This window comes from Eschrichtius robustus, chromosome 3 (genome assembly GCF_028021215.1).
Source record: "Eschrichtius robustus isolate mEscRob2 chromosome 3, mEscRob2.pri, whole genome shotgun sequence".
Taxonomy (NCBI): Eukaryota; Metazoa; Chordata; class Mammalia; order Artiodactyla; family Eschrichtiidae; genus Eschrichtius; species Eschrichtius robustus.
The window spans coordinates 46,156,120-46,422,284 of NC_090826.1; the positions used below are offsets into that span (position 1 = coordinate 46,156,120).

Genomic DNA, 266,165 nt, shown 5'->3' on the forward strand with positions numbered 1-266,165 from the left:
GGGATGGTGGTGTGCTGAATTGGGCTATTGGGATTGACATGTATACACTGATGTGTATAAAATTGATGCCTAATAAGAACCTGCAGTATAAAAAAATAAACAAAACAACTAATACTAAACTTTCATTGGGTTATTTGTATAGAAATATGTTAATATAAATGTTTCAGACATTACATGAAATTTCTAAAAATCTTATATTTGTATTTGTATGGAAATATGTATGGAAATATGTTAATATAAATGTTTCAGAAAAAAAAAAAAAAAAAGAATAAAATACCTAGGAATAAACCTACCGAGGGAGACAAAAGACCTGTATACAGAAAACTATAAGATACTGATGAAAGAAATTAAAGATGATACAAATAGATGGAGAGATATACCATGTTCTTGGATTGGAAGAGTCAACATTGTGAAAATGACTATACTACCCAAAGCAACCTACAGATTCAACGCACTCCCTATCAAATTACCAATGGCATTTTTTACAGAACTAGAACAAAAAATCTTAAAATTTGTATGGAGACACAAAAGACCCCAAATATCTAAAACAGTCTTGAGGGAAAAAAACAGAGCTGGAGGAATCAGGCTCCCTGACTTCAGACTATACTACAAAGCTACAGTAATCAAGACAATATGGTACTGACACAAAAACAGAAATACAGATCAATGGAACAGGATAGAGAGCCCAGAGATAAACCCACGCACCTATGGTCAACTAATCTATGACAAAGGAGGCAAGGATATACAATGGAGAAAAGACAGTCTCTTCAATAAGTGGTGCTGGGGAAACTGGACAGCTACATATAAAAGAATGAAATTAGAACACTCCCTAACACCATACACAAAAATAAACTCAAAATGGATTAAAGAACTAAATGTAAGACTGGACACTATAAAACTCTCAAAGAAAAACATAGGAAGAACACTCTTTGACATAAATCACAGCAAGATCTTTTTTGATCCACCTCCTAGAGTAATGGAAATAAAAACAAAAATAAACAAATGGGACCTAATGAAACTTCAAAGCTTTTGCACAGCAAAGGAAACCACAAACAAGACGAAAAGACAACCCTCAGAATGGGAGAAAATATTTGCAAACGAATCAACGGACAAAGTGTTAATCTCCAAAATATATAAACAGCTCATGCAGCTCAATATTAAAAAACAAACAACCCAATCCAAAAATGGGCAGAAGACCTAAATAGACATTTCTCCAAAGAAGACATACAGATGGCCAAGGAGCACATGAAAAGATGCTCAACATCACTAATTATTAGAGAAATGCAAATCAAAACTACAATGAGGTATCACCTCACACCAGTTAGAATGGGCATCATCAGAAAATCTACAAACAACAAATGCTGGAGAGGGTGTGGAGAAAAGGGAACCCTCTTGCACTGCTGGTGGGAATGTAAATTGATACAGCCACTATGGAGAACAGTATGGGGGTTCCTTAAAAAACTAAAAATAGAATGACCATATGACCCAGCTATCCCACTACTGGGCATATACCCAGAGAAAACCATAATTCAAAAAGACACATGCACCCCAATGTTCATTGCAGCACTATTTACAATAGCCAGGTCATGGAAGCAAGCTAAATGTGCATCGACAGATGAATGGATAAAGAAGATGTGGTGCATATATACAATGGAATATTACTCAGCCATAAAAAGGAACAAAATTGGGTCATTTGTAGAGACATGGATGGAGCTAGAGTCTGTCATACAGAGTGAAGTAAGTCAGAAAGAGAAAAACAAATATTGTATATTAACGCATATATGTAGAACCTAGAAAAATGGTACAGATGAACTGGTTTGCAGGGCAGAAATAGAGATACAGATGTAGAGAACAAACATATGGACACCAAGCGGGGAAAGTGGTGGTAAGGGGGGTGGTGTGATGAATTGGGAGATTGGGACTGACATGTATACACTAATATGTATAAAATATATAGCTAATAAGAACCTGCTGTATAAAAAAATAAAGTTCAAAAATTCAAAAAAAAAAAAAAAAGGAAGGGGGCAGTTGCTACGAAAAAAAAAAAAGAAAAGAAAGTGATAGGCCTGGCATGCTAGCCTGGGTTGCTGCAGGCCACTCCTGAGTCCACAGGGAAGGGACTGAGTCACCAGCTGGCACAGAGGGTGTCCTATGGACCCCACTGTGGGAAGGCATTTAGAAACTGTCCCTATTTCAGGGACCCTGGAGTTTAAATGAGTCCAAGAATCACCTGTAACGTGCACAGGGGCTTGTGCTTAGAGAGGTGCACGGAGAAATCCAGCAGGGTCCCTGGTGACTGACTCGAGTGTATGTGTGTAGGAGTGACTAGAAGGACGCCCAGGTGGGCAGATGGAGGGAATCTGGGAAGCAAGGAGCAGGTCAGGAGAGAATTTGGTTCAGGCCTCCTGGAGTCCTGGGGTCTCTGTTTCATCCCTGAAGAGCTGTCCAGGAAGGAACTAGATACAGAGGTCTGGGGCTCTGGACCAAACAAGGTGTGAGCATCATTTCCTGCCCAAGGCAAAGAGAGAAGGGGATGGAGGCAGACCTTTGGAGACCACTGACTTTAGGGATGATGGGGGAAGAGAAATCAGTCAAGCATAGTGGGACAGAACAGCGAGAGGTTGGGGGGGGTGGTCCCGGGAGCCAACGGAAAGGTCACTTTGAGAAGAAAGGGGTGGTCATCTGTGCCTGGAGATGGAGGCCCATAAGGACAGCAAGGTGCTGCCAGATTCAACAATAAGAAGAGTAACGGTGATGTTGGAGAGGGCAGCGTCCACGGACTCCATTTACAATGGGATTGTCACTCTTTTTGATTATTACAGTGTCTAATGCCGATGCTGGACAAATCTCTTTTTTGAAAGAAAAATCCAGAACTTAGCCCTTACAATTGACCAGGGCTCTCCACATACAAACAGCCCTCGTTTTAGAATTGTGTGCTTATTTAGTCTTTGTGACACTCTTATGGGGGAAGCATCACCCCCCACTTCTCAGATAAGGGAGTGGGAGTGGGTCAGCAGCAGAGCTGGGGGATATGAGCCTGGGTCTTTCCGCCCTGCAGGCAGTGTGTTGCCCGCCCCTGGAAAGGATGCTGGTGAATTCTGAGGCACTGAGCTTTGCTGCCTCTCTTGGCTCTGAGGCCTCTGCAGGCTGCCTTGGAAGAAGAGGGACTTTATCCAGCTCTGGCTTTTGGCAGGAGGAAGAGCTCTGGGATGGACTCCAGGCTGCAAAGGACTCTACTGCCCATGACACTTCTCATAAGACAGATGAAGGATGATGTTACTGAGCCCCACTCTGTGCCCGGCACTGTGCTAGCTCTGGGGACCCACTGGCCCCCCGTGACATATAGTAGGAGAGGAGAACCCGGGGGGTGTCGGGGACCCCAGCATCTGAGAGGTGGAGCCGCTGTTCTACAGCTGGCACTGCAGGAGCGGGCTCACAGCCTATAAAGATGTGTTAATAGCAGGGCCTCCAAGGCGGGGCATGATGCATCAGGAGACGCAAGGGGATTGGGAGCACAGCAGAGGAGCCCCAACCTCCTGGGTGGGCCAGGCGGTTTTCAGGGCAGGCGTGGAGAACTTGGAGAGCCATGCGGGACCGGGGCTAGGGAAGGATGTTCTAGACAAGGGGGTAGCGTGTGCGGAGCGAGCAAGCCATGTGGGAGAAGGACTTGCTTGGGAGGGCAGTAGTGCAGTGGGACTGGATCTCGCCAGGTGGGAGACAGGGGTGCTCGGGAGAGGAGGCTGGGGAGGCGAGCAGGACTGGGTCACTCTGATAAAGAGCTTGGCTCCAACCTGGAGGGCATGGGGAGGCTTCACCTGTGGGACAAGCATGAGAGAGGCACGCTCAGCTTTGATTTCGGAGAATGATTCTGGAAGTTGGTATTGAGATATGGCTGAAGAAGGCCTGACCATCCCTAGCACCGGGGACATCCAGTCTTAGCACCCGCTATACCTCCCCATCCCTCCATTCCCTGCCATGGAGCCACAAGACTTCTCATGCCATTCTCCTCAGAACAACCACAGGCCCACAGAGGCCCAGCCTCTGTTACCTGGGTTACTTCAATCCCCCTGCCCTTACCTGAAAACTGGGTTCACCTCTTGTCGGTGCCAAGTCAAAAGACACAACCAAGCCAAACATCCGGAGAAGGAAGAATTTATTACCTGCAGCAAGGAGAACACTTGCTTTCCCAAAGGAGTGTTAAGCTAAGGGTACATGCATATTCATGAGGGGCTTGAGCAGAGGAGAATTCAGCATTGAACTGGGGCAAAGGTCAACAGAATCCAAGCTTAAACTGTTTGAAGTCATGAAGGTCGGGAAAGGTCAACATCATCCCATCCTCCACCTGGGTGGGGGCCTTAGTTCCTGCAGAACTCAAAGATTGTTACGCATATCCCTTGAGGAGGAACTAGGACTCTGTTTTATCTGAACTACTGTTTCTTTTTTTTTCTTTAACTTTTTATTTCACATTGGAGTATAGCTGATTAACAATGCTGTGATAGTTTCAGGTGCACAGTAAAGCGACCCAGCCTGTTTCTTGACTGCTTTTCCTTTGTTCCTGCATTCCCTTACTTCCCTTAAGATTGTTGATTACTGAGACCTGTTCAAGGGCAAGCACTGTGGCCAGGCTTAGATCACAAATGGCTTAGGCCAAAATGGCTTCTCTTATGTCAAGAAAGCCGTGCCTGGTTCTCTTTCTCTGGGGTCCCCCCTCACCTATCTGCTTATACCCTCCACCTATATGATAGGGAGAAAAAATAGAGGTTATTAGGAAGCACACACATTTCAGATACGGAGAAGCAATCTTTAGAATCTTTAGAGCTGGTGCTGCAGGAAGTTCTGCGCACTGCCCCCTAAGAGCTTCTGTGAGGCCATGTCGCCCTGCACAGTCCCACCCTCCCCACCCAGAATCCCATCAGAGTGTCGGGAAATACAGCTTTGAAGTACCTCAGTTAGGAAAAATGATTGATTGTTCCTGAATCCAGGGCCCCCCTAGCACTAGCCAGGGCCCCTGAGCTAGGGGGAGAATCCAACATGGACCCTGCTTCTGAGGCATTTAGAATCCAGATATAGTGTTAAGGCCATGGGAGTGGTGATGCCACCCCTAACCATGGGTAAAGCGTCTGGGAGGCTTCCTGGGGGAGGCGGCATTTGATCTGGACCTTGAAGGATGGGTATGATTGCTTAGGGAGAGCTTTCCCCTTATAAAAATGATATCAAAAAAATATTGGAAAATTTGGAAATATGAAAAAAGAAATTATCATTCTTTAAAAATAAACAAAGAGATTCACCAACCAGATATAACTGATTGTTTTCATTCTATTGAAGACCTGTCCAATCTTTTTCAACACACATTTATTACTAGAACTTTTGCTTTGTTTTGCTTTTTTGGTGGGCATGTTTTCTATTGCTGCTGTAACAAATTACCGCAAATTTAGTGGCTTAAACAACACATCTTTAATCTTACAGTTCTGGAGGTCCGAAGTCTGAGATAGGTTTCTCTGGGCCAAAATCAACATGTTGGTATGGCTGGAGGCTGGAGGCTCTAGGGGAGAATCTGTTTCCTGGCCTTTTCCAGCTTCTAGAGTTGGCCTGCATCCCTTGGCTCCTGGCCTCATTCCTCCATCTCCACAGCCAGCAAGGTTGGGCATATTATCATCACTCGGTCTCAGTTTCTTCTGCCTCCCTCTTCCACTTATAAGGAACCCTGTGATTACATTGGGCCCACCCAGATAATCCAGAATAATCTCCCCATTTTAAGGTCAGCTAGTTATTAACCTTAATTCCATCTGCAATCATAATTCCTTTTGCGTATAAAGTAACACAGTCACAGGTCCGGAGGTTAGGATGTGACTGTCTTTGGGGGGCCATTATTCTACCTACCATGGCAAGGTTTGGCTGTTATTGCCCTTTCAGTCTTTGGGGTTCCACTCCTTCTGGGAGGCAGCATGGCTAAGTGCACAGGCCCTGGGCTGCCTGCACTCCCTTCCAGCCCTGCCACCCACCAGCCGCGTGATCTAGGGCTTTCCGTGCCTCAGTTTCTTCATTTATTAGTTTGTAGGACCGTTGTGAGGCTTAAATGAGTAAATCCATGTAAACCACTCGGGATAGTACCCAGTACAAACCAAGTGCTTGATAAAGATGATGTGTTGTTGCACATGTATATACAATTTTAAAAATATGAGTTTGGGGCTTCCCTGGTGGCGCAGTGGTTGAGAGTCTGCCTGCCAATGCAGGGGACACAGGTTCGAGCCCTGGTCTGGGAGGATCCCACATGCTGCAGAGCAGCTAGGCCCGTGAGCCACAACTACTGAGCCTGCGCATCTGGAGCCTGTGCACCGCGACAGTGAAAGGCCCGCGCATCGCGATGAAGAGTGGCCCCTGCTTGCCACAACTAGAGAAAGCCCTCGCACAGAAACGAAGACCCAACACAGCCAAAAATAAATAATAAATAAATTTAAAACAAACAAACAAACAAAAAACAGTACAAATAATTTGTTAAAAAAATATGAGTTTGTATTCTGCTTTTTTTCACATGTATAATATGAGCCTTTCCCTATACGATTGTAATTTTCGTTTTCATTTTGTCCCCCCTTTGGTCTGTTGGCCAGACTTTTTTTTTTTTTTTTTTAATTACTAGTGTTGTCTGATATGCAGCCCAGTGTTGTATTTTGGGCTCAGGAGCTGAACCTGAGTGTCAATCAGCTTTCTCCATCTTTATTTTATTCTATTTTAAAGTTTTATTTATTTTATTTATTTAGGCTGGGCTATGCGGCATGCGGGGTCTTATTTCCCAGACCAGGGGTCGAACCAGCAACCCGTGCAGTGGAAGCGCAGAGTCTTAACCGCTGGACTGCCAGGAAAGTCCCTGTAATTTTCATTTTTAATAGATGCATAAAATCTCATTCAATGGCTGTTTCCATAGTTTATGGAACTATTGCCTTCCATGTTGGATACCTGGATTGTTTACAATCTTTTACTAACAGGCAAATACTCCAGTGAGGATCTCTGGCCACATTTCTGATTATGTTCTTAGGCCAGATCCTCAGAAGTGGAATTGCTTGGTCAGAGAATAAGCACATTTTGAAGGCTTTTGGAATCTGCTGTTAAAATTTCATTCCAGGGACTTCCCTGGAGGTCCAGTGGTCAAGACTCCACTCTTCCACTGCATGGGGCACAGGTTCGATCCCTGGTCAGGGAACTAAGATCCCACACACCGAATGGTGCGGCCAAAAAAAAAAAAGAAAATTTCATTCCAAAAGATTTACATCAACGTGGAGCTGCAGGGCTGAGTGGGGTTTCCACTGGAGGAGATGCAAAGAGAAAGTTCCATTCCAGATAGTAGGCAGGATGACCCAAGGCTCAGAGTGAGAGAGCACAGGATGCCCTAGGGGAACCGGAAAAAAGACTGACTGGTCATGAGGTCTGAGTGAGCAGTGGTGGGGCATAAGGCTGCAGGGCGGGAAGAGTCATGTTAGATTCACCAGTGATGGGCAGGTCGTGGTGTAGGATGACTCAGGGAAATGTTAATGGAAGCGGGGAACCCAATGAAGAGGCTCTTGTTAGAAGCCAAGCAAGAGAAGAGGAGATCTGAATTAAGTGGGGGTGGTAAGAATGGAAAGGCGGGCGGGGGTATGGGTATTTTCTTCAAAGAACCTTTTGGACCTGGAAACTGACACCACATGGAGGAGGGAGGAGAAGGAGGGAGGAGTCAGAGGCCTTGCTGGAAGCTTTCAGCCTGCCTCCAGGAGAATCAGGGACCACTGATAGAAATAAGGACGCTGGGTGGAGGAACATGTTTTGTGGGAAGGAGATTCAGCTGAGACGTGCTGAGTTACAGGTGTCCCGTAAGTGGTGGGGCATGCAGATTGTGACCAAGCTGGGGCAGGAAGTATAGGTATGGGGCTGTGTTAATCTCAGATCCACTCCTGGCTCTTCCCTTGCCCTGCACTGAGTTAACCCCTGCCTCCCTTCTCACTGCCTTCCAGCTGCTTCAGCCAATGGCAGGAGCATGGCGGGTGGAAGGGGAGAGGCAGTGTATTTTGTCATCTCTCTCCCTCTGCTTCAGAGAACGTGTCCAGCAATGAATTGCTCTGTCTCCCTATGGCGCCCACTCCCGCCAGGTGACCCAGGAACCTGGGCTCCTGTGTCCCTTCCTACTGCCCATTTGGCTTCTCAGCTATCACTGTGGAACCATGTCCCTGGAATAAATTCCCTCTGTTTTAAATACTCAGTATGGTTTCTTGCTTTCCTGGTTGGACCCTGACTGATCCAGGAGCCAACTGCATGGATGCCATAATGAAAGCAAGGAGTGTGGAAGAGGTCCCAAGTGAGAGAGAGGAGACCCAAAGCCAGAATCCTGGGGGACACAGATGTAGGGAGTGGGGGGGGGGGACTCTGAAAAGGACACAGGAGAAAAAGAATCTGGGGCAGGGAGAGAACCAGCAGAGTGAAGTGCCCCAGGGACCAAGAAAGGAGAAAGTCTTAAGTTTGGAGCATCATAAAGTAGATGTTCCAGAGAAGGCAGAGAATGAAGATGAAGGACAAGCCTTTCAAGTCAGCCATGGTCTCAGAGGCAGAATCTCAGTGGAGAGGAGTTGGCAGAGATTAAATGTTTAAGAACAGGGTAGGGAGTGAGGTGGAGGAGGCCAAAGTGAGAATAAGGCATTTCTTCAGGAAATACTTACTGAAGTATTGAAATACTGACCCAAGTATACTTGGTACCAGGTATGGGTCAGGCCTCAGGTACCAGGCATGCAAAGATGAATAAGACATCATCTCTGTTCTTAAAGCATTCTCAGTTTAATGGAGGAAATAATCAAGTTACCAGAAATTTATAGGACACTGTAATAAGGTGTAATAATGCTGCAAGAGCAGAGGAGAAAGTCCTAAAACAGCTGTGGGGAGGGGCTCATGATGGAGTTCCTAGAGAAGATACCACTGGGTTTTGACAGATGAGTAGGAGTTATACAGATGAAATGGGGAGGAATGGGAGGGAAACAGCATTCTGGATGGAAGGAACAGCATGAGAAAAGGCACAGAGGCAAGAAACAACACTGTGAGTTCTGGGAAACCACTGTGTTGCTAAAACAGAAATTGTGTAGGAGGAAATGGTAGGAGATGAGACTGGGGAATGATTCCACTGGAATAATGAACTAGACACATCAATGGGAGCCAGAAGGCAGTGGGATATTCACTTTGATGTGCTAAAATAGAATAACAGACACCCTAGAATTCTACATGCAGTGACAATATTTTCAAGAATGAGGATAAAATTTTTTTTGTAAACAAAAACTAAAAGAGCTTATCACTAGTAAACTCTTATTAAGGAATTTATCAAGGCTATTCTTTTTTTTTTTTTTTTTTTAAGGCTATTCTTTAGGCAGAAGGAAATGGATCCCAGATGGAAGGTCTGAGATTGAATTAAAAAAATGATTGCTACCGAACCAAACGTGGGTCCACTTGCTCGCCCGTGTGAAGTAAAGCCAATCTACTGACACCGGGTTGTGATAAAGGAAAGTGCAGCGTTTATTGCCAGGCACCAAGCAAGGAGTTTAGGCAGCTGGTACTTAAAAGACCCGAACTCCCTGATGGCTTTAGGGAAAGTTTTTTAAGGACAGCGTGAGGGAGGGAGGTTGTGGGGTGTGTGATCAGCTGGTGGACATTCTTCTGATTGGTTGGTGGTGAGGTAATAGGGAGTCAACATCATCAACCTTCTGGTTCCAAGAGGTCTGGGGTCTACGTGCTGTGGGTGGCATACAGTTAACATCATCCACCTGGTGGGGCTTTCCGTATCTGAAAAATAGCTCAAAGGACATGACTCAGGATATTATCTATAGCCCTTGAGGAGGAACTAAAGGTCCTTGACTTTGTTTAATGGTTACACTTATTATTTTGTCTTGCTTAACTCTGACTCGTTTCCTTTGTTTCTGCATTTTCTCACTTCTCTGATTAAATTTATTCTTTAGAACTTGGGGAAGGCCTAGGAGGCTAAAGTTCTTCTACAAACAAGAGACAGGTGGAGGAAAAGGAGGGGGGTTCTGTCCAGGAAGGCCCCATAGAGTCCTGCTCGGTTACAACATCAGACAAAATATTGGTGAGATATTGGTTAAATCTAAACAAACACTGATTGCATAAAACAATGATGTCTAATTGGTAGGATTTAAAAATCAGAACAGGACTAAAATAAAGGATAACAATGGTATATAAGTTGGCTGATTAGTGTTAAACTCTTCTCAGGTCCTTATGTCTTTTGGTTTTTGATGTTTCTGGAGGAGGATAACAGTATTACTTAATTTTAGATTTTTCTATGTAAAGCATGCACGTTAAAACGGCTAGAGTAACCCTAAGGAAGAGATACAGAATATGTAAATTCCATATGGATAGAAAAGGGGAAAAAAGGAGTGAGAGAAGAAAGGTAAATTCAGTAATCCTAAAGAAAGGAAAAAGGAAGAAAAATAAGATAAAAATTAAAAAGGAGAGATTCTACTTCTGGTGATGGCAAGGTAGCTCCTATCAGACCAACCTTCCTAGAGATAGCAATTATGAGCTCTGGACAAAATATGAAGAACAACTAACTTCCTGAAGGCTCCGGAAAGAGATCAAAAGCAGGAAGAGACTAGAGGGGAGCCAACATTTAGAAGAAGGAACAGCCAACACATGCAAAAATATGTAAAATCTCACAAATTTAATATTGAACCAAAGAAGCCAGAAGCAAAAGAGTCTGTGCTGTAGAATTCCATTTGTATAAAGTACAGAAACAGGCAAATCTAAACAGTACTGTTAGAAGTCAGGATAGCACTTACCCTCCGTGGGGGGGGATAGTGACTGGAGGGTTTCTGGGGTCCTGGTGGGTTCCATTTCTAGATCTGGGTGCCGGTTACATGGGTGCGCCCACTCGGTGAAGATTCATCAAAATTGACATGGTATGTGCAATTTTCTGTATATATATGGTGCTTCAGTACACACTTAAAAAATTGAAAAGGGAGCAGAAACAAGGCAGGTAGGTAGGCAAAGGCAGACTGTGAAGGGGCCTCAATTCCAGACCAAGGAGTGTGGATGTGACCTTGTGGGAAGTGGAGGGCTTAAAGGGAAAGGAGTTGTCAGGGTTGCTCCCTAGCTGCAGGATGGAGCTGGATTTTATTGAGGAGACTGGCCAGAATCCGGGTTTCCGATGATGATGAGGACCTCAGCCAGGACGGAGGGTATGGAGTTGGAGGGACAGGACAGATTTGGAAGCAGAAGGACTTGGTGATTAATTGGGTGCTTGAGGCCAGGGGAGGAGAGGGAGGAGTCAAAAAGGGTTCTTGTCACTGCAGGTAAAGAGCGAGTGAGGGGCTGCGGGGAAAGAAGCAAGTTTGCTGGAGGGTATTTTCTGAGAGGCCATGTTGGGAGGCCACGGAAACAACCAGGTGGAGGAGCAGCTAAGCAGCAGGGGGGATGGGAGGTGCAGGGCCAGCAGGGGGGAAGGCCGGGGGTGGGGGAGGGGCCAGAAAAGGCGAGATCCCAGGTAGACAGAAGGGAATCCCCTCTCCAGAGCTGACACACCTGGGGGTGGGGACTACGTGTGAGGAGGCAGTTTTCCGGGCCGTAGAACTCAGAACATCACATGACGTACACAGACTCTCCTAGGGTCTAATGATCTGGGTAAGTGGGAATACAGCTTAGTGGACAGTTCCACTACTGTTTTGAAGTTTGAAGTCACTGGTTGTCTTAATTAGCTTAGTTATTGCTCATCATTAAGCAGCTTGTCTTTAGGAAGATAATAGCATTGCCTTCATTTCCTTATCACAGAATCCAGGTTTCACATTCTGGGTCTCCTGGCCTACTCCACCTCTACACTGTTATCTGTGCCTGCGGAAGCAGGGTGGAGCCGGGAAGAGACAAAGGACACAAGCAGTGTCCTAGCTCATGACCTTGGGCTAATCTTTTCCCTCTGTGGGTCTCGGTTTCCTCGTTACAGTTTGTCTGATTACAAGCGCTTTGCACACACGGCACTACCCATGAGATTCCATCTCAGGTCTGTTGTGCCCCAAACCTGCCCTGTTCCTTGGAACCAGTCTGTTACCAAAAATAAATGGAGGCATAAGGTCGCAGGGTGAGGGGTTTTTATGGGGAGGCTTGAATGACAGGCAAGGAAGTCAGTCTCCATTTGAGCTAGGTCATTTCATTTTTTTTTAAAAATTAATTTATTTTATTTTATTTATTTTTGGCTGTGTTGGGTCTTCGTTGCTGCGCGCGGGCTTTCTCTAGTTGCAGCGAGCGGGGGCTACTCTTCATTGCGGTGCACGGGCTTCTCATTGCAGTGGCTTCTCTTGTTGCGGAGCGTGGGCTCTAGGCGTGTGGGCTTCAGTAGTTGTGGCACGTGGGCTCAGTAGTTGTGGCTCATGGGCTCTAGAGCGCAGGCTCAGTGGTTGTGGTGCACGGGCTTTAGTTGATCCACAGCATGTGAGATCTTCCCGGACCAGGGCTCGAACCTGTGCTCCCTGCATTGGCAGGCGGATTCTTAACCACTGTGCCACCAGGGAAGTCCCTGAGCTAGGTCATTTCCAGGCAGTGGTAGAGGGTCAGAAGATAGCTCCTTCTTTGAAAGGACATCTTCCTGCTTCTTCCCACTGTGTAGGCATGAGAAGGGGCCTCATTGGCTGGGAACTCTGAGTCATGGTGACCTCACAAAGACCACGACACTGCCTGGAGTTGGGGGGAGCCTAGGTAAACTTCGGTGTGGCTCTGGGAAAGTCCCAGGCGTGGGGGCAGCCTCCACAAGGCAGTTACCACCTTGACCTCCCCCTCCCTGGGTAAAAGTCTTCCTGCTCTGGCTGTAATTCCACAGTTAGAACTTCATATCTTTGACTTACGGCTGAATTTTCTGTTACCATGTGGATGCCCCAGGTGGAGGTAACACACTGAACTTTTACATCAGCACTTAAGGCTCATGGACAAAGAGTTTAGGCTATCAAGTGCTGAGAATGTGGTGGATGGGAGTCCGGGGGAGGAGAGGGAGAGTGAGAAGACTCAGGGAGGGACTACCACAGCCTGGGGGGAAGAGGAGCCTGAGAAGCTAAAAGCCAAACTTGATCCTTTTCTCACAGCCCCCACCCAGCCATCACCCAGGGGGAGGAAGGGATGGTGAGGATGGACGTTTACGTGGGGAACTGCTGGGGGCCAGACGCTACGATCATCACATTTTATTCCCTACCTTACCTTGTGGATTGAGTATTAATATAGACATGCAGTGTGGTGAGGCTACCTTCCCAGGCTCACACCATTGGTGAGAGATAGAGCAGGTTTCAAATTCAAGTCCGGCTGACTCCAAAGCCCTGGATTTGTGCATTGTAACTGGGCATCAGGAGAGGTGCGTTGCTTTCACTGGACTTTTCCTCTAGGGTAGAGGCCTAAGAGTGGCAGAGGGAATGGGGGAAATGGGAAGACGCGGCTTCACTGAGTGATTCGTACCTTGGGAATCTCTGGGATCTTGTAGGGAAAACTGAGCTAAGAATACCTGGGTTTGAATCCTTCCTCTGCCACTTTCTGGGGACTTTGCAAAAATCTATTTATGTCCCTAAGCAGTCTGAATTAACATGCCAGTAAATGAGGATAATTATACCTGTCTTGAAGAGTTGTCATTCATCCATTCATCCCCTTATTCCGTTAATGTGTTCTGAACCTTCTCTGTGTGCTAGGCACTATGCCATGTGCTGGGAAAACAGGGGTAATAGACACTCACCAAGCTCATTTTCTAAAGTGGAGACATACAGGTAAACAGAGCAATCCTCTGATATAGGGTGATCACATGAGGCGGGCACCTTACCCACATTTGAAGGTCCCAGGAAGGGACCCTACTGGGACCCTTGTGAATACTGCAGCTGTGAACATTTGTGTACAAGTTTTGGTTGGAACATCAATTTTCAGTTCTTTCGGGTATTACATAGGACTGGAATTGCTGCATTATATGGTCATTCTATGTTTAACTTCTTGAGGAACAGCCAAGTTGGCTTTTACAGAGGTCACACCATTTTACATTCCCACCAGCAGTGTTTGAGGGTTCCAATTTCTCTACATCCTTTTCAACACTTGCTATTTTCCATTTCTTAAAATTATAACTGTCTTAGTGGTTGTGAAGTGGTATCTTATTGTGGTTTTGATTTACATTTCCCTAATGACTGATGACGTTGAGCATATTTTTGTGTGCTTATTGGCTATTTGTGTATCTTCTTTGGAGAAGTGTTCTATTCAAGTTGCCCATTTAAAAAAAAAAATTAATCAATTATTTATTTATTTATTTAATTTATGGCTGCGTTAGGTCTTCGTTGCTGCACGTGGGCTTTCTTTAGTTGCGGTGAGTGGGGGCTACACTTCGTTGCAGTGCGTGGGCTTCTCATTGCAGTGGCTTCTTTTGTTGTGGAGCACGGGCTCTAGGTGTGCGGGCTCAGTAGTTGTGGCACACGGGCTCAGTAGTTATGGCTCGTGGGCTCTAGAGCGCAGACTCAGTAGTTGTGGCACACGGGCTTAGTTGCTCTGTGACATGTGGGATCTTCCTGGACCAGGGCTCGAACCCATGTCCCCTGCATTGGCAGGCGGATTCTTAACCACTGCGCCACCAGGGAAGGCCTGTTTGCCCATTTTTAAATTGGGTTGTTTGTCTTTTTGTTGTTAAGTTGTAAGAGTTCTTTATATATTCTAGATATTAGACTCTTATCAGATACATGATTTACAAATATTTTCTCACATTCTGTAGGTTATGTTTTCACTTCCTAATAGTATCTTTTGATGCACAAGTTTTTAATTTTGCTGATGTTCAGTTTACTTATTTTTTCTTCTGTTGCTTATGCTATTGGTGTCATATCTAAGAAATCATTACCAAATTCAAGGTCATGAAGATTTATGCCTATGTTTTTGCCTATGTATTTATGCCTCTTATATTTAGGTCTTTAATCCATTTTGAGTTAACTTCTGTATCTAGTGTGAAAAGGGTCCAATTTATTCTTTTAGATATGGATTTCCAGTTGTCCCACCTCCATTTGTTGAAGAGACTATTCTTTCCCCACTGAAAGGAGTTGGCATCCTTGTCAAAAATCAATTGACCATAGATGCATGGATTTATTTCTGGACTCTCAGTTCTATTCCACTGGCCTATATGTCTATCCTTTTGCCAGTACCACACTATTGAATGCAATTTTAAAGGAAGATCTTTGTGGCTCAATTTGGAAAATGGTTTGTTGGGAGCTGTCCTTACACACAGAGACCCTTGTTGAGAGGGCAATTTGAAGACAGAGCCCCAAAGCAATGGGAGCTGTACTTGGGTTTAGCAGTGGTGATGGAGATATGGGGAGATATTTGGGAGCCTTTCTGGAGCCAGAATTAGCAGAACTTGGCCAAATTTGGATTCAGCAAGTGAAGAAGAGAGTAGTCAAGGATAATATTTTTTCTGGCTTGGGTAATGGTGCCAGTTCTTGCAACTGGACAATAGAGGGTCTGATTTGGAGGAAAGCTGGCATGTTCTGTTTCAGATTCTCTAGGTATGAGGTACCTCAGTGTCAGGTGTGTGTGTGTACGCATACTCACATGAGTGCCTAACACATTCCAGGCCTATACGACTGATAAACATGTTCTCAAAGAGGAACTGGAAGACCCACTGATAGTTCTTCCCCCTGAGAGCTCCAGAAACCTCTGTTAAGGGCCTGGAAGTGTTCACAGAAGTGGAGGAGAGAGGATGGGAATCGGTCCATGGTTCTCTCGGTCTCTGACTGGACTAGGTGTTTTATGGCCTCCCTCTACTCTCCTTATTTGGGGCCCCAGAGCTTGGGGGCAAAGGCCAATAGGCAGCTGTGCAGTGACCTCCCTTAGCTCTCTTGGGTCCCACCCAAGCCCCTCAACAACCATCACTCTTCCCAGTGCACAACTTCCCTTTGGTGGAGGGTAAGATGTGGGCTACCCCCCACTGTCAGGCAGCTCTGAAGGCTTGCCTGTCTGTTGCAGGGTGGAGGAGGAGGACTGAGGGAACAGGAGAAAGTGGGGGAGATCGCTCTTTTCTCATACATGAAGGAGGGTCAGCCAGAGCTGGGACATGTGCCTTCCTGCCCAGTGACCAGTATTGTGCATCTGCCGTATCAGAGGGGTAGAAATTATTCTCTTTCACAGGCTAAACAAGAGAGGCCTTACAAAATCCTGCTGACTGCATCATAGGCTGTACCTGACTCATATGTTTTTCCAGGTTGAAAATGCCTCCCTTTGTTAACTATGGCCTGCGTGTGTGTGCATGTGTGTGTGTGTGTGTGTGTGTTTCACGAGAGGAGAATTCGGGTGGGGTGATCCAGGGTTTTTTGGAACCTGAGGATTTTTATAATTTTGAGGCTCCTCTTTAAGTAGAAGACAAAATGTGAACACAAAATTAAGGACAGTCCCTTTGGAAAAGAACTATATGAGCAAGGAGCCTTGATATTTTAAATTTCATTAGCTTCAGGTTAAAATCACCTCTGGTGCTGATGGTAGGTGAACGCTTCCTTCCTCTGAGGCAGATTGCAAAGCTCTGCATGAACTGCTTGCTTGGGGGTGAAGGCAGGTCCCGCTGGGCTCTGAGCACCTTACTGCTCTCTGCCCACAGTGCCTCGCAGAGAATAACAGAACAAGTACTAACATTTAGAGAAGACCTTCAGTGGGCCACGTGGGCTGCATGCCAGACACTGAGACTTCAACTACTCTTGGGTGGCAGGCTTTATGCTCCCCATATTAGAGATGAGGTGGATGAGAGCCAGAGCGGGAGTGTCTCTTCCCCAGATTTACTAACACTACTAAGAGGATGAGCTGAGATTTGAACCCAGGACAACATGACTCCAAATCTATGTTTTTCCAAAGCCAAGCCATAAACATGCACAGCAAAATTTACGGGATGAGTAAATGACTTAGTGAATGAGTTAGTGCATAAATGAATAATAAATGAACACGTGTTGAAATGAACTAGTGACAGAATGGATGAGTGAATGAGGAAGAGAGAAAAAGATGAAATAACAAGCTCATTTATTGAAAATTTACTGTGTGCCACGTGCTGTGCTAGATTCTTATGGATCTTCTTGTCTAGTGGGGAAACTAGATATTGTGTGCCAAGAAAGGGGAAGTGGACAAGATGCCCTGGCAACTTATAAGTGGACCTCACCTGTCTGGGGGACCTGGAGGGCTCATAACATATAAGCTGAAATCTGAAGCGGTGAAGCTGTGGGTGGTAGGGAATGCGGCTGGAGAAGGGGGTGCCCAACCTGTGGAGGGCCAGAATTCACCTGGGAGCTTGGCTCTTCGGAGAAACTCAAAGGAGTTGAGGGATGTTGGAATGAAGAGGTGGGGTATAGAGGGAGTGTGGAGGGGCAAGAAGGGAGAAAAGGGAGTTGGGGACAGACACAGAAGGGCCTTTTAGGTCCTGCTAAGGATTGGGGACGCTCTCCTGAAGACAATGGGAAGCCATTGAGGGTAGGAAGTCAGGAGGCATAAAGAGGTGGTCTTGGCTGCCCTGAGGGCCAATGGGGTGGGTCATCTTCCTCCCCTTGACCTCCACTTCCTTAAGTATATAATGCAGTAATCATACCTAACTTTTGGGACTCTGTGTGTGTGTGCAGGGAGATTTTCTTAGCAGATGTGCATGCCTGGTCTTTAGACTTTGCTCAGTAAGTGTTGAAAAAGCCACTCTTGCCTGACTTGGTCTCCTCTCGCATTTCCTCCCAGGGATCAACTCCTGCTTAAGAACACCATGCACGCAGGTGAGCTGTCCCTACAATTCCCGTAGGAAGGGTGGCCCAGGTATGGGGGTGGGATAGAGTGGGAGGATTGGGGAGTTCACCCAGCAGTCAGATTGCTGGGCTGAGACAGGCTCTGTTCTGGATGATTGCCCCAGGTTCTCCTCCATGTAGTCTGCCTCACCCAGAGCAAACTGCTAAGGGCAGTGGGCAGCTCTGTCAAGGCTGCTTTGGGAATCTAGAGCCACAGTCATTCACAGAATAGTTCTAGAAACTTAGGGGTTGGCTGGAAGTAGGGTAAGTAAGGAGGCTCCCCCTTCCCTTTTTCTGCCTTAAGGGGGATCCTCATTTGTCTAGTATTTGTGGACTTCTTACTGTGGACCTGGCATTGTGTTAGGTGCTGGGGATGCCCCTGGCACTAAGATGTGCATAGTTCTCTCCAGTGGGGAGCTCATCTCTAGCAGGGGCTGGACCACTAAACAAGTCATTGGAATAAAGTGCCATGAATCATTTGCTCAGAAGGGTGGGATCGACAAGGATAGTAGGAGGAGGTTCCAGGACAAGGCAATTGCATTTAAGGGCCGTGAGCTGAAAGGGAGCAGCGTGTGGTCAAAGAAGGGAACACAGGGGATGGGGCTGGAACTGAGAGAGCCGTGCAGGATGGGACTGGACAGGTGGGCTGGACGTGGTCATGAAGGACCTCGTAAGTCACCCCAGGGACTTCATGCTAAGGATGGTGGGGAGCCATGGAAGGGTTTCAACAGGTGAGGCTCAATTTGCCTTTCTCCCTCTCAGGAGCACTGCAGGGAGCTCAACAGTAGGCTATTGGACAGAAGCGGGCAGTGGCATTGAGAGACCTCCAGACCAGGCGTGGCCATGAATCCAGGGGCTAGTCTGGTCCTCCGTGAAGACACCAAGATGATACCCACTCTCAACTCCACTGAGGCGCCTGGTTTAGGCTCTGGCACCATCTCTGGGCCCAACCCAGACACAGACCTTGTTCCTATCTTGAATCCACCCCTGAGTCCTGGCTTGGTTCTTGATCCAGACCTTAATCCAACTCTGAGTCCTGTTTCAGAGGAGACCCCTGGCCTGGCATCTGATAACACCCCCAGACCTGATGACAGCAGGGCCGTGGCTCCAGCCTCCCTCCAGATCACCACTGCCCACTCTGGTGAAGCCCTGGGTTTGGATTCCAATCACATCTCGACAGCTGACTCACAGGGGGCCCTAAGTCCAGCCTCAAACCTCGTTCTGAGCCCTGGCTCTATGGAAGCCCAGGGTCTGAGTTTGGGGAACCACTCCGGGCCAGATTCTGAGGAGGCCTTCAGCTCCCTCCCAAGAAAGATTTTTGATTTGGGTCAGAGTAACTCCAATCCTTCCAGGCCTGAATCAAACCCGTTTAAAAGGCCTTATTCAAAAGAAACCCTTGTTCTGGGCCAAAGCATCTCCAGGCCAGGCTCAAAAGCTCTCCTTATTCCAGCCCCAAACTCTTCTCTGGATCCTGATTCCAATCAGCTGCTCAGTGTGGGCTCAGGAAACATCTCCAAGCTGGACCTGAATGCAGCTCCAAGTTCTCCTGGGTCCCTAATGCCAGACATGAACGAGACCATCACTTTTGTTTCACGTAACATCTCTGGATCTGTTTCAAAAAGAACCTTTGGGGCAGCCTGGAACACGAGTTCCAAGGGAACCATCAACATGGCTTCAGATGACAATCCCAAGTCTGATTTGGACATGACTGTCACTCAGGCCTCATGCTTGACCCTGGTTCCTTGTTCCAGCGAGGCTATCAGCCTGCACTCCAGCATCCAGGGACACAACTCCACCCTTTCTCCACCCTCGTGCATGACCCCGATCCTGGGCTCCAATGAGACTCTGAGCCTGGTCTCCAGCCTCATCTCCAGTGACACCTCCACCCTGACACTGAGCAGCCAGCAGGACTGTTCCGAGGACAACAGCATCCACACGGTGCCCCTGGAGGGGAGTCCGGGCAGCTGGAGCAAGATGACTAGTGTCGAGGTGGGCCAGTTCCCACTGGGGTTCCCCACCAGTGACACCATGAACAAGGACTCCACAGCCTTCCAGAGCATCCCTCAGGGTGAGTAAGGCCAGAGCGCCAGCCCCAGAGGGGACACTGACCTGGAAGAACTCTATTCAGACTTGTAGGGCAGGGAGGGGAGAGGAGAGGGAAAAGGGAGGGGAGAGGAGAGGGAAAAGGAAGGGAAGAGCATGCAATGGATAACATGCAATATATTTACTATACGTGAGAAGGGAACAGCATGCAATGAATAACATGCAATATATTAATTATGCAGGAGGGATCTAGTGCTTGCTGTGTGACTTGGGACAAGCTACTTAATCTCTCTGAGTTTCACTTTTCTTAACTGTAATATAATATCTCCATATAATAATACTTTCATTCTGTCCAAATTACAAGTCAACTAACTAACTATACCTTCCTTTCTTTATTGATAAATTTCAGGTCTGTCTTCTCAAGTCAAAGTTTGAACAGTGGAGCAGGCAGGCTTGAGTTTTTGAGGTCCCCACCTAAGTGAAGCCTTGGGGTCCTATCTGGAACCTGTGGCTCACTTCTGATGTGCAAGAGTTCTGTAAATGAATACCCCACCAGTTTTTGATGTTGTGAGGATCTTCTCCCAATTATTTATATCTCCAAATATTTTTGTTTGTTCATGCACCAATACCATATTGCAATTAAAAAAATTTACCATGGCTTTGCAAGTATGCATTCATATCTGATAGGGTGAAAATCCCTCTTTAAAGTTCTCAAAACTATTCTGAGGACAACAGCATCCACACCATGCCCTGGAGGCTATTTGAACACCCTCATTCTTCCGTATACATTTTAAAATGCATTTGTCTAGGTCCTCAAAAAATCTTTCTGGCATTTTTATTGGAATGTTATTAATCTATCCATCTATTGGAGTTTTACTTTATTTTTTTATTTTTTAAACAAAATTTTTTAAAATTAATTAATTAATTTATTTATTTTTGACTGCGCTGGGTCTCCGTTGCTGCCCGTGGGCTTTCTCTCGTTGAGGCGAGTAGGGGCTACTCTTCGTTGCGGTGCGCGGGCTTCTCATCGCGGTGGCTTCTCTTGTTGTGGAGCACGGGCTCTAGAGCGCAGGCTCAGTAGTTGTGGCGCACAGGCTTAGTTGCTCCGCGGCATGTGGGGTTTTCCCGGACCCCGGCTCGAACCCATGTCCCCTGCATTGGCAGGTGGATTCTTAACCACTGCGCCACCAGGGAAGTTCCGAGTTTTACTTTATATAGGATATATCCTTTACTAGAATTTTTAAAATTCTCCATAAAAGACTAGTGCATTTTTGGATAGGATAATTCTTAGGTACTTTACAGTTCTTATTGCTACCATGAATCATACCTTATTTTCTTTTTTTTTTTTTATTAATTAATTTATTTTATTTATTTATATTTATTTATTTTTGGCAATGTTGGGTCTTCGTTTCTGTGCGAGGGCTTTCTCCAGTTGCGGTGAGCGGGGGCCACTCTTCGTCGCGGTGCGTGGGCCTCTCACTGTCGCGGCCTCTCTTGTTGCGGAGCACAGGCTCCAGACGCGCAGGCTCAGTAGTTGTGGCTCACGGGCGTAGCTGCTCCGCGGCATGTGGGATCTTCCCAGACCAGGGCTCGAACCCATGTCCCCTGCATTGGCAGGCGGATTCTCAACCACTGCGCCACCAGGGAAGCCCCCATCATACCTTCTTTTCTAATACAATTCTTATTTTGTACTGATGATGCTGATGATGTAGAGGAACTTTGTTTACACAAATTGGTCTTTTTGTTTAAACAGCTTTATTGAGATAAAACTTACCTATCATAAAAGTCACTCAAAGCGTACAATTTAATGGTTTTAAAATATACATAGAATTATGCAACCATCACCACCACAATCAATTTTAGAACATTTTCCAAAGTGGCTGAACTATTTTACATTCCCACTAGCAGTATATGACGCTTGTTATTGTTTGTCTGTCTTTTTGTTTTTTTCTTTTTTTTTAACAAAAAGCTAGGAATCCTTTTGAATTTTTTAAAATTATTTTTATCTTTTATTTTTATACAATTTTAAATGTTACACTCCATTTACAGTTATTACAAACTGTTGGCTATATTCCCCATGTTGCACAATACATCCTTGTAGCCTATCTTACACCCCATAGTTTGTACCTCCCACTTATTGTCTGTCTTTCTGATTATAACCATCTTAGTGGGTATGAAGTATCTCACTGTGGTTTTGATTTGCATTTCCCTGAAGGGTAGTAACATCGAACGACTTTTCATATGCTATCAGCCACTTCTATATCTTATTTGGATAAATGTCAATTCAAATTCTTTGCCCACTTAAAAAATTGGGCATGTCTTTTTATTATTGAGTTGTAAGTGATCTTTATATATTCTAGATATAAGTTATATCCCTTATCCCCAAATAAGATATATACCTTATCAGATATATAATTTGCCAATATTTTTTAACCTATGGGTTGTCTTTTTGCTTTTCTCATGGTGTCCTTTGAAACACAGAAGTTTTAAATTTCAATGATGTCCAGTTTATTTTTTCTTTCATTGCTTGTGCTTTTGGTGTCATATATAAGAAATTATTACCTACTCCAAGATCATGAAGATTTATGCCTATGTTTTCTTCTAAGAGTTTTATAATTTTAGTTCTGAAATTTAGGTCTTTGATCCATTTTGAGTTAACTTTTGTATATGGTGTCAAATTGGGGTCCAACTTCATTCCTTTGCATGCGGAGTCCAGTTATTATTGTGATATAATTCACATATTATACAATTTACCCATTTAAAGTGTAGAATTCAATGGCTTTTGGTATATTATTAATCTTTTAAAAATTGTAGTAAAATATATATAACATACATTTGCCATTTTAAACATTTTTAAAAATAAATTTATTTATTTTATTTTTGACTGTGCTGGGTGTTTGTTGCTGTGCATGGGCTTTTCTCTAGTTGCGACGAGTGGGGGCTACTCTTCGTTGCAGTGTGCAGGCTTCTCATTGTGGTGGCTTCTCTTGTTGTGGAGCACGGGCTCTAGGCACGTGGGCTTCAGTAGTTGTGGCATGAGGGCTCAGTAGTTGTGGCTCGCGGGCTCTAGAGCACAGGCTCAGTAGTTGTGGCGCACGGGGTTAGTTGTTCCACGGCTTGTGGGATCTTCCCGGACCAGGGCTCGAACCTGTGTCCCCTGCATTGGCAGGCAGATTCTTAACCACTGTGCCACCAGGGAAGCCCTTAAACATTCAGTGGCATTAGTCACACTCACAATATTGTGTAGCCATTACCACTATGTATTTCCAAAACTTTTTCATCATCCCAAATAGAAGGTCTCACCATATGCAATAACTCCCCATTCCTCTCTCCCCAGTCCCTTGTAAGCTCTAATCTACTTTCTGTCTCTACGAATTTGCCTACTCTAGGTAACTCATGAAATGGAATCATACATTTGTCCTTTTGTACCTGGTTTATTTCACTTAGCATAATGTTCATCCATGTTGTAACATGTATCAGTACGTCATTCCTTTTTATGGTTGGATAATATTCCAATGTATGTACCACATTTTATTAGTCCATGGACAAATATTTGGGTTGTTTCCACTTTTTGGCTATCATGAATAATGCCGCTATACACATCAGCACACAAGTATCTGAACACTTGCTTTCAATTCCTTTATATATATTCCTAGGAGTGGAATTCCTGGATCATATGGTAATTCTATGTTTAGCTTTTTGAGGAACAGCCAAATTATTTCCCATACCAGCTGTACAATTTTGCATTCCCTCCAGAAATGTACAAGGGTTCTAAAGTACAAGGGTTCCAATTTCTGCACTACTAATCTCTCCTTGCCAACACTTGTTAGTTTCCATTTTTTAGAAAACATTTTTTTTTTAAAATAAATTTATCTATTTATTTATTTATTTTTGGCTGTGTTGGGTCTTCGTTTCTGTGCGAGGGCTTTCTCTAGTTGCGGCGAGCGGGGGCCACCTTTTCATCGCGGTGCGCGGGCCTCTCACTATTGCGGCCTCTCTTGTTGCAGAGCACAGGCTCCAGACGCGCAGGCTCAGTAGTTGTGGCTCACGGGCCTAGTTGCTCCGCGGCATGTGGGATCTTCCCAGACCAGGGCTCGAACCCATGTCCCCTGCGTTGGCAGGCAGATTCTCAACCACTGCGCCACCAGCGAAGCGCCTAGAAAACATTTTTATAATAGCCATCCTAAAGAGTGTGAAGTAGTATTTTATTGTGATTTTGATTTGCATTTCCCTAATGACTAATGATGTTGAGCATTTTAACATGCTTATTTGCCATTTGTATATCTTTTTTTATGGAGAAATAATTATTCAATCCTTTACCCATTTTCAAATTTGGTTGTTTTTTGTTGTTGAGTTTTAGGAGTTCTTTACACATTCTGGGTATTAATTCCTTATCAGATATACAATTTGTAAATATTGACACCCATTCTGTGAGTTGTCTTTTCATTCTTTTGACATTGTCCTTTGATGCATAAAAGTGTTTAATTTTGATGAGAACCAATTTGTCTACTCATTTCTTATCTGTTATTTTGGTGTTATGTTCAAGAAATTGTTGCCATATCCAATGTCATGAAGATTTCCCCCTATGTTGTCTTCTAAGAGTTTCATAGTTTTAGCTTTTAAGTTTAGTCTTTAAGTTAATTTTTGTATGTAGTATGATGTAGGGGTCCAACGTCATTCTTTTGCATGTGGATATCCAGTTTTTCTAGCATCATGTGTTGAAAAGAGCATTCTTTTTCCACTGAATGGTCTTGAGACCTTTGTCAAAAATCAATTGACCATATATATGAGGGTATATGTCTATTATATTCCATTGGTCTTTATGTCTGTCCTATGCCAGTACCACACTGTTTTGATTTCTATAGCTTTGTAGTAAGTTTGAAATCAGAAAATATGAGTCTCCCAACTTTGTTCTTTTTCAAGATTGTTTTGGCTATTTAGGGTCAATTTTTTATTTTTTTAAAGGATATTTATTTTACTTTTTTTTTTAAAAGGAATTCCTTTATTTTTATTATTTATTTATTTATTTATTTATTTTTGGCTGTGTTGGGTCCTCGTTTCTGCGCGAGGGCTTTCTCTAGTTGCGGCAAGCAGGGACCACTCTTCATCACGGTGCGCTGGCCTCTCATTATCGCGGCCTCTCTTGTTGCGGAGCACAGGCTCCAGACGTGCAGGCTCAGTAGTTGTGGCTCATGGGCCTAGTTGCTCTGAGACATGTGGGATCTTCCCAGACCAGGGCTCAAACCCATGTCCCCTGCATTGGCAGGCAGATTCTCAACCACTGCGCCACCAGGGAAGCCCCAATTTTTGTTTCTTAATAGGAGCATTTTGTCCATTTGTATTTTTAAAAGCAATGTATTTTCAAACTGTATTTGTCTTTTAAAAACTTTTTCAAGGTATATAACATATATCAGTAAAATATGTAAAGTGCACTACTAACCTTAAGTGTACAGCTTGATGAATATTTACATACCTATACACACTGGTAACTACCACGCAGATCAAGACACAGATCTTTTCCAGCATCCCAGAACCTTCTCTTGTGACCCTTTCCAATCAATACCCCTTCTTCTGGGGCAGGGTTTCTCAGTCTTGGCACTATTGACATTTTGTGTTAGCTACATCTTTGTTGTGTGAGTGTGGGTGCGTGGGGAGCTGTTCTATGCATTGTAAGATGCATCCCTGGACTCTGCCCAGTAGATGCTAGTAGTAACATCCCCCCTCACAAGTTGCCCTCAGTTATCAACAGCCATAGAGGGAACAATTCTGATTTGTATCACCATAGACTAGTTTTGCCTGTTTTTGAACTTCTTATCAATAGGATACTACAGTATATACTGTTTTGACTCTGGCTTCTTTAGCCCAACATGATGTCATTTAGATTCATCCACATTGTTGCATGTATCATAGTTGATTCTTTTCATTGTTTTGTAGTATTCCATCTTATGAACATACCACAATTTGTTTATCCATTTTTTGCTGATGGACATTAGGATTTTTTCTACTTTTTGGATATTATGAATAAAGTTACTTTGAACATTTTCGTACATGTCTTTTGGTACACAGATACATTTATTTATCTAGAAGAGGAATTTCTGGGTCATAGCATAAGCATATGTTTAGCTTTAGTAGATATTGCCAATTTTTTCAAAAGTGGTTGAATTAATTTACCACCTCACCTGTGAGAGTTCCAACTGCTCCACATCCTCACAAACATTTGGTATTGTTCGCTTTCAAAATTTTAGCCATTCTGATTGGTGTCTAATGATATTTTGGTGTGATTTTAATTTGCATTTTTTTCTTGCATTTTTTGATGACTACTGATGTTAAGCATCTTTTAATATGATTATTGTCAATTTGTATAGCCTTTTTAAAAATATATTTATTTATTTTTGGCTGTGTTGGGTCTTAGTTGCTGCACACGGGCTGTTTGTTGCAGTGTGCGGGCTTCTCTCTAGCTGTGGCGTGTGGGCTCCTGAGTGCGCAGGCTCTCTAGTTGTGGCATACGGGCTCTTTAGTTGTGGTGCATGGGCTCTCTAGTTGTGGCATGCAACCTCAGTAGTTATGGTGTGCAGGCTTAGTTGCCCTGCAGCACGTGGGATCTTTTTTCCCTGACCAGGGATCGTACCTGCGTCTGCTGCATTGGAAGGCAGATTCTTAACCACTGGACCACCAGGGAAGTCCCTGTATATCCTTTTTTATGAAGTGCCTGTTCAAGTCTTTTGCTCATTTAAAAAATTTGGGTTGTCTTTTTCTTATTGATTTGTGGAAGTTCTTTATATTGATATAATCCAGATATGTGTACCCAAAGGTTGTGAAAATAGTCTCATATTTTCCCCCAGAAGTTTTATTGTTTTTTCGTTCACATTAAATTTATAATGCATCATGAATTAATTTTGGAAAACAGTGTGAGAGAGGGACTTAAGGCTCATTTTCCCCCCATGTGGATATCTAATTGCTCCAGACCATTTATTGAAAAGACCTACTTTCTCCACTGAATTGCAGTGTCACCTTTGAGGTAAGTCAAGTGACTGTATATGCGTAGGTTTATTTCTGGAGTCTTTCTGTTCCTTTGTTTGTCTATCCTTAACCATTGCCGTAGTTACTGTGTTTTAGAGTAAGTCTTGATATTTTTTACTGTAAGTCCTCCAACTTTGTCCTTTCTCAAGATTGTCTATTCTAGGTGATTTACTTTTCCATATAGATTCTAGAAACAGCTTGTCAATTTCCATAAAATATAATAAAAATCTGTTAGATTTTCATTGGAATTTCATTGAATTTATAAATCAATTTATGTAGCATTGTCTTCTTTATAAACTGTGTTTTCCAACCCACAGTCCATTTATATTTAATGTAATTATGGATAGTTTAAAAAATGTTTTTAATTTTAAATTGAAGTGTAGTTGATTTACAATTATGGGTAGCTTGATTTCTATCATCTTATGTTTGTATTCTTTGTTCTGCTTGCTCTATATTTCTTTTTTACTCCTTTTTTGGTTTTGGGGTTGTTTTTTCCTCCCTCTTTTCTCTGTTACTTGTGTGGAAGTTACATACTGTTTTAAGTCTTTTAGTGATTCTCTAGAAGTTACAATGTGCGTATTTAATTTATCACAAAGTCCAACTGATCAATGCATTTATCTTCCTCCCAGACAATTTAAGACTTAGAAACATGTTAACCCCACTTAATCCCCCCTCACCACCAATTTATATGCTCTCCTGGTAATGTATATTAATTCTATCTTTTTCTTAACCCTGTAAACATTATTATTATTTTATGTAGTTAATGTTCTTACATTTACCAAAATATTAACCTCTTTTTTTATTTGCTTGTTGCATCTCAGACCCTCCATCTGGGATTAATTTCCTTTTGCCTAAAGTGCATCCTTTAGAATTTGCTTTAGTGAATTCTGCTGATGGCCGACTCTTTCCATTTTTGTCTGAAAATGCCTCTATTTATCCCTCATTCTTTAAAAAAATTTAAAACAATAAAAACTTGCAGAAAAGTTGAAAGTACAGTATAAAAATTTTTTCTGAATAATTTGATAATAAGTTGCCAAATGATATCCTACCAATCTTGAAATTTAATATGTGTTTCTTACAATAAAGGATAAAAGTTAACCATCAGAATCAGGAAATTAATACTGATACACTGCTACCATCTAATCATCAGGCCCCATTCAAATGTCACCAATTGTCCCAGTAATGTTCTTTATTAAAAAAAGATCCAGGTCAGAATCATTCATTGCTCTTTTTTGTCTCATCTGTTTTGTTTCCCTCAGCCCTCAGACTTTCCTTGACTGTTATGTCCCTGATACACTGGAAGATTACAGGCCAGCTATTTTATAAGATGTGCCTCATTTTGGGTTTATCTGATGTTTCCTCGTGATCAGATTCATGTCATACATCTTTGGCAGGAATAGCACAGACGTGATGCTTGGTTTTCCTCACTGCATCCTATCTGGTGGTGTATGATTTTTATTTGTTCCATTACTGGCGATGTTCACTTTGATCTCTTGAGTACAATGGTTGCTGCCAAGGTTTTCCACTGTAAAGTCATTATTTACCCCTTTTTAGTAAATATTATGTATTAAATATTATGTAAAAATATTAAGGAGGTACTTTGAAACTATGTAAATATACCATTCCTCATCAAACTTTCAATTTAGTTATTTACTTATTTATATTAGTATGGACTTATGTTTTCCTAGTTTACTCGATGGACCATAATCTGTTGCTACCATCATTTATTGTGATACTCAAACTTTCCCCAGTTTAACCAAGAAATCCCTTTTGAGCAAGCTTTGTATCTCTTTGACGTCTTCCCATAATTCCTTGGGCTCTCTTCCTTGTTTTCTGGTACAAGATGTCTCAGGCTCATCCTGCACTTTCTCTGCCCAAGTCCTAGAATCAGCCATTTCTCCAAGGAGACTTGTTCCTTTGGTACTTAGGAGCCAAGATTTGGTGCTAGCTGTATTCACTACTATTGAGGTGTCTCTGCTTCTCACTATTGACTCCATCCTCTGGTAGCCTCTGGTGGCCAAGTTGCCCCTGAAGTTCCAGGGTCTCTCTCCTTGGGCTTCCCCCCAGCCCTCTTAAGTCAAGGGCTTTACTGGCCCTGCTCAGCCAAGTGCCCATAGCTGGACCAATCACTGTGTCTGGGGGCATGGGAATCTCTTACTGGCCAAGCATGTGTTCCAGGTCCACCTTTATTCATTTGTTTGTTTATTGACAATATTATATTAGTTTCAGGTGTAAAGCCCACCCTTATTTGAAGAGGGATGATGGGTGTGGTTTGCAGCTTCACCTAGCTATATGGAATGAGTAGCTTACATGGAAGACAGAGGCTTTTTCACCAGAAGAAAGATGAGGAACTTTGGGGCTGACAAAATAGCATGTATCTACTATAACAAATAAGAGTTTAACTATAAATTGTGATAACAACTGAAAGAAGAGAATAGGATGATGCACAAGAGGATCACAGTAGGCCTTTCATTAGCCTGAAGACCAGGGGAGGCCTCTTTGAGGAGTGGCAGGCAAGCAAAGACCTGAAGGATGGGGCTCTACCTCAGCAAGGGGGTGTGGCAGTGGAGCGGCCCAGGTAGAGGAAACTGCCTGTGCAAAGGCCCTGAGGGGGAAGCTTGCTGGGCCTGGAAGGAGGCCAGTGTGGTGGGCGCATGGGGAGCGAGGGGAGAGCAGGGGGAGGTGAGGCTGGGGAGGTGGGCAGGGGAGACTGACCTGGCAGGGCCTTGAAGACACTAACAAGGATGCTTGCTTTATGCTCGGTGAAATGGGGTGCCCATAAAGGGTTTTAGGGATGGGAGCTCAGTCTGGCTGCTGGCGGAGTAAGGATTGGAGGGGCCCAGTGGGGGAGGTGGGAAGGGACTCTGCTACACCATATCTTTACCCTTCCTCTTCTCTCCTCAATGAAACTGTGACCTGCAGGAGCCTTCGATGAAGTAGCCTCATGTCTGGTGAAGGTGCCAGGACAGAGAGAGGATGGCAACGAAATAGCTCTGGTATGCTTCCTGCTAACACCCACCTGACTTTTCTGGGATGCCCTCTCCCCCCGCGCCGCCCGCCACCCCCGCACCCCCCCCCCCCCCAGCATTCCTTGTTTCTCTGCCTGGCTCTTCCCTCCTCCTTGGTACTCATCATCATCTGAAGCACAATAGGCTTTATAAGTTTATCTTGTTTCTTGTTATTCTCTTGCACTGGGATGCATCCTCCATAAATCAGGGGTTTTTGTTTGTCTCATTCCCAGCTGTATTCCTAGCATCTAGAGCAGTGCCTGGCATATCCTAGGTGCTCAATAACAGTTTTTTAAACCATGGAATGAATTGTGAGAGGGTTTCTAAAAGCGGAAGAAAAGGGAATTCCCTGGTGGTCCAGTGGTTAGGACTAGGCACTTTCACTGGTAGGGCCTGGGTTCAACCCCTGGTTGGGGAAATAAGATCCTGCAAGCTGCGCGGCATGACCAAATTAAAAAAAAAGGCGGAGTGGGGAGAAAAGCTAGAAATGACCTTTTTCAGGACACAAGCCCAACCCAGGTCTTGGCCATGCCGCAGGCCTCGGGAGGCCAGAGAAAGCCAGCATCTACAGGCCTTGGTGAGGGCCAGTGGGGGTAGACTGGACAGGCTGGTGGCCATGAGTGTGACACACGGAGCGTGGGTGAGCCTGGTTGGTGGACAGAGTCTGGAGGCAGGGGGTCCACCCAGGCCAGGCCGTGCAACCTGTTCTCTTGACAGGAGGGGTGGGAAAGAGCTTGTGGCATCTTTGACCCACCACACTGTCCATTAGATTTTCTTGCTTTGCTTTCTTTACTATATATTTTATCTGTTTCATGTTTCTTTCTTCTTCTGCCTTACGATAATGAGAACCAATAGATTAATTAGACGTTGGTTAATGTTTTCCCTCTCTCAGGTTGCAGAATGCCTTAATCCGACTGGTGTGTGCCCTTAAGAAGGGTAGATATTAGAAGGCTCTTATCACTTACGATGGCATTTCAGGTTGAGGTGTTGGGACCCTTTCTGTCCCGTTGGCTCCTGCCTCTTCTCCCTTGCTTGGAGAGGAGAGAATGCTTTGCAGTCCCTGATATCTGGTCCTCCCCCAAATGCTGGCCTACAGGGATTATCCCCAACCTCCCTGCTGCCACCACGATCTTCTCAAGTCTTCACCCCCCTCAAGTTCCCCTGTGGTTTCTCACTTGTCTTGAGCTGATGCTGGGGGCCGGCAGCTGGGGAGAAGGAGGCTGGCTTGCCTGCAGGTGGCAGGTGGCTAAGGGGGGTGTAGGGACAGCCCCTGAGGGCCGGGTTCAGTGTGGCTCTCACCCTGCGGCTTTGCCCTCTGCTGCCCCCGAGGTCGAGAATGCCCTCAGCCTCCAGAAGAGCCAGGATGTGCTGGACGCGGAAGAAGAGAGGAAGACCACGATGAAGAAGATGACGGTGCGTGAGCAACTTGCGGTCTGTGACATCCGGGCGGGGAGGGGGCGGAAGTCCTGAGTCCACCCACTGATGAGGCTGGAGTGGGGTGGGATGGGCAGAGGACAGTCGAGGCACAGACACTTGGGCTTGAGTCTCGGCTCCACCTCTAATTGCCCCCCACCTACCCTGGGGGAGCTCAGCCAAGTCACTTCCCCTCTCTGAGCCTCGCTCTTAATACCTCACAAATGACTGTGATAAAACCTGTGTCCTTGGCTTGTTGGGAGGACAGAACCCAAAGGTTAGTTCATTGTAAAGCCTTAGGCACCTGGGAGCAGTCGTAATTATTTTATACATTATTTCCCCCAAAATTCCTTCTGATGGGGAACCTCTGAAGGAACTTTCCTTTTCTCTTTGCTAAATACAGTCACTTCTCAGTTAGCCACCAGAATGTTTGGGCTGGGATAACCACTGAAGTTTCCAGAATTATATTTAGCTATAAAGAGAGAAAAAATCCTTGCCTTTGATACTTCCATTTAATTAATGTTAATTGAGCACCTACGGGTCTTTGGTGCTAGATCAAAAGTGAGGAATTAGAAGGACATTTTAAAGGAATTCAACCGGACCACTTTCGAGGGCCACGCGTGGTGTTCTCTGCATTGGGCTGGTCCACAGTTTAGATATACTTCCCCACCATGGGGCTGCTGAAACAGTTCTTCCGGAGCCCTACATGGGGGGCTTGCAGCAGGCTAGGGCTTGTCATGTTTTTGGTGGCCTTGAACTGAGGGCTCTGGACAGGGCTTGAGCAGTCAGCTGGCTCCCCCCACTGGAGGCCAGGCAGGCTGTGGAGGCTGCCCACGCCGAGGGGCTGCGTGGCCTGCTCCCTGTGAGGAGGAGTGGCCTCGGCCCTGGTGGTCTGCAGTGGCCTGTGCCCTCATCGACACCTCCATGGTCCCCCGTCCAGAAGCAGATCCAGGAGGAGCCGCTGGATTCTCTCTTGAGCTCCGCCCGCCAGCAAGTCATGGAGACCCTGACCCAGCTGAGGTGACCACGGCCCCTTCCCCGAACCCCCGCCCCATTCCCTCTACCCACGGGCTCCGCCTGTATCTTCTGGGGCCACTCTGCTGTGCGTGGCCCCAGCCCAGTCCCGGGCCTTTTCCCTTCCCTTTGCCCAGCCCCTGCCGGGGCTGTCTGCCCTGCACCCCACTTCCCTCCTCCTCCCCTCCTCATCTCACGCTTTTGTGGATCTGAATCTCAGCCCTCATCCCAGCCCTGCATCCTTCGCTTCCTGCCTCCAGCCCCAGGGCCCCCCCCTCGCTCCATGCCCTTGCTTTCTGTCTCTCCCTCAGTCATTCCCAGCTCGTCCTGGGCATGCGGGAAAGGTCGGAGCTGGTGAACACGTGCGTGAAGAGTGTGCTCTCCCTGCCCTCGGTGCAGGCCATGCAGGAGAAAGACAAGGACAAGGCTGAGGCCAGACAGGTGAGGCAGGGCCCTCCCCAGTGGGGCCTCGGGGCTGCCTGGCGTCCTCAGAGCGAGGCACGTGCCTGGACTCCCAGCAGGGAGAGGAAGGTGTTCTGGGAGGTAGATGTTTTTAAAATTTATTTTATTTATTTATTTTTGGCTGTGCTGGGTCTTTGTTGCTGTGCGCGGGCTTTCTCTAGTTGCGGCGAGCGGGGGCTACTCTTCGTTGCAGTGTGCGGGCTTCTCATTGCGGTGGCTTCTCTTGTTGCGGAGCACGGGCTCTAGGTGCACAGGCTTCAGTAGTTGTGGCACGTGGGCTCAGTAGTTGTGGCACACGGGCTCAGTAGTTGTGGCTCGCGGGCTCTAGAGCTCAGGCTCAGTAGTTGTGGTGCACCGACTGAGTTGCTCCGTGGCATGTGGGATCTTCCCGGACCAGGGCTCGAACCCGTGTCCCCTGCATTGGCAGGCGGATTCTTAACCACTGCGCTACCAGGGAAGTCCCCTGGGAGGTAGATTTGATCTTCACACTGCTACTCAAGTAGCTTGGACAGTTCACCTCCCCTCTCCTGGCCTGAGTAGGCACTCGATAAACATTTGGTGAATGTATGAATCTGTAGAATAAAGAATCCCTCATCTGAAGCACCGTCCACTTTGGGCTCTGCCCCATGAGAAGGATGTGGACAGATGTTGGCATGGGTTCAGGAGGTGGCCAGCAGTGGGAGGAAAAGGCCTGAGGACTGGGCGAGTTGGAGCTGAGGCCTGGAAGTGGAACCTCAAGGGGCTCCCATGAGCATCTTCAAACCCCTGCAGGATAGTCCCAGGAGGAGTGATCAGAGGTGACCCTTTCTGTAGGATGGGGTCAGTGGGGCAGGTTAGGGAGAGGGGTTTCAGCTCTGGGTGAGGCACATGGATGCATCCTTTCATTCACCAAATATTAACTGATGCCTAATCCAGAAGTACAAGGGAAGGCTACAGTAGGGCTGAGGGCAGATTATCAAAGTATCGTACAAATAAATGCAAAATCACAACAGTGGTACGTGTTGCAAGCAAGAAGTACTTGATGCTATGTAGACTATGAAGAGCCTGGAATCGGGGGAGGCTGAGTGTGTTGGGGGTCAGGGTTCATGGCGCTGGAGGTGAGAGGTTACAGAGGAGCTAACTAGTTGAAGGGGATGGCAGAAGGAAGAGTGTGCCAGGCAGAGGGAGCAGCCTGTGCAGCAGCCTGAGGACAGAGAGAACATGGTGACTGCAAGGGCGATAAGGAGGCAGTGTGGCTGGAGTCCAGAGGGTGAGGTGAGAGAGCTCTGGGGGCCAGACCAGCCCCAGCGTGAAGGTTCTGAGTCCCGGAGGTGGTGCACTTGAGAGAAGACCCAAAGGAGAGGGGGGGAACCCCTGCTGGGTGTGAACAGAGCAGTGCTGCACAGTGATGGGCCACAGATGGGAGGGAAGGAGGAGGCAGTCGGTGAACAAGGCTTGCTTGGTGGTGGTGGTGTAAGCCTGGTGTGCACAGACTCAGGAAGCCTGGACAAAGACAACCCGGAAGGTAGATGTGGAGAGCGGTGGGAAGAGGGGAGGCAGGGGAGAGAGGGTCTCAAAACACTGCTCAGCCTCGTGTGTGTGTGTAATGCTTGCACCCTCCTAAGGTAATTTCAGGACTGTGGTGTGGCTGAGGAAGGAAGAGACAACCGGGCAGAAGAGAGATGGCTCCTGGAAGGGGCAACTTAGAAAATCTATTTGGATCTGGGAGTAGTAATTTAAAGAAGAATCAGAACACTTCCCCAGAGACAATAATATAAGTCACGCTGGTCGTCCGTTGATCTAGCTCTCACAGTTCCAGAGCTTTTTCCCACCCATCTTCTCATGTTCCTCACAAACCGAAACTTCCTTGTTCTGTGACCTTGGACAAGTGTCTCCTTATTGGTAGAATGAGAAAAACACTTTGAGGACAAAATGATATGGTTGTGCAAATCACGAGGCACGCACCTGGCCCGTGGTAGATTTTCAGTAAATGCTGGGCCTCTGATTCCTCCCCTTGTAAGCTAAGAAGGGCAGAGATAATAATTACCAATTTGTCGAGAAGGAAACTGTAACCCATGGAGGGCAAGTAATTTGTCCAATATCACACACCAAGGTTAGTCTCAGAGGTGGGACAAGAAAGCAGCTCTCCTGGGTCCGAGTCCCCCTTCTTCCCCTGACCCACACCAGGGGTTGCCTAGGGCTGGGGTCTGCTCCAGATGCTCCCTAGTGGCCTGGTCCTCCTCCTGTCCACAGACACTTTACCGTCAGACCTTGGATGCCCTGCAGACTCTTCTCAATGCCCTCTTTGTTGAGGACCCAACTCCTGCTGGGCTGAAGAGCATCTTGGAGGTACGGAGGCAGGGAGGAGAGCAAGGGCGGAGGAGAATGGAGAATTGACTCGGGAGATCTGGGGGTGGGGGGCTGGACCCAGAAAGAGTGATTTTCCTTCAGGATGTCATCTTGTGCCAGGTTCCTGCTTCCCTGCCCCTCTCACAGGCCACGTCCCAAACTCCTGCCCCTTCACTCTCTCCCTATCCCCCATACTCATGCTACAGCTGTCCCCATATCCTTGCTTTCTAAATTCTTGTTCCTGTCTCTCTCTCCTATCCTCAAGACTCTCCACCTTTCATCTCTCTCCTCACTGACCTTTGTCCTCCCTCTGTCCTGTCCTCAGTTTCTGGACCGCATGTCTCCCTATGCTCTAAGAAGAGGAGGAGGGCTATGGCGGGTTGTCTTTATGCTCTCCCTAGAAGCTTCCTGATGATTGGTGAAGGCTGGCCTGCCCATCCGGGCAGTAGACGCTGGCATCCAACTTGTAGCTCTGAGTCTTGCCCTTTTCCCCACAGCCTCTGGGGCCCTGGATGAACTCTGGGAAGGCCCATGAGAGAGCACGGGCTGTGACAAGCAATGTCTCTGTGTTGAACCACACGCTTCTGACCCTGCCTTTCTTTGTGAGTGGCCCTGGGAGGGGGGAGGGGACACTCCTAGGGAGAATCTTCCCAGCTCTGAGGGAGCCTGTGCATCCATCCAGAGAGTCCCAGGGGGTCCCCACTATCCTCAGAGGGCTCAGGTCTCAGGGCCAGACCATCTAGCTCTGTTCACCATTTACTGTATAGCCTTATTAAAACTATAAGTCTCAATCCCTAAGATTATGACACAAACAGATGTCCTCGGGGTTCCCGGCACTGGGGCTTCTGCTGGGGAGGCTCATCATTCGCATCGGGGATCCTGATGAGGAGATTGGCCGGGAGGCTCTGGACGGCATCACCATCCTCTACACCATCTTGGAGCTTCAAAAACGTAAGCCCTTTGGAGTGCTTCTAAAACAAGGCTTTTGAGCAGGTACTCAGCCTAGGAATTGAATGGAGCCATGGCAACAAGGCACTGGTGGGATATAGGAGAGACCAACACAGAGTCCAATGGAGTCTGGAAATCAGTGTGAAAACTTAGTCCCCACAGAACTTGGAGACAGAGGTGACAAACAAACCCATTTTGACTTAAGCAATGCTTCTATTTAAGCTTCTCCTCACTCTTCCAAGTTTAATTTGTGACTCTCGTTTTCACATTCCCATGCCACCATGTACACCTAGGCATAATAGCCCCAATGTCCTGGTTTTTGGTCTGTCTTCCCCCACTAGACTATAAGTTCATTTGAGTCTGTGTCTTGTTCACCACTGTATTCCCAAGATCTAGCCCTGGGCCTGGCACATGGTGGGTGCTCAGTGAATATTTATTGGATGAATGAACAAAGAACAGGTCCTATCTTGGAATCTGGAGTGGCTAAAACCTGTAGGTGGGAGTACATCTCTGGATTCAGCTGCAGGGAGCTAGCGATATGGTATGGGCTGCCACAGAAACCCAGCTGGCACTGCACCTGAGGTGTGCAGTATCAACTGTTACTTGCCTCCTTCCTTTCTCCAGAGTCCCAACTCTGCTCCAAACCAAGGAACCTTGGCACATTGTTCAAACTTCCCTGGCTCTGGAGGCAGAGTGACCTGGGTACAAGACCTAGCTCTGGCCCTTCCTAGCTGTGTGACCTTAGGCAAGTATTTTTCTTGTCAAGGCCTAGATTTCCTCATTTGTAAAAAAGGACACAATAGGATATAACTCACAAGCTTTTTGGAAGATTAAATGAGATCATATATGTAAAAAGACCAGCTCATTCCACACATTATAGGTACTTGCCAAATAGAGTTTCCTTTTTCCCCATCCCTACAAGGATCATCTAATTAGTTTCAGCGTTTTGGGATATGGCTGGTGTCCCTGCTCTTCTTGTTCTTTAGCATTTGGGGCAAAGATTTAGCCCCTAGGAGATTTCCCCTGCTGCCCAGGAACCACTCAGACCTCCTGAGTGATAGATGAAGGTGATATAAGCCATGTTAATGATCAGTCTTAGGGACAGGAATAGTATACACCAAATTAGTATTGCCAGATTTAGCAAATAAAAGTATAGGACACCCAGTTAAATCTGAATTTCAGATAAAAGGTAAATACTTTTTGGTATATTTGAGACATACTTTCACTAAAAATTGTTTATCTGAAATTCATATTTACTGGGTATCTTGTATTTTATCTGGTGACCCTAAGACAAACCCACCCTGTTAGATTCTCAAGGAGTGAAATGGTTTATCCAGGCCCCCTGACTGTAGGAAGCAGCAAAGCTAGGATTTGAATCTGGGTCTGCCTGATTCTAGGTCTCAATCTCCTTCCCTTTACAAACAACCTGCATGCTTAGTCCATATGTTATTCTGCCTCAGTGGCGCTTTCTTATGCCTGTGTCTCGCACACCCTGGGGGACCCAGGTAGGACCCACTCCAGGCCACAGTTAGGCTCAGGAAATGTTCCTGAAATGTGTTTCCTTCAGCAGAAAATAAGGAGCCCACACATGCAGGTACTATTCTAGGCACTCGGGACACAGAAGAAAAAAGATTAATTCAATAATCCTCCTGTTGAGCTTATCTTCTTGTTGTCAGGAGACAACGAACAAAAAAACAAGTAACACCTATAGTAAGTCAAATGATGATTAGTATTACAGAAAAAAGAAGAAAACAGAAAAGGGGGATTGGGAACACCAGGGGTAAGGGAATTGCAATTTAATAGAGGTGTTGCCACGCACACACCAGAATGGCAAAAATGGAACAGACAATTCACTGGTGAGATGTGAAGCCACTGGAACTCTCACACACTGCTGGTGGGAGCATAATTGGTCCCCACTGTGGAAAACTGTTTGGCAATATCCCCTGAAGCTGAACCCATACTCACCTTAGGACACAATTCCAATCCTAGCTATGTGCCTACAAATGTGTACCTATAGTCACCAAAAGGCATGGATTAGACGTATTAGAACATTCAGATCAGCACTATGCATAATAGCTGGAAACAACCCAAATGTCCATCAGAAGTAGAACAGATCAATAAATTGTAGTATATTCATACCATGGAAAATTATACAGCACTGGGAGTGAGTGAACCTATGCAACTTGCAACAGTGTGGATGAATCTCACCCACATAAGGTTGAGTGAAAGCCAGACACAAAGGATAACATACAGTAAGAGTCCATTTATATAAAGTCCAACAGCAAGGAGATCGAATCTGCGGGTTTAGAAGTCAGAATAGTGGTTACCCTGAGTGGGGGAGGGAGATAGTGGACTGAAATGGGGGCACAGGAGGGTCTTCTGGGGTGCTGACCGTGTTCTGTTTGTTGACCTGGGTGCCCGCTACAAGGATATGCTCACCGTGAAAACTGATCCCGCTGGTCACCTATGATTTATGCACATCCTACAACTACGTTTAAGAAAAAGTTAAAAAACAAAATAGGCGGTCAGTCCTCACTGAAAAGGTTCTTTTCTTGCAGGAGCCAGAGATAAGGAAGAGACCAATAAGGAGGAGCTGTACGAGAGCAACAAGCGTTTCCTGGGCCCCTACAACCCTGTCAGCCCGTGCCAGAACATTCTGCGTGTTATCGCGGTGACCACCTGCTCCCCATCAGCCCTGGGCCTTCCTGGGGCGATGGGGACAAGGGAGGAGGGGCAGCACCAGCCTGCCCCAGTGCTTCCTCCTCCCCTTCCATCCTTCCAGGCTCAATCTTCTTTACATTCCTTTGCATGCTTTCCTTGACCACACAGGCCCATCCTGTGGGCTCCCAACCCCTCTGGTCTGTGCCACAGTGCGTGGGCCGTGTCACCAGCTCTGGGGGCAGGGGCCATGTCACCCCTTCTTTTGTAGCTTCTCCTCAAAGTGTTTGACACTCACGGATTAACTGAGTATATGCACCCCTGCTGACCTCTGCATATGTCTGGGGGTGTTAGTGCGTCCATATACGGCTCACTCTGGGTCTGCCCATGTGTGTCAAGATCTCTATGCCTTTGTTTCAGGAATTTGGAGACTTCCTGGGGCCCCAACAGGTAAAGGACCTGCTGCTAGCAGCCCTGGAAGGGCTGAAAGGTGGCTCAGAGGCTTGGGGGAAGGACTCGGGGGAGATGATGCAGCTGGCCTCGGAGGTCACACTCAGCTCGGTGCTGGAGCGGTACCGACACAGGGCACTGGAGGTGGTAAGGCCCCCTGGGGGCAGGGGCTGGGCTGGGAAACCCCACAGGGCCCACTCATCCCTCAGGCAGGGTAGGGCTGCTGGTGGCTGAGTTCTAGATGCTCCCAACTTGCAGGTGAGAAAGAACTCGCTTATCGGCCCCCAAGACAGCTCAACTATCAAGTGTGGGGTGGGGGAGGGCAGCAAAGACAAGCTGTCTCCCAGGGAAGGGGTGGCTGCTCTGTCTGCCTGTCTCCCCATTTCTCCCCTCTGCGTCCTCCTCTCCCCTCTCTCTTCCCCCACCCTGTCACCGCCTTCCTTCCTCCTCCTGTCTCCCTGCTCCCCCATCACCCCCTTGGCTTCTCCACTTGGGCCTCTGCCTGCTCCTGGCCACCCTGGCTGTACCCCAGATCCCAGAAATCATGCAGGGCATCTACGTGCACCTGAGCCACATTCAGGAGCCACGGGCCCGAGAGGTGGCCCTGCTGCCCGTCTCTCTCCTGGCCAGTTCCTTCATGACCGAGGTCGTCGTGGCCCTGCTCATGTGTCCCCTCCCACTGGACAGGTACCAAGTGAGGGGGGCTTCCAGCCACTACACTTCAGAGGGTTGATATAACCCTGTTCCCGGGCTGGGAATCCCTTCTTCTACCAGAGGAGCCCCTCGCCCTCCCAGGTGGTCCCTCTTCTATGATCTATGATGCTTATGACAACTGTTAAGTCCTTCCTGAGCACTGCCAGGTGTCTGTGCTGCACATTTATATGTTTTCTCACAAGTGTAACAACCCCATTCTATAGATAAGGAAACTGAGGCTCATGGGAAGTTGCTAGACCTAGGCACCTACTGAGCAAGCAACAGAATGAGGACCTAAACTCGTATCTGACCAACTCCAAGCCCAGAGCGCTTCAATGATGCCATAAAAGTAAAACTGAGTGTTGGTCCTGATTCTGCCTCCAGACGCTCTGTGGTCTTGGGTAGCCTGCTTGCCCTCTCTGGGCTTGAGTTTTCCCCCATATGCAAAAGGAAGAAATAATCCCCCCATTCTCACCCCAAATGGGTGGTCATGACAAGTAATGCAGCCAGTCATGCTGAGTGCCTGCCCTGTGCTCCATGCTGTCAGCCTTCAGGGACCTCTGGTCTGATGGGCAGAGGGGACTGTGGCCAGATGGTGATGAGCTCATGGGCAGGGGAGACAAATCTGGCTGCTCCAGTCTCCCAGCTCAGGAAACGCTCCCACACCTTTGAATGAAAACAAGGCAGAAGCATGTGATCCACATCTTAAGGTAGCTGGTTGAGAGTGAATGGAAAAGAATTATGCAGAACTGTGCAAGTGTGGTGCGCTTCTAACCAGGAGAGCTGGTGTCATTCATAGAAACCAAGATCAGTGCAGGGGTGACACACTCCCATCTCCCACCTGGAAGAATTTAACCCTTTCTGGCTTCACTGGAAACCAGGGAGTTTTCTTCTTGGAGCCACTAAACATTCAGACTCAAGACTGCCAGGGCCATACCTGACCTCAGTTACTCAGGATATAGGACAGGGCAGAGTCCTTACAGCAGCCTGTGTAGCAGGCCAGACAGAGCTGGGACAAAATTTAAGGAGGCCTCACTCTCAAGTGCCAGTCCTGTGCTTGCCTGATTGGAGGACCTCCTTACATGTTGTGCCCTGGATGCCTCACTTTCCTCACCCTAGTATTGGCCCTGGTCCTCCCAGGTGAAAGGTGTAGGTGCTGCCCTGGCTTAAGTGGCTCAGGCTTCAAAGGAACTAGTGTCTCTTACAATAACTGTCTAGACTTTGCTTCCAGGATCCCCACAGGGACAAGCCCAGTCACAAGAGTCACTGCACCCTGAGAAGCTCAACGCCACAGCGTCCCCAATGGTCCTTCTAGTTAATTTATAGTTCCTCCAGCCCAGACGCAATTTACCAATTGGGTCATTTTTACCATAAGCAATGTTGCCTAGCAACATAGTTGACATACTATCTTTATCAGGTTTCCAGGGGAACGGAGCTGGAAAGTTAATGGAAGGTTCAAATCTTAAGCAGAAGGGGGAAAGGGTTTTGTTAACCCTTTAGTGCACTGGCCCTGTCAGCATTTTCACCTCCCCACGACAGGAGTGCCTACAGGCTGGTGCCTGCTGGCCCAGATGCTTTCCCCTGCCTGGTATACTGCCTTCTAAGGGACAGGAGTGGGCCCTCCTTGACATTATGTGACAAATGCAAGATCCAGGCCCCGAAGGGCTCCTTGGCATAGAAGAACAGGCACAGGCTTTGGAGTCATCAGGCCTGGTCACTTCTGGTCTCTGTAGCTCATTAGCCGTGTAGTCTTGGACTGGTGATTTCACCTCTCTGAGCCTTAACTCCACATCTGTAAAATTAGAATAAGAACCCACCTTGAGGGTCAGTGTAAGAATTCAGTGACCTTGAGTATCTTGAATATCTTGCTCACGTCTGCTGGCAGACAGCAGATGCTCAATATTTGCTGAAGTAATAAACTGTATGCAAAGCACCTGGTAAAGTAAGTACCTGAGTCATAGGGTTTTCGATAATTGTTAGCCCCCCGCCTCTTAGGGAGTGTTTTCTTGTCCATTCCAGAAATTTTCTGGTACGTCCATGGATGCCATTTCAAAGGCACCTTCCCTTCTCCCTCCCCAAACAATTGGGCGGCAGGGTGTGCCCCACTGCCCTGGTCCCCACTAACCATCCCCACCCTTGACCCCCCAGCAATGGAGCAGAGATGTGGAGGCAGCTGATACTGCGCAAGCCCAGCTGTGACGTCCGAGATCTCCTGGATCTGCTCCTGACCAGCCTGAAGGAAAAGCCTGTCACCAAGAAGGGCCGGGCCTCCGTCGTGCCCCTAGCGGTGAGGACACCCCAACCCGCTCCATCACTGCCCCATCCCATCCTCCTCCCTCCTCCCCTCCCCCTGAGTTCTGCACACCCATCTTCTAGTTCCCTGCTCTTCCAGGAACTAACTGTGTGGCCTTGAGCAAGTCTGTCTCTGGGCTCTTGTTTGTGATCCACTGGACGACGATAGTACTGTTACTTACAGTGACGGCAGCAGCCTGGAATAGTGGACACAGAATGACCTGGGACTCGCAGACCTTAGTCTGAGGGCTGGCTTTGCTCCATTATTGTTTTGTAACCTGAGCAAGCTCACTTCCCCTCCCTGAGGCTCAGTCTCTGCATCTGTAAATGGAAATAATAATATCCACCTCATATAGCAGTTGGGAAAATTAAACGAGGTAACCCGTTCACTCATTTAGCAACATAAAATGTTTAAATGCTTCTGCTGCCAGTCTCAGAGGTCAACCCTCGGAACACGGAGGGAAAGGGCTCTGACTGCAGAAAGGGGGCTGGGTGTAGAGACAGATTTCTCTCTGCCTCTGTCACCAACCCCCTGGTCCTAGCCAGCTGGATAATACCCCCACTCATCTCCTTGCTTCCACTCCAGCCCCTCCAATCTGTACCACAGCTAAAAAAATCTTTGAGAAATGCACATCTGTTCTTCTCAACCCTCTCGATGGCTTCCCATTGCCCTTGAGAGTAACACAGTGCTCCCACCTGTGCTACAGGCCCTGCACCCCTCACCGGCCTCTTGCCCTCACCCCTCACCGTGATCCTCTTGCTTGCATGGGTCCAACCTCGTTGTTCTTTGTCAGATCTTCTTCTTCTTCTTTTTTTTTTTTTTAATATTTATTTATTTGGTTGCTCCGGGTCTTAGTTGCAGCAGGCGGGCATCTTAGTGTGGCATACGTGTGGGATCTAGTTCCCTGACCAGGGATGGAAGCTGGGCCCCCTGCATTGGGAGCATGGAGTCTTATTCACTGTGCCACCAGGGAAGTTCCCTGTCAGATCTTCTTAAACACTGCTATCTTCTGTTACAGGGCCTTTGCACATGCTGTTTCCTCTGCCTAGACTGCTATCCACCAAGTTAACTTCTGCTCAACCCTTAGCTCTTATCACCTCCTCAGGAAAGCCCTCCCTGATTTCTCTGACCAGATCAAATCGGTGCATATTATACTTTGCTTCACATACTTTATCTTGGGAGAGTTTACCCCAGCTGTGATTTAACAATAGCGTGTGCATGTGTGTGTGTGTGAGTAATCAGTGAGATGCATGAATTCAGTGCCTGAGCCTGATATCCCCAAAGTCCAACATACACCTGGCACACAGTAGACTCAAAAATTTTTTGTTGTTTTGATCAATTTATTCAACAGATATTGAGCACCTACTATGTGCCAGGCATACTCATAAGTTCTGGGGATTCAGCAGAGAGCAAGACAAGCTGGTGGAGGGAAGCAAATAAAGAGGAACGAGTGGTACTATCCCTTTACAGAGGAAGATACTGATGCTCAGAGACATTCCATGTCTCATGTAAGGTCACACAGCTAGTGAGTGGTGGTGCCAGGACTCAGATCTCCTGCCCTGGAATCCCGTGCTTCACCACTGGATCTCTCTGCCTCTCTCCCCCAGCACTGAGTTCAATGAGTAGGGCACCAGCACCCATTCCTTCCCTGGTTTGGGCATTCATGCACTCCTCCTCTGATCACTGTGTGTTGGTGTATTCTCATGTCACTAAGAGGAGGCAGTGAGGGCAGCCTAGTTTAACGGCCCTCAACGAAGAGGCAACTGGTGTCCCCCTCACCGTCTGTGTGCCTGTGTTATGAACCAGGAAGAGGCAGGGCTCACTACAGCACATAATCTGAAAACCTGGCTTCAAGTCCCAGCTCTGCCCCCGGGAGGCTGGGTGACCTTGGGCAAGTCTCTTCACCCCCTGAGCTTGTCTCCTCCCCTGCACAGTGGGATGAAGACTCTACCTCACAAATGTGGGAAGAGATCCTTCCACCATGATTCTTCCAGGGGTGTGTCAAAGGCAAAGGGTCGCTGTGATTGTTCTGGGGCAGGGCTCACCCAGAGAGCCAGGAGCTGGGGTGTGGTATTTGGGGGGGAATCTGGGCTTGCCCAAGTTGGGTCAGAGAAGAGCAAAGATCCAGGGCCAGCCTCCTAGAGAAGCAGTCCAGGCCCTGCCAGGAGTGCTGGGACATCTACCAGATCCCACCCCCCACCCCCCCAGGCAGCCAGCGGCCTCTGTGAGCTCCTGTCTGTCAAAAGCTGCATGGGCCGCGTGAGGCGCATCTACCCCCAGCTGCTCCTGGCCCTGCTCATTCAGGTCCATTACCACATCGGCCTCAACCTGCCTGGCCGCGTGGTTTCCCACAAGGACGCCAAGAAAGACGGACAGCCCTCTGGTTTCGTGCCCGTACGGTATGTTCCTACTGTCCCTGGCAGGGGGAGGGCCACCAGCAAGGGCCCTTCCGAAAGTCTTTAGGGCAATTGATCAGTAGAAATTAGCTTTGGGACTAGAAGAGAAAACAGACGTGCACTTTTTTTTCTTTTTTAATTTATTATTTATTTTTGGCTGCGTTGGGTCTTTGTTGCTGTGCGCGGGCTTTCTCTAGTTGTGGTGAGCGGGAGCTACTCTTTGTTGTGGTGCGTGGGCTTCTCATTGCAGTGGCTTCTCTTGTTGTGGTGCATGGGCTGTAGGGGCATGGGCTTCAGTAATCATGGCTTGCGGGCTCTAGAGCGCAGGCTCAGTAGCTGTGGCCCACGGGCTTAGTTGCTCCATGGCATGTGGGATCTTCCTGGACCAGGGCTCGAACCCGTGTCCCTGCATTGGCAGGCGGATTCTTAACCACTGCACCACCAGGGAAGTCCTCAGATGCATACTTTTATGAGAGAGCCAATCATGTGTTCAACAACTGTTTGTGAGCACCTGCAGGGTATGTCCTCTGCTTAGTGCTGGACGGCAGGGAAGAATCAGCTTCCCCCGAGGAGCTCACCATTTCGGTTTTCCTCTTCCCTCCCTAGAGATATTATTTGTATTAGATTTGTACCCAAGGCTGAACCATTTGATTTTTATTTATTTATTGGAACAGGTAATATAGGCACATGGGTAAAAATCTCAAAAGGCATTAAAAGGGAGTCTCTGTTCCTCTCTTTACCCCAGTCATCTGCCCTAAGAACCAGGTTCTTTCTTGCCCTTCAGAGGGGGTTGATGTAGGGCTAAGCCCATGTGTTTTCATTCTCTACTTTTATACCAATGGTAGTGGACCTTACACAGTTATATATTTTTGCTTTTATTGTATACCATATCTCTGAGATCATTACATATAGAGCTGCCTCATTATTTTTAACAGCCGCATAATATCCCTCTGTGTAGATTCCAATATACCATCATTTACTTAACCAGGATCCTCTCGATTTAGGTGCTTCACAGCATTTTGCAATTAGAAACAGTGCTGCAGTAAGTGAGGCTGTTTATATGTCTTTATACTTACATGTGATTGTATATGTAGGATGAATTCCTGAAAGTAGAATGGGTGCATCTGAAGGTTTCTGTATTTAAATATTATGGTGGAATAGGAATATGTGGTGGAAAAAGTTCTTGACCAGTGAGTGAAGGGAAAATGAAGGACCTCCTAAAGCACCCAGTTTGCCAAATTGCCTCCCACAGAGGACACCGCCGCCAGTAGTATATGACACTATTTATTTCCCCACAGCTTCACCAGCACATTCTCATCTTTGCCAATCTGAAAGTTGAAAAAAATGGTATTTTGCTGTAATTTTAGTTTGTATTTCTCTTATTATGAATGTGGTTGAGGTTTAAATGCCATTTCTGTTTCCTTTTCTGTCAGCAACCTGTTCTTATTCTTTGCCTAATTTTATATAGGACTGTTGGGAATTTTTCTTATTAGTTTGTAAGAGCTCTTTATATATTAAGGACATTAACTCTTTGTCATTTGTATTCCAGTTTATCACTTAACCTGCAACAATTTGATGGTTTTTTGCTATTCAGAACTTTAAAATTTTTATGTAGTCCAGTTCCTCAGTCTTTTCCTTTCTGGTTTCTATTGCGTGTTATGCTCAGAAAAGTGCTCTTTGAGGGATAGAGGGCAAGTAGTTGTGTAGCTGGGCTTGAAGTCAGGACACCTTGGGTTTGAGTCCTGGACTATAACAGTGCTTTGCACTTTGGGTTAAACCAATTTAACCTCCTGGCAACTTGGTTCCTTGCCTATGAAATGGGGTAAGCAGTTCCTACCCTGACAGGTGTGTTGTAAGGACAAGATAGGATCTCATCACAGACGATACCATGTGCTGAGGCTGCGGAGAGAAATTTGTCTGGCAGATGGAACTGATGGTGGGAGAGACTTGGGTGGAGGGAGGTCTGGCCTGTTGGGGCAGGGTGACATGAGGTCTCAGCCCCCTTGTCTTGGCAGCTGGGTGGTCAAAGTGGTGAAAATCCTTCTGCTGAAGATGGGCTGCTCATACGAGGCTACCTTTCTGGAGGACCAGGGTGGCTGGGAGCTCATGGGGCAGGCGGAGAACCACCACCGTGGAGTGTCCCTGCTGGCCAGGTGAGGCCGGGGACCCCCAGGGCAGGGGTTGGAGGGAGGGGAGAGACCTCAGGGTCTTTGGAAAGACCTGGGTTTGCATCTCTCTCTGGGCAAGACCCTTCCCTCACTCCATCGTCTCTCCTCTGAGACTGGCAGAGTATCATCTACCTCAGAGGTCAGACAATTCAGATGTGAAAGATAGCACACACTCCACAAACTGTCGTTAGAGCAGTACCTGCCATTGCAGAGCACTTAGGTTATTTATGAAGCACCTTTCTCACCACATTATGAATTTAGTTCCCACGCTAATACAGAAATTATGGTCTAGCCGAGCAGTTTATAGTGTGGCCTTGGAGCAGGTCTACCTGCGCCTGAATCCCAGCTTACCACTTCCCAGCTGTGTGACCCAGGGCAAGTTCGTTTCCTTCTCTGTGTCTCAGTTTTCCCACCAGTAGTATGGAAATAATAACAGGGCCCACCTCCAAGATTTAGGGTGAGGATTAAAGTACTTTGAACAGCCCCTGGCATATAGTAAGAGTTCAACACAGGTTAGCTTTTATTATCGTCATGCTGACTGGTGGGGCAGGGATTATTAATGTACATTTTGCAGGGGAGGGTGCCAAGGTTCAGAGGGGGACAGTTATATACCAAAGGTCACACAACCAGGAAGTGGCAAGGCTTGGAAATTACCTGCTGACACAGATCAGGGCTTTTCCCCCCAACCACACACGGCTCCCATGGGGTCAGGAGAAGGGTGGCACCTTGATTTCACTAATGTGGCTCCTGCAGGAAGAGTCTGCTTCTTAGCCCTGCACTCTGAGTGTCCAGGATGGTGCTCTCCCCAGGGGTCTCAGGATACAGCCGCATTTATTGAGCACTTGCTATGCTCTAGGCACCATGCAAAGAGCCGTACATTCATGGACTATTCCATTTAACCCTCACCATGACCAATGAAATAGCACCATTATTTTCCCAGTGTTACCCATGAGGAACCCGAGACCCAGAGAAGTTAAGTGACTTGCCCAAAGTCACACAGCTAGTGGTAAGGCCAGAATTTGAACCCAGTCTGTCTTATTCCAGACTCTGTTCTTGGCTGACACACTTTCCTGGATTCATTGATTAATGAAGCATAGTGCAGACTTGAGGGTGCATCAGAATCATCTACGGGGCTCGTTAAAACGCTGCTTGCTGGGCCCCACCTCTAAAGTTTCTGATTCAGTTAGCCTGGGATGGGAGCCTGAGGATGTGCATTTCTAACAAGTTCCCAGGTGATGCTGATACTGCTGGTCCAGGAGCCGCACTTTGAAAACCACTAGCTTAGTAGAATGAACGAGGCAGCTGGAGTGGGGAGCCCTGGGTTGGGGCTCCAGCTCTGCCATTTTCCAGCTCTATGACCTTGGGCACTTCACACTCAAAGCCTCTGTTTCCTCATCTATGAAATAGGTTAACAACAGTAACCTACCTCAAAGGGTAATGGTGAGGATCAAATGCAATAACTACTTGAAAGCGTCTGGCTGCTGCCTGGTGCCAGTGAGTGGGTCCTCACACCCTTTCCTTCCTGTCTCTTCCTGCTGGAGTGGTCCTGTGCACTCAGGGGTCTTAAGCCTGTCTTTCTTACTGATTTGCTCTGTGCTCTCAGGCAAGTCACTTTCCCACTCTGGGCCTCAGTTTTCCCATCTGTAAAATGAAGCAGTTAGACCAAATGGTCTCTGAGATCCTGTCCAGGTGGGAAACCCTGGGGATGCAGGAACCCAGGTGACTTGGGCTTGCCCAGAGTTTTGAGTGTTGGGGCTAGGCCCCCACCCAGCACATCCCCCCAGGGCTGGAGAGCCTAAGGGCACTGTTCCCCCACCCCCAGGGCCATGGTGCACTACTCCTGCCAGGAGCTCTGCCGCATCCTCTATCTGCTCATCCCGCTCCTGGAGCGAGGCGATGAGAAGCACAAGATCACCGCCACTGCCTTCTTCGTGGAGGTACAGACTGGGCACTGGGCGTGGGGCAGGGGTCCCCCCGGGCCTTCCCCTGAGCACAGGCCTCAGTTCCCATTGCGGGTCATTTCTCCTGTGCAATAAGTACTTAACACTTTAGAGTCTTTCCTGAACATGATTTCTTTTGAGTACAAAGGCTTCGTAGCCCTCTCTCCCTCCTCGCTCCCATCTCTCCTCTTCTTTCTACCCCCTCCACCCCATTCCATTCTTCCCAGACTCCCCCTTGCCCCAGGCAACCACCAACCTTTGCTGGGCACCTCTGTGTGCCAGGTACCAGATTGGAGACACAAATATGAATTTGACTCTACCTTGCTCTCAAGGAGTTCTTGGTATGGGAGGGGAGACAGATCACATCCCAATTATAACACAGGGTACTATAGAGTGACTTGTGCTATGATGGGGGCAGTTCAGGCTGTGGTGGGAGAACAAAAGTCTTGGATGTTGGGTGGGGGAACATCAGGGAGGCCTTCCTGGAGGAAGTGACAACTAAGCTGAGTGAGTGTATGGGGGTACTGGAGTGGGTACTGGGGAGAGATTAGTCAGGAGAAGGTTGGTAGGGTTGGCCCCAGAAGGGAAGACTTGCCAATAACAATAGCCAACATTTATTGAGCACTTACTATCTTCTAGGCATATTCTAAGAGCTTTACACATATCAATCCATTTAATCCTCACAATAATCCTATGATGCATATACTATTCCATCCCCTAGTTTAGAGGAGGAAACCAAGGCACAGATTTAAGTAACTTTCCCAAGGCCACACAGCTCATAAGTGGCTGATCCAAGATTCAAAGCCAGACACCTGGGCTCTAAAGTACACTCTCTCTTTCATTTTGTGTGTGTGCTTGTGGTTGTGTATGTGGTAAAAAATATATATTTCATGAAAGTTACCATTTTAACCATTTTTAAGTGTACAGCTCAGTGGCATTAAGTGCATTCACACTTTTGTGCAACCATCACCACCATCCATCTTCAGAAGTTTTTCATCTTCCTTCCCAAACTGAAGTTCTGTACCCATTAAACACTAACTCTCCCTCCCTCGTTTCCTCAGCCCCTGTAACCGCCATTCTACTTTCTGTCTCTATGAATTTGCCTATTCTAGGTTTCATATAAGTGGATTCATCAATATTTGTCCTTTCATGTCTTGCTTATTTCACTTAATATAATGTCTTCAAGGCTCATCCATGTTGTAACGCAGGTCAGAATTTCATTCTTTTTTAAGTCTGAATAATATTCCGTTGTATGAACATATCACATGTTGTTTCTCCATTCATTGGTCGATGGACATTTGTAAAACCCACTCTCTTAACCGCCATCCCATCTTCCTCTTGTGACCTGCTGGCTGCCACACAGGGGGTCTGGGCTATCACCAGGGTCTGTACAGTGGGGCTCAGAGGTTCACTGTCTGCTCAGACAGTGCAAGGTTAAGGAAGGCTTCCTGGAAGAGGTGCCATTTGAGCTGGGCCTTGAGTAAAGATTGCCAGGCGGGCAGAGGGCAGCATGGCAATCCCGGCACTTCTTGCACCTTTCTGCCTCTCCAGTGGACTGTGAGTTTAGGGAGTAGGGACTACATTGTGTTTATGTTGCATCCTTAGACCCAGCTCCAAGAGGGCCCCCAAGAAGTGGGGATAGAATGGATGAGTGAGCACCCAAGTGAACACTTTGCCTGGCTCTGCAGGCACCAGCAGAATATGTCACCTCCAAGAGGACAAGCGTGTGTCTTGGAGCCAGGAGTCGGGGTTACAGCCTCAGCTCTGCTGGGGTCTACTTCTAATTTCCCCCATGACCCTGGTGAGGAAAGGGAAAGTGCCATTTCTTGAGGGGCTGCCACATGCCGAACAGCACGCTGACCTCTTTTATCTGCTACCCCACTTATCAGCACAGCAGCACTGAAAACCAGGAATTGTGAAGCTCATGTGTTGGCGAGGTAAGAGGCAGTTTTCAAGGTCACACAGCTCAAGTTGTCCAGAGAGATTCAGACCAGGTCTGCCCGCCTGGCTCCTCTATCCTGGTCAGCCTCGTGGGAGAGGTGGTCCTCTGTCTGTTAGTGGCTGCCACAGGGGCTCTTGGCGGAGGGGTGGTGGAGGTTGGGCTTCCTGTGTCCACAAGGTCAGGGACAGTAGGCTTAACCTTTCCCAGCATTCTCCTGGAGCCCTGAGCAGTGGCCCTCCCTCCCTGGGGCAGGGGTCCTCACCCAGCTTCAGTCCTTCTCCCACTCCCCAGAAGAGGTGGCCCACTCCTGGCCAGAGCCAGGCCCACCATGTTCACAGTGGTGCTTTGATGTCGCTCAGATGTCCCTCCCTGGCTCCCCCAGCCCCCCATGCTGTGACTGTGTGTGTGCTTGCTTCTTCCAATGGCGGGTGAAGTCCTCAAGGGAGCTGTGTGACCTTCGGCAAGTTGCTGAACCTGTCTGTGCCTTGCTTTCTTATAATACAGGGATAATGAATTGCCTATCTCATAGGGGTTTTTTTTTTAAGCAAAAATTTTAAATCTTTTATTGTTTCACTCTTATTTTCAAATAATTTTAGATGTAACAGAGGAGCTGGAAAAATAATAAGAAAGTTCCTGTATATCCCACACCCAGCTACCCCTGACAATAACAACTTACATAAAAATCGTACAATAATCGAAACTAAGACGTGGGTACAATACTATAAACTACAGACTGCTTAGATTTCACAGTTTTCCACTGATGTCCTTTCTCTGTTCCAGGATCCATTCCGGATCCCACCTTGCACATTAGTTGACTTAATGGGACCTCCTTCATCTCCTCTAATCTTGTCTGTCATGGCCTTGGCACATTGAAAGACTAACTCTAGGTATTTTGTAGAATGTCCTTCCATTCGGCTTTGTCTCATGTGTTCCCATGATTAGACTGAGGTTATGCATTTAGGAGAAGAACCTGTATAGGTGAGGTGACCTCTCAGGGCATCATGTCAGGGGGCCCATGACCTCTATTTTAACTTCTTATTATTGATGATGTTAACTTTCGTCAGTTGGTGAAGGTGGTTCTGACTGTGAGGGTAACACGTATCCTTTTGTAGTTAAGAAATATATGTGGAGAGAGACTTTGAAACTAGGCAACTTAAACTTTTACCCCCTAATTTTAGCATTCATCAATGGATCCTGCCTGGAGCCATTATTCCTGTGGTTTTCTAATGGTGATTTTTCTATTTCCTTCATTCAGCCTACAATTATTAGTTGGAATTCTTCTGTAAGAGTTGTTCCTTCTACTTTCACATATTTATTCAGTCATTTTTTTATAGAAATACAGACTCGTGGATATTTACTTGATTCTTTGGGTTATAATCCAATACTATCCTTATTTTTTTTTTAACATCTTTATTGGAGTATAATTGCTTTACAATGTTGTGTTAGTTTCTGCTGCATAACCAAGTGAATCAGCTATACCTACATGTATATCCCCATATCCCCTCCCTTTTGCGCCTCCCTCCCACCTTCCCTATCCCACCCCTCTAGGTGGTCACAAAGCACCAAGCTGCTCTCCCTGTGCCATGCGGCTGCTTCCCTCTAGCTATCTATTTTACATTTGGTAGTGTATATATGTCCATGCCACTCTCTCACTTCGTCCCAGCTTCTCCATAGTGGCTGTATCAATTTACATTCCCACCAACAGTGCAAGAGGGTTCCCTTTTCTCCACACCCTCTCCAGCATTTATTGTTTGTAGATTTTCTGATGATGGCCATTCTGACCTCTCATAGGGTTTTGATGAGGATTAGGTGAGTTCACATAAAGCACTTAGAACAGTGCCAACACACTGGTGCAGAGCAGCGGTGTTGTATAGATGGGTGGAGGGCGGGTGGTAGGTGGAGCCCCACTTTTCCTGCCTCCCCCACTCCCCACCCCATCAACTGTCCTGCCTGCTCTCTCCAGCTCTTTCTTCTCATCACAGACATAGGGTCTCAATAGTCACAGTAGATGGAGGACAAGGGAGCAGATGGGAGAAGTGCTTATGAGGATAACTAGGCAGGAACTGAAGACCGGTTGGGTGCTGGAGGTGGGGGGCAAGGGAGAGGAAGGAGATGAGAGTGATGCCTGGTTTGGGGCTGGGACAATGGGGGTCTGGTGGTGCTAATCCCGCAATGGGGGGCACTGGAGGAGGGCAGTTCTTTTGTGGTGCGCAGGCTCCAGGGCGCGTGGGCTCTGTAGTTTGTGGCACAAGGGCTCTCTAGTTGAGGTGTGCAAGCTCAGTAGTTGTGGCGCACGGGCTTAATTGCCCCGCGGCATGTGGGATCTTAGTTCCCTGACCGGGGATGGAACCCACGTCCCCTCCATTGTAAGGCAGATTCTTTACCACTGGACCACCAGGGAAGTCCCAGAGGGCAATTCTAAGGAGGAAAGGAATCATTTCTTGTTGGATGTGAACTCAGGCAACAAGTGTTCCCTGAGCACACACTTCACCCCAGAGCTTGTATCAGTTAACAGGCGCCCAAGGAGAAAGGCTCAGTTTGTGTCCTCAAGGAAGCCGCCAGTGGGATAGGATATGGGAGGCAGATGCATAAGCACATGGGGGCACTAAGGTTTCCATGTTCAGGGCTCCCAGGGGCCCAGAGAAGGGGGCAGTCAGCCTAGGTGAGGCCTGGGGACACTGTCAAACATGGCTTCAGGGGGGCTGAGTTTTGGATGGAGCTGTGCACGGTGAGCTGGGGCTAGAGTGGAGGTGAGAGCCCCGGCAGAAGGGCATCCTGCCCGCACAGAGGGGACAAAACAGCCTGGGTCATTCCGTGAATGATGGGCAGCTTGGTTAGAAGCTGGCTGGTGGTAAGAATGTGGGCTAGAGGGTAGGCAGATGTGAATGAGGCCCCAGAGGCAAACAGGGCCTGAGGTACCCCTTGGGCCAGGGAGTAATTACCCTTACTTCCTCAGCTCCTCCAGATGGAGGAGGTGCGACGGATCCCTGAGGAATACTCTCTGGGGCGGATGGCAGAAGGCCTGAGCCACCGGGACCCCATCATGAAGGTGCTGTCCATCCGAGGCCTGGTCATCCTGTCCCGAAGGACTGAGAAGGTGAGGGGAGCGTAGGGGAGAGCCCACCCAGCCAGGCCCCTGACAGGAGGAAGGATGGAGCTTAGCCATCCTTGACTCTCCATTGCTGGTGGCTGGAATCAGAGCTCATTTCTGTCTCTGCCTCAGTTATCCCATCTGTAAAATGGGTATCACTTAATAATTCCCTCTATACTTTATTCTTTAGAAAATAGTTTCTAATTCAGATTTTTCACAATGACCCTAAAGGCAGCGTGTACAGGAGGGGCTGGGGATGACAGTAATTATTCCTATTTTACAGATTAAGAAACTGAGTCCCAGATTGTTGATATATCATTAACGTTTTTAAAAGTGCTGTGTTTTTCTCTACCAGGCACTGTTGTTGCAGCTTAGGATTTAGAGGGACAAAGGGACAGGATATAGACTCAGAAAGCTAACTAACAATGCATGGTGTCATCTATATAGTGCCAAGAAGGGGGGAGACAATAAAGGGCCTCAGGTATCCAGGCTAGGAAAGAGTCAGTGAGGCCAAAGAGGGCTTTGGGGACAGCAGAAGCTTGAGTGAGGGCATGCCAGGCAGGTGGGACAACATAAGCAAAGGCCTGGAGGTGGGACTTGCTTGACCAAGTTCATCTCAGTGAATCAGAGGCTGGGTCTCCCACCTGTTAGCACAGATAGGAGCCCCCATCCCAAATGCTCCTTCTCCACAGACCACCAAGGTGCAGGCCCTCCTGCCCTCCATGGTGAAGGGTCTGAAGAGTTTGGATGGGCTGCTGGTGGTGGAGGCGGTCAACAACATCAAGGTCATCTTCAAGGGGCAGGACCGGAAGCTGATGGACAGCTCGGTCTATGTGGAGATGCTGCAGATCCTGCTGCCACACTTCAGTGATGTAAGGAATCCCATGGGGGTGGGAGGATGGGGTGGGGTGGCACCCGGAGGGCAGTTCTTTACTGCTCTGGGAGTTGCAGTAGCTCCCACAGCCTGTTGGGACCTGGGCAAGGCCGAGTCAGCCCAGGGGAAGGGGCACTAGTCCCAACTGGTCCTCATCTCTTTGTAACTGGTTTGCACAGAGAACATTCCTTTTCTAATTAGTTCTCACAGAGGGAGGTCTTTTTGTGTCATCAAGTTTCCCCAGAGACTTGCCTCACTGTGATTGGTCCACCTAGAGAGGTCACTGGTTTTTGATTGGTCTCAGCAGAGGGGGGCATTTTCCCACTTTGCACGAAGGCACATTTTAGGCTAGTGGGGGCCCTGGCTGGGAAGAGCGGGCAGAGCTCCAGACCTAGGCTTTGCTGAGGGAGACGCCAGCCCCAGATCAGCCCCACCAGGTGGCCTTCACTGTTTTCTGTCTCTGTGTGACTTGCCCCTGGAGGGGCCCTCAGAATGAGTGGAAGGAAGGCCATGTGCCTCCATGTGGGGCACAGAGGCCCAGGCAGCCTCCTGGAAGACGGAGCATGCCTGAGCCTCTGGATCTGCCCCAGTCACGAGAGGACGTGCGCTCCTCCTGCATCAACCTGTACGGCAAGATGGTCCGGAAGCTGCGGTGGCCCCGCACCCCGGCCATGGAGGAGCAGCTGATCAGCACCTTGGTGCCCCTGCTGCTGACCATGCAAGAGGGCAATGCCCAGGTGAGCCAGGTGAGTGCGCACGGCCCTGAGCCCTGAGGGCGCACCCCTCTTTACGGAACCCAACCTAGAATCACAGATGATCCATCACCGGACAGTTTATTTATGTCTGGCCAAGTCTGTTTACCAAAGGTACCCATGTCAGTATTTCTCTTCAAAACAGCCAACTTCGCTTGTATGTTTCAAATAGGAATTGCTTTTCCAAAATCCAGTTTCATACAGTTTTTTTTTTTTGGGAACACATTCTGGCTATCCTGGAATTCCACAGCTCTGGTGTTCTCTTCCTGTTGGCCCCCAGAAATGTGTGAAGACCCTGTTCCACTGTTCTTGCTTCATGACTTGGGAATTGCCAAAAAGAGCTTACAGTCGGAAGCCCTGGGACAACCAGCAGCAGATGGTGGCCAAAATTTGCAAGTACCTTGTGAGTGCTTCCAAGACTACAGTGGGTCCTTATGAGTATGCTGGAGGTGGCAGGTTCTTTCCTTGCCTCTTTCTTCTTTTTACATGAGCATCCTTACTGACAATTCCATTACCACCTACAAGTTGTTGGCTCCTGGAAGTTCATCTTTGTCTCTGACTCCTCTCTCCACTTCTGGTGTTCCCTCTCCATGGCTTACCGGACATCTCCCCCAGTGAACCACACTCACCTTAAGCTCAGCATGTCTCTTCTGAACTTATGCCCATCCCATGTCAGTTCTGCTCTGTCCCTCTAGATCCCCAAAAGCTGAAACCTAAAACTCTCTGAGGCTTATTCCTCTCCCCCACCTTCACCTTTGATCAATCTTAAATATCCTTAATACCTCTGAATCTGTCTTTCCCTCCCCCTCCCCACTATCATTACCCTTAGTTCAGGTCATGTTTGTTTCTCATCAGGGCCATTGGTCCAGCCATCCAGTGGGTCCCCAAGCCTTGAATCTCATCCCCTCCAGTCCATTCCCCATTCAGGCCACCAAAATGGTCTGGTTAAAACACAGTCTGTCTATATTATATCCGTGCTTGAAGGGCTCCATTGGCTCCCTTTTCTACAACAGTAATTCCCAGTGTGTATTCTTCGCAACACCAGTCCTAAAAGATATGCCCCACAGGGGAGAAAAGAAGTTCCAAGACACATAAGTTTGGGAAATACTGCATCCTCATCTTCCTCTTGGAGATCTGCAGTGCCATCGGTACATTAAAGCTCTGAGATGTTCTGTGCTGAGGAAATGTTTCATGGTTAATTCATGGTTTCCCAAAGTTATTTAACCACAGAACTCCCTTTCGAGATAACACCTGAGAACATCCTGCAGTAGGAGAGAGCTATATATACAGTGAAATGCTGCACTGCAAGATGCAGCCTGGTTCCTCCACATACAATTTGGGAAGCTTTGCCATCTAGTCCCATCTACCTTCCCTGTTGTTATGGGCTGCGTTCCCCAGGATGCAGACTCTGAGGCAGAGATTGGCATGCAGGAGGTTTATTAGGGAGCACCCTTGGGATCAGTCCCTGTGGAAGGAAGGGCAGAGAGCAGGAGTGGCAGAGGGAGGAGTCAAGCTGCAGTGTAGTTTCAGGGGAAGTCTCAGCCAACACTATGCTGAGATTCCTCACATTGGAACTAGGGGTCAGGTTTCCACATAGACCCAGGCATCTGTCAGTTTCCGGTTCTGTCCCTTGAAGAAAGTCTTGAGGTTGTGGATTGCCTTGTCATTGGATGCCAGCCAGCCTGGGAAGGGTCATGACTTTGGGCCAGCAGTTCTCTTCCACCAAAGCAATCTGTACCTGGGGGAATAAATCCTTTACACCCTAAGGGAGATCTGGCTGGGGCCTACAGCATCCCCATTCTCCCACCAACCTAACAAAAATATACAAAGTAACAGATTGTTACTTTGCAACAATAATCGTTATCAACAATGCTCAAAACCTCTGCAATCCAGTGCCTAATATTTTACCTCATTTTACAGAGGGAGAAAGGCCTGGAGGAAGTGTTTGACCAGGGTTGCTAATTCAAATACTTACCATGATCTGTGACTGCGCAGATAATGATTATAAGTGACGTGGAGGTGGTAGGGCTGTGACAACCTGGAGTGCCCAGGCTCTGGGTTTTCTTGGTTTTTTTTTTAAGCATTGGTTTTATTTTATTTTTTTCCTTTTTAAAAAAAAAAATTATTTATTTATTTATTTAGACTGTGCCAGGTCTTAGTTGCGGCACGCGAAGTGTTAGTTGCAGCATGCGAAATCTTCGTTGTGGTATGCGGGATCTTTAGTTGTGGCATGCGGGCTCATAGTTGTGGTATGCGGGCTTCTTAGTTGCGGCATGCAAACTCTTAGTTGCGGCATGCATGCGGGATCTAGTTCCCCAACCAGGGATTGAACCCGGGCCCCCTGCATTGGGAGTGCAGAGTCTTACCCACTGAACCACCAGGGAGGTCCCCCCAGGCTCTGTTGAAAGCACGAGTGGAGAGCTCCAGCTCAGCATGCAGCCCACTCTCACCAGGGCCTCCAGTTTCACAAGAAAATCTAGATTTTTATAAGACATTAATTAACAATCAATTTAGCTTATTTAAAACACTGTGCTGGCCCCTGCCCTGCCAGCCACTTGTGGCCTGTGGGCTGCCAGCTTGTGACCTCTGCATTAAGCCCTTCCGGATTCTCAGTCTCTTCTTTGCTCTCCAGGCATCAGCAGCTCTGCTCATATGAAGGTCAACCTCTAGCCTTAGCTTTAAGAAGGGGTCGGTAACCTAGTCATTCATTCATTCATCCAACACTTTCTGGGTACCTGTGCCATGCCAAGCTCTGTCCAGGGTACTGAGGACTCTGAGCTGAGTGAAATGGCCCCTTCTTTTGGGGGAACACCAGATTCAGTGGGGGAGATAGGTATAAATAATTATAGTCCAATGTCATAGGTGCCATGACAAAGGCTGTGCAACATGCTATGGAAACATCAAGAGTGGTGGGATCAGCTTTGCCTGATGGTTGTGGAAATCTTTGGGGAGGAGATGGTTTCTGAGCTGAGTGTCAAAGAATGAGAGGGAACTCATCAGGAAGGAAAGAAGGAAAGGCACTCCAGTCAGGAGCAATAGCTTGTACCAGGTACAGATCCGGGGAGAGCTGGGCCATGACCTGGGACCAGAGCATGGTGTGCATGGAGGTGGTGATGGAAGTTGAGATTGAGAAATAACATGATCATGAACACTTTGCCCACCAGGCCCAGGAGTTTACTCCCTGACATGCAGATTGTCAACAGGAGAGTGATCTGATCAGACTTCTCTTCATCTCCCTCAACAGTCTCTTAGCAGATTGCCTGCCCCCTAGTTTCTACTTGATCACACCCAACCTGAACACCACTGTCAGACTATTTTGCCCAAAACATTGCTTTGTCATTGCCCTATTAAGAATGAATGTTGGCTTAGTATTTTCTAATGCATAAGGAAGCCCTATTCCTATTTGGATTTTAAGGACTTTTAAGACCCTCCTAAGTCTCTAGTTTATTCCCCACTGCTCTGTAACTTGAATCCTTTACCTTGGTCAAACCTGTCTCCTTAGTCATGTCCCTCGCATGCCATGTCCATTCTCAGCTCTGGCTGGACTTGCATTTTACTTTATTTTTTAAAATAAATTTATTTATTTATTTTTAATTTATTTTTGGCTGTGTTGGGTCTTCATTGCTCCGTGCGGGCTTTCTCTAGTTGCAGAGAGCAGGGGCTACTCTTCGTTGCGGTGTGTGGGCTTCTCTTTGTGGTGGCTTCTCTTGTTGCAGAGCATGGGCTCTAGGCGCACGGGCTTTAGTAGTTGTGGCACGTGGGCTCAGTAGTTGTGGCTCGAGGGCTCTAGAGCACAGGCTCAGTAGTTGTGGTGCATGGGCTTAGTTGCTCTGCGGCGTGTGGGATCTTCCCAGACCAGGGCTTGAACCCATGTCCCCTGCATTGGCAGGTGGATTCTTTTTTTTTTTTTTTTTTTTAATTAATTAATTTATTTATTTTTGGCTGTGTTGGGTCTTCGTTTCTGTGCGAGGGCTTTCTCCAGTTGCGGCGAGTGGGGGCCACTCTTCATCGCGGTGTGCAGGCCTATCACTGTCGCGGCCTCTCCCATTGCAGAGCACAGGCTCCAGACGCGCAGGCTCAGTAGTTGTGGCTCACGGGCTTAGTTGCTCCGTGGCATGTGGGATCTTCCCAGACCAGGGCTCGAACCCGTGTCCCCTGCATTGGCAGGCCGATTCTTAACCACTGCACCACCAGGGAAGCCCTGGCAGGTGGATTCTTAACCACTGTGCCACCAGGGAAGTCCCTGGACTTGCATTTTAGAACTTACCTTCCGGCTGTAGCAGGTGGGTGGATTGGAAGAAGAGACGCCCAAGGCAGGAGGACCATTGAAGTGACTGTTGCAATCAGCTAAGAGAACATGAGGCCTGGCCTCTGGGAGAGTCCAGAATGGGTAGCAGAGATGTTTAGGAGGCAAGGAGCCAGGACCTGACTGCCTGACATGGTCCCCATTCCTAGCTTTGGGAGGGGTGGATGGGTAGTCCCTCTGAGGGCCCAGCACTCTCAGGTTTCTCTTTGTCCCAGGTGGCCACCCATCGAGACAGTGCCTTCATGTTCCTCAGCCAGAGCCTGGAGTACACCAAGAGTTCCAGGGCCTCCCTCCGGAAGTCCTCGGTCATGTTCATAGGTAACCTGCCCTAGCAGAACTAGTCCTACCGCTTCCTCCCCTTGGAAGGAAGCTGCGGCCCTTCTGGCACTGGGTGGATGCCTCCCCTTGGGTGCAAGACTTGGCCAGCAGACAGCCTTGGTATAAATTAGAAAGGTCTCCCCTCCTCTGAGATCACTGCTTGGGAAGTGAGCCAAGGTCACAACCTTGGCATCTGTATGCAGAACTGCTGCTTCCCCCCTGAGTACGGTGGGGTCCGGGTCCAGACCCAGCAGGAGCTTGCTGTTGACCTCGGCAGGAGGCGCCAAGCTGCACAGTGGAGAAGTGAACTAGGATCTCAGCTCCATGATCCCCTTTCTGTGTGACCCCAACTGAGTCACTTACTCCCACTGAGCCTCCTCCGTAAGATCTGTAAGATCATCGGTAAGATGGGGATCAACTCCTACTTCACGGACCGGATGAGAATATTTTTTGCGTGTGTGAACACTGGCAGATAAATCTGCTCCCTCAGTGTTCGTCACCTTCATCCTTCTTTCCACAGTCCCAACCTCTGCCTTTCTGGGGGAAAAACCATAGATTCCCCTCGCTCAGAGTCCCCCCATAGGACCCTTCTGATGGCATGCTTTCTCCTCTCAGCTACTCCCCTCCCCTCCGCTCCCTGAAATATCCACACACCCTTCAAGGACCAGGAGACCCTACTGCAGAGAGGCTTGGAGAGGATGACTTTCCCAGCCCCCCACCTCGTAAAGCGATGTTTGAGTACCTTCGCCCAATTCACTTGCAGTTTTTCATCCATCCTGTCGTCCATGCATGCATTCATTGGCTTATGCCGCAAACATTGATTGATCCTCTACTCTGTGTCAGGCACTGCGCTTAGTCTAGAGAAACACAGAACTTCTCAGGAGGTGATGCTGGTGTTTGGGGGTGGGGAGGTGTAGGGGGTGGCTCTTAACATGATCAGTTCCGGGACATATGAGTGATGCCCAGGACAGGGGCCGAGGGTGGCGGGGTGTGCGGGCAATCCCTCAGGGTGTGGGGACCGGCTCAGGGACAGCTTCTCACACAGAGTGACATTATTTCTTAAATTCTGACATCTCTAAATCTTGCTCCAAATTAATCACTTCTAAAAATGTTGGTGTTTAACAACCTGGGAGTCTTCTCTGTGTCAGGGCCTGTGCTGGGAAAAGAAACCTGGGTAGCACCTGCATCAGCCCGCAGACAGCTCCTAGTGTGGCATTTTGATTCCTAACCTCTTGTGGGTTATGGATCTTTTGTGAGACCCTGAAGAAAGTTATGAGCACTTTTCCTAGAAAAATGCATATAAGCATACACTCAGAGACTATCCTTCCTACTCCCCCATCCCCAGTGGATCTAAGCTGAAGAAACCCCTGGTCTGGTGGGAGATGTTCATGAATCACAAGTAAAATACAACACAGTATATACAGGTAGAGAGAAACTCAGAGAGTCTGGGAACCCAGAGAGGCATTTAACTAGCTTGGGGGCAGGGTCAGGAAAAATTTCCTGGAGGAGCGACTGTGTTAAACTGAATATTCAAGGACAAATAGGAATTAGCCAGGCACAGAAGTGTGGGAAGGGCCTTCTGAGAGGTACGGCTCATTCAAGGATCCGCAGGTACTTTAGTAGCTGGGCATGCAGGCTGGGAGCAGGGTAGGACTGAGCAGTGTGGCCGAGGAGCTGAGTCTCAGCCCCTCCCGGGGCCCCACTAACCACCTGCCCAGAAGGTATGCGAAGCACTTGGTACCCTTCCTGTTACTGTGGCTCAAACTCCCTGGAGGAGGGGGTGCCGAGGCAGCACTTCCCTGAGTCTAAGGACACTAAGGACAAGCCTGGGGAAGAGACCACCTAGGGCCACCTCTCACAGTCAGCTGCAGCCCAGCTCCTGCCCCTGTCCTGGTGCCACCCCTGCCTGCTGGACCTGCCACCTCTCCTAGGAATCTGTGTCGTAGGGAATCTGTCCCAGGTCAAGACAAAGTTCTCTTTTTGTGTCCTTATTTGTGGGGCTGGAAGAGGGTAAGGAGAGCTTTTCTGAGGGGGTCTGGTCCAAAGGTGGGGGTCGGAGTCAGGAGGTGGAGGCACTCACCTCTCGGATTATGCTCAAGGGTCCCTGGTCCCCTGCATGGAGAGCATCATGACAGAAGATCATCTGAACGAAGTTAAAGCCAGTAAGTCCTGCCCTGCGTTGGTGAGATTTCAGAGGCCAGTGAGGGAACGAGTAGGCTCACAGTGGGTAATGGGAAAGGTAAGGGTTATGTCCCAAGGCCAGGGGCTTCAGCTCAGTCCAGTTGTGTTGGTATTGACCCAGACAAGTACATGTTAAGTACTGTGTAGTCACCAAGACACAGACACACAACCCCACCCTAGGGGAGCTTATGATCCAGGAAACAAGGTTCAGAAAATAAGACCAAAAACCATTTAGTGTAGAGCAAGTAGTTCAGACTCTTAAGGGAGCACGTAAATTTTGTAACTGGGGAAGCTGATGGGAGCATGAAGGTAGGCTGGGGTAGTCCAAGAAGGCTTGCTGGAGAAGGCAGGTGTTGATTCAGGCTTCAAAAGGCATGAACAATTTGAAGAGCTGGGAGATGAGGGGATGCTGAGCAGAGTGCTTAAGCCAAGGCATGAAGGGAGAAGGATGAGGCGTGAGACTCATGGGGGGACCTGGTCTTAACAAGCGACTTCTCTCCTCCCCATGACTCAGCTCTGGAAAACTTGAGACACGACCCAGAAGCATCAGTGTGCATCTACGCGGCCCAGGCCCAGGACAACATCCTGGCCAGCTGCTGGCGGAACTCTTGGCCACTGCCACATGGGGACTCTTGGGTGTGTGACCCGGCCACCACGCACCGCTGGAGCCCTAGCTGTGAGAACCTGCCCACTTCCCACCAGCGGCGCTCCTGGATCATGCAGGCGCTGGGTTCCTTGAAGATGTCCTTGAAGCAGTGATGTCCCTGAGCCCCCAGCCCTCCTCGGAAGTGGCCAGGGCCCCAGCCATGCTCACTATAAATGCCACATGTTTTGCCTCTCCTCACGGAGTGTTTCTTATGAGATGAGCATGGCCTTCATCATTGAGTCAGTCAACATTTACAGATGCACATAGGCTGTCTTGTCCACATCTTATAAGTGGGGAGGCTGAGGCTCAGAGAGGTGGTGTGGCTTGCTCAAGGCCACACAGTAAGTCTGCTAGATGTCTCAGGTTCCCCTCGTTCACAGGGAGAGAATAAGAACAAAAGGAGATGATGATTTGGGCAGCCTTTGGAGGAGGAAAAGAGAACCCCCTCCACCCCATGATATCATGCATATCCCAGAATCCTGATCTCTGAGTCCCACCCTCCAGTCTTTGCCCAGCAATTGGCCACCACTCATTCGGGCAATATTTATTGAGCACCTAACCTGGGCCAGGCCTGCTCTGGGTGCCAGAGATACAGATGTGAATGAGTCCCAGCCCCAGGCCCTGGGCAGTTCATAGTCTGATGCAGTGGTTCTCAACTGGGGGTGATTTTGGCCAGGTCTGAAGACATTTTTGGTTGTTACAACTTGGGGTGGGGATATTATTGTCATTAGTGGGTAGAGGCCAGGGAGGCTGCTAAACATCCTACATGCACAGGGCAGCCCTACAGCAAAGACTTGTCCATCTCAAATTGTCAAAAGTGCTAAGGTTGAGAAACTTTGGCCTAATGGAAGTATCAGAGACATATAAAGACATGAACAGCCCAGCGGGTCAACACTGTGCTGAACAGCAGCATAGGGGCTGCGAAGTCCGGAGGAGGTACATCGGCCAGCTGGGGGTCGGAGTGTCAGGGAAGGCTTCCCAGAGAAGAGACATCCCCTCCAGGGGGTTTGGAAAGATGACCATATGACAGGCGTGTATGGAGAAGAGCAGGGCACAAGGGACCAAGAACCAACTACAGATATGTAGGTGCCCTGGAGCCCAGAGTGGGAAGGAATAGGAGGACAAGGGCTGGGTCAGTATGGCCTTGGAGCCTGTGTTAAGGAGGAAGACTTCAGAGAGTCTGGGAAGGCATGGTGGGAAGGGGAGAGGCAAGCAGTGGGGAGATGTGGGCAGATGTCTGCTTTAGAAAGCTCCCTCTTCATGTGCATACAGGCACTGCTGATAGGAGGGCAGATGGTAGCCATTCTGGACAGGAATCTGTCACTCTTCAGTCATATTAGGTTTATGCATGCCCATAACTCAGCAATTCCACTCGTGGGCACACATGTCAGGGAAATATTCCCATAGGTCCGTAAGGGGAGATGTATGAGGAAGTCTTAGTGTTATCTGTGGTGCAAGGGAGAGGGGGCAGCCTGAGGATCCATCCTCGGGAAGTGAATGGGTGCTGTGGAGTCCCACGCAGCAGTTAGGGGCAGTAGGGGTACATGTAGCACCATGGATGGGACCTAAAACCTAGTGCTGAGGGAAAAAACTCTATAAAACATATGCACAAAAGAAGATGCATTTTGCAAGGACACTTACAAACTGAAAATGTACATTAAAACACATTAGAGTGATAGGAGTGGGAAAGGAGGCGGGCTCTGGAGCATAAAAGGGAATAAATCAGAAAACAGAGAGGAAGAAAGCTCATGCAGGAGTGGAGGGAAAGTGCTGGGTCGGGGGGTTGGACAAGAGCACAGACAGGGAGACCCGGCTAGAGGCTTTCGGAGCCTGGCAAGGGCCTGGGCTGCAGTGCAGGATGGAGAGGGTGACTGGACCTGTGGGAGATCGAGGAAGGAGAATTTTCAGAATCTGGTGGTTGACAGGAGGGAGAGCGAGACGTCAGGATGGTCCCCAGGTTTCTGGGTGGGTGACTGGGCCAATGGTGTCCCCCAATGAGTGTCCCTCAGGACCAGGAGCAGGTTTGGGGAGGGGGGAGTTCAGTCTGGACGTGGTGAACTTGAGGGGCTTGTCTGCCATGCTAGTGGAGACCGCCCCCAGGTGCTGGCTGGAAACAGATTTGGGATTCATCTGTGCACAGATGTGAGCTGAGATTCCCTGGGTGAGTGTGCAGAGCAGGAAGAGACGTAAGCCTGAGGGGCACCTACATTTAAGCTCCTGCTGGGGATGAGGAACCCATGAAGTTGACCACACAATCATCTTCCAATAAATGTAGGCCAAGGCCATCAGGATTCTGGGCCTGAGAGAGTAGGAAATGGGGTGGTCATTTTGCATAACCTTGTCCATTGCCAAGAATGTTCACGAGCATTGCCTCGTTTGAATCTCACAGTAGCCATATGGAACTAAGGGGAAGGCAGGCTGGCTTCATTGCCCACGTTCTCCAGATGAGGACAGGGCTCAAAGACGGGTGTTGGGTGTTGGGTGATTGGGTGTTGTCCAATGTCACGCCAGGAAGCAATAGAAGTGTGGATCCCAAAGGCCTCCCAACTCCCATGCTTGAGCCCTTTCCACCTAGAGACACTGCCGTTTTCATTGGCCAGCACCCTGGTCTCGGTGGCCTTGATAAATAACAGCCACCTATTCTGGGTCTGGGTGGTCTTGAAGCACAACGGAGTCTGATAGGCTCAATTATTGGCCAAGGCCCCCAAGTAGTCTCGAGTTGGAGGGGTCAAGGAGCACTTCCCTCCTCTGAACCTTCCCTACCATCACCTGTAAAATGAGTTCTTACAGGATTTTATAGGAATCAGATTTTAAAAAGGAAGCAAAAAGACTTTGTAGGCTCTGTATTCAAGAAGGGAAAAGAAATGAAGAGACTAAAAGGGAATCCTTAGGGAGCGGGCTAGAGGAGGAAGTGTGGAAAAGGAGGTTTGGATTTAGAGGAAAGGGAGCATTTGGACCAGGTGTTCTGCTGGGTGTGGGTGAGGTAGAAAGGAAAAGACACAGTCCTGGCCCTGGAAGGCTCCACGTGTCATCCTTAGCCCTGCTGTCTGTCTCATCCTCGTGTCAAATAATGAGCAAGACTGCCAGCTCTGCTTCTGGGCTTCAGATCTCTTTTCTCCCCTGGCCCCTCACCAGCATTCTCCTTGTCAATCTCTTAATCCAGACTCCCCCATCAATCCTTCACCTGGCAACCCAGGCCTTCCTAAGACAAATTTGCCCGTAGGTCTCTCAGTGGCTCACTGTCCTCTGCAGGATAAAGGGCTACAGGGCAGTCAGGCCCTCTGGCCCCCACCCACCTTGCTGGCTTTCCTCTTAACTCTTGCGGTAGCCAGCATGCAGGCTGTTGCCCACCAGCATGTCTCTGCACATGGGCTCCCACTGCCTAAAATGCCCAACTTCCCTTCAGCCCCCATCCATCTGCAGAGATAGTCCTCATCTCTGCTCCCAGGTCTGTGTCACCTTCTCTGTGAAACCTCCCTGAACCCCCCAGGGAACAGCCACTCCTCTGCGCCTCCACTGCGCAGGCTTGTGACCAGCCGGGGTTTAGATTGGTCTGCCACCTGCCTGCCTTTCCTTCTAGACTAGGCTGTGAGCTGCCAAGACTGTAGCACCCGATGCAGGGCCCAGCAGCCATTTGCTGGGTAACCCAGGGGTTGCAGGAAGGCTTACCCGGCCCGGAGGCCTTGTTCCCATCTCAGCTGTGGGGACTGAGGGTAGAGGTGGTTAACCTCAGAAACAGAGTCTGAGCACATCACTCCTTTCCTCAGAACTCTCCAGAAGGTCCCACTGCACGCTGAGGAAAACCCAAACGCTCAGACTCACAGCCCATTATCCCTCCCACCTACCTTCTACTCACACTCCTTGCTGCACCCCCGAGCCCGGCCCTCTCTGTTCCCTCCATGGGGAATGCTCTTGAGCAGACAACCCCTGGCCTCTTCCTTTGCTTGAATGCCTGCCCACCCTGTTTAAAACTTTTCTTCCATAGTCCTTGCTACCACCTGACAAACTCTCACATCTTATTTGTTTATTGTCTGTCTCTCTCCTCTACCTTATCAACTCCTAGAGGGCAGGGATTTTACCTGCTTTGCCTAGCGCTGTATACCCAGAGACTAGAACAGGCCTGGAACACGGAAGGAGCTTAGGAAGTATGTGTTGACTGAATGGTTGAATAAATGAATGAATGAAGTGATAGTGGGGTATCGTGGGGCCCTGGGCTTATCCAAGACCCCAAAAGTACTCGGGAAGGCGCGGCGGGGCCGGGGCTTCCCGGGGGAGGGGTGGAGTCGGGTCGGCCACGCCCCCAGAAAGGCGGAACCAGAGGCACAAGGGCCGGCGCAGCCCGGAAGATTGAGGGAAGGGTACCTACGCCGCCGGAAGTTGTCGAGCGATTCTCGGCGCCTGGACCGTGGCAGGAGAGCCAGGGAGCTGACATGGAGCGGCCGGAGTCGGATGCGGCCTCTGAGGACGCCATGGACTCGTTCCTGGAAAAGTTCCAGACCCAACCTTACCGCGGCGGGTTCCACGAGGACCAGTGGGAGGAGGTGGGAGGGGTCTCCGCAAGTGTGTGTGTGTGTGTGTGTGTGTGTGTGTGTGTGTGTGTGTGTGTGCGTCGTCCGAACTCCTGGGGCCTCCATGGCGCCGAGGCGCCTCCCTCACCTCCGAGCCCTGCCGCTGTCAGCGGAAAGGTGGTTTCTACTTGAGTGTTAAAAATCGGCCCCGAAGTTTTGAGGGTCTTCTTAAGCTGCCAGTACGTTTAGGTGTCCAGGTTTTGGAGTCAGAAACCTGTGACTCCACCACTTACTGGCTGTAATACTGAGTCAGTTATTTCACCTATCTGAGCCCGTTCCCTCATTTGTAAAATTCCTCTAACTAACACCAATCTCGTGGGATTGTGGCGAAGCTGAAGTGAGAGGGTGGGTAAAGTGCCAGGAACATACGAGCGCTCAGCTGTTGGTGATTACTACCACTCTTATAAGAATGTGAGAACTGAAGGATCTTTAGGGATTATTCTACACTCTTTTACAGATGGGAAACTGGGGCATGGATAGGGAGAGAGAAAGGCAATCATGACGATTTGCAAATTATGATGAGTAAGAAAACTTTGATGTAGAGACATGGAATTGAATGTACCCAGTAGAAAATCCTATTCATGTAGTTCATTCTTCTCTTAACAACCTCCAGGAATTTGAAAAGATCCCCCTATTTATGAAGAAAGCGCCATCAGAAATTGATCCCCAGGAGAATCCTGACTTGGCTTGCCTCCAGTCAATTATTTTTGATGAAGAGCGATCTCCAGAAGGTATCTTCAATGACTCTAACGTTTGTTTTGCTCCTCCACTGAATTGAGGTAAAGTGTGAGTCAGAAAGCTTCTGATGGATAACAAGAAGTAGTTAGCCCCAGCTAACTTGTCAATATTTATTCCAAATATACTTCTTTGGATACCTACTAAATGCTAGACATTGGGGATACAGGAATGAATGAGACTGCCCTCAAAGGTTACATTCCAGTGGATAGCCAGACTGCCCTAAAGAATCAGGACAAACCTGTGTGATAAGTGCCAACGTGTAACTATAGGTGCTGTTGGAATACTAAAGGTGGAGGAGGTAGGAGTGGGCTTTCACTGGGTGGGAAATTTGAACTGAATTGTAACAATTTTATAGGCTTTTGCTAAGTTGAGAAGGGTAATTTGCATTTCAGGGACTCAAACAACATGTGCAAAAACAGAAGTGTAATTTCCCCCCATTTCTTCTGTACTTAAAAAAAAGTCCTCTCAGACTTCCCTGGTGGCATAGTGGTTAAGAATCCGCCTGCCAATGCAGGGGACATGGGTTTGAGCCCTGATTGGGGAAGATCCCACATGCCGCGGAGCAACTAAGCCCGTGAGCCACAACTACTGAGCCTGCGCTCTAGAGCCCGCGAGCCACAACTACTGAGCCCATGTGCTACAAGTACTAAAGCCTGTGCGTCTAGAGCCCGTGCTCCGCCACAAGAGAAGCCACCTCAATGAGAAGCCCGCGCACTGCAATGAAGAGTAGCCCCTGCTCACTGCAACTAGAGAAAGCCCGCGTGCAGCAACGAAGACCCAACGCAGCCATAAATAAATAAATAAGAAAAAAGCAAAATAATATTTGAAAAAAAGAGTTCTCTCTTCAAGAGCTAGGATAAGTATACTTTTTTCCTTTATGCTTTTTTTTTTTGTAAGCACTTAATAATCTACCTTGTAAGATATTTTTAATTGATTGTAGTTAAGTATGTGTGACTTTATTTCTCCATGGTGATACCCAGTTTTATAGCATTCATTTTTGAGTTTTATTTCCCTATTGGTTTCTTGTTTTTGTTTGTCATATATTACATTATTGCATGATTTAGAATTATTTTTAATGAGCCCTTTAAAAAATAGGAAATAGTGATCATTTTTTCTCTTTTTTGCAGAACAGGCCAGGACCTTTAAAGACGAGGGCAATGATTACTTTAAAGAAAAAGACTATAAGAAAGCTGTGATTTCGTACACTGAAGGACTAAAGAAGAAATGTGCAGACCCTGATTTGAATGCTATTCTTTATTCCAACCGGGCAGCAGCACAGTACTATCTGGGTAATTTATTCCATTATTTAGTACTTTCTAAAAAATTAACTTATGATACAAACAACTATATGATGGCTAGTGGAGGGTTTGAGAGTGTTGGAGGAAGAGGAGCTGCTTATCCCAGAAGCCTAGGATAGCTTACTCTAACTGAACTCTGCTTTTCTAGATAGACTTGGTGAAAAGGGAAACCAGGTAGGTTGTATAATTCTTACTGTCTGAACCAAATGAGTAACATCAAATACCTTAATACATGAGTTGGTATGATCTGGAATTTTTGAGCCCAAATGCTTCTACTCTCTCTCTTAAAAAAAAAAGTTTTTTTCTGGCCTCTTCTCAAGGATGCTAGAAGAGTTAAGGCAATAGAGTTCTTTGTGTGAGAGAAACTGTATTAATACAAGGGAGAATTTCTCAAACAGTATTCTGTGAGACCTTTGAAGTAAAACATTCTTTGGACAAGTAAATTTGGACAGTGCTGCTTCTTCATGGGAGATTTGCAGTGCACATTAGTATGTTAATGCTGAGAAAACCTACAGCAAAGAACCTTACCCTGTGATTCTCAGGTTTTATAAGCCCCCTTTTCAAGTAACACTTATTAACATGCAGGACTGTTCTGCAGACATGACTTTGGGAAACACTGATTAATTATTTGGGTGGCATTATTGTTGGTGACTATAGTCTTGGTCATATTAGACCCATGTTTCTTATCACAGAGTTTTAGAGAGGACCTGGGAATGACCTCAGCCTTTTCTGAGGGGCTGGTAGATAATAAGCCTTGCAGTCTAGCTGGGATAAGTCTGTTGGGACTCGTCACCATTGGAGCAGAGTTTCTTTCTAATCATAGGCCACTCCAGCTGTTTTCTCCTTTAGAACTTTAGAGATTATTTGAGCCAACCAGCCCCCTCATTTTACATAGGCCCAGAGAGGGACCCCTTTGGTTAGTGCCAGAACCTTGACTAGAAACCCACTCTTCTAACTTCTGGAAGAATACGTTTTCTTCATTCAGCAAACTGAGTTCTTGTTCCGTGCTGGGCACTGGCATCATAGAAGTGAGTAAGACCTGACCTTTCCCTAAAGGAGTTTAATTCATTTACCTATTCAGTCAGTAAATAGAAAGCATTTACTGTGTGCTAGGCACTGCACTGTGAAAAGAGCTACATAGTTCCTTTCCTTGGGGAACTAAAGAATGTCATGTATAGGGCTAATAAGACCAAAAACACCTTGAAAGAAAAAAACCACATGTAATGTGATACCAGAGGAGCAAATGCGTAATACTCAGAGACATTCCTTAAATGATGTCACTGGTATGGCTTACAGAACACTTTCACATTTTTTTATCCCTCTTGATCTCATAGCAGCTGTGTAAGATAAATGAGGTTAACAGCTTTATCCCTAGTTAGCAGAGTAAGAAACTGTAGTAAAATGTAGTAATAAATGTAGTAAAATGAATTGTCTAAGGGTACACAGTGCTAGCGTTAGGATGTGGAATCAAGTTTGATTCAGAATACACTAAATGGAAGACCCCTTTACCCATGCTTCCGGAGGTACCTGGTGCTGTTGATTCTTTAGTCCTGAGTACTTTGTAGGTTCTATAGTATAGCTTGGTAGCTTTGAGTTTTCCCTCTGCTGGCTTAGAAGTCAGTTTTCTCAAGCCTAATTAGGCATTTAACCTGTGTCTCTTTGTTCTCCAGCTTTAAAATGTGTTCTCCGTTGTTCTCATTCTTGTTGTCTCTGTGGATTTATGGCTTTTTTGTGGCAGAGGGGAAGTGGTAGGGGTTGAACTGCATGTGTTCAGTCTACTGCCTTTAACCAGAAGTTTTTGGATTTCTCTTATATGTATTTTTTTCCATAGTTAGAATCATGCTGTTCTTCCAATTTTGTATTCAGTTCTTTTCACTTAATTTTATAACATAAACAATTTCACCTGTCGTTAAATTATTTGTGAATACTATTTTAATAGCTACATAAAGTTGCATCATATGGACATACCAGTGTTTACACTATTTGCTTTACTATTCTGCTGTTGTTGAGTATATAGCTGCTTTTAGGTTTTTTTAAGTAATGCAAAAATGAACAAAGTTAGTGATAAAGTTTTTCCAGTAATTCTGATTATTCTTAAGGATTTGGCAAACTATGACTCACAGGCCACATCTGGATCCCTGACTTCCTGTGAGCTAAAAATGTTTTTTACATTTTTAAAGGATTGTAAAACAAAGAAGAATGTATAACAGACCATATGTAGCTTGTAAAGGCTGAAATATTTACTATACGGCCCTTTAGAGAAAAATTTTGCTGACCCCCGGGCTAGAGTTTTAGAAGTGAAATTAATAGGTAAATACCAAGCTGTTAAGTAATACTTACAGTATTAACTAGAAAGTGAAAGTCTATCTTATGCCTCCTAGTTTGGATAACCAGTGTGTATGATTGCACACCTTTTTTAAATGCATTTACAAATATATATGTGTGTGTACTTGTGTCTGTATATTTAGATTGGTTTGTTTTATAAAGATGGGCTTCTATACACATTGAGCCGCCACTTAAAATAATATAGCACAGACATCCTATCATGCTTTTACATGCAGAACTGTCTTACTCTTTTTAATAGCTGTATAGTATTTAGTAGTATGGATTTACCATAGTTTATTTCATCATTACTAAATTGAGGATATTTAGGTTATCTCCAGCTTTTCATAATTAAAAGTAATGCAGCAGTTAACATGCTTTTACATTTATCCTTGTACATTTTTGCAAGCATTTTTTTTGTTTTGTTTTTTTGCGAGCATTTTTTTTTTTTAACATCTTTATTGTTTTGCAAGCATTTTTAAGGATCAGTTCTTAGAAGAGTATTGTTGGGTCAAAGTGTATGTACAAAGTGCATGCCAATTTGCTCTCTAATTTACTCTTAGAGTGTCCTTTTTCCATATCTTCACCAATATTGGATATTATCTGTTTTTAGTTTTTACTAATTTCATGTTAATTTTAATTTCTCTAATCATTAGTATTGTTGAGTATTTCTCCATATGCTTACTAGCCATTTATAGTTGTTCGGTGGGTTGCCTGATGCTGTAAACATTTCTAAGGTGCTTGATGAGCACACCTATTTTTTTTTCTATTGGGTTGGCCAAAAGGTTCGTTCAGGTTTTTCTGTAAGATGTTATGGAAAAACCCGAACGAACCTTTTGGCCAACCCAATATAAACAGTTGCTCTGATTTTTATTTCTCCAAGATTGTCCAAGAGTGTTTTTGTTTCTACACACAAAATTTTGGAAGTAATCTGATCTCAAAACATGTTTTCTCTTTTACTAAATGGTGTTTTGTTAGGCAATTTTCGTTCTGCTCTCAATGATGTGACAGCTGCCAGAAAGCTAAAACCCTGCCACCTGAAAGCAATAGTAAGAGGTAAGTCTTGTAGAGCTGCAATATGATTGTCATCACGGAAAAGCTGGCATGCACTGCACCAGAAGTATTTTAAGCTTTGATATGAAGGTGCTAAGATACTAATGAAGTCACCTTATTTTTGCCATCTTGATATTAAGTCCTTGTCAACAGCAACATGCCGTTTTTAAAAGAATTCCCCAGAGAATAATCCAACCCTCTGTTTTAAGAATTTGTAGAGAAATTGAAACTCTTCATTTTAAATTAATAAAGAATAAAATTAATTAAAATAAAGCAGTTCTAAAAGCCACATTCTAATTTTTTTTCCAAATTAGCTGATTGAAAGGCAAGATCTTCAAATGCCATGTTAATGTTAGTTAAAAGATAAGTTATGGGACTTTTGCTGCTAACTCTAATGCTGAGATGTTCCCAGATTATTTTTTGTCTTGTAGTCTGACCTTTATGTGTAATAATAGTGCTTTTATTACTTTTATACTTCACCTTTTCTTTGAGAAGCTCAAAGGTGATTTGTAAACTTCAATTTATTCATTACATATTAATCTCTGTATCCTCATTGACCAACTTAAAATGCTTTATCAAAGTTGTTGCTTAAGTAATCATGGTTAGGCGGTTTAAGTAGATATAGGTCCTTCAGCTATAGGGAAAGGAGGTACTAAACAAAGATGGGCAAGTAAATTGAGTATAGTCCTGTGGAATTTGCCACAGGCTGGAAGTCTGTACTTTGATTGAATTGTCACTTTTACCTTACCATGTGACCTTGGCGAGACACCCACTCTGAGTATCAGTATTCTCATCTCTGGAAGATGAGATTGGATTCTATTAACATTTAAGCCCTTACAGTTCTGATATTTTTAAATTCTGTGGAAAGCCCAAAGGCTAACTGGAGAAAAAACATGATTAAAGGAGAGGCAGCTTAAACTGGTAGCCATCAAGAACAATTTTAGGAGAGACCTAAAGTCTTTGGTCTTGCCATTGCTTTTGTGAATGACTGAGACAAATTCTGCTTTCTCTCTCCATTTAAAGAAAGTCATCTGAGATGAGCTTTATTCTTCTCATTTATAGATGAGGAACCTGAAGCTCAGGGATGCTCAGTCCTTTGTCTGATGTTTAGTTGGTAAATGACAGACAGATTTCCAGTCCAGATCTGTCTGATTCCAAGGACTGTGTTCTTTGCCACTAAGCTGTAGCCTTCCCTACTTTAAGAGTCCTTGATACCAGAAAGGCTTACAGGAGTTTTGAGCTGAATGGGGCCCTAGAAATCTTTCTGATCTAAGATACAAGAAATAGTCTTCCTTGTCTGGGGAATGTACTACAAGGGTCTTCATCATCCATTTTCCCTTCAGGGTGCTGGCTGGTGGCTGGTTAAGGTTGGGGGTCCCGTTCAAGGATGGCTTTTCCCATGCCTGTTGTCCACAGATACTAAGGGTGCTGGGTTCTACAGGTGCCTTATGCCATCTGGAACTGAAAAACTATGTCGAGGCTGTGAACTGGTGCGATGAGGGGCTGCAGATAGATGCCACAGAGAAGAAGCTTCTGGAAATGAGGGCTAAAGCAGACAAGTTGAAGGTTGGTGGCAAAATCAGCCAATTGGCATTTGTTAATTAGCATTAATTAATTAATTAGCATTTCCCAGATTGTATCTTGGGTCACAGTAAACTTTTTCTTCTTTAAAACAAAACCCAGGGAATTCCCTGGCGGTCCAGTGGTTAGGACTCGGCGCCGAGGGCCCAGGTACAATCCCTGGTCAGGAACTAAGATCCTGCAAGCCATGTGTGGGATCAGCCAAAACAACAACAGCCAGCCAAAACAACAACAGCAACAACAAACAAAACCCCAAATCAGTCCTTACCCTTGGCACTCTGGAGGATACAGATAAGTAAACAAGCAAGTAAATAAATAATTATAATGTGATAGAGGCAAGGAAGAATACATAGTACTTGATAAATTTATGACTATTATGATTTGAATAAATAGATTAGTGCCATAGTCTAGTCTGCACACTGACTATAGCTATCGAAAGAGAGGCGGGGAAAGGACAGTTAAACATTTACGCAAAATCTTAAGCTTCTGTAATACTGTGTAACTACCAGCATTAAGACACCTATAACTTGCTCATGAAATGCTACATTTCTGGCACATAACAGCAACAGTGATGATAAAATTAACAGTAATAACAGACTGCCAACACTACCAAAAAAAATCCAACATTTAGATATCACTTACTGTATGTATGTTCCAAGTGCTATTTAAAAATTTTTACTTATATGAATCCATCTGAACCACACACAGTCCTATAAGAGAGGCACTATTCTAATTCACCTTCCACTAGTGAGGTAGCTAAAGCAGAGAGATCAGGAAGTTGCCCAGGTCACACAACTGGTGAAGCTGGGCTTCAAAGTCAGGCTGTTTGGCTCCAGAGTCCACATTCTTAGTCCTGTGCATTATTGCCTCACAAGTCTGTCCAGTACAAATGCAGACTTGAGTTCTCTTGATTTCTGGTCTAGGTTCACTGCTTATACTATGGAATGGGAATTTTCAGTGCCAAGGGGGCCTAGAGCTGGCCTTGAACAGGGATAAGTTTTAGTCAGAGGTCATTTTGGTCATATCTACAAAAGTAGATATGTGTGGACCCACATGGCTCAATAACAGAATCCTGAGCCTAGGCAACTAGGTGTGGGCCAGAATTTCTAAAAGTGGTATACACAAGAGAGAAGATCTAGAGGGCTACTGTGGAAGGGCATCGCCGAGCTTATCTGCAGAAAAACCCTTGTTCGACCTAAATGAAAGCTTTTAGGTCCTGTAGCATAATTAAAGGGAGATTTCAGGGCCCAAAAGCCTGACATTAGGTATAGGTGACATTGCTTGCAGAGTATCAGGATTATACCCTTTTATCTGAGTATAAATTGATTCTGGATTCCCATGTGCTTGGTATATGTGAGCAATAGACCCATATGGTTATGTTAAGATCAGACATAATAGACTTCAAGGCAATGATTGTTACCAGAGATAAAGCAAGGCATTTTTTTTTAAAGATGAAAGGGTCAGTTTATCGAGCATATTTAACAATTCTAAATGTGTATGTACCTAATAATAGAACTTCAAAATGTATGAAGCAAAAATTGACAACTCAAAGAAGGAAGAGACAAATGTATAAATAGGTAGAAATGTCAACATCCCTCTCTCAGAGTAACTGATAGACTTAAGTAGATAAATCAGTAAAGAGAAGTGATGTCAGCAAAAATAGCCAACTAAAGACCTGGAAAAATTTTCTCCATAAAGTCAATGGAAAATGGACAAAAATAAAAATGGTCCATCAACTTTTTCATAACTCTGAAATGAACGGAAGGCTTGCAGCAATCTGGGTAGTGTTTGTTCAGGAAAAATGGCTGAACCTCCATAAGAACAGCAAGCTTTGTGGCATTTTTAACTTGCCCTATCCCCATCTCCTCCCTCCCTAGTTCCATAGTAGCCTTAAAAGCCAACAGCCCACAATCATGGTGAAAATGAGCAGCCTGGCAGCCACCAGAGGAGGCAGAACAGGATTAGAGCTCCTGCAAAGCCCCATTCCCAGAGGATTGTCATTATTTGACCATCTAGAAGATCCCACTTACAAGTTGTTTTTATTTGACACATCTTGAAGCTATCCCAGTAGGAAAAGCTTTTTCACAGAGTGTTGGTGTAGGAGGCATTTGTTAAAAACAATTTGAGGCAGTTATTTAAGATTGCATCTGCCTGAGGCAGTGGAAAACTCCTGAGGCAAATAATAGGCTTACCAGAAAACTTAAAAGGAAAAGCTGGGGAATGAGATTCTGTAGGGGCTTTGAAAAGCTCCAACATATTCCTGGGAATCTAGAAGGTCACATATGTGCTCTTGCTATGCATGTGCTCAGGAAAGATCTAAGAATGTCCTAAGCTCTCACCTCTGGCTGATTTGGAAGCTTTGTGCCAGCAGGAACTGAAGGCTAAGGCTGAATTGTTAACTGCTGGGGTAATTGTTGAAGCCTTGTCCAGACATGCCTGCAGAGCCCCTTGGCAAAGACTGGGAGACTTTTTGGCTTCAGGCGTTTAGGGAAATATGTCCAGTCATTATCTCACCACTAAGCTAACTGGAGACTTTAGTAGTCACATATAACAGAGAATACAGGCTTTACAGAATTAGTTCAGAAAAGTCACTAAACAAACAATAGCGACAGCAACAACAAACACTGAGGAGGGGAGAGAGAGAATATGATTTCCAGAGTTGCCACATTATATTATTTTAAATGTCCAGTTTTCAACAAAAAATTACAAGACATGCAAAGGATCAAAGTGTGGTCCATATCCAGGAAAAGAAATCAACAGAAACTGTCCCTGAGGAAGCCCAGACATGAGACTTAAAAGATAAAAAACTTTCAACCAGCTATTTAAAATATGTTCTAAGAACTTGCCTGAAAAAAAATGCACAACCTAGAAGCTGAGAATTAAGTTTTATTCAGCAGACTTACTGAGGACTTAAGCCTGGGATACAACCTCTCAGAGAGCTCTGAAGGACTGTTCTGAACAGGTAGGGGAGAAGCAAAGATATAGGAGTTTTTGGAAAAAAAAAAAAACCCATGTGATCAAACATCAAAAGACTACTGCTAATTAAAGAAACAGACATTTCAAGTTAATGAATTTAGTGCTTTTCTATATGGGAAGATGGGCTTATTGAAATTATTCCTTTGATATACACGTTAACTATAGGACCAGTATTCTGTTTTTTTCCATGCTGAGCATCCCTTAGGATGCACCGTCAGGGTGGCTGCAGTGGCTGATGGCTTGATGGCCACAAAATTCTTTGTTTACTGAAATGGCAGGTTACATTCTTTGTCCACAGTGCCTCCTCTTGATCATAAATTCGACCAATGTTTGGGAGGCATTTCATGACCAATTTTTTCCCACTGTGCTAGGAAGGCTCATTCCTAGATCAGGCAAAGAGTCTGTTGGTAGGCTGCTCAATGTGCTAATTTTGGATCAGGTCCTGTTGATAATCTTAAATTCTCTGGATCGCCTGTCTTACTAGTCTGTTACCCAGGAAATGTTTTCCCTTGTTGCTTCTTCCCATATCTAGAGTTGCACTATTACAATTATTCTGTGTAGAGTTGTATATATGATCAACTGCCTCAAGATGTTTAACCATCATTAATTTTGTTGGAGGCCTGGTTATACATTGGGTAATGCAAGAGACAACAATCTTATAAAACAGACAGGATATAAGTAATATAGCTAGTAAATTAATAAAGTTGTAGTGCAGCAAAGAGAGGCACAGGGTATAAATAAATAATTTGAAAACAACAAGAGAGAACAAGTTAAAATAATGGTTAGTATAGCTAGTTGCAATATTGTCACAGTAAGCCATCAGGTCCACAGGGGAGCCAGCTGGAGAAGCCAAATGCAGGAGGGATCAGGTAGAGAGAAAAAAATGTTTCGTCTTTGTTTACAAAGGTATACTTTCTCAACTTGTTGTAGGTCATGGTTGCCATAAGAGGAAAGCTTTTCTGGAAAGCCACGATTAAAAGCCAGTATATTTCAGAAAAAGTCATAAAATTATAAATCATATTTATCAGTTCATTCAGTCCCATGTAATTAAGTCCTGTTGATCTAGATGGAAGCATTGGGTTTTCCATTAGAGTTTTGTAATTTTTTTTTTAAAATAAATGTATTTATTTTATTTTATTTATTTTTGGCTGCATTGGGTCTTCGTTGCTGCGCACAGGCTTTCTCTAGCTGCACTGAGTGGGGGCTACTCTTCGCTGTGGTGCGTGGGCTTCTCATTGTGGTGGCTTCTCTTGTTGTGGAGCATGGGCTTTAGGTGCGCGGGCTTCAATAGTTATGGCTCGCGGGCTCTAGAGCACAGGCTCAGTAGCTGTGGGCTTAGTGGCTCCGCAGCATGTGGGATCTTCCCAGACCAGGGCTCGAACCCGTGTCCCCTGCCTTGGCAGGCAGATTCTTAACCACTGTGCCACTAGGGAAGCCCCTTTTGGAATTTCTTACCCACTTCAGTGGTATGATCTAAAAGTTATCAGAAATTAATATTTTTCAAAGTCCTTGTGAATCTTCTTGAAGGTTTTCATTTTATAAAAGCATCAAAGTAGAACAATGATTGTCTGTAAATGACAAAAGACTTAAAATGGCATGGATAAAGATCTGATTACAATGTAATTGACAAGAAACTTGGTTATTTCTGTGACATACAACATTTTAAGATAATAATTAGAATTATGACTGATAACATACCAGGACATAATCAGATTTTTAGGAATTTCATATAAAATTTGGAATATCTATATTAACATTTACCCACACAGCATAATCTAAGAAAGTTTATCTCCAATCACTTGACAATGTTTTTTAAGTAATTTAACATACCAAATAAACCTAATTAGTTTAATATTCCTCTGAGATGCCTCAGGGTTCCTTTGAAGCTTCCCAGAGTTAGCTAGAGGTCAAAAGAACTTCAGTTAGAATCTGATATTTGGGAAGTTTGTCAAGAATATCAAAAAGGTTTCAAAAGGTTTGACTTGGTCAAATAGGATCATAGGTCATTGTGAAACAATACTTATTCACTTAACCAAAGTGACAAAAGATTTCAAAAACAGGGACTTCCCTGGTGGTGCAGTGGTTAAGCATCTGCCTGCCAGTGTACGGGACACGGGTTCGATCCCTGGTCCAGGAAGATCCCACATACCGCGGAGCAACTAAGCCCATAAGCCACAACTACTGAAACTGAGTGCCACGACTACCGAAGCCTGCGTGCCCTAGAGCCCACATGCCGCAACTACTGAAGCCCGCTTGCTCTAGGGCCCATGTGCTGCAACTGCTGAGCCCATGTGCTGCAACTAATGAAGCCCGTGCACCTAGAGCCTGTGCTCCACAACAAGAGAAGCCATCACAGTGAGAAGCCTGCGCACCACAACCAAGAGTAGCCCTGCTTGCCGCAACTAGAGAAAGCCTGTGTGCAGCAACGAAGACCCAATGCAGACAAAAATTAAAAAAATAAAATAAAAGATTTCAAAAGCAAATACACGTCACCTAAAGGCAAGGAAACCCATATTATCTGTTATCAAAAACAGTATTCCAAGAAAATTTTTTTCTCTTTATAGAGAGAGGAACCAAATCTAGTCCTGCACCAACCTACTTTTAATAACAAAATCCATTTACCTCATTAATTTAATCCCAGCCTGACCATGTGCAAAACTCCTTTTTCAGGGCTCCCTTTCTACAAACCTTCCACAACTTTCTGTATCCATATTAGTTTGTTCCTTGTTTTTCCATCTAGAAACAACCAGCTCTAGGACAAAATCACTTGTTCCCCTTAACATGTATTTCCATTCCTCATACCTTCTTTTGCTGAAAACACACATCATACTTTACTTGCATACTGAAACATTTCCCTTATTGTTTTTAGTGGCTTTAATTACATATTACAGTTTTAACCTTTAAAAATCTTAATCTCTAGCAAAAATTGACAAGCAGCAAGTAATTGTGAACTGTTTGTCATACTAGCATTTCCTGATTGGCAAACTTAGGAATATTCTAGAACCTCTGGAAACATATATCTTCTCATAGCATAATTTCTTTCCTCAATGTGGTACAAGACGTGTCTAATAAACCCAACCATCTTTAGTTTCCCTCTTGTAGGAGACAAAAGTAGGTAAATTTAGACCTGTTTAGCAATTAATGTTCCAGTATTTTATTTGAAATGACTTGGATATTCAGTGAATTCTCATCATTTAATTTAACTTAGCAAAACTCAAGTTACCAAAAATCAGGAGAAACTAGTTTAGATAGACATATTCCTTAGAGTTCACATGTAAACTCTTGTCTCATTTACCTTTATTTTATAACTTAATGAAGATAATCATCATACTGTGGATGAAGAATGTCACCTGCTACTATCAGTAAACAGAGGATGTTGCAGCCATCAAGCCATCAGCCACTGCAGCTGCCCCTGACTGTGCACCCTGAGGGGATTCAGGATGGAGGAAAAAACAAGATACTGGCCCTAGATAGTTAAGATATAACATATATATCAAAGGAATGATTTCAGTGAGCCGAGACTCTTGCATCTTCCCATACATAGAAAAGTGTTAAATTCATTAACTTGAGACGTCTGTTTTTATTTAACAGTAATCTTTTGATGTTCCGACTACCTGGTTTTATGTAGAAACTATATATCCTGGCTCCTCCCTTACCTCTTCAGAGCAGTTCCTAGAGCTGTCTGCCTCCCAGGCTTAAGTCCTCAGCAAGGACTTAAGAGGCTGCCTCCCAGGCTCAAGTCCTCAGCAAGTCCTCCAAATAAAACATAATTCTCAACTTTTAGGTTGTGCATTTTTTTCAGTCAACAATACCAAGTTAATTTTTCTTGCTGATGAACTCTGCAACAAATAACATGAACTTAGTTAACCTAGGTACAATAAAAGTAAGGTATGTCTATATTGATTAAACCAACAAGCTTAAGCTAGCTCTATTACCAGATACAATTTAATATTGGATATTTCCTAGGTCATGTGAACCTGAAACTCATTCTGGCCAGTTTCCCCATTATATTTAGAAAAATTTAATTTGTAAGTGCTTACTTTTAAGTCAGTTAAATGGACCTCTTTTATAAACTTAATTTTGATAATATTTTCCAGAGGTAGAGACATCTTGTATATATAACGTACACACAGACATATAAACAGACAAAACTAGAGATCTCATAGCTTTAACATGTAGTTATGAATCAGGTATTATAATATAAACTTACTAATTTATAAATACCAGTTGGAATAAGTTAAATTTATTTGCTCAGATGACTAAGGCTTATACTGTTTGTGGAAAAGACTTAAGGTTTATATTTGTCCTTGATAAATCCCTTAAGGAGGCTATAAGTTAGATTTTGAGTGAGGGAGCCTTTCCAGCAGTTTGAGTTTAAAAGAGCCTTTTTGGGGCTTCCCTGGTGACGCAGTGGTTGAGAGTCTGCCTGCCAATGCACGGGACACGGGTTCGAGCCCTGGTCTGGGAAGATCCCACATGCCGCGGAGCGGATGGGCCTGTGAGCCACAATTACTGAGCCTGCGCGTCTGTAGCCTGTGCTCTGCAACAAGAGAGGCCGCGACAGTGAGAGGCCCGTGCACCGCGATGAGGAGTAGCCCCCGCTTGCCGCAACTAGGGAGGGCCCTCGCGCAGAAACGAAGACCCAACACAGCCATAAATAAATAAATAAATAAATAAACCCTAGCATATATATTAAAAAAAAGAGCCTTTTTGTCTCCTTTGGTTTCAGGTTTTACCTGACTGAGCTAACTAGGCTCAGTCTCAGGTCTTTGTGGGCTGTATTTACATTTCTGATTTGTAGAGGTTTGCAACACAGAGGCAGTTGCTTTAAGTTCTCTAAAGAACTGGTCTGCTGCCTAAATGATATTAAAAGATTGATTTGCCCAACTATATTTTCTTTAATTTGCATTTTTATATCAGTGAGAAAATTTCCAACTATCTGAAAATTAAGAGTTCTATGTTCTAGAACTTAAGGGTTCAATTTATCACGCCTTCAAAAGTTTGCACAAGGCATTCAACCAAGGCTCTCTTTCTGAGTGTATAGGGTAAACCCAGAGCAAAAAATCTCTATTATTATTTTTATTGGCCCCTGAATATTAACTCCCAGCTTTTATTTCATATAGTGTGGGCTCAGGTAACCTTGTTGGTTTCTTTTAGTATGTTTAATATTGTCTGAGGGGCAGATTTATATGTGCTGTCTTACAATAGCAGGCAGGAGAAGCATTCCCCAGTGAGACATAATGTCTATCGTACAATATAATTAGGCAAAAGGGATATAACCATCTTACATAAAGCCCATTTAAATAGACCAATTTATATAAACTTTCATCTCTATTCTGTCAACTTTTTAAAAAAAATTTAATTATTTTGGGCTGCATTGGGTCTTCGTTGCTGTGCGCGGGTCTTCTCTAGTTGCGGTGAGCGGGGACGACTATTCGTTGTCGTGCGCTGGCTTCTCATTGCGGTGTCTTCTTTTGTTGCAGAGCACGGGCTCTAGGCATGCGGGCTTCAGTAGTTGTGGCTCTCGGGCACAGGCTCAGTAGTTGTGGCGCATGGGCTTAGTTGCTCCACGGCATGTGGAATCTTTCTGGACCAGGGCTCGAACCTTTGTCCCCTGCATTGGCAGGCAGATTCTTAAGCACTTTGCCACCAGGGAAACCCTATTCTGTCATCTTTTATACCTTTAACTAGTTTCCATCAGGATCCAGTCGACAAGCCTTGGTCTTAACAACAGTCCTAGAAGCTTTCTTTTCTTTTTATCCCTCAACCATTTTATCTATTTTTGTATAAAAGGCTCTGGGGGGGCTTCCCTGGTGGCGCAGTGGTTGAGAGTCTGCCTGCCGATGCAGGGGACACGGGTTCGAGCCCTGGTCCGGGAAGATCCCACATGCCGCAGAGCAACTAAGCCCGTGCGCCACAACTACTGAGCCTGCGCGTCCGGAGCCGTGCTCCGCAAAGAGAGGCCGCGACAGTGAGAGGCCCGCACACCGCGATGAAGAGTGGCCTCCGCTCGCCACAACTGGAGAAAGCCCTTGCACAGAAATGAAGAACCAACACAGCCAAAAATAAATAAATAAATAAAAATTAAAAAAAAAAAAAAGGCTCTGGGGTCCCCAGTGAGAGATTGAGCCAAGGCACTCAGGCCTTTTTGTCAATATTTTAACTTGATTAATTGGCCTAACTGTTGCCCCAAGTAATTGTTGGTCAGTTATCTCAGTGTAGTTTTTTTCCAGCCTTTTAAATATATATATATATATATATATATATATACACACACACACACACACACACACACACACACACACACACACATACACACATAACACATAGTTTTTAAACTGGGGTAAATAGAGCAGACTTGTTTGGGGCGCTTTAATGTTGGGGACCAATAGAGGGTCCCTTTGGCCCATCCAACCTTAGGTAGTGTTGTATCAGAACCTTTTTAATCCTATTAATGTTCATTTTATTTATCCCATTTCTTAATAACCATCTAAAGATTTCTTTATGTATTTGGGATGAGACCCTTTAACATTTCCACCTTGTTGGGCAGAAGTCTCTAGACTTTCTTTCAGTTTTTTTCTTAATTCCCTGTTAACCTAATTAACATTAATTATCCTAATGTTTTTATTGGCATCTGTAAGACCCATTGAGGGGAAGCAGAGACCACAAATAAGGCTTCCCAAACTGTTTTTTTGTTCGTTTTAAACTAAGGAGTTCTGGGAATTCCCTGGCGATCCAATGGTTAGGACTCCATGCTTTCACTGCCTGGGGCGTGGGTGTGAAGTAAGATCCTGCAAGCCATGTGGCCAAAATTAAATAAGTTAATTAAATAAACAAACTAAGGAGTTCTTAGGTTAACCACTTTACGTATATATATTTTCCACCTTCTAATTTGGCTTTATCATAGGTACCAATAAAATAGCTGTTTATAATGAGAGCTGTCTAAAAAATATACCAATTTAGAATTTTCTCCAATTTAAAAGATCCATTGTCTGGCCATTAACTAGATATATCCTAATAGTGACTCAAACCAATAAGATGCAAGAGGCGTCCCCACAGGAGAGTGCGAAGGATGCTGCCTATACAAGATCTAGAAAGTGTACTCCCAAAAATAGCGTAAGAAAGTAAAGGCCTTTGTTGTACAGGCTGACGCAACTAAGGTTAAGATGACAAAAGCCCCTGAGAATTGGCACAGTCAGACAAAAGACTGCTCAGAATCCCAGTCTGTTCGATTGGTTGTGAAATGTACACCATATGTGTACCTTCCAGATGGCAGAGAACAGGCTCTTAAAACACACACACACACACCCCCACCCACCCACCACATTGAAGAAGATCAGGTAGAACGTTTTCATCTCAAAGGCACAGGGAGAGAAATGCAAGTTCCCTCTAGAAGGGCTTTTGTTTCTTTAAGGTCAGAATTCTGCAAAGATGTTTTATCAAGCTGTCTTTCTCTAACTTCACTGCGAACACAATAAAAGAACCTCATCTTGGCCATTTTCAGGGTGAGATTTCCTTTAATTACCAATTAAGTAAGTACAAGTTTTATATGTATATAAACCTGGCTGGGGTGTTAGTTGGAGGCTGGCTTTCTGATGCCCCTCATTTAGAAAAGATATTAGGCCAGCCTCTCACCCAATCACACAGTCCAGATCACTCAGTATCTCTTGACTGAGCGACTCACAGCGTCTTCCAACCAGGATGTACTTTTTCCTGTTATCTTTCAACTGGGCTCCCCCAGTATCTTTCAGCTGGGGAGCCAGATACTGGTTATATACAACCGAATAAAACTCACAACCAATAATTGGGAGATCTGAGAACCAAGAGAGACTCACCCAAATTTGTTTGGACTCTGAGGCAGACAGGCACAAGAAGCCTCTGCTGGTACCAAGACTCCGGCTCCTTGTAGAGGTCAGGTGAAGGAGAGAAGTCTGCCCTGAGTCCATTTGTGGTCACCAAAACTGTCAACTGAAAAAAAAATGCACAATCTAGAAGTTGAGAATTATGTTTTATTCAGCAGAGTTACTGAGAACTTAAGCCGGGATACAGACTCTCATATAGCTCTGAGGGACTGTTCCACATGTAGTGGAACATCAAAAGATTACTGCTAATTAAAGAAACACACATTTCAAGTTAAAGAATTTAGCACTTTTCTATGTATGGGAAGATATAAGAGTCTGGGCTCATTGAAATTATTCCTTTGATTTGCACCATAAGTATCTAGGGCCAGTATTCTCTTTTTTCCATCCTGAATTCCCTCAGGGTGCACTCTCAGGGGTGGCTACAGTGGCTGATGGCTTTATGACTACAACATCTTTTGTTTACTGAAATGGCAGTTGACATTCTTTGTCCACAAAACAAAAGGAAACAATGTCTAAAGAACTTCAAAAAATACATGGGAACACTCACTCACCAAATAGGGAATATCATTAAAGAAAAATTAACAACTGAAATCAGAAATTCACTAAGGGGTTCAAGAATAGAACTTTGAAGATAGGTCAATTGTGATTACTCAGTCTGAGGAATAGAAAGAAAAAAGAACAAAGAAAGATGAAGAGAGACTGAGAGACTTATGGGATGCCATCAAGCATATCATCATAGGCATAATGAGAGTCCCAGGATAGAGAGAGAAAGGGGCAAAAGAATATTTGAAGAAGTAACAGCCGAAAACTTCCCAGATTTGATGGAAAATAGTAAGCTACTCTCCCAAGAAGCTTAACACCAAGTAGGATATACTTAAAGAAATCTGTATCCAGACACATCATAATCAAACTGTTAAAAGTCAAAGACAAGAGAATCTTAAAAGCATCAAAAGAGAAGTGACTCTTAATATATAAGAGATCCTCAATAAAATTAATAGCTGATTTCTCATCAGAAACCATGTTAGCCAAAGGGCAGTGGGATGACATGAAAAGTGCTGAAAGAAAAAGACTGTCAACCAAGAATTCTATATCCAGCAAACTTATCCTTCAAAAATGATGGAGAGGAAGAAGTAAAACTCTATTTGTAAATGATATGAGCTTATATATAGAAAATCCTAAACTATTGGAACTAGTAAATTAGTTCACCAAGCTGGTAGGATATGTCAGAATACACCGATCAGCTGTATTCTATACACTTTTAATGAACATTCCAAATGTGGAATTAAGAAAATTCCATTTACAATAGCATCAAAAAGAATAAAATATTTAGGAATAAATTTAACAAAAGTAGCATAAAATTTATACTTTGAAAATACAAAGCATTGTTGAAAGAAATTAAACCTAAATAAATGGGAAGACATCCCATATTCATGGATCAGATCTTTTTTTAAAAAAAATTTTATTATTTTATTTTTGGCTGCGTTAGGTCTAGTTGCAGCACGCAGGATCTTTGTTGGGATTGTCACTGCAGCATAAGGGATCCTCTGCTGCAGTGCATGGGCTCCTTGTGGCACGTGGGCTTCTCTCTAGTTGTGGCATGTGGGCTCTCTAGTTGTGGCCTGTGTGCTCAGTAGTTGCAGCATGCGGGCTTAGTTGCCCCACGGCGTGTGGGAACTTAGTTCTCTGACCAGGGATCAAACCCACATCCCCTGCATTGGAAGGCGGATTCTTAACCACTGGACCACCAGGGAAGTCCCTCATGGATCAGATCTTAATATTGTTAAAATGACAGTACTCCCTAAATTGGTGTACAAATTCAATGTAATCTTCATCAAAATTTCAATTAGTTTATTTGAAGAATATTGATAAGCTGATTGTAATACTCACATGGAAATTCAAGGGACCCAGAATAGCCAAAACAATCCTGAAAAACAAAAATGAAGTTAGAGAACTCAAAATTCCCAATTTCAAATCTTACTATAAAGCTATAGTAATAAAGACATTGTGGTACTGGTGTAAGGATAGACATACAGATCAATATAATAGAATTGAGAGCTCAGAAATAAACCCTCATATTTATATACAGATGATTTGCGACAAGGGTACCTAGACCATTTAATGGGGAAGGAATAGTCTTTTCAACAAATGATTCTGGGACAACTGGATATCCACGTGCAAAAGAATGAACTTGGACCCTACCTCATATATGTATACACACACACACACACACACAAATTACCTCGAAATGGTTCAAAGAACTAAAACTGTAAAACTCTCAGAGGAAAACATCAGCATAAATCTTCATGACCTTGGGTCAGGCAATGGTTTCTTAGATACGACACAACGCATAAGCAACAAAAGGAAAAATAGGTAAACTGGACTTCATCAAAGGTTAAAAACTTCTTCAAAAGACACCATTGAGAAAGTGAAAAGACAGCCCACAGAATGGGAGATAATATTTGTATCATATATCTGTAAGAGACTTTTATCTAGGATATATAATGGACTCTTAACATGTCAATAATTAAAAAGACAACCCAGTTATTTAAGTGGGCAAAGGATCTGAATAGATGTCACTCCAATATAATACAAAAATGGCCGACAAACACGTGAAAGATGCTCAACATCATTAGTCATTAAGGAAATGTAAATCAAAACCACAGTGAGATACTATTTCATACCCACTAGGATGGCTCTAATTTTTTTTTTAAAGGAAGATAACAAATGATGAAGATGTGGAGAAATTGAAACCCTCATAAGTTGCTGGTGGGAATGTAAAATGGTACAGCCACTATGGAAAACAGTTTGACAGTTCCTAAAAAAATTAACCATAAAATTACCATATGACCCAGCACTTCCACTCCTAGGTATATACCCAAAAGGATTGAAACCAAATATTCAAACAAATACTTGTACATGAATGTACATAGCAACAATATTCATAATGGCCAAAACATGGAAACAATCTAAATGTCCATCATGGTAGTTAGATGGTAGATAAAAAGGAATAAAGTACTGTAAAAAGGAATGAAGTACTGATACATGCTACAGTGTAGACGAACCTCAAAAATACCATGCTGAGGGAAAGAAGGCAGATAAAAAATGTATGATTCCATGTATATGAAACATCCAAAATACATAAATCTGTAGAGAGAGAAAGCACATTAGTGGTTGCCAGGGTTTGGGGGAAGGGGGAAATGTTGAGTGACTGCTTAATGCGCTTGAGATTTCTTTTTAGGGTGTTGAAAAGTCTTGGAACTAGATAGAGGTGATGGTCGCACAATAAAGTGAATGTACTAAATGCCACTGAATTGTATACTTCAAAATGGTTAATTTTATGTCATGTGAATTTTACCTCAATTTAAAAAAAATTTTTTTAAATATATACTAACCACGAAATAAAAATTTATTGATAAATAGGACTTGGTCAAAACTGAAAATTTTCTATTCTATAAAATACATCAATAAGAGGATTAAAAGGCAAGCCATGGAATGGGAGAAAATATTTGTATCACATACAGTTGATCCTTGAACCACAGGAGTTTGAATTGCGCACATCCACTTATATGCGGATATTTTTCAATAGTAAATACCACAGAACTACGTGGGTGGTTCATGGTTGGTTGAACCTGAGGATGTGGAGAAATAGCAGATACAGAGGGCTGACTATGAGTTATACATGGATTAACCTCAGTGTTATTCAAGGGTCAACTGTATAACAAAGGATTTGTATCCAGAATACATAAAGAAATCTATTCAATATGAAAATTTTTTTAAATTTTGTAAAAGAAACAGACACTTCTCAAAAGATTTACAGTAGCACATAAAAATTTACATAGTATCGTTAGTCATGTGGCGGGAGAATGCAACTTAAACGTCAGTGCGATCCCAGTTCACAAGACTGACAATACCTAATATTGGCAGAGATGTGAAGGAGCTGGAACTCTCATAAATTGTTAGTGGGATATAAACCACTTTGGAAATCAGTTTGTCAGTTTTATATACCTATCCTATGACTCAGCAATTTTACTCCTAGGTATTTAGCTAAGAGAAATGAAAACATGTTCATAATAAGACTTGTATAAGAATGTTGGTATCCTATTTTATTCATAATAATCCAGAAACAGCCCTTGTGTCCATCAGCAGGAGAATAGATAAGCAAAGTGTGGTATATTCAAACAATGGAATATGACTTGGTAATGAAAAGAAACAAACCTATCAGTGATGGGATGGGAGGGTGATGGACTGCAAAGAGGTATGAGGGAACTTTCTAGAATGTTCTCTATCTTGATTGGAGTGTTGGGTACTCAGGGTATACATTTGTCAAAACTCATGTAACTATACACTTAAATTCTCAACAGAGTTGACTTTTCTTTACGTATATAAAGGGGCAGCAAACTTCATAGTTCAGGGCTCCTCTGACCTAGGGGTTATGTGGGCTTTATGCGGGCTGCAAGACCCCAAACTGCAGGTGAGACAGCAGGGAAATCACATCCTCCCACTTGCATCTGTAAGTCAGAGGAAAAACAACATGGGACAGAATACAAATCGTCCTTAATCATCCATCTTAATCATTCTCTAACGTGGACCAGACACTGTGGTCCGGTGTAGCTCAGCTGTGAAGGCAGAATTGGACATAGTTCTAGTGGTATCCATGGGTTTGATTACTCTTGGTAGTATAATCAAACTTCCTAACAGCAGAAAGGATTTTTGCAGCTCTTGGCAGACTGGATTGGAGAAGGATGGCCAGGAATTATCAGCTGTTGTCTCCTGAAAGGGTAGACTTTGTTCATTAGGAAAAGAAGATCTGTGTTAGCCCTTGTGGGGCTCTTGTGGGGAGCATAAGGGATGGTTGGTGCTATATTTTAGAGCAGGGCTCAGCAAACTGACCCACAGGCCAAATCCAGCCTTTGTTCTGTTTTTGTACATTCTATGAACCAAGAATGTTTTTCATATTTTTAGAGGGTTATAAACGACAAACAAAGCAACAAACAAAGCCAGATAATATTCGACAGAGACCATACATGGTCTGCAAAGCCTAAAATATTTACTGTCTGGCCGTTTACAGAAAAAGTTGGCCCCTATTAATCACAATCCTGAGCGTAGGTAGGAGTACGATCACCTGGTTTTGGGTAGATTAGCAGGAAAAGGAAATCTAAATTATATTTCTGCCAGATGAAGTAGACTGGTGGTATTTTTCTCGCATGGACTGTAATTGTGCAAAAGGCAAAGCCTCTGATAAGTTCTTGGCCTGGGTTTTTCCAGTGTGTTTTCCTAAACCCCAGCCATAACAGAGAGGTTTAAATGCCCCATTGGCCCTGATGTCAGTCCCTCTACCAAGAATGCCCTCTGTCTTTCATCTGGTTTCTGTCTAAACCCACCTCCTCGATGGGGCAGAATCAGTCACTCCCTTCTCTGTGTTTCATAGCACTCAGTTCATACTACCAGGCTAACACGTAGACCTTTTTACGTGTCTGTCCCCCTCAGTGGACTATGAGCTCCTTGGGCAGACTTTAACATTTTTGCTGCCACTGGTCCTGGCACCCAGACATGTGCGGCTTAAATGTTTATTGAACTGAATCCAGCCACTGGTATCCCTTGATATACAGGAGCCTGGGTTGAATAGAGACCAGAGATAGCTATTTAGGATCAGACTGGGGTAACAAACGGAGGCAAGTTCTCTAGAGCTGATGCATCTGAATTTCATTTTCAGCGAACTGAACAGAGGGATATAAGGAAAGCAAAGTTGAAAGAAAAGAAGGAGCAGAATCAGAATGAGGCTTTACTCCAGGCCATCGTGGTGAGTTCTCAAACTTTAGGTCCTTCTGGTCTTGTGAAATCCACTAATCCTGAAGCCTACTGGGAACCTTTCTGGGAATGCTTTACCTGAATGAGTTGTACATTTTCTTTCTGCTTTTGGTGAAGCAGTGTGACATGTCAGACCTTCTGAGTTCAGTCAGCTCTCTCACTTGTATGCATGTGTTGGTTTCAGGTAACATATACTGAATTTAGTAGCTTTCGGTTAAGCATTATCTAATCTTCACAGTAGCCTTCTGGCGTAGGTCTTCTTGCTCCTGTTTTTGCTAGATGAGCACATAGTCTCAGGGAGATGAAGAAACCTCACACAGCTAATATGTGTCAGAGCCAGGTCCTTGCTCTCAGCCCCTGTGTTATACTGCATCCTGAGAAAGTGACTTTTTAGGATGTAGCTCTTCTAACTATAACAACAACACAAAGTTCTATCTCCCCTTCCCTCTCTTTACTGCATTTTAAATGAATGTAGTCTGATCTTGCTTTCACAAGTCACTTTGAGCCTTGGCTACTCAGGGGAGGTAATACTGGCTATGAGATTGTGGGGTAGGTTCTTGGTTTCATTCTTTGCCGAGTTAAATTATGTGCCTATTTAAATTACTTGTTGACTTTGAGAACATCACAGTTCTAAGATGCACTCCACTAGTCCCTCCGCACAACAAGGAATCTGTTAACACATTAACAGATTAAACAGAAGGGAATACTCCAGAGGGATTTGGTCATTTTCTAAAATGTAGAATATTGGAATGCCCAGACATTTGCATACAGACCTTATTTTGGTTCTCTCCTTTAACTCTGCATCTCAGACTTCAGTGTACTTAAGAATTAATCTCAAGAGTAATATACACAAAGCCGTATATACTACATTTTAGTGGTTTAAAGCAGGGGTCAGCAAGCTGCAGCCAGTGGCTTACAGCCCTGCCTGTTTGTGTATGTCTTACCAATGGCTGTTTTCACACTATAGTGGCAGGGTTGAGTAATATCAACAGAGACCATTTGGCCCGCAAAACCTAAAATATTTCTTATCCGACCCTTTAAGGGAAAGTTTGCCAACCCCTGATTTAGGAGATACCATCAAGGTAATTTTGATTACATGTCATTTTCCCCTTGTGTGCTAGCCTTAGGAGCCTCCACATAACATACATAAGAGGTGACTCTACTATTCAGACGTTTGATTTATCCTTATTTCTATGAGACAATCAAAGTTAAGTCAATGTGTGCATTATTTTTATTATCCCATGTCCTAGCTAAATGGAAACGTTTGCCATGTTCGTACATGCCACTCTCTGCATCTTTTCTGTACCTTTGCACATGCTGTTCCTTGGCTGTTACTTGGGGTAGAATGCCCTTCCCACTCCCCCCGCCCCCCAACTTTTCTGCTTTTCAAAGTCATTGTTCAAGGCCTAGCATCCCCCAGTCCCCTCCAGCCCCCAGGCTGAATTAATTATTCATGGTCTCCAGTTCCACAGCTTTACTTCTTACCTTATGTTGTACTTATTACCATGTCTAGCTCATGTCTGTGACAGAGTCTAGCATGTGGTAGATGCCCAGTAAAGGTGCGTTAAACAAGTCTCAGGGATAATGAAGACGAATCATGTGTAGAGCTGGCTCTCAGGGAGCTCGCAGTGTTATGGTTTCCTTGTTTTAGTGAAATGAGTTTGCATCCTTCCACACATAAGGTGTGTGTTTTCTTTTTTTAACCCAGGCTAGGAACATCAGGCTAGTGTCTGAAGCTGCTGGAGAGGATGAAGATTCAGCCTCAGAAGGCCTCGGTGAGCTCATCCTGAGTGGGCTCACTTCTGAGAACCTCTACGGAGCCAGACTGAGTGTAGATGATGGGGGAAGACTGAGCTGGCCTGTGCTCTTTCTGTACCCAGAGTATGCCCAGTCGGACTTCATCTCTGCTTTTCACGAGGACTCCAGGTACTTCCTTCCCCAGGAGCCCTCTGCTATGCTTGCATGCTGTTCCCTGCTGTCTCTGCAGGATGGACAGGTGGATTTTTGGTTGAGGAGGGAAGAGAATAGTTTTAGAGGGTTTTACACAGTCTGGTTGCTATAACCTCTCTATTCCATAGCTGATTTCTCCTTTTACTAAGTAGCTTTGCAGTGACAGACCACAGTACAGTGTTTGTCAAGCTCTGGTCCTTGTCTCGTGAGAGATGAAATCATTGGAGGTAGTAACTGCATAGAACTGAAGGGTATATTTATTAGAAGACATATAACTAGCAATTTTAACATGTGATTTCATAGGGTTAATGCTTAGAATGTAGCTGAATATAAGAATGTTGTTAATCCTGAGTCAGTTTAAAGAGAATTACTATGTCATAATAGGACAAGTGATAACACACATTTTGGGCAGTGCTGTCAAAATGGATTAAGCCTGCATTTCATGACTTATACATTCTTGATATCTCTGTGAATTGGTGTCCAGGGCATGGGATGTAGGAAAACAGATTATGAGTTATTGATACCCAGAAAGTACATGTTATATCTCCTTAGGTTTATTGATCATCTAATGGTGATGTTTGGTGAAACGCCCTCTTGGGATTTAGAGCAAAAATACTGCCCTGATAATTTAGAGGTAAGAGAAGTTTTATTTTGTTCCTCTATGGGAATTGGGGTGGGGAGGAACAGGGGGTGCAGTGAGGTTTCACTGCCTTTTTTTTAAAAACTGTGGTAAAATATAAAAAACATAAAATTTACCATTTTAAGTGCACAGTTCAGTAGTGTTAAGTACATTCACGTTGTTGTACAACCATCACCACCATCTGTCTCCGTTTTCATCATCCTAAACTGAAACTCCATGCCCATTAATCAGTAACTCCCTAGTTTCCCTTCCCCTCAGCCCATAGCATCCACCCTGCTACTTTCTGTCTCTGAATTTATCTCTCATATAAGTGGAATCATACAATATTTGTCCTTTTGTATGTGGCTCATTTCACTTGGTGTAATGTCTTTTAAGATTCATCATGTGTAGCATGGGTCAGAATCTTATTCTTTTTTAAGGCTGAATAACATTCCATTGTTGCAACTTGAAAAAAAAAATCACAACTTTACAGAACAAAGAATTTGTCTTCTAACTATTTGAGAGTAAGATGCCAACTGATGCCCCATCACTCCTGAATACTTAAGTGTCTATTTCCTGCAAAAAGGACATTTTCTTTCATGATTCCAATCAATCATCAAAATCAGGAAATTATGTTTGATACACTCTTGCCAGCTAATCCTCAGACTCCATCAGTTTTCACAAATTTTCCCCCAGTAATGTTGGTTTTTTTTTTTTTTGGCACACAGTACCAATTAAAAAAAATTTCTTTTAATTGAAGTATAGTTGATTTACAGTATTGTGTTAGTTTCAGGTGTACAGCAGTGATTCAATTATATTTTTTAAGATTCTTTTCCATTATAGGTTATTATAAGATATTGAATATAGTTCCCTGTGCTGTACAGTAAATCTTTGTTGCTTATCTATTTTATGTGTAGTAGTCTGTATCTGTTAATCCCATACTCCTAATTTATCCTCCCCACCCCCCACTTTGGTAACCGTAAGATTGTTTTCTGTGTCTGTGAGTCTCTTTCTATTTTGTATGTAGATTTATTGGTATTATTTTAGATTCCACACATAATGATATCATATAATATTTGTCTTTGTCTGACTTACTTCATTAAGTATAATATTCTCTAGGTCCATCCATGTTGCTGCAAAAGGCAATATTTTATTCTTTTTAATGGCTGAGTAATATTCCATTGTGTATATATACCGCATCTTCTTAAGCCAGTCGTCTGTTAATGGGCACTTGGGTTGTTTCCATTCTTGGCTATTATAAATAGTGCTGCTGTGAACATTGGTGTGCATGTATCTTTTCGAGTTAGAGTTTTCTCTGAACATATGCCCAGGAGTGGGATTGTTGGATCATATAGTAACTCTATTTTTAGTTTTTTAAGGAACCTCCATACTGTTTTCCATAGTGGCTGCACCAATTTACATTCCCACCAACAGTGTAGAAGGTTTCCCTTTTCTCCACACCCTTTCCAGCATTTATTATTTGTAGACTTTTTAATGATGGCCATTCTGACTGATGTGTGGTGATACCTCATTGTGGTTTTTGATTTGCATTTCTTTAATACTTAACGATGTTGAGCATCTTTTCATGTCCCCGTTGGCCATCTGTACGTCTTCTTTGGAGAAATGTCTATTTGGGTCTTCTGCCTATTTTTGATTGGGTTTGATACTGAGTTGTATGAGCTGTTCGTATATTTTGGATATTAACCCTTTGTCAGTTGCATCATCTGCAAATATTTTCTCCTATTCTATAGGTTGTCTTTTCATTTTGTTGATGGTTTCCTTTGCTGTGCAAAAGCTTTTAAGTTTGATTAGGTCCCATTTGTTTATTTTTGGTTTTATATTTTGGCCTTGGGAGACTTAAGAAAATATTGCTACAATTTGTGTCAGAATATTTTGCCTGTGTTCTCTTCTAGGAGTTTTATGGTGTCATGTTTTATATTTAGATCTGAAAACCATTTTGGGTTTATTTTTGTATATGATGTGAGGGACTGTTCTAATTTCATTGATTTACATGTAGCTGTCCAGCTTTCCTCAACACTATTTGCTGAAGAAACTGTCTTCTCCATTGTATATTCTTGCATCCTTTGTCATAGATTAATTGACTGTAGGTGTGTGGGTTTATTTCTGGGCTCTCTATTCTGTTCCATTAAGCTCTATGTCCGTTTTTGTGCCAGTACAGTGCTGTTTTTTGTTTTGTTTTGTTTTATTTTTGGCTGCGTTGGGTCTTCATTGCTGCACACAGGCTTTCTCTAGTTGTGTTGAGCGGGGGCTACTCTTCCTTGCGGTGCGTGGGCTTCTCATTGCAGTGGCTTCTCTTGTTGCGGAGCATGGGCTCTAGGTGCACAGTCTTCAGTAGTTGTGGCATGCAGGCTCAGTAGTTGTGGCTCACAGGCTCTAGAGCTCAGGCTCAGTAGTTGTGGTGCATGGGCTTAGTTGCTCCGCGGCATGTGGCATCTTCCCGGACCAGGGCTTGAACCCGTGTCCCCTGCGTTGGCAGGCAGATTCTTAACCACTGTGCTGCCAGGGAAGTCCCTGGTTCTTGCTTTTTTTAATCCAATCTGCCACTCTATGTCTCTTGATTAGAGCATTTAGTCCATTGACATTTAAAGTAATTAATGCTAGGTATGTACTTATTACCATTTTAAACCTTGTTTTCCAGTTGTTTTTGTAGTTCTTTGTTCATTTCTTCTTTTTGTCTTTCCTTTTGTGGTTTGATGATTTTGTTGTAGTATGCTCGAGTTCCTTTATTTTTTGATTTTTGTGAATCTGTTTTATGTTTTTGATTTTTGGTTACCATGGAATTCAAGTATGTTGACCCATATAGCTATATCTACATCTACTTGCCTTTTTTTTTTTTTTTTTTTTTGCCACGCTGCATGCCTTGCATGATTTAGTTCCCCAACCAGGGATTGAACCCAGGTCCCAGCAGTGAAAGCTCCAAGTCCTAACCACTGGACCTCCAGGGAATTCCCAGTACCTACTTGCTTTAAACTGATGGTCATACAAGTTCAAACACATTGTAAAAAATATCTACATTTTTATACTCCCCCCCACACACATTTTCTGATTTTTATGTCCTATTTTTTGTACATCTTCATGCTTATCCTTTTGCTATTAATTGTAGTTATAATTGCTTTTACAAAATTTGTTGATTATTTTTTAATCTGTGTACTGGCTTATTCAAGGATCTTCAATCCTTTTATATATTTACCTTTTCTGTTGTGATCTTTCCTTTCCAATAGATTCTTGCTTCTTTTCTATTACAGTTAGAGAAGACCCTTCCATACTGAAGACCCTTAGTATTGCTGAATTCTTTTAGTTTTTGCTTGTCTGAGAAATTCTTTATCCTTCCTTCTATTATACATGATTATCTTGCTGGGTAGGGCATCCTAGGTTGCAGATTTTTCCCTTTTGGGACTTCAAATATATCATGCTAGTACCTCTGGACTGCAGCGTTTTTGTAGACAAATCAGCTGATAGCCTTATGGGGGTTCTCTTTTAACTGACTCTTTGTTTTTCTCTTTCTGACTTTGGATCTTCTCTTCAACTTTTGCCATTTTAATTATGATATGTTTTGTTGTAGCTCTGTTAGGGTTCATCTTGTTTGGGACTCTCTGTGCTTCCTGTACCTGGATATCTATTTTCTTCTTTAGGTTTGGGAAGTTTTCAGCCATAATTTCTTCAAATACATTTTTGATCCTCTTTTCTCTCTCTCCTCCTTCTGGAACTCCTATTATGTGTAGGTTAGCACACTTTATATTAGCCCATAGATCTCATATGTTGCTTTCATTTTTTTTTTCTTGTTTGTCTTTCTGTCTGCTGTTCTGATTGGGTGGTTTCCATTATTCTATCTTCCAGATCACTTATTTGTTCTTCTGTGACATTTAGTCTGCTCTCCATTACTTCTAGATCGGTTTTTATCTCAGCAATTGAATTGTCTAATTTTGATTGGTTCATCTTTATAGTTTCTAGTTCCTTTTTACAGTGATCTGCATTTCTATCGATAATCTTTCTTAATTCCTTTAGCATTTTTATTACTTCCTTTTTGAACTTGGGGTCTTATAGACTGGTGAGGTCTGTTTCATTATTTGTTCTTTCAGGGGATTTCTCCTGTTCTTTTAACTGGGAGTAGTTCCTCTGGCTTTTCATTTTACTTAACTTTCACTGTTTCTATGAATTTAGGAAAACAGTTATCTGTTGTGGTCTTAAAAGGGCATTTTTATGTAGGAGTGTCCCTGTGTAGACTGTGTGCCCAATATTTTTGGTGTGAGGGCTGGTTTTGGTATGGATGCCTGCCATGTCTTTCATCAGAGTGTGCTGGCTGTCATCCCCTTGATAGGGAGTGTGATTGGTGTTGCAGTGTGCAGAGCCTGCGTTGGATGTGAGGCGGGGCCTCCTCTTTGCTCCATGGCCTATCAGGGGCGGGGTCTGCTCCTCCGTTGTTGGAGTAGAAGCCATGAGGGTCAGGTTCAATCAGGCTTTGTTGCCCTTGAGTGTGTGCCCTGCCCCAAAGGAGGTGGTTGCTAAGCAGGTGAGGCCCGTGTACTCACGGAGGACTTGTGCACTACCTGTGTAAGCATCCATGATTCACTCAGAAGCAGCCCAAGGTCGTGTCCCTTTCTCCATTTTGTTCGTCCCAGATCTAGTGCAAGGCTGTGGTGTGGAGTAGGCTGGAGTGGGGGTCGGGGCATTGTGGTTGCAGGAACTGAGGTGGCCATGCTGCCACCTGGGACCTGGGGTTGCCTCTGTGGCAGAGCTCTCCCAGCACCTGGCCACTCCAGATCTGACGCTAAGGTGCAGTGTGGAGTGGGCAGAGCTAGGGTGCTCCCACCGGGAAACCATCACTGCATACTCCCACCCAGGGCCTGCCTGACTGCCCAAGATTCAGCGCCTAGCCACTGTGTGTTCTTGTGGCACTGCCCGGCGTGCGCACTGACAGTGTCTGCCGCAGCTAGACTTGCTACTGCTGTTCGGGTGCTGACAGTGGGTTTTGCAGCTACCCCCAAATCACATCTCAGGCCCTCCAGGCTGTCTCTGTGTAGCTAGATTGAGTCCTCTCCCAGGATCTGCCTGCCTGAGATTCAGTGCTTAGCCGCTGTGTGTTCTCGTGGTGCCGCTTGGTGCGTGCACTGACGGTGTCTGCTCGGTTTGGCCTGCCACCCTGGTGCGTACGCTGACAGTGGTCTCCATGGTTGTGCTCAGATCACACCCCAAGCACCCTGGTCTGTCTCTGTGCAGCTAGACCGAATCTTTGCCGTGATCTCACACCAGGCTGTGGTGTGGAGTGAGTGTGGCTGAGGCACTGGCCCCTTTGGATTGGGAAGTGCAGCGAGGCGGCAGCCTCCAGTGCAGGTCTCTCTCCACCCTGACTGTTAGCGAGCCAGCACACGCGCAGTCCTCTCGAGTAGAGTCTAGGCTTCTCCGGCCCCTCTCTCTGTGTCAGCGGATTTCCCCGCAGTCAAGGGGGCTCCCCAGGGTGAGGATCCATCCATGTGGACCTTCTCTTCCTTACAGAGCACTCCCAGGGGTGCCAGTCCCAACCTGATGCTTTTTTCTTCTCTGTCCTATCTAATGACGTGGAGATCTTTCTTGCAGCTTTGGTTGTATAGGAGATCTTCTGCCAGTTTCCAGTTAGTTTTCTGTGAGAATTGTTCCACATGTAGATGTAGTTTTGATGTTTGTAGGGGGAGGTGAGCTCCACGTCCTCCTACTCCACCATCTTGATCCCCCTCCGCCTATCCCCAGCGGTGTTCTTTATAGCAAAAGGAATCCCACATTGTATTGTATCTAGTGCTCATGTCCCCTTAGTCTCCTTCAGCCTATGGAAGATTTTCTCAGTCTTCCATCAACTTTCTTGATCTTACTACTTTTGAAGATTACAAACCAGTTATTTTGTGGAAAGTCCATCAGTGTGCTTCCTTGTGACCATGACCTGGATTATGTATATTTGACTGGAATATCACAGAAGTAATGCTGTATTCTTGTTGCATCCCATCAGGTGCACATAATTTCAAATGTCCCATTACTGATGATGTTCACCTTAGTCCCCTGATTGAGGTAGGGGTTTGCCAAGCTTCTCTGCTGTAAAGTTACTCTTGTCCCCTTTGTAATTAGTATTTTATAGGGAGGTTCTTTGAAATGATACAAATATCTTATTCATCAAACCATCAACATAATCATTTATATCAGTGGATTTATGGTTTCTTACTTATTCATTGAGTTATAATCTATTACTGTGGTTATGTTATGCTCAGATTGTCTCAGATTTGGTCAGTGGGAATGCCTTCAAATTTGCTCTGTGTCCTTTTGACTTGTCTCCATTTTTAGAGCACTTCTTGCTTTCTGTCACAAGATGTTCAAGGCTCAAATAGTGCTTTCCTTGCCTTAGCTGTAGAATCAGCCATTTTTCCCAAGGAGGCCCTGGCTCTTTTTGATGGAAAATGATATTTAGAAGTCAAGTAGTGGGTATATTCATAAGTACAGGGGTGAGGGGCGGAGGGTGCTCACTGCTCCAGTGCTGTGTGTGTATGAGCTCTCACTGGGGTCTCCAGTTCTTATCCAACACCATCTCTTTCTATATTTTTAACAGTAGCTTCTATTATTCTTAATATATTTATTTGTTTGATCAATCCCCCTGTATCTAATCCCCCTCCTGTCACCACCAGTGTCCCCTCTCCCTCGGGGAACCTTCCTCACCTCACTTGGATTCCTGACTCCCCCCATCAGGCTGCTGCCCCAGCACAGTGCCCTCCTCATCCTACATACACTCTGTCACCCCATGCTGCTTAACCACCCTGCCTGAATCTCTTCCTCACCCTGTGTGGGTCCTCACTCCCCTCAGCAGGCCACCCCCTGCCATGAGTGGCTGCCCTTCTCACCCTGCTTAGCTGGCCAGTCCACAACGAGGATGCCTGTCTCCACTGGCCGGTCTCTGATACCCCTCACCCCCCAGCATCCCTCCTATGCAGATGTCTTCCTCAACCTACTTGGGCTTTGACACCTGCACAGGGCTGTCCCCTGTGTGGACATCTCTCTTCCCCTGCTCTGGGCCACTAGTGCTTTCTTTTCCCACACCTAATGGCTGTTGGACTGAATTGTTAGGGAAGGGAAGGCTCATAGGCCTGAGCTTTCAGTCTTGGCTCCTCTGTTTACTAGTTGGGTTTAGTCAGTAAGTTATTTCCCCTCTGTGAGCCTTGGTTCTGTCTTTGGAAAATGGAGCCAGTAATACCTTTCTTAGTGTCGTGGGAGAGGACTGAGTGCTTTATACTCCACGACTCTATAAGGGAGGCATTCAGCTAATAACAGTTGCATGTCTTTAACGTTTCCCCAGACTTGGCCTCAACATGCCTAGTGCTGCTGAAGCCCTTTATTTGTATCTGACTGCTGCTCCTCTGTTCATCCTGCAGGTCTACTTTGAGGATGACGACAGGTCAGAACTGTACCGGGTGCCTCCCAAGAGCACCCTGCTGCAGGTGCTGCAGCACCCCAGGTGAGTCACCTTCATGGGGCTGAGTAGACCAAGAAGGATGCTCGGGCACCATCCCAGGGATACGGCCAGGTTCTTGTTCCACCACTGAGTGTTTGCCTTGTTAAAGGCACTAACAAAGGGCACCTTTGTTAGTCGCAGTGGCAGCCAGTTGGATTTGGCAGTTGTCTCTTTCTTCAGCTTTGGGGTGTTCCTGGACTGTAAGGGAATGCCCTCAGTAGCTTTTGTAAGGTGACTCTTGGGCTACTTTTCCCTAAGCTTTGAGCGAAGCAAATGTCTTGCATCTACGCTAAAAGGGCTAGGGCAATGAGGGTGGTTGGGCGTGGTAGGAAATGAGGCTGGAGGACCAGGTTAGGGCCGTGTGCAACAGCCTTGAATGCCCTAAGGCGCATGAACATCCTGATGGTGGTGTATGGAGCCCCAGGGGGTGTTCAGGTAAAATTTACCAAGTAATGTACAGAGCTTGTGTACTCTTCAGTGGTGAAGCCTGAAGTAGAGGGTGGATTGGAGAGAAGTGTAGGAGGCACGTTGGGTTGGGAGTTGGTGATGTGCTGCCTGGTTTGGTGTGGGTGTCCAGCTGGCCTTGATGCTTCTGCTTCGGCCTGGCAGGCAGGAGGTGAAGGTTTCTTCAGCTATGATCCATGACTTCTCTTGGCAGCACTTTTTTCTGGCCCTACGTCTGCCTTCTAGTTTATAGACAAATTTTTAGCTGTTCATTTTCTCAGTTGTTAGCAGATTACCCAGAATTCTTTAAAGGCCCAAGGTCTACTCTACCCCGTCTTCCAGAAAATGGGGGAGAAATCTAAACAGAAAGCAGACTGATTTGTGGAGGAAAACCAGTTTCATGCTTCTCAGAAAGTGTAAATGCATTGGAAATGATTATTTTTTAAATGACTAACATAGGCAGGAGGCTTCACACAGGTGACTGGCAACTTCAGACCCGGAACTGGGTGCTGGGCCAAGCTACAGGCTCCTCTGTCCGTACCCAAGACCGTGGGGTGCTGCTAACACCCCTGGACCCGGGAGGCCAAGGCCTTGCCTAGCCTGCCCACTCCATTGCTTCATGCCCAACAGCTGCAAACGCTCTAGTGACCCGCACCTCCTGGCTTTTGCTCCCCCATGCCCCACCTCTACCCCTTTTTCAGTTAACGCAAGCTGAGACATGGCAGCTTCCCGGAAGTGTTTCCTGATTCCCCTTTCCCATAGAGGGAATCACGCCCCTTGGGCTAACACCGTACCTCACAGATGCTTCTATAGTTGTGCCTTGCTGTCATTATTTATCTCCCTCCCCCCAGAGAGGGATGGTGATTTTTGTTTGTTGTTTAATGAGTGTTTTCAGCAAGGGGCCTGGCTTACCCTGGGCACTCACTGTTGAATGAAGGAATGAAAGCGTGTTCTTGTTTTATTTCACGTTTAGCCGTAGACATACATGATGCTATAGGACGGGCCCAGAGGTTCTCGCTAGGTTCTAAGGGAGAGAGGGTCATGCTAATTTGCAGACTTATAAACAACCAAACAAATAAATATGCTGAACTTGCATTTTAATGTTGACTCATATCTAAAGGTTCACCTTGACTTGTTGGGAAGGTCCATGGATGATTAAGATTGCAATTCAATTAACCCCTCTCTTTTATTGTGTTCACTGCAGGTACTTTGTAAAAGCCCTGACACCAGCATTTTTGGTCTGTGTAGGATCCTCTGCTTTTTGCAGGAATTATCTCCAGGGGAGAAAGGTGCGCCAGGTAAAGTGACCGGGCCATGCTGTGAGAGCCAGGCCCCTTGGACCTCCTTCCCGCTCCTCCTCCTCAGCCTGGGGTCTAGCACACTCGAATCAGCAGGACCTACTCCTAGAATCCAGCACTTTATTTCTGTCACCCTGGGGACAGGCCTTCCCTGCATCGTGGTTAGGGAGGAGCTGCCGACTTCCTGAACTGCAGCCTCTCCGGTCAGAGTGCTGAGCTCCAGCTGGTCTTCACTCACCTCTCTTGGTACAAAACTCCGTGCCTTGGTCATGACATCCTTGGACTCACTGTGAGCTGTGTTGACCACCAGCCTCCATCTCTGACCTGAGGAACTCACTGGTCTGCGGATGCTGACTCACAATCCAGTGACGTGGTTCTGAACCTGTGTGGAGTCAGAGGCCTTAGAGAAGCTACGGCTCACGCTGCAGACATGCACAAACCACGCGTGTAATTGTAAGGTATCAGAGCTGAGAGACTCGGGCCTCCCGTGACTTCACGAGCACAGACGGCTGCTCTGTGGGGATGCTGTAGATCCCTTGGGGTGAGATGGGGCCAGGAAAGCCAGGTCCTGTTTCTGCATCTATAAAGACCTACAAACTGGGGTCCTCCAGAACCCCTAAAATGTTTGTCACTTTTCCTGATCTTTGCAGTATGGAGAACTGTGACATACTTGGACAGTAGTCACAGTTTTCACATTTCAGAATTTTATGCCTTTTAAACTGGGAAATCTTTTTGTATGTTGAGTCACTGTCAATATGTTGTATTTTTGTCTGCAGCTATTTGCTTCCTCCTTCCTAGAGGATTTTACATACCCTTACCTTGTGTTGCCCACCCCGTCCCCCAGGGAAGAGTGTACTTCTCTGCTCGTGATGCAAAGGGATGTGAGTGGACATGTCCAGACTGAGCTTACAGAGCATCGTGTGGTAGGCTTTTGCTCTTTTCCCTCTGCCATGGGAACATATTTCCCAGAGAGGGGCTGTTCCTTTAGCCTGGGTGTCAGATGCTAAGACACATGGAGCAGAGCTGAAGCAGCTGGCCTGCAGCCATTGACTGTAACATGAATGAGAAATAAATGTTTGTTGTAGTAATAAGCACTGAGATTTGGGGGTTGTTTGTTACTATAGCAAAGCTAACTAATACATCATTAAACTGAAACCAGCTGCTCTACTTAAGATCGACTAATTTGGGGTTTTGTGCCGTGCCTGCCTTCATCTTTGAAGGGCATTTTGCTGTGGAATATTTACAAAGGACCAGGCAGCTTTCTTCCAGGTGCAGGTCCCTGCCTGTGGCTTGTGGCCAGAGAGCCGAAGTGCAGGTCCCTGCCTGTGGCTTGTGGCCAGAGAGCCGAAGTCCAGCCTCCATCCTAAGCCTGGCTTAGGCCACACTGAGGCCGTCCTCTCTCACTTTCCAGCTGGACTCCATGCTTTGTGTAAGAGGCTAACATTCAGCTAGCAGCAACCCCAGCAGGCATTGCAGGGTTCCCTGCAGGAGCCACCACACTCTCATGGGGCAGAGCAGGTTCCAGGGTGCCGCCTTACTCACCTGTGACACAGACTGGTTACCGTGTCCCCTTCTGGACACTGAGGCTGGGGTGAGATGCCAGATGAGAGCAAATTGTACGGTCAAAAGTATACGCACCTTGAGAACGATCCTTATGTGACCATCATCCCTGTCACCCAGCCCTTTCACAAGACTCCTGGCAGTCAAGTCATCAGTCATTTCTGCTCCACCTTCTCTTCAGTCCCTGCATCCCCTCCAGCTGGGGTGGGACACAGGCAGAAAGGGGAGAGAAGGGACTTAGGATGGCGGGCTGTGAGACCAGAGGTAGGATCCCGGTGCTGCTGACTTGCTGTGACTGTGAGTGAGGGACAGCCACGTGGAGAACGGTCCCTGTTCCCCCCTCACAGGCATATCTGAGGCCCTGCTGTGCAGATACCGTGTGCAAAGTGCTCAGTGCAGTGCCTGGCACATAATTACTAATAACTCAATGAACTATACGCAGGGGCACATCCATGCACACCCGTAGCACTTAGACCAGTGATTCTCAACCAGAGGCAGCTTTGCATCCTGGGGGGACATTTGCCAATATCTAGAGACATTTTTGGTTGTCACAACTTAGTGGAATGCTCGTGGGTGGAGGCCAGGGACGCTGCTAAACATCCTACAGTGCACAGGACAGCCCTCACAGCAAAGATAGCTGGCCCAGATTGTCACTAGTGCTGAATTAGAGAAAGGCTGCACTAAACCTTCCAGAAGGGAAGCTCTCAGTGGGCAGGGGCCAGGTGAGGGGCTGGTCTGACTGCCCAGGCCTGGCACACAGTGGGAACTCAGTGAGTGTGTGCCGATGAGTGGATGGAAGAATGAAGGAACTAACGAATGAAAAAAAATTAGCCAGAGTCCTGTCCCAAGGCCCCACTTGCGTACACACAGCACTAGTAAAGGCATTCCCAAGCTCACACCCAATGTGGCTGCCTTACACCTCTTCCAGGAAGGCTCCTGGCCTCCCAGTCCATGGCTCTGCCTCCTCTGACTTCTGCCATCCTCTAAGGGTCGCCAGGCGAGTGAAACTGGTTCGGACTTAGGAGTGACCTACAGAAGTTAGGATGAGAACCTGGCTGGGGTGAGGAGCAGGGGGCCCCGTGAGCCCCACCTGCCTGGCATGTGTGCCCACACCCCCTTCCAGAGCACAAGGCCTCACCCAGCCTTGCCCCACTGCAGTGGCTATGATGGTGGGCAGCGCAGCCCAGCTGAGCACAGCCAGGTGTGTGGGGGAAGGGCCCTAGGCACTCCCCTTCCTCAGGGGCGGAGCCTGCGGGGTTGGGGACAGGTGGCCCTCATGTGAAGCGGATGCGTGCAGTGGGACCTGTGGGCCTGGCCTTCACCTGGTGCCTCCCCGGCCACCTGCCCATGCCTGGGATTCCAGCAGAGCCTAATCAGAGCCCCCACAAGTTCTTAACCCCTCGCCACCTTATTTTACAGATGAGGATACTTAGGCCCAGAGGAGGGACAGGGAACCAGCATCCTTGGCTTCCCCGACTTGAGGCAGAGCCTTTCCCACCATCCCAGGGCCCCTCCTTCCCACAAGACTAGAGCGTGGCCCTTCCCAGGGCCAGGGGTCAGGGATGGAGGTGAGACCCCCCCCCCCCCGCGCCAGCCCTGTCTGGTTACCTCTGTGGATTTAGGGTGGTAGCTGGAGAACTGGGTGGAGGAACAAAGCCCTCTTAAGCCAACCCCTGATGAAACACACTGCTGGCAGTTGCACAAGGGCAGGCAGAGAGATGATGGCCATCACCACGGAGTGAAAGCAGTGTGCAAACTATGTACCTGAATTCCCTCATCCTAACAGCCATGCTCTCAGGTCTGTGATCCCAATTTTATGAATAAGGAGATGGGGGCACGCAGTCTCACCAGTGAGTGTCAGAGCCAGGATCTGAACCCCAGCATCTCACTCCAGAGCCCACCTGCCTCCTTTCCCATGTTCCTTTCATTCCATTTGCTTTACAAACATTTAATGGGCACCAACCAAGGGCACGGCATCAGACAGCCTCTGCTTTCAGGGTCATGCTGTTGAGTGGGTGTCATAAACCTAACCCTGGGCTGAGAACTGCTCCAGTGAAGAGAAGTGCAGCCACGACAAGCAAGTCTGTCCATGCCCCTGCTCCCTGTTCCCCCATCAACACTCTTGGTGTGGCATTCAAGGCCCTTCAGGGTCTGGCCCTTTACCTCTGCAGCTCCCTCTGTCTCCAGCCTCCTTAGCCCAGCCATCCTGGCCTCGGTTCAGCTATAGGGCAGGAGGGTGCACTGGCTAGAGTATCAGCTCTGGAACCACACTGCCTGCCTTCTAATTCCAGCCCCATGACCCACTAGCTGAGTGGCCTCGGGCACCGGTCCTCAGTTTCCTCATCTGCAAAATGAGGATAACAGCATCTACCTCATGCAGATGCTGTGAGATTTAAATGAATTAATCTATATGTAGCACATGGAACACAGCTTGCCTCATACCAAGTGTTTGTTTAATCTATGGAACTTAACTTTTTATTCTCCAGTCTTGCCATGCTCTTAGCTTTGGACTTTTGCACATTGTTTCCTCTGTCTGGAAGACTCTTTCTTCCACTTCTTCCCCTCCCTCCATTCCCACCGTTCCCCCCTTTACTATTTTACACCTAGTCTTCCATTAGGCCCAGGTGCCTCTTCCAGGAAGCCCTCCTGGCTTCTTATCACACATCCCATGATACCTGCACCATCCCTACACTTACACTACACAGTAATTGTCTGATTACTGGATGGTTGCTCCCACTTCTCTGGAAACTGAGTCAAGGACCCTGAACTGTGCATCGTGTACTCCCAGGACCTAGCACAGCACCTGCTCAGCACACAGCAGGTGCACAACAAATAATTACTGACTAATGACACAGGCAGGACTGATGAATTCTGCACAGATGCAGTGCGGGGAACCACCACACATGACGGATGTGGGTCGTTCAGTTGAAGAAGGGATTGGTGGGGTTGGGAGAGGTGGGAGGGTCTTCAAGCAAAGGCAAGGAGCCTTGAAAGGGCATATTCCAGGGGTAGCGTGCGGGCTGGCTGGGCTTGGTAGTAACGGCTGCCATCTATTGGGCACTTAGGATATGCCAGACAGCGTCCTAGAGTGCTTCATGTGGATGGGCTGAATCCTTGCAACACCTCTGGGAGGCCAGCAGCTCAGCAACATTTTACTGAGAAGAAAAGTGGCACAGAGGATAAGCAGCTTACAGAGCCAGCTAGTGAAGAGTGGGCCAGAACTTGAATTCAGACTCCCCTAAGCCCCTCAGGAGATACTAACAGTGGCAAGACTGGGCCTCTGCCTCCAGGAGTTGGCAACAAACCCAGAGGCCCTTGCCTGCTCACTCCAAGGTCATGGTAAAGTCTTGGCGCTCACTGTGACCTGCAATGTCCCCGACGTGTCTACCTGGGTAGAAGAATCCAGCCTGCAGAAACCCCTGCCAGCACCCAACATCCTGCCCATGGCACTTCCGTCAGACCACGCGCTTTCTGGGTGAGTTGGGCAACAAGTTCTATCCTTGTACATGGGGTGTCCTCACCGGTAAGTGCCTCCACCTCACTCTCCTGGCCCTACACGGTTTTAACCACAAGCTTATGAGCAGCCTTGAGAGCTGCTGGCTTAATAGGAGTGGACACCATCCCCGCACGGAGGAGGGGCCTGAACGTGGGAGCCTAAAGTTGCCACCCCACTGTGGTGGCCCACGTGCACTGCCCACCCACCTACTGAGCGCAGAGGACTAACTGACCTTCCATAAGGGCACCTGCCACTTCCCAAGCACCTGCTGTGAGCAGGCACTGCTGTCCCCGTTCTACCGATGAGGAAGCACAGGGGTATGAGAAGTATCTTGCACAAGGTCACATACCTACTAAATGGCCCAGGCAGTCTGACACCAGAGTCTCTAGTCTGGGTCACTATGATGTAAGTCATTATTTTAAATTAAGTGAAGTACCTTGACTTTTTTCCCCAAAGTTCACAGTAACATCATAAAAATCTTTATTTTCCCATTTTCCACATTATAGAAAACTTTAAAAAATCCTCTTCCTAACCCTAAAACAAAGCCGTGTGTGCCCTTGATGCGTAACAATTCTAAAATGCATTCTGGCGTCTAGGTGTAGAAATGGACAGTGGGAACTCTGTGAAGAGGCCTGGCGCTCAAGTAGTTAAGGAAATGACAACTTCAAGATTTCCGCAAAGCTCCTTTATTGATAGCCCAGCAGGTGTTTCTTCCATTAAAGCACCGAATATTAATGGAGCCCTTGATTTACATTCTAAACTTGATTTACACGACGGTTTTGTTATGCACCAGCCTTTGTCCTCAAGTATTATTTCTGCTAAACATTTCTCAGTCAGTTGCTTCTCCATCTCCCCAAGGAATGAGCAATGATAATACAGCCTGTACCTGTTATTTTGCCAGCAACCCCATTTCATCAGTTTATGGCAAGAGGTAACATTGGCAAGTTCAGAAAGGAGAGAGGAAGGTACACGGTTTGAAAATGTCTGTCTTTCCTCTAAGGAGATGGAACCATTCTGCAGGCATTACTTAATTCTTGCTCGTGGCACTCCCCAGGAAGGTTGTGAAGCAACATATCAAAAAAACAAAACCCAGGTCTCGAGATAATGTTAACAGCAGAACCTGAGCTCCCAACGGGGGTATTTCCTAAGTCATCCCATGTAAGGGAAGCATTTCCTGAGAGCACACTAAGGGTTAAGCTTTTCATATAAGTCAGCTCAGCCAACCCTTAGACAACCCAGGGAGGTAGGTACCATTATCATGAGCGCATCTTACAGATGAAGAATCTGAGATACACAGATGCACAAAGGACAAGTTACTTGTCTAAGATCACATCCCTGCTAAGTGGTGGATTTAGGACTGTCTATTCAAGGTTCTGATCTTTCCACCAAATTATACTGCCCCTGGCTACAGGACACTGGCTAAGTAATCAGGAGACCTGGGTTTCAGTTCAGCTTGACCTTGAGCAAATCACTGTGCTCCTTGAATGTGTCTCCCTTGGAAAATAGAGCATGGGTACCTATTTCAGACCTACAGCACTTCTGTAGTTCAAAGGCTGACTCAGCCAGACATCACTCCCTGCAACAAGATGGACTCAAGGTAGCCTAACTTAGGGGACGTAGCACCTGGCCTGCAATCAGGCGGTTTGCCAGTAAGATGGGTTGTGGCAGGTTAATTCCCACTGCAGGCCTGTCTCCCATCTGTGAAACGAGGGCTGGACAGGCACGCTCCAAGTTCTCCCATTCTAAAGGTCCATGATTCTACATCACCCTCAAATCGTTCTGTGTCATACACATTTATGAGCGTTTTAAATTAATTGGTTCTCTATTCCCTGAGTCTGATTTTTTTTAATGAGGAGGCAAATGCATATTTATTTATTTATTTTTGGTCACACCCTGCAGCATGTGGGATCTTAGTTCCCCGAGGGATTGAACCCGTGCCCCCTGCAGTGGAAGGGCGGAGTCTTAACCACTGGACCACCAGGAAAAGTCTGAATCTGATTTTTAAAAGTGCTTATTCTTACATTAGGCTAGCCTTCCATAAATAAGTAGGCTTATGGAGCACAAATTTAAAATTAAAAATATATATTTAAAGCACCCATTTGCACGAATTCTAATTTCTCTACTTCAGGCTAACTTGATCAGACAGACATAAATAATCTTTTACTTATTGGAATCATTTTGCCCAGGCAGAGGCCATGCGGTATAGTGGGACAGGCACAGGTTTTGGTCAGTACTCAGTTCTAGCTCTGATACGTAATAGCTGTGCATCCTTAAGTTGCTTAAATGGAGTTTCAGGTTTCCTCATCTGTAAAATGAGGATTTCACAGCACCTACCTTGCACAGTTTTAAGGTCTGAACACAGCACATAAAAGGGCCTCACAGCACAGTGGCACATGCAGGCCGTCAACAAATGAATGACCAGACCACTGAAAGCAGAGAGCTCACACCAATCTGACAACGCACAACCGAAATGACTCAAATACTCAACCTTGCAATGTAGACTCAGAAGGCACTCCATCGACTTTACGAATTAGAATCATCTGGGGAGTTTTAAAACTGCCGATGCCTAGGCCACACCCCAGAACAGAACCTCGGGGTGGGACGCAGGGGATTCCACTGTGCAGCCAAGGGTAAGATTCCTGCCTTACAATCCAGCCTTTCTGGGTTTGCTCTCAGAATCCCTGTCTCCTGGCCTGAATGCTGGCCCAGAGCCCAGCGGCAGGCCTGGGAGTCATTAGGAAACCTGATGGTGTGTGCTGGGGGTGAGGTTACTCTGGCAGGAACAGTGGTCACAAGCTGCTGGGAAGCTGTTTGGCAGGTAGAACAACAGGCCGAGACAAGAACTTCAGTGCACTAGGAATCAACCTAGGACCCCAGCCTCAGGGAGCTGACCATCAACAAGAGGCTGGCCGCCATACAGTGAGCTGTGCCCGCAAAGCGAAAAAGAAGGGCGTCGGTGCTGAGCAGGCGAGCATAGGGGGAGCCAAAGACAGAACCACTGCCAGGAGCTGCCGAGCATGTTTCAGGAGGTGGTGGCTTTGAGCCTGGCCCTGAGAGATTCTTGTTAGGTTTGGACAAGGCATGACCCTGGGGGCCGAGGATGGAGAACCTGATTCTGCTCCTGGAAGCAGGAGCAGTGAAGCTCAAGCCCGCTGCCAGCTCTCCCCAGGGCTCAGGCAGAGACCTTCTCTTAATATTCATCGCTGTCGTGCGTGGCTCTAGGATCCAACTCTGCACGCAGGATGAAGTCACCATGGCACTTGAAGCCTGCTGCCCCTCACACTTGTGGGAAGAAATGGTTTAACACACATTTTCCCAGCCACCCAATTTTCTTTTTTGAGTGGAGAAAGAGTAGAAAAAGGAAAGCTTCCAGGCAGGAAGCCGCTGCACTGTTAACATGGCAGGTGTTAGCACTGTTTCCAATTAACATGCAAGGCTCATCCCAATAGTTTGACTTTATTCAATCAATATAACATGATCTCAGTGCTAAGCCACCTCAAGAGGAAGGGCCAGGTCTCTGGAGGTGGCTTGGGGGCCCTTAGCTAATTGTATTAACCTTCTGGGTAGCTTAGACGATGGAGGATCAGAGGAACAGATCAGATCTGATCTGCCTGTCATGAACCTCTCAGGGAACCAGCCAGTCACAGCTGTAAGGACCTTACAGATCTAGTTCCATTTTCTCACATCACAGATGGGGAAACTGAGGCCCCAGCAGGGGAGGGGTCGTGTCCAAGTCACCAGTGAGTCAGTGGCAGTCAGGTGTCCTGATTCTTCTCCCCAGACCATCAGGCCAACTTCTCAATGGAGGAAGACAGGCGGGCGGCCTCTCTGGACCGAATGCAGCAAGAGGGCCGTGGTTGGACTGCTGGAGCTGGAAGGGCCTCGGCCACTGGGGAGGCCCCATCCTACACATGGGAAACTCCTCTGAGAGGAGGGAAGTGACTCTTCTGAGGGCCAAGATGACAACTTGGCTCCTTCTAGCCACTACCTCCGAATAGAATATAAAAGGAATGATATGTGGCAGCAGGGCCAGCCAGATAAAGGGATCAAGATAATGACTTTAAATACAAATAGTCCGAACAGATGACTGGATAACAATTGGTTTTCCTAACATGGTCTCACCTTCCATGAGCTGCCCTCTTTCTGGGGAGACCAGCTCTGGAAAGCAGTATAAGAAAGGCAGCGTTAGAATGAACACCGAGACTGTGAGATGCAGTGGGAGGGGTCCGGGGGCGTTTAGACAACCTGCACTTGGCTCAGTAATTCCAGGACTCCCTCTCTGGTGAGGAAGACCACCTCTCCAGTGTTCTGGCACCAAACCTCAAAATGTGCAGGGTCGTCCAGGGCCCTCTTGCCCGCGATGATCACAAAGGGGTAGCCGAACTTGTTGGCGTCTTTCAGTCTGTTTCCAATGGTCAGATGGGTCCTGTCATCCAGCAGGACCTCCCCTCGGAGCTGCGGCGCCGCCTCTGTGATGTGGTCATACAGGTGCCCTGTGAGCTCTGCGGCCGCCTCCTCCTTACTGCCCTTCTTGGGGGAAATGAGGCAGACTTGGTAAGGGGCCAGGAGGCCGGGCCAGCGGATGCAGTCTTCTGTAGCGAGAGCTTCAATGACAGCGGCCAAGATCCGCGTCACACCCAAGCCATAGCACCCCATTTCAGCCAGGGATGGCTTGCCGTGGACATTGGTGAACTGGGCACTGAAAATGGAGGAGTACTTGGTGCCCAGGTAAAACGTGTGCCCGACCTCGATGCCTTTGGTTTTGGTCAGTGGCCCCTGGCAAGCAGGGCAGTTTGTCTGTGACAAGTCCAGAGTCTCCATGTTGGCCGAAAAGCCGCAGCTGGGACAGACTGCAAGCCGGTCCTCTCCGATGTCCACCGGCAGCTGGAACTCGTGAGACATCGTGCCCCCGATGCTGCCCACGTCTGCCTGGACCTTGACGCACTGCAGCCCCAGCCTGTCAAACAGGCTGCTGTAGGCATCACACACCAGGCTGTAGGTCTGCCGGGCGGCCTCAGGGGAGGAGTCGAAGGTGTACATGTCCTTCATGTAGAACTCTCGGCCTCGGAGAAGACCAAAGCGGGGCCTGGGCTCATCCCGAAACTTCCTCGTCACCTGGTACAGCAGGAGCGGGAGCTGCTTGTAGGACAGTGTCTGCTGGGAGGCAATCAGGGCTGTAATGGCTTCCTCGTGAGTTGGTCCTAAGCAGTACTCCTTGCCGTGTCTGTCTCTAAGTTTTAGCAGCTCCTTGCCCATCGAGTCCCACCGGCTGGTGGCTCGCCAGAGCTCTGCTGGGCTGAGGCTGGGCATGTTGACCTTCTGTCCCCCGATGGCCTGCATCTCCTGGTCTATCACCCGCACAAGCTTCTCCATGGCACGGACAGTATAAGGCAGGAGGTGGTAACAGCCGGAGCTTACTGGGTGAATCAGGCCCACCTGCAGCATCAGCCGCTGGCTCTTACAGGTCAGCTCGCCAGATCTGCCCTCTAGAGAGAGCACCTGGTCTTCCCGAAGGTTCTGGGGCTGGAACATGCGGGACAGCACCAAGCGCTTCCCTCTCCCTGGGGCACGGTGGTGAAACCTGTGAGGAACGTACCCCGAGAGCTGGGGACTGCAGGTGGCCCAGGCAGGCAGCACTCTGCATCTTGTCAGCAGCCCTTCCATCACACCCCGGCGTAAGGAGGCACTTGCGCCTGAAGAAAAACGAGCCGAGCAGAAATAGGTGTTAACTGTGATCCAGCACCCTGCAGTAGTCAGCGCAGGCTGGTCTCCAACAAACTTCTACAACCACCACCGATCTTGCGGATGCAAATCCTTTCTTTTCTAATATCCTAGCAGATCAAAGTACTATTGTACTTCTCTCACCGTTTACTGCTGTTTAAAAAAAAAATCAATATTTTCCCGTTTATGGGACTTCCCTGGTGGCGCAGTGGTTAAGAATCCGCCTGCCAATACAAGGGACACAGGTTCGAGCCCTGGTCCGGGAAGATCCCACATGCCGCGGAGCAACTAAGCCTGCGTGCCACAACTACTGAGCCTGCGCTCTAGAGCCCACGAGCCACAACTACTGAAGCCCATGCACTCTAGGGCCTGTGTGACGCAACTACTGAGCCCACGTGTTGCAACTACTGAAGCCCGTGCGCCTAGAGCCCGTCCTCCACAACAAGAGAAGCCACCGCAATGAGAAGCCAGTGCACCACAATGAATACTAGCCCCCGCTCGCCACAACTAGAGAAAGCCCACATGCAGCAATGAAGATCCAACGCAGCCAAAAATTAAAAAAAAAAATTAAAAAAAAATATATATATATTTTCCCGTTTATAAAAATACAACAGCATACTGTGGAGACACCAATGCGTGGTGACAGCATTGGCTCTGGAATCAGGCAGCTTGGATCCCAGTCCGGCTTCCCAATAACTGCACCCTGTGTAGCTTGGGACATGACTCAACTCCTCTGTGCTCAGTTTCTTCATCTGTAAAATGAAGGGACCCACCATATAGGTTTATTGTGGGAATTTAGAGAAAAGTTATAAGAAGTTATTAGAGGGCTTCCCTGGTGGCACAGTGGTTGAGAATCTGCCTGCCAATGCAGGGGACACGGGTTTGAGCCCTGGTCTGGGAAGATCCCACATGCCGCAGAGCAGATGGGCCCATGAGCCACAACTACTGAGCCTGCGCGTCTGGAGCCTGTGCTCCGCAACAAGAGGCCACGACAGTGAGAGGCCCGCGCACCGCGATGAAGAGTGGCCCCCGCTCGCCACAACTAGAGAAAGCCCTCGCACAGAAACGAAGACCCAACACACCCAATAAATAAATAAATAAATAAATAAATTTAAAGTACGTGCCGAAAAAAAAAAAAAAAGAAGTTATTAGAACAGTATCTGGTATATTCTATGAACTGAATCTAAGTTTCCTAAGAAAAACAGAAACAAAAAAGGAAATCAACTATAATCTCTCAGCCCAGAGACAACCACTACTGACGATCCCTTGTCTCTTTTGCGAGCCCTGTCTTTGCCCACAAGCCCCCACCCCACCCATGCCTTCAATGTCCTTAATGTCTCTTCCCCCCTCACAGCACACAGTCCCTGGTCAGGCCACATGGTCATGGCTCCGAGTCAACATCTCCATTCTGTACGTTGTGCCTCTTAAGCTTCACATCTACCCATCCCACTGCCTCCTAGAGAACACACTGCATGAGTACTTCACACTCAGCAGCCCACAGGGAGCTCAGCATCTTCCCCCTAAGCCTGCTCCCCGTCCAGCGCTGCCTGTCACTCTGAATGGTAGTGCAAGCCACCCTTTGTCCAAAACAGAAACGCAGGTTCATCCACTCTGAGCTCCCTCTGTGCCCCACCTTCACCAACCCCTCTGGCCCTGTGATTCCTACTGCTTCACTTGCTTTTGATTCTGTGCCTTCTCTCCACCTCCACAGCCTCCACCCAGGTCCAGGCCACCATCATCTCTCACCTGGGCTACTGCAACAGCCTCTTCACTTGGGCTCCCAGCTTCTAGGCCCACCCTCCTCCAATCCATTCTCCACGCTGTAGCCACAGGGGATACTTCCAAAACACATACAGCAACAGCTTTTCTTGCTTAAAATCCTCCAACAGCTTCCTGCTACCCTTAGAATCAGGTCTAAGCTTCTGACCTTCACAGTGCACATGGCCCCACGTGAGCTAGCTGCTGGTCCCCTCTGGCCTCCTCTCACCAGTGCCCTCTCTGTGCTCCAGCTTCAGCAGACTCATTATTAAAACACAGTTCCTTTTGTGTAGAATGCTCCTCCCCCCTTTGCACACCAACTTCTACTCATCCTCCAGGCCTTAGGAGTGCCACCCTGTCTTCTAGGATGCCTTCCTTGACCCACTCCCCATACCCCAAAGGCCAGCTTCTCCTGCAGCAGCCCCTGATCCCCTATCAAACACCAATCACTCTTTGGAGTTACTGCTCCTTCCGCTGCCGGTCTTCCCCCAGGCAGTCAGCTCTGTGGAGGAAAGGACCAGATCTGACTCGCTCACCACTCAGCACAGAGCAGGGGCTTACTAGACAAGTGTCTAATGAATGAGCACGGAGGTTTCTGTATGATTTTACAAAATATTCACACATTCCTAAGGGCAGTACAACATCTCATTGACTAGATCAAAAACGATTCTCCAGAGTTGTTAATTTTCTCTGTTGTATGTAATCTACAACAGAAGGCTTTCTTTTCTTTTGTTATATATTTGGGAGAGATCTTCAGGAATGGAATTACTGAGGCAAAGGGTATAAACTCTTTCAAGGTCCTTGATTTATGTTGCCAAATTTAGTGAGCACCCCTGATCTTCAGCAAATTCCATGGGACAAAGCTCTTCTGCAGTATGCTGAGAACAGGTTACTAATTCCCCTCAGCTCTGGGAAGCTCAAGTCCCCCCAGGTGGTTCCCTCCAGCTTTCAGCAGCCTCAATCCTCCAGCTGGTCTCCTCCAACCTCAAGCAGCTTCATCCATTTCCCCTGGGCACTGTACAAATATTATCATTTCCTATGTGGCCTACGACCTGAAAACGGCTGGGAGGCACGGCCACAGAGCCCTAGTGTGACTGCGTGGAAAAGTGCAGGCCTGGAGGCAGGGCACACGTGGTTGACACCTGGAGCCATCACTTAAGGTCCCACCTCAGGCCCGTGGCCCAAGCCAGAAACTCCTTCACCCCTGACTCCTCCTCAAGCAACTGAGTCTGTCTCCAAGATTTCTCTCAAGTCCACCCCCTCTTTTCTTTCCTTTACTTTCTCAGCTTGGGTTGAGAAGGCCCTCAGTACAGCTTGCTACATTACGATAGCCCAGTGGTTCTGAAATTTAAGCAAGCATCAGAATCACCTGGAGGGTTTGTTAAAACACTGATGGTGGGGCCTCATCCCCTGAGTTTCTGATTCAATAAGTCTGGGGTGTGGGCAGAGAACCTGTATTTCTAACAACTTCCCAGTCACAACGACCCGAGGCAGACAAGGAAGGAAGTCCTGCGATTTCACAACGGAGGAAACAGACTAGGAGACGAGTATTATTCAAAAGTTTGTGATGGTGACCCCGCCCCAATCCAAGGACGAGATGCACGTGGGAAAACGGACACCACGGTCCTCGGTCTCCGCGCCCAGAACCGAGCCCTCTCTTCATTCCGCAGCCCCTCCCTCAGCCCGTCCCTCAGCCCCCAGCCCTCACTGTCACCCACGATCACCAACCGTAGTCCAAGCGAACTCCGGCCCCACAGGGGCCGCCGCGCCGAGCCCCCGCGCCTGCGCCAGGGGCGTGTCTGCACCAAGCCCCGCCTCCTGTCCTTCCCACCAATCACAAAGCCGCGCTCACGGGGACTGGCCCCACCCCACTCTAGAGGCCAGTGAATTGCTTGCCGGAAACTTAGGGGAGAGAGAATGGCCTCATAGGTTGGCCTACGCAGCAATAAGTAAATCACCGTCCCGGAAGTACCCTCTAGGATTGAGGGAGGTGTAACTCTATGGTCAAGGCCGCGGGCCTAGGTTTTGAGTCTGGTGTTCCCGCCCACTGCCAGGGCCCGCCCCACTCTCTGAATAGGAGAACCGCCGGCTATAGTGTAACCATGACAACAGTAGACCATGCGGTTTCGAATCTACCCTATGATTTTACAGGCTATCAATTTAAATAAATTAAAAAATTTTAAACAATTGGAATAAGACACCTTTATTTAATCTTTAAGACATTAAATCAAACTTTCACAAAATATTTTTTGAGCAGCTACCACGTACCAACCGCTTGTAGAAGCTGGGAATAGTGAACAAAATAGACAAAGTTCCCGGCATTCAGTATACCTTACATTCTAGTCAATAATCCGATACAATGAAATTTAAGGAAAGGCCAAAGAACTCAGGATAAGTGGTATTTTAATGCAACTAAATTTTTTTAAAAATACAAAAACTGACATCATGAACAAGTTATCAAAATTTTATATAACGACAGGATCCGTTAGTCAGATGGTGTTAAGTTCTATGGAGAAAAATTAATTAGGGAAGGGAAAGGGTTGGAGGTCGAGTGGTTGCCATTTAAAATAGAAGGATCAGGGAAAGCCTGGTGGAGAAGGTGACATTTTAGCAAAGACCTGAAGGAGCTGAGAGAACCTTGCAGATATCTGGGGGAAGTATGTTTCAGACACAGGGAAGAAATGCAGATGTCCTGAGTGAGAGCTGCATATCATATAACTCTACCTATCTGATAACAGCTATAGTTTATGCAGCACCTAAAATCTACCAGACCCAGTGCAAGACACTGGTGATTCTGCTATTGGCCCCAAGAAGCTCTCAGCCTGTCAGGATCTGCCAGGAAAAACACTGTGTCATCAGTGGTGTAATGGGGGCTGAGCACAGTCCTGTGGGAGCACAGGGAAGGAGGGCTTCCCTGAGGAGGTGAGCTTCAAGCTGAGCCTGAAGGATGAGTGGGGTTTAGCAGCACAAGAATGGCAGTGGGAGTGGAGTGAAATGTCCAGGACAACTCACAGGCACAGAATCAGGAAATAATGAGCTGGTGTGAGGGAAACATGGGGTGTGGTAGGGTTTACAACTTTATTTCCCACAGCTCCCAACACAGTGCCTGATACACAAACCAAACCAGTGGTTCAATCACCCTGTGCCCCCAGTCCCAGCCCCACGATGCTGGTACTTTATAGTCCCCAGTGATCCTAACGTGAAGCCTGGGCTAGATCTGCTGACCTAGAGGAAGGGCATCAGACAACCCGGTGCCAGGTGGGGGGATGGTAGACATATGTCATCATCCCAGTCTTACAGCTGAGGAAAATACAGCTTGGTGAGTTCCACAACTGGCATCTGCTTACCAGCTAGAAGGCCAGGCAGACCTGGGCTGGACCTGAGCTCTTTTGCTCTAAGAGCATCACAGCCTCTGCAGCCCAGCACTGTGCTCGGGGCTTTCCCAAGGAATGCAGTCCCAAAGGTTTTACTGGGGCAACAGTCCCCATGCTTCTCTGGGGGCAGAAGTTGAATAATCTCCAGTATATTTCAGGATCCAAAGTAGCCTTATATTTCTTCCTGCTGCTCGTGTACTTTATTACATCCTTTCCAATCCTGGAAAAGCCAGGTCATCCATCCTCTGCACCCTGAGGTGTTAATTATTTCTCAATTAGCAGTTACCGGCTGTAGAGCATAGTGGTGTGGAGAGGCCTAATGACTCACCGTGTTTAAACATCCCCACATCTTCAGAGCACTTTACCAATGGTAACTAATTAATGCTCATGACCCTCTTGGGAGGCAGGCCAGAACTGCTGCCTTTCACCGGGAGTTTACAGGAGGCTCTGCAGCCGGGAGCTGCAGGGTCCACTCCAGCCAGCCCTGGTCAGAGTAGATTTGCTCCCCATTGAGAAAGTCCAGGGTGGTGGAGACCAGAATATAGCCCTTTCTCTGCTAGCAACTTCCTGGGTGACGTTTCAATCAATTAATTGATCAGTCATTAATTGGGTGCCTTGATTTAAAGAGTCCATTCATGGTTAAAACCTCACAAGTTCCCTAAAACAGAAAAAAAGAAAAAGAAAAAGAAAAATTCATTCATCCATTCGTTGTCATCTACAACAAAGCAAAAGCAAAGGACCGCACACTTGCCTTGGTGCCCCAAAGCCCTGGGGACTCACCATGCTGTTAGTGGTTTCCACCAGCTGCTGGCCAGACTGGGAGTCCCCTGGGGGCAGGCACAGCCCTGAGCACAGGGCCTGGCCCAGTCAGGGTTCAGCAAAAGGTTTTGCTTTTTTCTTGTTTTAATATATCAATCAATAAATGAATGGATGGTTTGTCTCTCTCTCAGATCGGAGCTCCTCCAAGGACAGGTTGAGTCGTCCCTGCATGCCGAACCCATGGCCTGTCGCAGAGAGGCTCCAAGTGTGTGCTGAATGAACAACAAAGGCTGAGTTCACGGTGAACTCCCTGACCTCAACTTGCTCATAACCTCCCGAAGAGGCTGTCTCTCAAAGTGGTGGTCACGGCAGCCTGTGGTAAGAGGTTATGAAGAGGGGAGAGCAAGATGCTGAGGGAGCAGCGTTGCAAGGAGGGGGTGGATCAGGGAGGGCTTCTCGGAGGAGGGGGCGTGAAATTGGACCTTAAATGATAACTAGGAACTTTCCAGGCTAAAAAGAATAGGAAGACATTCTAGTCAGAGGGACAGTAAGTAAGGAAAAAGGCTTCAAGATAGTTCTGGCTGGAGCACAGAGCACACCCAGGCATCAGGGAAGCACGACTGGAAAGGCAGTGGGCACCACTGTGCCAGGGCCTGCTGGACCAGACTGCCAGTTTCTCATCTTTGAGGCCAGTGAAATTTTTCTGTGAAGAATGATACTTCTCCTGCCCCACCCCCGCCAACATACACACATCTGTTTTGAGGTTTAACCCAAATCAGCTCCTCTTCTGAGAAAAATCCCTGGGCATTTTGCATTCCACTCTACAGCATATATTTGTTATATTTGGAAAACAAGTGTAATTGTCACTCCAGGAAGACGGTTGCCTCCTCTGCCGAGGGCACTGGCCAGTGTGAGAGGCAGTTCTGTGGGCAATGGAAGGGTTTTACACCAGGGAAGGGCATGGTCAGTTGTGTTTCTTTGCCTGAGTGAGGTGTGAACTGAGAATGGAGGAAGAGGATGGGGAGAGAGGCTGGATGGGAAACTCCCGTAACAGCCCAGACTGGGGCAGTGAGGGAGAGGAGGGGACAGACTCCAGAGAAGCATTGGGACAGTCCACCTGTTGGACTCCTGAGCCCACCCCCTAAACTTTTAGCCCAGCCTGGCCCAGACAGACTGGACTGGAGGTGGGAGGGTGGCCTTGCCTGGGAATCCTGCCCAGCCAGTTCCCAGCTGTACAACCTTGGGCCACTTGCTTCCTTGTTTCTTCATCAGTAACACAGAACACCACGTAAGGCTGTTGTGAAGGGTTCATGAGAGATGTAATTGAAAGCAACTGGCTCATTCCAACTCCAGGAACCCTATGGCTGCCCTCGGCCACCATAAGGAGACAGCCATCCTTCTGCTGCCGCCTCTGTTTCCTTCAGACTCCCCTCTCTGGCTACAGTGCGGGATGCCAATGCCCTTCTCTCTCCAGGGGGCCTCTTCCCCCTGGGCCCAGAATTCCCCTCGTTCATTTATTCACTGTCCTAGTCTAAGATGATTAGAGGCCAGAAGGGGGCTGGGGAGGGGGGCCTCTTTTTTTAAATCAAGATTCCTCAGAATTGAAGAGTGTGGCACCAAACGTTATCATCATCATCATAGTTCACATTTGTAGAGCCCTTGCTATATGCCATGGACTGTATTAAACACCTTACACCCATGTCTGATTAAGTCCTTACAATAAAACCCCATGCAGTACAAATATCACTGTTATGTCCATTTTACAGATAAGGCAACCAAGGCTTGGAAAGGTTGATTAGCTTGTGCATGGTAAAGACAACTAGTAACAGGGAGAGAAAGGATTCATCTCCAGGTCTGTTTGATGCACAGCCTGATCTCCCCACTCAGAGCCTCCAATGTTATTTGTATCAAACATACATCCAAAGTTGTGGGAGCAGTCACCCAAACAGACTCTTTCTGTCTGGCTGGGTCCCCTCTGCTGGAGGCCCACTCTTTGGCGACCACCACAATGGCATCCTCTTGAGGAACCCTCCCTTGAAGTCCCCTCTGGCAGGGCCTCCCCCTCTCTTGAGACCCCTCAACATTTTGCCTGAGTCTCTCCTCTGGCCCATTCTCTCTCTCAGGTGTGTCACATGAGTGTGTACGTGTGGTGGGGCAAACAGACCTGAGTGCAAATCCTCACTTTGTCACCCACTTACCGTGTGCCTGTGGGTGAGATACTCAGCCTCCCTGGGGCTCAGATGCCTCATCCTGAAGATAGTAGTGACATCTGCCCCATGGAGTTGTGGTGAAGATACAAGGAGTTAGCCCAGGTACAGGGCTTAGCACAGTGCCTGGCACATAGTCAGGGTTCAATAATGTTTGCTATTATTACAATGATTATTGTTATTATTATTTAAAAAATAAGTTTATTTTATTTTTGGCTGTGTTGGGTCTTGGTTGCTGTGCACGGGCTTTCTCTAGTTGCGGCGAGCGGGGGCTACTCTTTAGTTGCGGTGCGTGGGCTTCTCATTGTGGTGGCTTCTCTTGTTGTGGAGCACGGGCTCTAGGCGCACGGGCTTCAGTAGTTGTGGCACACGGGCTCAGTAGTTGTGGTGCACGGGCTTAGCTCCTCCGCGGCATGTGGGATCTTCCTGGACCAGGGCTCGAACCCGTGTCCCCTGCATTGGCAGGCAGATTCTTAACCACTGTGCCACTAGGGAAGTCCTTATTACAATTATTTTTAATGGTGAAAGTGCCCTGGCTGGCACAATGCCAGGCACACAGTTGGGCATGTAGCACATGCAAAACATTTATCTCCTCACCCCCATAGACTGCGAGCTCCCAGAGGGGAGGGCCCATGTCCTGTTCATCTCTAGCCCTGCCATAGTAAATCTGTTTACTATGTAGAAAGGTTTTGTACATAGTAAATCTCAGTACGTATTTGCTGAATTAATGTCTTTCTAAATAATTCCCTCAATTCATAAGAAAGGTTTGCTAAAAATGCAACAAAACAAAACTCTCAGCAACAGTTAATCTGTCAACCAACAGCTCCCTTTTGAGCCCCTGCTTTGGGTTAGTGCTGCAGAGTACTGGCATAGCCAGAAGAAGTCTAGGGCACAATGTAGATGCCCCAGGACAGAGGGAATAATCACGTCTGTGAGTTCCGAGTGTGACTCCAGCAGTTTACCTGGTCACCCTCATCTGGAAGGATGATGGGAATTGAGTTCTTTGCAACAAGGCTTTGCCTTTTCTCTTTGGTGCAGAGTTGAGTTAGGTGTGAGTGGACCAGGTAGAGTTGACGCCCTCCAAGGCTGGTGGCTTAGAGAGAAGAAGGCAGCATCTGGATCCAAACAGAGCTGGGTTTGCTTTCCAGAGCCAGCATTTACTGGCTGTGTGACCTGGGGCAAAGGACTTGACCTTTCTGGTCTTTGGCTGCACTACAGTGGGGTCAGTAACCTCCTTGAAATACTATGAAGACCAAATGAAAAACATTACAAAACTTTGTAAACTGAAAGCTCTGTATTAATATTAATAATAGAAATATATTCAGATCATTCTTTTGTAAGATTAAATGTGTAATGAGATGATGACTTTTAAGTAATTAAATGAGATTATGTATGTAAAGCACTTGAAGGGCACCTGGTACATAGTGCTCAATATTGGATGAACTATTGTTAATACTCCAGTACGGCCCTCCTGTCTGCTGCTCCACTACCTGACGGCTCTTCCTCACCATGTCCACATGGCTCACTCCTTCACCTCCTTCAGGTCTTTGCTCCAGTGTCACGTTCACAGCCAGGACTTCCTGACACCCTGATTTTCACCACAATCCCCATCCCTGCTCCCCAGCACTCTTGATACTCTCTCTCTCCCTACTTGTTTTCTCCGTAGCATTTATCATCATTTAACATACTAAATATCTAGGTTTTGGTTTATTGTATTACATTCCCCCTCTACCACCTGACTCCACCCCAATTAGAATGTAAGCTCCATCCAGGAGGGCAGGGATTTTTGTTTGTTTTGTTCATTGCAGGAGCCCCAGTGCCTATTCCAAGGGGCACCAAACTTTTTCTGCAAAGGGCCAGACAGTAAATATTTTATGCTTTGCAGGCCATGTCATCTCTGTCACAACTACTCAACTCTGTTGTTATAACATAAAAGGAGCCATAAAAATATGTAAACAATGAGCCAGCTGTGTTTCAAGAAAACTTTATTTACAAAAACAGGCAGTGGGCCTAATTTGGCTTGTGGGCCACAGTTTGCCAACCCCTGGCCTAAATCATTGTCTGGCACATTATAAATGCTCAATAAAGATTTGGTGAATGAATTAATTAGTGAATAAATGAATGAATGAGCACAAGACAACTGGTGCAGGGACTGGTCCTCAATAAATACTTATTCCTTCCTATTTTATACTTAATAAATACAACAAGGTAGGCCATGGTGTACTGTATTAGAGGTACAAACAAGGTGCCATGCAAGTACTGGGAGGTGGCAGAGTCCTTCTCTTGGGATGAGGGAGGACATCAAGGGTGTCTAAAGCTGGGCTCCCCTAGAAGCAGGCCCCGAGTCAAGGATTCGAGGGCAAGCAGTTTCTTTGGGAGGTGATATCAGGAAACACTGGTAGGAGAGCAGGGAAGTGAGAGAAAGAAGGGCCAGAAATGAATACAGTGTGTGATAATGAACGGGCAGTTTACTGCTATGGGCCCCTAGGTCTCAATCCCACATTCCTCCAAATTATCTTATCCCCCCACCTACCCCTGTTTATGAGGTTCAGGTATTTATCCAGTTTCCATTCCCCATTGGTTGAAGGCTGTTCCCAGGGGTGTCAGCTACCCAGTGCTTCCGGCCAGGTGGAGAGTGTCAGGAGCTTGCAGTAGGATGACATTAGTGGGTACCAGGTAGGTGAGCAGAGAGGGGGTGTGGCAGGCACCGAGGTGATACTTGAGCTGGCCTTGCAAGATAAACACACACCATCTTGTTTAAGATACTGTTTTCAGGTCTTTGATGCCCACAGCTAAGCCTAATCCTAACAGGGACAGTCACTAATAGCTGTTCCAGTAGACAGACAGACAGAGAGCATCTTCTTTCTTCCTTCCTTTCTTTCTTTCTTTCTTTGGCTGCGTTGGGTCTTCGTTGCTGCACGTAGACTTTCTCTAGTTGCAGCGAGCGGGTGCTACTCTTGGTTGAGGTGCGCGGGCTTCTCATTGCAGTGGCTTTTCTTGTTGTGGAGCACCGGCTGTAGGTGCACGGGCTTCAGTAGTTGTGGCGCTCGGGCTCAGTAGTTGTGGCTCACAGGCTCTAGAGCTCAGACTCAGTAGTTGTGGTGCACGGGCTTAGTTGCTCCGCGGCATGTGGGATCTTCCCGCACCAGAGCTTGAACCCATGTCCCCTGCTTTGGCAGCCGGATTCTTTTTTTTTTTTTTTTTTTTTTTTTTTTTTTTATTAATTAATTTATTTATGGCTGTGTTGGGTCTTCGTTTCTGTGCGAGGGCTTTCTCCAGTTGTGGCGAGCGGGGGCCACTCCTCATCGCGGTGCGCGGGCCTCTCACTATCGCGGCCTCTCTCGCTGCGGAGCACAGGCTCCAGACGCGCAGGCTCAGTAGCTGTGGCTCACGGGCCCAGCTGCTCCGCGGCATGTGGGATCTTCCCAGACCGGGGCACGAACCCGTGTCCCCTGCATTGGCAGGCGGATTCTTAACCACTGCGCCACCAGGGAAGCCCAAGCAGCCGGATTCTTAACCTGTGCCACCAGGGAAATCCCCAGAGAGCATCTTCTGTCCCTTGCACCCAGTGGGAAAACTTTCTGGGAAGGACTCTGATTGGCCCAACCTGGATCCCATGTCTGCATTTGCAGTCAGGGGGTGGGGTATTATGATTGGCAGCCCTCTGCCACCACTCAGAGTGGGGAAGGAGTGCTTAGTAGCCCAGGAAGGAGAGGTTCTATTCCCAGCAAGGAGGGGCACTGGGCAGATGGAAGCAGTAGCTCTCCACCACAGTAGGGGTTCTTCGGTTTGTTTCTTTTACTTTGTGGATGAAAAATAAAACTCACAGAGGAGCTGCAATTTAATGAAACAATTTATATGCCAAAATAGAACAAGCCCCAGCATAGAGCTATTGACTGGTTTGGGAACATAAATATGAAAAGTGCATTCAGATTTTTTAAGTGTGCAGTTTATAGAGCAACATATGTGATAGAAGAGAAAGTAATCTAAACCCCAAATAGTTAAAAAGCCATTCGTTGATACTCTTTAGCCTGTCTGCCATTCAAGGCAGTGTGTTGGGTGGGGGGAGACTTCCCTGGTGGTCCAGTGGTTAAGAATCCACCTTCCAATGCAGGGGACGTGGGTTCGATCCGTGGTCAGGGAACTAAGATCCCACATGCCGCGGGGCAACTAAGACTGCATGCCGCAACTACTGAGCACGCGAGCCACAACTAGAGAGCCCGCACGCCACAACTAGAGAGAAGCCCGCGCGCCACGACGAAGAGCCTGCGCAACTAAGACCCGACGCAGCCAAAAATAAATAAATAAAATAAATATTTTTTAAAAATCAAGGCAGTGTGGGAGGAACTCAGGAAAGTTATTGAACCTCTCTGAGCCTCAGTTTCCTCATCTGTAAAATGGAGACAATGCTGATACATAGCTCCTGGGCTTGTGAAGGTTAAACGAGGTGAGGCGTGTGAAACATGGGCCACAGGGACTGGTCCACGGCAAGTTCTCAGTAAGTAGTTTTGATGATGATAATGATGATGATTTTTTTTTTTAAACCTCCCTGTGGGAATATTCACTGCTCACATTGTTCTTCTGTGGCCATCTAGAGGCCAGCTGGAGCTTTTCCACAGCTCCACAGGAGTTTCTGCTCACCACTCTCTCCAAGAATACCCGCCTCTGCTCCTCCTCCTCATCTGCAAACTAGAGAGGTCATAGTCCAAACAGACCTGGGGGGGTAGGAAAGGTGCTTCAGGTAAGTGGAACAGGGTGAGCACAGGCGGGAAGCGGGACGTGGGGGCCGGTACTACCGATGTGCAGCCTGGAGAGGCTGCCTGGGGGAGGAGCCGGGGCAGGAGTGAGCAGGTGGTGCCCCTCACCCCCTCAGCAAACCTTGCCAGTAACTTCAGCCCCGCGGCGCCAGAGCCAGAGCCGGGGAGGGTTTCTTGCTGGCAGCATGCCCATGATGCTGGGGATCTGTTTCCATCTGCTCATTTTACTGCTGAGTTGTAAAGTGCTAAATGTCATTATCCTCCCCTTCCTTAAACAAGAAAAAAAGTTAACGGCCTGAGAAAAGGAGATATTTCACTTCATTTGGCATCCAGCCACCACCATCTACACAGGGTGCTCCCTCGGGGCCTGATTAGAGACGGGAGAAGACCTGTTCTGTTCTGCTTTCAGCTGCTGGCACCCGCTCTGTGCAGGCTCCAGGGCGGGCACTGGCAGCTAGAGGCCAGGCCAGGGCTCAGCCAGGCTGCGGGTGTTCAGCCACCTTCCGAACAATTCAAACACTGTAATAGGTGCCAAAACAGAAAGTGAGAATGGGAGCCAGAGCAAAGTGACTTGATCAAGGTCACCTTGCTTATTAGGGTCTGTGTTCTATGTGACAAAGGTGAACTTGAGTCAAGACACAGAAATTACATAAAAGAAGGTTTCAGCTCAATAAAAGGACAAACTCAGAAAACTTAGACTGTTAAGAAATGGATTGATTCCATCAATAGGTAGTGAGCTGCCTGTCTGCCAGAGGCATGCAAGTGGTTTAGATACTCCTTTCAGAACACTCACTGTTGAGAGGAGTTCTGATTTAGATGGAGAGGCTGGAAGAGGTGATGATTAAGGTTCTTTTCAATACTGAGATTCTAAAAACCTATAACTGAAAAATCTTACCTGTTTTCATGATCTTTAACATGCCTAGCTCTTGCTGGCTTAACAGGAGTTTCTAGCACCTGATGTTGGCTGCTAGACACAGAGGAAGGAATGGGCAGGCAGCACAAGGTGCGATTCATCTTCATTACTCCGATTATGGGGTCATTAAGGCTTTTACTCTGCAGTGCTCCCCTAAGGAGCTCCTGCTGCTTCAGCTGTGTGACAGAGAGTTGTCCTCCCAGCTGCCCAGTAGGCAGGGGTGTTCCATGGGACTCAAAGCTGTAATTGAATAAAGATCAAACCAGCCACAGCCACGATCCTGGGGGACTGCCAGGCCTGGCCTCAGCAGTGGCTTGCTGAAGAGGCGTGGCCAAGGACACGTCCTGAGCCCCAGGGACAGCCATCCTCTCCTCCCCACTGGGCTGGGGAAAGGCCACTAACACAGAATGAGTGTGAACAGTGTGGAGGGTGGAGTAACCAGCTCTGCCAGCTTAAACCTCCAAGAACTTCCCATTGGTCTTCCAAAGTCCCCACTGTGGCCCACGAGGTCCTGCATGACCTGCTCTGCATGCTCTAGACTGTGAGCTCCCTGAAGGCCCGGGCAGGGTCTATTCTGTTCTGCACAGTAGCCCCAGAGCTTGACACTATGCTTGGCACTTGGCCGGTGCTTGATAAATGCTGAGTTAATGACTGGTAGGCCTGTGGTCTTCCTGGACTTAAGAGAAGTGAACTTGGCAAAGGAGGCAGCCCCAAGGGCAGAGAACACTGGCCCAAGGGGCTGGAGGTGGGGTTCGAGTTTCTATCTGTCATTGATTCATTGCTTGACCTTGGGCAAGTCCCTGCTCTCTTGCCTCAGTTTCCCTACCTGGGCCTCAGTTTCCTAGCCGCAGATTTGGGGATTTGGCCTAAAGCTGGAGAGGAGGGCTTCCCTGGTGGTGCAGTGGTTAAGAATCCGCCTGCCAATGCAGGGGACACGGGTTCGAGCCCTGGTCTGGGAAGATCCCACATGCCGCAGAGCAACTAAGCCCATGTGCCACACAACCACTGAGCCCACCTGCCGCAACTACTGAAGCCCATGTGCCACAACCACTGAAGCCCGCGTGCCTAGAGCCTGTGCTCCACAACGAGAAGCCACTGCAATGAGAAGCCCGCTCACCGCAACTAGAGAAAGCCTGCATGCAGCAACGAAGACCCAACACAGCCAAAAATAAATATAAAAAAAAATAAGTAAATAAATTAAAAAAAAAAAAAAAAAGCTGGAGAGGAGGTGGAAAGACAGCCCATGCTCTCCGGCTGAGCTCTAGCCTGCAAAGTTCCCTAGGTGGCAGACCTGGCCCCAACCTCAGTCCTTGTGGACCTGGTGATGGAATCACCGGTTTTGGACTGACGTAGCCACATCCCTGCTGTGAGTTTACTCAGTTCAACAACCAAAACTGAGCCTGTCTTATGTGCCAAGCTCAGTGCTGGGCCATGGGGCTGAATCAGATGTGGTCTTTGCTGTAAAGAGCCAGAGTTGAATGGGGACAACAGACACAGTGACATCATTATGGTGCAAGGACAAGGGAATATAAGCAGTGCAGAGGGACACAATGCCCTGAGAGTGTGCACAAAACAGAGTGATTAATGAGAGCTGGAGGATTTGGCAAGACTTCCTGGAGGAGGCACCTTTGAGCCTAGCACTTGGGATAGAAATTACAGGAAAAAAGCCAGTGGGGGAACAGGATGTACAAAGGCACAGAGGTAAGGCAGTTTTCGAGCAGGGAGACTAGTACACTGTGGGGAGGGAGCAGGGTAGTGACAGGTTGTGTTGGGGATCACAGGCCCAACTCTAGACTACCCATGACACATCTCCCAGGAAGGGCTGTGTCCCAGGAGACAGCACACATGGGGCAGGTCTGGTTCAAAGTCTGGTTCTTCCCATGCTTATATGTGACCTTGTTCAGTGTCTCAATGTCCTCATCTGTAATAAGGATCATGATGCCTACCCTTCAAGGCTGGTGAGAAAACTGCATGAGTTTACATGTATGAAGTGTATTGCACACAAGAGGCAGTCCCAGAAATGGGGTTTCCTTTCTCTTGTTGGCTTCTGTCAGTACCCCTGACAGAAGCTCTAGTGGGCGTTTGTTAGTCATTTATACGATTCTGTGAATGAGATTATCAGAAAGAAGCTTTATTGAAAAGGTTTGGCAGGAGGAGGAGGCAATGGAGGGAGAAATGCATGACCTTGAGGACAGGAAAAGCGAGGAAGGAAACAAACTGGGAAGTCTGGGGAAGGGACAAACCTCACCAACTTCCCAACTTTGCCAGTAAACCACTTTGAATTCAGTTTGTCTGCCTGGGGAAGCAGGAGAAGAGAGAGATGGGTTCCTGTCCTAGGGAAGGTCACAGGTCACAGCCGTGGGTGGAGAAGGGATGGGGGAGAAGTGGACAGGGCTGTGTGTGCGGCCTGCTGTCCAGTCACCTCCTGCACTCTCCTGCAATGGAGATGAGAGGAAGGAAGGAGGGAAAGAAAGTCACCACCTGAAGTGGTGAGCCATGATGAGCCCTGAGGTGGAATTCAGGGGCCTTAGGGTGGCCTCACTATCTGGATTTCACAGGTGCCTGGAACGACAGCATTATCCCAATGGATATCAGAGTGCCCCAGGTGACAGGTGACACATAAACCCTTAACACATAAACACTTAATACTTTAGTGTTATCGGTTTATTAGTATTTTTCCAAACCTGAAAAATGCTGAGAGTAAGTTGGAGGGGTGGGGAGGCTAGGAAGTGTGACTTTGAGCAAGCTACTTCCCTTCCAGGGCTCTCAGTCTTCCTATGTGCACAAAGAGAGATCGGGGTGCGTGATCTCTAGGGATTGCACTTTTCGGTCTGTTCTCCATCTGTCACTGGGGACATGAGAAGCGATGCAGGGGTGCTGGCCTATCCTTGGTACAGTCTGAGCATCAGGAAAATGAACAAAGCAGTGAGTATAACTTTTTTTTAAAAAAGGGGAAAAGTGCAAAATAAATCACAAACCATTAAGGGGGGTCTTGCCATTGCAGTTACGTACAACCAGCATTCTTGCAGTCTGGAAAGAACTTGATCTGGAATTTTAGGTTAAATTAGCTCTTGTAAGTAAGTAGGACCACAAGAATCCAGCTTGGCCGTTCTAAGATTTGCTGGCAATCAGAGCCTAAGTCTTTGACAATAAAATTCCACGTCTAAGATTCTATGACTATGATTCCAAGAGTGTAAAATTCCAAGATTTTCTTCACTCTTTTGTAGAAGGTTTGAGGTTGGGGGCAGTTGGCACTTCCGTGGGTGGGGCCCCTACTTTCCCCCCAAGAACAGAGAAGTCAAGCAAAGGTACTAACTGATGGGCTTTATTTCAGGGAGTTTGAGGGCCTTTCAGACCAAGCTGGCCAAGGATGAGGCCTGCTGGAAGGCTGCTAGAGAGGCAGGAAAGAGCCCTGAGCAGCCAGATGTAGACTACCGCCCTTCCCTTACTTGCTCCTTGGCAGCTGTGCCCTCTTCTCTAGCCACGGCTTCTCTGGAGGCAGGACCTGAGACCTACTCCAGTCAACCTAAGTAAAGGGGGCTTTATTATAAGGATAGAGCGTGGCTCACGGAATCCAAAGACAGGCTCTTGGGTACTAGAAAGCCACCAAAATGAAGGCAATTATCTTCTGTATCTCTTGGGAGGCTCCATATTATTTTTTCTGCATATTTGTACAATTTGGTCTTTCAGTGGACAGTTTCCCAGCGGCCCCTCGCGTCTGCCCCAGCTGAATCAGGCCTTTTTGCCTCCGTGGGCACGTCAAACCGTCCTAGGGTCCCAACGTTTCCATTCCAATTCCCGAAAGAGAATCTGACGGGGGTCCCAGGACCCGCCAGCTTACGGCAGTGAAAGCCGGTGGGCAGCGCCCCGACCAGGTCCAATCACTTGTGGGCGGGGCCTCAACGGGGCGGGGCCTCAGGGACCTCCGAAGGAGAACGCGCGGCGGCCCCGCCATGGGCCAGTGCCCTCGCCCTCGCGCGCCATGGTCTCGAAGAGCAGCCGCACCAGCGCCGGCCGTCCCTGCGCCACTAAGGCCCGGGCCAGCCCCAGCACCTCGCCCGTGTGGCCGCGCCACACGCGCTGCAGCTCCTGGCGCAGGCGCGCCGCCGGGTACTTGTCCTGGGCGCAGCGCAGCCACGCGTCCACCTCGCTGCCCAGCTCGCTGTCGCTGAGCTGCGCCTGGCTCCACTGCGCCATCAGGGCCTCGAGCAGGCAGCCGAAGGCCTCGGTGTGGCTGGAGCCCGCGTCGTCCAGCTCCACGGCGCGCTTGAAGCAGGCCACCGCGTTGGCCTCCTCGCCTTTGATGCGCAGGCACTTGCCGCGCAACAGCTGCAGCTCGGGCAGCGTGGCGCCCAGCTCCAACTCGCCGGCCTTGGCCAGGAAGACCAGCGCCTGGTTCAGCGCCGCCTCGTCCACCGCCAGCAGCTCCTGCACAGCGTCCACGCCCGTGTAGTAGTAGACCTGGGGTGGGGGCTTCGGGTGAACCTTTCTCCCCTGCCGTCGCTGCTCCCCGTTCATTCCATTCCCACACTTGCTGTTTTAAAAATTCCACGCATTCACTCCCACCCTCCCTCCCTCGACAATTATTCATCGCAAATTTTGGTGCCCCTCTCCTGGCAAAGGAGACAGTACTCTGATTCCAGTTCCAGCCCCAGCGCTCTTGGCCATATAACCTTGAGCGGGGCAATCTCTGGGCCTCAGTGTTCTCCTACATAAGATACGGTGACCTCTGGTAGTCATTCCGTGCGCACGGAAGGCACAGAAGGATACAGAATAATGGCCCACACTTTCTGAGTGCTTAGAAAGAACTGGGCCCTGTTCTGAACGCTGTAGGTGCACATCTCCTATAATCCTCACCAATGCAGCAGGAGGCAGGTACTGTTATCAGGCCTGGGGATGCCCTGCGTTCCTCCCTGTGTCCTCAGTGCCCAGGCCTGGCCTGGCAGAGAGTTAATAGGTTTTTAGTCAGCTATTGGCTACCCTAGCCAAGAGGCTACCTTACCTGGCCGATGTCCAGGTAGGTCTTGAGGCCTGGGCACACCTTGACCACTTCCTCGAGGTCGGCCTTGGCGCAGGCCAGGTGGTTCCTGTCAGGCATGCCCCCGAGCCCCATCTTGCTTCGCTCCAGGTCATGCAGGTAGGCTCTGACGTGGATCTGCCCACAGAGAGTCAGCTCAGGGAATATGCTCCAAGCAAGGACCCTTGCCCTCTTTTCTATCCTAAATAAAGTTTTTTTTCTTAACAGCAACTCAGGGAGATTCTGTGGTGCAGTGGAAAGCCCCTGTGACTGGAACTCGGGAGTCCGAGGTCCTAGTCCTGTGCCAGCTTGGGCTAGCCACTCCTCTTTCTGGGCCTTAGTACACTGACCCCTCTCTGTACAATGAAGGGCGTTGGATGAAGTAAGAGCCATTCATTCATTCACTCATTCATTCAACAAATATGTATTGAGTGCCCACCGTATGCCAGGCACTGTGCTAGGTACTGGGGTACAGTGGTGATAAGACAGAGGAGGTCCCTGCCCTGGCAGAACGTTCTAGTAGGGGAGATGATCATAAACAAGTACATGGTACCACTTCAAGTGGTGACAAGTGCTATGAAAACTAAACAGGGCGATGGGATAGAGGTGACTAGGGGAGGGGGTTATTTGAGATGGGATGGCAGCACCGATTTTGTGAGAGACTGTGTAAGCAAGTAGTGTGGGAAGAATGGCAGGTGGCCCCAGCTTACAAGCGTCAAATTACAAATGATTCCAGACCCTTGCTTTCATCATCACTTCCTCCCTTTTTCCCCACATCTATTTGGAGCATTTAGAAAACCTAGAGGTTCAGGAGGGGTAGGGAAGGGGTGGAGAAGGAGGAAGTAAGAAAAAGGGGGTCATTGTCGTTGAAGGTATTAATGCGTTATAGCCATTGGCAGGCTCTGGTTCTAAGACAGCTTCATGAGGTGGGGGTGGGGTGGGAGTGGGAAGCTCTGGCTTTCAAGCCAGTTGAACTTGGCTGAATTCCAGCCCCTCCCCCTCTTTATTAGCTTGACCTCTGTGAGCCTCGTTTTCCACATCTGAAAAATCAGTACACTAAGATCTTCCTTGGAGAGTTACCATGACAATGGAGAGAATATGTTCTAGCCAGGACCTAGCACATGGTAGGTGCTCAGTTCATTCATTCATTCCTTCAACAAATATTCATCAAGAGCCTGCTACGTTCCGGGCACTGAGGATATATAGCAGAGAGCAAAATGACAAAATTCCCTGCCCTCGTGGAGCATGTATTTCAACTGGGGGGAGAGACAATAAACATGATAAATCAGCAAATAGTATGTTAGGGAGTGATAAGTGCTAAAAAAGAAAAACAAACCAAGACAGAAGGACACAAAGTGTTGGTGAGAAGCTGACATTTTCAAGAAGGTAGCTGCTAGCAGCTGCCTTTTCTTCAAGCCCTCCAGGAAGTGAGGGAGGAAGCCAACTGGATATTTGGGAGAAGAGCATTCTAGGCAGAGGCCCTGAGGCAAGACCGTGCCTCAGGAACTGCAAGGACCCCAGGGTGGCTGGGAGGGAGGGAGCTGAGCCGGGGTGGGTCAAGGTCATGGGCCAGGTAGGGCCTTAGGGTCACAGCAGGGACTAAGGCTTTTACACAGATGAGTTCCCGTCCCTTCTGTTCCTTCCTCCTCACTGTCCCCTGCCTCCATCCTGGTGCCAGTCTGGTCATCTGAGTAGTAAGTGTGATCTTTGGAGCTACAGGGAGACAGCGAGCATACGCTACAGGCCAACCTGTGATGGAGTGAGGAGAGTGAGGTTTGGATTCCCACTAATGGCATGCAGGACCCTGGGAAGGTCACTGCCTCTCTGTTGCCTCATTAGTAAAATGACACACGTTTGGCCTCTCACAGGATCGTGCGAGAATTCAATCAGGCCATGAATATGAAAGTGCTGGGTGAAATGCAGAGTGTTATAGAGAGGTGTTATTATTTACTATCAATCACATGAGTAATATCGCTACTATTGATAATGACCACATCAACTGCCATGAAGGAACTGACTGTCTAGTACCTGCTGGCAAAATGATTATGTCATACAGACCAAGACCAAGGGAGCTGATTCGCCATCATGTCCCATGAAAGGTAGTGGAGAAGGCTGTCCAGCCTGGAGCAAAGTGAACTCAGAGCTCCAGCTCTTTGCCCCCAAGCAGATGGGTTCTGTAGGGGCTCCAAAGGGCAGATCTGGGACCAGTAGGGGGAAGCCAGAGGCAGGCAGCTCTCAGTTAAATAAGTAATCTGCAGAGCTCAGTGACCATAGTGGACTGCCTCAAGCGACAGTGAGCCAGTTAAAAATATACCTAATAATACTGCTCAACCACTTATGAACTCTTACTATGTGGTCAGTACTGAGTTTTACACAAGAGTCTAATTTAATTCTCATAACAACTCTGTGATGCAGGTACAATCACCTCCAGTCTATAGAAGAAGAAACTGGGGCTCGGACTTTGGGCAAGAGTATTCTGTCTACAGTCCCGTAGCGTGTAAGCGGTGCTGTGGGATTTGAACCAAGGCCAGCGGTGTTGAGAGCCAGAGCTCTGATCTATGACATCAGACTTCCTCCAATATACCCTCTGCCTTTCACAAGCACCTCCCATGCTCCAGGCACCTGCTTTAGATGTTACTTCACTTAGTCTTCTGACAACCTTTTAAGATAGATGTTATTATCCATATCTTCCAGATTTGGGAATGGAGGTTTGGAGGGGTAAGTGGCTTGCCCCAAGTCCCACAGTGATGAGTGGAGAGGCCAGAATTCCACCCAGGTCAGTATGACTGCCTAAGGTTCTAATCAAAGAGGAGGCTGGCAGGTTGTTGGCCAGGTCATTGCAGAAGGGATGAGCAGTGGGTGGGAAGCTCCTTCATTCTCTCACTCAACAATCTTAGAGAACACAAACTGTGAGCCTTGATGACACCTAAGCTCCCTTCCACCATGAAGGCTCCCTGACCTCTGGGCTCTGGCCACAGGGTCTTGGCTCTTGTACTCTGATTCTAGATGGCAGGATGGGGTGAAGCTGCGGGTAGACTCACCTTGGCCCTTGTGCAGTACGCCTGCCAGTTGAGCTCCGGATCTCGTAGGATGTCCAGGGCCATGTTGCAGGTACCAATGGCCATATCCTGCTTTCCGAGGAAGTGGAAGATTTTGGCCAGGTGATTCAGGATGGGGGGTTTGTCCTTGGCAATCTCAATGGCCTGGGTAAAGGAGGAGGTAAGAACAAACCATTTGTCTGGCTGTTTGCCAGAACTGGAACCCCTTCTCTCAGTAGAGTCATATCACCCCAAAGATCTTATTCCTCATATCCACCACATCGTGGGACCCGACATTTTGGGCACAGCTCACTGGCACTCAACTCCTGAGAGCCTGACTCGCTGCCATGCTCTCTGCCATGTTCACGGGACATGTCCAGTGAATCCCTCCAGACCCCAGGCAAACCCCTCTTCCTCAGACACGTCGCTGTGTGATTCCCCATTTTCCTGGGGCAGGTAGGGGGAGGGGCCAGAATCAGCCTCTACCTGCCCCAGACTCACAAAGTGTTTCTCGCTGGGCACAGCACTTCTCCCACCACCACCCCAATATTGTTACTGACAGTTGCCTGCCTTGTGTTTGTTGCTGCCCCTGAGACGGTGAACTCCTGCAGGGCAGGGGCCCCATCTGTCCACCTCTGTGCCCGGCACAGAGTAGGTTCCCAAGGAGGGGCAAAGGCAGTGTGTTAAATTGGACACAACTCTCGGAACATACGTGAACCAGTGTTCATGCTCTGCTCTCACTAAGATCTCTCACCAACAAATTGCTCATTACTGACCAGCAAATGCTAGGAACGTGCCCCGGGCAGAGCGTCGTGCTGACCGCAAGGGGAATGAAAATCACAGGGTCCCTGGCCTCCAGGAATGTCTTCAAAAACTGAGCTAAGTGTGGAAACTGCCACAGAAACGAGGTGCCAAGAATAAGGCTTGAACAGCACTTTACAGTTTACAGTGAAGTTTCATCCACTACCTCCTTTCAGTCTCTCAATATCCTAGATGGTGGACAGATCACATAATTAACAGATAAGGAGGTTCGGAGATGGAAGTGACTTGTTTTAGGGTCACAGGGCCTATGGGCAGAGCTGGCATCCAGACCCCAGCTAACCTCGTCTTCTTTCCACTTTTCCCCGGGGGTGTGAAGGGGAAAAGCCTGAGGGTATATCTGGGAAATCGTGACTAGCTTAGAAGACAGGCCTGGAGAAATGGAGAGGGTCTGACTCATAGGCCAAGAGGACAAGGGAGCACTTTGGCTTTGTTTGGGATGGAGAGAAAGGTCTGGAGTAAGGGCACTTCCTGAGTAAGGCAGGGAGGCGGGGATGACACCCAGAGAAGCAGCGGGTTCCGGGAGAGGATGCTGAGGTGTCAGGCTCAGTCCAGGTTCGGAGAGCTTCTGTGGCCGGGGGCACATACCTTGCCAAAGCAGTCCAGGGGGTCGGTCCCTGAAAACCCGCAGTCATGGACGCCCATGGGGGTGATGGAGAAGGTGTCCTTCCTCTCCAGCAGCATCCCGAGGTAGCACCAGGCCAGAGCTGAGGGTGAGGCCGGGAGAGGGGTCTCAGGCAGCAGCGGGGTGGAGAGAGGGAGGGGAGCCACGAGGAGGCAGGGGGCCAGTGCCACCCCAGGTGTCAGCCCCCAGGAAGACAAAGGGAGGGGAAGTGGCATGAGATCACTGTGGGCCACCCAGGGACCGAGAGAAACAACGGTGGGGAGAGGGACGTGTGAGTGGAGGGATGAACAGTTTCAGTGCTTGTTCTGTGTTTACTGTGTCACGCGGGACACCCCGCTCTCTGACTCCAGCTCTCCCCAGCTCTGGAGTTCTGGTCCCTGTGGAAAAATGACTCGACTTCCCTCCGGAACAGCCTTCCTTCCCCCCACCACAAAATGGGGATAAGAGGCTGCAATGGCGAGAACTCTTGTCTCTTACACTTTCCGTCACAGACAGGCCTGGACACGTGCACCTGGAGTGATCTGCAGGCGCCCGTTCACCTGTGCGAGGTGTGCGAGCTCCCTGAGGTGAACAAGGGAGTGGATGAGACAGAGGGTGAGGGACAGCGAAACAGTGCTAGAGGTGGGGACAGTGACAAGACCGGCAGGGCTGGTGGCGGGTGCAGGGAGGACGGGGCAGAGGCTCCTCTCCCACCCGTGCCCACGGGTCCTGCCTTGGTGGTGGGGCTCCGAGGACTTGAGGACTTGCCGGAGCAGGGCCAGCGTGCGGTTGAAGGCCGGCAACCTCTTCTGCTCCTCGCTGCCCAGCTCCAGGAAGATGCCATCTAACCTGTGGCAGAGAAGGGGACGCGGCTGGTCAGCACCCTCCCAGCCGTCCCCAGGGTGCCGCGAGTCCTCCCCAGGCCAGTGGGCAGGGAGGGGAACTCGGGGAGCCCTTGCCACGCAGATGGGCTCAGCCATTTCTCCCCTGGCTTCCAGGCCCCACGTCTCCCCGTCCCTCCCCACCATCCCATCCCCAACCCGTAGCCTGACCTGATGAAGAGCGTTGCCATGGTGAAGTACCAGCCCCTTTTTTCCTCCTTCGGGATCTAGGGAAGCAGAGAATGGCTTGTGCTGCTGCTGTTGAAGCATTTGGGACATTGTTGATAGACTCCCATGCTTTCCCTGAACCCTGAGAAGCAGCAAGTACACTCTTGGTCATAGTCCTGGCTCTGCCACTGGCTGGCTGGGTGACTTTGGGCGAGTCACTTCACTTCTGTGACCACAGAGGATTTGACAAGATGACCTGTGTGAATGCCCCGAGCAAGGTGTCCATCCAGAGCAGGTGTGGCATCCATTTCCTTCCCTCCCGTCTTGCCTTCCAGGCTAAGCTCCCCTCCCCCTTGGCTCCCTGACCTGTGCCCTGGATCCACCCTTGCCGCAGGGCCCACACTCCACCAGTCACCTTCTCTCTCCCCCGCTTCTCCCCTTTGGCGCCATCCCTCAGCTTCCACCTTCCTGAGAAAGCCCCTTTGGGCATGTGAGTGAGCTCAGCTGAGGCCCAGGACCCCACCCTGAACTGTTTTCCCATTGTTTTTCTTGCCAACTTTGCTGTGCATTTAGACTGACTTGGGCACCAGATAAAATATTTATGACGTTATTTATGGGAGTAGCTGCTCCTGCCTTGGGAAGGAATTTTAATGAAAACCAATAAAACCCCCAGTGCATATCAGCAGCTCTGCCTCAGGCTCCAGCCCCTCCCTCCACATTCATCTCCTGTGGTTGATCTCCAGGCTCCATTCTGCACTCACCACCCGCCATCCGCAGGGGCCGTCTCAGCTCAGGGCCCCTATTATCCCTCCACCCCACCCTCAGCAGCTAGGATGAAGCATTCAGTCCAGCCAGCATTTCTATGGTGTGAGGCATCTATGGTGTGAGGCCCAACTATGATGTGTTGGGTGCTATGGAGCTGTGGCACTGAATGGGACCTGCACCCTGGCCCAAATGGGCTCACAACCCGGTTGGGGAGACCATAAATAATGGGGTTTGAAAGAGTGCCTGCCATGTGCCAGGATCCTGACACTCATCATCTCAATCTCACAACAACCTATGAGGTAGGTGTCATCCTCATTTTACAGAGGCACAGATTGAAGTTCAGAGAGGCAAAATGACTTGCCCAAGGTCACACAGCATGCAAGTGTCAGAGCTGGGATTTGAACCCCATTTGTTAGTCTCCAAAGCCCTTGCTCCCCTCATTACACTGGCTTACCAATAACTATAATATGAAGCAGGGTTTGATCAAGGCTGAGAGGGGGATGCAGACAAATGCAGCAGGATGAAGAGGCCACTTCCAGCCAGAAGACTCTGAGAAGGTCTCATAGAGGATGGGCTGTAAGGTGGGCCTTGAATAGCAGTGGTATTTGAGAGGGTGAGGTGGGGGGACAAGGGCATTCCAGACGGGGGGCTCAGCACGGACACGAGTGGGCAGCTGGGGAGCATGGGGCACGGTGAGTATGACTGGGGTGTGGCGGGAGCTAACGTTGCCAAGTTAGGCTGCGCCTGCCCTGGGGTGGCCTTGGATGGTTCGGAGGAAGAGAGGAAGGGGGACCTGTGAGTAGCTCTCAGTGAGCAGTGTGATTGCCTGTAGGGGAGTGTCTTGAACCCTGACCCAAGCCAGGTCTGGCAGGAAAGCCAGACCAAAGACAAAATTAGAGCAAAAGGAACACCAGGGGCTATGGGAAGAGGTTTCCTACGTGATCCAGGGGGGCCCCCAAGACTTCTGGAGGAGGACGTGCTGGAGCAGGGTTCTCAGGGACGAGTAGGAACCAACCAGGTGGATACGGTGAGAGAGGGCATCAGATGGAGGGCACATCATGTGCAAAACGTCAGAGATGAGCGAGCAGGTGTGTTGGGGGCTGCATGCAGCCCGGAGCGGCTAGAACCCCAGTTGTAAGGGGCGAGGGGATGAGCCAGCAGGGGAACGTCAGGAGGGGCCCCTGAGTGTCAGGCTCAGGACCTGGAAGTCATCTGCAAGGCAATGGGGAGGCATAGAAGGGGTTAGAGGTGGGGAGTGCCAGGATCCGGTGTGTTTTTGCATCCATATCACCTTGAAGGGTTATCCTGTTACTTAGGTTGGAATACGTGTATGGGGCTTTGGCTGGGAACAGGGCTGTCTGGAGGGGACAGTGGTGGGACCCAAGGATTAAAGGGCATCCTTGAGAGCACAATGGCCAAAGAGCACGATTGGCCAAAGCAAAATGCTGGATGGGCTGCCAGATGACCTTACCTGCTGCGCCTGCACAGGACCTGGGACATGGGAAGGGGACTCAGATTCATGGGGCACCTACTGTGGGCCAAGCTGGCCTAGGACCTTGACATAATGTCAGCACCTGTCTGTGTGAAGGACCAAAGGCACGTGTGCCTCAGTCTCCCTGGTTGCCTGTGGCTGTGATCTCGTGACCTCTGTCCCCATGCCTTCTTTGAGGTTGGCCAAACTGAGTCATGGTGGGGAGACACAGAACTTGCTCCCCCTTTCAGGCTCCTGACAAGGAGATGTGACCACAAGTGACAGCAGGTATCCTAGACTAGGGGAGGGCTGCAGTGCAGAGAGCAGAGGCTCGGGTGGCCAACAGGTCTGGCCACAAGAGGCGGGTGACCCTGGGTGGATGTGTTACCCTTCAGAGGCTGTGTCCTTATCTGCAAAGGGGCATTGTGAGGCAGTGACCAGCCTGGAGACTGTGCCCATAAATCTCCATAAACGTTTGCCCCCTTTCTCCTGGTTTGCATTAGAAATGTGCAGGGTCAGCTGTGTCTAGGAGGCTGCTTTGCCCTATTTCAGTTCTGGGTGGGGCATCGAGGTCTCAGGCTCTGGAGTCCAGGGCTATCCTGCCTCACCCCACTCTCCACCTCTCCACCCCCAACAGTGGTCCTAGGGCCTCACATGCCCCGTGGGGTCCACAGGTCCCCAGTGTTGAAGAGCAGTGTGTTGTCCTCAGGGCTCTCCCTGGTTCATAGCCACTTTCTTGTTTGGTATTCAAGATGCAAGAAATTAAGTTATGTGTCCAGATCACACAGTTAGTACATGACAGAGTTGGGACATAAACTCATGCCTTCATAGTCCTAGCCCGAAGCCTTGTCCACAGCACTCAGTTACCTTGATCAAGGTATTACCTTGATCAAGGTATTACCTTGATCAAGGTATTATGTCTCTGAGAACACTGAGACCACAGAGGTGAAGCAGCTTGCTCAGGGTCACACACTGGTTAGTATCAGGACGTAAAACCCAGTGGTTTCACCACCATTCTGATAGTCTTGAGTAAGTCTAGCCTGGTGATGGTTTGCACTAAGTAAGCAATACTACCACCTGGTGGCAGAGTGCCTGAATTGCAGGGGCAGCTCCTAAAGGTTAACTCTCCTCCTTCCCTTCTACTTGAAGACTAAAACTGATTTTCAGAGAAGTAGCTAGCTGAGTGACACCTCTATGACAAATCCCAAATGTAGCCCCTCCTCAGATCCCACTTAAGAGTAACATTTGCAGTAGGGCTTATGGGGTTGCGAATCAGGAATGGAGTTAATGGTATAAACAGACCTAGTCTGAAGCCTCACTGTGCTTGGGTTCCAATCCTCCATCCCTGTGATGGAGCTAGTAGAGAGAGACCATTCATTTTGCTGTGCAATTCTGGTCCTAAAATGGGCTGTCTCTTTAAAAATCCTTCTAGTTGTAACTGAAGCAGCAGCTGAAGCTGTTACCAGGGGCAACCTGGCAAGCCACTGTATGTTAAATTAAATTAAACAGGCCTCTGACTGCCCCCTCCCCTCCTCTCTCCTGGAGAATGAAGTTGCTGTGAAACCTCTCATGGCTGCAAGGAATTCACTTCCAGAGTTGATGGCTCCCAGAGGCAATATATTTGGAGGCAGCCTGGGAGGGGCTGACAGGACCTCTGCCAGGAGAGGCATATTGACTGAGGGCCTCGTCGTGTGGGCTTTGGCAGGACACCCCACCTTTTCTCTTGTTCATCCTCATCAGGACCCCGTGAGCTGGGGGTTCTGGGGTCTATGAGGGGGCACTGGCCGGAGCGTGAGCCCGCCGAGGCTTCAAGCTGGCAAGGCCCAGGCACCAGCACTGCCCTTAAGTAGCTGGTTAGATCCTGATACTAGCTGAGGGTGGGAGTGAGGCACAGACTTCAGGCAAGGGGTTCTCAGGACATCTCCCAGCTCCTCCGAGGCCCTCACCGGTATTTCCCTCATTATAGAGATGGGGAAACCGAGGCGCAAAGAGGCAGAGACGTGCCTACTTCACCTGATATTTCAGGCCAGGTCTCTGACTTCAAGTGCATGTTGCTCCCACAACACCTCGCTGCAAGTGTTTGTACAGTGCTTACCATTTACAAAGTGCACTCACACCGATGCCACATGATCCTCAGAAAGCCCTTCGTGGAACGTAGAGTGGGTTATCATCACCACCCTAGTACAGATGGGAACACTGAGGTGAGAAGACATCCTCAAAGACACACAGCCAGTGTGAAAGCCGGGACTGAAACCCGGAAATGCTGCTTTTTTAGCTATACTAATAATAGTGCATTTTATTGAGCACTTACAATGCACCAGGCACATAATTTACATGTGTTAACTCCGGGGTTACCTAGGAGGTAGGGACTACGATTATCCCAGTTTTACAGAAGAGGCACCTGTGGCCCAGAGTGGCATAGCTAGAAGGTAGCAGAGCTGGGAACCCAGCAGCTTAGCCCCAGAGTTCCTGCACCTGACTACCCCAGACGAGTGGTCCTCGAAGTGGGGTCCCCCGACCAGCAGCATCAGCAGCACCTGGGAATTTGATGGAACCACTGCACTAGAGTCTAGCACTGCAGAGAGCCAGGTGAAAATGGCAGGCCAGTGCATCTCTTTTTAAATGAGCAAAAGGATCAGCAGCTGTGATCCTCTGGAAGCCTGAAGATCCAAGCTGCTACAGCTGGGTGGGAAATTGACAAAGGTGGGTGATCTGGCAGTACCTGCAGAGACTATCAGGATTAGGATTAGACATTACAGAGCAGGTTTGTGTTAACTTGGCAGATGTAAGGATGGGTCTCAGCTGGCTACTCCATTTACTTCAGTAGGTGGTCCCCACAGAAGGAAATGTTGCAGGGCTTAGCTATTTTAGAGGATTTCAACAGAAGATCTCAATATGCTAATGGTTTATGAATCTATATGTGTCTGCATAGGATATACAGAGACCTTATTGGTTCTTAAGGAAAATGTTTGCCTTGCAGTTTGAACATTGCCCCTGTGGACGTTGTATTCTGTGTTTCAGAGTCAGTTCCTGAGAGCTGACTGATTCCCTTTCAGGGGAGGGGGGATGAGAAGGAGGAAAGAGGATGAACATTTGTCAACCATCAACTGCCCACTGGGCACTTTCGTGCATCGTGGCACTGAATCCACCCACACAGCAGCCCGAGAAGGTGTAATGCATCCTCCTCCTTTTACAGGCGAGGAAACAGAGGCTAAGAGAAAAGCCGCCCGGCCAGCCCCACAGCCCGGGGGGAAGTGCCAGGATTCAAGTTCAGATCTGCCTCCCTCCAGGGCCCCTGTTCTTTCCACCTCATCAGGCTGACCCTGTCTGTGAAGGCTGACGCTGCAGAAATAAAAGTCACCAGGTGGCAGGCCTCAGGACTATGCTCTTCCTGCTCAACTGGAATGTCCTCTGTGATGACACAGAGCAGCCTCGGGCTCTGCACGCGGAGACCCAGCCCCAGCCCACCTGGCTGGCCTGGCACCCCTGGGGGTCTGCCCCAGAGAGGCTGGGCAGGGGTTTCTCCTCATCCAGCTCCTGCCTCGGTGGGGGTGGGGAGTAAAGAGAGGGTTGAGATTGGAGTCCCACCCCTGCCTCTACCTCCCCCCAGGGTTCCGTGAAAGTCCGCTGGCCCAGCCTGGGCCTCAGCTTCCGCATCTATAAGCAGGGATGATTGACTGGGTTTGCCTGTGTCACAGGCACATGGGTGGGAGTGATCAGTGCGACTGTGCAGAGGGGATTGGGGGGATGGGTGCTGTGCCATGGAGGTGAGTCACCTATTCAGCCCTGGCTGGGTTCCCTGCATGGTCTTTGTGGATTTTAAGAGTGGAACAGATCGACTGCATCTCCCCATTGTCACCCCCTTTCTGGTCCTAGATCTGTCACGCAGACGCAGACTCTGTGAGCCAGCTTTGCTTTGTACTGGTTCCACAGACTCGCAGGACTGAGTAGAGCCACTTCTCTATTCCATGGTCCCTAGAGAAAAGGGACCCTGTCCAGTCCTGGGTACAAATCCAGCTCTGGCACCGGGTAGGTCTGAAGAAGTCCTGCATTTTCTCAGCCCCTCCCATGGGTCCGGGCTGTGCGCACCCTTAATACACTCTATCTTTCCTCCTGTAAAGAAGGCAGTTGGGTCAGATGATGCTACAGGCAACTTTGGCTCTGGGGTCCTGTATCAATAAGGAGGGGAGACCCAGTTCCCAAAATTGCCAGGTGTGGAGGGAAAGAAGCCAGCAGCAAATTCAGAAGGTGCTGTTATGCAAATGTGAGCAGCACCGAGGCCATCAGAAGGCTGGGGCTAGAGTATCAGGAAAGCTGTCCCTCAGCCTGGGCTTTATGTCAGAGAGAACCGAGTTCAGTTCCAGCCAGCCACTCATGGCTGTGTGCCCTTGAGCAAGTTGTTACAGCTCTCTGAGCCTCAGTTTGCTCATCTGTAGAATGGGGTTAATAACAGTTCTGATTCCCCAGCATTTCTAGGAGGAGCAAGTGAGATAATCTGTGAAAAGCACACAAGTGCACAGTCCCTGACTCATCATCCAGCGTCATCCAAATCAAACTACTCAGATTTGTGGAGGGGTGTGTGTGTGTGTGTGTGTGTGTGTGTGTGTGTGTGTGTGTGTTTGCAAGCACCATGGGAGGAGAAACCCTGCCCATGATCTCAAAAGTTGGAGATCAACTCTAAAGTCCTCAAAACACCGTGCCTGACATTCCCCAAGCTGTGGTTTCCTACCTCCCTCTGTGTGTTTATGTGTTTTCTTCTGCCAGGAGGTTCATTCCTTCCCCCACTTCTCTACTATCAAAGTCCTTCTTGTCCCTGAAATCACCCTGGCCACCACCTTAGTCCAGTGACAGAGGAGGAAATGACCACCGTCCACAGAGGACTTGCCCACTGTCCCACAGCCAGTCGGGGCAGGGCTGAGGCAGGAACCCAAATCCTGACCCCTGGCTCCGAGTGGGGTCTTCCCCGATGTCATTGTTCTTTTCCCAAAGTTGGTTCTGGGCTGAGCTGGGCTGAGGGCGAGCTCAGGAAGGGGCAGGAGGAAGCGGGAGGAAGCAGAAGGAGGGCGGGGGCTCACTTAGGAGTCCTGGCAGCCCCATCAGGGGATGAGGATGAGAAGGACGCGTCCATCAAACCTCGCTGGGGCTGGGTCTTCCCTCCGTGACCCCAGTTCCTCCTCCCACACCCCTGCCAGGCTGGTACCACTGTCCGCATTTCACAGAGGGAGACATGGACCCTCAGAGAGGTTACACAGCCAGCCCAGGTCACCCAGGGCGTCCCTGCAGCCTGCAGATTCCCACACCAACGCTCTGACCTCGGTCCCAGCAGCGCATCTGCCTGCACGGTGCGCCCGAGTTGTCAGGGTCTGGTGTTGGGGGACGAAGGGGAGAGGGAGAAACGGAGGCTGAGGGAGAGAGGGGGGCATGTGGGAGGCAGAGAGCTGTTGGGAGGGCAGCTCCTTGAGGAATTCCCAGGTCCTGGGGCTGGCCTCCCCGCTGGTGGCACAGGTGTGTGTGTGTGTGTGTGTGTGTGTGTGTGTGTGTGTGTGTGTGTGTGTGTGTGTGTGTGTGTGTGTGTGTGTGTGTGTGTGTGTGTGTGTGTGTCGGTCCTTCCTGCCAGGCGACTGTGTGAATGCCTGCACCTTTGTTTGTCTGTGAGGCTGGCTGCTGGGCCTACCAGCACTGGGTCCATCCCCGCCCGCCCCAGCAGGCCAGGTGAAACCTGGATGGCCCGTGTGCACCCAGTCACCTGGGGCGAGTCCCCTCCCTGGGCCTGTTCTGTCCTCTGTGCAACAGGAAATCACAATACCAGTGGCAGTGTGTCTGTGAGGTTTGAATAAAAATCAAATGTGCTAATGAACATAACATTCTGAGCTCCGTGCCTGGCGTACAGGCTGGATCAATGGCACCCGCTGTGGTGGTGTTTCCTGTTACCACCCTGAGCCTGCTCTGGGCCAGGAGCAGGGGTGAAGGATCTGCATGTGTGTGTACCTGTGCTTGTGTGTGTGCAGGTACGTGTGTGTGTGAAGCCACACGATATTCTGGGAAAAGGGGAAGAAACTCAAATGATTGAGTTAGCTTGGGACAGAGATATTACTTTTTTAGAGAAATATAAGTTCGAGTTACTTTATTTTAGAAAAATAATGGGGATTTTAAGACTAAAAAACCAAATTAAATTTAGCAACAGTCACAAACCCCTCTTGGGTGTCCAACCCCGTTCCAGACACGGGGTGGTAGGTAGAGATAGAGGGTCGCCCAAGACAGAGGGCTCACCCTCTAGGGGGCAAGACAGAAACCACGGTTATAGAGCAAAGCTGAGGGCTGTGGCGGCCAGAGGGTGCGCAAGGTGAGGGGCTGGGCCCCAACATGATCTACACTCTGCCTGGAGCCCTTCACGGTCTCTCGCTTAATCCTCACAGCAACCCTGTGAGGTGATGTTAGAATCTCACCTTGCAGATGAGGAAACTGAGGCTCAGAGAGATGTGAAGTGACTTGTCCGTAGCCACCTGGTGATGGAGGCACAATTTTAACCGAGTGTGTCCAACTGCAAAGTGTTTGCTCCTAATACCCACTCAGCCTGGAGACTCCACCAAGAATCCATCTGTGAGCGTGTGTGGAGAGGTGATGGGGGTGGGGAGGAATGACGGATAAAGCAATCTGCCTCATCATATTTTTGCAACTTGAGGACGAGGAAAGGGAGGGAACGAAGGGCTGAGAGGGAAGGCACAGACACTCATCCACTCGGACACAGACACGCTGCTTATTTTTGGATTATGGGCTGAATTACTAACTTTTGTAATGTTTTCTCTTGTAATTTTAGTTAGCAGAGGAGCAGCCGTCATTGGTTCTTTGGCTGCTCTTCATTCTTTGAGCTCCGGGGGCTCCTCCCTGCCTGGGACAGTCCCAGCCCCCTCAGGATGGAAAATCTCCTGGAGCTGCAGCACCGGGTGGGTCAGACTCCTGGCCGCCCGCCCCCAGCTGTGCTCCTGTGGGTGGTGACCCTCTCAACGCGAGGTCCCTCAGCAGCTGCTCCACTCTCCCCACTCCTCCTTCTCTGACCCCATGCTGACTTCACCTCTGCCCTCATCCTTCCTATCCCCCCACCACCCCCGATACACGGCAACCCTCTCTCTACTTCTCCACACTTCCACCCTAGATTTCCAGGAGATGGCCGGTGTGGGGGGCTCCCCTCCCCATCCTGCCAGCCATCTGCATCACACTTATTGCACCCCAATTCTCCCACCTCTCCAGAAAGAGCAAAGGCTTTGGAGTCAGAGTGGCATAAACTCAACTGCCACTTACTAGCTCTGTGGTCTTGGGCAGGTTACTTAGCCTTGCTCTGCCTCAGTTCCCACATCTGTACAATGGGATCAGGGGGTTCTTGTGAGGACTAAGATGAAGTCCGCAAGGCACCCGGAGAAGAGCGTTCATGAGTATTACTGTGTGAAGGTGGGCATTGTATGAAGCAAGGTTTTCAAGGGGGAGGTGACATTTGAGCTGGGTTTTGATGGATGGAGTTTGCTTTCTAGGCAGAGAGAACAGTTCCTGCACAGGCAGCTGTGAAACAGCACAGCATGTCTGGAGAAGTATGAGAAGTTTAGAGTCCCTGGGAAGTAAGGTTCAAGGGAAGTAAGAGGAAATGCGGCTGAGAGGAGGGCAGGAACCAGACCTCAGAGATCACATCAGCAGTTCCTCAGGGCCACCACGTGCTTTTCCCCATGAAGCTTCTGGCTGCCCTCTTTCCAGGTCTCATCCCCTGCTCCAGTTCAGTTGTCACTAAAGTCCCCACCACAGGACCTTTGCACATACCACACCCCAGCCGGGATTGCCCTCCTCTCATTCCTGCCAGTACACTACTGCCTCTTCCAGAAGCCTCCCTCAGTCACTTGTGCTGAAAGGAAGTGTGTCCTCTCTGAAGTTCAGTTACTGTCACTCTATCCCCAGGACCTGGACTTGCCAGGTCCCTGCTGACTCCAACATGGGTCCTGATGTCCTCGAAGTGCACTTCCCTTGTCAGCCTCTCGGGGGGTCCTGTTTTTGGTTCAGAAACTATGGTCTCTGGTGTACAGCACTCAGAGATGATTGTCACCTGGCACAGGCCATGTAATGAACGCCTGTGACCTCAGCCAGTCATAGGCACCCCTCTGACATGCCCCTTTGGTCCCCACTCCCAGAGAGGGGGCTCAGGGAAGGCTAGTTACTGAAGGAACTAATGTTTGCTCTTCCCTTTGTCCATGAGCTTCTAAAAGGCAGGAGTTCTTAACGATAGGGCCTGGCACACAGTAGGTGCTCAATAAATGTTAAGATGCTGAGCACATGTGTCTCAGACATGCCCGGAATTTACCAGTTTATGGGCACTTTTACCCCATGATTTGATTGGATAATCATAGTAAACTGAGGCAGAAATCACTATTGTTTAATGTTTATAAAGCAGACACTGAGGCCAGAGATGAAAAGTGACTTGTACAAAGTCACACAGCAAAATAATAAGCAACCTGGGTGCTTGAACCCAAGCCTCCTGCTCTAACTATACAAAATCATCATTGTCATCCTGATTGCGACTATTTCTTGAGCATCTACTCTGTGCCAGGTACTTTATAAGCATGATCTCTCTTAATCCTCAGATGATGAAATGGGGGAACTCCAAATCCCCACTTTCTCCTGGGACTGGGGGGTAGGTTCTGACCACAGACACTCTGTGCAGACCTGGGGAGCAGCCGCTGGGCCAGTCCCAAGGACTCAGCACAGGCCACCTCCCACCTGAGACGGTCAGCTCCCGCCCTGGAGCACAGGGCAGTGCCCTGCTTGACACTCTCTCCTCTGGGCGGTCACTGAAGGGGACGGTGCGGCCCCCACTGTGGCTGGGCAGACCAGCAGCAGGGAGGGAGGAGTCGGCCCCCATTCCTTCCCTACGCCCAAAACTTTGCCTCCCTGCTCACCTCCTCCAGGAAGCCTTCTCCTGAGAGCAGGAAGGGACCTCAGAGACCATCCAGTCCCCCCTCCCTCACTTTCACAGATGAGGAAACCACCACCCAGACAGGAGAAGGCCCCACCGTGGGTGGTTGCAGCTGAGATGAGAACCCAGGACTCCTGGCTCCCAGTCCAGGGCTTTTCAGGCCCTGCTCTGAGACTGTGACCATACTCAACATACACCAAGCTGGCCACGCCTTCCACTGAGGGCGGCTGGCATTCAGGGCCTTGTGCTCAGGCTCTAAAACAGGAGACCTGGGTTCCTTTCGGCCCCAGGGGATAGCCACAGCTGCACACAGTCTTGCAGGGAGGAGGCTCTCCCAGGTCAGGAGAGGCAGGGGTCGTCTGTGATCTTGCTGTTTCTGTGCAGGCTCTGTTCCTCATTTTACGGATGAGGAATCCTAGGATACAAGCACCATTATTATCCCCATTTCATAGAAAGGGAGGCTCAGTCATGCTACAGACTAGTCGGAGGTGAGAGCATGGGGAATTGGGATTTGGACTTGGACTGTCTGACCCAGAGTCTACCGTCTTAACCTCCACCCGGCCCTGCTCCCCTTAAGTCAAGTCTGTGCCTCTCACCCAGCACTCCCTGAGGTCTTGACTCCACATTTCCTCTTATGGGGGAGCCATAAGCTTTGGTGGAAAAGGCTCCAAGGGGCTGTGCAGAGGCTTTGTGAATGGAGCCATCCTACCCATGTGTGAAGGCTTGTTGTCATTTAACTATCACAAATAGTCATCATTATCAGCTCAACCCTGCCTATGCTGTGCCTTCAAGGAAAAGTCATGGTACCTCTCTGAACTGTGATTTCCTCTTCTGTAACAAGAGGATAATGCCTCTACATCATTTGTCTGTCATCCAATGCAGGCAGCCTTTGGGATGGCCCCCAGTGATCCCCACTGCCTGGTATTCGTGCTCTTGTGTAACCCCCTCTCTCTGCCTGTAGGCTAGACCTAGTGACTTGCTTCTAATGAAGAGAATATAGCAAAAGTCATAGGATGTCCTTGTGGCAAGGACCTGAGGGAGGCCTCTGGCCAACAGCCAGTGAGGAACTGATTCTCCCAATAGCCATGAGTGTGAGCTTGGAAGCAGACTCCCACCCCACCGCCCCCAGCTGAGCAAGCCTTCAGATGAGACCACAGCCTAGAGGCACCCAGCTAAACCATGCCTGGGTTCTTGAGCACACAAACTCTGAGACAATCAGTGCTTATTGTTTCAAGCTGCTAAGTCTCAGAGGATATTTGTCATACAACAATGGGTAACTAATATACCTAGCATTTGTCTATTTAGCTCCGGACCCTATGCTACACATACATTCACTCAAGATGCATTTACTGAGTGCCACTGTGTCCAGGCGCTGGCCAGGTGTTGGCTTTACAGTGGTAAACCAGACAGATGTTGTCCCCACTCTTGAAGATCTCAAGGTTGAGGTGGGGAGACAGACTTGTAAATGGACAGTGTGAGCAGTGCTGTGGGAGCCCAGGGGAGATGCCTGACCCAGCCTGGAAAAGTCAGTGGAGCGGATGCCTGAGAGCGAGGAGAACCTTCCAGGCAAGGGTAGAGCAAAGGGCACCTCCGAAAGAGGCCGAAAGAGTGGCAAGGTGGGCTGTAAGGAGACCTGGCCCACGGGGAACAAGGGGAAGTAGACGGTGGCAAAAGCCTGGCTGGAACGGGGAACACGGCAGAGAGCAAGGTCACAGAGGGTCTCCAGTGCCCACCGGAGAGCCTGGGACTTATCTGCCAGGCAGTGGGGAGGCACTGGGGGTTGTAAGCAGCTGACGGATATGGCCAGCAAGATTGAGCAACATGACAGTGGCAACAAGGGTGGAGGAGGAGGCAGAAGGGTCAGGCCAGAGGGCAGGAACCCAGGCAGGGAATGATGGAGGCTGGGCTGGCAGGGGGAGGCAGGAGAGGAGTGGATAGACCCTGCAGATATGAGGAGGCGGAGCGGACAGGATCTGGGGTCTGAGTGGATGGCTATGGTGTGTGAGGGGGAGAGAGGAGGCAAGAATGCTGCCTGTTTCTGGCGGGATGTGGAGCTGTGCCTTACACTTAGGTGGGTGTGGACAGGTGCAGGGACAGGTACTTGCTGGGAGGAGCAAGATGAGAGGGATGAGTTGGTGTGTTGAGTTTGCAGTACTGCCAGCAAAGAAACTTACAGAAGCTAACCCGCTGGGAAGTGGGTCCACGCCCTAGTCCAGCAGAGAAAATCTACAAGCCTGGTCTCGGACTCAAGGTGGGAGGGGCACGCTGGAACGGTATTCCGGAAGCCAAAGGGCCAGGGTTCGGTGAGAATCTGGAGGCCGGGGGCATCCCTGCAGACATTAGGGGCCGCGACCCCAGCCCTCCCAGCCTGGGGCGGGGTCACCCACCTGCTGCCCGTGGCCCAGCGCCTTGTCGTAGAGCTCGATGCCGGCCTCCAGCACCCGCGCCCGCTCCTCTGGGCTGGCGCAGCCCACGTCGAAGCCGTGCGCGTAGCCCTGCTCGGCCAGGCAGCGCGCGGCGCGGAGCGGGGTGTCCCCGGCGGCCCCGCGGTCCCCCGCCAGGCCCATGAGGCCGGCCAGCCGCCCGGCGCACGCCTCCGCCTCTTCCTCCTGCCCCAGCCGCCCGTACACGTGCGCCAGATTGGCCCAGGCGTTGAGGTTGCCCGGGTCCTCGCGGGCCACCTCGAGGAAGCTCTCGCGGGCCTCGTCCAGCTCCTCCAGGTAGAAGGCGAAGGCGCCCAGGAGGTGGTGCACGGCGGGGCGCTGCGTGGCAGCCGCCAGCACCAGCTCCTGCCGCAGGCCGTCCCGCTGCAGCTTCAGGTCCCGGGCGTGGAGCGAGGCCGGCGAGCGCGGCTCGAAGTTCAGCTGCATCTCCAGGTGGAAGTGGCCGGGTAGGTAGTCCAGGTGGTCGATGAGGGCGTCCAGCTCCTCGGCCGCGGCCTCGGGCTCCGCCATGGCTGCCTCGCGGCTCCCCTGAGCCTTGCCGTGGACGGGGGCGCCCCTCAAGCGAGTGTCGCGCGGGAGGCAAGGGTCAGCGCGCAGAGGCCTGGGGCGCAGCCACCTCCCATCCCGGGGCGCCGCCCGCCGGTGGGTGGGTCAGAGCGTCGGCTCGGGAGCGCCCTGTGGGTGTTTAAGGTTTCGCTGCTCAGCGGCTTTTAGACGCCCGCATTGCACAACCAGGTGTGCCTGTTAGGTGCAGTGCCAAACGCGGGGCGTGTAACCGCCGGTGCATGGCAAAAGGCGTGCTTTTACTCTCTCTGCTCAGGAGATGAGGAAACTGAAGCTCAGACGAGGGAAAGGACTTGCCCAGGTCACAGAACTGGGTGTGCCCCAGCAGGCCTGGAACCCAGTTTGCTGAACCCCAAAAAGCCAGGCCCTTCCTCCTTGAGCACTGCTCCACCCTGTGTGAGCTCACTGAACAGGAGACTCAGGCCCGGCCCTTCCAACCCGGCACCCAAGCCACCCTCACTCCTGCTGCTGTCCCATCCCCGCCACAGTCCCTCAGTGTTCTCCTTCCTCTGAATGGAGCCTGCCCCCTCCTGCAGCTCTTCCTTTGGCCATTATTTATCAGGCTTCCCCACTTGGGATTTCTCTGCCTCCTCTCTGCCCTGCAGTCGGCCCCAGTGGAAAGACGGGGCTCCAGGTGCTGGCTCTAATCACTAATAATCTGTGACCTTGAATGAGTCGCTGCATCATTTCACACTTTATTCTTTCCTCATCTGTGACATGAGGGTGATAATCCCTCCCCAGGGCTAGAGTAGGTGTGGTGGGTAAACCTTGTAAACGTCACTCTGGATAACTATCAGCTCCCACTCAGTCTGCGTTCCACCTGTGGCCCAGTTGTCTTGCTCTTGCCAGCCTTCCCCCAGGCCTGGCATCAGTCCCCTATCCTCCAGAAGATTGGGCTGTGCTCCCTGACGCAAAGCTCCTAGTCCTCCAGGACTTGGATTTTGTAGCAGGTCTGAACTTCTTCTTTTTAAAAATATTTATTTACTTTATTTATTTATTTATTTATTTAGGCTGTGCCGGTGTTAGTTGCAGCATGTGGGATTTTTTTTTTTTTTTTTTTAGTTGTGGCATGTGGACTTCTTAGTTGCAGCATGCAGGCGGGATCTAGTTCCCCCACCATGGATGGAACCCTGGCCCCCTGCATTGGGAGCACAGAGTTTTACCCATTGGACCACCAAGGAAGTCGCAGGTCTGAACTTCTGAGTCCCTCCCACCCCTCATTCCATCTGGGGCTGGGCTCCTGAGACCCTGTTGCTTTATCTTCTTGAAAAACAGACCAGCATTTTCAGAAGAGGAAATAGAGCCAATTTGTAAATTTGGAAAAAATATTTGACTTGAGCAATAAAAAGGTAAATTAAAACAACATTCTGGAGATATTTTTCACTTGTAATTTTATTTTATTTATTTATTTATTTATTTATTTATTTATTTATTTATTTATTTATTTATTTATGGCTGCATTGGGTCTTCGTTGCTGTGCGCGGGCTTTCTCTAGTTGCAGGGAGCAGGGGTTACTCTTCGTTGCAGTGAGCGGGCTTCTCCTGTTGCGGAGCACGGGCTCTAGGTGCGCGGGCTTCAGTAGTTGTGGCTTGTGGACTCTAGAGCGCAGGCTCAGTAGTTGTGGCGCACAGGCTTAGTTGCTCCAGGGCATGTGGGATCTTCCTGGACCAGGAATCGAACCCGTGTCCCCTGCATTGGCAGGCGGATTCTTAACCACTGTGCCACCAGGGAAATCCCTCACCTGTAATTTTAAATGTAAAATTTAATAACTTTTAATTAAAAATTGTTACTATAAATTGCTGGTGATCATGAGATGAAACTTGGGCTCTTGACTTGCTTGGGAGGATCAGAGACAGATTCCCAGGGAGTTCGGCTTTTTCCCCCCTTTTTATTGTCATAACATATACTTTACATAAAATTTACCATTTTAACTTTACAGTTCAGTAGCATTAAGTATATTCACATTGTGCAACCATCACCACCATCCATCTCCAGAACTTTTTCATCTTCCCAAACTGAAACTTTGTACCCATTAAACAACTCTCCATGCCCTCCTTCCCCTAGCCCTGGCAACCATCGTTCTGGTTTCTGTCTCTGTGAATTTGACTACTTTATGTACCTCATATGAGTGGAATAATAATACAATATTTGTTCTTTTGTGTCTGGCTTATTTCACTTAACATAATGTCAAGGTTCATCCATGTAGTAACTTGTGTCAAAATTTCCTTCCTTTTTAAGGTTAGATAATATTCCGTTGTATGTATATACCACATTTTGTTTATCCATTCATTCATCAGTGGACATTTGGGTTGTTTCCACATTTTAGCTGTTGGGAACAATGCTGCTATGAACATGGGTGTACAAATATCTGTTTGAGTCCCTGCTTTCACTTCTTTTAGCTATATGCCCAGAGGTGGAATTGCTGGGTCATATGGTAATTCTATGTTTATTTTTTTGAAAAACTGCTATACTTTTTTTTCCACAGGAGCTGCACCATCTTATATTCCCACCAACAATACACAAGTGTTCCAATTTCTCTATATCCTTACCAACACTTGTAATTTGTTTCTGTTTTTGTTTGTTTGTTTGTTTGTTTGTTTTTATAATGGCCATCCTAATGGGTGGCTTTGGCTTTTGATCTGACTCTGAGAAGATGAGTAGGAGTTGAATGGGGAGGTTAGGTTGCTGGTGCATTTCAGCAGCAGGAAAGGCATGTGAAAAGGCTAGAGCTTTGCCAGGGCAGGGTGTGCCTAGGGACAGAGTAGCCCCATATGGCTGAAACTTACAGAGCATGGGGAAGAGATGGCAGCAGATGAGGACGTAAGGCAGCAGCCATAGCCCCATCACAGAGGCCTGAATCCTGGCTAAGAAACTTGACTTGACTTTATTGACGTAATAGATGGCTCTAGAAGTTGGGTTAGAAACTCTTGCAAACTTAGTTATGAGCTTTGTATCTGCTGTGTGATGCTTACTAGATGTGACCAGGGCAAGTTACTCTCCCTATCTGATCCTTAGTTTCCTCTTCTGTATAATACGGGTTGGAGAGGATTGCAATAGTACCTACAAGAGAGAGTTAATTGCTGTGATCAGTAAGTTGCTGTGATGGGAAGGCTTTCGGCTGATTAGAGCAGGCTGCCTTGCTGCAGAGCTGACTCACTCTGGCCTGCTCTGAGCTGCCTGGCAGCCAGAACTCCCAGCCCAATGAACCTTGGCCTATATCCTGTGGTTATTCCTCCATAAGTCCCAGAGCCAAGGCTCTCATGCTGGGAGAGAAGCAAAGCAGCCCCAGGCAGGGCTGGGCCTGAGAACACCTGAGCAGCCCTGGGGCTGGTTGCAGGGCCTCCGCAGCACACAGGATGTGGTAGTGGACACAGTCACATGTCACTCACTCCTCAAAACAGCTCCTCCAGGAGACTGCAGTCATATGTCACAGGCAAGGAAATTGAAGCTTAGTGAGGCTAACTTGCCCAAGGCCACCAGCTAGGAAGCAGCAGGGCTAGGATTCGAACATGATTCTCTTTGAAGATTTATGCATTACTGGGAAGTTGGGTTAGATTCATTTATTCGTTCACTTGCCATTCAACAAATATTTGCTGAGCATATACTATGTGCCACGTACTGCACCAGGAGTGAATGACACACAATCTCTGCCCCTGGACCTTCTGTAAGGTCCCTTTCCAAGGGCTGGGAATGACCTCTTGTTGTGCTTCTGCTATGTTCCAGGAGCATACCTAAATTAGCTCATTTAATCTTCACAGCAGTCTGGAGATACACAGAGATTACTGGTTTATTTTATAGGTAAGAAAGTTGAGAATCAGAGAAGGAAGTGACTTGCCCAAGGTCGCATGGTTGGGAAGGGGCAAAGTCCATGCTTGGATGACCTGGGGTGGCTGTTCTGTGTGTGTTCCCGAGGCCTGATGCCTCTGAACTTCAGCTCAGCAGTGCAGGGTGGATGCTCTGCCGACCGTGACCATGTGCCTGCCAGCCTGGGGCCCATGAGTCCAGCTCATGGCTTAAATGCTATATTGGGATGTCAAAAGGATATTGGGTGGGGCCTGGAAGGAGACCCACTGTCCTGGTAATCCATTTCCACCACAGGCTGGATGCAGGACCCCCCGGGAAGGTCCTGTTTCTCTCTGGTTTCAGTCTTGTCATCATCAAATGGCGTATGGCCCTTTGCCCTACCTTAGCCTAAAACACTTGGAGTGATCAAAGGCAATCGTGGGAGATGATATTAGACAGTCTGTAGCATGACTGTGGGGCATTGGTGGGAGATAAGGGAGGATGAGAGGAGAGAGCTGACCATGCCCTGTTGGGGGCACATACCCTCAACCCCTTTCTTTACCTAGCAAGCCACACACACTCTTCAATGTTGAGCTTGGAATTCTCCTCCTCCAGGAAGCCTTCCCTGACTTACCCACAGTCTGGGTCAGAGGCCTCCCTACCACACTGACCTGGTCACACTGTGTAGTCATTGTTTCCCCCACTAGACTCTCCGGGAAGGGACCATATCTGGGTCCCAGGCACCCTGCACAATGTCTGCCCAGAGTGGGTGTCCAGGTAACTGGAGGAGGAATGAGTCCTGACACCATCCCTGCAACCCTACCTCTCTCCTGACCACTTTATTCCTGCCCTCCACTCTCTGGCTCCCCTTGCCCGTTCCCTCTTTCTCCTCCTCCCCTCCCCAGAGTGGAGAAGGAATGGGATGCCCTTTGCCTAAGTCGAGCCCTTTCTGTGTGTCTCCCTGGTCCCACCAGCATAAGGTGAACATCAAGAGGCCTTTGTGCTCCACCAGGCCCTGCGCGGGGCTCTGCCATAAATCAAGAAATCGGAAACGTTTCCTCAACAGGTGACTCTAAAACCCGACCAAATGGCATCCATATTAACTACGGTGAGGGGCCATTAAATCTGCCGGTCTCAGGGAAGGATGTCTGGCAAGGCAGCAATGAAAATGTGCATAGCCGAATGGAAAAGTCGGGGACCCTGCGGGCGCGCCTGCAGGGGCGCAGCGCGGGCAAAGACGCAGCGCACAGGTCTGTGGCGGATCACAAATCGCAAGGCCTGGGTTGCCGTGGCAGCGGTGGCGGCGGTGGCAGAAGCCGGTCTGGCCTGCCGGCGGGCGCGGAAGAGCCCCACAGTCTGAGTCCCGCGAGGACCTCGCCGCGGCGGGCGGGCCAGCGCCATGGCCACCAACTGGTTCACAGGCGCTCCCTTTGGGATGCAGAGCCACAGGTGGGGCGGGGCGGTGGGAGAGAGGGCCCACCAACGGGAGGCTGGAGCCTGGGGGAGGGGGAGCGAGAGGGGGGTTATGTGCAGGGGGGGGAGGGGAGGGCTGGCAGTGAGGGGTGGGGGCGGGACTTTCTATCCCCCTCCTGCCTGCCGCACTTCCCTGCCCAGAGTCTTTTACCACCGTTATTAAGTTATTTAAAATCATTTCAGAAGCACCTACTATGTGCTGCTCAGAGAGGCCGAGTGGCCTGGCCCATAGTAGGTCACTCAGCCCAAAAGTCATGGGTAGGATTTCAGCCCAGGTGTCTTTCTTCATTCATACGTATGACATATATCATGTGTATATCATATATATATATATACCACCTATGATATATGTATCATATCATAGGTGGTATATATATATGTGATAGGTGATATATATATATATATCACCTACTATGTGCCAGGCACAGTTCTAGCATCTGGGGATAAAATAGTGAACAAAACAGCAAAGCCCTTGCTCATGACCTTGCCTTCATATGGGAGGGGTGGTGGGAGTGGATAATAAACAAAAAAAGAAAAAGATATAAAATGTTGGCTAGTGATAAGGGCTATGGAGAAAAAGGAAGTGGGGAGGAGGAGCTGGAGAGTGCAGGGGGTGGGGCGGCTGGTGGTTGCCCTGAGAAGGTGATTGTGAGTAAAGGTTCCCAGCAGGGGGTTAGGGGACCAGACAAGGGTGGAATCCAGGGAAAGGGAACCTGGAAGGACGAAGACCCTGAGGAGGCAGCAGCCCTGCTCATCCTTCATGGGCCAGCTCCAAAGTCACCTCCCGTGGGATGCCAACTCCCCCACCGCCCAGAACTGCCCTCATCAGGGCTGGGTGCCTCTCACTGGGCATCTGTCCCTCCCAGGTTTGACGTCTCCGCTGTCTATCCCAACCAGAAGAAGTTCAGCACCTTCATGGAGGCCCCGTACTCCAGGGTTTACTCTGTGGACGTGGTGAGTTTGCATAGCTTCCCGAGTCTCCCACGTGGTCTGGCCACTGCCCCTCCGAGTCCCCCACCGTGACAGATGAGCTGATCTGTGTAAGGGGCATGCCTCACACCCCTCCGTGCCCTCAGCCCACAGCTCAGAGCTTGACTCAGAGCTGGGGCCTCAATGTGTTTGATAAACGCAGGACTGTAGTGAAAACAGCATGGGTCGGATCCACAGAGACCTGGGTTCCACTTGCAGCTCTTGCACAGACTGGCTGCGGGCCCTCTCTGAAGTGTAAGGGGGCCAGTGACAGAGGATGTCATGGTTGCATCTTGAGGGCTAGGCTCGGGGCTGGGGGAGGGGCCCCCAGAGGGGTATTGCCTGTCCACTCCCAGGTCAGGGTGACAGCTTGGTGAGGACTTGCTCTGTGGGTGGACTGGTGGTGCGGCTGGCCTCGCTCTGACTGCGCTCTGACTCAGTCCCACACAGGACCTGGGACCTATGGCTGCAAGGAGACCTGCTTCAGCATCAAGAAGTTGAAGAAGGAGGTGGGCACAGGCTGGGCCAAGGCCCAGGAAGCCCCCCGGCTGACACAGCTGCCCCACTTCCAGTACTGGGCCATCATGAAAGAGAAGTGGCAGCAGGTGAGGCCCCTGGGGCCCCACCCTGCCCTACCGCTGGTGCCACGTCCTCCTGCCTGGTCCTGCCTGCCCTCAGGGTGGCCTGCAGTGTCCTCCCAGGTCCAGGTAGAGCTCATCCTTTAAGGAACACATCCTCGCCTGGGCTCCTGCCCGCGTGGACACTCCCAAGTGTAAAGTTTTCGCCTCTGCTCTCTTCTCTTGGGGCAGAAGGAAGAACTGGGGCCTGGCTCCTACAACTCCAAAGACTTCTTAGAAGAGTTGCAGGAGAAACCGGGCAGCTCCGGGGAGGTTCGCTTCCGAGGACTCATTGGGGTAGGTGTTCTCATACACGGAGTGGGATCCCTCCTACCCTCTGCTCTGTACGAAGAGCATGCAGCCTGGGTGGGGCTGGAAGCGCCCTTTCTCCTACCGTTCTTCTTCCCAGGCTTGGCCAGGCTCTCCTCTGGGACCCCACAGCCCCTCTGCTTTCCAGTGCCGCAGCTTTCAGCCCACTGGCTGTCGTAGGTTTCCGCGTCTCCCCCACCAGACCAGGAACTCCCTGTCGGCAGGGCTGGGTCTGGTTCACCTTTGAGTCCCTGGCACAGAGCCAGGCATACATTAGGTGCTCAACAAACTCCTCCATATCTATAGCCGTCCAGCCAGCCAGCAAATAATGGTTGAGCGCCCTCTAGTGCCACGTACTGTTCCAGGCCCTGGGGATCCAGCAGTGATGAAGACAAGGTCCCTGCCCTCGTGGAGCTGTGGTCCTAGTGGTAGAAACAACGGTACAAAGAAGCAAATCACATATAATGAGGGCCATGAGGAAAAATGAGACAGGGAGAGATGGCGAATGATGAGGTGCCATTTATAGGGTAGTCAGGGAAGACCTCTAGGAGGAGGTGGCATTCGAGCAAAACCTGTTGTAGGTGAGCAATGGAGACTCACGGAATCTGTGAGTGAGGGTGGAGGAGGCAAGAACAGAGGGGTGAGGGCCAGGACATGAGGCCCTTCTGGCAAGGTGAGAGGGACTTGATTTGATTCCTCGGGTTTGATTCCAGGTGCTGTGGGAGGACAGCGGAGGAGGGTTTTGATGGGGGGGGTACTGACTGACATGCTTGTGGGGGAGGGGGTCGGAGGCATCCAGATGGGAGGTGACTGTGGTGAGAGGTGGGGGTGGCAGGAGGGCTGCCGTGGCATCGGTGTGGGTCTGGATGAGTGGGGTTCAGGCTGCATAGGGTCGTGCGGGCAAAGGCAGGAGTCACGCCCGCACTGCCAGTGCTGCCCCTCCTCCCCTGCCCCTCACGCTCTCTGGGCTGGACACCCTTGCCCTCCTCACTCCTCAGAGTGAGGCAAAGCACTCGCCCTGTGCTTTGCTTCTGCTCTTCCCTCTACCAGAAGTGCCACTCCGCCCCCAGCGGCCCCTTCACCTAAGGACCCCCTGCTCATCCCTCAGCTCTCAGCTCCGAGGTCTGACCTGACACCATGAGGTGCCATCTCCCTTTCCCAGGAGCCCCGATTGTGGCTGTGGGTTCAGTGTCTCTCCGCCAGTGCACAGCAGCCCCCGAGGGTGGACCACATCTGCCCGGTTGGTTCGCTGCAGAATCCCCAGGTCCTAGCAGCGCCTGGCACATAGTAGGCACGTGATAAGTCTTTGTGGACTAAGCCCATGCCTGCCTACTAAGTACTGGTTCTCCAAAACACTATAATTTTTTATAACCACTCCAGACAAGGCCCTGGAGGCTCAGAGAGGATAAACATCTTGCCCCAGTGGGCCAAATGGGCAAACCCCAAGCCAGGGCCTTTCCTCCACACCTCACCACTGTGAAACCTTCTATGGAGCCTGGGAATTACTCCTTGCCACATTCAGGGGACGTGCACATGCATCCTCAGGTGCAGAAGCTGTCACTGCACTGTGCGGAGAGGGGCTGCCTGGAGGCACTGAAAAATGAGTGATTACCTTCAAGTCTAAAGTAATAATAGCCGACACAATGCAGCACTTGCCATGTGCCAGGCACTGTTCTAAGCACTTGAGTGTACTAATTAATGTAATCCTCACCACAACCCTGTGAAGCAGGCACTATCATCGCCACTTTACAGACAGAAAAGGAGCACAGAGAGGTCAAGTGACTGCCCAAGGTCACAGAGCTACTAAGCGGCAGAGGCAGGATTGAGTCCAAGGTGTCCACACATAACCACTGCACTTGACCCGTAGGCTGGGCTCACTTGGATTGTTCCTTGACCATCTGTGGAGGACAGGGTCTAATGGCAGAGCCCAGCCCCACTGAAGGCAGAGGAGTTGGGGGAACAAATCAGATGCTGCCTGTTTCCTCCTGTGCCCGGTCCCCAGCGCGGGAGCATCTGCGAGGGTTGGCTGAGCAGGGTGAAGGTCCCACGGCCTGTCCCTCCGTTCCAGCTGTCTCTTCCTCTCTGGTCCCCACATCTGCTCCTGCAGTAACCTCGCTGGGCCCTGTGGGATTTCCCCGAGCCACTCTCCTGGGCTCAGGGCCTGGACAGAAAGTTCAAGGAGGTGGCACTGCCCCAGTGGGCGGAAGGCAGCCCCGGGAGAGCTCACATCCAAGGCCTGACTTTCTCAGCTGCCATCTTGCTCTGGGCTGGGAACCTGATGGCCTCCTCTGGCCTCTGGTCCCTCCAGTTGTCCCCCCAGTGTGGGTGAGACAGGCCTACAAATGCCACCTGTGCAGGGTGCTGACTTCTCCATGGGGGCCTCCCCAGCGCCAGTGCCAAAGCTGTGGGTGCCTGCTTTGGGTCCTGTGAATCCTTCCCCAGAGCGGATGGGCTGTTGAAGCACACCCCTGCAAAGCCAGTCCTTCTCTGCCGGCACTGGGCTCTGCCTCCATCCTCCTGCTAGTACGCTCTGCCCTCCCTTGGCTTTGGGGACACTGGGCTCTGTGTCCTTGGAGCTCCTCCGCCAGCCTCCCTCCATGGCTTCTCTTTCCCAGGCCCTGCCCTCCCCACCGCCCTCTGTGGGGTGTTCTCTCTTGCGCAGCCAGGCTCCATGCACATGGCTTCAGATCCCCACCCCGGGGTCCTCCAGGCCCCTCAAACTCTGCATGCCCCCCTCCTGCCATGTCAGCATCTCCCCCAGGCCTGCTCTTCCTGGGCAATGGCACTGCCCAGCGGCCAGAGCCAGAAACCCATGGGCACCTTGTTCCCCTGTAGTCACGGGGGTCTGTGCTTCTGTCTCCCGTCCTCCTCCTTCCATCCCCTTGACCTCCGCCCAAGCCCAAGCCACACTCCCCCTGCCCAGGGGCGCCCCCATGACTGATTTCCTGGTCACCTACTATTGCCCCAGTCGCCTTCCTAAGTGTCCTCATGCCTCAGAATCAAGTCTGGATGCCCCGCTTGGCCTTCAGGGCCTTCCCATTCTCTTCCCAGTATACCTTTCCCAACTGTCTCAAAGGTGCTCTTACGGCTCCCTCTACCTGGGACACCTGTCCCTCCCCTTCATCTTCTGGGAAGATGACTCTTTCTTCAAGGTCCACCTAAAAAAAAATCTTGTCAGTGACAATTCCCACTTCCCCCAGAATTAATCACTCCTGCCTGGGTCCCAGAAGCCCTGAGACATAACATTCTAGCTAAAGTCAGGGTGTTCACATCAGCCCAGGTGCGTTACTGCACCTCTGAACCTGAAGGTTTGAAGGGAGAGATGAGCCTTTGCCGACAGAGTGCCGGCACTGGGCTCCTCCTGGTCTGTGAGCTCCGGGATGAGCAGCTCCCACCCCTTTGTTATAACCCTCACTTCTGAGGTCTCCCTAGACACCGTGGTGCTTATTTCTCTCCTACCTCTGGTGCCTGCACAGTGCCTGGGAAACAGTAGAAGCTCAGAAGGATCATGCATGGATTTTGAAGTTAGAACCCTTGTGCTGCCCCTTTCTGGAGGTGGGACCTTGGACACAAGTTTCGCCTCTCTGAGACTCAGTTTCCCCATCTATTGATTGCAGGTGGCACTGATTTGATCTCATCAGGATGTCTCTAGGACCAAGATATTAAGGCTAGTAAAGCAGCCAGCACATGATGTTGAGACCCACCTTCCTACTTTGGGGCTTTTCTCCTGAACGTACCTGGAAACCTTGGGCCCTGGAAGGAGGCAATGCGCATTCTGGTTCCTCTGAGGGCGAACGAATCTGATGCCTGCCACGGCCTGACTACCCACCCTCTCTGCCAGGCCTGGTTCTGGGCTGCTTCCAGGGAGGTTCCAGGGACTGGAGGTAGGCAGGGCTGAGCCATCTGTGGAGTGGCAGCGATCCCGTGTGGCTAAAAGGTGCAAAGCAGCAGAAAACATCCTGCCAGGTCTTGACCCAACGATGGCTACCCACCCACCCACCTATACTGCCGGGTGGCTCTTCTCATTCCACCTACGGAGGCCATATTTCCGACCCTGGCAGTCGAGGCTCCAGATGCTCATTCCAGCCACAGTTCTCAACCTCTCCTACCCCGCCCCACCAAGGCAGCCACCCCACCCTGACTTATTAGGTGTTGGCACCCACTATGGGCTGGGCATGTGCAGGAGGCTTTATAGACGTTATTTCATATCATCCTCATTACCTTGGAAGAAAGTTCTACTATCCCTGTGCTTGAAATGTGGACCATGAGGCTAAGACGGATTAAGTGGCATGCCCACCGTCACTCAGCTGGGAAGCAGTGGAGTCAGGATTCGAACCCAGGACTCCAAATCCCTCCAGGTCTCAGCACTGTTCATGGCACAGTGGGAAACCCATTCACGTAAACGTAGGGCTATAACACAGGGGTGTAATGGTTGGGATTTCTGAGACCACCAAAGCAAGCAGCTGTCTGGGGTGATCAGGGAAGGAAGGCTTCATTCCCAGAGGAGATGACATTCGAGCTGGCTTTGCAGGATTAGAAGAATTTTCCAGGGCCAAGAAGGCAGGAAGGGCATTTTGGGTGGCAGTAATGGCACAAGCAAGCAAAGGTAAGGAGGTTGCCAGAATGGCATAGGTTTGGGGACCAGCAAGGACCTCACTTTGGCTGAAGCGTCAGATGTAGGAAGGGAACAGTGAGGGATAGGTTGGACAAACCAGTGGGGCCCCAGTGAAGAGTCTGAACTTGGAACTGAAGGTCTGAACAGTGGCAGAGGCTCACAGGCCCACAGTGCTGTGTGTTTTGGGGGGCAGTTAACACACAGGGGCTCTGAAAATCCCATTACCCTCTGGGGGCATCTCTTCCTCAGGTGCACTCAGCAGCGCAAGGAGTGGGACTAATGGCCTTTATGTCCCTCCCTCTCGCCCCCAGAACTACTATCCAGGCCCTGGAAATTATGGGGAGAAGGGCAACCCATACACGAAGCTGGAGGAGAGTGCCTGGAACTGGTCTCATTCCAAGGGCCTCATGTGCAGGATGACCAACAAGCCGCCCCCCTTGGCTCATCAGGTATCCCCCTACCCTGGCCAGGCCTCGCCCACCTTCCTGTGCAGACCTGGGTAGGACTCCAGGGCAGATGGGGAAACCGAGGCCCCGAGGGGGTGATGGACCTGCAGGGATTGTCCTCTGTACTCTGTTCCAGGGAAGCGGTCTGGCACTGGGCACCTACACCTTCAAAAGTGGCATCGAGGCATACCTGGCACAATCCATGGGCACCCGCAGGCTCTATGACACTTTCTCTGGTGACCGAAGCAAGCCCCAGCCTTATGGACATTACTCTGTGCAGGCGTGTACCCAGGCGGGCTCTGCCTTCCCTGGCAGGAAAACAGGCCTCACCTATCCACAGCACCCTGTGTGCCAGGCTCTGCGCAGGACTCTTTCCATAGCCTGCTCACTCCCCCCTCCCAGCTAGGTCAGGGTAAAGCGCCCTGTGTTAGAGGAGGAGACAGGCTAGCCACGAAGCTGGTAGGGGCAGAGCTGGGATTGAACCCCACGGCATCTGTCTGGCTTCACCTCCAGCCCCCTCTCCTCTGTACCAGCACGAATTGCAGGGGAGGTGCAGGGGGCCACAGTGCCAGGCCTGGACGGGAGACAGGCTGCCAGGCCTGCAGGGACCTGGATGGTGTAGGCCTGGGTGTCCTGCTGTTTTGGAAACACTTCCCAGCCATCTCAGACCCAGCTAAGCTGACTGGGTTAGTGGCAGAGAACTGGAGGGCTGGGAGGGGAAGCTGAGGTAGAATTTTAGCTTGATGCCCCCCTTTCCTGCACCAGTCAAATTCCTGTTGTGTGATCCCTAGCACCCTGGGCTTTGCTTTCATACTAATTGGACTTAAGTATTTGTCTGTTTATTTTGTCTCTACTGTGCCTTCACTTATGTGTGCCTTGGGCCAGGTAATCATCTAGGTGCAGGGGAACCTGCCCCAGTGGTGCTTACTTTCTAGGAAGTGCTTACTTTCTAGTGCAAAAAGAAACAATCGCAAGTGAAAATAACATAGAATGTTAGCAGGGAGTGGGTGCTGTGGTAAAGGCATCAGGAGCGCTAGGAAGCAGGGGTGGTGAAATGTTGAAATACTTTGGGACCAGCTGGTAAATAGCCACTGAATGAGCCCTGCAACCTGGCTCCTCCCCGGGGCTTCCCAGGCCTCCCCATGACCAGCTACTAAGGTGTCCTGCCAGTACAGCAGGGGCCTCGGACGCTCTGTAGGCCCTAGAGCCAGTGCCCAGGCCACAGGATATTATTTTGTGTTATCTAAAAAATAGACATTTTAAAGAGCAGTTTTAGGTTCACAGAAAAATTGAGCAGAAAGTACAGGGTTCTCATGTTCCCTCTGTCCCCCCTACATGCCCAGGCTCCCACTATCAATAATCAGCACCAGAGGGGAACATTTCTTACAATCAGTGCATCTACATTGACACATTATTATCCCCCAAAGTCCATGGTTTACATTAGGGTTCACTCTTGGTGTTGTACATTCAATGGGTTTGGACAAATATATAATAACATGTATCCACCGTTTTAGTATCATACAGAGTAGTTTTGCTGCCCTAAGGATCCTGAGTGTTCCCCCGTCACACCGGTTTTTAAATATTTGGACTATCACTTCTGCTTAGAACAGTGCCTGACTCAGTAAATGTCCACGAAACAAGTGAAAGAAAGAAGTGGATGAAGGCAAGCTGGGCTGCAGGGCACCGCACGGAGGAGAGGCTGTTAGAGACCCCATCAGACTGACCCCACCCCTGGCTGGGGGGCTTCGTCTCTGTCGCCCGGGTCGGGGTGGACTGGCCTGGCCATGGGACAGTGGCAGGCATGGGGGAGAGTGATGCCTCATTGGACCACTGCTTGTCTCTGATTGTGGTAAGGGTCCAGAATCGCAGCTCTTGCTTTTCCTGACATAACAGATATTCTTTTTCCTCCTCTGTTTCTCAGAAAAAAAACGCTCAGGGAACTGATGAATTTCAAGAGCTTCGTGGAAGAACTTGACTCACATCACAATAAGAAGCGTGGTGTTTTTTCAAAAGTTCCCCGCAACCCGGAAACCCCTCCAGAAAGAGTTTATTGGGGCCACCCTTAGCCAGTGTCCCCCAAAACTAGTCAGTGTCCCCCTGTGGCCTTCCTTCCTTCTCCTCTTGGAAGGGGGCTTTCCTGCGGGGGCAGGGTGGGGTGGAGGCGGCTATTTCAGCCGAAGGCTCACCCTTGGGTACCAGACTCACCTGGTTCCCAATCCTGGTCTTGTACTTGCTAGTCACATTGGATCAGTGTCTGTCACTCTCTGAGCCTTGGTTTACATGCTTGTCCCGTGAGCGTGACCAGGTGGCTGTGAGAATTCAATGAGGTTAGTACTAGAGCCTATAGCGTGGAGCCTGGCACCCGGGAAGTGCCCAGTGGGCATTGATCTCTGCCCCTCCCTCCCCTGCAGAGAGGATGAGGGGAAAACTGGAGCAGGACCAAGTGTGAATAAGGGGTCTGCCTGACAGAGGGCCGCACACCTGTTCTGTTTAGGGGAGTGGTGGGCTCCTTTCTGGGGGCTTGGCAGCCAGTGGTCTGAGTAGGCTCTGGACTTTAGTCGACCCCCAAGCAGGTTCTGCCCCCCAGGGAGGGAACTGCTAAGGGCTTGGGAAGGCGGGCGTGTCCAGAGGAATGAAAAAGGGTACCAACATTTCCTGAATACCTGCTCTGGGGCGGGCACCTTTCAGCCCCCTGGAGGGGTTGTCTTTTGCATTTCATGAAAGGAAACTGAGGCCCAGAGATAGGAAGGGATTTGCCCAGGCTCCCAGCAAGGGGGAGAAAGAGCCAAGATTGGAGCCCAGCTCATTTAGCTGCGAAGTCCGAGTGGCTTCTGCTCCCCAGACTGGGGTCTGGAGCACCTCTCTGGACCCTGCCAGACCGGGAGGACCCTTGGGAACCTGGAAAGAGGTTTCAGGCTGATGGGTGGGCATAGAGTGGGTGGCAGGGGTCATGAGAGTCCCGCAGGGCCCCTTCACCCCCAGAGGATGGGCTCCTGGTAAGTTGGGAGGTGGCCAGGTACCTCACACCGTCCTTGGCTCAAGTCTCAGGGCTGCCAGGGGGGTGAGGTCAACTGCCCGGAGCCCTCATCAGGCCTGGCCCCAGGCTGACCACCGCCAGACCTCGCCAAGCTTTCAGCCTTTGTTCCTCACCTCTAGGTCACGTCTGGTCCCGGTACGTGGCCTCCTCCAGCGAAGGAATGCAAACACATCAACCAACCACCGTTCCTGCTGTCTTCCAAGCGGATAGGCATAAAGGCCTCCCAGGTGATTCTGGGAACCTGGGTGGGTGGGTCTGGGTAGGGGATACACAGTGAGAAGCAGGGAACCCTCTCCTGACTCTACAGGCAGCCCCAAGTTCTCCTTCCCCCCGGGAACTGATGCTCTGAGGGAGCCAATCCCATCTCTTTTTTTTCTACCAGGAACTAACACCCACTCCCACCGTCTCATTTCTCTAAGGCAGTGGTTTTTCAAACTTGAGCGGGCATTAGCCTCACCTGGAGGGCTTGCCCCACGCCAGAGCTTCTGATTCAGTAAGCCTGGAGTGGGGCCTGGGAACTTGCATTCCTAATGAGTTCTCAGGTGATGCTGATACTGCTGTTCCAGGGACAAGTTTGAGAACCGCTGTGCTAATGGACATCACCCAGAGCCATCCCACTCTCTTATTTTCCAGGGAAATGCTCCCTCCATTCTCTTCATATTTGTCTTGAGGCCTCAGGGGCAGCTCAGGGAGTTGGCCCATTTCTCATCTCTGGTTGAGCAAAGACCCTCTCCTCCCCCACCCCTCTCCTCCCCCTCCCCCTCCCCTCTCCTCCCCCTCCCCCTCCCCTCTCCTCCCCCTCCTCTCTCCTCCCCCTCCCCTCTCCTCCCCCTCCCCCTCCCCAGAGGCAGCCATCCCCCATATATGATGTAATCTTCGGTTTGTTGGTGTTCTTGTAAGACAGCTAAGCTCTTGCCTTCGTGTGCCTGCCTTCTTCATTCACCAGATGGCATTGGGCATCAGCCTCATTCCGTTTCTCATTCCTGTCCTTCATTTTTTAAGCCCACATTTTACTGGGGTCTAATAACCATACAGAAAGGAGCATGAGTCCTAAGTGAAGAGCTCCATGAATTGTCACAAAATGGACCCACCATGTAACCACCCCCAAGAGGGTTGAAGGGCACGTTTCCAGCACCCCAGGGCCACGCCCCCAACCTCCCTCCCCATCAGGTGGTTCCTCTCCTGACTTCCAGTAGTGCAGGTTAGTTTTGCCTGGTTTTGAACAGCTGTTTTTTTTAAAAAATTAATTGAGATATTTAATAGACAGTGCAAACCATAGTTCCATCTGATTATAAATGTATGAGTTGTCTATCAGTTATCGCAAACAGCAACAAGGACCTTAGAGCTACGTTAGAAAAATATATAGCTGGGATTTAACTCTAACAATCTCACATGCTCTCAAGAGAACACCATCTGTTTCAAATCAGTGTCACAAACTCCAAAAAGACCAGGGGAGTGGGAGTGAGGAGTGGGCCAGAGTGGGAAACACAGGGGCCAGTACACAGGCGATGGACAGAAATACAGCTCTCGAGGAAACCAAAATCAGATGCATTATTACAGCGAAGGACAAGGAAAAGCTTATGGCTTTTAAAAAACAACTCCTGCCAGTACCGTACAAGTCTTACAAAGAGATGTGTGACAAGTCAGCTGACTTAAAAGGACAGAGGCTACATTTTCAGATCATTTCAACTGCAAACGGTCGACCCTATCCATTGAGGTTCAGCAGTGGAGTTAGCGTAGTCCAGAAGCTCAATGTTGGATTTGCAAATACAGTTTATTCTACAGAAATTCAACATTATAAAGAGCAGGCACCTCCCCCGCCCCTTGCCTGTCCCGCTGGGTGCAGACCACGCTATGCAGAGTGAGCAGTGATGCTGCCCTAGTGCTTTGGAGGAAGATTCGAGAGTGATGGAACCTGCCTTCCCTGCACACGCACGCGCCTGCCCGCCGCGCAGGCCATCAGACTGGGCCCAGCCCGCGCTGGACCGGTTAAGTGGATCCAGCCCAGGTCTCCAATTCCTTCATGTCGTCGTCTTCCTCTTCCTTCTTCTTGGTGGGTTTTGATAGTAGAGATACAGAGGGAACATTTGGTAGAGGGACTGTTTCCGGTCCACTGATTTCCAGCATATTGTCTAGTTCCTCCTGTTCTAGTTCTTCTAATTCTGCCATGAGCTCATCCTCGTCAAACTCTTCTCCAAACCCTACAGATTTTGAAATAGCTGTTGAAGTTTCTTCTGCAAGTTCCTGCTGGTCAGCAATGTCCTGCATTAACTCATCAGCTTTATCGACGTCCATGTTGTCGTGGGCAGCCTTCATGGCCTTGGTGGCATAGCCCACGTTCTTGAGCACCTCGGTGTTGGTATTGGCATTCTCCAGGGCCTCTCGCTGGAACTCGATGGTTGACAGTGTGCCGTTGATCTGTACCAAATGCTTTCCATACCTCTTCCTGCGCTTCAGTGCCTGGAGGGCAGCGCGCTTGATTTTGGTGTCGTGCTTCTTGGCGGCCGTCAGCTCCTGCTCTATCTTCTTCTCCAGGAATTCTTGCTTCTTACTTAGCATCTCCTCTGTGTTCCAAAGCCTCTGGATGGCCTCCCAGGGGGGTCGGGCCGCCCTTGCCGGCTTTACCCCCTCCAGCCCCAAACAGCTTCCCGAACACCGACACTGCTGCTGCTGGACGTGCCAGCCTGCGCTGCCCACTCCCCGCCCTGCCACTCCCAGCCGCTGCAGGCCTCCTGAACAGCTGTGTATTTTTAAGCTGTGACTTTCTCCTGGTTTCCCTGGGGACATCTTGCTTGGAACCTGCCTTCCTACTAAGCTCCCCCTGCCCCATCCCGCAGGCCCACACCCCAGCTCTCCCTCTTCCACTCCACCTCCTTGTCTCCCGAGCGATGTCTTGGCCCCCAGTGTGCCCACACCCCCTGCCCTGCTCGGTTCTTGTGAGGTCCAGACGGTCAGGTCCTCACATTCTTCCTTTTCTCACCACCAGCCTGCACCTCCTCCAGGGGAGAGGGTCTTCGCTTGGGGACCCAGTGTGACCTTGGGACAGATTCTGTACAAACGGCAGGTTCCCGTCCTGCCATTCTCCTGCCCTCACTAGTCACCCTGGACAGACTACATCTCCTCTCTGAACCTCTCCACTGGCGCTTCTTGTACCTATAACCCAGGTTTCTGGGTGGGATGGTGTATTAATTTCCTAAAGCTGCCATAACAAAGTATCACAGACTAGATGGCTTAAAACAACAGAAATTTATCCTCTCACAGTTCTGGGAGCCAGAAGTCTGAAATCCAGGTATCGACAAAACCACATTTCCTCTGAAGCCTGTAGGGGAGGATCCTTCCTGGCCTCTTTCTAGCTGCTGGTGGTGGCTGGCAATCTTTGGAACTCCTTGGCTTGTAAGTGCATCACTCCAGCCTCTGCCTCCATGTTGTATGGCCATCTTCCCCCTGTATGTCTCTGCTTATGAGGACACTAGTCACATTGGATTAAGGACCCACCCTACTCCGGTATGAGCTCATCTTAACTGATTACATCTGCAGCTATTTCCAAATAAGCTCACGGTCTGAGGTCCTGGGGATTAGGACTTGCACCTCTCTTTGGGGAACACGATTCATTGTGTAACAGATGGAGTAAGGAGGAGCCTAGAGGGAGGGGAGGAGGCCTGAGATCAAGTTTCCAAGCCAGGCATCCAGCTTGCTAATGTCCTGCCTCTTCTCCCTGGTGCAGAACCCCGTGGGTTTGGGTCGCTACCTCAACACGCAGCTGATGGAGACAAAGGACCATAGGCAGCGATACCGGTCCCTGTTCATGGGTGGATCCAAGCGCTACCTCTCGGACCGGGCCCGGGACAGGCTCATGCAGTGAGTGCCGCTGGAGCTCCAGCAGAGGGGCAAGGGCACAGAGGGGTTTACTCTGGGGTGGGCTGGGGGCTCCAGCATCTTGTGCTTGGTTCCCATGGGAGCACAGCTGCCGCCCCTAGTGCCAGCCAAACAGCTGTGGCAGTGCAAAGAGTTCAGATCCTGGCTCTGACGCTTACTGGCTGGGTGAGGTGGGGCACATCGCTTAACCTCTCTGAGCCTCACTTCCCTCAGCTGTCAACGAGCGGGGGACTGTGGAGACCCAAATGGAATATTCTGTCTAAAGTTGGTGGTAAGGAGAAAAGGAACTCCATCGAGGCTAACTCCTCCACCCACAACCCACACAGTCTAGGATTGCCTTGCATGGCGTCACCACATGGGATCTGTTTCTTGGTGTTGAAAACGGGGTTGGTAAAACTCACCTCAGGAAGTTGTTGTGAAGCCTAAAGAAAAAAGTGCGTGGAATACTGTGGCTAACTGTAAAACAGCTTGCAAATGTTAGCTGCCGCCATGTCTTATTGACCTAAGATACCATCAATTGCTGTATAATCTCAGCTTCAGAAATGTTAAAATATGAATAAACATGCACTTTAGAATTGGAAATTCTGTCATTCTGTCATCAGAAATTCTGGTGAGAGCATGAGGTCCAGATCTAAATATTTAAAACCAGCTTTTAAATATTTTTATCAAAGTAGACCTGTGTCTTCTTTCTTGATTGACCCTCTTGTTTTGGTGGATTCCTTAGAAAGGGTAATGGGAGGTGACATTTTTGATAGACTGCATGCCTGAAAAAGATTCTTCTTCCTCTCTGCACAGCTGATCAATAGTTTGGCTGGAAATAAAATATTAGTTGGAAATAATTTTCCCTGGGAATTTTGAAGGCTTTGCTCCATTGCCTTCGACTTTTAAGCATGGTTGTTAAGAATTTCGATGCCATCTTGGTTTCCTGTCCTTTGTATGCAACTTGCACCTTCCTCTCTGGAAGCTTTTAGAATCTTCTCTCTGTCCCTTGTGTACTGAAATTTCTTGACGATGGGTCTACTGTGAGGCTATTTTCATCCACTGCTTTGGGTACTTAATGGGTTCCTTCCTTATGGAAACTCAGGACCTTCTATTCTGGGAAAATTTTTTGTGTTTTTGTCTTTAGTGATTCCCTCCCTTCTGTGTTCTCTCTATTTTTTAGATGAATGGTAGACATTCTGGTTTGATGCTCTAGTTTTCTTATCTCTTTTCCCTTATTTCTTTAAAAAAATTTTTTGGCTGCGTTGGGTCTTCGTTGCTGCACGCGGGCTTTCTCTAGTTGTGGTGAGCAGGGGTTACTCTTCGTTGCAGTGCATGGACTTCTCATTGTGATGGCTTCTCTTGTTGCAGAGCACAGGCTCTAGGCACGCGGGCTTCAGTAGTTGTGGCTTGCAGGCTCTAGAGCGCGGGCTTCAGTAGTTGTGGCGTATGGGCTTAGTTGCTCCACGGCATGTGGGATCTTCCCAGACCAAGGATCAAACCCATGTCCCCTCCATTGGCAGGCAGATTCTTAACCACCGCGCCACCAGGGAAGTCCCGAGAGTTCATTTTAAAACTGCAAAGTAAGGAAGCAAGTGCAATAAAGTGTGTAAATAGTTTCCTTTGATACTGCAACCACAACAAATAGAGAACTTAATTGAGAAAAAGAAAAAGACTCCATTCTTATGAGCTACACAATACAATGCATTGGGATAAACTTAATCAAGTATATTCAAGGCATAAATGAAGAAAAATATAAACCTTTACTAAAAGATGTTAAAGAAGGCCTGAATAACTAGAGCAAATACCATGTTCATGGATGGAAAAGCTCAATATTGGAAAAATAGTAATTCTCCCCATTGATGTACACATTTAGTGCCATTTTTAATCAAATTGTAAGGGGGTTGGAAGGGGGAATTGAATACATTTATTATAAACTTTGTCTGAAAGAGTAAATACATATGAATATTAAAAAATAGGAGACTAACAATCCCATTAAAAAATGCATTGCCACATGCATAGACAACACAGTATGGAGGACTAGGCCCCAGACTGTTGACCATGGTTACACCTGGGGGGTCTTTTGCATTCTACCTTGTTTTATTTCTGAAATGCTTGAATTTTTCAAAGTAAACATATATTATTTTTATAATTTGAAAAAAGCAAATAAATAAAGGACAAGAACTCTTGAGGCAGACTACACAATTATGGGTTCTTGTGGACCCATCTCTAGCCAAGAGTCACCCTTTGTCTTCCAGACCTCAGTTTTCCCATCTGTAAAAGGGAAATACTTTATACCCTACAGGACATGGCCGGGCATAATTAAGGCTTATGAATGCTACTGAATGGAAGCCAACCATCAGGTGCCTGGGGTGTCTGATGGTCAGGCTGGTGCATGATTCTCGCTGGGGCTCAGGTTCATTGATCATGAAGCCCCAACTCAATTGGGCTCTTGGGTCAGGAGGACTTTGCCACGAGGCACAGAAGGTAGGTCATAAGTTGGGAAGAAGGATTTCCTTGTATGCTCTTTCATTGATTGATTCATTTGAAAGACCTGTTCTGTGCTTGGTTCTACCCTGAGTATTGCTGCGCTGCTGACCATTTTCAGGTGACGAGAAATGTTCTCTCATTTGTTCACTGAGTTTTTTATTTCTGAGTTCATATTTTAATTTCTAAGAGTTATTTTTGTTTTCTGAATGTTCCTTTTAGTAACAACATGCTCATATTTCATGGATACAATGCTTTCTTATCCTTTGAAGATATTATTAAGACAAGTTTGCCTGACATAGTCTCCTTCTGTTTCAATTTTTTTTTTCATGTGTTTGTTTTGGTCTCAATCTTCCATATCAGAGATTTTCCTCAAATATCTGGTGATCCTTGACAGTGCACTCATGTCCAATTGAAAATCCTGCTAGAGACTCTGGGGCACTTGTTGATCATTGGTTCACCATAGCATGACCAAGCTGAGTGTTTTCACTGGGGGAATTTCAGTGTCAGTGCTGTTAGATCTTTTTCTCTTGGCCTTGGCTGGAGAAAGCTCTTCTGAGAGATGTAAACCTGGCTGCCAGAACTTTACATGGGGGAGAAGAACTTAGAGGTCTCAATATTTAGTCATCAAACTCCCATTTGATTCCCTGTTTTAAATAGGATACTCGTGACATCAACTCTGTCTGGTATCATCCTGTACAGAGAACCTCTCTGTCTCCAGAGAATAAATTCTGCAATCTTCATTCATGAAGGGTATTCATCTGGCTGCAGAGAGTGGAGAGGGAAGTTGTTATTACACAGACATTCAATCCATATCCTTGTTTTGGTGCACTCCCAATTCCAGAGGTACCTAGTGCTGCCAATTCCTCGGTCTTTTGGAGTGAGGGAATTCTTAGCTTTAACTTCTTCTGTCTTAGGATTTAGCTTTCTTGGGTATGCTAACATAGTTACCATTCTTCCATCTGCTTTTCAACTTCCTAAATATTCCCTCTTACTGCTGCTGCTTCTATTCTTTCTGTTCTTGTGGGTGTATGGTTTTAAATTTGTATCCCTTTACTCCTGTTTTAGTTAGATTTCAGGAGGGATGGAGGTTAATATATGCATTCAATCCACTAAAAGTGTGGTGAAATTTCTGAGTTTCAAAAGTAAAATAAAAATCTTGGAGATGTCAGATCTAAGAAGACAAATAACCTACAATCTAGATAAAAGACAATCAGACATGTTTTGGACCTCTCTTCTGAAACGTGAATGATAGAAAACACTGTTTATACAACAAGAAAAAGACTTGAGACTAGAATTCTCTATAGCCAAACTATCATTCATGTGCAAATAGAGATGCACAAGAATTTGGGATGTATACCAAATGTATCTTTTCTGAAAATATTACTGGGGGATATACTCCAAGTGAAAAATGAATTAGCATAGGAGCTCAACAAAGGGGAAGACATAAAATCTAAGAATATATCTAGCTATGATTTACCAGATAAATGTGAACAACAGCAAAAAGTGGTAATACAAATACCAAGCAAAATAGAATTCAAGGCAAAAATATTAAATGGGACAAAGATGAGTATTTAATCATGGTAAACAAGGAAATCCATGAAGAAGTTATACAAACCATGAACCTTCACACACTCAAAATAACAGTGACAAACTCCCACAATCATAATGGGAATTCTTAATAAGAGAGAATTTGACAGATAAGGACATGTAAATAATTATTTGGAGGATTTGAATAGGTGTGTTTTACTCCACATTATTTTCGGATATTCATGGAACATTTATAAAAGTTACTCTTCTAAGAAAATTTCATTTAAAATATCTAAATTAAAAACACCCTACATAGAAAATTTTAGGTTACTTTTTCTAAACAGAGTACAATAAAACAAGACATTAACAATAAGAGGATAACCCTCAAAACCAAGTACTTGGAAACTAGTAAGTAGTCTTCTTAAAAGCTCTTGGGTCTAAGAGAAAATCTAGTTTGAAATTACAGTCCATTTAGAAATTAATTACAATAAAAACTCTATATCAAAAGCTATGTAATATTGTCAAAGCACCCATTAGAAGAAAATTCATAGCTTTAATAGCTTTTAATATTAAATATGAAAGATTGAAACCAACAGAAGCAATCATTCGATTCTAGAAGTTTAAAAAAATCAAAATAAATTTAAAACTAAGGCAGGAGTAAAGAATTAATAAGAACAAATCGAGTCTGGAAGGATGGAGGTGCTCTCACTGGGGCCTCACAGCTCCTCCATGTTGATGTGCTATTGTCAATCCCTGCTACGGCTGTAGAGGGGGGGCCACAACCCAGTGTGGGTGTGGAAGGAAAAGTGTAGGGTCCACAGACTGCGAGGCTGCTGTAGAAAGGCAAAGAGCGATTGTCAGGGCTGTCTTCCCATCTTATACGAGAGTGCCTGCAGAGGTAGGGGTGATGGAAATGGCTCAGAGGCCCGCAGCCAAACAGGCAGGGCGGGGACCAGGGCTCTGACTCAGATCCTGTACTTCAGCCTCTCCTCCTTGGCCAGGTTTGCAGAGGCCATGGGTGTGGAACACAACTTGGCCTTGAACGATTTGCTGTTGTCAGTCCAGACGAGGGAGGGTGTGTGTGGGAGAGTTGTAAAGTCTCCTTCTGGAATGTGTAGTGGCAGCTAATCTTTCTCACCTGTCGCTCTCAAGCCTCACCTGCTTCTTCCTGCCAAACCGCTGGTTCTGGGCTTCCAGCTAGGCAGCCTGGGATTTGACTCCTGTGTGGAAAGGCAGCCTTTTGCTTTCCATTATTTAGAGCTACGCACGTAGGAGGTGCTTCATAAATGTGGCTGATGGACCGATGGAGCAAGTTTTCCACCTGGTCACCTTTCTGGCGCTAACAGCCTGGTCTCTTTACTCCATCTGGCCACCCTCTGGCCGTGTGGACATGCTCACTTCGCACTCCAGCCAGGCCACGCTTTGGCCACACTGTGATCTATTCTTGAAACACTCTTCTCCTAGTTTCTGTCTGGAAAATTCCTATTTATCCTCCACAAGTCTGCTTAAATATGAAGCCTTCCCTGATTTTTACAGACAATGCCTCTTGTGCATTCCCAGTTTGGAGCACTTTCCCTTTATATTGCAATTATTTATTCACATGCCTGTGGTCGCTACTAGACAGAACTTCTCTATTCTCAAACTCCAGTGTCTAGCTGGCACGTGTAGAAGGAGCTCAATGCATATTTGTTAAAGGATGAGTCAGTGCACTAATTGATGAAATGGTCCAGAGTCTGGATAACTCCATGCAAGGAAACTTCCAGTTCGATCTGGCAGAAGCTTATTTTTCCTAAGTTTTTTCACTTGACACTTTTTTATGAAAAATTTAAACATACACCAAAATAGAAAGGATTTTACAGTGTGTATGCATCACTTAGATTCTACCATTAATGTTTTATTCTTCTTGTTTTATGACATATCTTTCTGTCTGTTAATCTATTAATCACCTATCTATTACCATCCTTCTACCCATCTATTAATTACCTTACAATCTGATAAATTTCAAAGTAAATGGCAGACATCGATACTTCCTCCTAAATACTTCAGTAGGCATACTAACTTTTTAGCATTTTAAACTAAAGTCACATTCCTTGTCCAGAAATCTGAAACTGAAATCATAAGTATCCATTTTTATAATAACAATAATAATAAATTCTTATATCACTAGAGTATATTTATAATATTCAAAGTGATTTTATATGTATTTACTGTATACAATAACTTTAAAAGGAAGTAGGAATTACTCTCAATGTTTTTCAGTTGAGACAACTGAAATTTGGAGAGAGAAAGGGATTTCCTAAAGCTGCTGCTAGGCAACTGCATGTTCATGCATGTAATCTTCAAAAATTAATTGAGAACTTGCTATGTGGCAGGCACATCTTGGGACATTGCAGAAGAGAACCAGGCGGACAGCAGTTCTGTCCCAGAGTGGCTCCCACCTTTCTGGGGAAGGCATTCAACCCCCGTTCTACAGTTACAGGGCAGTGTGAGAAGGATGAGGGCAGGAGGGGCCTGGTACTTTTCTATGTCCAGAACGCTCTCCCCACTCTTTTCCCCACAGCGTTCTGGAGGATGAGACCAGGAGAGAAGGCCCTTTGAACCCAGGAAGGCTAAGGCACAGATAGCCTTCACCATGGCCAGTCTTCCTGTCCTCGCCCCACCTGCTCACACCCGGTCACTCCCCTTTTACCTCCTGGGCCTCTGTGCATGCTGCTTTGGTGGGAGATTTGGAAGCTTGAACAGGAAAGGGGGACTCTTAGGAAGTTCAGCACAGAGTACCCCTTCCCCAGGGTTCCAAGCTGCGTTCTTTCCACAAGTGTTCACTTCTTTCAGGGAGGTGAAAAATTAGGACAAAGGAAAGCGCGTGAACAAAGGAAAGGAAGCAAAAAAGCTCAGGACCTGTCCGGAAAACCCTAGATGGTTCGATTTGGATGATGCATGGAGTGTGTAAAGGGGAATCGCAGAGAATAAGGCAGGTGGGATTGGCTAGGTCAGTCCTTAGAGGCCTTGATTGTGAAGCTAAGCTGCTCAGACTTTATCTGACCTGTGAGAAGCCACAGAAAGATTTTTGTAAAAGTTACATTTATAATAGTAAAACTTACAGCCAGGAAAATTCACCCTTCTTAGGTATATAGCTCTATGAGATTTTTTTTCCAGTTCTGTGAGTTTTGACAAATGTATATAGTCATGTAATTAATCACCCAAACAAGCAAGATAAAAGATATTACCATCACCCCTGAAAGTTTCCTTGTGTCATTTGTAGGCCCCAGCCCCTGGCGACTACTGATGTGATTACCAGCCCTATAGTTTTGCCTTTTCCAGAATGTCATATAAATGGAATCATGCCGTATGTAGAATTTTGTTTCTTTCATTTTGCATGGTGTTCTTGAGATTCATCCATACTGTTGCTTATATTAGCAGTTTCTTCCTTTCTAATGCTGACTTGTGTTCTCTTGAATGGATATACCACAGTTTATCCACTTTCAAGGAGAGGGACATTTGGGTTGTTTCCAGTCTGGGAAGTTTTGAATAAATCTGCTATAAGCAGTCCCATATAGGTCTTCATGTAGACATATGCTTTCGTTCTTCTTTGGTAAATATCTAGAGTAGGATTTCTAGGTCACTTGATAAATGTATGTATAACTTTATAAGAAACTGCCAAACTATTTTCTGAAAAGGTTTTATTCCCACCAACAATGTATGTGGGATCTAATTGCTTTACATCCTTGTCAACATTTGGTATTATAAGGCTTTTTTTCCTTCCAAATTTAGCCGTCCTAATAGGGGTATTTCCTTGTGGTTTGAATTTGCATTTCTCTAATGACAAGATGTTGGGCATTTTTTCATGTACCTCCTCCATATCTCTTCTTTTGCACATTTTAAAATGTGGTTACTTGTTTTCTTCTATTAAGTGTTGAGAGTCTTTTATATATTCCAGGCATACATCCTTTATCAGACATGTATTGTGCAAATATTTTCTTCCAGACCCTCAAAAGGGTTTTAATGGGAAGTAACTCTTGTGGTTTTTTGTTTGTTTGTTTGTTTGTTTATTAATTAATTTTATTTATTTTTGGCTGCATTGGGTCTTCGTCTCTGTGCGAGGGCTTTCTCTAGTTGCGACAAGCGGGGGCCACTCTTCATCGCGGTGCGCGGGCCTCTCAGTGTCACGGCCTCTCTTGTTGCGGAGCACAGGCTCCAGACGCGCAGGCTCAGTAGTTGTGGCTCACGGGCCCAGTTGCTCCGCAGCATGTGAGATGCTCCCAGACCAGGGCTCGAACCCGTGTCCCCTGCATTGGCAGGCAGACTCTCGACCACTGCGCCACCAGGGAAGCCCCACTCTTGTGTTTTAAAGACGTACTCTGTGGCATTGTTGGGTGGGGGAGTGGGATGGGGCCGGATGGAGACAAGGAGGCCGACTTAGTGTCAGGTGAGAGCTGAGGCTCTGAGCCAGGCCGGGGGCAGTGGGCTGGGGAGGACTGAAGAGCAGAAAGCACGGAGACCCACCGGATGATCATAAAGGCCTCTTTGACCCTGTGAGCCCTCCCTCCTGCCTTCTTTCCTTTGACAGATATTTGTGGACACCACCTTTCAAGCACCTGATACAGTCTAGGCATAGGGGAAATACCAATAAAGACATCAAAGTCCTGCCTTCATCAAGTTTACGTCTTGGTGGGAAAGACAGACAATGAACAAACACATACATGTGTGCACCATAATGGCTGGTATATGCTGTTGGACACACAAAGCAAGGGGTTCTTATGAAACGCCACCTTCCAAATGGCTTCTGAGATGAAACCAGAGAGAGTCCTCACGGGTTCCACTCTTAGGAAAGAATCCGAGCAATGGGAGGAACGCTAGACTGTGGTCAGGGGCTCTGGGCTGGAATTCTGGCCATCAGGGTGACCTCAGGCAAGTTCCCTCCTTATTGTGACCCTCAGTCTCCCTCTTGGGATGATCTTTTACGTGCTAGGATTTTGTATTTGAAGTTCTTACAAACCGATTTGGGGGCTCTGATGAGCCAAAGTAGGTGCATAGCAGAGGAATTTCCTCCTTAGAACCAGGCTGTTTTGTTGGAAAAGCTCTAGAGGTCATCAATTTTGGCCTCTCAACCAACGTAGGATCCCCTAGGAAGCACCCTGTTCATCCCCTGTGGGTGCCCCTCCAGGGATGGGGGGCTCACTCTCTTCCAAGGGACCAGTTCCATTTTCTCTTTCTCTGTCTTTTTAAAGGGAAAGAATCACACCTTTTACTAAGGGGAAGTGCCCTCCAACTGTGGATTACAATTCAGATCCTACTCCTTAAAGCCGCACATGAAGGACAGCCTGCAGTGACCGGAGGACCCAAAGGCCTGAAGACAAATCTGGGGATGGGAGGGTAGGAGTGGGAATGGGGGGTCTTGGAGAAAGGACACATGGGAATGCCTGGGAGAGGGGAGAGGTGTGGTGGGATCACTTTTGCTGGAGATGTCTACCAGGAGGTCATGATGTCTGCTGGGCCAGATATTTTTTGATACGAGAGATCAATTATCCTGAGAATCAGCTAGTGATATGAACATGGGAGCCAGACACCAGATGGACTAAAGGGGTGGAATGTGGTTGACACTCTTGGAACCCCTTTTATTCTAAAGCCAAAGTCCTTGGATTCCTGATCAGTAAAACCCAAAGAGAGTTGGGAGAGTGGAGCATATATCCTAAGGTGGCTGTAGGCCCTCTCTGGGAATATTCCATCTCCATCCCAGGATGCTCCTGGAAGCTCAGCATGGCCAAATGCCATGAGAAGGCTGCTGACCTCCATGAATCATGCAGCCATTGGGAACAAACAGTTCCACTCCCAAAGTCAGACCTCGTGGGCACGCCAGTCTAGCCCAGAGGTGGGTCTGTGCAGGTTGGTCACAATGTCCTGAGCTTCTGCCCTCACTGTTTTTGGACAGTGAGAGATTGGGTGGGATGGCAGGAGTGTGTTGTCTTTAGAAAAGAGGAGACAGACTCACAGCCTCAGCCACAAAACTCACATAATGATAAAAAATACTTCAAACAATCTTAAGAGCATGAGTGCCTTACAGAAGTTACTTCTTCACTCATGTCAAAATGACTGTTTTGGGAGAAGTAAAACTGACTTTATTCACAGGCATGTTGTCTATTGAAAAAAAAATACTATTGAATCCTCAAAAAGGCTGATAAGCCAAACTAGGTGCAAGTAGGTCTAATAAGTCTGCAAGGTTTCAGGAAATAAGATCAATATACCCAAATCAACTATTGCTATACACTAGCAATGAACAACCAAAAATTGAAAATTGAAAATGCCATATATAATAGCATCAAAACTATCAAATACTTAGGTATAAATTTGACAAAAGAGGTATAAGATTTGTACAGTGAAAACTATAAAATTTCTCTCTGCTGAGAGAAATTAAAGAAAACCTAAATAAAGGGAGAGATATACCACAATCATGGATCAAAAGACTCAATGTTTTTGAGATGTCAATTCCCTCAAATTCATGTATAGATTCAATACCAATCAAAATCCTAGTAATTTTTTTTTATTATTACTTTTTTTATACAGCAAGTTCTTATTAGTCATCAATTTTATACACATCAGTGTATACATGTCAATCCCAATCACCCAATTCAGCACACCACCATCCCCACCCTCCCGGGGTTATCCCCCTTGGTGTCCATACATCTGTTCTCTACATCTGTGTCTCAACTTCTGCCCTGCAAACCGGTTCATCTGTACCATTTTTCTAGGTTCCACATACATGCATTAATATACGATATTTGTTTTTCTCTTTCTGACTTACTTCACTCTGTATGACAGTCTCTAGATCCATCCACGTCTCCACAAATGACTCAATTTCATTCCTTTTTATGGCTGAGTAATATTCCATTGTATATATGTACCACATCTTCTTTATCCATTCATCTGTCGATGGGCATTTAGGTTGCTTCCATGACCTGGTTATTGTAAATAGTGCTGCAATGAACATTGGGGTGCATGTGTCTCTTTGAATTATGGTTTTCTCTGGGTATATACCCAGTAGTGGGATTGCTGGATCATATGGTAATTCTATTTTTAGTTTTTTAAAGAACCTCCATACTGTTCTCCATAGTGGCTGTATCAATTTACATTCCCACCAACAGAGCAGGAGGGTTCCCTTTTCTCCAAACCCTCTCCAGCATTTGTTGTTTGTAGATTTTCTGATGATGCCCATTCTAACTGGTGTGAGGTGATACCTCATTGTAGTTTTGATTTGCATTTCTCTAATAAATAGTGATGTTGAGCATCTTTTCATGTGCTTCTTGGCCATCTGTATGTCTTCTTTGGAGAAATGTCTATTTAGGTCTTCTGCCCATTTTTGGATTGGGTTGTTTGTTTCTTTAATATTGAGCTGCACGTGCTGTTTATATATTTTGCAGATTAATCCTTTGTCCATTGATTCATTTGCAGATATTTTCTCCCATTCTGAGGGTTGTCTTTTTGTCTTGTTTATGGTTTCCTTTGCTGTGCAAAAGCTTTGAAGTTTCATTAGGTCCCATTTGTTTATTTTTGTTTTTATTTCCATTACTCTAGGAGGTGGATCAAAAAAGATCTTGCTGTGATTTATGTCAAAGAGTGTTCTTCCTATGTTTTCCTCTAAGAGTTTTATAGTGTCCGGTCTTACATTTAGGTCTTTGATCCATTTTGAGTTTATTTTTGTGTATGGTGTTAGGGAGTGTTCTAATTTCATTCTTTTACATGTAGCTGTCCAGTTTTCCCAGCACCATTTATTTAAGAGACTGTCTCTTCTCCATTGTATATCTTTGCCTCCTTTGTCATAGATTAGTTGACCATAGGTGCGTGGGTTTATCTCTGGGCTTTCTATCTCGTTCCATTGACCTATGTTTCTGCTTTTGTGCCAGTACCATATTGTCTTGATTACTGTAGCTTTGTAGTATAGTCTGAAGTCAGGCAGTCTGATTCCTCCAGCTCCGTTTTTTTCCCTCAAGACTGCTTTGGCTATTCGGGGTCTTTTTTGTCTCCATACAAATTTTAAGATTTTTTGTTCTAGTTCTGTAAAAAATGCCATTGGTAATTTGATAGGGATTGCATTGAATCTGTAGATTACTTTGGGTAGTATAGTCATTTCCACAATATTGATTTGTCTAATCCAAGAACATGGTATATCTCTCCAGATGTTGGTATCATCTTTAATTTCTTTCATCAGTGTCTTATAGTTTTCTGCATACAGGTCTTTTGTCTCCCTAGGTAGGTTTATTCCTAGGTATTTTATTCTTTTTGTTGCAATGGTAAATGGGAGTGTTTCCTTCATTTCTCTTTCAGATTTTTCATCATTAGTGTATAGGAATGCAAAAGATTTCTGTTCATTAATTTTGTATCCTGCAACTTTACCAAATTCATTGATTAGCTCTAGTAGTTTTCTGGTGGCATTTTTAGGGTTCTCTATGTATAGTATCATGTCATCTGCAAACAGTGACAGTTTTACTTCTTCTTTTCCAATTTGTATTCCTTTTATTTCTTTTTCTTCTCTGATTGCCGTGGCTAGGACTTCCAAGACTATGCTGAATAATAGTGGTGAGAGTGGACATCCTTGTCTCATTCCTGATCTCAGAGGAAATGCTTTCAGTTTTTCACCATTGAGAACGATGTTTGCTGTGGGTTTGTCATATATGGCCTTTATTATGTTGAGGTAGGTTCCCTCTATGCCCAATTTCTGGAGAGTTTTTATCATAAATGGATGTTGAATTTTGTCAAAAGCTTTTTCTGCATCTATTGAGATGATCATATGGTTTTCATTCTTCAATTTGTTAATATGGTGTATCACATTGATTGATTTGCGTATATTGAAGAATCCTTGCATCCCTGGGATAAATTCCACTTGATCGTGGTGTATGATCCTTTTAATGTGTTGTTGGATTCTGCTTGCTAGTATTTTGTTGAGGATTTTTGCATCTATGTTCAGCAGTGATATTGGTCTGTAATTTTCTTTTTTTGTAGTATCTTTGTCTGGTTTTGGTATCAGGGTGATGGTGGCCTCATAGAATGAGTTTGGGAGTGTTCCTTCCTCTGCAATTTTTGGGAAGAGTTTGAGAAGGATGGGTGTTAGCTCTTCTCTAAATGTTTGATAGAATTCACCTGTGAAGCCATCTGGTCCTGGACTTTTGTTTGTTGGAAGATTTTTAATCACAGGTTCAATTTCATTACTTGTGATTGGTCTGTTCATATTTTCTATTTCTTCCTGGTTCAGTCTTGGAAGGTTATACCTTTCTAAGAATTTGTCCATTTCTTCCAGGTTGTCCATTTTACTGGCATAGAGTTGCTTGTAGTAGTCTCTTAGGATGCTTTGTATTTCTGCGGTGTCTGTTGTAACTTCTCCTTTTTCATTTCTGATTTTATTGATTTGAGTCCTCTCCCTCTTTTTCTTGATGAGTCTGGCTAATGGCTTATCAATTTTGTTTATCTTCTCAAAGAACCAGCTTTTAGTTTTATTGATCTTTGCTATTGTTTTCTTTGTTTCTATTTCATTTATTTCCGCTCTGATCTTTATGATTTCTTTCCTTCTGCTAACTTTGGGTTTTGCTTGTTCTTCTTTCTCTAGTTTCTTTAGGTGTAAGGTTCGATTGTTTACTTGAGATTTTTCTTGTTTCTTTAGGTAGGCTTGTATAGCTATAAACTTCCCTCTTAGAACTGCTTTTGCTGCATCCCATAGGTTTTGGGTCGTCGTGTTTTCATTGTCATTTGTCTCTAGGTATTTTTTGATTTCCTATTTGATTTCTTCAGTGATCTCTTGGTTATTTAGTAACGTATTGTTTAGCCTCCATGTGTTTGTGTTTTTTACGTTTTTTTCCCTGTAATTCATTTCTAATCTCATAGCATTGTGGTCAGAAAAGATGCTTGATATGATTTCAATTTTCTTAAATTTACTGAGGCTTGATTTGTGACCCAAGATGTGATCTATCCTGGAGAATGTTCCATGCGCACTTGAGAAGAATGTGTAATCTGCTGTTTTTGGATGGAATGTCCTATAAATATCAATTAAATCTATCTGGTCTATTGTGTCATTTAAAGCTTCTGTTTCCTTATTTATTTTCATTTTGGGTGATCTGTCCATTGGTGTAAGTGAGGTGTTAAAGTCCCCCACTATTATTGTGTTACTGTCCATTTCCTCTTTTATAGCTGTTAGCAGTTGCCTTATGTATTGAGGTGCTCCTATGTTGGATGCATATATATTTATAATTGTTATATCTTCTTCTTGGATTGATCCCTTGATCATTATGTAGTGTTCTTCCTTGTCTCTTGTAACATTCTTTATTTTAAAGTCTAATTTATCTGATATGAGTATTGCTACTCCAGCTTTCTTTTGATTTCCTTTTGCATGGAATATCTTTTTCCATCCCCTCACTTTCAGTCTGTATGTGTCCCTAGGTCTGAAGTGGGTCTCTTGTAGACAGCATATATATGGGTCTTGTTTTTGTATCCATTCAGCAAGCCTGTGTCTTTTGGTTGGAGCATTTAATCCATTCACGTTTAAGGTAATTATCGATATGTATGTTCCTATGACCATTTTCTTAATTGTTTTGGGTTTGTTTTTGTAGGTCCTTTACTTCTCTTGTGTTTCCCATTTAGAGAAGTTCCTTCAGCATTTGTTGTAGAGCTGGTTTGGTGGTGCTGAATTCTCTTAGCTTTTGCTTGTCTGTAAAGCTTTTGATTTCTCCATCAAATCTAAATGAGATCCTTGCTGGGTAGAGTAATCTTGGTTGTAGGTTCTTCCCTTTCATCACTTTAAGAATATCATGCCACTCCCTTCTGGCTTGTAGAGTTTCTGCTGAGAACTCAGCTGTTAACCTTATGGGAGTTCCCTTTTATGTTATCTGCGTTTTTCCCTTGCTGCTTTCAATAATTTTTCTTTGTCTTTATTTATTTATTTATTTTTTGTCTTTAATTTTTGCCAATTTGATTACTATGTGTCTTGGCGTGTTTCTCCTTGGGTTAATCCTGTATGGGACTCTCTGCGCTTCCTGGACTTGGGTGGCTATTTCCTTTCCCATGTTAGGGAAGTTTTCAACTATAATCTCTTCAAATATTTTCTCTGGTCCTTTCTCTCTCTCTTCTCCTTCTGGGACCCCTATAATGCAAATGTTGTTGCGTTTAATGTTGTCCCAGAGGTCTCTTAGGCTGTCTTCATTTCTTTTCATTCTTTTTTCTTTAGTCTGTTCTGCAGCAGTGAATTCCACCATTCTGTCTTCCAGGTCACTTATCCGTTCTTCTGCCTCAGTTATTCTGCTATTGATTCCTTCTAGTGTAGTTTTCATTTCAGTTATTGTATTGGTCATCTCTGTTTGTTTGTTCTTTAATTCTTCTAGGTCTTTGTTAATCATTTCTTGCATCTTCTCAGTCTTTGCCTCCATTCTTATTCCGAGGTCCTGAATCATCTTCACTATCATTATTCTGAATTCTTTTTCTGGAAGGTTGCCTATCTCCACTTCATTTAGTTGTTTCTCTGGGGTTTTTTTCTTGTTCCTTCAGCTGGTATATAGCCCTCTGCCTTTTCATCTTGTCTATCTTTCTGTGAATGTGGTTTTTGTTCCACAGGCTGCAGGATTGTAGTTTTTCTTGCTTCTCTATTTTTCTATTCTTATGTAACAATCTACCTTAATTTTGCTCATCCAAAACAATAATTCATAACTTATTTGAGTCAGCCCTGTGGAATCACTCATTTTCTCAACATTCAGTTCAACCTTTTACCCACTTGCCAATGCCTCTTTCCTACACTCCTTCTTGCTCTCATCCTGTCTTCCTAAAAACTTACTCCTAAGTATTTTATTAACAAGGAGGCATAATTGATTAAAAACAACTTAATGTTTTCCTTTCTGAAGTTATTTGCATTTTAACCCTTATATTAACAAGATGGGACTCTAATGGAGGAATTGCAGGCATCCACCAGAAGTTTGGAGAAGACCCCTATAAGCAAATCCTATAAAGTGTTGCTTATTCTTCTTATTTTAAGGATTTGGGGGTAAGTATTACCCACTCTGTTTACTCATCAGTTAAGCTGCAAATATGCTTGATATACCTCAAGTCCTTCATATGAGTCAAAGTGGCAAAACAGAGAGTTAGCAATTTCAGAGATTACCTGTTGTTGTAATGCTGGGATGCCTAGCATAGTGCCAAGCATACAACGAATGCACAACTATCTGTTGTTTAATTGGTCAACCAAGAGTGATTCAGGCTGTGGTCATTGATCCCTAGATTGCTGACTTTATTTGCTTTTACTGCCAATCCCTGCAATTCTGTTACAGATTATATGCAGGAGATGGTTGTGAGCTCTGTTCATGGTTCCTTCGTATATAGAAGAAAGAATGGTCTTACAAAATCAGGAACATGCCTAATCAGGCAGGATCAATTATTAACTCCATTTCCAGCCCCTCTCCCCACCCTGGAGGATGGGGGTGGTGGTGGCAGGGGCTGAAATCATGGCTTGGTCATTCTGGTGACCAGCCCCCATCCAAGAGCAATCCAGGTGCCCACCCAGAGTCACCTCATTAGAACAAAAGACACCCCATTACCCAGGAGATTCCAAGAGATTTAGGAGTTCACTGTCAGGAACCAGGAGTATCTATCTTTCAGCTATCTATCTCTCTATCTCTCTATCTATAGATAGATATACATTTATATCTATATTTATTTATTTATTTTTATTATCTTACAGTGCCCCATTTTTTTTTTCTTTATCATTCCCTTGGATCTGCCCCCTAGGGAAACCCATGGGGAGGAGTATGATGGGCAGAGCAGGATTCAGCTATTTCTGGGTTCCTTGGCTCAACTATCTTCAAACCATCAGTCATCAGCAGTTCAGGCTGCTATAATAAATTACCACAGATTGCATGGCTTATACAACAATTTATTTTGCATGGTTCTGGAGGCTGGGAAGTCCAAGATCAAGGTGCTGGAAGATCTGATGAGAGCCCTCTTCCTGGTCTGCAGATGGGCATCTTGTATCCTCACAGAGAGGGCTAGCTGTTTCATTTCTCTTCTTAGGACACCACTCCTATCATGAGGGTTCCACCCTCATGGCCTAATTACCTCCCAAAAGGCCCAACTCCCAATTCCATGACACTGTCAACATATGAATTTCAGGTCACAAACAGTCCATAGCATCAAAATACCACCTCCTAGACCCCAACAAAGCCTCCCAATCTTTCACAACCTGCAATGACTACAGCGATCCTACAGGATGAAACCTGTAGGCCATCTTAACACCAGGACATAGCTAGAAAACATATTAAAAAAAAAAATTTTTTTTAAATTAATTAATTTATTTTTGGCTGTGTTGGGTCTTCGTTTCTGTGCGAGGGCTTTCTCTAGTTGCGGCAAACAGGGGCCACTCTTCATCACGGTGCGCGGGCCTCTCGCTATCGCGGCCTCTCTTGTTGCGGAGCACAGGCTCCAGACGCGCAGGCTCAGTAGTTGTGGCGCACGGGCTCAGTTGCTCCGCGGCATGTGGGATCTTCCCAGACCACGGCTCGAACCCATGTCCCCTGCATTGGCAGGCAGATTCTCAACCACTGCGCCACCAGGAAAGCCCTAGAAAACATATTTTTGAAACACATCTACATTTAACTTGTGTAGTGTGTGTACGTGTGTGTGTGTGTGTGCATGCATGTGTGACTTTTCTTATATAAGCCAAGTTTGGCGAACCAACTGTTGCAACTCTGGCATGAATGTTGGTGTCTGGACACTGCCCACAGTGCCCACAGGCTCTGGTGGGGCAAGACGGTTCCCTTGCAGAAGGAAATGCTTTGGGTCAAAGCAGAACCCTCTGCTGATCCCTAGTGGCTTCCTTTCTGAGCTGAGTTCATGAAGACATTCCTGACTCCCCACTACGTGTGGGGCTCAGCCAAGGGTCTCATTTCACTGTTTCTAGACCTGGAGCTACGGTCTCAACTAGCTCGGGGTGAGGCTCTTGAAGCATTTTGATGTTTTAAGACTAATGAGTCTGCATCCTTGTTTAACTCGTTAATGGCCGCAATGTGGCCTCTAGGCAAATCACTTGACCCTTCCTGAGCTTCACTTTCCTCATCTGTAAAATGTGGATAAAAAACTGACCTGCTTTTGTTACAGGACTGTGAGGATTAAAGAAGATATTGTATGTTGCATGCTATTCAAATGTAAGGTGTTATTTCAGGTTTCAACTACAAAATCTGTTTTAAGGACAGTAAAGATTTCTCCTCCTTTAAGGAGAATTTACAAATCCTGATTTGTGAAACTGAACAATTGGAAAAAGAATTTCCTAAGGGGTTCCTCTCAAACAACTTTAGGATGGGACCCTGACATCACATATATTTTAGGAAAATGTCCATCACGTGTATCTATGCATTTGCATAAAACTTTATTGCGCTAAACTCAACCCTTGTGTCTCTGTTCATTTAAGCCTGATGACCTGTAACAATTAGGGTGAGCGAAATTGCTCTAACAAATAGTCCTGAATATGCAGCGACTCAAGTACAGTAAAAGTTTATTTATTTCTTGTTCCCAGACCAGGCCAAAGTTCAGGTTGGTGGGCAGTTCTCCATAGTGATTCAGGGATCTAGCTCCTTCCCCTTGTGACTCTGCTGCCACCTATGGCCTGGCTGTCATCTGCGTCCAAATAACAGAAGAGCCAGGAGAACCTCACACAGGGCTTTACCACTTCTGCTCACATTCTCCTGGAGCAACTCTAACACAAGGGCACATCTGAGGGCGAGGGAGGCTGGGAAATGTAGTCCAGTGGTGTGCTCAAAGGGAGGAATGGGTTTTAGTGGACAGTTAGTGGTCTCTACCAGTAAATGAGGAAAGAGTCTCAATAGGATTAACTGATTTGCCAAAATTAGTTAGGTCATCCAAGTGACAAAGCCAGGACTGCGGCCCAGAGCTTCTGACAGTCATGTCTGGTGCCTTAAAAAGCACAGCCCCACCTCGATCTGAGCCCCACCTCACCTGAACTCTTCTCACTGGTCTCCTAGCTTCCAAGTTTTTCCTTGTAGCCTGTTCTCCACCCTGCAGATAGGGGAATGTTATCAACATCTACGCCAGATCATTGTGACGATGACGGAAATTCAAAAAGTTAAGAAAATCACCCTGGTCCCTCTGCCCTAACATACCTGTCCCTTCCCCCACGCCATCTTCCAGCCCTCGCGGGTTCAGAGGGCAACTGGAGCCTGCACTTGAGCCAAGAGTGCCTCCACGTCGTGGTCCCCAGAGCAAGAAACAACAAAGGCTACTTTCCAGATCACACTTTTATTCTTACAGAAGCAGTGGCCACACAGCCATAGGGACATGAAGTGTTCAGACAGTAGGCACAGCGCCTGCAGCTGCAAGAGCCTGCTGGGGGTGGGGGTGGGGGGACCCATGCCTTTTTCCATGGTCCCCACGATTAAGGAAAAAACTAAAAATCACACAGCATTCACTGCCACCGCCATCCCCACCCCTTCCCTTTCAGTAACAGCTAATTAGATTATGCATCCTTCCATCCAAAGAAACTGGCTAGAATCCGGATTTTACAGAAAACCTTCATGCAGAGAAACTCAGCGTTCCGGAAGGGAGAGGCCTCTTCTTATACTTTCCACACACGCTGCCCCACCCCCGCCACGTGCCAAGTTTAATTCCACCTGAAACCACCACCTGATGGGTAGTGACAAGACTGGCTACAAGAAAGAGCTGGTCACTCAGCTCAACATGCTTGGAAGACTGCCCCTTTCCAGGCAAGAGATCACTGAAACAAAACACTAACCTGAGGCTGGTGTGATCCCCAGACCCTCCCTTCCGAGCCCCGGGTTCCGAGGGAGGTCTGTGAAGGGCAGGATTTTGGTTTGTAGGACTGAGGATAACAGAAGCTGCTGGCATCTCTGGCCACACTCCCAGGGGCCCAGGGACGGAGGCCCCACTGGTGAAAGGACGGGGCCTTACCTGTTGGGCTAACCTAGCTCAGGCTCACCATTCCTCTACAGCAAGTAGGATCATCAGTTTAGCGCCGAGCGGGAAGCCCACGGGCCCACTAGGAGAGCTAATGCCAGTATTCACGTGCTTTGCATACAAGCGAGAAAATGAGGTTTCTTATTTTTTTCTTATGCCCCCTCCAGAGGCCAAATGGGGAAGAGTGGTTCCTCTACCTTCTGAGTGCCCTGAATGCGCCCAGAACTCCCAGGACCACGCCAAGAGACTACAGCATGCCAAGCCCAGGGCAGGATGAGTGAGCCTCGGCAGCCAAAGCATGGCTCTGGGAGGATTCTGGCAACCTGTGGTGACAAGACTGACACTTCCTTGCAGGCCATGGATGCGCCTTTCTGAAAAGATGAGAGCTGGCCTTGGGCTGAAGGAAGGACCTTAAATGTCAGACAACCCCCAAGTGTCCACTTAGATCATTTGTTTTTCCTCTGACTATCCACACAAGAGGCTTTTCATGGGGTTTGCAGTCATGGTGTTTAAGACAGCTCTGCACTTCTAAAGCAGAACGGCCTCAGGTGGTCTTGTGTGTGCTGATGTGACAGATGAGGAAACTACAGCTCAGAGGGACAAATGACTTGCCCACGGGTGCAGAGCTCGTGAAGAATACAGCAAGGGCTGAAACCCAGGCCTCCTGGCTCCTGGTGCAGTGCTCTCTCTCTCTCCCCCAAAATGTCACTGCCTGGCACAGTTCACTTAATTCCAGCTTCCCTTACACAATTCCCTCTCAGATTCTGGGTTTTCAGCTGAGGCTGGGCAGTTCTTAAGACGGAGCTGCATAAACAACCAAGCTCTACTAGGTGGGCAGGGACCTGGGAAGGTTTCCTTCCCTCTGGAACGGAAATGGAGCTAACTTTTCTCTGAGCTTAGGATTTGTAAGGCACTAAAATTAACTACAGTTGGGGGCGGGGGGAGAAAGAAAAAAAGGGGGGGATGAGTGGTTGGAGAAATCAAGTTGATGCTGTTTTCTTTCAGCCCCGCAGTGAGGAACCCCACGAAACCGAGGGACGGCGGCTCCATTGTCCTGCTGGGCGTGGTCCCACCCCCCAACTCCCAACCCTACTGCAGAGCAGAGGACACAACCCCACCATGACAAAGCGGGTTCTGGGAACAAGAGCCATGGAGGGTGGAGAGCCAAGAACAAGCCCAGGTCCTCTGGAGTCAATTCAGAGCAGAAACCACTCACCCAGCCTGGGCAGGTGTCCCAGGCCTGGGCCCGGCCAGGATTCAACCCTGAAGTGTCTTCTCCAACGACACAGTCCCCTCTGAGCGGACTCGGGCAACGGCTGCAGTGGGCCTGCAAGCCTGAGCGTGAAGGAGGAAGGGGCAAGGCGCCACCGAGCATGGCAGGGAGAACTTTGGAATCAGACCTGGCTTTGGCACAGCGCATCTTGGGCCCGCCCGCCCGCCCCATCTGTTGCCCTCCCAAGACCCCAGGGATGGAGAGGAACCTTCCTTCCTTCCCTCCGCGAGGAGGTCTTGCAGCTGACAATCGATGGCAGCGCAACTCGAGGACACCCCCTTCAGCCAAACCCGAGCCCAGGTGACCTAACATGGAGCCTTCCCGGACTCCACCACTGAATCCAAAGCACTTTAGTCCGACGTGATGCTGAGTGGGAAGCCGTGCTAACAGCAGCTGCCAATTCTCCAGCACCTCTGCTGCGACAGGTGCTTGACTTAGATGACAACTGCAGGCAGATAGCATTACCCGCTTTCAACAGATGAGGAGCAGGGCTCAGAGTGGCTGAGTGACTCACTCAGAGTCACACAGCTAATGAGTGGCAGAACTGGGAACTAGACTCGGGTTCGTCTGACTCCAAATCTCATGTCCTTTCCACTCTACTTGGCTGCCCCTGAAATCTGGGAGCAAGCTGTCGGGGCCATCTGGGTGGGGTTTCTGGAGGGGTTTCTTTCTGAAAGTGTGGATCTGGCAGAGCAGCCAAGCTTGAGTGAAGGGAAGATGCCTTCTGGCCCTGGGGACAGGGTCCACCCTCGCGTCCGCCTCCTTCCGGGTGGGCTCCGGCTCAGTGCCTGGCAGCCTTGCAGATCTTGTCATAGACCTCAGGGAAGGCGTCCTGGCAGCCGAGCTGTTTCCGCAGCCTATGGTACAGGGAGCCATCAAACATCTCCCAGAACTCCTCCCGGTCCATGTAGCAGTCGGCATACAGCATCTGGAACCTGCAGCGCAGACACAAGGGTGAGGACTTGGGGACGGGGGTAAGAGGGGCGGGGAGGGGAAAGGGACGCAAAGAACCCCAACCATCCCTAATGCGCCCCTAACGCACCGCCTGCTGCAGGGCAGGACGCGCTTTTGGAGGCTTTCTCTTGTTTAATCCCCCTAATGAGCTAGTGGTTGAGGCTGGTGCAGGAATTTTTATCCCCATTTTACAGACGGGGAATCTGGGCTCAGGGCTTTAAGTGGCAGTGGAGGCAGAGTCAGGAGTAGAATGCAGTGCACTGCATGCCCGTCTCCCTGATGTGGTCGCCAGGCTGCTTTCTCTCTCTTTTTTGACGTTCAATAAACTGCACATAATGAAAGTGTACAACTTGAAGCTACAAGGATATATGGTACAACACAGGGAATATAGCCAATATTTTATAATAACTATAAATAGAGTATGACCTTTAAAAATTGTGAATCACTAAACATATAATATTGTACATCAACTATACTTCAATAACATAAATAAATAAAACAAGCAAAAAAATTTTTTTTAATAAATTAAAAAAAGAGAAACGTACTGCTTGATAAGTTTGATGTATGTCTATAACCTTGAAACTGTCACCTCAGTCCAGATAACGGCCATATCCATCACCCCCAAACTTTCTTCATGCCCCGAATTCCCCTGTGTTGTCTGTCCATCACCCTCCACAATCCCAGGCAGACCTGCCTTCTGTCACCATGGGTTCATCTGCATTTTCCAGAATTTTATATAAATAAAATATATATATATAAATAGAATCATACAGTACTCTTTTTTTCCTGGCTTCTTTCCGTCAGCATAATTATTTTGAGATTCGTCCACGTGGATTTTGCACGTCCACGGTTTGTTCCAGGACGTTTCTGAGCAATGCTCTGTCCAGGCCTCTGTGTGACTTTCATGGTCCTGAGTACCCCCCCTCCTCAGCTTTGGCCTCCAACCTGGAGTGGGAGCCCCTGGACACGTCTAAAGCACCCCCATGGCCTGCGCTGGGGTGGGTAGTGGGGCGACCCCTGGCTCGAGCAGCCAGGGGACTGCTGGTGTGCTCACTGGAGGAGGGGGGATGCAGCAAGGGGAAGGGCGAGAACGCCTGCAATTCCACCTCCTTAGAATCTCCCAACTCCCTTCCCGAATCCGAGGGGTCACTCAGCGCCCGAGGGTCTGGCTGTGGAGCTGGCGCCTTGGCCTTCCACGCGCCGCCCCCCCCCAGGGCAGCGCTCTGTGGCTGACGGCCACACTCTGGGCACTCGCTTACCCGTGCACACTTCGGACGAACTTCTCCAACTGCCTCATGCAGGACCGGGCCTCAAAGTGCTTCACGCGCGGCTCCCCATAGGCACCAATGTCGACGTAGAGCTCGGCCTCGTCTCCCTTGGGGTGCACCAGGCCCGGCTGGCTGGGCAGGATGAATGGGCACAGCCAGATGGGGTAGACCTGGGGGGCCGGGGGGGGCGTGTTGGTGCTTTTCCTCCCCCGGGTGGCAGGCCCTGCGGCGCTCCCCTCTCTCTGCTGCTCACACGCCACCCTCACCCCCACGTCCCCGCTGAGCTCCCGGCCCGGCTCACGTGGATGTCGCTGTGGAAGGTGTGCAGGGCCCGCGGCAGGCACTTCATGGGCACCAGCATGTCCTGCACCACGTGGTGCTGCTCGTACAGCTTGCGCAGCGTCTCGCCCTGGGTCAGTTTCAGGAGGGAGATCTTGGGAGGCACCATCCAACCAAAGAGGTAGCGGAAGACGGGGTTGTTGCCAAAGGGGATGATGTCCTGAAAGACAAGGGTTGGGGATGGAGAGAAGGAACTCAGCAGGGCCCAGTGTCCCCACGTGCCAGGGGCCGGGTCCTCCTCTGGTGCTGGACAGAAATGTGACGGGTCCACTCCTATCTGGGGGGGCGTGGTGGTACCCAGGATTTACCCAGCCGGATCTGGGTTTGATTCCCAGCTCCGGCATTTACCAGCTATGATGATGATCTTGGGCTGGGGACTTAACCTCTCTGAGCTCAGTTTCCTGATCTGCAAAATGGGGCTTGTGAGAATGAATGGTAAGATACCAAATGGAAGGCACTCAGCCCATTGCCTGAAGCAAAATAACAACGAAGCTATCATTGCTGTTCTAGTTGCTGAGGTCAGTGTGGCTGGCACAGAGCAGGCATTCCATAAATGTTTGAGAATGCTGTTGAATGGCAAGAGGGATGGATACTCAGAGAGCTTAAGCAATTTCCCTAAGGTCACACCGCCAGAGACGGCTCCCACTGAGGTGGGGAAGGTCTGGCTCAGGTTCAACGATGAGCCCTTCGGTCTACAGCATCTCCTGAGAGGCCTTCTCTGACGCCCCTATTAAAATGTCACTGCTCCCCATCCCTCCATACACACAACAGCAAATTCTTGCTCACCTGTCAAGGCCAAGCTTGACAGCTACCTTCAATCCTAGGCAGAGCTAGCCACTTTCTCTTGTTCCTGTGGCCCTGCACAGTGCCACCCCGCCTGCCTCCCCAAAGCTGGCCTCTTGGGAAACCCCCCGAGCAGGGCTGTCCTTCCTCTTCCACGCCTCAAACCTCCACAAGGGAGGAGCCCCCCATTCATGATCGTCCTCCCTGCTCCCAGTCTGCCGTCTTCCTGAGGGCTGCCAGCGTGCACCTGCTACCCCATCCTCATAGCTCCTGGGTCCTCGAAGCCAAGGACATTCCTTCATTCGTTAGACAATTATGAGGCGCCTATGTGCTCAGGTGCCAGCTTCTGTGCTGGGTGCTGGGGATACCCAGATCATTGAGACGTGGTCCCTGACCTCAGGTGGGAAGAGCTGCAACAGAGAGATGCAGAGGCAGCTCATAAAAGGGTCCACGTCAGACTAGGGTCAGTGGTGGCTGCCCAAAGAAGCCCCCATGCTAAGCTTCAGAGGCTGCATGACTCCTCCTCTCCTTTCCCCTCCCCTCCCCTCCCCTCCCCTGGAATCATCTCCTCTGATCACCAGCCCACTCCCATGAGGGAGGGAGGGGCCTGTCTGCTCTCTTCTCTGTTAGATTCCGGCTCCTACACCAGTTCCTGGCTCACAACAGGAGCTCAGGAAATAGCGTGGCTTTTATTGTTCCCTTGGTTGTCCTTGGAAAAGCCACACAGGCCCATAGCAGAAATTCCCCTCAAAGCCTAAGCCGTGACCCCGTTTCCCTCACAGCCCTGACCACTCATCATTCCTCCTCCATCCCAATCTCTTTCCCCTCCACAAAGGCAACCATTCTTAGGAATTATTTGTGTACCCTTCTAGAGACATTCGATGCACAGACAAGTCCATGGGCTTAAAAAAAACACAAGTCACAAATGGCAGCGTCTACTAGCCTCCTGCTTATCACTGTATCCTGGGCGTCAGCACACAGAGCGCTACTGCATTCTTTGTCCTGGATGCCTGACACTGTACAGATAGACCTCGTTTTATTGCACTTCTGATCTTTGATCAGTGATCTTTGATGTCACTACTCTGACTTGCTGACGGCTCAGATAATGGTTAGCATTTTTTAGCAATAAAGCATTTTTAAATTAAGGTATGCCCTTTTTTTTAGACATAATGCTAGTGCCCACTTAATAGGCTACAGTATAGTGTAAACATAACTTTTATATGCGCTGGGACAACACTGTAAAGCAGTTATAGTCTAATAAAGATATTAAATTAAAAATATATATATATGCCCTGGGAAACCAAAAAATTCATGTAACTCACTTTATTGTGATATTTGCTTTATTGCAGTGGTCTGGAACCCAACATGCAATATCTCCAAGGTCACCCTTCACGGGGTGGGGCTGCAAAGTCCTAGCCCCCTGGCCTCAAGGTGGGACAGCTCTGGAGGGCCATCCGGCCCCAGAGCTCCCTTGGGTTGGCTGAGGTCTTTGTTGTGACTGCCTCACGCCTCCGCTTTTCCCTCTTCCCGGCCCTGCTTCCCTTTCCTCTCGCAGCTGAGGATCACCAGAGTTCTCCTGAACAAACTTCCTGTGTGCACATCTTGGTAGTAAAACACCCATCCTTCCAGATTCTTCCTTTAACTTCAGGCAGTACAGGCTAGTGTTTAACAGCACAGAAATATAAGACAAACCTCATTTTGAAATCTAGCTCTGTGGTTTTAAAACCCGTCCACGAGTTCCCTGCTACTCCTTGCTTCAAGAGGTGGAGCTTAATTCCCCCCTCCTTGGGTGTGGGCCAGACTTGATGACTCCGTTCTAATAAGAGAGTATGGCGGGAGTGGCGAGGCGACAAGCCTGGGTCATGGAAGGCACTGAGGACCCCTCCTTGGTCTCTCTCTTGGATCCCCTGCTCTGGGGGAAGCCAGCTGCCCTGTTGTGAGGACACTTGAGCAGCCCAGGTGGCAAGGAACGGAGGCCTCTTGTCAACAGCCACGTGAGGGACCCTTTCAGGAAGCAGATTCTCCAGCCCTACTAGAGCCACCAGCAGACCAGCCCGGCCGACACCTTGACTGCAGCCCTGAGCCAGAAACACCCACACCATCGCTCTCCAATCCCTGAGCCTCGAAACTGTGAGATAACAGAGAGCAGTTGTTTTAATCCTCACAATTTGGGGTTAATTCATTATGCAGCAATAGATAACCAATACACTCTATCCCTTACTGAGTTGTGTTACTTTGGATAACCTAAACCAGCGTCTTCATCTGTAAAGTGGAAACAGCACTAGGACCTACCCTCACAGGGTTGTTAGGAAGATGGAGAGAGAATGCATGAAAAGTGTTTGGCCTAAGAACTAACATGTAAGGAGTGATTCATATTAATTGCTGCTGTTATCATTCTGATGTGCTCTCATGTACTTTGCTGGCCCCTCTTTCCTTTCCTGTCTCTTAAATATCCCTGCTCTTGACAAAACCACACCTCCCACATCCTTCACACTGCTCTTGGCAGGGATAAAGAGGGACTCGGGGGTCTTCTGCCTTTGGCAAAACTTTCCACCAAACGCTCTGGGCCTGGACACTGCTCAAAGGAGGACTAACAGGGATGGGGGAAGCCCAGAGCTCCCCGGGCCTTGATGAAGCCTCTGCTGCCCACTCCTCCAGCCCTTACCACTGCCCCATCACATTCTGCCTGAGAGACCTAGCCCATGATTAGAAGTGACCCAACACCTCCTCCTAGGAGACCACCAGGTGTAATTCCTTCATGCCTGACATCTCTATTTATCTCAGTCATAGTGGACTTTTGGGTGCCTCCCACTAGCACCCTTGATGGGCTACAGCGATGCAATGTCTTTTAATCTGACCCCACTGGCCACTGTCCCCCCATCTGCCAAACCCCTCCCCTGTGCTCTCTCATGGTCTAAACGGCAGCAAACCCCCTCCATCCTCAAGCTCTTCTCTCGACCGTCGTGTCCTCTCCTTGCTCTTAGCTGGAACCTGGCTGGCCCCTGCAGCCCTCCGAGGTGGTATCATTTTCTCTCCAAGACCCTCTGGGGTAGACGGAGGTGAGGTGGGCTCCTCATTACTGCTTCTAGGTCTCTGCCCCTCCCATTCCCTGAAAACCCTCAGCGACGTTGCAGCCACCTGCCCATCATCTCCACCCCCATCATCTCCCTCGTTCCCAGATCACTGCCGCCACCTTCAACAGTCATCTTATCACTGATGTGATTTTATACCCACCTCTATGATCTTTCCCACGCCCCAGCCTCCTCTCTGTCCTCCAGCGATCTTACCTTCCACCTGGCCTCTGCCCTGACTCTCACGTCACACTCCAGAGCAGGGGATGACAAACTATAGCCCGTGGGAATCGGTCTGCAAGCGGATCCAGCAGGTGGCCAAATCTGGCCCCCTGCCCGTGTTTATACATAGTATCACTGGAGCACAGTCATGCACGTTTGTTTGTGCACTGCCTGTGGCTGCTTTTGTGCTACAAGGGCAGGGCTGAGCAGCTGCGACAGGACGTATGACCCGCAAAGCCTAAAGCTTTTGCTATTTGGCCCTTTAAGAAAGTTTGCTGACCTCTCGATGTTGTCCTATTGTCTGTATTCATTGCCTCTGTTGACTCGGAAAAAAAAAAAAGCACATCAGAGCTGTGAGTTGAGTTTATTCAGTGTCTCACTGACTATAGCCTGGGAGACACGCTCTCAAACAGCTCTGAGAAACCGTTCCGAAGAGGTAAAGGCCAGATCAGTATGTATGTGATTTTGGCGAAGCGTACATGAAATCAAGCACAGGTCTCGATTGAAGGTTGTTGCTAGTTATGAGGAACAGCCGTCTTATTAACGGCTTTGGTACTTTTCTAAGTATGGGAAGATCCAAGAATTTGGGTTCATAAAATTTTCTCCTCAAAATATCTACCTATCTGAAGGCTGTCTTTATCTGCCAGTTTTCCCATAGCACAGAGTGCCTCATTAGTGATCTTTGCCCTGAATTCCTTTCAGGGGGTGTTGAAGGTCAGCGACCGCAAGGCCTAATGACTTCATTCCTGCAGAACTGGATGGTAGGCAACATACTTCATTTGGCATCTCCATAGTTTCAATTCCAAGCGTTCGCCCTCTGACCACCACTAACTCTCCTTCCTGCTGCTCCTGCCCTCCAGTGCTCTGACGTCAATTCTTCACCCCAAGGGGCACCCAGGCCACCATATCAGTCCCTTCAGCCCCGCACATCCTCACTGTCCCCCCTCAGCTGGCTCGGATTTCATCCTGATCATGTCCAGGCTTTTCCAACCCCGCCCCACTTGTCATACTCATTTGCAAAACCTCAACTGTGGTTAAATCTAACTTTCTCCCTATTCTGTACCCCGTCCACAGAGGTGAACGTGTGAAAATCCACAACCACCAGGGCTAGTCTCACTGTAAACTCATGGTCATGAATCTTTGGGAGGCCCAGTGTTGCCCAGCAATCCTATGACATTTCCCCAGTTAATTCATTCCCACTCTCCAAGGGACAATTTTCCATCTCCTCTCTCCTCAGTCCTTCAACAACCCCCACCCCCTCATCTCGGCTAAAATCCTTGCTTCCTATTTCATTGAGAAAATAGAAGGACTCCCACACCCTCCCACCACCAAATGGTCCTCCTGTTTGTAGCAACTGTTCCATTAACACTTCCTCCCTCCCGTCCAGTGGGTGAATCTCCACGCTCTCACCTAAAGGCAACCTCTCCACCTGAGCACAGGATCCATCCATCCTCAAGGTTCACCCTGCGAGCACACCCTCTCCCCTGCACTGCCAGCACGTCAACATGCGGTAACCTCTCCCCTCTTGAAAGTCACACATGGACTTCCCTGGCGGTCCAGTGGTTAACACTCTGCACTTCCATTGCAGGGGGCACAGGTTTGGTCCCTGGTTGGGGAACTAAGATCCCATGTGCTGTGCGGCGCGGCCAAAAAAAAAATCAAAATGAAAAATAAAACAGTCACACAAAATATTTCCTCTCGATCCTACGTCCCCCTCTGGCTCCCACCCTACTCTTCTGCTTTCCCTTATACTGAGCCTTCTCAGATTTCCATTTTCACTGTCTCCACTTCCCTGTCTGTTTTCTCTCGAACCCAAGTCAGGCTTTCAGCCCCATGGCTCAAGGTCATCAGTGACCTTTTCACGACTAAGACCAGGGGTCAATGCTTTGTCGTCATCTCACTCAGGGGCATTTGACACGGCTGTTCATCTTCCTTCTTGACATGCTGTCCTCAAGTAGCTTCCGGGATGCCAGTCCTCCTGGGTTTCTCCTCCCCTCTGACTGACGGCGTCTTCTCCTCTCCTGGCTGGTTCCTCCTCCCTCAACTTGCAGGGCTTGGCTCTCGGACTTCTCTTCTCTAACCTCCCTCACTCATCTAGTCCCACGGTGTTAATTAACATTTCTCTGCTGATGACACCCACAGTGATATGGATTTCTTCGACCTCTGCCCTGAAGATCTGACATATGTGCCAGCTGCCCACTCAACGTCCCACCTGGATGTCTGAAAAGCATCTCATGCTGACATGTCCCAAACCAAACTTCTGATTTTCCTTCCCAGACCCCTCCCCCATGTTGTCCATAGCAGTCAATGGCACCTCGGGTCACCCGGTTGCTTGGGTCCCTAACCTTGGAATCACACCCAAGGGCAATCTGTGGGAAATCCTGTTGGTTGGTTCAACCTTCACAGCACCTCCCAGATCTGAGACCCCTTTCCTCCTCCACCGCTACCACCCTGGACGGCAGAATCTTCTTTCTTCCGCTCTCCCACTCTTGCCACCTCCACCCCATCCACCCTCCACCTAGCTGTCAAAATTATCCTTTTAAAACAAACATCAGGTCATGTCACTTTTCTGCACAAAGCCCTCCACTGGCTTCCTTACCACACAAGGTAAAATATGAAGCCCTCCCCTGACCTACAAGGACCCACATGATCTAGGCTATAGCTGCTGTTTGACCATATTCTCCACCATGGGTCTAGCTCAAGGGCCTTCTTGCCGTTTTCAGAAACACGCAGCCTTGCTGTGACAACTAGCACCTTGCTGTGATGCAAAAGAATGGAGTTGGACCCCCACCTCACACCATATACAAAACTTAACTTAAAATGGATCAAGAACCTAAATATAAGAGCTAAAACCATAAAGCTTTTAGAAGATAACGCAGGAAGAAATCTTCATGACTTTGGATTTAGCAATGGATTCTTAGATATGACACTAAAAGCACGAGTAACAAAAGAAAAAATAGATCAACTGGACTTCATCAAAACCAAAAACTTTTGTGAATCAAAAGACATTATCGGGACTTCCCTGGCGGTCCAGTTGTTAAGACTTCGCCTTCCAATACAGGGGGTGCAGGTTCCATCCCGGGTCAGGGAGTAAGATCCCACATGCCTCACGGTCAAAAAACCAAAACAGAAGCAATATTGTAACAAATTCAATAAAGACTTTAAAAATGCTCCACATCAAAAAAAATCTAAAAAAAAAAAAAGACCTTATCAAGGAAGTGAAAGACAACCTACAGAATGAGAGGAAATATTTGCAAATCATGTATTTGATAAGGGTCTAATATACAGAATATATATAGAACTCTTACAACTCAACAACAAAGATCAATCACCCAGTTAAAACTGGGCAAAGGATCTGAATAGATACTTCTACAGAATGAGAGGAAATATTTGCAAATCATGTATTTGATAAGGTCTAATATCCAGAATATATATAGGGCTCTTACAACTCAACAACAAAGATCAATAACCCAATTAAAATTGGGCAAAGGATCTGAACAGATACTTCTCCAAGAAATATACAAATGGCCAACAGGCACATGGAAGGATACTCAACATCGTTAGTCATTAGGAAAATGCAAATCAAAATCACAGTGAGATTCCACTTCTTACCCACTAGGATAGCTATAGCAAAAACCCAGAAAACAACAAGTGCTGGTGGGAATGTAGAGAAATTGGAACCTACACATGCTGGTGCTGAGAATGTAAAATGGCTCAGCCACCATGGAAAACGTCTGGCAGTTCCTCAGTAGGTTATACACAGAATCATCACACGACCCAGCAGTTCCACTCCTAGGCATGTATCCTCCAAAACTGAAAACTAGTACTCAGACAAATTCTAGTACATGAATGTTTGCAGCAGCATTGTTCACAATGCCAGCAGGTGGAAACAACTCAAATGTCCACCAGCAGATGCGTGGAAAAACAAACTGTGGTCCAACCATACAGTGGAGTATTATTCAGCCACAAAAAGGAATGATGTACTGATACATGCTACGGCGTGGATGAACCTTGAAAGCAGGCTTAGTGAAAGAAGCCAGGCACAAAAGGCCACATGTTGTATGATTCCATTTATATAAAATGTCTAGAATAGGTAAATCCATAGAGACAGAATGCAGACTGATGGTTGCCAGAGTCTGGGGAAAGGGAATGGGGAGTAACTGCTTAATGGGTACAGGATTTCCTTTTAGGGCGATGAAAATATTTTGAAACTAGATATAGTAGACACACAACATCATGAATGTACCAAATACCACTGAATTGTATACTTTAAAATGGTTAATTTTATGTTTTCACTTCAATTAAATAAAAGAAATAAAAAGCTACCCACCCAGCCCACGTGAGGACCTGTGCTCTGGCTCTTCCTCTGCCTGGCGTGTCCTATGTTCAGGTCCCGCTCACAAGGCATCTCCTGAGAGGCCTTCCCTGACCGCTTATTTAAAATGTCACTGCTCCCCATCGCTCATCACACAACAGCAAATTCTTGCTCACACGTCAAGGCCACGCTTGACAGCTACCTCCAGCCCTGGGCAGGACCAGCCACTTCCTCTTCTCAGGCCGCAGTCTGTCTGCTTGGCTAGGCTACAGCTCCTCAAGGACAGAATAGGTCTGTGTTCCCCAAAGCACTGGGCCCCGCGCCCCACCTTCTGGCACAGGCAGGTGTGTGGGGAGAGCCCGCTGCTTTAAGGGAAGGTGGCTGCTCCTGAAGAAGGAGGCACTGTGCTGCTGGGTAAGAGGCTGTTCTGGTCCCTAGGACAAAGCCACTCTTTTCCCCCAAGGGAGGGGAAACCATCCTGGTTGCCAGCCCGGCCAGGAGCCAGGACTACCAGGAAATCCTAGCCTCACCTGGAGCTCCCAGAAGATGCTGCGCGTGTGGCGGTGGTAGTAGTGTCTCAAGGGGATGTACTCCAGGCCCTCGCGGTTTGTCTTCAGGTAGTTCTCCACGTGCTTGAAGAACCACGGCTTGTAGTAGTTGCCAATGCTATTCAGCTGCAATGACAGAGGGCACTGTGTCAGGCCACAGACTAGCCCCAATGCCATCGGGGCGTAACAGTGATACCCAGCTTCTGTTCGGCACTCCTGGCCTCTCCAGAGCTCTTTCATGTCTATTACTGCCTTGGAGGCTCTTGAAAGCCGGGTGAGGTTAAATAAGCACAGCTGGCATTCTCTAGCAGAGAGAGCAGGAGCTCACAGAGGTTAAGTGGTGAGCCCAGGGCCCAACAGCGAACTCCTGACAGTCTCGAGAGCTCAGCCTGCTACTCCTTCTCGGTGAGAGAACTGAAGTGCCGACGCCTGTCGCCGTCGGAAACAGTGCAGTGCTCCAAACAGGTGTGCTCCTCCCCACCTCCCTCCCACGAGGCCAGTGTCGGCACGAACACTGAGCGCGGGTCATCCTCCCCACGGGGTCCCACAGCCGACAGCACCAACTGACCACGGTGCTTTCCCTGCTGCCCTGGACCAAGCTCCACATCCTCTGGCCACAGCGCTCCCCCTAGGCAGCCCCCATCAGCGGAGGAAGCTCACAGTAAAGCCACAGTCTTCCCTGGCACTGGGCCCCGTGGTCTCCAAGCCTAAATCATGTATTTAGCCGGTGTCTTCTTCAGCCCTAAATGGTTCAGGACTCTACCTACTGTGTGCCCCGCGATGACTTAGCTTCTCTGAGCCTCAGCTTCCTCACCCACGAAAGGAACTGTGGGCCGATGCTTTTGGAGACAGGCAGGGCAGCAACCCGGAAGGGTCATGGGCTTCAGGTTGGGCGGCTGAGGACAGACCCTGGCCCAGTCACCCACTAGCTGTGTGACCTGGCGCAGGACACTCTGAGCTTGTTTCTTCACATGTAAAATGGCGATAAAAATACATACTTTGTGGGAGATCTCTGTGCCTATTAGAAATTACATACACACACACTGCAGACGCTCGGGCCCATGTCATACCAGCTTCTCTTGGGGTGGGAGAGGCACCTGTGTTTTATGGGGCAGGTGAGATCACACCCAGCAAAGGGATAGGAGGAAGCAGAGAGTGGAGGCCACGTGGGAGAGGCAGAATGTTGCCAGGGGACCATCCGGGAGGGAAAGACAGGAGCAGAGGCAAGAAGCAAGCAAGCCCAGGGTGGCTGGAGAATAATCACAGCACGGGCTAAGTGCCCACACTCCAGGGAGGCAGCACCAGTACCCGACGTATTCACTCTTTGTCCCCTCCATGACTTTGCATACATTCATTACCTCTTCCATGACCTCGCACACATTCCTTCTTTATTCTCCTCCACGACCCTGCACAACAGGGCTGTCCCTGTTTCACTAACCAGGAGAAAGAATCATCAAGGTTGAAGGGACTACCCGAGGTCACAAGGCTGGCAAGGGGCAAGGCAAAGACTCAAACACATTCCATGTTGCAAAAGAAGGCCAAGGCGGATGGCAGAGAACCTTGAATGGTGGGTTCTGGAATGCGGGCATTATAAAAAAAAAAAACTATTAATTTTTTTCCTGATTCTAAAAGCAACGTACGCCCCTTGTGAAAACTTGAGACACTGCAGTAATGTGGAACCTGAGGCATGCCCCTGCAGCCTCACCCTCCAGAGAGAACTACTAAAAACTGATGTGTATTCATTAGGTTTTATTTTCACACACACACAGATTTATATAAATGGGACTGCCGTGTGCCTACTGTTTACTGATTTGCTGTCTCCGCTTTTAATGTACTAGGCTGATCCTGGCAGGTTACTTAGCCTCTCTGAGCCTCATTTTCAGTACAAGTAAAATGGTTAGAGAGACTAAAAGAGATAATGCAGAAAGTGCCAAGCACAGGGCCTACCCACAGCAGGGGCACAATGTTCAGTTCCCGGCCCTCTCACTGCCCCCAGCCCCTCGGCAGCCCCCTCTACCCTGGAGCCAGGCAACCTCTGCCCTCCACCTCTGGCAGCCAACACTTGCAGCCCATCTGGGGGTCACCACTGTGTGCAGGCCACTCTGCTGCTAGGCCACTCTGCAGTGGGGAAACCAGGCCACAAAGTACCAGGAAACGGGCTAAAGAGCCTGCCTGTCCAAGTCAGTTAGAGTGTGGATAGTGTGGGGCAGGGCAGAAGTCACCATAGGCTGGCCTCCACCTGCAAATGCAAATGGGAGTCAGACCCCACAGGAACAGAGCAACTTGATCTAACCCCAGGTGGACCTGGTCACACACCGGCAGTGGCACCACCAGCTGCGTGATGAACCCGAGACTCGGGGGTACCTGGATACAGGCACTCCTGGTGTTCGTGGACTCATCGGTAACTCTTTGTGCCAGAGAAGCCTGGGACATGATAAAGAACCTCGATGGCACATCTCTCCTGGAGCACATGGCAGCCGTGGCAGCCAAGAGGCGGCAGGAGTTGCAGTTCCAGCCCAATCACTTAGATAACAAGCCACTTGCTATCTCTGGGCTCCCCTGTAAAACGGGGGTGGCTGCCTTCTCCCAGTGGACAGTGCCTGCCTGGGCATGCAGGGACGAACTCCTGAGCAGCCTGCCGAACAGGCATGTTTGGGAGAAATGCTCCTCCGATGAAACACGCACATGCCTCTGGCACCCACCACTCTCCCCCCGCCCCAGGCCCCGTTCTCATCCGGCATCATGGGAACACTTTGCAAAAGTCTGTGGCCCGAGGCCCGGGGCCCCTCTGCCACTGATAACCAGGCAAGCCTCTGGGGAAAACCTTGGTCTTCCTGGGAAATAAGGGAACTGGTCAGAGTGTTCAAACAATTTAAAAGCTGTACAATCCCTTTTGCCCAACTGCAACCTTAGGTGGCATCTAATACATCAAAGAGATGACCTTCAGTACAAAGGGGGTGGTGATACCCCTTTGTCCCCGCCCTTAGCTTATCACCACTGGCAGCTTCCAGAGGAACATCTCAGACAAGGTGGAAAACCTCTGGACGAGACCTCCTCGCCAGGTGACTAGGTTCAGAGTGACACACTGCCTGGGCTTTGGCCCGACCTGAGCTCAGGCAGAGCCAGGGCCCGGGGACACCAGAACATTTGGGCTCAGTGTCTGAAGTCCCACTCCTGCTCCAGGATCCCCATCCTCCAGTGCTCACTAGTGTCCCATAAAGAATGGTGCTCGATCAAAGTCTGCAGATGATGCCAAATTCTAGAAGCCGGTATGGCAGGGAACAAACACCCAACCAGGAGTCAGAGACCCAAACTTAAATCTGCCCCATGCTTGCTGTGGGTCCTCAGAGGAGCCTCTTTCCCCTTCTGGGCCTCTGTTCCTTATTTGGAGAGGGAATTGTATCAGATGATTTTTGAATCCTTTTTGATTTTAAAATGCTGTTAAGTATATAGGGATACATCAAGAGCCTTAAAAGTGCCTATCCTTTGTTGTACTAATTCTACTTGAAGGTATTCAAATTATAGACAAAAGATGTCCACTGCTACATTAATTAAAATAATGAAAAACTGGATGTAACTTTAATTTCCAACTATGGGGCAGTGGTTTAGTAGATGATAGGGCATTTGCTCACTGCAATGTTTCTACAGTCATTAAATATGAAGGTAATGTAACGATATGCAGAAATGCTTATCGCACTAAACCAGAAACTACAAATTTGAACTGGTGATCACAGCTGAAGACAAACAAACCGGAACACTGTGCAAAGAGATGGTAACCTTGAAAGTACCTGAGAACTGCAAAATAAAACGAGCTACTATTTTTAACCCTATCAGATTGGCAAAAATGAAAGAGTGATGCTATCCAGCACTGGCAAGAACGTGGGGGAAAGGTATTCTCACACACCACTGCGTCGCTGGAAGTGGACAGAAGCACACATTTCTGGCAGGTCACTGGTCATATCTATCAATATTTAATATATTCAAACCCCTGGGTCAGGAATTCCTTTTTTTGGACTCAATCCTACAGAAATGCATGTACAAGAGGCCAAGGATAGATGCAAGAGAATCTTCAATGCAATCTTATTTGTAAGAGCAAAACATTTTAAGCAAAATAAATGCTTATCGGGAAGCAATGAGTTAGGCTAATTACAGGCAACAACAGAAAGCATGGGATAAAACGAGGGCATGGGCATGTACACACGTGCACATGGGCATGCACAGGCACAGGCCTTGAAGAGTCCAGTGTTACAAGTGGTTACCCTGGGAGCATGCTTGGGTGAAGAGATGCACTTTAACTTTTTCTTTACATATTTCAACATTGTTATACTACTTTTGTAAAAGCTTTAAAAAAATCTGTGCATCAAAAAGAGAGGAAATAAATCTATCAAACACATTAGCAAGAGCTGGATTGGGTCATATTTATAGGTGGAGTCTTTTCTTTCCTTTTACTTCTGTACACTTTCCAAGCCTCTCATAATAAGCACAAATCCTTTCTCAATGGAGAAAGCACAGCTATTAAAAATTACACAGTGTACGCTGAAGGGGTGTGAATCTGGATTCTGAGGCATCAAATCAATTACTCAAATCTTGGCTTTGTCATCTTGTGGAAGTTTACATGGCCTCTTGGAGCCTTGGTTTCTTCATCTATAAAATGGGGTTACTGTGAGGATCAAAGATTACGCCTATCAAGAGACACACACGTACCTGGCAGATGGTAGGGGCAGAGTAAATGGATCCTTCGGTCACAGCCTAAGACGGCCGACTATAGATCCTGCTGCCCAGGGGGGCTGACCCAGGTCGCAGCCTCAAAGAGGGTGGCTGCCAGGGTCAGGGTGGGGAATCAGGCTCCATCCCAGCCCATCCAGGCCCTCCTCCTCCGGGCCTACCTTGCCAGGCTCTGCCTCGTCCGTCATGACCCCCGTCATGATCACGGCCTCCTCCAGGGAGTAGAGCAGCCCTTCCACGAAGTGGTTCTCCTGCCGCTGGGACTCACGGGTGAACTTGTCACAGATGGCCTCCAGGCCGCACACCGGCTCAAACCGCAGCTTGACGTACTTCTTGGCGGGGATGATGCGGATTTCGGCGGCCACCAGGAAGCCCAGGGTCCCGCAGGACCAGGGCACAGCGTAGAACAGGTCTGAGTTTTCCGACTGTGAGGCAGAGTGGACACATGCTGAATGTTTGACCCCCAAACCCCGCACTGCAGCGAGTCATCAGCGGGGCGCAGAGGACCCAGGGCCTGGGCTAAATCCCTGTCCTGGCACTATCTGTGTCAACCTGAACAGGGACCTCGCAACTGCACTTTCTGGGCCTCAGTCCTCCCCATGCAGCTTCAGCATGACATTTGACCTTACACTGCCCTCTGGATCAGGGATGCTTAGGGAGAGTGCATCCTCTCTCCTCCACCTGGGCACAGCCCCTGGACCACAGGCTACCCAGGAAGAGGCCAGGACCAGCTCTGCCCAGAGTCCTAAAATGAGGGACCAAGGGCCAGGGGGCCCAGGCCAGGCTAGAGAGAGATGAACCCTTAATGAGGGTCAAGGTAGCCAGGGGACATTAAAATGGGCCATTACTGAAACTTACAAAGCCTTTCCCATTCCATTAGCTGTGAACTCCCCCCTCCCCCACCCACAGTCCAGACAGAGCATTAGCATTCCTGCTTGAATGGGTAAGGAGAGTGAGGCTCCAAGAGGTGACAATGGCTCACCCAAGGCTTCCCCCCAAGTCAGAGCAGCGATGTCGGCCTCAGGCAAGGCCGCCTGACACCTGATCCAGCGATCCTCCTTCTAACCTCATGATTTTCTTGTTTTGGTATTTGTCTTGGAGACAAACAACTTTGCATCTGGCCGTTCTAAGGCAGCTTCTTTGGTTCTAATAAAGCTCCTTGTGAAGAAGTCTAGCCTTGTCCAGGCTTTACGGAGAGGACAGCCCCGCGTGGTCTCTGCTCACGCTGAACGCCCTTGGTGCTGGTGTGGTGGGTGCAGCGAGGTGGTGGGGTGAGGGCCGTGCTGGAGCAGGGGAGCTCTGCAGCAGGCTGGCAGAAGTCTCTGGAACAGCAGACGTGGGCCACCTGATGCCCATCTGGGCCACCGCCTGATCACACTGTCAGCTCCCAGCAGTAATAACCAGGTGTCCGCCGCACACCCGGCTCTGTGCTAGGAGCTTAACATACGGCATCTACTTTCTCCTCCTGACAACGCATTTGCCAGATGAGGAAACTGGACCTCAGAGAAGGGAAGTAATTCATGAATGCCTATCTCCTTTCTCTGCTCATAATAAACAGGTTAGAAGGCAGGGCCCAGAGAGCGTTTCGGGAAATGTGCTGAACTGGTGTGAATCCTGAAAGAGGTCTATCTTGTCCAGACCAGAGCTCTCAAGCCTGGAGTCCTGCCCTGGACTCTGTGAGGCCAACAACTCTGGTGGCTCTCAGGAACATTCACTTCTAAAGGATCACACTGTTCCTCCCATCCCAGGGGCTCCTTAGATATGCTCAGAGAGATCTGAGTTTATCTAAAGTTTCAATCCTGTCCTGCTTCTTAACTGTCTGCATCCTACTTTGGGCCGTGGAATTGCCTTTTATTTCTCCAAAACAGCCCCTCTTATTACTACTGTTGGTTACACCTCACCACTGGCATCGAATGTTGATGCTTAGGCCTGACTTCAAGACAGTATAGTGACATGAATTGCTAAGGGCGTTGACTTGGGAGCCCGATAAGCTGGGGTTGAATCCCAGCCGTGTGGGATTTACTAGCTGTGTGATCTTGGGCAAGTTTCTTAACCTCTCTGTGCTTTAGTTTCCTATCTGCAAAATGTGTCTAATAATTGTACCCACCTCATTAAGTTGTTTAACGATTAAATGCCTTAATATACATGAGGCATTTACAACAGTATCTGAGCACATATGAGGGGCTACATAAATCTGTTATTATTATGGATACAGACCCAGACTGGACAGGTATTTTTGAAACGAAGCACCCCCAGGGGAGCCACCTCCCAGGGGTCCTTAATGCCCAGAGCAGGCTGGTGGGGGCATCCCCCATCTCTGAACTCACCGGTGTGCAGTGCACAAAGCTGCCATCGGCCAGGACCAGCTCGTAGGCAGTGCAGATGTGCTGGAATAGGCCATACTTGTGGGATGAAGACTCGATGCCCGTGCCCATGATCAATCCCCCTGCAGAGACATGTGCATTAGCCAGGCAGAGCTGGAAGGGGGTCGGGGAGAGCTGGGAAAAGGACACCTTCCTGGAGCTGGGGAAACTCAGAGCATGAAGGAGGTATGACAGGGCTGGCAGATCTTAGGGGAGATTTCCCACCTCTGTGTATGTAGAGAGCAGGAGAGAGAAGGTGGGCCTAAGCTGTGGGCATGAGGGTTTGCTTAGAGGTGGAAGATGGGTGGGAGACCCTGTCAAGGGCGCTTGCGCCATCACCTCTGGCCAGACCCAACCTAGAAACCTGTGCACTTTCATTTCAACAGGGACATTGATGAAAGGATGGTTGGTTGGGTGGGGGAAGCCGTGTCCCTTGGGAACAGTTAAAGGACCTGAAAGTGTTTCCCCTGGAGAAGAAAAGGCTCTGGGACCTTGAATCCTACGGAAGGAGAGACTAGACTTATTCTGTGTGTTCCACAGGGCAGAACTGGAGCAATGGATGCAAGTCACAGGGAAGCAGGTTCCAACCAGCGACTGAAAAGTGCATTCTGATAACGTAAGCTGTTCAGACATGGACTGACAGGCAGTGAGTGCCCTGTCTTTGGTGCTGGACGAGCAGAGACAGGGTGACATCCGTCACAGATGGGATAGTGGTGACTCCTGAACCTGACGGAAGGTTGGCCGAGGTTCCTCAGCTCTGATGCTAGGACTGTCTGAGTTCTCACCCACTGTGAGGTCATCCAACTCGGGCAACACAGGTAGAGTCCAGCCAATGGAGGTCAGCAGGGCAGTCACCTGACCCATGGTCACCAAGGGCTCCACGCGAACAATCTGTTGACACAGAAGAGAGACCCTGGGTCACAAGGAGGCTGCCAGGCCTAATGGGGGCTTCTGTCTGCAGAAGGTGTTATCCCAGACCTTCCCAAACAATCAACATGGGGATTCCTATATGGGCTTTACAGACTCTTTACAGAGCATTCCACCACCTTTAGTTACAGTGAATGGGGTTTCTGGTGCTGGGTTAGATAGTGTTTAATCTTGTTCTTTCAAATACCTTTATACTTAATTCTTAGTTTATTTTTCTTCTAGAAGAAGAAATACTCATTTATTTGGAAGAAACAGCATATATGAAGAAGACAAAAATCATTAATCCTAGTTCTTCCAAGTTATCAATGTTAATACTGGAGTATATCTCCTTTCAGTCTTTTCCCATGTATATCTATATTACTACTTTTATGTTTTAATACAACACACACACACACACACACACACACACACACACGGCCACAAATGCAAACACACATAACACAGACTTTTTAAAAAAAATTTAATGCTATACTGTGACATGATCCCTTGTCATTAAATGCTCCTGGAAAACATGATTTTTGTTCAAAGGACAGGGCAATATTAATTCAGTATCTGGCATCATTGGTTTTCTTGGCTTTGTGCATGTTAGACCTGGTATTTCTACTGATACAGTATTCCTGTAGTTTCTCATACTGTTCAATTTGACATAATCTTCAATAGGAACTAATGCTTCTCTTTTTCTAGGGTGTGTAAAATTCAGAACCAGGAAGATTCATCCCCTCTGACCCTAAACACAGACCTAAAGTAAACTGCTTGGGGAAATCGGATCCCAAAGATTACAGGTGGGGAATTTTGTAGTGTGTCCATATTCCACTGTAGATCAAAGAAGCCCAACTAAAAGAATTGTGGACTGACTGACAAGACAACTGTGTATTGAGCAAAAATTCTTTTTGAAAGGGCTATCTTGAAGATTATGACCAAACATTGGAGGAACTAAGGTGACCGGCAAGTAGAAGGAAATCCTTAAAAATTTATTGACTTAAATAATTTTGCCTACGTTACACATAATAAAAAAAAAAAAAAGTTTACACTTAAAAAAAAAACACCATGATTTTTAATGGACACACGAATACACCATCAGGAGGACTTCTGCTTTCAGTCAAGATGGAGCGAAAAGAAACAGTTTAACCTGCTGCCTGGAGAAAAAAAGGACAAAATATATGAAACAGGAGTTTTCAACACAGTAAACATCAGGCAGCGAAGTTAATGATTGCTGACAGCAAACAAACAGGGTGAGCTCTATGAATGCCCCAGCTAACTGCCTGGAGCTAGGCGGTGCAGGCAGGGAGAGCCCAGTGGACTCTGAGTCGAGGGCCCTAGAAGACCAAGGTGAATAGAGTCTGCAGCACAGAGTACTGGAGAGGAGAGAACTGCAGAGAGAAAACTCTGAAGTACTGCGAAGAGTGCCCGTTGAGTATTCAACTGAGTACTGATTGGTGCACACACAGGACGAAACTACCAGAGGCTGAGGCCAGGGGCTCACACAGCGCAGGAAATAGTATCTGTTCCCACAAGCCAGACTGGAAAACTTCATGACTCCTAGGGCACTGGGTAGAGTACTCAGAATATTCTTGCCTGAGCAGCAGGGAATAATTGCCCCTAGATTACATGCTGCTCCAGCCCCACCTGAAAAATCAACACAAAACAGGATCAAACTGTTTCTCAGTAACTTGGCTCTATCTTAGAAGGAAGCTCACTAAGGTTTACAGGGATACAAAAGTATCCAGCACCCCACACAAGGTAAAATTCATGATGCCTAGAATCCAATCAAAGTTCACCAGGCATGCAAAGAGGCAGGAAGATTCAACCCGTAATGAGGAGAATAATCAATCAATCTGTTTTGATAAAACAGACCCAGAATTGACACAGATATTAAAATCAGCAAACAAGGACATTAAAATAATTATTAATACTGTATTCTCTATGTTCAGAAAGTTAAGTACAGACATTTAAAAGGCAGCAAAAGGACCCAAATCAAACTTCTAGAAATGAAAACCACAATGTTAGAGATGAAAAATACACTGGTTGGAACTGACAGCAAATTAGACACTGCAGAAGAAGAGTGATGAATTTAAATACACAGCAATAGAAACTATCCAAGATGAAACACACAGAGGAAAAAAACCTTTAATGAACAGCATATCAGTGAGCTGAGCTGTGGAACTACTTCAAGTGGCCCAACATATGTGTAATAGCAGTCCTCAAAGGAGAGACAGTAAGGGAAAGAAAAATATTTGAAGAAATAATGACCCCCAAAATTTCAAATTTGATGAAAAATTATGTGACTCCCGAGCACAAGAATTATGAAGAAAACTATACCACAGCACATTGTAATAATTGCTCAAAACTAGTTACAAAGATAAGATCTTAAAAGCAGCCAGAGGAAAAAGATAAGTTACATACAGAGGAACAAAGATAAGGATGAGAGATATCTTGTTAGAAATAACGCAAGCAAGAAGACACTGGAGGGCTTCCCTGGTGACGCAGCGGTTGAGAATCTGCCTGGCAACACAGGGGACATGGGTTCACGCCCTGGTCCGGGAAGATCCCACATGCCACAGAGCAACTAAGCCCGTGCACCACAACTACTGAGCCTGCGCTCTAGAGCCCAGCAGCCACAACTACTGAGCCTGTGTGCCACAACTACTGAAGCCCATGCGCCTAGAGCCTGTGCTCTGCAACAAGAGAAGCCACCACAATGAGAAGCCCTGGCACTGCAACGAAGAGTAGCCCCTGCTCGCAACTAGAGAAAGCCCGCATGCAGCAACAAAGACTCAACGCAGCCAAAAATAAAATAAATAAATAAATAAATTTATTAAAAAAAAAAAAAAAGACGACACTGGAGCATCTTTAAAGTACTGAAGGAAAAAAACTGTCAACCTGGAGTTCCATGCCCACTGAAAATATCTTTCAAAAATGAAGGCAACCTCATACCCATTAGGATGGCTATTATTAAAAACAAAACAAAAACAGAAAATAACCAGTGTTGGTGAGGATTTGGAAAAATTAAAACCCTTGTACACTGTTGGTGGGGATGTTAAAATGGTGCAGCCACTATGCAAAACAGTACGGCTGTTCCTCAAAAAATTCAAAATAGAACTACCATGTGATCCAGCAATTCCACTTCTGGGTATATACCCAAAATAACTGAAAGCAGCGTCTTGAAATGCTATGTGTACACCCATGTTCATAGCAGCATTATTCACAATAGCTAAAACATAGAAGCAGCCCAAGTGTCCATGGATGAATAAGTGGATAAGCAAAATGTGGTATATACATACAATGGAATATTATTCAGCCTTAAAAAGGAAGAAAATTCTGCAATATGCTACAGCATGGATGAATCTTGAAGACATTATGCTAAGTGAAATAAGCCAGTCACAAAAAGACAAATACTGTATGATTCCATTTACATGAGTTACTTAGAGTGGTCAAAATCATAGAAACAGATAGTAGAATATGGTTGCCAGGGTCTAGGGGGAGGGAAGAATGGGGAGTTATTGTTTAATGGATATAGAGTTTCAGTTTTACAAGAAAAGAGTTACGGGGATGGGTGGTGGTGATGGATGAATGACAAGGTGCATATACTTAATACCACTAAACTGCACACTTAAAAGTGGTTAAGATGGTAATTGTTACGTGTATCTTACCACAACACAAGTTGGAAAAGAAATGAAGACAAAATAAATTATTTCAGACATACAACAGCTGAAAGATTCATCACCAGAAAAATCACCATATAAGAAATGTCAAAGGAGGTTCTTCAGGCAGAAGGAAAATGAAACAGATGGAAATACAAATCTACAAAATGGAATGAAGAAATGGTAACTATATGGGTAAGTATATAAGATTTTTCTTATTATTTAAATTTCTTTAAAAGATAACTATTAATAACAACAATAATGTAGTGTGGGGTTTATAACATATATAAAAGTAAAAGGATGACAGCAATAGCACAAAGGTGGAAGGAAGAGAAATGGAAGCATATTATTCTAAGATTCTTATACTGTATATGAAATGGGATACCATCACTTGAAGGTAGAGTGTGACAAGGAAAGTGTATACCATAAATCCTAAAACAACTGCTAAAATAACGAAACAAAGGCTTATAGCTAGTAAGTCAGCAAAAGAGCTAAGACAGAATCATAAAAATTATTCAGTAATCCAAAAGCAGACAGAAAAAAAGAAAAAAGGAACAAAGAACAAATGAGACAAATAGAAAACAAAGAGCAAGGCAACATATTTAAACCAAACTGTGTCAATAATAACATTAAATGTAAATGGTCTTAAATCTGAATTAAAAGGCAGAAATTGTCAGATTGGATAAAAAAGCAAGACTTAATTATATGCTGCCTACAAGAAACACTTTAACTATAAAGATACAAATAGATTAAAAGGAAAATGATGGCAAAAGATACACCATGTCACCACTTAGTCAAAAAACGCTGGAGTGGCTTCATTAATATCAGACAAAGTAGATTTCTGGGCAAAGAATATAACTAGTAATAGAAAAGGTCATTTCATAGATACATGCACCCCCATGTTCATAGCAGCACTATTTACAATAGCCAAGACATAGAAACAACCTAAATATCCACTGACGATGAATGGATAAAGAAGATGTGGTATATATATACATTGGAATATTACTCAGCCATAAAAAAGAATGAAATAATGCCATTTGCAGCAACATGGATGGACCTAGAGATTATCATACTAAGCGAAGTAAGTCAGAGAGAGAAAGACAAATACCATATGATATCATTTATATGTGGAATCTAAACTACGACACAAATGAACATGTCTACTAAACAAACAGATTCACAAACATAAAGAACAGACTTGTGGTTGCCAAGGGGGAGGTGGGGTGGGGGAGGGAAAAATTGGGAGTTTGGGATTAGCAGATGCAAACTATTATACATAGGATGGATAAACAACAAGTCCTACTGTATAGCGCAGGGAACTATAATCAATATCCTGTGATAAACCATAATGGAAAAGAATATGAAAAAGAATACATATATGTATAACTGAATCACTTTGCTGTACAGCAGAAATTAACACAACATTGAAAATCAACTATACGTCAACAAAAAAAATGACACAAATGTACTTATGTACGAAACAGAAAGACTCACAGATATAGAGAACAGACTTGTGGTTGCCAAGGGGGTGGGCGGGGGGAATGGATGGGGAGTTTGGGATTAGCAGATGCAAACAATTATACTATACAGAATGGATAAACAACAAGGTCCTGTACAGCACAGAGAACTATATTCAATATCCTGTAATAAATCATAATGGAAAAGAATATGAAAAAGAATGGATATGTATAACTGAATCACTTTGCTGTACAGCAGAAATTAACACATTGTAAATCAACTATACTTCAATAAAATAAATTTTTAAAAAAGGTCATTTCACAATGATAAAGAGATCAATTGGGCTTCCCTGGTGGCAGAGTGGTTAAGAATCCGCCTGCCAATGCAGGAGACATGGGTTCGAGCCCTGGTCCGGGAAGATCGCACATGCCACGGAGCAACTAAGCCTGTGCGCCACAACTACTGAGCCTGCGCTCTAGAGCTTGCATGCTGCAACTACTGAAGCCTGCATGCCTAGAGCCTGTGCTCTGCAACAAGAGAAACCACCACAATGAGAAGCCCACGCACTGCAACAAAGAGTAGCCCCTGCTTGCCACAACTAGAGAAAACCCACACGCAGCAATGAAGACCCAATGCAGCCAAAAATAAATAAATAAATTTATTTTTTTTAAAAAAGAGATCAATTAATCAAGAGGACATAAAAATCCCAAACATTTATATACCTAATAACAGAGCTTCAAATTACATGAAGCAAAAACTGAAAGAAGTGCAAGAGATATAAACAATCACAGGCAGATTTCAATATCCCCCTTTCAAGAATTGATGGAATAAGTAAAGAGAAAATTCATAAGGATATAGAAGACTTGAACAACACTATCAACCAATTTGACCTAATTGACACTTATAGTACACATCACCCCAAAACAGCAGAATACACATTTTTTTTTAAAAGGCACAAGGGGGCTTCCCTTGTGGCACAGTGGTTGAGAACCTGCCTGCCAATGCAGGGGACACGGGTTCGAGCCCTGGTCTGGGAAGATCCCACATGCCGCGGAGCGACTAGGCCCGTGAGCCACAATTGCTGAGCCTGTGCATCTGGAGCCTGTGCCCCACAACAAGAGAGGCCACGATAGTGAGAGGCCCGCGCACCGCGATGAAGAGTGGCCCCCGCTTGCCGCAACTAGAGAAAGCCCTCGCACAGAAACGAAGACCCAACACAGCCATAAATAAATAAATAAATAAATAAAATTTTAAAAATATATAAATAAATAAAAGGCACAAGGAACATTTACCAAATAGACCATATTCTGGGCCATAAAGTATTTCTCAATAAGCTGAAAAGCATTCTAATCATATAAAGTATGTTTTCTGACAACAACTAAATTAAATTAGAAATCAGTAACAGAAAGATCGCTGGAAAAATCCCAAATATTTGGAAACTAAATAACATACTTCTAAAAAAACCTCTGGGTCAAAGCAGGTATCAAAAAGGAAACCAGAAAGTAGTCTGAACTGAATGAAAATGAAAAGGTAAGATATCAGATTTGGGGATGGCTCTAAAACCGTGCTTAGGTGGAAATTTATAGCACTAAACATCTATATTAAAAAAAAAAGAAAGGTCTAAGTCAATGGCCTCAGCTGTCACCTTAAAAAACTAGACAAAGAAGAGTAAAATTAAACCCAAAGTCAGCAAAAGAAAGAAATTAACAAAGATCAAAGTAGAAGTCAATGAAATAGAAAACAAACAAACAAAAAGAGAGAACAATCAATGAAACCAAAAGCTAGTTCTCTGAGATAGTAAAACTGATTAACCTCTAGCCAGACTGCTCAGGAAGAAAAGAAAGCAGACACAAAATGACCAGTATCACTATAGATTCTACAGATGTTCACAGGACGGTAAGGGAATATTATGAATAGCTTTATGTCAATCAATTATACAACTTAGTGAAATGGACAAATACCTTTAGAGACACAAACTGCCAAAGCTCACTGAGAAGAAACAAATAAATTGAGGAGCCCTATGTCTATTAAAAAAAATTAACTTGTAGTTAAAAACTTGCTCACAAACAGAACTCCAGGCCCAGATAGCTTCCCTGGTTAATTCCACTAATTATTAAAGAAATAATACAAATTCCTTCAGAAAAGTGAAAAGAAAGGAATACTTCCCAACTCATTCTTTTGGACTTATTATTATAAAGCTACAGCAATCAAGACAGTGTGTTCTTGGCATACAGATGGGCAAATAGATCAATAAAACAGCAGAGTCCAGAAACAGACCTGTGTATATGGACAACTGATTTCAACAAAGGTGCAAAGGCAATTCAGTAGAGAAAGGATTGTCTTTTCAACAAAAGAGGCTGGGACAATTGGAAATCCACATGCAAAAAAAAATTTTTGGACCCATATCTCACATCATATGCAAAAATTAACTCAAAATGGATCATAGTTCTAAATGTAAACCCTAAAAAATATAATACTGCTGGAAGAAAACAGAAGAGAAAACCTTTATGACATGGAGTAGGGCAAGATTTCTTAAATAAAATGTCAAAAGCACAAGCTATAAAAGAAATTACTAAATCCGACTTCATCAAAATTAAAAATTTCTGGTTTTCAAAAGACAAGCCAAAGCCTGGGAGAAAATATTTACAAATTGTATATATGATGAAGGTCTTGTTTCTAGTAAGAAAACAAACAACCCAATTAAAAATTTTAGCAAAAGACTTGAACAAGTACTTCACCAAAGATATACAAAGGGCAAATATGCACGTGAAAAGATGCCCAATATCATTCATTAGTCATTAGGAAAATGCAAGTTAAAACCACACTGAGATACCTACTATACACCAACTGAATAGCTAAAATTAAGACTAACCAGACCAAGTTTACGATGATATGGAACAACTGGAATACTTGCGGGAATGTAAATGCTACAACTACCTCGGAAAATAATTTGGCAGCTTCTTAAAAAGTTAACCATACACCTACCATATGACCCAGTTATTCCACTGCCGGGTATTTACCCAAAAGAAAAAAGAGCATATGTCCACCCAATGACTATATACAAATGCTCCTTGCCACTTTACTTGTAACAGCCCCAAACTGGAAACAACCCAAATATCCATCAATAAGTGAAAGAATAAACAAACTGTGATATATATAAATATAAAATATATATAAAAACAAAATGTACTTCTGATACATGCTTCAACATGGATGAATCTCAGAATTACGCTGAGTGAAAGAAGCCAGACGAAATAAAAGAGAGTACATAATGCATGATTCTATTTATATAAAACTCTAAATACAAACCAATCTATAGTGACGCAAAGCAGGTCATTATTTGCTTAGGGATGTGGGGAAAAGGGGCAGGGAGGAACCTGAGGAAGGGATTACAAAGTGGCATGAAGAAACTTTGGGGGTAATGGTTCATTGTCTTGATTGTGGTAATGGTTTCACAGGTGCATACATATGTCAAAATTTATTATCAATTGTACATTTTACATGCAGTTTATTGTATGTCAAGCATATGTCAAGAAAGCTGTTAAGGAAAAAAAGGTACAGGGAAATTAAGCAACTTGGCCAAGGTGTCACAACAAAATGCCATCACGTGGATATACCATATTTAACAACTCACTACTATTCGATATTGTGCTGTCTTTGATTAAAAACAAAGCTGTGATACAATCTCTCTCTCTGAGTTGTTTTTGATTTAAGTTTATTTCCCTTTTTCTTGAGCCTGGTTTCAAGAAGTAGAAATACTAGATAGGCCAAAGAGTATGCACACATCTAAGGCTATTAACAACTGGGTCCCCAGAAAGCTTGGAATGAGGCCCACCCTCTGAGCCACCTCCACAGCCCAATTTTTACCAGCACACTTCCCTTACTGGGAAGAGGTAAATAGGTTCATTTTTGTCTATCATTTTTGCCCATGATTTCCCCATCCCTGTCTTCCTGTAGAATTGCAGATAATCAAAGAATCCCCCTGAGCTCTCATTTTGCCCACCTGTGAGATGGGGCTATGACCATTCTCTTCCAAAGCTGTGAGGCTCTAGAGGATGGCAATGGTGGGCAGAGCCTTCTGTGATGACCAAGGGCCTTGGTCCTGTCCACTCTGAGACGCCTTTGGCTAAAATCACCTCCCCGTGAGTCATTTGCACCAGGGGCAGTGTCCCACCCACTCCCAGAGCCAGGGAACCATGCCACTCTCACCTGTTTCTTGGTGTCCACCTCCAGAATGTCCATCAGGTTGATCATGATGTTCTTGTGTGTCTTCTTGTACTTCCCAACCCGCAGTGAGACGGTGAGCCAGCCAGGGCGCCCTGTACACATGAAGGTCTTGCTGCCCTGCTCCTTCCATTCCCGCACCTGCAGACATGAGAAGAGGCTGAGCTGGGCCTGCCAGAGATCCCCTGAGCAGCTCACAGCCTTGCTTTCAGGAGAGGGAGCTGGGAATTTACCGAGGCCCTGAATCCTTCCAGGTACCAGGAGGAGCGGGATGATGAAACACCCACTGGCCCTATCCTCTGGACTCTCCCTGGCTAGTGAGGCCGAGAGAAAAGCCAAAGTGCAGCCACATCACAAAGCAGAATAAAAATAGAGCAAGAGAACAGGATCAAAGCACTTTGAAAACATTTATTCTCACTGCAAAGTTCAGGACAGGTTTCGTAATGGTAGTAATAACAACCGCACAAATGATAACTATTTACTAGCTGCCACCATTGTACCAAGCACTGCTGTATCTTGTCTCACTTAATTCTCACAACAACCCCAGATAGTTGGGATGACCTGCCTCCTTTTGCAGATGAAGAAAATGAGAGGCAAAATAACTTGTCCAAGGTCACACAACCACTGAAGGGCAGAGCCCAGATTCACCATCAGAACTAACCAACTTTAGGCCTGGAAGGATAAATGGGCTTGAATTAATAGTCAACAGAGTAACAGCTAACATTTACTGAGGCTTATTAGGTGCCAAGCCCTGTTCCAAGCGTTTGCGTGTGTTAACTCATGTATCACTAGCAGGGGGAGAGAACAGGCAGGGGAGGCCCACCAAGCCAATGGAAGGAAGAACTTTTGCAAAACCTCTTCTGTAAGTGACCAGAGCACAAAACACAGAGAAGAAATGGCCCAGGAAATGACAAGCCCATCAGGAACATGGGAGGAAGCATTCCCTTCCTGCTGATGGACAAGGGCAGGGAGGTGGATATCTGTTGCTGTGACCTGCGACCATCCATGTCCTCTTCATCTGCTTGTAACACTCCCGTCTTCCTTTGGTCCAGGTGAAGCTGATTCCCCTCCTGCCCCAGGAGGTGGGCACATGACTGAGGTCTGATTCTATCCTCCTGGCCACAAGTGACTGGCTCAGGGACGGGCCTATGATCCAAGTGAAGCCAGTTAAGACCGATCCTGGGAGAGGCCCTCTCACTTCACTTGGGTTGCTAGGCTGGTTGGATGTAAGCCAGAAGCTGCTGGGGCCTCCGCAGGGAGACGGCCTCCCTGAGAGTAAAGTCAACTCAGAGGAAAGCAGAGCCAAGAGATGGCAGCTGGAGACGAATCCTGGATCCAGTGATGTCTGAGCCACTTTTACTCCTGGAATTTTCAAGACCTGGGTCAACGAAGTCCCTTTTTGCTCAAGGCAGTTGGAGTTGATTTTCTATCACTTGCAACCAAGAGTCCCTGGAAGAAGCTGGATTGAAGCTGGTCAGGCAAACAGTTCAGCATGGGGAAGAACTGTTCTGCGATAGGAGAGGCCAGGGTGCCACGTGAAGCAGAGGTGTTTGCTCAGAGAGGTGTTACTGAGGAAGGGATTCCTGTGAGTAGGGGGTAAAGGGATGACCAGGCAGACCTTGCCCCTGCCTGACTCTGCAGACCCAGGACTTAATACAAGATCAGAGGTGTGGAGGATGGATTGGGAGAGCTGCATGCAGCCTGGAATGGGAAGCAGGGCATGAAGTGAATGTGGAGACCATCAAGCCTGAAACACTGAATGCGGAGGCCATCACGCCTGAAACATTGGTTGGGTTGGATCCTGACCAGAGCCAACCAAGATTTCGGGCAGGGAGGCAATCCTGTGGAGTGTTGCCCTTATGACTAAGGGCAGGCCAACGAGAGGTGGGGAGGACCCAGGGAACGGGCAACTGGTCAGGTAGCTATTATCACATTCCAGGTGTGAGGCAACGGAACCAGACCTCCAGGGTGGAATGAAATGGGTTGGGAAAGAAGAAATGTCACAGTTCAGGCTCTGAAATCAAGCTGACCTGAGTTCCAGACCCATTTACTAGCTATATCATCTTGGGAACATGACTTACAGTTTGAACCTCAACATCTCCCACCTGTAGAACAGGTACAAGACCTACCAGGGTGGTCCTTTTCCGGTAAGCTGCCTGAGGTGACCTCTAAAAATGATTCGGTATTCACTTGACCCAGAAAACCCCACAAAATCATGCAAATCAAGAGGTTCGAATCTTCGTGTTCACTTTAAGAACACTGGTGAAACTGTCCAGGCCGTTAAGGGTATGCATATCCGAAAAGCCACCAAGTATCTGAAGGATATCACTTTACAGAAGCAATGTGTGCCATTCCATTGTTACAATGGTGGAGTTGGTAGGTGTGCCCAGGCCGAACAGTGGGGCTGGACGCAGGGTCAGTGGCCCAAAAAGAGTGCTGAATTTTGACAGCACATGCTCAAAAATGCAGAGAGTAATGCTGAACTTAAGGGCTTAGATGCAGATTCTCTGGTCATTGAGCACATCCAAGTGAATAAAGCCCCCAAGATACGGCACAGGCCTTAACAGAGCTCACGGTCAGATCAACCCATACATGAGCTCTCCCTGCCACACTGAGATGATCTTTACTGAAAAAGAGCAGATTGTTACTAAACCAGAAGAGGAGGTTGCACGGAAGAAAAAGATATTCCAGAAGAAACTGAAGAAATAAAAACTTATGGCCTACGGGACTTCCCTGGTGGCACAGTGGTTAAGAATCCGCCTGCCAATGCAGGGTACACGGGTTCAAGCCCTGGTCCGGGAAGATCCCACATGCCGCGGAGCAACTAAGCCCATGCGCCACAACTACTGAGCCTGCGCTTTAGAGCCTGTGAGCCACAACTACTGAGCCCACGCACCACAACTACTGAGCCCATGTGCCACAACAATTGAAGCCCGTGCGCCTAGAGCCTGTGCTCCACAACAAGAGAAGCCACCACAATGAGAAGCCCACGCACAGCAACAAAGTGTAGCCTCCGCACGCCGCAACTAGAGAAAAGCCTGCGCGCAGCAATGAAGACTCAATGCAGCCAAAAATTAATTAATTAAACAAAATAAAACAACAACAAAAAAACTTGTGGCCCAGGAATAAATGCCACACAAAAAAAGTGCAAATAAAAGTTAAAAAAAAAAAAAGACCTACCAGTGTTGTTGTGAGGATGAGAAATAATGGCATGGGGTGTGGCACAGGGCAGGTCCTCAGCAGCGGGCCGGCCTGCCCGTTGTCTTCCTGTCCCTAGTGAGCCCTTTGGTTTAGCTTAGGTTCCTAAGCACTCACTGCGCTGCTTTGGGCCAGGGCCCATGGGATAGAGGAGAGTCAGACAGCAGCCTCTGCCTTCAAGGAGCTCACACTCTGATGGGGCAGACAAGCTGGTTAATCAAGAATCTGAACACATAGAAAGAACTAGGCAACAGGGTGCATTTGGGAGGGAGGGTAGGCTGGGCTCTGGAGCTGTGACTGTGACCAGCGCAACCCATGGCAGCCCGAGTAAAGCGCTTCCAGATGTTTCCTGCTCCCACATGGCCCAAGGTCTATCCCTCACAGGGATGGCTCTCCGCATCCATCTTCATGTTCTTGGAGGCAGAACCCAGCCAGCAGCAAACAGAACATGGAGGCTACTACACCTGTGGCGAGGGTGGCAGCAGGCAGCAGAAGCTCTTTGCAACCTGACGCCAGTAAGAGAGGAACATAAGGAGGGGCAGAGGGAGCCAAGAAACTGCCCAGGCCTGATGCCCAGGCCAGCTGTGGCCATGAAGAAGGAGGCGCGGCTGTGAGCGGCAGCAGGGGCAGGGGTTCTGTGGGTGCTGACACAGGGGAGGACGTACAGAGTTACTGGGAGGTGGGCACTGCCTTGTCAAGAGTGAGCACCTGGCACAGGGTCTGTGAGGCTCCCCACCCTGGTGTGGGGCTACCTTCTCACTTTAGTCCTCTATTATAAGAAGGTGGAAAGCTCCTTCTTGCTAAGGAGTAAACTCCAAACTGAAGGGCCCTCCCCAACCTATTTCCAAACTGACTTTCCAACCTTCTGCCTCTCTTCTCCTATGCTCACACTTTCCCCCAATCACTCCCCCTGCTTCCCAGTCTCCAGCGCCAGGTGAACCTTCCTGAAGACCCCCTCCTCCTCTGAAATCGACTGGGCCTGGTGAGAGCTACTTGAGCATGGCTCACCTACCCTATCTTATGATTCTTTCCATCTCTCCAGATCCCCGCACGCACTCTGCACATAGCAGGCACTCCATAAATGTCGGAGCAATGCTCTGTTCTACTCCTTTGCTTACTCCGTTCCCTCTCCGGAAGCACCCCTCCCCCCAGTTACATTTTTGTTTAGTTCAAATCCCGCTCAAACGCCACCTCCTCCGTGAAGCCCTGGCTCCCGCCCCACCCGGCTCCGCTCACCTGCTTCTGGATGTCTCGCACGCGCTGCTCGTGCAGCCGCGGCGCGCTGCTGAGCTTGAACACCACCCAGGCGCGCACGTAGTAGTAGATGTCGAAGATGAGCGAGAGCGGCAGGAGGAAGAGGCACACGAACACCCAGCGCTGGTGGATGAGCACGAACTCCAGCCCCTTCACGCGGACCCAGAGCAGGAAGAGCAGAGCGCACACTGCCAGCGACACGGCGGGCTCCATGGTGGAGCCAGCGGCTCACCGCGAGGGGGAGGGGATGCCGGCTCGCGCCCCTGGTCTCCGGCACCCGCTTCTCGCCGGTCTGCGCTCGGGGCTGCCCGCGGCCGGCTCCCCGCAAGCCTGAGGACCCCCTCGCCGCCTCGCGATTGGCTCGGGTCGCAAAGGTTCGGTGGGCCGAGACCCGGGTGGTGACCAATGGCGAGCCGCGCCGGGGATCGGACCAGGAACCTGCTGCTTTTATTGGCTGCGAGAGTCAGGCCGCTCCACCCTCTTCCCCTCTCCGACGCGCTGGGAGGGGGTGGCCGGGGACCCTGGCGCTGGTGGGGTCTACGGCGCTCTGCGGCTCCGGGATCCAGTGTTCCCGGCCCTGGGGATTCAGGAGTCGCCCCGCCGCTGAGGGGCGCGGCTGCAACCTCCTCCCCTCCTCCTTAGGTGGCTCCTTCTCGAGAGGCGCGTTAAGCGGTCACGCGTTCGGTTACCTCCCGGGGGGTCGGGTCGGGGCGCCCCACGCCTTGGGTCCGTCACTCTGCAGCTTGGCCGAGGATGCCCGTACCGGCCAGGGAGGGTGGAAACCTGGCCTCGACCTCCACAGGTCGTGTCACTCTATGCCCTCATGGCCACGAGATGCACCTTTTCATTTTTCGAGGCGCTTTCTGTAAATTCATATGAGTTACGCAACAGTCCAGCGCGGCGGGTAGTTGTGAGCCCGTTTTATAGATGAGGAAACATCCTAGAAGGGTGAAGGCCTGCCTCTGAACTCCCGAGGGCTTAAGAAGCGTAGGCTAGGGTTGGCACTCTTCCCCCTCTCCCGCTGTACTGAGGGGGAGGGGAGGACTGGGGGAAAGGACTGATGGAAGGTACAGGCTCTATAAACTTATAGTTCCCGCTCTGCCAGGCAGCGTTGCAGGCCCTGGGACAGGGTGGTGAGCAAAGCAGACGGCCCAGCCCTCAAGGAGCAGCCAGTCCAGAGGAGTGTGACTGTTACCAGCAAAAGATTAAATCCAGTGTCATTTACATTCCACCGCAATCCTGTAGAGAGACAGTTACTTCTTATGAAATTTTAGGAAGTGTAGATTTTTAAAAAATAATTAATTTATTTATTTTTGGCTGTGTTGGGTCTTCGTTTCTGTGCGAGGGCTTTCTCTAGTTGCGGCGAGCGGGGGCCACTCTTCATCGCAGTGCGCAGGCCTCTCACTCTCGCGGCCTCTCGTTGCGGAGCACAGGCTCCAGACGCGCAGGCTCAGTAGTTGTGGCTCACGGGCCTAGTTGCTCCGCGGCATGTGGGATCTTCCCAGACCAGGGCTCGAACCCGTGTCCCCTGCATTGGCAGGCAGATTCCCAACCACTGTGCCACCAGGGAAGCCCAGAAGTATAGATTTTTTATTTTAGAAGCCAAACATGACTTACCAGGCCCTTCAATGGCCTTGCTTACCTGCGCACTTTCCTCTCTTTCATCTCTGCCCTAACAGGCACTCTTTGGACGTTCCCGGGGCCCCACTATCTCTCATTTCAGGCCTTTGCTCAAGCTGACACCTCTGGAATGCCCTTTCCCATTCTCTTCATAGAGCTAACATTACAGGTCCTTGTAGTCAACTCAGGGACACCTCTAAAACTACATTTATGGCACTTCCTTCTTTCAGGTACTCATAAAATAGAGGGTGTCTATGTCATGATTCTTTTACATTATTTCATAATCATCTCTGGGTGTCTCTCACCCTCACAGACTGAGCTTTAGGATAAAAAGTCCACTTTTGTATTTCCAGTTTCTAGCATAATGCTTGGTGCATAGTGGACATGCCAGTGTTTGCTGACCAATGAATGAAGGAAGAATGTAGGCAGAGGCTCAAACATTCAAGTAAACGTAAAAGTCAAAATAGAGGCTGTTTGCATTAGGCTTCAAAAATGAATTGTCTAGACTTGTACTCTCTTACACAATAGCTACTAGCTACTGGTATGTGGCTAGTCCAAACTGAGACATACTTTAAGTGTAAAACACACGCTGAATTTCAAAGACAGTACAAAAAAATAATGCAGAATACCTCATTAATAATTTTGATATTGATTACTTTTCCTTTTTAAGTCTGAATAATATTCCATTTTATGTACCACATTTTGCTTATCCATTTATCCATCCATGGACACTTGAGTGGCTTCTATGTTTTAGCTATTGTGAATAATTCTGCTATAAACATGGGTGTACCAATATCTTTCTGAGACCCTTTTAATTCTTTTGGCATATACCCAGAAGTGGAATTGCTGGATTGTATGGTAATTCTGTGTTTAATTTTTGAGTTGCCATATTGCTCCACAGTGGCTGTACCAATACTTGTTGCTTTCTGTTTTGATTTTTTGACAGTAGTCGTCCTAATGGTTGTGAAGTGGTATCTCATTGTAGTTTTGATTTGCATTTACCTGTTGATTAATGACGTTGAACGTCTTTTCATGTGCTTTTTGGCCATACCTATATCTTCTTTGGAGAAATGTCTGTTGAAATCCTTTGCCTATTTTTGAATTGGGGCTTTTTGTTGTTGTTGTTGAGTTTTAGGTGTTCTCTATGTACTCTGGATATTATCCCTTATCAGATACATGATTTGCAAATATTTTCTCCAGTTCTGTGGGTTGTTGGGCCCATTAATTTTTGCACAAGTCAAGGAAGCTCCCTTTGATAGGGAGTCTACTCATGAATTACTGTTAATAAATGTATATTATTTACATAAAAACCTAGTTAGAATGCTTAGGAATAGGATGTTCTGGTTAACAAGTACTCAGGTTAACTGGAAATTAAGCAAAATCCCTTTTACAGTTTGACCATGAAACAATCTTTCTAAAATGTGAGTCCCCATTTCTTGCTTAATGAATAGAGCCTAAGGAACACAAATAATTTTACTTATTAAGGAGCTCAGTAAACACCAGAGTCCTAACAAAGAGCATTTTATTATATTTGTACAGTACAGCTACTGAGATCATCTGGTCTTCACAACCAATCTGAGGGGTAGCAATACAGAGAACTATTAATCTGAGTTGTTTTTAATAAATGGGGTCATTCAGACAGAGAGAGCTTGAGAGACTTGCCTGATCAGTGTCTTATTCTGGTGAATAGAGAAGCCCAGATATGGCTCCAATTTTCTGGATCTTTCCATCACTTGAATCTGCTCCCTTGAAACAAAGCAGAAGATTAAATCCAGTGTCATTTACATTCCACCGCAATCCTGTAGAGAGACAGTCATGTTTGGCTTCTCTTATTGTGTGAAACACCATATCTTGTGGTTAGGTTCTAGAGATACGAAGTGCAAGCTTTAGAATAGGGTTTCTTGAAGTGTGGTCTGAGACCATCCACATCAGATTGCGGGCTAAAATGCAGATTCCAGGACCCCACCACATCCCACTGAATCAAAATCTCCCCAGGTGAGGCCCAGGAGTCAGCTTTTTAACAGGTCTCCAAGTTATGCTTACACATGCTAACATTTAGGAGATTGGACTGAATGTGTATTGACTCTGAAACATCTCTAAGAATATTATCTTTGTTTTTAAATGAAGCCCTAATAAGAGATTCTTTTCCCTTGCAAAGTGTAGCTTTTGCCTAAAAACCCAGTTTATCTGGAAAACCGTAATAAGCTAACTTCCAGATAATCAAGACTTTGTTGTCTTATCACCTTGAGTATCTTAAGAACAGTAAGCAGTTTTTGAAGTCTCCAGGACAAGACTTTAACTCCATTCTAGGGGAGCTGGCTTTCTTATGCTAGTGGTCAGAGTCATTCATTCGTTTCCTCAACCTCTCACTGGTGATGCTTTATAACTCAAACAGCAGCAACAATAAGGGTGTTTATTCTCTCATATAGCCAGAAGTCTGAGTGTAGGTTGACCCAGAGTTGGTTAAGTCATTAGCTCAATGACTTTTTTTTTAAATTTTATTTATTTATTTATTTTTGGCTGCGTTGGGTCTTCATTGCTGCGCGAGGGCTTTTCTCTAGTTGCGGCCAGCAGGGGCTACTCTTCGTTGCAGTGCGTAGGCTTCTCATTGCGGTGGCTTCTCTTGTTGCAGAGCACAGGCTCTAGGCACGTGGGCTTCCGTAGTTGTGGCTCACGGGCTCAGTAGTTGTGGCTCATGGGCTCTAGAGCGCAGGCTCAGTAGTTGTGGCGCACGGGCTTAGTTGCTCCGCGGCATGTGGGATCTTCCCGGACCAGGGCTCAAACCCGTGTCCCCTGCACTGGCAGGCAGATTCTTAACCACTGCGCCACCAGGGAAGGCCCTCAATGACTTCTTGAAAGACCCGGTTCTTCCTGTCTTCTGCTTTTCTGTCTTTCCCGGGTTAGCTTCCCTGATAATGGCCAGAGTGGCCACGGTTCCAGGGGCTCCATCAGATACAGCAACATCGTGGAGGAGAAGGGGAATCAATTTTAGATGGAAATTAACCGTGTCTGCAGTCTTCAGTGATTACTGACGTGCAGGAATTGTGCAAGGTACTGGGGATACAGTAGTGAACTAGACACAATCACTGTCCTGACAGATCATTGTGGGGGATCTGGACAAATGAATAGGCAATTATGAATCAATGTGTTAAGTACTATGGTAAGGAATTAGGGTGCTATGGAAGCACATGAAGAGTTGTATACATTTTATATATATATGTATATACAGTTGACCCTTGAACAACATGGGTTTGAACTGCACGAGTCCGCTTATGTGTAGATTTCTTTCACTAGATACATACTACAGTATCACCTGATTCCCAGTGCGTTGAATCTGTGGATGCAGAACTGCACATATGGAGGGCCAACTGTAAAGTGATAGGTTGGGGGCAGAGTAGGAGAAAAGATGAGTGCTATGGACTGCATGTTTTTGTCCCCTCAGATTCATAAGTTGAAACGCTAACCCCCAATGTGATGGTATTAGGAGGTGAGGGCTTTGGGAGGTAAGTGGGGTTAGATGAGGTCATGAGGGAAGAGCTAATCATGGTGCGATTAGTGCCCCTATAAGGAGGTGATAGGACCAGAGCTCTTTCTCTCTGCCATGTGAGGGTGCAGTGAGAAGACAGCCACCTGTGGACCAAGAGGGAGGCCCTCACCAAGAACCCTACCGTGTTGGCACCCTGATCTCAGACTTCCAGCCTCCAGAACTGTGAGAAATAAATGTCTGTTGTTTAAGCTCCCCACTCTATAGTATTCTGTTATACTGACTGAGAGAGTGAGTCTATGGTCGTTGGGTCTGGGGCAAAGAAATGATAACTGGACATCATTGGGGTAAGTAGTGGACAAGCCATCAGAGTCCATTTTCTGATCCTTTGCCTTTAGGGCACTGTTGTCTTCTTTCCTAGATGTTAATGAATCAATCTAGCAAATTAGCCCTTACTAATTTGTCGTGGCTGTTCTAAAGGCATGGCTGTTTTAGAAGGAGATTAATAATACTATAACTTATTATATTTTGTGTAAAAATAGCTTTATTGCTTTTGAAATGTGGGGTCTATTCTTCTAAACAATTCAAACTATACAAAAAAAGCCAGAAAAGAAAGTAAAAATTCACCTCAAATGGTTCATCATCCAGAGACAACTAAAGTTCCCATATTCATGAACATCCTCCTAGACATACGTCTGGGCCACGTACATATATGTACATAATTTCCCAAACAAGATCAACTCAACATGAGCTTTACAGTTTGCTTTATAAAAACTGAACCATAGGCTATAGACATTTTTAATGGTTTCCTTGTATTCCAGTGTGTGTTTGTATGTATGTGTACGGGGGTATATGTGTGTGTGGCTTAATTTATTCAATCAGTCCTCTATTGAAGGACATTTATTTTCAAAGTTTTGTTATGATGCGCAAAGTTCCAGTGAATTTTCGTTATCATACGTGTTTTTGAACACAGTACACAAGTTGCACAGTAGAGGAACATAGGGTAGTAAAGCAAGGGACTTCATGAGGTCCAGAGCCTCTTACTCAAAATGTGGTCCTTGGACTGGCAACACCTGATTCACCCGAGAACTTGGTAGAAATGCAGAATCTTAGGCTCCACCCCAGACCTACAGAATCAGAATCTTCATTTTAACAAGATCTTGGCTGGGGGAGAAGGGACAGTTTGCCTGAGAAACCTGAAAAGTGAACAGGCATCATCCGGGCAACGACTGGGGGTGAGACTTGGTCAAGATGGAGGAAATAGCCTCCTGGAAGGAAGGCTTTGGGCCTGGGAGGACCCACAGGAAGAAGTCCTGTGTGGCTGGAGCTTAAGGAACAAGGAGAAGAGTGGAGGAGACAGGCAGGAGCTAGGCCACGGTAATGATTCTGGACTTCATTTGGGGGCCAGAAAAAACATTAAAAATTTCAGAGTAATACAGTCAGATTATTATTTTAACAAGCAACCTGTATCAACAAGGATATTTCCAGGTTTTATGGAGTCTAAGCTTGTTTGTTTGTTTGTTTGTTTTGGCTGCGCCATGCAGCTCGCAGGATCTTAACTCCCCGACCAGGACCGAACCCACACCCTCTGCAGTGAATGTGTGGAGTCCTAACCACTGGACCACCAAGGAATTCCCAGAGTCTAAGTTTTATACAATTCAGGATGCTCCTTTTAAGGAAAAGACCACAAAATTATGAAACATCAATGTGGTTACTTATTTAGAATGAGAAAAAAAATCACAAATTATACATTTTAAGAAGCTGACAGGTACCACAAATATAAAATGATAATTCAGTCTTTCTTCCAACATGGCTAATCAACAGTTGCTTTTTATTATTGATAGTTTGGAAACGTTTTGGTATATAAGTAGCTATTGTCAATGTCATGGCAAATTTTTTCGGATCATTATCAAATTCGGAAAAATCTCTATTAAGTTTCTCTCAATTATGAGCTGTAAGTTTTCAAAGCATTTCAAATTTTCTCATGCAGTGAATAATCTCTACTTTTTGAATTGAGGACACTCATTAACCAGGGATTCAGGAGGTGCTCCGGTAAGTGAGGGGCCCTGAAGCTTAAGTTTCATTTATTTCATATAAACACTTTTCTGTGTATCCACCTTTGACTCCATACAGCAAACTGAACTGGGTCTTAGGTTATAGAGACACGGTCCTTGTCCATGGGAAGATCATGGATTAATGGGGAGACATGACAAAAGCTAACTATAAAGTAAGGCAGAATGTGAGTACTATACAACTGAGAGACAAACACAACTGTTAGTGAAATTCTGGGAATGTCATATACATATTCATAACTATATAAGATAAGCCATAGTTCATTCCAAAAATATTGGTCAAATGTCTACTATGTGCCTATCACTGCCGGGAACAGGTTGGGAGAGCAAAGATGGATACATCCAGCAGGACCTCTGTCCCATGGGTCATAGTGTGGTAGGTAAGATATATATGCAGAAAAAGCAATGCCAATCATAATAATCATAGCAGCTAATATTTATGGAACATGATTCTTTGTCAGGCACAATTCTCAATGCTCTACATTTAAATACAATATCATAATACAATTAAATACAGTATATAACAGTACAAAGTAGAATATGCTAAATGCCTTATGAGTGGTCCAATTATGCAGAATACTTAAAAGGGAGGGAAATTTTTCTGGCATCATCATCATCATAAGGAGAAGAAATGAGCACCTGTTGTACCAGGCATGACTCATCCATCATCTTAATATAACCTTCATAACAACACTGTAATGTAGGCATTGATGTGCCCTTGTTATGTCAGTGTTTGGAGAGGTTAGGGAGCTGGACAAAGAGAATAAGATGCTGGGCATTGACCTCCTAAGAAAGCTATCATGAACCAGGCACACACAAGTGGTATGGGTCCGGGCTTTGTTCAACTTCAGCGAAGGCCACAAGCATATATTTCAACAGCCCAAAGCACAGTAAGAGGTTTTTTCACAAAAATAGCAGTCTCCTGCTCCTCCCTTCCCATACCCAGTCCTGCTTTCTTCTCTTGCAGCTGGGCTGTGAGCTCCTGGGGACAAAAGAGCTGTCTCCTAGTTGCTCAGTGCCCAGTGCCCAGCTCAGGGCCGGTGTCCTGAAGTTAGCTGTTCTCCATCTTGATTCTTGAATCAGAATAATTTCAATTTCTCCCAACAAAATCTGTACATTCCTTAAAAAATTATCAGCGACTAAGCATCACATACAAACAATAACATCTATGAACCTTCATTTATTCAGTGCTCAGACCTCCAGCTGCTCAGCATTGCAAACACCCCTGAAGGCAGGTGGAGTAGAGGTTAGCTGTACCAATTTCATTCCCGTAGTTCTGATTTGAATCCTGACTCCTCCATATATTAACCTTGGGCAAGTTACTTATCCACTCTAGATAAGTCCTGGCAGGTGGTAAATTCCCAGTGAATATTCTTTGTCATCATTTCCCGGAAGAAAGGGGCAAATCTCTTTGATCATGTACTGGGCCTATGGCCTCGTTCCTTGGCAGAGATAAACAGTCCCAAAGTCACAGACTACTGACTTAAAAATGTGTAAAATAAAACCACTGATTTCATAAGCTTGGTGGCCTGACATTCTGTGGGCCATGGGTGGAAGAATAGACAACAGCGGATGGGGTGAGAGTGAATTGCAGAGGCAGCAGGACTGCTACTCACAACTGAAAAGCAGTCTGGGTGGTTTAATGAGGGACAAACAGTCCTTTGCTAAGTAGCCTCCCTGAGGGCATGTTTGTGGGTTTGACAGCTCTTTATAGTAATAGATGTGCATAATAATACCTTGAAGCATCAATAAAAGGTCAAATATGTTCCGAGTAAGCAGTTCAGCCAGGCAAAGAGGTGTGTAATGCCTTTTTAAAAGACCCCTGAGCTTAACTTTGGATGGCATCTCTTAGAGAAACTCAGTCTAAACTCTTACATGCCCAGGAGCAGCGTGTCCTCAATTTTAGAAGTACACGGACCAAAAAGATGTTTTAAAAAGTTGAAGACCATGACAGGGCTGCCAGCTTGTTATTTTGCCATGTAAAGAAACCAAGAAACTAACGAGAGAACCACCATCTGTTATCATCTTTCCACGAAAGGAAGGAAATTTTAACGTTGGAGAAAGTAGGAAAGTCACAGTCTCAGAATAAAGGACAGTCCTTCAAATTGAACACATTTGGCATTGCAAAGCACTTGCTGCATTTCATGACTTTTCTGACTTTGCTGCACCTTCTGGAAGTGTTGCTATGGACCGACCAAATGGGCCTGGGATTTAGAAACTACTGCTTTCTCGAGTGGAGGTTCTCCAAGCGTGGGCCCAGATCAGCAGCAGCACCCCTGGGAACTGGTTACAGATGCACATTCTCAGGCCCCACCCCAGGCCTAGTGAAGCAAAAATTCTGGAAGCAGGCCCAGCAACCTGTACTTTCACAAGCCCTCCATGGGATGCTGACACACCCAAGTTTGAGAAGAACCACGGTTGCAAAGCATCCCTTCTATTTTGTTTTTCCTTTGGCTGTGCCTTGTGGCATGCAGGATCTTAGTTCCCTGACCAGGGATTGAACCTGTGCCCCCTGCATCGGGAGCATGGAGTCTTAACCACTGGACAGCCAGGGACGTCCCCCAAAGCATCCCTTCTAGATGGATGGCACAGATGCTCTCTGGAAACCCTCCAATGACAGGATCCCAACCACCTCGCAAAGAAGCCTGTTTCAATGTGAGTCACCTCAGGTGGTTAGAAACTCCTGGACGGGTCTCGCTGGTCCCAGTTCTGCCCTCTTGAGCCACCCAGAATGATTCTTCCCTGTCTCCTGGCACTTGACAACACACTGTCTACATTTGAAGGTGACGATTATAGCTCCCTTCTCCAGGTGAGCACAGCCACTGCTCGTCAGTGGTCCTCAAATGGCTCGATCTCTAGTCCTCTCATCAGCCTGGTTGCCCTCATGTGAAGGCCCCTTTACTCTCATTATTAACAACCACCATTTATTGAACACTTGATACTATGTGCCACACACTGCCTAGGGATATTCCATATCTCCTCATTTTTAATGTTCTCAACAACCCTGGGAAGTTGGTCTCTTATCTCCATTTTACAGAAAGAGTAAGTTCAGAGAGGTCAAGTAACTGCCCAATATCCCTCAGCTGGTGAGTAGCTGAGCCAGGATTCCACACTCAGGCCTGTGGCACTCCTGGTCTCATGTTCTTTCCACTGTATGAGGTTGCCCTTAAATTTCCATCAAAATCTTCTTATTTTAGGGGAGGCTGAGCCAGGAAGAGGTAGCCATGAGGACTGAGTATGTAACAGGTGGGTAACAGTATGGACTCTGGAGTCAAACAAATCTGGGTTGAGTCCCATTTTCTTCAGTTGCTAATTATATGACCTGGCATGTGTTTCCTATTCTCTCTAAGCCTCAATTTCTTCATCTGTACAATGGGGATAATAACAGCATCCACTTAAGTCTGCTATGAGTAGTAAATGAATTTGTGCTTATAAAGCACTTAGCAAAGTGCCCGGTACACGGTAAGGACTCAGTAAATATCTCTTATTATTACTGAGTAGATGTACTCAGCAATTATATAATTATAGCACAGAGGGATCATATCCACACACGTGTACATTATAGCAATATAAACCATTGTCTCCTTTCCAACTCCACCGAACACCCATTTATTTCTGGCCCTGCATGATTTCAGCAACTTCCTGATTCCCTCCCTCCAGTTTCTCACTTTTGTAAGTTGACCTGCATACACTGATAGGTTACTCTTCCCAAAGCCCAGCTCTGATTATATGTGCCATCTCCCTGTTGAAACACTATCTTCAAAGTAAGTCCAAGTTTCTCTTCCTGGCTTTCAAGGGTCTGCATATGATATGGCCCTAAGTTCCCACTTCCCCTCTTGCCCTCGCTATTGCCTGACATGGACTCTAGTTCCAACTAAACTGATTTATGGGCCCTTCTTCATACATGAAGTTCCTTCTGCATTTTCTCCATCCAAAACGGCCACCCATCTCCTTACCCTCCCTCCACCCCATGGCTTTCTGTCAAAGTTTTCAATCAAGTACTCTCTCATCTCCAAGAGATGCAGGCAACTTCTTCCTTTGAACTCATTTGGCCTTTATTTCTTGAATTATAATAGTGTTAGGAAAAGAGCTTAGATTTTGCCACCAGATAGACCTGCGTTCAAATTTTGAATCTTCCTCTAGTGTCTCATGTCCCTGAGATTAAATGTCCTCATCTGTAAATTGGGGAAAATAAAATTATGGAGACTGAAGGAGACTGGCGAATACACGGCTCCTGCTCAGAGCCTGATTCAAGGACTTTTTCAGCGTCTCTTCCCTTCTCCTGTACGGGCATGACGCAGTTTAAATCCCCTATTTGTGGAGAGTGAGAACTTCACCTTCATTGTGTTGGTATCACTCACAGTCCTCAGAATAAATCTTTATAGACAGATGCTCACTAAGGACATGTTGAACTGAACCCACTGCCTCTTATTCGCTAAGGGGTCAGTTCACTTAACCTCTCTGAGCATCAGTACTCTTGTCCCTAAAGTTAGTGATATGAAAAAGAAATCTTTATGTTCCTTCCAGCTATGCCATTCTTTCATTCATTCAATAAATATCTATTGAGGAGCACTTACAATGTGTTAGACAATCTGCTAGGTTGTGGGGATGCCACGGGGAAGGTCAGATGTTCTATAATTAGAACTCTGTTCCACAGCAATGAAAACTCAGCCTAGCACTGGCTGTGGACCTGTGGAGCGTGGGCTAGCAGTGCTGGGCTGCAAATGTCGGTAGGAGAGAGCAATGTGTGTAGGCAGCTTGGGAGAGCTGGAGCCTCCAGGAAGGCAGTACTCTTTCATCATAGGTTGGAAAACCTATTGTTCCCCTTGGCTTGGTGCTTCATAGGCGGCTGCCCATTAGTTGGGTATGAAAAAAATTTTAACGGCTTTACTGAGATAGAATTTACATATGATAAAATTTGCTTGTTTAGGGCTTCCCTGGTGGCGCAGTGGTTGAGAATCCGCCTGCCAATGCAGGGGAAACGGGTTCGTACCCCGGTCCGGGAAGATCCCACATGCCGCGGAGCGGCTAGGCCCGTGAGCCACGGCTACTGAGCCTGCGCGTCTGGAGCCTGTGCTCCGCAACGGGAGAGTCCACGACGGTGAGAGGCCCGTGCACCGCAATGAAGAGTGGCCCCCCCTCGCCGCAACTGGAGAAAGCCCTAGCACAGAAATGAAGACGCTACGCAGCCAAAAATAAATAAATAAATAAATAAATTTATTAAAAAAAAAAAAAAAGTTTCTCATCACAAATCTGCCGTAAAGATGAGTTCACTAATTTGGGGTATTACTTTAAAAAGAAAAAAATTGCCTGTTTAAAGTGTACAATTCAATGGTTTTTTAGTATATTTACAGAGTTGTGCAACCATCATCATATCTAGTCTAATTAGAACATTTTGATTCCCCAGAAGAAACTGACAACTTTATCTTTGTAATAAAGGTCAAGTGAATGAATACCTTAGCCCAAGTCAAGTCCTGCCTTTCTTCACCAGCACAGAAATGTGGCTCAGATTGTTGTGGAGATGATAGGGTTGAGAAGTCAGAGTGTAGAAATATATATCTTAATTAGATCACTGGTATTCATTTGGTATGTCGGCTTAAAACATAACGTCAACCCCAGAGATCTCCAGCTTGGTTACATGTGAAGTAAACATCCAGCCACATGATCTTCTCCAAGCACAGCCCCTGCTCTACCAGCTCCATGACTCCCTGCTGGCTACAAGCAGGTTCCTTAAGCTGGTATCACATGATGACCCAAGATGGGGCCAACCTACCCTTCCTGTTCCTCTCCGTCTCCTCCCAACATTTGCCCTCAATCCCTCTCTCTCCTCCCTCAGTCAAGTCAATTACCCCTCTGTGTGCTGTCTTCACAGGCACCCCCCTGTAATAGCAAAGCCTTCTCTGGACCTGCCCCCCTCCCTACCCCAACTCTGGCTTCTCTTTACAGACATGATCCTTGGGTAAATTACACATACTTCTGCCCATTTCCTCATTCCTAATCCCACTGCAACCTCACTTAGGCTCCCGTGACCCCCTCCTAACGCTTGCATCGAGACCACCCATGACTTTAGAATTGCCTGACCCAGAGGGTCCTTTCAGGCCTCCTCCCTGCCCTCTTGGTCCTCTCTCCTTGAAACCCTGTCACCCCTGGCCTGTGACCCATGCCCTCCTTCCACCAGTCTGCTCAGCCTCCCACCTGGCTCTGCCCCCTCCCTCCCTCTTCCCAGCCTTGGTGGGGCTCAGGGCCCCCTCCTTGGCCCATGGCTCTCCTAGTGCTCAACACCCCAGCCCTGCTGTGACCTCACTCTTCACCCACACGCAGAGGCTCCCAAAACTTTCTGGGCACCAGGTGTCCGGCAAGACAGAAATGCTGTTCCCAAGGAAGACACCTTGGCACTGACCTTGGCTCTGTGCAGCGTCTCTGGACCCAGGCTCGGATAAGCAGAGGATCAGAGGGGAATGTGGGCCAATTTACATAAGAATCCCGCACCGCTGGGGAGAAGAGGGCCCCCTCCTCATCCCCTTCTCCTTGAGATCTGAAGGTAGAGACACCCAGCAGGTGGACCCCACGAGCTTGTCCCTGGTCCTGGAGCTGGTGGAAAGGGCAAAAGCCTCAACCGACAGCTCGCCCCAGGGATCCAGTGGATGAGCATCCACCGAGGGACGGGGAGGGCTGGTTCGGGGCAGTGCTTAGCTCTGCTCTTCTGTTTGGGGAAATGAAGGAGAGGGTTGTTGGCCCCTATGGGCTGCAGATGGAGTGGTGATGAACAGTGACACCATCTGACAGTGGTGGGTCATTACAACAGTGACGTAAGGACTTCAATCCTCCGAGTTCTTGGGTAGTTGGGAAGGAAACAAGTCTCTTAACAGAGAGATATTGGACTTTCTGTTAAGAAGGGCAGGTGGGGGCTTGAGCAGTTAATTTGAAAAACAAAGATGTGACCACATTTGTACACTGAGGAAGTGAGTGAGGCATATCGGGCACACATATACAAACATACCCCATTCTCATCCTGTATAGACAATGCTACTGGACATCTCCTCTTGGAGTCCTGCGGGAACCCCAACCTCAGCATGCCTGAAGTTTTTGCTGTTTGTCCTCCCAAAAGCCCTATCCCGGCATGTGGCACAACCAGTACAGTCCCCAAGCCGGAAGCATTGGAGTCATTCTTTAAAAAATAAACGACTATGCAAATGTCTTTTCATTATATAAGTAATGTCCACCATGGGAAAATTACAAAATGATCCCATTTTACAGATGTGGGAACTGAGGCCAGGAGAAGAGTCATCATGACTTCAAGAGCACACAACCAATACGAGGCATTCCTAGGTGCACACTGGTTATTCTAGAGATGAGAACAAATGTTTGACATTTCTGGCTTTTTAAGAAGTCTCTTCAGATGCCAGTCTCCTTGGAGTGTGGTTAATCTGTTGATGTCCTGTGAATTCACTGAGGTCCGGTTTCAGGGTTGCTCCCAGGAAGACTGTCCTGATGTCCTGACCCACACTGGTACACTGATTCTGTAACAGATTCTATAAAAGTCTTCTTGAGGCCCTCCTGCTGGTGTCTGGATACTTTGCATATTTCACCTTGTCTCATCCTTACTGTGATTGCATGAGTTTCATGAAATCCCTCTCCTTTTTTTTTTTTTTTTTTAAGATGAGGAAATTGAAGTTGAGAGAAGGTAAGCAACTTGCCAGCTCCCATGGCAGAATTCGAGTCAGACCTGTCTGACCACGAGCCTTGGTCCTGTCCCTGGCCTTGCTATGCTTGCCAGCCTTGGGCCTGGCTAGGAGGGGCACTCTGAGCACTGCTTCTCAAACTTGACCGTGCACTGGGAATCTTGCCAAGATGCAGATTCTGATTCAGGACGTCGGGGTGGGATCAGAACGTCTGCATTTCTAACAAGCTCCCAAGGGATTCCAAGGCTTCTAGTCTGAGGACCACAGTTTGAGAAGCAGGAGTTCAGAGCACCCCTCTCATTCTGCAGCAGAAGAAACCAAAGCTTGAAGTAAAGCAACATACTTCAAGCCACATGGCAAGTTAGTGGAAGGGGCAGGAGAAGGTTCAGGAACCCTGATTTCCAGTCCAGACCCTTTCCTACCCTGTGTGTCAGTTATTAAGTTACCGCCTCTCAGCTCCAAACCTGGCTTTCTACGCCTGGCTTTGGATACTGGAGATGGGATTCTGCAAACTACACTGTTCTGCTTTGCCCACTGGCCCTACATTAGGATCTGTGCATGTGCTCAAGAGATGAGAGGCAGAGGCAGAGAGACAAAGAGAGAGACAGAGGGGGGGAGAGAGGGAGAAAGGCTGCTCAGCCATCAGCTGGAGTGGGCGAGGGGAAGGGGGAAGAAGGGACTTGCTCCCTCCTATTTGCTTCCAGAGGACTTGTGTCTGCCATCCTCTCCCTGTGAGCATAACCCAGCAGTGCTTCTATTGCAGTAGCAGTTCCTCCCTGTAGCAGCAGCTGGATCCAGTCTGCAGTTTTCCCAGTCCTTGCAGAACATCCTCACAGGCACCAGCACCAGTGACCAGCCCCCCTTCCCCAGGGGTTGGGTCCCAGGTCCACGGGGCCCTCCTCCAAGTGTTTACTTTGAATAATTCCAACCTCTTCCCTGTGTCCCCCAGCCCTCGGAGTCAGCAGCTTCTTGCACTTACTCCCTCCTAAGTGTTTCCTTCTTGACTCTTCAGCTACAGAGTTAACAACATTAACTGACCTTATATTTCTTTATACTAAACTCTCTCTGTTAAAATAACTGGACCTTGGCCAAGATACTCTATGATATATTAATTTAAAAATAAACAAGACATCCCCTCTAGATTCTGAATTCCTGGAGGGCGGCCACTGGGTCATTACGATGAGTCTGGCGTCTATCGGAGTGAGTGCCTGGGCATAGCAGCAAATACACACACACAGACACACACACACACACGCACAGAATGGATGAAGCTGTTAAACACTTTTCTTTTAATGTGAGACCCGTAGACAGGCCTTAAAGTCCAAGTTTTAGAATTAACAGGATTTGGGTTTCTAATCAGACTTTTTCAATTATTAGGCAAATTGCTCGCACTTCCTCTCCATTTCCTCCTCTGGAAAAGGGAGGTAATACCCCCGTTTGGGTTGTTAGAATTAGAAATGATGCAGGCAAAGAGCTGACACCATGCTTTGGAGAGCTGCCAGGACACAAGCTGTTAAAAGGGGATCAAGTCGATGTTCTAATCAGGTTCCAGCGGAGAAGAACAAGAAGCACATGGTGACCTAGGAAGGTTAAATTGTCCACGAGGATGAGACAAACGGGAGGTAATTTTCTGATGAGGTTAAGACAGGGAGGGAGTCGAGGCCTAAAGTCTCCTTGGAGAAGGTTTTGGGTTTATGAGGAGCCTGGTGAGCACCAGGCGGCCATTCAGGGCCCTCCACGTGCCAGACCCAGTGCCAGGTCCTAAGGCTGCAGAGATGAATGGGACGGGCCTGTTGTCTTGGAAACACACAGGGCATCCAATCAATTCACTCAACTCACATCACGGAGGGTCTACTGGGGGCCGGGCCCTGAGCCAGTGGCTTGGCGGCAAAGGTGAATTAAAGTAGTCTCCGACCTGAGGAATTCAGAATTGAGTAAGGGGCAAGTGAGACCAAAAGGATAGTAGGCACGTAAAGCTTGGAGGATGCTCTGCTACTTAAATGGTCTTGCAGCCCCCATGTCCCTCTGCAGTCCATCCTGCTAACTCATGGCCATTGCAGCCATATCCCTAGGGCTCAGCTCTGCTTTGAAAAAGAGCTTAGCAGGCGAGAACTCTGGTTCAGGGGACAGGCACATCTGGGTTCAAATTCTAGTTCCTCCTCTTGTTACCTGTGTGGCTTTGAGCAAGTCTAAGGCGGATTTCATCTGTAAAATGGGACAGTACATAACCTAACAGGGATGTGCTGGTGGTTAAGGGAGAGAAAGTGTGGAAAATGCTCAGCACAGGGACTTCCCTGGTGGTGCAGTGCTTAGGAATCCACCTGCCAACGCAGGGGACACAGGTTCGAGCCCTGGTCCAGGAAGATCCCACATGCCACGGAGCAACTAAGCCTGTGCGCCACAACTACTGAGCCCGTGTGCCACAACTACTGAAGCCCGTGCACCTTCTGTGGCCTTGCTCAAGGCTGTGTAGTCTCCAAGCCAGGTTCTCCGGGCCTCCCAGAGATGCAGTGAGATACCCAAGATCCTTTAATGTGTTCCTTTTCTGCTTAAATATCTGGAGTTGTGTTACGTTGCTTGCAAACACAGCTCACTGCCAATGTGTTGGACACTGCTGGGTGCTGGGGTACAGAGAGGAAGAAGGTGCAGTTCCTGCTCTCAGGGGTGCCCAGTTTAGTGGTGGTCATAGCATAATATGTAAATAAAGTCACTTTATATTTATTCATTCAACAGCTTTTTTGCAAGTCAGCTCTGTGGTGGGCATCCTGCAGCATGAACTGTACAATGGTCGAGGCTCAAAAATAAGGCAGAGAAGGGACAATAAATCTGCCTTTTCTTCCCATCCATCTGGGCCAAGGGAAACCCTGCCTACTCCTCAAAGTGAGCTCAATCACCAATCAAGTCCCCTCTGATCAGTGCCTCCTGCCCCACCTTCAGCTTCCAGCTGAGTTCTGTCACTCCTTCCTTTCAACCCTTGTGGCTCTTTCTACCTTTAGAAGAGATTGATCACACAGCCTGGGGAGAGGAGTTCAGGGGAGATCAATCAATAGGACCAACGGGCCAAGCTCTGTGCTAGACTCGGGGCAGACAGAACTAATAGTAGACGCTTGATACCTGGCAGCTCTGAGCTACCACATTACAGGCGTTATCTCGTTTCTTCTCCCAACAAGTCTAGGAATAGGTGCTACTCATCTAATTTTATGGATGAAGTGTGGAGAGGCCTGGCTCAGAGTTACGGAGCCATTTAAAGGCAGAGTCAGGATTTGAAACCAGGCCACTTTGACTTTAGGACCCACTACGTCAGGTAGTTCAGGTGAAACGAGGAGCCATGCTGCCTAACTCTGTGCTCTGAGCATGCTTTCCTGGCTGTTCAATGTGCTCCTCATGGACAGGGAGCCCTGTTTAGTATCCACACAACACTCTATGTGTACCGACGGTCTGGCTGATACAGCCACAGAAAGTCCTGTAGGAAACCAACCAGAGAAAGATTTACATTGACACATCTGGGGACAAACTGCATTGGGAAAGCTGATTTTGTTAACAACTGAACAGGAGTTGAGAAAGTGAAGAGGACTCAGCACTCTAAAACTCTTTGAATGAGCTTTGGATACAATGACAATGATGAAGATGGTGGTGGAACTGGTGGTAGAAGTGATGGCAGTGGTAATGATGGTGGTGGTGGTGATGGTCATGATGGGGGTAATTGAGATGTCAATGGAGGTGCTGGTAGTAGTGATGTTGGTGGTGGTGGTGAAGCTCATGGTGATGCTGATAGTGTTGGTAGTGGCGGCAGTGGCGGTGATGGTGGGGGTGACAGTGCTGATGATAGTGGCAGTGATGTTTGTGTTGATGGCGATAGTGGCAGTGGTAATGGTTGTGATTGTGATGATGGTGGTGATGGTAGAGGAGGTGGTGGTGATTACGGTGATGCTGGTGATGGTGGTTGTGGTGATGTTGGTGGTAATTGTGGTGGTGGTGATGGTGGTACTGGTGGTAGTGATGTTGCAATAGTAGTCATGATGGTTGTACGACTGTGGTGTGATGGTGGTGGAGGTGGTGATGTCGATGGCGATCACAGTGATTATGATGATCATGGTGAAGGCATAGAAATGGAAAGAGCATAGGACTGAGGATTCAGACTGACCTGATTTAAAATCCCAGCTCCACTATTTACTGGCTCTATTACTTGGAGCAAGTTAATACTTCTTTCTTTGAGTCCCACTTTCTTCGTCTGTCAAATGAGAGGACTAAACTGAATCCATTCATTTATTCTATCAACAAACACTTATTGAGCATTAGTAGGTGACCAGTAGTGTATAGTTGCTAGGGATTCAACAGACTTGTAGTTCAATAAAGTTATCAGAGGGCATAGAACCAGTTGTGTTTATAATCAGTACGAAAAGCACTGAAATAGAACACAGAAGAGTGAATGATAAGTGTTCATTCTGGATTGGGAGTGGGTGGTGTTTCGCAGAGGTGACCTGGGCCATGTAGGAGGGCATAATCCCATTAGGCAGAGGAGGGGGTCGGCTTCCAGGAGCCCTGCCTGAGCAAAGGTGCAGAGGTGTGAGGGGCTGGGTGGGTGGTGAACTCTCCAGACTGATGAAGACAGGGGTCAGGTGGGAGAGGCCAAATCTTGATCGGCCCCAAATAATAGACTTCAGCGCTTCTCCAAGGTTAGCCCCCTATGATGGTGTTAATCTCAGCCAGTTGAGTTCCTGAGGTCCTGCAGGCATAAATAATAGTTTGCTCCTGAAGGTAGAGAGAATGTTACCCACTATCAGATAACACAGCTGGGCATTCCAGCATTCCAGAAGGCTGATGGCCAGAGGTCAGGACATGCCCAAGGCTGGTGCTGCTATTTATCTCCACTGGAGAGAGAGAAAGAGAGAGAAAGAGAAATAGAGACCTCAACCTTTCAACCTTACAGCTGGGTTGAGATTTAATCATACACATTCAACAGCAAGTGAAATTCAGCTGTGTCAGTCAGGCTCTTCCTTCCTTCCTCCCTCCCTCCCTCCCTCCCTTCCTTCTCTCTCTCTTTCTCAAACTCAGAAATGGGTCCTGGCTAATCCAAGAGGAAAAGGAATCTATGGAGGGTATCAGGAAGCTGTAAGACATGATGGGATGGCTTGAGAGCCAGACTTTGACAGGAAGTAAGGGAAGCCAAGCGCACTGAAGATGCTGCCCACGAAGTGTCTGCTGAGGGATGAAGCCTTCTTGTATTGCTATCTGGACACTTGCTGCCGGGCCACTGAAGACCTCACCCCCGTCTTCAATAATCCCTAATGACCAGACGTCTTTCAAAGGTCAAAGCCAGGAAGGAGCAGCTAATCAGCTACACTTAGAATGCGTGCCCACACTCCAGTGCCAAGGGGCTGGACGGGACTCTCTCCTCCTTAGGTTTCCTGTCTGTTTCTCCCTGTTTGGGGGCCCCTACAATATAGGAAGGATGTTCAGATGCTGGACAGCTGTTGGATTTGTAGTATTCCTGTTTATTAATTTTATACTGAATATGCACACAAGGTGACTACATCGGATAGATTATCATTATTCACTTAAAAGACAAATAATAATCACTTGACTCCCCACACCCTAATTCTCACCCTTGGGGTGATATAATGAAAGTCAGAAAAATCTCCCGTGTATACAAAATCTGTTTCATAAATGAGGAATGAATGAAAAATGAAGTTTCTCTGCTTACAGAGGGGAAGGAGGCAGCTGTCCCCTGCCCCTCCTGGAAGGGTCTCCTTGGAAACTGGGTGGACCTGAGTCCTCACTGCAGCCCTGTGGTATGTAAGTCAGCCCGGCAGGGACTGAGTACCTGAGAAGCTCCATTCTCCCCGGAAATGTAAACACGTTCCTCCACGATTAGGTACATCTCTCTGGAGTTCTCTCATCTAAACATTTGTAAACAACTTTAAGTTTTGCTCTTAGGTCTGGCCCAGGTTTCAGGAAAGTTTGTTCAGAAAGCCCTAATTGTGCAGAAACACACAGATATTTTTCATATGCTCCGTAGCGACCAAAGTGACAGATGTTTTCCACATCCGTGAACGTTCACTAACACCCACGTTGTACAAGGCTCTGTGACGGGCACTAGGGGCGGGCAAGGAGCAAGCCACGGCCCCTGCCTTCACGGAGCACTCAGCTCCAAAGGGAGAAGAGGCACGGTCCCAGACCCAGTTCAAGCATCCCCACCCCTACATCTGCTCAGCTCACGTGCCTTGCTTCCTGTCCAGAGTGGCCTTAGTGACAAGTCCCACCTTACCTTGGCCTTAAAGCCTGGACACTCGTCACAGACTGAGAAGCCCACATGTCAGCGCCAGCTGACAAAGAGAGACTGCTGCTCCTGGCCACTAGCTGGCCTGGACCCAAACTTCAGAGGCCCTGGCTCTCCCAGCAGCTTCCTGCGGGGCCAAGTCGTGCAAGCTGGTGTGCAGGGGGCTAGTGCCCACGGGGTGGATTTTGACCAGAGAGAGCAGGAGATGGAAATAATCCAGCAACTAAATTGCTTGCCCCACTCCTCCAACTCCAGGGCTGTTTAAGATGCAGTGAATCCTAGTCTGCTTGAGCTGCCATAACAAAATCCCATAGACTGGGTGAGATGAAACAACAGAAATTTATTTATTTATTTATTTATTGGCCGCGCTGTGCAGCGTGTGAGGATCTTAGTTCCCCAACCAGAAATTGAACCCGGGCCCTCAGCAATGAGAGTTCAGAGTCCTCACCACTGGACCACCAGGGAATTCCCCAAACAACAGAAATTTATTTCTCACATTTCTAGAGGCTGGAAGTCTGAGATCAAGGTGCCGGGCATGGTCGGGTTCTGGTGAGGGCTCTCTTCCTGGCTTGCAGACGGCCGCTTTCCAAGAAGCCTACCTCACCATTCATTCATTCATTCATCCATCCATTTGTTCATTCATTCATCTTTGAGCCATCGGGAGACTCCCAGGCCTGGCTGGGCCCCAGGTGAACCAGACCAGCCTGCCCTCTCCACACAGTGTGAGAAGCTCTGACTGACCATCTGCAAGGGGCAGGAGGCACAGAGTAGGACAGGAGTCGTTGGGAGTGGCAGGGGGTGAGTGGTGGTCAGGGGGACATTGTAGAGAGTGGGTGAGCGGCGGTGGTCTGGACAAAAGAAACTGCCTGTGCAAACAGGGATGAGGGAGAGAAGCCAGGGATTCAGGGGGGCTGCTGTGCAGTGTGAGGGGGTGATGGGAGGGGCCAGGTCCTGGGAACACTTCGGGTGAGGTACCTGGACTGTTTCCTGTGGGAGGCTTCTGAGAGATAAGGAGGAGGGACAGTGACAGGCCCCCAGCATCAGGTAGGGAGACCAGCAAGAAAACAATGAGATTACACATTGTCAGTCCCAGGCTGAGGAGCTGGGGCTGGAATCAAAAGTTCTAGGGAGGAACTAGAACCCTCCTGGGGTTTCCTGCAGCACAGAGGTACCTGAGCAACATTAAGTAGTGATGCCTGTCTGTATGCATGCATGAATTCTGGGTGGATGGACCCTGTTCTTCCCTCTGGTAGCCCTTGCCCTGAGCCAGTACTTTCCAGGGAAGGGCAGAGCAGAGCAAAGCTCTTCCCCTCTTGCTCGTGAGACCCGCCCCAGGCTTGAAAAATGGGGTGAATGAGGTCTACGTTCCTGGAACCCAGGAGGATGGACAAATGTACTTATTGTGATGGAAAAGAAGCGGAGCTGTGAGACCTTGGGCAAGTCCTTTCACCTCTCTGGGCCTCAGTTTCCTTTCCTGTACAGCAAGGAAATGATATCTGTCATGAGATTGTTGTGATGATAAATTTGGTCTGTGAAGCATCCAGCCCACCTTGCATACCTAAATATGGCTAGTTCCGATCCCTTCCGCTCCTTCATTCTCTCCCATCCCCACCCACACCAGCAATGCTGGCAGCTGGCTGGGTGGTGACTCAGCTAAAGTACCTGCAGCCCCCGACTCCTTTATGCACAAATCGATCCATAGACCACCCCGCCCTCCCTCACTGGGCTGTGATGGGGAGGTTTGGATCCAGGCGTCTGGGGCTGGGCTCTGCATGCACACCCCAACCCCCAAGAGCCTTTGGTGATTTGTTTTCAAAGCCACTTTAGTGTTCATTTTAGGGAAACGAAGGGGAAAAGAAGCAAACTCCAGGCTCCTATGAGTAAGCACCGCAGTAAAAGGACACACAAAGATCTCCCACAACCCTAAGAAGTAGTTTCTGTTAAAGCCCAATTTAGAAGAGGAAATTGAGGTACAGAGAGGTGAGGGTACACGGCTGGCAGGGTGACCCAGCTGGAAGGTGGTTGAATCACATGGAAATGCACATCTGTCTGTCTGACCCCAATGTCTTTGCTTCTTCCATCACCCCCCTGGCCTAGAGCCACAGAACAAACACAGGGCCTGGCTGCCCAGCATCAGGGAAGAGAAGTCCACCCACCCTCGTTGCCTGCCCATATTTTATTTTATTTTATTTCTTAATTTTTTTATTTTTTTAGTTATTTCTGAGATATACATTTTAAAGTAATAACTAGAATTATGACTTATAACATTATACCAGAACATATAAGATTTTTACAAATTTCATGTAATGTCTGAAACATTTATATTAACATATTTCCATACAAATAACCCAAAGAAAGTTTAGTATTAGTTGTTTTTGTTTGTTTGTTTGTTTATACTGCAGGTTCTTATTAGTCATCAATTTTATACACATCAGTGTATACATGTCAATCCCAATCGCCCAATTCAGCACACCACCATCCCCACCCCACCGCGGTTTTCCCCCCTTGGTGTCCATATGTTTGTTCTCTACATCTGTGTCTCAACTTCTGCCCTGCAAACTGGTTCATCTGTACCATTTTTCTAGGTTCCACATACATGCGTTAATATACGATATTTGTTTTTCTCTTTCTGACTTACTTTGTATGACAGTCTCTAGATCCATCCACATCTCAACAAATGACCCAATTTCGTTTCTTTTTATAGCTGAGTAATATTCCATTGTATATACGTACCACATCTTCTTTATCCATTTGTCAATCTATGGGCATTTAGGTTGCTTCCATGACCTGGCTATTGTAAATAGTGCTGCAGTGAACATTGGGGTGCATGTGTCTCTTTGAATTATGGTTTTCTCTGGGTATATGCCCAGTAGCCCACATTTTATTGTAAAGTTAACCAAGGCCCAGAGAGGGCCAGTGGCCTGTGGGCTCACACAGCCAGCTAACTCTGCTCTCCCACCCTGATCTCCACACGCCCCATTCAACTACCACAATCTCCTGATTTTAGACAATTGTCATTAAGAATTTTGTATGCATTTAACTGTGAAAAGAGCCCTTGCCCAATACCAGAACAAAGCAGAGAAAAGACCCTGGAGGGTGAAGAGGGTTCTTGGAAGGAGTGATGCGAGAGGGGTTCGACCATTACCCTGGTTTCTGGAAAGAACAAATGATGGGCTTTTTATTCTTGTCTTTTTAATGAGAAAGCTCTCAAAACAAACTGGCGACTTCTCAGTGTGTCTGCAGCTGTCACCATCCGCCCTTCAGACCTGAACACGGTGGCCGTCAATGTGATCAGGTCCATACAACTGACCCTTCTGAGTCTGGCCATGTCACCAGGCAGGGTTGTTCCACATCCGAGGGTGGCAGGGATCAGCCTGGTGGTGGCATTGTTGGGATAGGGTCCTGCCAGGAGGCCAAGTGCTGGCAGTGAGGGCTGCAGGATAGCTGAGTCAGGGTCTCCCCTCAGGGGCTCCCCCTCTGCAACAGGCGTCACCCAGTGCATGAACCCTGGGAGTGGGTTAAAATGCGGATCCTGACTCAGGGATCTGGGTGGGGCTGAGATGCTGCATTTCTAACAAGCTCCCAGGGATACAAAGCTGCTGGTTGTGGACAAACTTTGAGGAGCAAGGATTTAGTGGATATATGCTGAGCACCGGGCCCTTTAAAAAATAATCTCTTTACATGTTGATTTTTACATCTCCTTTATGTATCCATTTTGTACATTTTCCCTACTTTTGTCCTCCCCCCTCCCATTTCAGTCATTATAGAGCTGAGAGCTTGCCATGGGGGTTTCTACAGAGAAATTTCCATTGCCCACATTTCCCTTCTAGAAGGTTGACTCAGGTCATAGTGCAGAGAGTAAGTGTAGGGGTCAAGAATGGAGGTGGGGAGGCCAGTGAGAGGGCCTTAGAGGTTGTCCAGGGCCAAGATGGTGGTGGCTTGGACTAGGAGAGTGATGGGAAGGGAGAGAAGCAGAGGGATGCCAAAGTATTGAGCTGTGGTGACTGGGGGTATGGCTGGAATGAGGGGAGACTTGGGAGGATTCCCAGGGTGGAGGTGGGTGACACTGATGGGCATGTGGGGCTGGGAGGAGGGGGACTGGGGCAGGGAGGGGAGAAGTGGCTCTGGCAGGAGCACAAGACATGGGACACCCTGGGGTCAGGCTTTGGAGATGACCAGGCAGCAGGCACCTAGCATAGAGCCTGGCACAGTGCCTCAGTGAATGCGTATGGAATGAGTAAAACTGAAGCTCTGGGCCCCCAGAGATGGCACAGCAGGGACCACTGGATGGGCAATGGACCCCATTGTGCCTGAGAGGCCCTGAGCCATTAAAGACTATTTGTGAACCCTCTGGGGCTGGCAGACTGGGTTCCTAGCCCTGGGGATGTGGCCGTGCGGTAGTCACTGGAGCCCTTCCTTTTCCTGTGGCCCATGTGACCTGGGAACCACGAAGCACCGATTACACGCATGATGGTGGAGCTCACCACAAGGGGGCGCGCATAGGCTTCCTTTAGTTTTAATTTCAAACTCCCATGACAAATTTGGGGTTTCTTGTGTTGCTGAACAAAGAGAAGCCCGACTTAGTCTTCACAAGTTACAAGGCTGACCCCAAATGCTGTGGTGTTTCCTATTCTACCATGTTGCAACTACCCCCAGCCTGGGGAATACAGGCTAGGGTTCCAAGACCAAAATAAAGGTCCTCATTCAGCAACTCAGTTTGGATGGCAGCCTCCAATGGCACAATAATGCAACACTCCCACAGGCTGTGTGACCTTGGGCACATCATTTAACTTCTCGGAACCCCAGCTTTCCTAGGATGAAGAATGGGAACGATGATCATTCTTTTCACACACAGCTGTTGCGGGAAGTGAGCGCAAATGGAAGCAGTACCATATTATTTTTTTTTAGCCGAGTCCCTCAAACCCCGCCCTGTGCTACTACCTCAGCTGGATTCTTCCAGCCAACATTTACAAAGTCCCCACTTGGTCCCTGGCCCTGTGCCGGCTGCTGGGGAAGCAGAGATGAATGTGAGGCAGTGGCTGCCCTCAGGTGCCCCCAGCCTGGGGGAGTCTCCCATGAGGATGGGCCCTCCCTGGGCCCAGGATTGTGAATGATGCCCCTGTGGTCTCATAGACTAAGTGAGGCCCATCCGGGGCTGGACTGAGTGTCCTAACTGCCTGCCCAAGGTGACAGGAATTCAGAACGGTGACCTCAGCTCTCCCAGGTGGAACTAGATTCCTCTGATACCTGCCCCATGCCTGTTAACACATTGGCATTAGGTTGGCGGGTCCTGGTGAGTGAGGCTCCAGTTCGCACGCCAGTGAAGGGATTTACAAGGAAGCAGAGTCAGATTGCTTCCAGAAATGACATGGTTTCCTGCAGGTCTGGGCCTTTGCAAAACCATAATAGGAGCCATTGTCCACTCAGTGACTCAGGGCCTCCTGGACGGTGGAGCACGGGACATGCTTCTCACTGAATAAAGTTCCCAGGAAGGGCTCCCCTCTGTGCAGACAGTTTGGTCTGCTTTCTTTTCTGAGGAAAGAGACACCAGGTAAGTCTGACTTTTCTTTGATGTCTGCTCAGCCAGGGAATGACTGGAAGTCGGATTTGGCTGTCACCAGCTCTTTGTAGGTGCCTGGTATCAGTGGCTCTTTCTGTCCCTTTTCAATAGGCTCTGCTCACTTAGAAGTATAGCATTATGGTTAGGAGCACAGACCCTGCAGCCAGATGGTGTGGGTTCAAATCCCAGCTCTGTTACTTACTAGCTTGGTCATGTGACTTAACTTTAGTGTGGCTCAGTTTCCCCATCTGTGAAATGGGCTGCTATGAGAATTAAATGAGCCCTTTCTGTAAAGTGCTTGGTCACATAATAAGCTGTATGTAACTGTGAGCTATTATGTATCTTCTCTACCTGCCTTGCTTTACCCTCTGTGGATGGGGATGCAATAGAGAGCAAGGGACACAAACATTTATTTTTTTATTTTTAATTTTTTTTGGTGGTACAATTCACAGAGTTTATTCAGATTTCATCAGTTACATATCCATTCATGAATGTGTGTGTGTGCATATGTGTGTCTGTATGTGTGTAGCTCTATGTAATTTTTTTTTATTGGAGTGTAGTTGCTTTACAATGTTGTGTTAATTTCTACTGTACAGCAAAGTGAATCAGCTATACGTATACACTATCCCCTCTTTTTTGGATTTCCTTCCCATTTAGGTCACCGCAGAGCATTGAGTAGAGTTCCCTGTGCTATACAGTAGGTTCTCATTAGTTATCTATTTTATACATAGTATCAATAGTGTATATATGTCAATCCCCATCTCCCAGTTCATCCCACCGCCCCCCCCTTCCCCCTTGGTATCCATATGTTTGTTCTCTGTGTCTGTGTCTCCATTTCTGCTTTGCAAATAAGATCATCTATACCATGTTTTTAGGTTCCACATATATGCATTCGTATACAATATTTGTTTTTCTCTTTCTGACTTACTTCACTCTCTACGACAGTCTCTAGGTCCACCCATGTAAGGGACACAAACACTTATAAAGCAGCATTATAGCTGAAGCACTCTACATATGTAATTTGTGATGCTCTGAGTAGACATGAGAGGTAGGAACTCTCATCCTCATCTGATCAAGGAGGAAACAGAGGTTCATGTGGGGAAGTGCCTAATACTAGGTCACCTGTGCTGCCGAGAAGTACCCACGTCTTCATCCCCTAGGCTGGGGCATCTTCTCTGCCCTTATGTTCTTGCCCAGCCCCCTCAGCCTTCAGCTGCCTCTCAGTGCCCCCCTCACTCTAATCTGTCTGACCCGGGAGTCAGGAAAGACACTGGGGGGCGTTAGGGTAAATAGCATTGACTGCCTAACAAATAGCCCTCAAATCTCAACACTTACCACACTGGAGATTTCTTTATTCACATCACAGTTTAATGAAGGGCAGGTATGGTGAGGGGGTCTGCTCCACACAGTCACTCAAGAACCCAGGGACCTTTCATTTAGTGACCTTGCCACCCTCCGGGGGCTCAGAGTCCCCTCTGGATCCTCTGCATTTTGCCAGTCAACAAAGGAAGAGCGATTGTGTAAAGGGGCTTTATAGGTAGAGACCACGTCTGCTTCATCTGAATCTCACCCCACCCAGGACACATGAAATACATGTCTGCTGAACGGAGGGGCTCATCATGGGGGAGCTTAGATGACACCTAACTCTGGCCAGGAAAGGTGGGGAAGTGTTCACCAAAAAGGACACATCTGAGTTGGGTGTTGAAGGATGAACAGGAGGTCTCTGGATAAGGTGGAGGGGAAGAGTATTCTGGCAGGGTGGAACAGCATGTGCAAAGACACATGGATAGGAAAGGTAAAGGACCAACCTGGCAGGGTCACAGAGTGGGAGGTGGGGGGTTGGGAGATGGGGCTAGAGAGGTAACCAGGGCTGGAGTTTGAAGGTTCTTATTCCTCATTGTTTCCTATCTTTCAAGTACCAGCCCCAGGGCTCCTCCCCAGGACTCTAGGACATAGGGAGCCTCCCTCTGTCCTTGGAAGCACTGATGTTCAGGCCATTTTAGCCTGGAATGACTCAGCCTGACCCTGACAGCAGCCCAGTGAAGGAGGAATTATGATCCCATTTCTTATATTGTCTAATTGTTTATTGCTAGTTTACTTTAAAATTTTTGAATTTTGTTTATTGAACTTGTATATAGTAAAATTGCTCAATTCACTTGTAGATTCTTTTGGATTTGCAACACAATCATATCATGTGCATATAATGAGTTTTATTTCTTCCTCTATAATCCTTATACATTTTGTTTCTTTTCCTTACCTTGTTGCACTGGCTAGAATCTCCAATAAAATGGAACTGAATCAATGATGGCAAGCATCCTTGTCTCTTTCCTGATCTCATGGAGAAAACTTTCAAATTTTCACCATTAAGAATTATATTAGCTTGGGCTGCCATAACAAAATACTATAGACTGGGTGGTTTTAAACAACAGAAATTTATTTCTCACAGTTCTGGAGGCTGGGAAATCCAAGATCAAGGTGCTGGCAAAATAGGTTTTATTCTGAGACCTCTTCTCTTGGCTTGTAGGCGCTGCTGTCTTGCTCTGTTTTCACATGACCAGAGAGAGAGAGGTCTCTTCATATAAGGCCACCAGTTCTATTGGATTAGGGTCCCACCTTTATGATCTCATTTAACCTTAATTACCTCCTAAGGGCTCTATCTCCATATACAGCCATATTGGGGGTTAGGGTTTTAACATATGAACTTCTGGGGAACACAATTCCATCCATAGCAAGTATAATGTTTACTGTAGATTATTTTAGTAGATACCATTTATCAAAATGTTTCCTTCCATTCTAGTTTGCCAAGTACTTTTTAAAAAACATGAATTGGCATTGAATTTTATCAAATGGTTTTTCTATACCAAGATAATTTTATGGACTTTCTAGTTTATTCTGTTAATAAGATGATTTTATTATTGGTTCTCAACTGAGGGCAATTTTGTTCCCTAGGGGACATTTGACAATGTCTAGAGACATTTTTGATTGACTCAACTGGTGTGTGTGTGCGTGTGTGTTACTGACATGTAGTGAGTAGAAGCTACAATGCACAGGACTGCCCTTTACAACAAAGGATTATCCAACCAAAAAGGTCAATAGTGCCAAGATTAAGAAACCCTGATTTACACTGATTAATTTTTGAACGTTAAATCAACCTTGCAATTTGGAAATAAATCCAACTTGGTTGTGATGTAATATTAAAAAACCCTCAGGTGCTGCCTTTTGCTGGAGGTGGGAGGGGACATTTCCAGGAGCCTGAGGGGAAAGGCTGGTGGTGTGAGCAGGAGATCCCTGTGACCCCAAATCCTCAGAGCCCAATCAAGGGTCAGTGGAGAAGATCCCAGGCCACCGGAGGGCAGATAACCCTGGAGAATGGGGATCTCTGAGTGCACGACTGAGAATTAGAGGAAATGTTTAGCAGCATCACTGGGATTGGCCCCTGGGATCTTGGCAGCAATGTCTGAGTGACAGGAAGTGAGGTGCTTCTGGGCGGCAGACAAGGGACAGAAGAAGTGGAGAACAGAGCGAGTCCCAGGGACCAAGGGGGCAGTGTTAGGGAGATGACATTCAACTGAGGTGGCTCAGGGAGACACAAGGGCCCCGAGAGATTGCCTGGAGCACCAGCTGTGCTCAATGCTCACCTTTAGGGTCTGCAAAGTGTGGGAGGTACAGGGGGTGAGGCTGGCTTTAAGAACCAGGACCAAGTGGACCGTTGTGCAGTTTAAAATGTTTATCCTCTTGTGCTTGGTGTAGGCGTCCATCCATTCCTCCTTCAGTCATGCAGTTCACACGTACCAGATCCCAACTCTGCATGAAGCACTGTGCCAGGTATGAGTTGTAGGGTTGGAAAGTTCCTGTCTCTGAGGAACGTGGTCTGGTCATGGAAAAATAGAGAGATTAGCTGGTACTTTATTGGGAGCCCCAAAGAGGGCACTCATCCAATCTGGAAAGGCTTCCTCTGGAAAGTGATGCATTGGTTGGAACGGGAAGAGTGAGAAGGGCAAGGGGTGTGCCAGTGGAGGGAACAGCATTTGCAAAGGCTTAGGGCAGGAGAGCATTCCGTCCCCTCATGATTATGGCTGAAGCACAGAGTTCAGGGGGAAGGGATGGAGGGTCTGGACAGGCATTGGCTTAGAGTGCCACCTGGTGGAGTGAAAAAGGTCAGGCTTTGAGTCAAACTGCTCCGACTCCTCTGTGTGGTCTTAGGCGAGTTACTTCACCTCTCTGAGCTATTTTTCTCTTCCATAACACAGAGATAATAGTTCTTTGTTCTTGGGAAAAGTTTCATTAGGGATAATGAATACCTAAGAATTATTAATTAGAAAAATGAATTCAAAATAACTAGCACATTGTCTGGCACATAATAAGCATTCAAGAACAATTTATTTAATCAATTCCAAGAGGCATTTTCCCTCCAGATGTTCACATCTCTGATATGGGGAGTCATTGTAACGTTCTAATTGACAGCATCTCTTTCTTGGTGAGACACAAACAAATGGTGTCATATGATTGATGACATCTTACTGTCAATAAAATATGGTAATCGTTCTGGCTGTCCAGAATGGAGGTTGGCAAACTTTTTCTGTAAAGGTCCAGAGAGTAAAGCTTTTAGGCTTTGTGGGCCATATGGTCTCTATCACAGCTACTCAACTCTGCCATCATCGTGCTATGGAAAATATGATAATGAATGAGGATGGCTGTGTCCAATAACGCATTATTTATGGACACTGGCTTTTGAATTTCATATAATTTTCATCTGTCACAAAATATTACCCCACTTTTGATTTGTTTCCCAACCATTTACAAATGTAAAAACTATTCTTAGTTCCCAGGCTGTACAAACACAAGAGGTGGGCTGGATTGGCCCCATGGCACCCAGACCGTTAATAGATGGTCAAGAATTGCTTTTTATCAATGTCTGTGCTTTATGCTTCTGTTACTATCTGGAAAGTTTCCAGATTTTTTCAAGCCTTACTAGAAATTATTTGTAATGATGCTTGGGGCTATCTAGAGGCAATCTGGAAACTCAGTTTGGGTAGACTGGATTCAGGAATGTTTTCCTGGAGGAGATGGCCCATGAGCTGGGTTCTGCAGGATGAGTTGAAAGTGTGGTGTGGGGATGGGGGCTACCAACTAAAATGTGAAGCACCCTGTACATGTGAGGAGCCAGGCATGGCTAACAATAGGTTCTGGGGCAAGCAGGCGATGCGGAGAGGTGAGGCTAGATCACGCCAGGCCTTGGACACCAGGCAAAGGGTTTTATTCCAATGCAGAAGTTCTTAATTCGAGGCTCATAAATTGTGCTTCAGAAGGTCTATGATTCTCTTGAAACTGCGTGCAAAACTTTGCGAGGATGTTTATTTTTCTAGGGATGTCTGTGCCTTTGATCAAATTCTCAAAGGTGCGTGTGAGCCCGACTTAACAATAAGATGAACACTAAAATGAATGAATGATGAGCCATTTGCAGTAGACACCATCAGTCAGGACACTACCTGCCTGGCTGTTTTCCCACCTCTGGGTGTACACGGGGATGGGCCCTTCGTGGGCATTTCTTTGCTACATGGCCCCACTGCCTAGCCGCAGTTGATTGATCCAGGGGCGGGCACCTCACTCAACTGATAGTCCCTGGGATTTTTTATTCTTTTATTATTTTTGTTGTTGTTGTTGCATTGGGTCTTTGTTGTTGTGCGCCGGCTTTCTCCAGCTGCGGCGAGCAGGGGCTACTCTTCATTGTGGTGCCACTTCCTTATCGCAGTGGCTTCTCTTGTTGCAGAGCACATGCTCTAGGTGCACGGGTTTCAGTAGTTGTGGCTCGCGGGCTCTAGAGCTCAGGCTCAGCAGTTGTGGTGCACAGGCTTATTTGCTCTGCGGCATGTGGGATCTTCCCGGACCAGGGATCGATCCCGTGTCCCCTGCATTGGCAGGTGGATTCTTAACAACTGCACCACCAGGGTAGTCCCCTGGGATACTTTAAACCTAGACCCAAAGGTGGTAGCTGGTGTTGGTGGTAATAGAGGACAAGGCTCGGGAGTGGCAGGTGGCCATGTTGCCCGTCCCGTGGAGGAAAGTAGTATGATGAGAGGATGAAACCAACACACCAGGAAAAGAAGAAATACAAAACCTCAAGTGAGAATTTCACTGGTATGTGAGTCAAGGCACCTTGACCTCCATTCCTGCCCTTTTCACGGTTACTTGAGATGGTCCACTGTCCTAACATTAAATTGATTCTTTTTTAAAAAAAAAAATCTATTTATTCATTTATTTGGCTGTGCCGGGTCTTAGTTGCGGTATGCAGGATCTTTAGTTGCAGCATGCGGATTCTTTTTAGTTGGGGCATGCAGGCACTTAGGTGCAGCATGCAGGCTCTAGTTCCCTAACCAGGGATTGAACCCGGGCCCCCTGCATTGGGAGTGCAGAGTCCTAACCGCTGGACCACCAGGAAAGTCCCTAAGTTGATTCTTGCCTAACCTTAATCACATTGAGTTTCTGACAAACTGAAGAATCTCAAGCAGAGGGGGATGGCATGATCAGAATAGAGTTCAGAGTGGAAACTCTAGCTGCCACGAGGGGCATGAACTGGACAGAGGAGGCAGGGCCAGCAGGGAGGCTGATGCAGGGTCTCGGGGAGCGATGAGGAGGCCTGGGGTAGAGCTGGCAGTCTCAGTGTGGGGAGGAGAGGGATGAGGATGAAACGTATACATTTCCAAGGCAGAATCAGCAGACATGGTTACTGATGAGATGTGGAGGGTGAAGGAGGAGAGGGAATGAGGATGGGCGCTGGGACCTCAAGAGGATGCTCAGGTTATGGCCACGTGGTGTTGGAAATCCAGGGCCGGGGATCTGGGGCTTAGAGGGGAGGTTCTAGGCTGCATATGGAGGTTTATCTGCTTAGAAGTATTGGGTGGGCCAAAAGGTGCCTTCGGTTCTTTAAGTAAAAATAAAAGACACATTTTTCATTTTCACCAAGAACTTTATTGAACAACGTATTCACCCTTTTGTTCCACTACCTTCTGCCATTTTTCAGGCAAATTCATAATTCCATCTTCCCAAAACTTTTTATCTTTTTGAGCAAAGAACTGTTCCAGGTGCCTTTTACAGTCTTCCAGGGAATTGAAATTTTTTCCATTAAGAGAATTTTGTAAAGACTGAAATAAATAGCAATCCGAAGGTGCATTGTCTGGTGAATATGGTGGATGAATCAGAACTTCCCAGCCAAGCTGTAACAGTTTTTGCCTGGTCATCAAAGAAACATGCGGTCTTGCGTTATCCTGATGAAAGATTATGTGTTTTATGTTGACTAATTCTGGACGCTTTTCGTCGAGTGCTGCTTTCAGCTGGTCTAACTGGGAGCAGTACTTGTTGGAATGAATCGTTTGGTTTTCCGGAAGGAGCTCATAATAGAGGACTCCCTTCCAATCCCACCATATACACAACATCACCTTCTTTGGCTGAAGACCGGCTTTTGGTGTGGTTGGTGGTAGTTCATTTCGCTTGCCCCACGGTCTCTTCCATTCCACATTATTGTACAGTATCCACTTTTCATAGCCCGTCACAATTTGTTTTAAAAACAGAACATTTTCATTACATTTAAGTAGAGAATCACATGCGAAAATATGGTCAACAAGGTTTTTTTCGCTTAACTTACGTGGAACCCAAACATCAAAGCAATTAACATAACCAAGCTGGTGCAAAGGATTTTCAACGCTTGATTTGGATATTTTGAGTATGTCGGCTATCTCCCGCGTGGTAGAATGTTGATTTTTCTCAATTAATGTCTCGATTTGATCGCTGTCAACTTCAACTGGTCTGCCCAACCGTGGAGTATCATCCAGGAAGAAATCTCCAGCACGAAACTTCGCAAACCACTTTTGACAACGCTCGATCAGTCACAGCCCCTTCTCCATAAACTGCACAAAGCTTTTTTTGCATTTCAGTTGCATTTTTACGTTTCTTGAAATAATAAAGCATAACATGCTGAAAATGTTGCTTTTTCTCTTCCATCTTCAATATTAAAATGGCTACACAAAAATTCAGCAATTTTGATAAGTCTTTTTTTTTTAATGTACACTGATATGATAGCTGTCACATACAATCTAACAAAATTGTTTCGAATGAAGTTAAAGACAACTAAGTGCTACTAGAGCCATCTTATGGAAAAAAACCGAACGCACCTTTTGGCTCACCCAGTAGTAACTGAAGCCATGGCAGTGAACCAGATTGTCTAGGACAACGCAGAAAGGGCCAAAGCATGCTGTGCTCAATCCAGTGTGGTCAGAGGACATCTGGTCACCAAAGGGGGTGAGGGTCACAGACCCCTGCCCAGGGCTTGTGGGGGGTGGCGCCGGGCTGTATGGTCCTTCTCCAGAGTGGCGGTGCACTCCTGTGCAGGTGGTGGAGAAGAGGAAGCCAGGGCACACTTGGCAAAGAAGCACAGGTCTAGGCAGGTAGTGATCGGTGCTTGCTGGGAAGAGAAGGGGGCTACCGGGGACATGGGATTAGTGGGGGTGGAAAAAGAGGGCCAAAGGAGAGATCAAAGGTAACATTCCCCAAAGGGGATGGGGAAGAGGAGGAGCAGGGCCCGGTGTGCAGGGCCACGTGTGGGTGGAACGAACAGGGAATGAGTGTAGGACAGGTTGTGATTCCATTCTGGTTAATTCGACCCTCTGAATTTCTCCATCTATGGAGCAGGAATAACGATTACTTTCTTTGCAGAACAGTTGTGGGAATTACAAATAACCAATAAAGTTCAGGTATCCCTTGCCATCTGAACTCTTATTATCTGAATGAGATAATCATGATGATGACTCGCAAAACCATTACCCAACATTTACAGCCCTAAATGAATATCTGCCTAATGACCTGGCCTCTGCACCGGAGAGAGCATTTAAGTCACGGGCGAGCCCCAGTGAGATTATGTGGTTGCACCGAAGTCCTGCTTCAGTCTTTTCTCCATGGAGCACACCCCTTTAGTGCCTTGTGCAAATGTGCTAGGCATTATTCCTAGCATCTTCCTCACATTTTCAGTGAAAATACCTTCTAGAAAATGGAAAAGCCTGGGACGAAAGTGGGTGAGCCTAAGTGGCTTCCTTCATTAGCAGAAAGAGCACAGGGACAATGGGTGTTGAGAGCAGGGGCACGTAAATGGGATGAGCTTGGCCATGACCCTGTGCTCCTCAGCCATGCCTGTGTCAGGCAGGCAAAGTGATTGGGATTACAGGTGTGTGGTCATGACACGAGCAGATGTGTCACATTTAAAAATTCAGCAAAGAGAGCACGGTCCCCAGAGCTCTATAACTGCAAGCCAAGGAAAAGCAAGCAGATGTCCACTTTGATTTATTTTATCTCAACGATTCATCTATAGCTTCAGATACTGGGTCACAGCCATTCACTTGCTGAGCCTGAAGTGTCAAGAAGAGAACAGCGTCCATTCGTTCCTTGGCTGTGAACACACACTGACCTCAGGCAACCTCACCCACCACTTACAGCCGCCAACTCGCCCTCTCACCCTGCACCTCACTCAGGTAACTCTCCTATCAATTAGTGTGATTATTCAAATTGGCTTACTTATTTATTCTATTATGCTAAATGGTTCTTGTATTGGAATCATTTTAATATATCATTTCCTTATAATTTACATTACAGTACATGTTCATTGAAAGAAACAAAAATGTGTACCCAATACTTTACAGGATCATTGCGCGTTAAGAACATCCAGTACTTCATGTTAAACAGAGATTATATACTTCATGTTATGTAGAAATCCTTAGTGATTTGTTAAATAGATGTCCAAGAGTGTTTTAGTGATATTCAGAAAATTAATTGGGCTTTTTAGGTGGGCTCTGAACACAATATTAATTTTCCTATTTAAAATAATGGAATATAAGCTCCTGCTTGCCAAGTTTTCTCCAGCTGTCAGGGGACCCACAGTGATTAAGGGGCCTTCAATTGTTCCAAAGAACAATCTGGAAGCTTCCAGAGTGATGAGAGGAGACGAACACATCCAGGAGTTGTTAGCTAAATGATTTAAGGGACCTGGTCCCAGAGTTCCAGAATGTCAAGGGCAGGGAGGGAGGGGCCCTGGGAGAGCAGGTAAGCCACCCTCCCCATCTGACCTAAGGGGAAACGGTGACCCAGCCTGGGAAGGAACCAGTCCAGGGTGACAAGATGAACTGATGACTAAGTGAAGCCAGATCTCCTGCCTCCACTGTCAGTGCTTTTTCCGCCTCCCCTAGTCCAAAACGTTATCTGGTCCAATCTCTTCAATTACTGACGTGGAAACTGAGGTCAAAGAGAGTAATGACTTAGCCAGGGTCACTCTGCAGGCTAACAACAGATTTAGAGTAAAATCATAGCATTCAGGCCCGTCAGCAGCCTTAGCTACTGTCAAGGGCAACCGCTCATTGAACTGTTGGTAAACCAGACCCAGAAAGGGTAGTGAGTGACTGATTTGCTGCAGCTGGTGCCCTTGTTTGGGTGAATTCACTGAGCACTTACCACGGGAGACAGAGCATCTTAGGAGGGAAGTGGTGATTTGGTTGGAACGGGCTGAGGGGGAGGTTCTTATGGGACGTCAGGCATTGGTTGAGTGGGGTTGGGTTGGCACAGGAGGTAGGAGTTGAGGCAGGAAATGGTGCACTTCAGAAATCCTGGGCTAGGGCTTCCCTGGTGGCACAGCGGCTAAGAATCTGCCCGCCAATGCAGGGGACACGGGTTCGAGCCCTCGTCTGGGAAGATCCCACATGCTGCGGAGCAGCTAAGCCCATGCACTACAGCTACTGAACCTGCGCTCTAGAGCCCTCAAGCCACAACTACTGAGCCTGCGTGACACAACTACTGAGCCCATGCGCCACAACTACTGAGCCCGCACTTAGAGCCTGTGCTCTGCAATAAGAGAAGCCACCACAATGAGAAGCCTGTGCACCGCAACGAAGAGAGCCCCCGCTCGCCGCAACTAGAGAAAGCCCGCGTGCAGAAACGAAGACCCAACACAGCCAATAAATAAATAAATAAATAAATAAAATTTATTAAAAAAAAACAAAACAGTACGATTTTTATTAAAAGAGAAAAAAAGAAGAAAAAGAAATCCTGGGCTAGAGGGAGATGATTCCAGAAGAGCCTCTATATACCTGCAAAGAAAGAGCTGACTCTATGAACAGAGTCTAGGATTTCTATTAGACTTGGCATGGAATTAGTGAGTCCAATTCAGAGGAGGAAGGAGGAGAGGAAGAAAGAAAATTAAGCCTCGGAATAGAGTCCCAGAGCCAGAAAGGACTCCCAACTTTTTACAGGTAGGGCAACGGGAGGCTGAGAGGGGACAGAGACTTGGCCAAGGCCACAAGTCACAGTCAGGACCCAGACCAGCCCCTCCTGTCTGTGAGGGCAGCTCTCTTCCCTCATGTCCCACCTCAGCACATTGAGAATCATTCTCCCCACTGACAGGAGGGCTTGCTGTATCTTTCTCTGGATCTCTGGGAAGAGCTGGCTCTTTCCCAGAATCTGCATCCTTTTACGTGTCTGTTCCCAGAGGTCACCCGTGGTGTCAAGGCTGCCGCCAGCCCTGCATCCACAGACCTTTGTTTCAGTTCCCAGACAAGATTTCCTCCCCTGACGGGCGAGCATCTCCCCCGTGCTCCAGGGCTGCTGGCCCAGTCTCAGCCCGCCCAGAACAGAGGCCCCAGAAGAGCCCGGGGCCGTCTCACTTGGGCAGAAAAGGCCTTCCAAGGAAGCTGAGGCCTTGAGGTTCTAATTCTTTTCTTACCCACAGACAGCAGTTTCCTTTTTTAGAACATGAACTCAGAGGATGAAGTTCCTTGCCTCTCCATGAATAGACTATCTCCCAGGCACAGAATTCCAAGAACCCAGGGGACCACCAGAGACAACGGCTTTTCAAGGTTGACTGCAGGGGGAGAGCACGTCCCTTGTAGGGTGGCTCGAGCCGGCTCCCAGAGTCTGAAAACTTCATCCTGGCACCAAGTCTGGAATCTTGAAAATTTCCCACAACCCCACTCACCCGCCTTCAGATATCTACACTTATTCATTCGGCCCTTCATTTAACAAGTGTGTATTGAGCACCTACTATGTGTCTAGCCTCTTTGAGGCACTGGAACTTTTTGGACATATCAGATAAAACCGACAAAGATCCCTATCCACCTTATCCAAGAAATCCATATTTTAAGAGGGGAATGGTTAAAAGAGACCTGTGTACTATTTTATATATTTATCCAGAGGCAGGAGATAGAGAGCTTTGGTGTTGGATGAACCTGAGTTTAAACCTGCTCTCTTCTCTGATCTTGGGTGGCTGTTTTAACTTCTCTGAGCCTCAGTTTCCTCAATGCTAAAGTGGAGATAAAAATTCCTACTTTATCCTCAGTCGGCTAAATATTGAGTTACCATATGATCCAGCAAGTTGGCTCCTAGGTTGTACACCCGAGGGAAATGAAAACATATGTCCACACAAAAACTTGTACACGAATGTTCACAGCAGCAGTATTCATAATATCCAAAAAGGAGAAACAACTCAAATGCCCATCAGCTGATGAATAGGTAAACAAAATGTGCTATATCCATACAATGGAATATTATTTGGCAATAAACAGGAATGAAGTACTGCTACGTGCTACAACATGGATGAACCTTGAAAACAGTATGCAAGTGAAAGAAGCCAGACACAAAAGACCACATGTTATACGTTTCCATTCATATGAAATATCCAGAATGGGCAAATAGATCAGTGGTTGCCTAAGACTGGGGGAAATGGAGGAATTAGGAGTATAATGGTAAAGGGGTGCAGGGTTTCTTTCTTTTTTGTTTTTAAAGAGAGAGAGAGAGAATTTTTTTAAATTAATTAATTAATTTTATTTTTGGCTGCGTTGGGTCTTCGTTGCTGTGCATGGGCTTTCTCTAGTTGCGGCGAGCGGGGGCTACTCTTCGTTGTGTTGGCGGGCTTCTCATTGCTGTGGCTTCTCTTGTTGCGGAGCACGGGCTCTAGGTGCACAGGCTTCAGTAGTTGTGCTGTGCAGGTTCAGTAGTTGTGGCTTGAGGGCTCAGTAGTTGTGGCTCGAGGGCTCTAGAGCACAGGATCAGTAGTTGTGGGACACGAGCTCAGTTGCTCTGCAGCATGTGGGATCTTCCTGGACCAGGGCTCGAACCCGTGTCCCCTGTATTGGCAGGCGGATTCTTAACCACTGTGCCACCAGGGAAGTCCTGGTACAGGGTTTCTTTTGGGGGAATGAAAATGTTCTAAAATTGATTATGGTGATGCATGCACAACTCTGTGAATATACTAAAAGCCACTGAATTGTACACTTTAAATGGGTGAGTTTTATGGTATATGAATGGTATCTCAATAAAGCTATTAAAAAATTCCTACCATGTAGGGCTCTTGGAGGACTAAATGACCTAAGTATACAATGTACCTAACTCAGCATCTTGTATTTGGTAGATAGTTAATGGATGCTAACTTTTAGTCTGTTGATAATTTTAATAGGCTTGTTTATACAAAAGCTTAAAAATATGTCAACACAAGAATGCCGTAACCTTTAGTAATCAGTGTTGTGCCTTGAGCAGGTGGTCCTTCCCTACCCCCAGTCCAAGTCCCTTCTTTGCCTGTTGAAATCCTACCTGTATCCCAGCTCAGCTCAAATGCCCTCTGCAACACCTCTGTGTCGGTCCACCTAGAAATCCTGGGGCATTCAAAGGCAAGCTTTCGCCACAGTCTGGCTTGTTTCCTAATTCTTTGTGAACACTGCCTCTCCATGTGTCCTGCCCTCTGTGTCCAGCACCTGGCAAGGAGGGCATGATCCTGTAACGAGAGGGTTTATAGCTCACATGCTCTGTCTCCCTCGTACAGAACCTGTAATGGGCAGA

At 47.5% G+C, this 266,165-nt stretch overlaps 6 protein-coding genes, 1 non-coding gene and 1 pseudogene across 7 annotated transcripts; 4 read left to right on the forward strand and 4 right to left on the reverse strand.

Annotated features, from left to right (window-relative positions):
* Nucleotides 1–17,734: 17,734 nt before the first annotated feature.
* MROH7 (maestro heat like repeat family member 7) lies at nucleotides 17,735–62,810 on the forward strand. Its single transcript, XM_068537539.1, has 23 exons — nucleotides 17,735–17,744; nucleotides 18,589–19,821; nucleotides 29,739–29,812; nucleotides 31,154–31,237; nucleotides 32,178–32,257; nucleotides 32,563–32,692; nucleotides 34,946–35,041; nucleotides 35,539–35,643; nucleotides 35,857–35,992; nucleotides 38,548–38,660; nucleotides 39,068–39,244; nucleotides 39,630–39,784; nucleotides 41,939–42,077; nucleotides 44,292–44,482; nucleotides 46,495–46,632; nucleotides 48,470–48,584; nucleotides 53,486–53,626; nucleotides 54,313–54,492; nucleotides 55,085–55,240; nucleotides 55,527–55,649; nucleotides 59,768–59,870; nucleotides 61,970–62,032; nucleotides 62,566–62,810. Exons 1-23 carry the CDS (start codon nucleotides 17,735–17,737, stop codon nucleotides 62,808–62,810), a joined length of 3,987 nt encoding a protein of 1,328 aa, XP_068393640.1.
* A 4,251-nt stretch (nucleotides 62,811–67,061) lies between these two features.
* On the forward strand, nucleotides 67,062–103,872 carry TTC4 (tetratricopeptide repeat domain 4). The gene is made up of 10 exons (XM_068539959.1): nucleotides 67,062–67,238; nucleotides 67,879–67,996; nucleotides 69,131–69,292; nucleotides 72,602–72,679; nucleotides 74,118–74,242; nucleotides 90,809–90,895; nucleotides 92,612–92,829; nucleotides 93,406–93,487; nucleotides 100,879–100,961; nucleotides 102,607–103,872. Exons 1-10 carry the CDS (start codon nucleotides 67,128–67,130, stop codon nucleotides 102,707–102,709), a joined length of 1,167 nt encoding a protein of 388 aa, XP_068396060.1. The 5' UTR covers nucleotides 67,062–67,127; the 3' UTR covers nucleotides 102,710–103,872.
* Nucleotides 103,873–109,821: 5,949 nt separating this feature from the next.
* On the reverse strand, nucleotides 109,822–117,027 carry PARS2 (prolyl-tRNA synthetase 2, mitochondrial). Its single transcript, XM_068539961.1, has 2 exons — nucleotides 116,964–117,027; nucleotides 109,822–113,449 (listed from the first exon to the last, which is right to left on the reverse strand). Exon 2 carries the CDS (start codon nucleotides 113,418–113,420, stop codon nucleotides 111,993–111,995), a length of 1,428 nt encoding a protein of 475 aa, XP_068396062.1. The 5' UTR covers nucleotides 113,421–113,449; nucleotides 116,964–117,027; the 3' UTR covers nucleotides 109,822–111,992.
* Nucleotides 117,028–131,160: 14,133 nt separating this feature from the next.
* On the reverse strand, nucleotides 131,161–151,915 carry TTC22 (tetratricopeptide repeat domain 22). Its single transcript, XM_068537981.1, has 7 exons — nucleotides 151,349–151,915; nucleotides 137,776–137,831; nucleotides 137,457–137,572; nucleotides 136,708–136,826; nucleotides 135,304–135,465; nucleotides 132,248–132,400; nucleotides 131,161–131,706 (listed from the first exon to the last, which is right to left on the reverse strand). The coding sequence occupies exons 1-7, from the start codon at nucleotides 151,913–151,915 to the stop codon at nucleotides 131,161–131,163; spliced, it is 1,719 nt and encodes a 572-aa protein (XP_068394082.1).
* A 5,236-nt stretch (nucleotides 151,916–157,151) lies between these two features.
* Nucleotides 157,152–180,391, forward strand: CIMAP2 (ciliary microtubule associated protein 2). The gene is given in 11 exon segments (XM_068537540.1): nucleotides 157,152–157,201; nucleotides 158,092–158,179; nucleotides 158,635–158,799; nucleotides 159,004–159,108; nucleotides 164,047–164,184; nucleotides 164,318–164,463; nucleotides 166,103–166,235; nucleotides 166,237–166,266; nucleotides 167,338–167,463; nucleotides 170,943–171,076; nucleotides 180,319–180,391. Coding segments are annotated over 11 exon segments (1,188 nt in total).
* On the reverse strand, nucleotides 169,190–169,792 carry LOC137761076 (charged multivesicular body protein 4b pseudogene; annotated as a pseudogene).
* A 9,953-nt stretch (nucleotides 180,392–190,344) lies between the features above and the next one.
* DHCR24 (24-dehydrocholesterol reductase) lies at nucleotides 190,345–225,969 on the reverse strand. Its single transcript, XM_068539962.1, has 9 exons — nucleotides 225,587–225,969; nucleotides 221,138–221,293; nucleotides 211,685–211,790; nucleotides 210,864–210,982; nucleotides 208,698–208,961; nucleotides 203,794–203,937; nucleotides 194,835–195,032; nucleotides 194,525–194,703; nucleotides 190,345–193,246 (listed from the first exon to the last, which is right to left on the reverse strand). Exons 1-9 carry the CDS (start codon nucleotides 225,815–225,817, stop codon nucleotides 193,093–193,095), a joined length of 1,551 nt encoding a protein of 516 aa, XP_068396063.1. The 5' UTR covers nucleotides 225,818–225,969; the 3' UTR covers nucleotides 190,345–193,092.
* Nucleotides 212,314–212,440, forward strand: LOC137763199 (small nucleolar RNA SNORA8). Its single transcript, XR_011073758.1, has one exon. It is a non-coding gene; the product is annotated as a small nucleolar RNA SNORA8 (small nucleolar RNA).
* Nucleotides 225,970–266,165: the final 40,196 nt, after the last annotated feature.

Excerpts from the sequence above, each read along its gene's own strand:
- MROH7 (XM_068537539.1), top strand. Across the intron at positions 39,785-41,938 it reads TGTCCCCTCCCACTGGACAG|CAATGGAGCAGAGATGTGGA; the intron begins GTACCAAGTGAG and ends TTGACCCCCCAG. Across the intron at positions 53,627-54,312 it reads TGTCCCGAAGGACTGAGAAG|ACCACCAAGGTGCAGGCCCT; the intron begins GTGAGGGGAGCG and ends CCTTCTCCACAG.
- TTC4 (XM_068539959.1), top strand. The coding sequence starts at position 67,128 with ATGGAGCGGCCGGAGTCGGATGCGGCCTCTGAGGACGCCATGGACTCG. Across the intron at positions 67,997-69,130 it reads TGAAGAGCGATCTCCAGAAG|AACAGGCCAGGACCTTTAAA; the intron begins GTATCTTCAATG and ends TCTTTTTTGCAG. Across the intron at positions 90,896-92,611 it reads CTTTACTCCAGGCCATCGTG|GCTAGGAACATCAGGCTAGT; the intron begins GTGAGTTCTCAA and ends TTTTTAACCCAG.
- PARS2 (XM_068539961.1), bottom strand. The coding sequence starts at position 113,420 with ATGGAAGGGCTGCTGACAAGATGCAGAGTGCTGCCTGCCTGGGCCACC.
- TTC22 (XM_068537981.1), bottom strand. The coding sequence starts at position 151,915 with ATGGCGGAGCCCGAGGCCGCGGCCGAGGAGCTGGACGCCCTCATCGAC. Across the intron at positions 136,827-137,456 it reads CTCGGAGCCCCACCACCAAG|CTCTGGCCTGGTGCTACCTC; the intron begins GCAGGACCCGTG and ends CCTCACCCTCAG. Across the intron at positions 135,466-136,707 it reads CCCTGGACTGCTTTGGCAAG|GCCATTGAGATTGCCAAGGA; the intron begins GTATGTGCCCCC and ends TCCTTTACCCAG.
- DHCR24 (XM_068539962.1), bottom strand. The coding sequence starts at position 225,817 with ATGGAGCCCGCCGTGTCGCTGGCAGTGTGCGCTCTGCTCTTCCTGCTC. Across the intron at positions 210,983-211,684 it reads GTTGGATGACCTCACAGTGG|GGGGATTGATCATGGGCACG; the intron begins GTGAGAACTCAG and ends ATGTCTCTGCAG. Across the intron at positions 208,962-210,863 it reads GCTTTGTGCACTGCACACCG|TCGGAAAACTCAGACCTGTT; the intron begins GTGAGTTCAGAG and ends TCTGCCTCACAG.